At 41.0% G+C, this 248248-nt stretch overlaps 4 protein-coding genes across 6 annotated transcripts; all 4 read right to left on the bottom strand.

Annotated features, from left to right (window-relative positions):
• Positions 1-11231: 11231 nt before the first annotated feature.
• On the bottom strand, positions 11232-34070 carry LOC140740790 (glycine cleavage system H protein, mitochondrial-like). Its single transcript, XM_073070306.1, has 5 exons — positions 33911-34070; positions 26772-26851; positions 23595-23658; positions 21935-22066; positions 11232-11880 (listed from the first exon to the last, which is right to left on the bottom strand). The coding sequence occupies exons 1-5, from the start codon at positions 34032-34034 to the stop codon at positions 11783-11785; spliced, it is 498 nt and encodes a 165-aa protein (XP_072926407.1). The 5' UTR covers positions 34035-34070; the 3' UTR covers positions 11232-11782.
• A 4744-nt stretch (positions 34071-38814) lies between these two features.
• On the bottom strand, positions 38815-148473 carry LOC140740789 (polycystin-1-like protein 2). 2 transcript variants are annotated; one of them, XM_073070303.1, is made up of 43 exons: positions 148091-148473; positions 143273-143437; positions 141452-141634; positions 140572-140682; positions 139721-139868; positions 137583-137812; positions 132375-132779; positions 131776-131895; positions 128045-128097; positions 125758-125932; positions 122034-122241; positions 120027-120147; positions 119779-119923; positions 118283-118483; positions 117565-117710; positions 115162-115344; positions 113579-113704; positions 112837-113004; positions 111600-111727; positions 106444-106567; positions 102557-102688; positions 101226-101454; positions 98244-98437; positions 92153-92383; positions 89366-89467; positions 88702-88880; positions 85843-85989; positions 77811-78010; positions 77038-77252; positions 75868-76084; positions 73110-73338; positions 71780-72011; positions 67506-67602; positions 66732-66875; positions 64593-64778; positions 61558-61885; positions 57929-58062; positions 52074-52201; positions 50072-50232; positions 48965-49175; positions 42552-42653; positions 40375-40506; positions 38815-39070 (listed from the first exon to the last, which is right to left on the bottom strand). In XM_073070303.1, the coding sequence occupies exons 1-43, from the start codon at positions 148380-148382 to the stop codon at positions 38972-38974; spliced, it is 7461 nt and encodes a 2486-aa protein (XP_072926404.1). In that variant the 5' UTR covers positions 148383-148473; the 3' UTR covers positions 38815-38971. The 2 variants fall into 2 exon arrangements, with proteins under 2 accessions (XP_072926404.1, XP_072926405.1); XM_073070304.1 differs by having other exon boundaries at positions 128045-128094.
• A 29416-nt stretch (positions 148474-177889) lies between these two features.
• Positions 177890-210714, bottom strand: LOC140740788 (beta,beta-carotene 15,15'-dioxygenase-like). 2 transcript variants are annotated; one of them, XM_073070301.1, is made up of 11 exons: positions 210541-210712; positions 202548-202676; positions 201212-201341; positions 198305-198452; positions 196237-196384; positions 188765-188979; positions 186584-186850; positions 184157-184262; positions 182430-182524; positions 181950-182061; positions 177890-180007 (listed from the first exon to the last, which is right to left on the bottom strand). In XM_073070301.1, the coding sequence occupies exons 1-11, from the start codon at positions 210602-210604 to the stop codon at positions 179838-179840; spliced, it is 1584 nt and encodes a 527-aa protein (XP_072926402.1). In that variant the 5' UTR covers positions 210605-210712; the 3' UTR covers positions 177890-179837. The 2 variants fall into 2 exon arrangements, with proteins under 2 accessions (XP_072926402.1, XP_072926403.1); XM_073070302.1 differs by lacking the exon at positions 202548-202676 and having other exon boundaries at positions 210541-210714.
• A 2352-nt stretch (positions 210715-213066) lies between these two features.
• chmp1a (charged multivesicular body protein 1A) lies at positions 213067-237109 on the bottom strand. The gene is made up of 7 exons (XM_073070300.1): positions 237001-237109; positions 234429-234448; positions 219901-219978; positions 218404-218550; positions 216647-216775; positions 216255-216448; positions 213067-215301 (listed from the first exon to the last, which is right to left on the bottom strand). The coding sequence occupies exons 1-7, from the start codon at positions 237005-237007 to the stop codon at positions 215280-215282; spliced, it is 597 nt and encodes a 198-aa protein (XP_072926401.1). The 5' UTR covers positions 237008-237109; the 3' UTR covers positions 213067-215279.
• Between the last annotated feature and the right edge of the window lie 11139 nt (positions 237110-248248).

Below are 248248 nucleotides of genomic sequence, written 5' to 3'. Positions count from 1 at the left end.
CGATGAAGAGATGTTACCAAGTCGCACTGAGAGGGAATTAGAGAAAGTATATGGCAAAATCAAATGGGGAGTTAGAGGCTTGGGAAGCTTTTTAAAAACCAACAGAGAGCAACTAAAAAAGCAATAAGGAGGGAAAAGATGATAGATGAAGGTAAGCTGTGCAAGAATATAAAAGAGGATACCATTTTCAGGTATATAAAGTAAGAGGTAAGAGTGGAAATTGAACTGACAGACAGACAGACATACTTTATTGATCCTGAGGGAAATTGGGTTTCGTTACAGCCGCACCAACCAAGAATAGTGTAGAAATATAGCAATATAAAACCATAAATAATTAAATAATAATAAGTTAATCATGCCAAGTGGAAATTAGTCCAGGGCCAGCCTATTGGCTCAGGGTGTCTGACACTCTGAGGGAGGAGTTGTAAAGTTTGATGGCCACAGGTAGGAATGACTTCCTGTGACGCTCAGTGTTACATCTCAGTGGAATGAATCTCTGGCTGAATGTACTCCTGTGCCTAACTAGTACATTATGGAGTGGATGGGAGTCATCGTCCAAAATGGCATGCAACTTGGACAGCATCCGCTTTTCAGACACCACCGTCAGAGTGTCCAGTTCCACCCTCACAACATCACTGGCCTTATGAATGAGTTTGTTGATTCTGTTGGTGTCTGCTACCCTCAGCCTGCTGCCCCAGCACACAACAGCAAACATTATAGCACTGGCCACCACAGCCTCATAGAACATCCTCATCATTGTCTGGCAGATGTTAAGGGACCTTAGTCTCCTCAGGAAATAGAGATGGCTCTGATCCTTCTTGTAGACAGCCTCAGTGTACTTTGACCAGTCCAGTTTATTGTCCATTCGTACCCCCAGGTATTTGTAATCCTCCACCATGTCCACACTGACCCCTTGGATGGAAACAGGGGTCACCGGTGCCTTAGCCCTCCTCAGGTCCACCACCAGCTCCTTAGTCTTTTTCACATTAAGCTGCAGATGATTCTGCTCGCACCATGTGACAAAGTTTCTCACCGTAGCCCTGTACTCATCCTCATCTCCCTTGCTGATGCATCCAACTATGGCAGAGTCATCAGAAAACTTCTGAAGATGGCAAGACTCTGTGTTGTAGTTGAAATCCGAGGTGTAAATGGTGAAGAGAAAGGGAGACAGGACAGTCCCCTGTGGAGCCCCAGTGCTGCTGACCATTCTGTCTGACACACAGTGTTGCAAGCGCACGTACTGTGGTCTGCCAGTCAAGTAATCAATAATCCATGACACCAGGGAAGCATTCACCTGCATCACTGTCAGCTTCTCACCCAGCAGAGCAGGGCAGATGGTATTGAACGCACTGGAGAAGTCAAAAAACACGACCCTCACAGTGCTTGCCGGCTTGTCCAGGTGGGCGTAGACACGGTTCAGCAGGTAGACGATGGCATCCTCAACTCCTAGTCGGGGCTGATAGGTGAACTGGAGGGGGTCTAAGTGTGGCCTAACCATAGGCCGAAGCTGCTCTAGAACAAGACTCTCCAGGGTCTTCATGATGTGAGAGGTCAATGCCACTGGTCTGTAGTCATTGGAGCCACTGGGGTGCGGCGTCTTTGGTACAGGGATGAGGCAGGACGTCTTCCACAGCACAGGAACCCTCTGGAGACTCAGGCTCAGGTTGAAGACATGGTGAAGTACTCCACATAGCTGGGGGGCACAGGCTTTGAGCACCCTAGGGCTGACACCATCCAGGCCTGCAGCCTTGCTTGGATGGAGACGTTTCAGCTGTCTTCTCACCTGTTCAGCTGTGAAGCCCACCATGGTGGTTTCAGGTGAGGGAGGGGTGTAGTCACGAGAGCAGGGTGGGGGGCTGTGAGGAGGGGTAGGAACTGCTAGAAAATAACACTGGAGGGGTAATAACATGGAACAAAGAAATGGTGAATGGACTTAAGCATCTTGCATCAGTCTTCACTGTCAAAGACACCAGCAATGTGCCATAAATTTAAGAGTGTTAGGGGGCGGAAGTGAGTGTAGTTGCTATTATTAAGGAGAAGGTGCTTGGGAAGCTGAAAGCCTGAAGGTGGATAAGACACCTGAGCAAAATGTACTGCCCCCCAGGGTTCAGAAAGAAGAAGCTGACAAGATTGTGGAGGCATTAGTAATGATCTTTCTAGAATCACTAAATTCTGGAAAGGTCTGGAAGACTGGAAAATTGCAAATATCACTCCAATCTTTAAGAGAGGGAGGCAAAAGACAGGAAATTATAGGCTAGTTAGCCTGACTTCAGTGCTTAGGAAGATGTTGCAGTCCATTATTAAGATTGAAGTTTCAAGGTACTTGGAAACATGTGATAAAATAGGCCAATGTCAGATTGGTTTCCTTAAGGAGGTATCTTCCCTGACAGTCTGTTGGAGTTCATTGAAGAAATAACAATTAGGATAGACAGAGTCAGTGGAAGTTGTTTACTTGGATTTTCAGAAGGACTTTGACAAGGTGTTATTCAGGAGGGTGCTTAACAAGAGCCCATGGTATAACAGGAAGCACTAGCATGGATAGGAAGATTGGCTGATTGGCAGGAGTCAAACAATGGGAGTTAAGGGGAACTTTTCTGGTTAACTGCCGGTGACTAGTGGTGTTCCACAAGGGTCAGCGTTAAGACCGTTTCTTTTCCCATTATACATCAATGATTCGGTTGACAAAATTGTGGCCAAATCTGCTGATGATATGAAGATAGGTAGAGTGCTGTATGGCATTAAGGAAGCAGGGAGTCTGCAGAAGGACTTAGACGTGTTAGGAGAATGGGCAAAGAAGTGGCAGATCGAATATGGTGTAGGGAACTGTATGATCTGGAACTTTGGTAGAGGAATAAAGGTGTAAACTATTATCTAAATAGGGAGAAAATCTAGGAAATCAGAGGTGCAAAGGGAGCTGTGAGTGTCCATTCAGGATTCTCTAAAGGCTAACTTGCAAATTGAGTTGCTGGCAAAGAAGGTAAATGCATTAATTTGGAGAGGACTAGAATGTACAAACAAGGACGTAATGCAGAGGCTTTATAAAACAATGGTCAGACTGCACTGGAGTATTCCGAGCAGATTTGCATCCATATTTTAAGAAAGTATATGCTGACACTGAAGAGGGTCCAGAGGAAATTCACAAAAATGAACCCAGTAAATGAAAGGGTAAACTTATGAGGAGCATTTGATGGTTCTGAGCCTGTGCTGACTGGAGTTTAGAAGAATGAGGGGTATCTCATTGAAACCTATCAAATATTGAAATGCCTAGATAGAGTGGTGTGGAGGGGGTGTTTTCTAAGACTAGGACCAGAGGGCACAGCTTCAGAATAGAAGGACATCCCTTTAAAACAGAGAAGAGTTAAAATTTCTTTAACCAGAGGATGGTGAACCTGTGGAACTCATTGCCACAGGTGGCTGTGGAGAACAGACCGTTGGACATATTTAAAACAGAGATTGATAGGTTCTTGATTTGCAAGCATGTCAAAAGTTATGGAGAGAAGGCAGGAGAGTGGGGTGGAGAGAGATAGTAAATCAGCTATGATGGAATGGAGGAGTAGACTCGACAGGCTGAATTGCTAAGTCTGTTCCTACGTCTGATGATTTTGTGGATTGAAGTTTGCTGATGAGTAATTCGAGGGTTACGTTGAAGAGGGATGTGTCCAGGCCCAGGTGTTGAAACATGACTGTAAGTGTAATGGGATCTCTGTGTTGAACACTGAGTTGTAGTTGTTGATCGGCAGCCTGGCGTACAAGTTCCTGTTATCCAGATGGCCCAGAGCAGATTGAAGAGCCAGAGACATCACATCTGCTGTTGACCTGCTATGGCGATGGGCACATTAGAGTGGATCCAGGTCATCTCTGAGGTAGGTGGGCACTGATTCACACCATAACTAAACTCCTGAAGCTCCAAAATACACAAGCATTAATGCAAACTATTAGGAAACATAGAGATTTGCCGGTTTGTTGGGTTCATTGGCCATGGTAGCTTGTCCATATTGTGTAAGTGTATGGTAGAATCTCAGCTGATGAAAATGTGAATAAAAAATGGAATTTATGTAGGATTAGTGTAAATTTCTGTTCGGTGGTCACAGTGGAATCAATAGACTGAAGGGCCATTTCTGTGCTGCATTTATATGAAAAATAAACAACATAAAATGCTTATGCTCATGATAAGCATAGCCTCAAGCACCACTCTATCTTCAGCAAGTTTTCAAAAATCACTGAAATGTTTTCTCCGTTTATATCAAGAATACAAAACAATGTTGGTCTGCCCTATCATGTAAAAATTATCTTATCTGTGCAAACCTCAGCTTCCCTTTTACTGTATGCCAGTTCCCCATAGTCCTTAAGTCCTTGATCGTCCTAACATTTATCTTCCCCTTAAACATGTTTCATGATCTGGCCTCTAGGAGGAGCAGAGAATTCCAGAGATTCACCATTCGGAATGAAGAAATTTCCACATACCTCAGTTTTAAATGACCAGCCCCTTATCTTGTACTTGTGTTTCCTTGTTCATGATTTTCCATTATTAAAAAATGATCAATTAGTGCCACTTATAGAAGCTCCACTTAACAAGAAGGTTATCATCGTTTTCCAAAGTGCAGTTTGTAAAGGTGGTGCGGAAAATTGGCACAGACACACATACAGATCTTTAAAATGCGGTAGAACCAGTTGAAACAGCAACTGTAATAGGAGAAAAAGTTATGCCAGATCTGCATAAATCTGGAGTAACACACAATAATTATGAGGGAACTAAACAGGTCAGGCAGCAGCTAATGAGAGGAATAAGCAGTCAATGTTTTGGGCCAAGACCCATAAATCTGGCTAGCTATCAGAAGCAGAGTGGCTGCTTCTGGGCATCACATTTATATATGTGAAGGTCTTGAAAATAGATGCAGAGGAGATATACAGGAAATTGAGAAAATTCAGTAGTGTTGAGGCCTAGGGGGAGGGCGATTCTTCTCAAAATGAAGGGATAATGAAGGATGTTGATAGTTATTAAGAAACAGTTTCCAGCGGCTGCAGGATCAACAATTAGAGGGTAGATTTAAGATGAATGACTAAAGATTCAGAGAGGAGCAGTGACAAGAGTGTTTTAGATCCAGCCAGTGGCTATGATCCATTGCTTGAAAGAGTGAAGGAGGCAGATACAATAAATTACAAACAGGAACTGGGTATATTCCTGCAAGAATACACGACCACCAGGAAAGAGAGTGGGATTAATTAGAAGTCTTTCAGAAATACCACAGGCACAATGGTCTGAAAAATCTTTGTCTATTTTAAGCCAGTAAAAACATAAACCACATGAAAGGGATGAAACCTAAAAACTCAATGCAGAACAGAAAGCATTGTGAGAATTAAAATTCTGATGAACAATCTCAACTAAAAATAACGGGGTTTGTACACATTATGTCTTTTTTTATTGATGGACATGAGTCTATTTTGTGTTGCCAAGGTTTTTATATTTTAGATTTGGAAGCAATGTTCAGAAATCAATGGCTGTAGGCTTGTAGCTCTGTATTTTTCTTAGTATTTCTTAATTCCTTATGCTTTAAGACAGAGCCATCTGCTGGACATACAGTTGTAGCACACTTTCACAAAACAAGCAAGTTCTGATATAAACTAGCAATAATCAGAATCAACTTTGATATCGCTGTTTTATACGATATGAAATCTGTTTTGTAGCAGCAGTAAATACAAAGACTAAACAACCATAACTGACAAAATAAACAATGCAAAAAAAATGAGACAGTCTTTATGGACCATTCGGGAATCTGAAAATGGAGGGGAAGTGTTCTTGGATCATTCTGTGTGTGTCTTCAGACCTCTATATCTCAGCATTGACTGTAGTACCAAGGAGAGGGCATATCCTGGATGGTGAGAATCCCTAATGATTGATGCCTGCTCCCTGAGGCAACAGCTTTTGAAGATATCCTCAGTGGTCAGGAAGCTAGTGTCCATGATGTTGCTGACTGTGTCTACAACCCTCTTCTGCAGCCTTTTAGAATCCTCTACAGTGGAGCCTCTGTACCAGGCTGTGATGCAACCAGTCAGAAGTTCACTACCATACACCTACAGAAATTTGTCAGTCTTTGGTAACATACTAAATCTCCTCAAACTCCTAAGCAGAGCTGCTGGCTTGCTTTTTTTCACGATTGCATCAAGATAGGTCACTGGACACAAACATACAACTGCAGATGCTGTGGATCAAAGAATACGTACACAACGCTGGAAGAACTCAGCAGGTCAGGCAGCATCCGTGAGAAAAGAGTAGCCAACGTTTCGGGCCGAGACCCTTCGTCAGGAATGGGGGGGAAGAGAGGGCCGAAGCCCAGTAATAGAGATAGGGGAGGAGGTAGGGCCTAGAGGTGCCAGGTGGAAAACCAGTCAGAGGAAAGATAAAGGGGGGAGGGGGAGGAGATAAGCATGAAAGAACTGTAGAGGTAAAGAAGCAGAAAGTTGAAAGGGGAGAGAGGCAGAGAGGGACCTAGGGTAGGGGGAGGGGGAGGGAATTACCGGAAATTGGAGAATTCAATGTTCATACCAGCAGGCTGGAGGCTACCCAGATGGTAGATGAGATGTTGCTCCTCCAACCTGAGTTTGGCCTCATCATGGCAGTAGAGGAAGCCATGTATGGACATATCTAGATGGGAATGAGAGGCAGAGTTGAAGTGGGTGGCAACCGGGAGGTTCTGTCTATTGTGACGGACGGAGTGGAGGTGCTCGACGAAGCGGTCCCCCAATCTGTGTCGGGTCTCGCCGATGTAGAGGAGGCCGCACCGGATGCAATAGACGACTCCAGCAGACTCGCAGGTGAAGTGTTGCCTCACCTGGAAGGACTGTCTGGGGCCCGGAATGGTGGTAAGTGGGGAGGTGTGGGGACAGGTGTAGCATTTGCGCTTGCAGGGATAAGTGCCAGGTGGGAGTTCTGTGGGGAGGGACATGTAGACCAGGCAGTCGCGGAGGGAACGATCCCTGCGAAAAGCTGAGAGGGGTAGGGAGGGAAATATGTGCTTGGTGGTGGGGTCCTGTTGAAGGTGGCGGAAGTTGCAGAGGATAATGTGCTGAATCCAGAGGCTGGTGGGGTGGTAGGTGAGGACATGGGGAACCCTGTCCCTGTTGTGGTGACGGGAGGATGGGTTAAGGGCTGAAGTGTGGGAAGTGGAGGAGATGCGGGTGAGGGCATCTTTGATGATGCCAGAAGGGAAACCACGATCCTGAAAGAAAGAGGACATTTGAGAAGTCCTGGAACGGAAAGCCTCATCCCGGGAGCAGATGCGGCGTAGACGGAGGAACTGGGAATAGGGAATGGCATTTTTGCATTGGGCAGGGTGGGAAGAGGTATAGTCAAGATAGTTATGGGAGTCAGTGAGTTTGTAGAAGATGCTTAGCCCACTGCTCTACTCTCTCTACACCCATGATTGTGTGGCTAGGCATAGCTCAAATGCCATCTGTAAATTTGGTGACATCACAACTATTGTTGGCAGAATTTCAGTGACCAGAGTGGTCAGGATGAAAAAACAGTTTCTTTCCTCATTCCATTAGGCTTCTGTGACGGACGGAGCGGAGGTGCTCAACGAAGCGGTCCCCCAATCTGTGTCGGGTCTCGCCGATGTAGAGGAGGCCGCACCGGATGCAATGAACGACTCCAGCAGACTCGCAGGTGAAGTGTTGCCTCACCTGGAAGGACTGTCTGGGGCCCGGAATGGTGGTAAGTGGGGAGGTGTGGGGACAGGTGTAGCATTTGCGCTTGCAGGGATAAGTGCCAGGTGGGAGTTCTGTGGGGAGGGACATCTTTTATATACTACAGAGTCTGTCACAATGGTCACCTCTATCTATGTCCTTGGTAGGTCGTATTAATGTTGTTAAAATGTATATTCTCCCTAAATTTTTATATTTATTTCAATCAATCCCAATTTTTATTCCTAAAACCTTTTTTGATTCCTTAGACTCTTATTTTGTCATATCTGTGGAAGAATAAGCGTTCTAGAATTAATAAGTTTATCTTCAAAAATCTAAAAAAGAGGGTGGCATGGCCTTACCTAACTTTCGTTTATATTATTGGGCAGCTAACATACGTTGTACTACCTTTTGGTCTTCTTTTCATAGTCAACCTGAGTGCCCTAATTGGGTGGCAATGGAGTTGAGTTCCACTAAAGATTTATCTATTTCTGCACTTCTTGGCTCTGTACTCCCTAGTAGTTTGTCTAGACTACGGTAATTGTTAATCCTCTTGTTGGACACACTTTGCGAATATGGGCTCAGTTTAGGAAATTTTATGGTTTTTCCCTTTCTAGTCCTATCTTACATAATCACCTTTTTTTTTTTACCTATTATGTATGATTCAACATTCTATGATTGGTATAGGAAGGGCATTAGACATTTTGAAGATCTTTTTATCGATAATCGCTTCACATCTTTTCAACAGCTCTCTGCTAAGTTCAATCTGCCTAATGCCCATTTTTTTTTAGATATCTCCAAATTAGACACTATATTAATTCTTTAATTCCTAACTTCCCTGAAATGCCCGAGAAAAATGTTATGGATTTATTTCTTCCTATTAATCCACTGGGTAAAGGTTTAATATTATTTATTCGTGATAAATTAGTATTCTTACGACATGCCCCTGTGGATAAAATTAGAATGGCTTTGGAGCATGATTTAAATATCTCTTTATCTGATGAGATTTGGGACTCGATTCTCAAATCGGTTAATTCAAACTCTCTTTGTGCTCGCCATTGCCTTTTACAGTTTAAGATTGTTCATAGAGCCCATATGTCTAAATCTAAACTATCTTGATTTTACCCTAATATTAGTCCCCTTTGTGATAAATGCAAAAGGGGCGAGGCTTCTCTTATTCATATGTATTGGTCCTGTCCTGGCTTAGAGAAATTTTGGAAAGACGTTTTTATAACTTTATCCTGTATTCTGAATCACCACTTAGAACCTAACCCTTTAACTGCTCTGTTTGGTTTTTTGGGTGAGACAGATTTATGTTTGAGTTCCACTAAGTGTCGAATATTATCTTTTGCTTCTCTCCTGGCTAGACATTTAATCCTCCTTAGATGGAGAGATGTTGCCCCGCCCACGCATGCTCAATGGCTTAATGATATTATGTCCTGTTTAGACCTTGAAAAAAATTCATTATTCAATTCTTAATTCGGATATAAAGTTTCATAAGGTCTGGGGACCTTTTATTGAGTACTTTCATAACCTTCCTCTTAATTAAGGTTTTTTTTCAGTCCCTTACTTTCAGCTCTTTTTTTTGGTAGTAGGCATTATTATCTTCTGTTTTCAAGTGTATTTACAGTTTTGGGGGTTTGAATGTCCTGATTTATATTCTCTATATTGTGTTGTGGTTGGTCTGGAGTTTTTTTGGTTGTGGGGCTTGGGGAGGATACTAACTTTACATGACTTCAATTTGGGTGCTTTCTCAATGATCTTTTTTGTATTATATTATTATTGTATGTTTATTTTTGCACTGTACTAATTTTTTTATTTTGGTTTGGGGTTTTTTCTTATCTGTAGTGTTGTAGAAAATGCATAAAAAAACCAATAAAAAAGATATGATTAGCACATCAAAACATACAGTGATCAACACAATCTGTGGTAGTGCTGGGGGCAGCCCGCAAATGTCACTATGCTTCTGTGCTGATATATCATACCCAAAACTTACTAATCCTGAACTGTATGTGTTTGGAATGTTGGAGGGAACCAGAGCACCTGGAGGAAACCCATATGATCAGGGAAAATGTACACACTTTTTTTTTACAGACAGATTGCTGGCACAGTAAAGCATTACGCTGCCTTCTACATTATCATGGTGCCCATCAGAATTGGGCATATTTCCCATACATTCATTATCTGCTGAGCCAACTCCTCGAACACAGGTCTCAGATTCTAGAAATTTATTGCTTTTCTGACTTATTAATTTCTGTACCGTTTTAGTAATGCTAATTTCTTGGAGCACATCACTCAGCAATCCTGAGACTTAAAACCCAATATTTTTGGATGGCACTTCCCAGTATTGCATTACCTTTTGAATGGAATGTCCCAACTAGGATTCCATCTATTCTCACCATTTTGAAAAGCAGATAGGTTCTCAGTGATCTGAACATTATTTACCCCACCCAATGAAATCCCAGGTTATTTCATCATTATCAAATTTCCCGTTTATGGCAGATTGCTTCACACAAAATGGTGATAGTACTTCCTTCTTTACAACAATAGACAACATCTCAAATTTCTCGAATAATATTGCAAAATATCTGTGCTATAGGACATCATGAAAGGGTTGTGAAAGATACTTTGACCCTCTCGGTAGGAAGCAGCCGAATTACTTTATGTTAGAATTCTGTTGCAGTCTCCTAATTTGGCATCCTGTATGATACATAAAAAAAAGTGCCTAAATAAGAGAGCAAACAGCATAACCAAGTCCTGTTTACATTACTGGTCCTATTATTCTCCAAAAGTATATGCAGATGTCTAAGTTGCTGCTTCACAAACTTCTATGAATGCACAGCAGAGTATTGTAACTGGTTGCATCACAGCCTAGTACGGACTCACCAATACTCAAGAATGGAAAAACCTACAAAAAAATGGTGGACATAGCCCAGTCCACCACAGGAAAAACCCTCTCCACCACTGAGCACATCTACAAAGACTGTTGTCACAAGAGAGCAGCATCCATCATCATCAAGGCCTTCCATCCAGGCCACGTCTGATCTCGCTGCTGCCATCACGAAGGAGGTGCAGGAGCCTTGGGTTCCAAACTACCAAGTTCAGGAACACTTATTACCCTTCAGCTATTAGGCTCTTGAACCAACATGGATAACTTTACTCACCTTAACACTGAATTAATTCCACAAGCTATGGACTCACTTTCAAGGACTTTACAACTCATTCTCGATATTTCTAATTATTATTTTTCTCTTTTGTATTTACACAGTTTGTTGCCTTTTGCACATTGGCTCTTTACCCACCTTTGTCGTGTGCGATTTTTCATCAAAGCTATTGGGTTTTTTTCTATTTACTGTGAATGCCTACAAGAAAATCAACCTCAAGGAAGTATTTGTGACATACAAGCACTTTGATAATAAATATACTTTGAGCTTTGAAAAGATGTTGCATTCAGAAACAAATGAACCAAAATAATTTTCAAAATAAAAGAGGGAAGACTTTGTACAGCCTCTAGAATGCAGGTTGAACCATAAGACACAACAGCTCTGCAGTTTTTCAATTAGGTTAGTTTTATTACACAATAATTGACCGCCATTAAATTGTGGTTTAATCTGTAGAAAAATGGCAAGAAACAAGGCCATTTCCAAATTGAACAATATGGCTTTCAGAAGGACACAATAACTGAAAATTTAAAAAAAACACTCACAAAGATGCATTCACTGGTCGAAGACAGACTGCGTCATGATTTCAGTGTTGTGGCGACCAATTCCATACATTATTTACCAGTTTCATTGTATCAAGTATAAACTGAAGTTAATTACAATCTATAGTTGAATAGTTAAAATTTACAGCTGATATATTGTTCTTCAATTGCTGAGATATCACAAGTAGGATTGTGTAGGCCAAGTGTCAATTTGATTTTTTTTAAGCATTCTCATCTATTTCCATTATAATGACTAATTTAAGAGGCGCCCATCAAAATGCACTCCTTATATATTAACTCTTGCTTGTTAAACCTGGGATATTGGTGCACAATCCACTTCCACTGCTAAAGTACACAGGAACAAATGTGCAACATGTATTGCTCGGAAGGAAGGATTGCTCAATCTTCCATGGACTTCAGCATTTTCTCATAAGCCTCTTCATCCATCAGCTCATCAACTTCAGCAGGATTATCCACTGTCATTTTAATAAGCCAACCTATAAAAATCGTTGATAATTTTTAAAAATTGCAATTTATTTATTCTGCAGAAATTTCAGCCTCCTATTAAAACAAATAATAGTTCATGCAACTTACAACAATGTTCACAGTGCCAAACACTGAAGCAGAAATATACGTTGAAGTGTACATTACAATTAAACACTCCTTATACACCTGTGCAAAGTAAATCATGGAATGAATGACAACTAAGTATTGTATTGGCCTCCTGTATACCAGTGAGACCCAAATTAGATTGGGAGACCGGTTCGCTGAGCACCTATGCTCTGTCAGCCAGAAAAAGCAGGATCTCCCAATGGCCACCCATTTCCCATTCCAATATGTCTATCCATGGCTTCCTCCACTGTCGTGATGAGGTTACACTGAGGTTGGAAGATACCTTGGGTAGCCTCCAACCTGATGGCATGAACATCAATTTCTCAAACTTCTGGTAAAGCCCCCCCCCCCCCCCCCACCTTCACCATTCCCCTCCCCCCCCCTTTCCCTCTCTCACCTTATCTCTTTGCCTGCCCTCTGGTGCTCCTCCCCCTCGCTTTTCTTTCTTCCATGGCCTTCTGTCCTCTTCTATCAGACTCCCTCTTTTCCAGCCCTTCATCAATCAACTTCCAGCTCTTTATTACCCACCCCCCCTTCAGATTTCAGCTATCACCTTGTATTCTCTCTCTCCCCCCCACCCCCACCTACATAAAAAACCTACAGCACAATAGACGCCCTTCGGCCTACAACGTTGTGCTGAACATTTCCTTACCTTAGAAATTACCTAGAGTTACCCATAGCCCTCTCTTTTTCTAAGCATGTACCTGTCCAGGAGTCTCTTAAAAGACCCTATCATATCCGCCTCCACCACCGTCGCCAGCAGCCCATTCCACATACTCGCCACTCTCTGCTTGAAAAAAACTTACCCCTGACATCTCCTCAGTACCTACTTCCAAGCACCTTAAAAATGTGCCCTCTTGTGCTAGCCATTCCAACCCTGGGGAAAAGCCTCAGACTATCCACACAATCAATGCCTCTCATCATCTTATACACCTCTATCAGGTCACCTCACATCCTCCATCACTTGTTCACTCAACCTATTCTCATAAGGCATGCTCCCCAACCAGGCAACATCCTTGTAAATCTCCTCTGCACCCTTTCTATGGTTTCCACATCCTTCCTGTAGTGAGGCGACCAGAACTGAGCACGTTTCTCCAAGTGGGATCTGACCAGGGTCCTGTATAGCTGCAACATTACCTCTCAGCTCCTAAACTCAATCCCACGATTGATGAAGGCCAATGCACCGTATGCTTTCTTAACCACAGATTCAACCTGCACAGCAGCTTTCAGTGTCCTATGGACTCGGACCCTAAGATCCCTCTGATCCTCCACACTGCCAAGAGTCTTACCATTAATACTATATTCTGCCATCATACTTGACGTACCAAAATGAACCACCTCACACTTATTTGGGTTGAACTCCATCTGCCACTTCTCAGCCCAGTTTTGCATCCTATCAATGTCCCACTGTAACCTCTAACAGCTCTCCACACGATCCACAACACCTCCAACCTTTGTGTCATTAGCAAACTTACTAACCCATCCCTCCACTTCCTCATCCAGGTCATTTGTAAAAATCACAATGAGTAGGGGGTCCCAGAACAGATCCCCGGAGCATACCACCGGTCATTGACCTCCATACAGAATATGACCCTTCTACAACCACTCTTTGCCTTCTGTGGGCAAGCCAGTTCTGGATCCACAAAGCAAGGTCCCCTTGGATCCCAAGCCTCCTTACTTTCTCAATAAGCCTTGCATGAGGTACCTTGTCAAATGCCTTGCTGCAATCCATGTCCTCTACATCTACTGCTCTACCTTCATCAACGTGTTTAGTCACATCCTCAAAAAACTCAATTCGGCTCGTAAGGCACAACCTGCTTTTCACAAAGCCATGCTGACTATTCCTGATCATATTATGCCTCTCCAAATGCTCATAAATCCTGCCCCTCAGGATCTTCTCCATCAGCTTACCAGCCACTGACGTAAGACTCACTGGTCTATAATTTCCTGAGCTATCTCTACTCCCTTTCTTGAATAATGGAACAACATATGCAACCCTCCCAATCTCTGAAACCTCGCCCAGCCCCACTGATGATGCAAAGATCATTGCCAGAGTCTCAGCAATCTCCTTCCCTGCCTCCCACAGTAGCCTGGGGTACATCTGCTGGTCCCGGTGACTTATCCAACTTGCTTTCTGAAAGCTCCAGCACATCCTCTTTCTTAATATCTACATGCTCAAGCTTTTCAGTCCACTGTAAGTCATCCCTGGAATCACCAAGATCCTTTTTGGTAGTGAATAATGAAGCAAAATAAATAATGAAGAACCACTGCTACCACCTCCGACTCCGTGCACGTTTCCACTGTTGCACTCGATTGGTCCTATTCTCACATAGCTCATCCTCTTGCTTTTCACATACTTGTAGAATGCCTTGGGGTTTTCCTTAATCCTGTCCGCCAAGGCATTCTCATGGCCCCTTCTGGCTCTCCTAATTTCTTTTAAGCTCCTTCCTGCTAGCCTTATAATCTTTTAGATCTCTATCATTACCTAATTTTTTTGAACCTTTCGTAAGCTCTTCTTTTCTTCTTGACTAGATTTACAACAGCCTTGGTACACCACGGTTCCTGTACCCTGCAATCCTTTCCCTGTCTCATTGGAATGTACCTGTGCAGAACTCCACGTAAATACCCCCTGAACATTTGCCACGTTTCTTCTGTACATTTCCCTGAGAACATCTTTTCCCAATTTATGCTTCCAAGTTCTTGCCTGATAGCCTCATATTTCCCCTTACTCCAATTAAACACTTGCCTAACTTGTCTGTTCCTCTCGCTCTCCTGTGCTATGGTAAAGGAGATAGAATTGTGATCACTATCTCCAAAATGCTCTCCCACTGAGAGATCTGACACCTGACCAGGTTCATTTCCCAATACCAGCCTGTCCTGTTGTAGGCTTATCTGCATATTGTAGAAACCTTCTTAAGCACACCCTACAAACTCCACCCCATCTAAACCCCTTGCCCAGGGGTAAGCCAATCGATATTTGGGAAATCAAAATCTCCCAGCACGACAACCCTGTTATTATTACACCTTTCCAGAATCATTCTCCCTATCTGCTCCTCGATGTCCTGTTACTATTGGGTGGTCTACAATAAACACCCAGTAGAGTTATTGACCCCTTCCTGTTCCTAACTTCCTCCCACAGAGACTTAGTAGACACTCCCTCCATGACTTCCTCCCTTTCTGCAGCCATGACACTATCCGTGATCAACAGTGCCATGCCCCTACCACTTTTGCCCTCCCTGTCCTTTAAAATCTACTCCTCAGCTTCTTTTTCTCCAGTCTTGACAAAGGGTCTCGGCCTGAAACATAGACTGTATTCTTTTCCATAGATGCTGCCTGGGCTGCTGAGTTCCTCCAGCATTTTGTGTGTGTTGCTTGTATTAGGAGGGTATGACGTGATAATGATTGTTGCAATAAGTAGGCAATGCTGTCATGACTTGGACCTCAGTATAATACATTACATGGTCAACAAGAATGATAGTGAATGGTAGAAGAGGGTGAGTTAACAATGTGAGCATCATTAACAAACCTCACTTAACACATTCTGTCACAACACTTCATTGTCCCAACTCAATTTATTAAACTGTTATGGGTCCTTTGGAGATGCTCCTGTGGTGCTGTTAGATAGGGAGTTCCAGCTATTCAATCCAGCATCAATGAATAAATCATGTTAATATGGAACTTAGTTGTTTCTGAGGGCTGTTTATCTTCCCACAGATGCAGCCTGGCATTTTGAATATCTGTAGTATTTTGTTTTGTTTTAGATTCCCATATCTGCAGAGACACAACTCTCAGTCTGAAGTACCAAATGTTTGTTACCATCCATTGATAAAACCTGACCTGCTGAGTTACTCCAGCATTTTGTGTGTGTTATTCTAACATCTGCAGTTTCTCCACCCCGCCCCCCGTCCCACCATTTTCACTGGCAGTTATTTGTGAGCACATGGCAGATCTGGCATCAATTTCCATTATTTTACTGTGGTTGAGATTAGAATGATAAAATGTTAATTATTCAGTTGTATTTGTTCTGTGAATGGGGCATAACTAACAACTGGACACAAGGGACTGCAAAAAAAAATCTGCAGATGCTGGAAATCAAAGTAACACACAAAATGTTGGAGGAACTCAACAGGCCGGGCAGCATCTATGGAAAAGAGTAAACAGTTGACGTTTTGGGCTGAAACTCTTAATGGAAGGTATTACAAAAAACTGCAGCTGCCTGAATCTGAAGCTGGAAGATCTCATGCAACATGGGGAGGAGAGGGATGGGAATTGCCAATGCTTAAGGTCAAAGCTCTCTAAGTGTTACAACTGAACTGGAAGAGTTCATGGTGGTTCTAATGCACAAGCACTTCAAGTAAGATATTGTTGAAACCATCGACTTCTGTTGTCTCAGGTGCAATTTTAGTTATCAACTGAGTGACTCAAGCTTGCTGATAATGGGTTTCACAGATACCATAGAGACTTGAGTTAGACAGTATCACGATCATCCACTTGATATTTCGGACTGCAAATGATCCAGCCTCACCTTCTATAATTGATATTGTAGTTTATTTATTTTTATTGAGATATAGTGCGCAATAGGCCCTTCCTGCCCTTCGAGCCATATCACCCAGCAACTCCTAATTTAACTCCAGCCTCATCACAGAACAATTTACAATGACCAACTAACCTACTAACCAGTACGCCTTCGAACCGTGGGGAGGAAATACACAGTCACAGGGAGAATGTACAAACTCTTTACAGACAGTGGCAGTAATTGAACCCAGGTCGCTAGTACTGTAAAGTGTTGTGCTAACCACTAAGCTACTGTTGATGGGGATGTTCATTGAACCTACTTCAGTTAGCTATTTCAATTTTCAGTATAATTAACAACTAACTAGCAGGATCTCAATGTTTAACCTTACTTATTGGTTGCTGGAATCACTCATTTCTGATTGTTGCTTCTGCTATTTAGCATGAATAGAGTCCAGCACTGGCAGTACTTCTGGCTGGCACCCCAGTTTTAGTTATTGTTGCTGCTGTTCCTGGTAAACACTTCTTACTGGCCCTGGATAAATATTAATGCTAAGAGTGAGACGGATGTCAAAGCTTTACAGATCCTGGCAGAACAATTGGGTTTACAAGTGTTGAGTTCAAAGTTACAAATCTGTTCTGTCCGTCTTAATATGATGGAGTGTCTTAATTATTGTGATGAATCTATTCCCATCAGAATTGCCTCTAACAGATCTAACATCTGTGACTGGCTGATTGGTAAAGGCAAGATTAAGTATGGATTTTCCTCCTGTTATTTAGCTCACCACCTGCAAATCCAATCTTGCAAGAGATTTTTCCTGAGGTAGGGTGAAATTATTTTATTTGTTCACGTAGATATACAGCGAGGCATCGGCGCTTCTAGTACTTTGAGCTGTGGCACCAGCAATCCCTGATTTAACTCTAGCCTAATCACAGGACAATTACAATGAGCAAGTAACCTATGAATTGGTAAACCAGAGCAAACGGGGAAAAGTCGAGCATTTCACAGGGGAGGAGCATACAGACTCCTTACAGAGGATACCAGGTTTGAACTCCAGACTCCATTTCCCCAAGCTGCAATAGTGTCGCGCTAACCTTTAAGTTACCATGGCTATGACAAGAAATAAAGGTCATAGGGTTAGGGAGAAAGGTGAAATATTTATGGGGAACCCAAGGGAAAAACAACTTCACTAGTTGGTGGTGCAAGTGTGGAACGAGCTGTCAGCCGAAGTGCTATATGTGGGTTCAAATGTAATATTTAAGAGACATTAATGAGAGAGGTAGAGGGGGCTGTAGTGCACGTGCAGGTAGATGGGACTAAGCAGAAAACCAGTCAAGCATGGATTGGATGGACCAAAAGATCTGTTTCTGTGCTGTAGTGCTCTATAACTCCATGAGAGTTGCTTCATGACCAGTACATTCTGTGCTCTATCTCCCTTCAGTACTTCCTTCAAATCACCCACCTGCAAGACAAGAGCAGAATTAGGCCTTTCAGCCCATTCAGTCTGCTCTGCCATTCCATCAAAACTGACTTACTGCCCCTCTCAACTCCATTCTTCTGGCTTCTCCTTGTAACCTCTAATGACCCTACTAATCAGGTACCTATCAACCTCCACTTTAAATATGCCCAATGACTTGGCCTGCACAGCTGTCTGTGACAATGAATTTCCACAGATTCACCAACCTCTGTCTAAAGATATTCCTCCCCATCTCTGTTCAAAAGGGATGTCCTTCTACTCTGAGGATGTGTCCTCTGGTTCTATGCTCCCCCACTATAGGAAACATCCTCTCATACTCACTCTATCTAGGCTTTTTAAACATTCAATAGGTTTCAATGATCTCCCCCCCCCCCCCATTCCATAAATCTCCAAGTACAGGCTCAGGTGCCAAACACTTAGCATACAAAAGTTAACCCTTTCATTTCCAGGATCATTCTCATTAATCTCCTCTGGCCTCTTGCCTCTCTCCGTGACAACACACCCTTTCTTAGATAAGGGGCCCAAAACTGCTCAATACTCTGACCTTCAGCAGTACATCCTTACTTTTATGTTCTACACCGTATAATTTGTGTCCTTTCAACCCTCAGTACTTCCCTCAGGTTATGCACAAATGTGAACAGTTTTCTTTTATCAGCTGAGAAAGGCAGGTGGCAGTAATCAGCCAGAATCTGAAAATATTGTGCAGATCAAAACTAGACTGCAGAAACTTTCAAAAATGGAAGGCAAATGTAATCAAACTCTTTGAAGGGACAAAAATAGTGAAGCAACTGTCATTGGATTTTATTTATATGAATTACCTGATAGCAGTTGGTAAAATCCCTCATAAAATTGCCAAATAAATTTCACAGGATAGAACGCAAATAGTTAAGCTAGACAGGAAATTGGCGAGGAAGGGGAGATAATGGGCAGGTACACAAATTAAAGTGTGGAGCCACAACTATTCACAGTACCAAAAACAGCTTGGACGTTAGAGTGGAATGCCTATGTCTGGTGATGATAAAATATTGTTCACAATGTAGTTGCTGTAGATGGAAGCAGTAAATTATTAAGTTAAGCATTATTGTATCAAATAGATTTCAGTGCAGAAGAGTGTGGGGTCATTACATTGAAACTGGAAATACTGTGTCCTTCTCCCTTGCCTCATAAGCCCCTCATTTTAATTGGGGAAAAAAAAGATAGACACTGTAAAGCTTAGATCAGAAGCAGTGGAATTCAAAAACACTTTCGGTTTCTTAGCAACACACACAAAATGCTGGTGGAACGCAGCAGGTCAGGCAGCATATATAGGGAGAAGGGTCTCGGCCTGAAACGTCCACAGCGCTTCTCCCTATAGATGCTGCCTGACCTGCTGTGTTCCACCAACATTTTGTGTGTGTTGCTTGAATTTCCAGCATCTGCAGATTTCCTCATGTTTGGGTTTCTTAGATTATGTACATGTTGAAGACAAGTAAAGAAAATAATCTAAGAGATTAATGGAATGAAGGCTCTTCTGGATAGAAACTGAGAATTCTAGGGAATACAAGTAATCCTACAACTAAATAAAGCTCAGGTCAAACTAAATTAAATGTGCTCACTGTTCTGCATGATCAGAGATTAAAAAGCATATCTTGCAACTGCACAGAATGCCGCACAGATTTATTAAAATGACGCTGGGAAAGATTACACAAACAAGCAACAATCTTTTAAAAAGGAGATAGTTTAGGTGTGATCTAATTGGTTTTCAAGACAGTAACAGAATTAAAATAGATAGCAAATGCAGCAAAGTTTGAGGGTTGCAGGAAGTCAGGGAATTTTCAGATGACAGTTATCGTTGACTAAAAAAAAGCTTGTGAACGTAATCAGGGAACTAAGAGCTAGCTAATGTTTTATATGACTAGACAGGTATATGGAGGAATTTAAAGTGGGGGGGGGGTTATACAGGAGGCAAGGTTTAAGGGTCGGCACAACATTGCGGGCCGAAGGAACTGTGCTGTGCTGTACTATTCTATGTTAATAACAGACAATAAAGGCTAAGAGCAGAATTAACTACTGGAGCGAATAGCTAGAGCACTGGGATTCTGTGATCAACTTAGGAATCATCGAATTCTGTTGTGGTTCAGAGAAATGAGGAAAAAAAGAGCAACAGAGGCAAGAACAAAAGGCATTTTAAAGCACTGGATATGGACTATACTGAGCATCTGTGGAAGTGTGGGGTCAATAGTTGTCTTCTAAGTGCTGATGGAAATTGAAGGAAAAGGATATACTAAATAGAAAATGGTCTGAAGGAAGTCCAAGTTCATGCAGGATTAAATCATGAAGTCAGGGTGAAGCAGTAGCTTTGGGATGATGGATCCAGCCGTGAAACTGACAGGTGCTTTAAGGATGGAAAATAAATTAATGAATCAAGGGAAGGACAAGTTAAAGGCCTTGAACTTTAGTCATACATATTGACAAACAATAGGCATTATTACCCAACACTGTCTGGTAAGCCTCTCTAATGTGCACAGTAGATTATTCCATCTGGGTAGCTTCTAACCTGACAGCACAAATATAGATTTCTCCTTCCAGTAATTTTTTTCCCCTTCTGCTCCCCTCTTCTTCTATTTTTCACTCTGGCCTTTTATCTCTTCTCACCTGCCTGTCACTTCTCCCTGGGTACCCTCCCCCTTCCCTTCTCCTATGCTCCACTCCCCTATCAGATTCCTTCTTCTCCTGTCCCTTACCTTTCCCACCCACCACCTTCCAGCTAGCCCCCTTCCCTTCTCACACTCCCCCACCAACTTTTTATTCTGGCATCTTCCCCCTTCCATTTCAGTCCTGAAGAAGGCTCTCAGCCCAAAACATTGACTGTTTCCACTGATGTTCCTGACATATTGAGTTCCTCCCGCATTTTGTGTGTGTTGCTTTGGACTTCAAGCATCTGCAGACTTTCTCATGTTTATGATTAGAGTTAGTTGCTCTGTGAAATTTTTTGGAGGTAATCTGAGCACAGGTAACAGGACTTGAAGCAGATTCAAGAACTAGCTAAAATACTTTCACTCAGAACTAATCCCTGAATACACTTCTGGTGTAGTAACACCACATCAATATTAAACAATTAAAACAAATTCATACTACCGTAGATTCCGGATTATAAGCCGCTACTTTTTTCCCACATTTTGAACAGCTTTGAACTCTGCGGCCTATAATCCAGAGCGGCTAATACATGGTTTTTTTTTCATGCCGCCTCGTAAACATTTTGCCTCGTAACAGTAGACCAATAAAATTGATGAGTAGTTCACAGAGGTCCAATGAAATTGTACGATAAATCAAGCGCACTTTCACAATTAAATTATTGTAAATCAGTCATTTGTACTCACCCTCATCAACATGGAAAATACTCGAAGAAAAGCAAGACCCGAGCGCGTCAGACCCGATTAGACCCGATCGCGTTACGCAAGCGCGTCAGACCCGATTAGACCCGATCGCGTTACGCAAGCGCGTCAGACCCGATCGCGTTACGCAAGCGCGTCAGACCCGAGCGAAAACGCTGCTTTTAAGTTAAAGTCGATCAATAACTTTTCCTGGTAGGCTGCAGTATATATATTTTTACCAGTCGCTAGGAGATATTGGAATGTTGTTCGTGCTGTTCAGTAAAAAAGTATATGCAACGTAATTTGTGTTACCGATACGTATGTATATTTAAAAGTAGCGGTGCGGCCTTTACAATTAAAAAATTGATTTTATTTCTAAAATTAGAGCCTGCGGCTTTTAATCAGGTGCGCTCTGTAGTCCAGAATCTACGGTAATTACAACACCGAACAAAATATATTGTCCACATCCCACCCAATAAAAACATTTACAGTTGGCCTTTCTACCACTTCTGTTCAGAAATCACAAAGTAGTATAGACAAAATAAAAACCTTAAACTCTTTTGCAGCTGAAAGCTTTTTGTTAACAGTTCACATACCTTCTCCATAACAAGATTTATTGACTAGTCCTGGATTGTCAGCTAAAGCCTTATTTATATCAGTTACTTCTCCAGTAAGAGGTGAATATAGTTCACTAGCAGCTTTCACACTTTCCAGGGCACCAAACTCATCTGAGGAAAAAAAATTGTTTAAAGAAATACCAACACAATATATATTGCTAGTACTGACAATAATATTCTGAAAACATTTGATGTAATTTGAAGAACTTATCACTAAAAAACTTCAATGTTCATTTGTTAATATATGCGTTGAACATGGCTGGCAATAACTTTCCACTAAGTTCGGTATACACTTATGCTTATTTGGAGCTGCTGGAAGCTGTGCTGAAGCTCTCATGCAGATTAAATGAAGCAAGGAAATAGCACAAGGCTGCTACAGCCCCTTAAATTCCAATTCAGCGATTTGAAATTATGAGAGGTAGAGAAAGGCAGATAGTGAAAAACAGTTTTGTTTAGCATAAATTCCTTTGGTAACAGGTCATAGGTTTAAGCTAAGTAGTAGGGAATTTGAAGGTTTCCTCCTCTTCCCCCCCACCCCACCCCACCCGCAAGGCTGGCTGAAATCTTGAGGAGTTAATGGAAGCAGGGATCAGCACTCTAGGTAACAGCTGGAATTCTATGGCATAAAAAGCTACTGGCCAAGTGCTGGAAAATGGATTTGGTAAGGATGGGTTCTCGTTGTCTGGCATAGTCCAATGGACCTGTTTCCACGTTGTAACACTTCATGACTCTAACGTATGTATGCATAAGCTCCTTTCCTCATTTGTACAATAAAGAGATATTGATTCAATGGATATTCTGTATAGGTACCATGCTCAATTGCTGTCAGAGGGGACTTGCATAAAGCCACTTACATTTCCTTTGCTGTTTGTTGAAGGAAAACAAATTAGTACATTATGCACAATTTACTTCAACATAGCAGCTTGCTCCAAGCAAGTGCAAACATGTCCATCAGTTCACTCCTCTACTGACAGCTCTGCAAGTTCACATCATATATAAAAATTGCATTTACCATTAATATAAACATCCCTGCTGCTTTATGTGAGCCTAATCAAAAAGTACATCGGGTTAACCTACACGAGGTGAGGGAGTAAATTAAAATAATGTCTTAAAAGGAAGAAACACTTTGAAGCACGGTGAGGCTTGGAGAAGATTTCCAGTATGAGGACCTGGGCAACAGAAGCTGTAACTGGGAAAGTAAAGGGGCCAGGCAAAAAACATTGATAGTGCCTTAGACCTCTTAGTGCAGAACGTGATTAGAGAGAGAAGAAAGGTAGGATAGGCCATCTAAGGATTTAAATTAAAAACATGGAAATATTAAAATCAAGACTGCTAAATCTGGAGCCAATATAGAATTACTCTGCAATTACTTGATAGATTTAGTAAACCAATTTACTTTCAATGACTTATTCCTTATTGTGTTTTTCAGTATTTCCCTGTCCAAAGCTGCCTTGTTCTATCAAGAACAAAAAAATAAAGAGGAGTTTCCCAATGCTGTCAGCGATTGGGAAGTCGTTGTCCACTTTGACTAGCTGTAGTATCCTGCTTGGATTTGACTTACACAAACTCAGTCTTGTTATAAAGATTTTTTTTCTCCAGGTAATAAGCTTAAGAAAGTGTTAAATAAATCAGTACTCACCCAGTTGGTTCAATTTTGTGCCAATTTCTGGCAAACCACAATATACAACATCTCCTAATGCTTCCTAAAAGCAAAAACAGTCCAAATTACTGTCCACCAAGATCCTTAGCTTACAAACTTTCAGCTAAAAAAAAATTAAATTCCTGTATCTTCACAAAAGTTTTAACCAACGTAAATAAATCCTCATACCTCCAGTTATAATGGTAGCATCTTTAATAAACATTTTAACAGAAATATTAATAAACTTGATAGAACTATCCCAACACCATTAGCAGAAGAAAATTAAACAGGAGGAAGAAAAAAGTTAAATTCAGGCAACAGTGGATGACCTGGTATAATGACTGAGCTATATTTGGTGATAGCTTGGGGTGGGACAGCAGAATTTTAAAAGAACTGCATTTGCCATTTTTAAAGAGCTTAGTTATTAGTCATCAAGAGGGCACTACAAAACTGGTCTAGGTTCCAGAAAGGTCATTTAGGGATAAGAATTTCATCGAAGTAATGGAGGAATGGTTGGTGTTAGAAGAGCAAGCATAGTCTTAATGATAAAGATAACATCACATTGGATGCTTCAGTGAAGGTCAAGCTTGCAAAGTCTGATCCATCCAGAAATAGTGACCACAGAAGGCAGTGCAGTCAGTTGCAAGGGAACTACATTTGTGGCAAGAATTTAAGAATTTGTTTTTCAGCTTCCCAATACTCAGCTAGAAGCAAACAAAGCCGGATGTTAGCAAGCCACACAAGCCACCTGGCATCTTGAGGTGCTCTACCAAGCAAGAGCAGAGGAAGTTGTTATTGATGACGTTGCCGAGGGCTTCAGAAATGGAAGTGCAAGAAGCGACGGAGGCAAACTGGATCACGGATTTCAGAGAAACCGAAGGTGGAAGCAGAGGTTAGAGGCTAAAAAGATCAAGGAATTGGTGTTAAGATGAGGGGTGATCTTTGTGCTTTAGAAAGGTGGAGGAGGGTATATGGGTCCTTGCAGTGTCAGCTGAGATGGGAGCCAGGAAGGCAAACCGGGTGGTCAACAGTTAAGTACAATTGGGGTCAAGAGAGTGCAGAGTTAATCCCATCCACGTAATGAACTCAGAGGTGACACAAGGGGTAAAAGATGCTTGTACAGGGTTATAGCATCAGAGAGTCAGGCTCATGGGATAGATGAGAGAATGAAAAGGTTAATATGGATGAGCACTTTATAGGTACAAGAGAGGCTCATGCAGATTCACCAACCTTGTGTAAATCTGCAACTGGGAGAAATCATAAAGCTACTTCTAATTATAAACATCTAATTTTGTGAACAAAGCATGGTGGTCAAAAAGTCATACTGTAAAAAAAAATCTATCCTACACTTGGGAACATTCAATGGTTCAGTGACACGCAATCAAAAGTTTTCAAACTGGCCAAGAGATTCAACTGATGATGTTTCAATTAATACCCCCCCCCCCCCCGCCAAATCAGGGCTTCCCCGATTTTAGTGAAATTCATTTAAATATGTATCCACATATAATACAAAGCATAATGAGCAATAATGAAGTACTTTTTTTCAAATTTCAAGAAAAATGAACACAAAAGGGAAGTAATAGTGGCCCAAATTTTGTTGCTAGCAGCAAGGCTCCCACGCTTGTTCAGTACTGACCTATAGTGACACATTAAAAGAAGTCACCTTGAGCTGCCAGACTCTGCTCAACTGAACAACCTTGTAGCGTGCAGTAATTCCAAACAAAACTTAAAACAAAGATTTTTCTATGTTATCAGAAGTTATATTATAGCACATGAACCTTTAGTATTTTACTTTGAAAAGTCAATAAAATCCTACCATGGACTTTAGTCCCTCATAGCTGTTCACTTTCACTGAGGCTAGTGGAGAAGAATTCCCAAATCCAGCATGGGGCAGGATAAAAAGAGAATGACAAAACAGCAACTGGCAAGCTTGGGGACATTCCTGCACAAAATACCAAGGTTCCTGGCACTTAAGCAAAAAATATCAGCTGACTGCCAGTACTGAAAAGTGTGGGCCTTGCATGAATAAACTTTATGAACCAAGTAGTCATCATGTGCTTCAATTATTGTTCAAACATTGCTTCAACTATTGTTCTTCCTTGTTTCCACAACATGATCTTCAGATTCACTTTGTTTTGAAAACAACTACTTACTCTGGCACACAATCTAAATGAGAAATTTAGATCCAGAACCATGCTTTCAACCATTTTAATGTCCAGCTTTGAGTATTACAGCTGAACACATCTTTCACCACTTCAGACACATTATTCAGCATTTTTTTAAAAAAGTATTCCACTCTGTGCTTTTAGTGAATAATAAAGCCAAAAGCAAATCCACAGCCCTACCCCATTTTGCCCCTTCAAATAGCAATTCAATCACTGAGTCATGGATTTATGAAACACGGTTATTTGCCCCATCACATCTGTACTAACTGAAATGGGGTGAATTGAGGTAATCTTATTTTCCAGCTCTTGGTCCACAGCTTTACGGGTTATAGTTCTTTAAGTGACCATCCAGGTACAATTTAAATGTAATGGGGCTGTCTGCCTCCCATTCATGTTGTGTTCAAGATCCCCATTGCTCTGTAACCACTACTCATTGAGGAATACTTTTCCATCCAACTCCCCCGTAACTCGTCCAATAATTAAGCTGAAGATGTAAATTGTTCTGCTCAAGGTCATTTGTTTGAAGCTCAGTGGTAATATCAGCACTGCCAATAACAGCCCCTGTAAGCTACAAAGTTTAAAAAAAAACAGGCAATGCCCAAACAGAAACAATATTTAGCACCAAACTATTTCTATGTTTTAAAAAATCACATTTTAATCAACCATAAGTAAAGGTCTCAATATTTTATAATTTATAGATTAATAATTCACTGTTATTTTTCAACAAGTTTGCACTGTGAACATACCTAAGTGAAATTATCTATTCTGTGTATGTCCATACTTATATCAATAAAACTTATACACACAATGGCAAATTACACTAACTTGGCACAAAGGAGTCACAAAACCTGAAGTACTAATACTTAAGTGAACCTTGTTCCCAGAGATAACTGAAAATTGATTAGGATAAGCTGATTCTGCAACATTAAATTGAGCAATGGCCCAAGTCCAAGAATGATTAGGGGTCATACACTAAGAATTGTTCTGAATAATAAAATTAAAAATTACCCACCTGAGCATAATTGCTAATGCCCACTGTACCAATCCCATTTTCCACTGTTACCCACTCATGTTTGTCTGTAAACTTGCGAGCTGGAATGGTATATTTTTACATAATCAGCCAACATAGAATAAAACAACTTTCTTTTTAAATCTAAAGATTGTCATTCAGAGATTACAAAGCATATCAAAAGTAATCTGACATTTATTGACGCTATGAAGTGCTGAACCAGAAATCTACTTCCAATACTGGTTCATATCTAAGCTTTCTCTTTCACCTCCAGCATGACAGTTGGTTCTGTACAGATTAGTTGGTTAAAAGTACTCCTGGGATAATTCCAGTTTTTTGTTGCTTTTGAATTATCTGATTAAAAAAATGAAGAGCCCAACAAATTCCTGCCACTGCCTGTAAGGAAAACTCCTTGTATGTTCTCCCCGTGATTGATGAGTTTCCGCTGAGTACTCTGGGTTCTTCCCACAGTCCACAGACATACTGGTTAGTAGGTTAATCGGGCATTGTAAACTGTCCCATGATTAGGCTCGAGTTAAATAGGGGGATTGCTGTGGGGGTGGTGGCTCAAAGGATCGATTCCCTGCTGGATCTCAATAAATAAATAAATTAGGATGTCGGTGAAAAATCAAACTATTTAAGCCAAGCAGGCTGAATGTTAACAGTGAATTTGCCTGCAAGAATTGAAATGGAGCCTTTCAATTTTAATTGTCTAGTTAGCAATCCAATTGATGCTGGTCTTTCCAGCTGCTTCTTTAAAAATAAATTGTCATCAAAAGATTGTATTTGCTCACAATAGGAAGTAGCCTTCCAACCTACTCTGGCACAGCTTCTTCTTTATGCAGATGAACACAAGCAGAACCAGACCTTCACGTTTGCTTTTGTCTTTCAATAGGATCCTGTATGAATTGATGAAGGGCCTTTAGGCAACATTCACACTTCTCCACCCTATCCTTTGTAGTTCAAATATCTGTCTGCCCCACCTCAATGACTCATCCCCATAGCTTTTCAGTTAGAATTTTCCTTAAACCCACAATCCTCCATGCAAGTACTTAAACCACAACCCCTAGTTCTAAGTAACACGCATGGCAAATATTTTCTCAGCATCCACTCTGTCCAGCTCCATCAAAATACTAAATGCTTAAAATCTTATTCTTCCAAACTCCAATGAGTATAGGCTCAAACAGCTCAAGCCCCCTTAATATATCAAGCCCTCCATCCCAACAATCAAACCTAACGAACATTCTCTGTTCTGCCTCCGATGCATAAATACGGAGACCATAATTGTCTGCAGTACTCTAGCTGTGCTCTCAGGGAACCCTTTAAAATCAGATCAAACCATCCTTCCACATCTCTTAGAAGACAGGCCAACGTGCTGGACTAGCAAGACAGCCTTTTGTGTTTCATGTATTAGGATTCCCAGATCCCTTCGACTACCATAATTTGTAGTCTCACTGCATTTAAATGAAAGAAAACTAATTATTATTCTCCAACCCGCATTTTCATTCTTTGTGTCCCATTTGCCAAATACTCACATTTAAATCCCATCAGATTTTGGAATGGACCATGAACACGATGTCACATTTTGCACTATTTATTTATATATTTCCTATTATAACTTAGTAATTTTAAAAATGTATTACACTGTACTGCTGCCACAAAAACAATAAAGATCACCTTAAGATATAGGAGCAGAATTAGACCATTTAGCCCACTGAGTCTGCTCCGCCATTTCATCATGGCTGATCCATTTTTCCTCTCAGCCCCAATCGCCTGTCATAACCCCCCACATCACTTCATGCCCTGACCAATCAAGCATTTATCAACCTCTGCCTTAAATATACATGAAGACTTGGCCTCCACAGCTGCCTGTGGCAACGAATTCCACAGATTCACCACTCTCTGGCTAAAGAAATCACTCATCTCTGTTCTGAGGCTGTGCCTTCTGGTCTTAGACTCTCCCACCATCCTCTCCACATCCACTCTACCAAGACCTTTCACCATTCGATAGATTTCATTGAGGCCACCCCTCATTCTTCTGAATTCCAGTGAATACAGGCAGAAAGCTATCAAATGCCCCTCATATGACAAGCCATTTAATCTTGGAATCATTTTCGTGAACCTTCTTTGAATCCTCTCCAGTTTCAGCACATCCTTTCTGAAATAAAGGGCCCAAAACTGCACACAATACTCCAAGTGAGGCCTCACCGGAGCTTTATAAAATCTCAACATTACATCCTTCCTTTTATATTCTAGTCCTCTTGAAATGAATGCTAACATCACATTTGCCTTCCTTACCACAGACTCAACCTGCAAATAACTTTTAGGGAAGCCTGCACAAGGACTTCCAAATCCCTCTGTGCCTCAGATTTTTTTTGTTTTCTCTCCATTTAGAAAATAGTCAACCCTTTCATTTCTTCGCTCAAAGTGCATAACCATAAACTTCCCAACACTATTCCATCTGCCACTTCTTTGCCCATTCTACTAATCTTTCAACCACGATTCAGCAATGCCTATATATCATGCAATCTGCAACAAGTTTATCTACCTGACTCCGTAAACTATACGCATTCAAATTTAACACTTCAGTCCTGTATTCAGCCTTTTCAATTTTGTCCACTTCTTATGTTGCAACTCATCCTGTTGACTGCAATTTCACCCCATCATCAGCCTCTTCTTGCTAGGAGCCTCACTAGACACTGCCTCTGATTTGTAAACCAACTATTTCAGCTTCAGCACTATCACTCCCATTTCCATCTTCAGATGTAACCCGTCCCTTTTGTACAGGTCATACCTTCCCCAGAAGTCCCAATGATCCAGAAATCTAAACTCCTGCCCCCGCACCAATTCCTCAGTCATGCATTCACCTGCCAAATCATCCTATTCTTGCCCTCACTGGCACGCGGCGTAGGCAGTAATCCAGAGATTATTACCCTGGAGGTCCTGTTTCTCAACTTCCTACTTAGCCCCCTAAAATCTCTCTTTAGGACCTCACCTTGTCTACCTATGTCATTGGTGCCAATATGTACCAAGACATCTGGCTGCCCACCCTCGCCCTTGAGAATGCCATAGACATGATTCAAGACATATGTCACGATGCAAGTCAGTGATAATAAATCTGATTTCAATTCTAAACCTAAGCATATCTCTATGCAGCTAGCTGTGCAGGCTCCAATTTTTCCTCATAACTTGCTAATCCGCCATCTCTGCAACATCAGCAAATCTGATCATTTTCCTTTCATAAAACCACACCGACTCTATCATAAAACAATTGAACATTGTAAATGCTGTACTATTACCTTCTTCGTAATGGATTCAGTTTTTTTTTTCACCTAATGATACACTAACTGGTTCCCACTTTATCTTTCCCTCCATCTTGAGCAATGACATTATAAAACAGTCACTATTCATGACACTGTACAGTGCAGTACAGGCCCTTCTGCCCACTCCGTTGTGCTCACCTAGTCCGTGATCAATCGAATCCCTTCCTACTGCACAACCCATAACTCTCCGTTTTTTCAACATCCATCTACCAAACTGATTCTCTTGTATGTCCCTCTAGAATCAGTCTCTACCACCACCCCTCAGTGCATTCCAGACATTTACCACACACTGTTCAAAAAAAAAACAGACCTCTGATATCTCCCTAAACTTTCCTACACTCACCTTAACTGATATCCTTCAGAATTGGTCAATGCCACTCTGGGGCAAAGGCATTCACTGCCCACTCCATCCATACCTCCTATATTCTTACACACTTCAATTAATTTGTCTCTCCTTCCTCCTTCAGTCCAAAGAGAAAAGCCCTAGCTCACTTAGCCTTTCCTCATGTGGCATGTTCTGGGATCCAGGCGGCATCCTGGTTTTGATTCTGTGCGTCCTCTACATCCTTACAATTTTCCAGTCTGTAGGATTTCTCACAGAGACCCATCAGCCAAGAGCCCTATTTGTCTAAAGAAAATAGTAGCAAGCGATGGCCTCTTACTTCCACTGTTCCCATTTAGTAGAAGTCTATACCAAAAAGGCTACACAAGAAATGACTGCATATACTGTTACTCAAAAGTAAAAATCCAAGTTAATTTCTCACCCTACCAACAACACAAAATAATATAAAAAGCCCTTGTCAATAGTTCATATTGGCTCCTTTATCTATTTAGAATCAGAAGTATCACATTGGGAGGACTTTGAGAACTTTCCACCAAACTATTCTCAGGATTTGGTTTTATTCACTTGAATGCATCTTCCTCCAAGAGCGGTGAAACTCAGGATCTGGCCCCCAGATAGAATTGTTCAGAAACAACAAAGTAAATGCCTGGTCCCTGCCAGTTATCAATTCAGCATTCCTTGCTCAGTCTGGTTACTCACATGTTAGTATTCTATCCTTCAACTTCCTTCAAATAAGTCAAAACTATTCGAAAATAACCTCTATAGCACACTATCTAACCGATACACTTTTCATAAACACAAGAGATTCTGCAGGTCAGGCAGCATTTACGGAAAGGAATAAATACAGTAGTCGACATTTTCACCCGAGATTCTGATGAATATCAGGTTGAATATGTATTTTGATAATGAATTTACTTTGAATGGTCTCAGCTGTACATGCATTAAATACAACATAAATTAGCATCACACTTAAAATGATGGAGGAACTCAGCAGGCCAGGCAGCATCTATGGAAAAGAGTAAACAGTTGACATTTTGGGTTGAGACCCTTCATCAGGAAATTAGCATACTGACTGGTGTCCTGCATCCTACGTACCATGGTCAATAACATTCCACAGCCAGATTATCTAGTCACTATTACAATATCTTGGTGGGAGCTTGCTCTGCACAAATTAGCCTCTTTATTTCCAACATCACAATGGCGACTGCACTGCACTAACAGTTCCTTGCTTGAAGGATTGGTGCGTGGCAAGGGAGGGGCTGCCATGCGGAAGTATTTTGATCCAAAACAAAATACAAGGACCCCATTAGTATCTAAGATTGCACTAAAAAATGCAAACGTATATATTTATGTATAGAACATTTTGTAAATCTTACATTGGTAAATATTTCCTGCACTGTTCCCCAACCCCCCATTATAAATGTCTATATCCACATAAAATGAATTGTCATGTCAGCCCATCACATCAGAATTTAATTATTTCCAGTTATACAGCATTACCACTAATACTAACACCACTAGACAGTTTTCATTGTAATATGGGAAGCAAAGTTTATATTTCAAATATATATTTTTAAAAGACCAAGATAAATATTGAAAATCAAGAGACTGTAAATGCTGTACTCTGCGAGGGGGGGGGGGCACTGCTAAAGGAACTCAGTGGGTCAGACAGTGTGAGGGGTAAGAAACCTCCAACTCCACCTCTCCTTCCCAGCCTCATTCTTGGCCCCATCTGCCCACCCTCCCCCTCCTCTGCTTTCAGTGACTGCCTCATAGTCCCTGCCTTACTCCTCCCTCTCACTGCTTTATATCTCCCCTCTACTCTCTTCGTCATGGCGCAGGATCTCAATCCAAACCATTGACAATCCCTTTACCTCCACGGATGCTGCTTGACCCAGTTTTCTGAATAGTTTATTATGTTTCCCCAGATTCCACCATCTGCAGTCTCCTGTGTGTACTCTCTGCTCTTATATGTTTTCAAACCAGTGGTTTAGCATAAACTCAAGATTTTGGAGCTGCAGGGAGTTACAGGAAACTATCACAAAACTGGTTGAGAGTGAAGTTGCTCAATTAAATGGGGTAAAATGATCAAAGTTGGTAATGATGCAACAAAACCACGAGTTTGTGATGAAAATAAATATGTTTTATCCACCAAATCATTTATCTTTTGTATTTTGGTTACTTACACAAATGAATACAGCTGATCAAATACTCTACCAAAAGTTGTCCATCCAGCAAATAATTGTAAATTACTTCCAAAACCAACCTCCAATCAGGCTGGAGATCAACTTGCTAAAAAAACTTTCCCTTTCCACAAGCTTGTGGCTTTCCCTCAAATTTGCCAGTTACTGCTTTTATTTTCATGAACACATGACTATACTGTATATTATTAGCATAATTCCAGCAACAAATTATAACAGCATTCCATAACCATATGTGCTATTAATAGCAAATATTAATTCAAAGGAAAGGTCATTGCTTAGATGAATTAAACGCGATATTTACTTATTTGTGCAAGAAAATCTAGCAATTTGGTTGATTGTGGATTGCATCATGCATTAATAAAAATCATTCACATCTCCATGTTTTCATTAGGTCTGTAATATTATATAACCCATCTCACTATATTATTCTGCATCAATTTCTTGTGCAGAACAAATGCTTTCCTGGTCAATTATGGACGCGTCCGGTTCATTTAATCGGGTTTGAAACTTTACTCTGCGGTCAATTACGGATTGGAAAGTTTTTTTTAAACTAGTTCTCATCTTAGTAAAATGCAAATCCTTGTTTATTTAGAGCTTTTGATGGGCTAAGTTTTTCAACGATTTGGACAGAATTGTCTGAAAACTAATTAATAAATGTCCTTGTGCTTTTATATCCAACTTTGACGTCCTCAACAATCACGAAACGTGTTGTTAAGCTGGTTTCGACTGAAAGTATGAACGGCTTTGGAGGCTTACACATTGCATTAGACACCAAGACTAGAGGGCAATTTTCAAAGAAACTCTGCGATTAACAATCACCTTTCAACGGACCCCCAAATGTCCCCAACGTATTTGATTAAATTTTTTTTAAATCAACGTTTTCTTCGATGACATGGCAAGTTTAAAAAATATTAAGATTAGTGCTTTCAACCCCTCTTTCCAAAGATGCAGCAAACAGCGTACAACTTGGCTAACAAGAGACCGGACTCATTACTTGGCTTTTCACTTTAATCCTCATCACCCGCCAACCCTAATTTGGAAAATATCATCCACATAAGGACACCATTAAATACACTGAATCCAGGCCCAAACTTTTGCAAACAATAATATATTTTTCTGGTTGAGCTTTTAAATACCATCGTGTTGAGTGGCGTCCTTGCTTACAGCACTGACTTTCCTCGGTCCGCTAACTTGCCGTTTGTTGTCCCCCTTTCCCCACACCTACCCTCGCTCCCCTCCTGCCCCCGCAGATCTGCCAAGAGGGAGACGCACCGGACAGAAGAGCCGCTCTCGTACTCAGGCTCCGGGGCTGTCCGGCCACTCGCACCGTCCTGTACGCCGAGTGCAAGCAGAGAGAAGCCGCCGCTCGCAACTTGGACACGCACCTCCACGCCATCTTGGCACAAGCTGAGCAGGAGCGGATGGGGCGGTGCGGGAGGAAGTGCCCGGGAGCCGGCGGGCGGAGCTATCGGCCGGCTGGGGATGGAGTGGGGAGCCGCTCGGTGCTCGTTCCTCCCGTGCGGGGGCTACAGTACGGGCCGCGGGGGTTCCACGCCGTTTCTGCACTGTGGCAGCCCCTCGGAATCGAGAATGACCTGCCTTCACATGCCTGGCGCCGTCACTGCAAGAAATGATCAGTATTTGGAAGTCATGGATTTTCTGAATGACACTGCACCCCGGAGTGCGCAGGGCATGTGACACATTGGAATGGCAATATTAGGGGAAGAATGTGGCGTCCATCATGCTACTGTTAGAAAGCGGGCGAGTTTGGCAGGGCCCGTGTTTATTTCCAGCTGTCTATTGCCAGTGGAAAGACCGCGGTGAACCTCAGCAGTCTTTCTGTTGAAGGTTTCCGCAGTTCCGTTGAATTCGGGACTTCAGTGACAAGGCAGGAATGGCAATTTATATAATTAATTTGAAATGTTAACAACTAGCAATCTGCTGGAGGAACTCAGTGGGTCAAGCAGCATCTTGCAGCATCGTGTTCAGGTGTGCTTTGGGATTTGTCGACATTTACCCCTGTAGTTGCAGCTGAATTGTGGAGTTCCTCCAGCAGGTTAATGCTCCAGCTTTCAGTATCTGTAGTCTCATCCCGCCGATGCTCCCTGACCTGCTGAGCATTTTCTGTTGTTATTTCCAGAACGACAGCACCTGCAGTTAAAGGCTTTTCAATAATGATGGAGAGCAAGTTTTCAGTACTAACGCCCAGATGTTATCTGGTCCTCTCACAAACGAGAAAATCTGCGGATAACAACACACACAAAATGCTGGCAGGGTCTAACGAAGGGTCTCGGCCCGAGACGACAGCGCTTCTCCCTATCGATGCTGCCTGGCCTGCTGTGTTCTACCAGCATTTTGTGTGCGTCGTTGTTTGAATTTCCAGCATCTGCAGATTTCCTCGTGTTTGCTCTTTAAAATCTGCGGATGTTGGAAATCAAACCGACACAGACAAAATGCTGGAAGGACTCACCAGTCCTGGTGAAGGGTGTTGGCCAGAAACGTCAGTTGTTTCTTCTTTTCCATATTTGCTGACTGGCTGCTGAGTTCCTCCAGCTTTTTGTGTGTCTTACACCTTTTCCTCTCATCCGTATCTTGACATCAATTGGACTGGGCTCCTCCGGGTCTGAGGATGTCAAAGTTCAAAGTAAATTTATTACCAAAATACATATGTGTCACTTATACAACCATGAGATTCATTTTCTTATGGGCATACTCAATAAACCCATGATAAACAATGACGATGATGGCTAGTTCTTGTGAAGATCATGAGGGAACTCCATCGTTCTAAGACTTTTCTTCCCGCTTGCGCTGCTTAGGTTTATGGTGAGGATCGGAGAACGCGGACCAAATCTTTAGGCTGGATGAAGTTCCACAGTGGCACAGTCAGCTGCGATTACTGCAGTGACTGCAAGGCTGAATGCCGAGTGTCGGAGTTTTCCTTCCAGACCAGCTGCCTGGCAAGGCCATCAAGTTCCATCTGCCAGGGTTTGGATTTGGAGTTGTTCTTCTCCTAGGCTGGCTGCCAACCAAGGCGGATGAGCCCAGCCTACCTGCCCAGTTATACCACTGGACATTCAGCTACACTGTGACGAAGAAAACTCAGAATAGGGACGCCTCGTGGAGGCATTGCTGTGAGCACAGTAGTGTAGGAGAGGCCATATGCAAGTGACCTCCAACATGGCAAGCCAAACAGTGGTCTCTACACCATGAAAGGAGTGGCTATGGGAGACACTTCACCTTCCTTAAATGAGCAGGATGTCCAGCCCAGGACTCACCCATCCCCAATAGAATAATAACAAAAAGAGAATCAATGATAGACAGATGAATGAATGAATAAACAAACAAACAAACAAGCAAGCAATAAATATCAAGAACATGAGATGAAGAGTCCTTGGAAGTGAGACCATAGGTTGTGAGAACATTTCACTGATGGAGCAAATGAGGTTAAGTGAAGTTATCCCCTTTGGTTCAAGAGCCTGATGTTCTTGAACCTGGTGGTGTTAGTCCTGAGGCTCCTGTACATTCTTCCTGATGGCAGCAGTGAAAAGAGAGCATCTCCTGGGTGGTGGGGGTCTTTGATGATGGATGCTGCTTTCACACAACAGCACCCTATGTAGAGGGCTTTACCTGTGATCGGGAGGAAGCCGAGATGGGACTTCCACTTAAAGCATTTGTCAGAACTTCAGCCTTTCCATGAGCACTCAGTTCTATGCCACACTGTCCCTGAGGATGCGGATTTTCTTGAATCTTTCTTGTTCCATTGGCTATTCAGTTGTCTAGTGCTACCCATGACTAAATGTGACAGAGCTGCAGAATTTTGATCAGATTTGTTGGTTGTGAGGTCATTTACCTCTTGTCTAATGAATTGAACTTTTGTTATTCAGTAGTAGGCATATAGTGCACATTCACATTGACTATGAATTGCCACAGGTCCAGTGGGTAGCTTTCCCATTCAGGAATCAGACAATGGTTACACCAGAAAGCTAGGCTAGGAGATACTGAGGTCCTCACCCACCTCTGTGCTCCTGCTGTGCTCAGTGTTTCTGCCAAATAAACTGATAACATGGAGGAGACTTCCATGTGTTTTGCTTGAGATGTGAAGAGATTTTTATTCCATTTGTGGACTTGGGAGTTTTCTCAGAATATATCCCACAACCATTGCTTTTGACCTTGTTATTGTCAAAGATAGAGTTACTGTATTGTTGCTGATTTTTGTGGACAAATTAATGGAGACATTATTATATCATCTTGTCTCCATTTGCCCAATATTTTTGTTGTTTGCTTCCCAGCTCTTTCATTTTCATTGTTCTTTAACAAACTAGAAACTAGAAAGTGAATGGACCTTGTTAGCTGATTGGATAGTACCTAAATGTCATGAACCATACTTTTGCTTCCTAGTTATCATTTTTAATGAGTAATGAATTGATTTATCTCCTGGTAATTCACAGCAATGTCTTAAAGTTTGATCTCCAGTTCCTGAAGTTTGGCCAGTCCTGGAAAGAAAGCTGTAATCGTAAGGGTGAAACATAGAAGCAGGTTGGGAGACGTGTTATTGAGGAGAGTTCAGAAACTTTTATTGGAGGTGAGATTTTTCCAAGCAGCAGAAGTTGAGAGTGGTGGAACTGGAACAGGGCATGCTGAAGAAGGCAATCCAAAATGTCTTTCTCAGTGATGATTATAATCGCACTAATTGATTCAAGGTAATAAGTTAATTTGAACTCAAAGGAAAAGAAGCCATGAGTTTAGTTGAATTAATTCAGTGGATGAAGAATCATTTGGTGCAGAGTTCAAAGAAATGAGGGAGTGACAGGACATGGGGTTTTAAAATAATCCTGGAAATCTGAAGCAAGAACCAGAGATGAATGTTGTCTAGATGATTTCAGCACTTATTACAGAGAAGGTGAATGTGTTAGAGAGGGAAAAAAAACATGATAGAACTGTGAGATGCAGAGCATGGCTGTCGCTGAAAGTCTGAAGTAGAGGAGAATGCAGATAATACCCAGCAGGTCAAGCAGAATTTGTGGAGATAGAAAAACTTAGTTAATATGTGGATCACCTTGAATCAAACCTAGCCAGTTCTGACACAACATTAAGGGCTGATTATCCGAAGTTGTTGCCTAAGGGGTATAGCATGTCCAGATGCAGATGACATGATGCTCCTCAAGTTTATGTGGGTCTTGGAACTGTGTCATTAATCAGAGATAGAGGGTTTAAAGTGGGAGTGAGTTGGAAAATGAAAGTAACAGCAAATTATAAGCTTAGCATCATCCTTGAAAACTGAATGAAGATGTTTTGTAAAATAATCTTCCAGTTGGTATAAGGGAAACCACACTGAGCACCCAATGCAGTGCCCTAAATTAGAAGTACAAATGAATTTGGCTTCATCTAGAAGGACTTTTTGGGTCTTTGGCTAATGGGAAGGGATGAAATTACAACAGCAGCAGTTCAAGGGAGAAACTGGAGAATGGAAGTGTCTGTTGAGGTGGAATAGCAAACTAAGGAGTGGTGGGAGGGACCAATCTCTTTGAACATGAACGTAAGGGGAACAATACCTTTTCTGTAGTTGGAAGGGGGGGGGGGACTGACAGAAGAATGGCAAATTGATATGTATTTGAGAATGTTGCCAATTCTGGGTGAGGCAAACCCATGATTAAAGAAAAGGAAGGACCTTTCACTGTCATCTCATCAAGAAACATAGGATTAGGACCACAGAAATTGGGAGAATAGAATTAAATTCTTATAGGAACCAGGAGGTGAAGCATAGACATTTGTCAAAATTTGTGGACTTGCGGTGGATTTATAAATGCAAGTTCTCTGAGCGTCCTGTATCATTATGGACCTGGTTTAATTTTGTAATTTAAGAGAAGTTTTAATCTGTTTTCTGAATGTGGCAACCGGGAATTGGTTTCAGATCCAATAAAGGGTTTGGAGTATATTTGTAATCATAAGAGGAATCTGATCTAACCTGTTACTGAATTTTGAAAATTATTTTCTGAATCTACGTGCTTGTGCTGCAGGTGCAAACAAGTTTTTCATTGTTCTGTATCTCACTGTACCTGTGTATATGATAATAAATTCAACTTGACATCGAACAAGGTTGTGATGCAAAGAAAATGTTGGAATAAAAAAGCACTCACTGATAAATTATCGTACTTCTCATTATACTTTATTTAATACACTGATGTAAGAGAATAACACGTAGATTTAGCCATTTTACTTTGAATATTAATATATCATTATATTATAGATAATGTTTACTCTATATGAATCAAATTACATGCAATTACATAAATACATTAACTGCTAGATGGTAGTTGAAGGTGTTTACGACAGTCAGCCTCCCAGCTGTGAGGAATCCTTCTTAGATTTGATCCCCAAGAAACTGCACAGTTTTGTCAGCATTAGATCAACTATTTCTTCTTCCTCAGAAGCCTTAAAGATAAGTTAAAAAATTCCTTATTATTAATATTGTATCATAAAATCAGTTTCATTATTTTTAGTTTAGCATATTTGAGCTGTGTTTTCATGCTATTATAAAATCTACCATTTTAGAATTGTGTAGCCCCATCACGCTGTCAATTGTAACTCATTTAACACCCATTATCAGTGTAAGAAAACTGGATCAAGTCACACTCCAGGGAATAGAATACAGTATAATAATCCTGGCTGACATTCCAGGGAAGGACTGGGGACATGATAGATTTCATCTTTCAGATGAGGTGTTAAACTGTGGATATAAAGTATATTGTGACATTGTTTGGAATAAGAGTTATCCTACAAGTCAGTATTATAAAATTGAAATGGAGTATTGTGTCATTCATGCATGACTGGGTGAGAATTTCCAGCGTGTGAGTAGGTTCTTACATGCACAATACAACACTGGTTGCCCTGGGAAAGTACTTAATCAGAATCCAGTTTAATATCACCAGCATATGCAAAAGTGCTATATAATTGAAGAGTCATTGACTGCATGATGTTTAATTTTAGCAAGATACAATGTAATTAGTGCAACCAACTTATATACAGTAATCTAGTAATAGAGCCTGTAGCCAAACTCAAATGCACAAATGTAATGTCAAAATAATAGTTTTTTGGCATGATCTGCTTATTTAGATTGCATCTTTTAATTTGATCAGTTCATTGCTAAAGCTCTTGTGACTTCATGACCACTGACAATTAATGTAGTTTGCATGTGAAGAAGGGAGACGCCTTGTTGCTCATAAAGATGAGCCATGAGAGAAAGAAAATGTGCAAAAGCGTTTCTTACTCAAGGATAAACAAATGAGTTTAAAAAGATGTTGAAGCAAAGCAGCTATTTATTGAATAATTGAAATGATTAAAACGTTCATTGAAAATACCATGAAAATACACAGAGCAGATTGGGCAGCGCAATGATAATGCAGGTAGCACTCCAGCATCACAACTTCAGTGATGTGGATTCCTCACTAGACCTCTGGTGCTATCTGCGTGGAGTTTGCATGTTTTCCCTGGGCCCACGTGGGTTTCCCAAAAACAACCTGGTTGTTAGGTTAACTTGTCACTGTAAACTCCATTTCATATTAGTACATGGTAAGAGAATGAGAGGGAGAAAGTTATAGGAAAAGTCACGGAATGGAACTGATTAGATGTCTCCGTGAGTTGGCATAGACTCAATGGGCAGAATGGTTCCTTCTGTGTCATAAAGGAATATGAAATTGTATATAAACAAATAAGTTAATAAAGATTATTATGCAAACCTTGTAATTCTTTTGTTCTTCACTGAATGCCACAAGTATAACTGAGATGAAAAGGTTCAACACGACAAATGTCATAAAGATGATGCATGACCCAATCAGAAATGAACCGAGAATTGGATTATAGTCCAGTACCTGGTCAGTAAAGCAAAAACAAAATCAAATTTAAACCAGTGACAAACAAGGGAAAATTTGCAGATACTGAAAATCTGAGCAACAGACAAAATGCTGGAGGAACTCAACGGGCCAGGGAGCATCTAGGAAAAGAGTACAGTCAACATTTCATGCCAGAACCTTCCGGCAGGACATTTAAACCAATCTATTTTGGTAAATGCATTGAACTCTCTTGCAAAAATTGAATTATTTGTGAAAATGACTGAAATTGCAAATTAGTGTGAATTGAATCTATGAAACACTATTTGGGGACATATTACCCAGGCATAATAAGGTAAGAATTAAATTGGTTTGTGAATGATCTGAAGAATATCATTGCCATCATAAATAAGTGAATAGAAAAATGCAACAGTATGAACCCTTCCATATTGCAATTTCCACAGTCTTAAATGTGATTGGATCACTTTGGAATTAATTCATGTTCAGAATCTGGATTACAGTGCAAAGAGAATAAATTGGAAGGTAATTCTGGAAGTTTGACTTTTGCACTACACAAGCTGTGGTGTAAAAAATGACACCATACATTATCCAAATGAGATATTTAAATATTTAGCAATGCACACAAATGCTGGAAGAACTCAGCAAGTCAGGCAGTATCTATGGAAATGATGAAATGAGTCAACATTTTGGGCCAAGGACTGGAAAGGAAAGGGGAAGATGCCAGAATATTAAAAGGTGGGGAAGGGGAAGGAAGCTAGGTAGAAGGTGATACATAGGTGAAGTCATGTGGGTAGGAAAGATAAAGGGCTGGAGAGGAAGGAATTTGATACGAAAGGAGAGTGGACCAGAGGAGAAAGGGAAGGAAGAGGGAACAAAGGGGAAGTGATAGATGAGAAGAGGTAAGAGGCCAGCGTAGAGAATAGAAGAGGGGAGGGGGATGAATATTGATTTCTCTTTCTGGTGAAAAAAATCTCTCCCCTTCTTCTCATCAAAATCTCCCCTCTTCTTATTGAAACACACAAGATATTGAAAAGTCTACTGTGGCTAGAGTGGACATGTTTTCAGAAGTTGGAGAGTCCAGGACCAGAGGGCACAGTCTCAGAATAAAAGTGCATCACTTCAGAACAGAAATGATGAAAAATTTCTATAGCCAGAGGGTGGTGAGCCTGTGGATCTGTCATTGGGTACATTCAAAGTGGAGGCTGATAAGGTTATTAATTAATAAGGGTATCAAAGGTTACAGGGAGAAGGCTGGAGAATGGGGTTGAAAGAGAAACTCAGCTATGATCAAATGGTGGAGAAGACACGATTCTTCTTTTATTGTTTATGGTGTTGTGGTAGTTTGACTTGAATTGTATTTCCTAGCTAAGCAAATTCAGTGATCCCATATTGAAAAGTTATGCAAATTTGGACAAAGGCATTGGCTGCTTTGAAACCTGCAGTCGTACAGCTGCACAATCCTGGACATGCAGGAGGCTGATGTAAATGTTTCCTCCTGTGGGAGGACCTGAACTAGGAGCCTCTGATTTAAAAAAATAAGGCATAATCCTGAAGATTGTTATGAAGCAAAATTTTCTTCTCTCAGAAACTAATCATCGTTGGAACTCTCTCATAAAGTGATTGAGAAGTCTTTGAATATATTTAAGACAGACGCAGATAGTCTCTTGTAATGCAAAAGTGTGAAAGGTTTCTTCTGTTAGCTGGGAATGTGGAATTGAGATTGATGATCAAGTCAGCCATGATTTTAGCATATGGTGGAGAGGTTGAAGGATTGGATTGGCCTGCTCCTGCTCTTAATTCATTTTATATATATGTTAACATTTATAATGGATGGGCCACATTTCAGAAGGGATACATTTACCAACTCTGAAAAATACAGCTGACAAATGTAGACAAGCTGTCCCACACCTGCACTATAAATCATGAATCTTATTATGGAGTCAGAGTCATAGAGTAATGCAGCATGGAATTTTTAAAAAATCTATCAAAATAGATTCAAAAGCAGTTTAACTTAGAATACAGCTTCTGCAAGGAATTGGGCATTTTTAAGTGTTTGATTTCTGTACCTCTTCATAGTTGAAGATCCCCAACTGAAGACTGACCATTGTCTCTGCAGCATCGAATATGGTTTTATAAGAAGACATACTCCAACCAAACATCAGGTTCGTCTGTAGAAGAGTGCAGACATGCATTACATTTCTCATTACAGTGATGGATGTTAAATTACCACATCTGATAATCAAATCATTTAAAGTAAAATTAAAGGAAAATAGTATCAAAATTGGCAATAGACTTCACATCCTAAATTTATGCAAATTTAGCCAAACACCCAAAGAATGTCAATGGATACTTTGTAAACCCAAAAATAATTGCAGCTGATGAAGGGTCTTGACCCAAGATGTCAACTGCTGATTTCACTCCATAGATGCTGCCCCTTGAAACATTGACTCTTTTTGTCTTTCCATAGCTGCCACTTGATCTCCTGAGCGTTTCCAGTTATTGTGTTGTTATTTGAATGGATATTTTACTCCCTGAAGGTTGCCTACATATGTAATGATCATAAGACCATAAGATATAGTCGAAGAATTAGGCCATTTGGCCCATTGGGTCTGCTCCACCATTTCTTTCACGGCTGATCCACTTTTTCTCTCAGCCCCACCCTCCTGCCTTCTCCCCATACCCCTTCATGCCCTGACCAATCAAGAATCTATCAACCTCTGCCTTAAATATACATAAAGACTTGGCCTCCACAGCTGCCTGTAGCAAATAATTCCACAGATTCGCCACACTATGGTTAAGGAAATTCCTCCTCATCTCAGTTCTAAAAGGACACCCCTCTATTTTGAGGCTGTGTCCTCCGGTCTTAGACTCTTCCATCATAGGAAACATCCTTTCCACATCCACTCTATCAAGTCCTTTCACTATTCAATAGGTTTCAATGAGGACACCCCTCATTCTTCTAAATTCCACTGAATACAAGCCCAGAGCCATCAAATGCTCTTCCAATGACAAGCCAATCAATCCTGGAATCATTCTTGAGAATCTCCTTTGAAGCTTCTTCAGTTTCAGCATATCCTTTCTAAGATAAGGGGCTCAAACCTTCTCACAATACTCCAAGTGAAACCTCACCAGTTTACTAAGTTTCATCCTTGCATTTATATTCTGCTCCTCTTGGAATGAATACTAACATTGAATTTGCCTTCTCACAACTGACTCAATCTGCAAATTAATCCTCAGGGTATCCTGCACAAGCACTCACAAGTCCCTTTGCCCCTCAGATTTTTGTATTTTCTTTCCATTTAGAAAATAGTCAGCCGTCTCATTTCTTCTACCAAAGTGCATGACCATACACTTCCCCATATTGTACTCCATCTGTTATTTGTTAGCCCATTCTCCTAATCTGTCTAAATCCTTCTGTTGCCTCTCCACATCCTCAAAACTACCTGCCTCTCCACCTATCTTCATATCATCCACAAACTTTTCAACAAAGCCATCAATTCCATCATCCAACTCATTGATATATATTGTAAAAAGAATCAGTCCGAAAACAGACCCCTGTGGAACACCACTAGTCACCAGCAACCAACCAGAAAAGGCTCCCTTAATTCCTACGCTTTGCTTCCTGCAAATCAGCCACAGCTTTGTCCATGCTAGAATCTTTTCTGTAATATCTTGGGCTTGTAGCTTCATGTGTGGCACCTTGTCAAAGGCCTTCTAAAAATCCAAGTAGACAACATTAACCAATTTCCCTTTGTCCATCCTGCTTGTTATTTCTTCAAAGAATTCCAACATATTTTTCAGGCAAGATTTTCCATTGAGGAAATCATCCTGACTGTGGCCTATTTTATCATGTGCTCCAAGTATCCTGAGACCTCATCCTTAATAATTGACTCCAACATCTTCCCAACCACTGTGGTCAGACTAACTGGCCTAGATATTCCTTTCTTCTGACTCTCTCCCTTCTTGAACAGTGGAGTGACATTTGCAATTTTCCAGTCTTCCAGAACCATTCCAGAATCTAGTGATTCTTGAAAGATCTCTTCAGCCACCTTTTTCAGAACTTGGGGGTGTACACCATCTGGTCCAGGTGACTTTCTACCTTCAGACCTTTTAGTTTCCCAAGAATGTTCTCTCTAGTAATAGTAGCTTCACACACTTCATGTCCTCTGATACCTGGAACTTTCACCATACTGCTTGTGTCTTCCACAATGAAGACTGATACAAAATACTTATTCAGTTTGTCTGCCATTTTGTTGTCCCCCATTACTATTTCTCTAGCATCATTTCTCAGAGGTCTGATATCCACTCTCACCTCTCTTTTGCACTTTATATTCCTGAAGAAACTTTTGGTATCCTCTTTAATATTATTGGCTAGCTTACTTTCATATTCCATCTTTAACTTCATAATTACATTTTTAGTTGTTCTCTTTTGGTTTTTAAAAGCTTTCCAATCTTCTGACTTCCCACTAATTTTTGCTCTCTTATATGCCCTCTTTGTGGCTTTTATGTTGGCTTTGACTTCTCTTGTTAGCCATAGTTGTGTCATTTTTCTTTTAGAATATATCTTACTCTTTGGGATGTATATGTTTTGTGCTTTCCGAATTTCTTCCAGAAATTCAGCCATTGCTGCTCTGCTATCATCCCTGCCAGTGTTCTTTCTCAATCAATTCTGGCCAACTCCTCTCTCATGCCTCTGTAATTCCATTTACTCCACTATAATACTGACACACCTGACTTTAGCTTCTCCTTCTCAAATTTAAGGGTGAATTCAATCATATTATGATCACTTGCCTCTAAGGATTCTTTTACTTTAAGCTCTCTGACCAATTCTGGTTTATTGCACAACCCCCAATCCAGAATAGTTTATCCTCTAGTGGAATCAACCCTGAACTGCTCTAAAAAGGCATTTCATGGGCACTCTAGAACAACCCCTCCTGTGCTCCAGGACCAACCTGATTTTCCCAGTCTACCTGCATATTGAAATCCTATTGCACATTGAAAGCTATTGTAACATTGCCCTCTTGGCATGCATCTTCTATCTCCCGTTCTAAATAAGATGTAGGCCACATCTTTACTGCTGTTCGGCAAACTCCCAATCGGGTCTTTTTACCCTTGCAGTTCCTTCGCTCCATTCACAGTGATTCAACACCTTCTGACTGTATGTCACCTCTTTCTAATGATTTGATCTAATTTTTTACCAAAAGAGCAATGCCACCCCCTCTGCCTTCCTGCCTATTCTTTCAATAAAATGTGTACCCTTGGGCATTAGGCTCCCAGCTATAATCTTTCAGCCATGATTCAGTGATGCTTAGAACATCATACCTGCCTGTCTGCAACTTTACTGCAAATTCATCTACTTTTTCCGTATACTGCGCGCATTCAGACACAACACCTTCAGTCCTGTATTCAAACTTCTCGATTTTGTCTACCTTTTGTGTTGCAACTCATTCTATTGATTGCAATTTTGTCCCATGAACAGCCTCTCCTCACTACACATTATCTCTGTTTGTAAACCAGATACTTCATCTTCAACACTGTTATCCGTCTTTCCTATGGTACAGTACTTGTTGCATTAAAGTATAGGCAGCTCAGGACACTAGTCACACCATGCTCAGCCTTTTGATTCCTAACTTTGTCTGAGGTCTTACCAACATCTGCCTCTACAACTTTACCATGAACTTCTCTGGCAGTCTGGTTCCTATCCCCCTGCAAATCTAGTTTAAACCCCACCACGCAGCATTAACAAACCTTCCCACTAGGATATTGGTCTCCATCCAGTTCAGGTACAAACTGTCCCTCTGTACAGGTCCCACCTTTCCTGAAAGAGAACCCAATGATCTGAAAATCTTATGCCCCCTCTCCTACACCAACTCCTTAGCCACGTATTAAACTGTATAATCTTCCTAGTTCTGGCCTCACTAGCATTTGGCACAAGCAGCAATTCTGAGATCACAGCCCTGGAGGTCCTGCCTTTAACTTAGTACCTAACTCCCTGATCTCCCCATGCAGAACCTCATCACTCGTCCTACCCTTGTCATTGGCACCTACATGGACCATGACATCTGGCTGTTCACCCTCCCACTTAATCCAACATATCTTGGGCCCTGGCACCCAGGAGGTATGATACCGTCTGGGAATCTCGTTCTTGCCCACAGAACCTCCAGTCTGTTCCCCGAACTAACAAGTCCCCTATCACCACAGTGTGCTTCTTCCACCCCACCCCCTTTCTGAGTCACAGAGGCAGAATCATGCTCAGCCACTGTGACTCTCCTCTGTTAGGTCATCCCCCACCCCTCCCCGACTGGACTGGATGTGATATAGCTGTTGTTCAGGGGCTGGCCACAGGGCTACTCTGAACTGGCTGCTTCACACCCTTCCCCTTCCTAGCTGTCATCCAGTTTCCTGTGTCCTGTACCTTGGGTGTAACTACCTCTCTATACTGTATGTCCTATCTATCAGCCTCCCAAATGATCCGGCGTTTATCCAGTTCCAGCTGCAACTCCTTAAAATGGTTTGTTAGAAGCTGCAGCTGGATGCACCTCGCAGCTGTTGTTGGCCAGGGACCCTGCAAGTCTCCCTGCCTCCCCACATCCCGCAAAAGGAGCATTCAACTATCCTGCCTGACATCCTTATTGTTCTAGCTGAGCAGATATAAAGTAGAGGAGGAAAAAATCTTGAGCTTTTCTTTGATTGGGCAATGTTTGCTCTTTACTTTGATCTTCTCGTCCAAAAGCAGAGTAAAGCCACAATATCACAGTTTTGTGCGTGGGGATATGTAGAGACACACTCCAGCCAGATAATGAGGAAATAGGTTTCATTTCAGTTGTTTGTCAAGTAATATCTGTAAGTTACTCATCAAATGTTTACAGAGTGAGGTGTAATGGGTAAGTTGCCTGCAGCAGCACAAGACCCGCAGTCCTTGCAAAGACACTTCCCCGTTTCACCTGCAGCTGTCTAACAAGAGAAAATGAAATATGCCTAAACAGGGAATTTTAGGAAACCCTCTTATTTAACACTTGGTAGCAAACTGAATAATGTCAACAAATATTTTGACACAATTTTTGACCATGCAGATGCAAAACCAGTTCCAATATTGCTGCCTCAAGAAAGCAACATAAATCAAAGATCCCTACAACACACCTGGGCCATGGCATCTCCTTGCTGCTGCCATCAGGCAGGAGGTACAGAAGCCTGAAATCCCACACCAGCAGGTCCAAGAGCAGCTACTTCCCTTCAACCATTCAGCTGAATCAACCTGCACAACCTAATCACTACCCAGGATAGTAACACTAGAGCCACTTCAATCACTTAGCACTACAATGGACCTTGTCTTTCAATTCTACTGGTGTTATTTCTGGTAAAAAAAATGTGTATAATTTATGTTTATGTTTTTTGTGAATGCTTCTCCTCTGACGGTGTGTGCCTGGGATACTGCTGCAACTAAATTTTTCTTTTAAGACTGTACATTCATGTATTATTTCAATAAACTCCACTTCGACTTTGAATCTGAGTTGCCTCTAAACACATCTGTGATAACAAATGCTGGAAATATTAACAGGTCAGACACCATTTGTGGAAAGAGAAACAGGTTGACATGTTGAAGAAATGGGAAAGAGAGAAAACTCATTAGTTGTTAAAGCATGGGGAGAGGAGTAAGAGGAGAGAGAGAAAGAGGAAGAAAAGAGAGGAAGAGAAATAAAGACAGAAATAAAAAGAGAGAGGCAGAGAGAGTGAGAGAATACCTCACCCATAAGTATACTGTATAGGTGGTATACATCTAACTAAACACTACAGCCAATGCCACCATACTCTTATGGTCTTATACTGAAATCCAGAACTCCAAGTAATGTCCTCCTTTTGACTTGCAGAGCTGATCTCCTGGAATTACCCTAATGTAAGTATTTTTTAAAGAGATTATCAACCATTTGCAGGTTAGCTGTTGAATAATTTCTGTTGGCATGATCCTACTCGCTCGTGCAGCTTTTTAAATCTTTTTTCAAAGTGGTACAACCTACAAGGAGTGGTATAACTGGTGCTCTGGAATCTTTTCCTGACTTTAAGTTCTGGTCAAATCATTAGCTGCTATAGATATTCTCGCTTTTCTAGCAGGTGACGCTGGAAAATGGAAAACCACCAAAAACAAACTCCAGATAAGAAGGGCAGTGGCTCCATGAATGGAAATTAATGGACATTAAATTCAAAACAGATTTCATTCAATATATATCCAAGAAAATTACTTATCCAAAATAATCTACAATCCCAGAAATTCTAATGCTTCACTCATCAGTTCCAAATATGTTGAACTTAATCTGTGGTTATGAGCCACATATTTCCAAAGGACAAATGGAAGATAAAATCACAAAAATCAAAGAGCCCTACAACACACCTGGGCCATGCCATCTCACTGTGATTAGTAAACCTAAGTAACAATGAATAATGAAATACTTTGTATTATTCTTGCTGGAATACATCTTCTTACCGCAATAGAATAGGCCAGGAACATGATCAGAATAACAGTAAGGAATCCTGAGATGTCTCCCCACGCCCTTCTTAATGTAGATGTAATCATATTGAGCTTGGGGTTAAGGCGTAGCAGATGCCATAGTTTTATTGTTGCAAGGAGAACCAGGAAGGCAATTAAATAACCCATTATTGCATCTGCCATAGCAGTCTCATAGAAACTTACAAACCTGTAACAAACACAGTAGATTGGAAATTAGGTATAAACTCAGGTACAATGCACATCAATGTGAATGCTTTGCAGACAACTTTCATCTGTTCCGTATCAGTTTTGGGAACATGAGTTCAGACGTATTACAGTTTTCTGGTGTTGGTGAGACTTTTGCTGCAGTTCTCTTAGTGCTGAGCAAATGGTTTTACTTGCCACCAGGATAGGAAATTTCTGCTCCATGACATTTATTTCACTCAATGTCACCTTTGGCATAAGGCTAACATAATAGGAAATAAAGTGGGTTTTAAGAGAAAGTTAATGAAAGTAATATCATGCAAAAGGAAGAAAGGGAAATTTAATTTATAAACACCATAGCAAGAAAGTGCGGCAAACTCCATAGAGTAGCAGGTTGAAGGAACTATATACACACATGATGGAACATATTTGTCATCCAGCTATGTTTAGAAGCCAAAGTGAGTCACAGTCCATATGGCAAGGTTATGCTGCAGTCTTGATATTCCTCAGTAGCAGCTATTGTTTTTATAATGCAGTATATCTATTCTGTTACGATATCTTTTTACTGCCAATTCACATCCTTCATCTATATTAATATCCACAGGGCATTATTATTTTGGATATTTGACAGTTAAAAATTGGAATTCAAGAATGCACTGTAAAACGGGAATCAACGATGCACACAAGAGATTTTGTAGATGCTGGAAATCCAGAATAATACACACAAAATGCTGAAGGAACTCAGCAGGTCAGGCAGCATCTATGGAGGTGAATAAACAGTTGACATTTTGGCCCAATAGATGCTGCCTGACCTGCTGAGTTCCTCCTGCAATTTGTGTGTGTTACACAAGAACTAAGGTCCTGCTCTTAAAACGTTATAAATGATAAGCAAGGACGTACCCTGTTCTGTGACTATGATAATATTCAATGTCTCGCTTTCCTAGAAGTGTTCTCTTTATGAATATAGAAAGTGCACTCCAGCTGATCATTATAATGGCTGTCTCCAGAAGGTTCCATTTGCTTTGGAAGTATTTCCATTTCTGTTCTTTCAATTGTTTGCCCTGGGAAAGATCAGAAAATATATAATGCACAACAGATTCACCTATGTATAAAATCTGATAATAAAGTAGAAAATGCTGGAAATTCAGTCATCACCTGAAAGGAAATAAAACATGGTGTAAGTTTGTCTCCAATGAACTTTCATGTATGGGTAGTGGAGAACTCAAGCTGTGACACCTTGGACCTCAATCTATATATGGAGAAGTGTTTTGTGTACCAGTGGAATGGGAATGATATTGGAAAGAAGCAAAAATATACAACAGTTTGCAGGAAAGGAAGAACCCTTTCAGGATGTTGTCAGTAATAGATTAAGAATCCCAACACTAGACAATTGTTCACCCTCTTGCCTGTTATCCAAACCTTGAATGGAAAATTTTGTCCTGCCAGGAATTTCACAAACAAAAAAAAAGTCAGTTTTTTATTAAAGTGGATGCACCAGCAGTATTGGCAGCCACTGCACTAATTAAATGAAGAAATTAGAGAAGATGGGGTAGATCTTCTTCAGAGCACTTAAAGTTAAGAAGACTTTTGGTTCAACAACAAATTGTTCTATCAATATAGTAAGTAGGCTCTAAGGAAAAATGCAGGAGCAATGTCAGGTTGGCTCTATGCTACATAGGAGATAATGGGGCAGATAATAAAACCTTGTCCAATAGGTATATTTTTAAAAGTTACAAGAGACGACAGTTTCTGGAATCTGGAGCAAACAAACACTGCTGGGGGATCTCAGAGAACTGATGTAGGGTCACAACACAAAATGTCAACCATTCCCTCAAAATGCCTCCACAGATCTCCTGATCTCCTCCAGAAGTTTATATTAAACAGAATTGTCTCATATGAGAACAGAGAGATAGCAGGATTTAGATGTTTAAGAAGATTATCTTAAAGCTTAGGCCCTCTGTGACTGAATGCAGATTCACAAGTGATGGAGTGAAAAGGTTCATTTGTGAGCATAAGCTTATATTCAGAGGAATACAAATGCTCGATGGACATTTAAAAGACTTAAGTGGTTTGAGCAGAGCAATCAAGAAGAAGCTGTTTTTTTGAGTGACAATGAGTGGTAGGCAGAAGGTACAGTCTTAGGTGATTGACAAAAGAAATGAAGTTCACACGAAGGTTCACATTTTTTGGTTTTTGTTCGAGACACTATGGAACATTTTTGTTCCATTGCTTCTGGAATGCTGTACCTGGAAGTTACAATATAAGGCAGATTAATATTCTAAAGTTCAAAAGAGAATTGGATAAATGTTTGGAAATAATAATATTTTCATTAACAAGAGCATTTATTTCAATTACCCATATCTGCCAAAGAGCTAGCTCAGGCACTGTGAACTGAATGACAACTTTTTAAACTCAATCACTTTGTCATTGCTTCTGCTTTCATTCCTGATGCTCCTTCATAGTAAAGGGATTGTAAAAATATGGCAGGTAACACCTTCCATGAAAATGCAAACTTTCATGAATGCCTCTTAAACTGCACTTCTTGCGTATCATCACAAATCTTCATGAAGCCTCGTGTTTGTGATTGAATTTATACAAAATCTTTCCAAAGCTCAAAGTAAGTTTCTTCTGAATGCATGTACATATTACCATATATATATACACACACACTTAAGATAATATGTATATGAATCTACCCTGACATCCATTTTCTTGCAGACATTCACAAGAAAAAAAGTAAGACAATAGAATTAACAAAAACAAAACTGCCATATACATAAACAGACAAAGACTGACAAACAACCCTTACCTCGAGATGGCTTGGTTTTCTAGTATCTCTTCATGCTGGTGATGTATGAGTTACTTTACAGTTGCTCATAATGCTCACCTGTCATAGACTTACCTGAATCACCATATAGTAGATGAGGAAGAGGAAATAAACCACTTCAGCAGCAACAACAAAAATGTGCAACCCGTCGGTGTACTGGTAGAGACGGAGACTCTGAAGATCAGCATGTGTAAAGAAGGCCCCTGCAAACAGACATCGGTACATTGTTTTTACCAGAAAATGTATTATTTTTAAATGAACTTTGCATGAAAACTCAAGAAATTCTAGACTCCGTCTCTGTTTACCTAGTTGAAGAATTTCATCAATGGCCATGTACCTCTGCTGAACATTGAGACAGCCCCCTCCCACCACACCCCCTCAACCCTCTCCAAAAACCAGAGGTTACATGTCTTGCTATCACCAGCAAAGTATGTCAATGGCCATTTAATTAATGCTGGGTGTAAGCGCCCTGACTCCACTATCAGTAAATGCTACAACAGTCCTGCCAGTCCAGTCCGGTCCAAAAGGTTGACTATACTCTTTTCCACAGATGCTGTCTGGCCTGCTGAGTTCCTCCAGCATTTTGTGTGTGTTGCTTGGATTTCCAGCATCTGCAGATTTTCTCTTGTTTGTGACAGGCGAAATCCAGTCCTTTCACCTGACCTTTTATAGACAGATTAAAAACAGAATATTCATACAAATCAAATTAGTTTCATGTTGAAGTTGCATTTGAACATTCAGTGAGAAAAGGCCAGATTATTTGCTGCAATTTCCTCCCTCAGGCAATGGTGCAGAACAACTTTTCAGATGGTGCAGAGGAAGAGTACAGGAGTGAAACAGATCAGCTGACAGTGATTTTCCAACAACGACCGCACACTCAATGTCAGCAAGACCAAGGCATTGCTTGTGGGCTTCCAGAAGGGGAAGTTGGGAGTATACACTGAGAGATCAACCATTGAGAGGGAGAGCACCTTCAAGACCCTATCTGGGTGCCAACATCTCCGAGGATCGACTCTGAGCCCAACACATTGATTCAATCTTGAAGAAAGCGCACCAGCAGCTCTACTCCATTTGGAGTTTAGGGGATTTGGTTTCTCACAGAAGATTCCTGCAAATTTCTGTAGAATTAGGATAGAGAGCATTCTGCCAGGTTGCAGGCCTAGTATGGAGGCTCCAATATGCAGGATCAAAAGAAGCTTCAAAAGGTTGTAGATTCAGCCAACTCCATCACAGGGAAACTGTACTCACTATTGACATCTTCAAAGGTTGGTGCCTCATGAAGGCAGCATCCATCATTAAAGACCCTTACCATCCATGACATGCCCTCCTTTTGTTATTACCATTGGGAAAGTGGTTCAATGATTCAGAAACAGCTTCTTCTCCTCTGCTATAGGATATCTGAACAGCCCATGAACACTACCTCATTATTCTTTTTTTTTGCACGATTTATTTCGTAATTTCTAGTAATTTTTATGTCTTTGCACTATAGCTGTCACAAAACAAATTTCACATCATATAAGAAAGTGATAATAAACCTGGTCCCAATTCTGATTCTGATTCAAGTGGTGTAAAACATTTGGTAACCAATTTGCTACTGTTGCCTCCAGCATTTCCAAATATCTCCAAGCCATCAAAAAACAAGGTAACCAGACCAATATTTCAAGGTACCAGTATATCCCAGGTGTCAGGGATAAAGAGGTGCAATTAAATATTCTCTTCTTCTTCATTTACAATGCTGAAGTGGTAATCCTTCATATATCACACAGAGCTAAAGAAACCTCTCCACTCTTCATGGACAATAGTAATCTAAACGAAAGCAAAATCCTGCAAACCTGTTGATCTAATGCCCATCTTTAAACCGACTTCAATCAGAAATTTAAAAGTTCTGGCCTGTGACAAGTTGCATGGCGTTTCAAATCCCCTCACCATTCCTGCATTGATCTTTCTGCCTTTGGCCTTTCCCTCTGCCACAATGAAGCCAAATGCAAACTAGAGGAACATAATCTCATATTCCAATTGAAGCCTCCTGCAGCCCAACAGTATGAGCAATGAATTTTCCATTTTCAGGTAACTCATACACCCATTGTTCCTTTTCCACTCCTATCTCTCAACTTTTATTCAGCTTTTCCATCCCATCTCTCTCCCCACCCATTACCCTACCCCCAACTTGCTTCCATCTGCCCATCACCTATACACCTATTCTATAGGTTTCTTCTCCCTTTGCCTCCACTATTTCACCTGCTCCCCTTCCTAGCTCCATCCCTCCTTCTCTGTTTATATTTCCATTTAGTAATCTTCAATGTCTGTCTGTACCTTACCCCTCCCCTGTTGTCACCCGTCTCCATCTACCTATTTGTTTTGTTAGCTGTTTCCATTTAACATCCAGCAGCCTTGGCAACTAAAAACGCCCTCATCTCCCCCACCTGGCTCCATCTGCCCATCATCCTCCCATCTGACCTGGTTCCACCTACCACCTTCCAGCCTCTGTCCTGCTCTTCCCCCTCACCTCTTCATCGTGGCACCCTGGGGGAGCCCTTGCAGTCACGGGGATAACCTGCAAACTCTGCAGAGAGGTCAGGATTGGATGTGGGTCACCAGCAGCTTTGGCAGCAATGCCACTCTGCTGTCCAAATGACCCAAGGAACTTTGTGGAACTTTGTTACTGTATTTGTGCAAGTCCGTAAGTCAGATACAGTCATACTGAAAGTATATACTGAATCATGTTTAACACGAGCTGACAGCTTTTCCATAGATAGATAGATAGATAGATAGATAGATAGATACTTTATTCATCCCCATGGGGAAATTCAACTTTTTTTTTCCAATGTCCCATACACTTGTTGTAGCAAAACTAATTACATACAATACTTAACTCAGTAAAAAATATGATATGCATCTAAATCACTATCTCAAAAAGCATTAATAATAGCTTTTAAAAAGTTCTTAAGTCCTGGCGGTAGAATTGTAAAGCCTAATGGCATTGGGGAGTATTGACCTCTTCATCCTGTCTGAGGAGCATTGCATCGATAGTAACCTGTCGCTGAAACTGCTTCTCTGTCTCTGGATGGTGCTATGTAGAGGATGTTCAGAGTTATCCATAATTGACCGTAGCCTACTCAGCGCCCTTCGCTCAGCTACCGATGTTAAACTCTCCAGTACTTTGCCCACGACAGAGCCCGCCTTCCTTACCAGCTTATTAAGACGTGAGGCGTCCCTCTTCTTAATGCTTCCTCCCCAACACGCCACCACAAAGAAGAGGGCGCTCTCCACAACTGACCTGTAGAACATCTTCAGCATCTCACTACAGACATTGAATGACGCCAACCTTCTTAGGAAGTACAGTCGACTCTGTGCCTTCCTGCACAAGGCATCTGTGTTGGCAGTCCAGTCTAGCTTCTCGTCTAACTGTACTCCCAGATACTTGTAGGTCTTAACCTGCTCCACACATTCTCCATTAATGATCACTGGCTCCATATGAGGCCTAGATCTCCTAAAGTCCACCACCATCTCCTTGGTCTTGGTGATATTGAGACGCAGGTAGTTTGAGTTGCACCATATCACAAAGTCCTGTATCAGTTTCCTATACTCCTCCTCCTGTCCATTCCTGACACACCCCACTATGGCCGTGTCATCAGCGAACTTCTGCACATGGCAGGACTCCGAGTTATATTGGAAGACATTCCACAGATGCTGGAAATCTTGAGCAGAACAAACTGTTGGAGGAACTCAGCAAGTCAGTCAGCATCAATTGAAGGAAACAAACAGTTGACATTTTGGGCCAGGACCCTTAATCCTGATTTTTGTGTTCCTCCAGCATTTTGTGCATGAGGTTCCAATTTTTCCATAAGCTCATTTTTCCTTGGGAGAATAAAATTTGGACTAACATTCAATTTCCTTCTATCATTGCATAACTTATAAAGTTAACCCTAGGTTTCTCCAACCTGTTAAATCCAAATAATTGGGCAATTTAAAAGGAAGTTAGACCTCAAAAAAAAGTGTTCGAGCTTTTGCCTCTGAAAAATATACTGATGTACTTGTAGTTTATGTGGTTTGCTAAGATATTTTGTAAATGATTCATTAATACTGTCTTTCCCTTAATAATTTTCTAATATCTTCCTAGTATGCATCATCTAAGGGTTCCAAAACAGGAAATAGTATTTTAACTGAACATAACTAATATCTACAGAAAGGCACTGTATTTATTTTATATTGCATAATTCAATGAACGCAATCCTAGCCTTGCTCTGAGTTGCATCTGTTACAGATCAAACCATTGTGAATCCTCCCCTTGCTTCAAACTTCTGTTTTGCATTAATATATTTAACTTTGATCCTAGTCAAATGTATCACGCTGCATTCATCCATAATAAATATTGCTTGCCTAACGCGGGCAGATTCCTGTGACACAGTGAAAACCTCTATTAGTAATGTACACTCTGTTACAGTTTAAAGTTATCATACAGATTACCAGAGGGGATAGTATCACTCTGACTCTAAATTATTCAATTTTAAACACCACAACTACATTATTACTAAAGTTAAAGTTCAAAGTACATTTATTGTCGACGTATGAATGCAGTATACAATCCTGAAATTCGTCTGCCTCTCGGACACTCACGGGTCAAAGAAGAACCACGGTACCAATCCGTTCAAAGACAAACATCAAACATCAACCCCAGTGCGCAAAAATAAATTGCACACACGGCAACAAAAAACACGATCGAAAACACAGGCTATAAAAGACAAAAGGCATATTTCAGTAGAGTCCAGCTCTGTGTTCATTATCTGTAGACCTTAATTTCTATTGTATTCTACCAACTGTCCTGAATTTTAGCAGAAGAAATGTAGAACGATCTCTGCATCATCCTTTGATGAAAGATCTCCATACCAACAAAGATATGTGTCATTGCTGCAACTAGAAGCTTGCTAGCTGAGCTGCATATCTTATAGATTAACTGTGTTTAACATGGCTATTTGAGCCTCTTTATTTATTGGGGGAATCAAACCTGCACTACTAATCACTTTTCTGCAGATTTTAATTTTTCTCTGACCTCTCTGATGTCACATCCTACTCTGTTATAATTAAACTCAGAGCGTGGCCTACTGGTTGCTTCTCATCTTGATTAAGCAGCTTCCTTTATTACAAATAGCACATTCAACAATTTTAGACCACCATAATCACTACTAACATTTGTCTGCATGGCTACAGACGTATTGATTCTGATATTTAAATATACACCTTTTCTGAGCCCAACTTGTGTGGCTTTACATGCTCCATTGCTCTCCCATCCCCGCTTTTACCTTGACCATTCCACCTTTTCATATTTACTGTTCCCCGTCCTATGACAGACCTCATCCCTTCCTCACTGATTTGCTCATTTCTAAAAGAATTAAAATCCAGAAAAGACTGCAGTTGTTGGAAATCTGAAATAAAAACAGAAAATGCTGGACAAACTTAAGTCAGACAGCATCTGCAGAAAAACAAACATTTAACGTTTTAGACCTGACTGAGGATGCTCCGATGAAGGGTCTTCAATTTAAAGTATTAACTGCTCTTCCTTAGGTAGATCCTGCTTGAGCTACAGTGATCTTCCAGCATTTCCTAAAATATTTCTGATTCTGATTCAATTTCTAAGAATGGTTTCCCAGTTATGACACATGCTATAAATCTGAAGCACTAGCTGTTTCTAGCTGTACATGTTGCCTAACCTATAGTGCAATTTTCTAATTTTATACACTGGTATAATTACTGGAACAGCTTTCTCTTCTTTGTGATTTGGGCCAAATCAAAAAATGCAACTGGAGGTACGTGATTCTTTATGATCCATTTATACTGTAGAATTATCTGAAAAAGTTTTGCAATATACTTGACAGTCCAGGTACCAATAAGTTGTGGATATTAATAATGCCAAGTACAATATCTATTCTTACCTATAGCATTACTTTCTAATATTAACGTGGCAATACAGAAAAGATTCACATTTGCATTATAGACTGTGAATTCTACGAAGATGGCTCTCGTGTAGGTGTCCAACCAGCTGTTATCAAATAGGTATTGAAGAACTCTGTGGATTAAAGAAGAATGTAATATATTATTGAATATGTAATGATATTATTACAAGTCCTGCCCACAATAATTCAGATTACTTTACAAATGTTTGTCAATCAGGATATTGGTTAACCGGAGAAAGCTCATAGATCAACATCTTGCTCTGTAATTTTGGCCAGAACTGATAAATGAGGTTGCAATAGAGTTAGAAGAAAATAGAGGAGGAAAAATACAATAATTTACATTGCCTTGCAAAGTTTAGTCAACTGGGAAATTAGTTAAATCGCCATAATGGGAGAGAATGCACAGAACAACGGTTTTCTTTAGAACTGAGAAGTAAAAGGTTATAGAACTAGGAATCAGGAAAAAACACCCAAGACAGAATGTTTGTGCAAAATATTGTCCCAAGTGAGATAATAAAATGGAAAATACTCAAATGAAATTTAAAAAATCCACAATGTGTGCAGAATTTTGCTCATGGAACCTCCTGTGTGCCTTAAAAGTTGATGTTTAGAATTATTGGAAGGAGGCCTTGTTGTCCATCAAGTGTTTGCTAGATTCTAGAACAATTCTTTTCCTTTGCTCTCTTTCCAAACAAGTAATTCATTGACAGAACCAATTTTGGGAAAGGCATTGCAAAATCTCTCCCCATTCTTCTAAAGATGATGCCAGGACATATTTTCTAATCAGCTGAAGTGATTCACAAACCTTGGTTTAACACCTGATCAAAAATACGACAGCCTGGAAGTTCCATGACACGACATCATAAAAAATGGTACTCCATAATTGAAAATTATGCTAACGGTGGAAAGCAAATATTGCATTCATTTTGGATGCATTAAAGTTCAAAGGTCAAAGTAAATTTATTTACAAAGTACATATATGTCACCATATACAACCTATATTCATTTTCTTGCTGGCATACTCAATTAACCATTTAGAAAACTTAATCCGTCTTATCAGAAATATTTTCATTTGCCTTTGTGAGAAATGACCAAGAATGTTGTTAGTAGCAATACAGTCCATAAAGTTCAACTCCAGTGTAATTTTCAACTTTCACTTTGAAAAAATGACAGCTCTCATTTATTCACACAACAAGCAAGCTTTTCGAGATGATGTTACAAAAGGACAACAGGCAAGTGCCATTCCTTGTCCTTACCCAAATGCCCGACACCTGGTGACCCCATGCACTTGTACTCATGACTGCAATGCCCATGGAGATCAAGGTCATGGTCATTCTTGGCTTCCTAGCCTTCAGGCAGCTGCAGCCCTCTCTTCACTGCTTCCTGCTGTATCTGGGAGCTCACCCAACCTCCACACTCAAGGAAAGAAGACATTATCAACTCTATTAACAGGTTTTGTTGGGGGGGGGGGGGGGGGGATGGGATGTGGAGAGTTGCCTGCAGTATGAGTTTTACTAATGTTCAGACATTCCCAGGCTAAACTCAGACCCTTTGAACAAACTCCCTGACAATCTGCGGTAAAGAGCAATGGTTGTAGCCAAGAAGGTTCGCAAGGCCATCTTGCATTAAGAACATGCTGACTTTTAAAAACTGATGCCAAAGGTCATAACCTTGAGGCTAAATTTGAAACCTGTTGATGCACCATCAATAACTCACTCTGAGACGTAAAGGCGAGATATCGGCTTTTATTGACTGGAAGAAGGAACGAGCAGTGGTTGACCACCATACTACATCCTGGAGACTGAGAGGCTGGGCTCAGGCCTCAATCGCCTTTATACCGGGGTCTGTGGGAGGAGCCACAGGAGCAGTCAGCAGGGGGCGTGTCCAGACAGGTATATGTAGTTCACCACACTTGTGCAAACTTACAACCTATTACCCTATGTTAATTGGATCAGGGAGGCTCCGGTTAAAGTCAAGCTATTGAAAGCACTTGGGGGAAGAGGAAGCGGGAATGTTTCCAAGCAGGTAATTCAACAGAAGAAAAAGTGTACAAAGTGAATGGTAATGTAAAGCCTGTCAAATTATCATGTTGCAATGTATGAATAGAATTCATACATTAAATTCATTCCATCTTCCAACCTTCTGACCCTCCAGGAAGCACATTCCTCATACACACCGTCCTCTCACCCTACTTCAACTCTCAATTTTAGAATGGCTTTTTTGATTAATTAACTACAGTTTTTTAAAAAAAATAGCTGTTATGAAACAGTAAGAGTAGGAATACAGTGATCTCAGAACCACAAATGACGATTGCCGTTCTATACTGGAGCCACGACTAACTTCACTGCAAGGTGCATAAATAGGTGTCACCTACAATTTTCTGCAGACTGATGGTTTGAAGTGAAGATCAGACTGGAACACACCCAGCCTCATTCGTGCTAGTTAGAGTGAAAGTTGCACCATTACTTACTGGCTACCTCAGTACAATGCCCCCAAACCTTTTATGCTCTGACTTTGTTGGGAAATCCAATACATTGAATAGAGAATGGTCATCATGGAGCAAATGAACATGAATTTCACATAAGGACGGCAAATTTGGTAAACAAAGGGGAATCAGAAAGAGTAGCATCAGGACATCTTCTGATACATGAGGGATTCCCAATTTTTTTATTCCGTGGACTGCTGCCATTAACCCAGGACCCCAAGTTGGGAACTCCTGTGATACAGAGAAGACAGATTATGGTCAGGAGAACATAGCAAGAGCCATGAAGTTGGAATCCCAGAGGAGATCAAGAGCACAACTGCCAAGCTTTGCTGATAAAGTTGTTCCTTTGTTAAGTATGTTCTTTGTATACCTTAGAGGAGCTTAATGTAAATTATGGGAATATATAGATAAGGTCTAAGTGGAAGAAACATGCACATACACCTGTTCAAATGGAATAAAAGAAAAAGAGTGGAGCGCTTCCCGAGTGCCGACAGCAATTAAAAAAACAAATTATTGGAGCATTCTGATATTGTTCTTTGCTAACTAGTGGCCATGTGGAAGAGTGGGTAACGGGATATGATACAACATGACTTGGGATGGGGGTGTTCCTAATCACCTTGTTTTTGGCACTTCTCACGAAAGCTTACATATTCTGGGCCATATCGTCTGCACTCTTTCCAACCTCGTTGTTCATCTTTACTCTGATTATAAACATGTAAATTGTGTTACAACTGTACCCTTCGCCCACTAACTTGACCCGCGTACTCCCACCCTAAGGGGAACGGCAGCTTGAAAGCCTTGGAGTGCTTGGAGGCAGCAGTAACTGTTGCATTGAGAATAACATTTAGCATATCTAATCATTCACGAATATAGGTGAAGCATGTGGTGAGTATTTCCAAAACAACTTTTGTCGACTCTTATCAGGCTTCTCCTGATTCTTCTTATAATCCACTGAGTCTTCAAAAGAACTCAATACCTTTAAAGTCTTCTGCTTCAGGAGACAGTCAATAGAATCTTTCAAACACAGTGAAACATTAAGGTTATTGCATTGCTTCTCCAGAGATATAAACACATTGGCTTTGTAAAATAGATAGTACCTTAGATATTCAAAGTATTCGGTTACCTGTAAGCATCCTGCGCATCTGCACCCAACTCTGCAATGTAGCCGCCCCCACTGTACATGGCAAGCTTTCCCCATATGGGATAACTGCGCAGCTCACTTTGGCTTTGGTACTGCCAGACGTAGTCCAGGTCGGAGGAATTCTGAGCTACAGTCCTGTTCCAGTGACGACCATAGGCAGACATATCCTCATTATCCAAGGAGTACTGGGCATGACATTCCCTGATAGACCCCCTCAGCTTTGCTGGAATGTGACAACTGTTGCTCTTTATTCTGAGTTGTCGAATGCGGGCTGATCCAACCAGCTTAGAATTGCCGTCAGTGACGAACCCTGAAATTTGAAGCAGATGTTTTTATACCCTTTCTGCAGGTATAAAAGTGGAGAGAGATTGCAGAGCTTTGAGATACAGTTGTCCTCCTATATGATTCATTAAAGGCAAACATACCAACTAATGAGGAAAGTTAGCATAATATTATCGTTTCTTGCAGGTTATGCCTCATTCGTATAGGGCATTATTGAGTCATTATTGGGACAGCATTGGTTTCCTTGTTGAAGAATGGATGTAAATAAATTGGAAGCAGTTCATTGGTTTACTAATATTTGAGTAGGTAGGAAATGTTGGATCGGCTAGACGTACCACTGGAGTCTAGGAGAGTGAATGAGGGTTTAATTGAAACAGACAAGACCCTGACAGATTTTGACAGGGTGTATGTGGAGAAGGTGGAATTCATCATGCTGAAGAAACTAGAGCCAGAAGTCACTGTTTAAAAGTAAGAGGTTATCCAATTAATTTATCCAAAAGGCAATTTCATGTTGCTCAGAGGGTTGTGAGTTCCTGGATCTTTCTTTCTCAAAGAAAACATGGAAACAGATTCTTCAAATATTTTAAGGCAGAGATGGTTAGGTTCTTGATAAGCAAAAGTACAAAAGGTAACCAAAGCCCATAGGAATATAGAGCTGAAATTTCTGTCAGATCAACCAATAAATCAACCAATGTCCTGGTTCGTATTTTTCCTGTCAAATTTTGCTTCCATTTTAACTGGCATTGGCCCACTCTCAGTCAGATTTTGAATCATATTGAAATTTACTTCTTTCCACCTAGAAGTTCACTTCTGATTATTGTTTGTACATCTCTACTATTAGTTTCAACATGATGGACATTCCCTTCCCCAATCTCTGTTCTCCCCTGCAGCAGATCCAGCCTTCCCTCCTTTCTACTAACGAGTGAGGAAAATGCAATCAAAAATACCTTCCTTTTCTCATTTTACTTTAATGTTAACTATTATTAAGTTTAGGTAATTAAGTCATCTAATATCATCACATTATAGTTCTTGCACATTTCTGTGATTTTCTTGCTCCTCCATCTCTCTCACTGTACAACCAGTAGCATGATCATACACTTTCTGCTTCTCACTTCCAACTTAATGTATTCATTCTTTGCTCCCTCAAGTACCTCCTCCCTTTGTAGCATTACAATTTTAACACAGTACCACTTCTCTTCCTGATACCATCCAATGCTCTCACTATCTTATTCCCCTTTCCCTTATTCTGTCTTCTGACAACCCCTCCCATCTCATCAGTCCCAGTCCTACTGAGAACCATATATCCATTTAAAATATTGCTCCTTTTGCTCCAGAATTCCTTCCCGCCTCTGTTTCAGTTAAGAATTAAGAGCTGGGGAATATGGAGGTAGAAATCAGATGTAAAAAAATAATATTACAATGGAAATTTTTAAACCCCACCAAAATATAGTGGATTTGTGTTTAAGTGGACTTGATAGATCTTAAAACATATCTCAAGACCCCCCCCCCCCCCCACAACCCCATTCCTATTTTAAATGAGGATCAAAGTCAGGTTTAATATCACTGGCATATGTCGTGAAATTTGTTGTCTTTGCAGCAGAAGTACATGAAATACATAATAATAGAGGGGAAAAAGCTGTGAATTGCAGTAAGTATATTTTATAGACATACAATATATAGTTAAACTAAATACACAGTCCAAAATAAAAATAAAAAAGTTGTGAGGTAAAAGAATAGAAGAGGAAAAGGCGGCAAACTACACCCTCCTGATAGGTGGCCTGGTCAGTGAAGTATTTCAGTGAGTTTGCCTACTTCACCTTATCTCTTTTCAATGTTTCATATTTCTGTTGGTATTGGTTTATTATTGTCACATGTTCCAAGATACAGTGAAAATCTGCTGATTTGCACAACATCCGGATAGATTATATCAAACATAATTACTTAGAGGTAGTAAAGAAAATTGAAGGCAGACTATAGTACTGCAGTTACGGAGTAAGTGCAGGTGGAGAAAGTGTAAGGGTCACGATAAGATAGATGACCTAGGTTTAACAGGCTGTGTTTTCCATGTGCAGGAAACCTGGCAGCTGAAAGAAGGCAAAGCACAGTTGCACAGAAGATGTAAATGCCCTTCCAGCAAGCTTGTGGCTGAAGAAAAGCCCCAGGTCCCTAAAAATAACCTGTATCCTGCACACACACACTCACTCACCCACCTTCCTGACATGATCTTGATCCTCACAGTCATTGACCACCACTGAAGTTCCTTATCCATGGAACTGTTCTATCCCTAAGTCTGTGATCATTACACCCTCTCCATTCCCCACACAACTCCTACTTTCCATGCTCTACATTTTAGGATTTCTATGTCGGCAGTGGAAAACCTTTCTACTCCTGGTCTACAGCCTTTCTCTGTATCAAATAAAGTACATGCACACCAATGGAATAAAAGCTCACCGAACACTTGGCGAATATGCAGATGTATCAGTTCAGTATGACTAGAAGCGTAAACTTTTTTCACCCATCTCTATTACTAATTTTAAAAGTGCACAGAAGAAAGGGACACCTGCTTCCTTCCTGGCTGGGCCCAATAGTTAGGGTCAATTGTAGTGAAAGATTATTGACCTGAAACGTTAACCAGTTTTTTCTCTCCACAGATGCTGACTGACTTGCTGTTTTTTCAGCATGTTCTGTTTTATAGAAATCCTTGATATTTTTGGAGATGTTCCCATCTGACTCACCTGGGTAGAAGCCAAATAAATTGGAGATAAGTGTAGTGTTCGCCCATTTGAAGAAATCATTGTAACTCAAGGTCTCATCAAATCCACTGGTGAAGCTGTTTTGAATTGCTTTATTCAGGTAATAGGAATTTGGATCGCGCTGTCCATAAGCAACCAACAGCAGCATCCACAAAAATCCCAGGTAGGCTACAACATGCAAAATTCAATGTTAAGCAAACAAAAACGTGCCATTAAACTATTCTTGCAAATAAAATACTGCAGCTATTTTACATTAAATGTAACAAATAATCTAATTATAAAAAGTTAATACAATGTGAAAATATCTAGAATTGCTTCATACTGCCCAATTTTATGATTATAGACATTAGAATCTAGTTAATAGATTTATGACATGTTTCCTCTGGAACCATAAGAAATAAGTCAGAAGTAATTGGAAATTTGATAGAAGAAAATCTATTTAAAAATCTGGAGCACATCATATGGCACTTTGTAAAATTGGGCAAGTATTTCTGCCATACCTTTGACTAAAGGTAAGCAGGGGAAGTTTGTGACGGTATAACAACTCATTATATTCAATCCCTTGGCTAAGTGAGTACACAAACAATGTTAAGAGATTTAACACTGTAGCATTGCTTTTCAGATACGGCACTGATCAGTTTAGTCTTGTGGAGGTCTTTACCTGATAGCATGAATATTTGCATAAATGTTAAATTCAGCAGTGCCTTTTTGACAACTATCAAAGTCTCATCAGAGGTGCTTAAATGTATTAGAGAAGCAACAAACTCATTTAAGGTCTCCTAGCAAATATTAATCACTGGGAGATTATAGAAATATAGGGTATACTTATTTCAGGTATTTAGCAGAATTCTGCAGCTTTATCCTAGTTTAATATGAAGACAAGAGGAACAAGATTACTTTAGCTATGAAGATAGACCGGTGTGCCTGATCTATTCAAATTTTTTAAATATTTCTGTGGCATTATGCAATAGACTAATTAAGTGATCATCACTAAAGTATTTGCATCCCTTTGATCCAGCTGTTCCCAACTGGGCGATCATGGACCCCTTGCTTAATGGTATTAGTCCATGGCAAAAAATAGTTTGGCATCATTAGGTAAAACATTAGATTCAACCTAAGATTCATTGTGACACAAGTCTTCACTTAAGAAAATGTTCACACAATTAATAAAACCATTTATTTTAATGGTACCAAGACTCAGATGTTCCTGGCAGTTGTAAAGGCACAGTGTTGTAACTGACATCATAAGTATATGCAAACAAAGTCTTTCTGGACTCCAGAGCGCTATTGCTCATGTTGGCTTTTTGCTTTGAATTTCATGTAGAAGTGCCGGCAACAGACAAGAGACAAAAGGATGGGTATATCAGATTTAATTCAATAGACAGCAAATCACAAAGATAAAAAGCAGACTATTTTAATTAATTTTATAAACATATTATAGATAATAAAATAATTTGGGCATATGCATGGGATTGATGCAAAAATTGAAATATCAACTTGGTATAAAAATCATTTTGACATGGTACATAATTTAGAGCTCATTTACATTTCATCGACTGGGCTTGACACTTTCAGTGTATGTTATAGCAAAACTGTTGTACTCAAAGTTTTACTAACTTTACTGTTCGATGTTGATTGCATCAGTAAAGACCAAACAAAATCTCTTTGTGGACAACCTCTGACTGGAACTTTTTCTTCCACATGTAGAAATGGTGTTAACTTTCAAAAGTCCCAATGCTCTAAATTGAGAATTACTGTGCTGTTGAAGAGTGGCAGCCCGAGATATTGACTGTCTATTCATTTCTATATATGCTGCCTGACCTGCTGAGTGATTTACAGCATTTTGTGTGTTGCCATCTAAAGAATGCAATGAAAGTGACACTTTCTTCTGAACTTTATTTATATTTTAATTGATTACACACAGTTCTCTTTCCTGTGCCTTCCACTCTTCAAAGAGAGCTGATATAGTGTGGTTATGAGTGTCCTACGCTGTCTTAGAAGTTGTACCTTTTGGAGACCAATTAATCTGCATCTTTTTTTCTCTCCTGTTCTCTTACCCTTAGCAATCCTGAACAAGTGGAGACTATAAAAACAAATAGCATCTCAGAAGTATTTGCTTACCTAGTATTTCCCTGATCAAAGCAAACACCTTCTGCTCTTTTATGGAGTTCTTCTTCATGTGCTCCACTTCCTTTTGAGGCGGTGGCTGATAGATATTGCTGCTGCTGTCCCTGCGAGCTGCTAGCAGAACACTGGGGTCCCCCACTGAAAACAATATCAAAATGTCACTACCTGGAAATGTAAATTCAAAGACAATCATTTTCTTCCTCCTGGTCTGTCTGCTCTCAACTGTAAGGATCCACTGCACTGTTGTTTTGCACTAGCCAGAGGAATGTCCCTCCCCTCCTGATCAAATAGCTTCATCTAAGTGTTACATTTAGCTAAATTACATTATTTATTTCATTTGCTTATTCAATATGAAGGGCCATGCCGGCCTTTTAGCCTTCAGTAGGACTATAATGCTGTGAAAGTGATAAATCTCCATTTATCACAGGTATGTCAAGAATGAGTCTTGAAACGTATGGCATTCATTGTAACCGCATCATTTGTCTCAATTCCTTGAACAAGTTGGTTCAAAAGGTTAAGCATGGACTACTTCAATTGGCTGGGTTTGGACGGAGCAAGGGAAAAGAGAGAGGATAAAAGAAAATGATTGTGATTGACCCCCAGACTGATATAAAATTAAGAACTGGCTCCCCTTTAGGCCCACTTTGATAATTTGATCTTCTTGATGGAAGTGTGGCCGGGCAACATTGCTTTTTCAGTATCAGTAATCAGGAACATGAATGAGAAAGAACGAGAATCTGATCAGCAGAGTCAGACTGGAGAGGTCACCTGAAGTAGAAAAGGGGCTGTCAATTGAGCTTTCACCATCGTCTTCTGGTTCGACTTTCTTCAAGACAAGAGCGAAGAAAGCTGCAAAGCCCAGCACCTAAACAGGCAGACAGCAAAATGTATAGAAAAAACTCTACTCAAAATAATATTGAACCAAATTGTTGTTGATTAGAAATTGAACCTTTGGCATTGATTATTGCAAATTAATCAACAATTATTCATTGGTGTTAAGTCAGTCACAAGTTTTCAAAAGATATTAAGCAAAGCATAAGGATCAAAAAAAGTTGCAGTGGAATTGAAAATTGGATTAACGCAAGGGGCAACTATTTTGAGATTTTATTTTTGCCCTGTCAACAAAGTTGTTTCTTCATCTTTTCATTTTCTCTGGCACTATTCAGTGTAAATCTCTTGTGAAATGTGCACAATCCATCTGCCATAAGATCTTCAATGTCACTGCTTTTGAAGACAACAGTTCCAATTTATTCACAGAACTATCAGCTATAAAACCATTCTATTTAAAGAACCATCATTAAAACCACCTTCTTTGTCCTCATTGTAATTTGTGGCTTTTGTGACCTTGAATTTCACCTAGATATGCCTGTCCATGGAGGTTTGGTTCACGGTTACTGTCAGCTTCCCAGTCCCAACATCATTCCAGATTGCACCTGCTGATCTCGGCCATATTTCACATTGTGCAGTTTCCTGCTGCATTAGGGAGTTCACCCAGCTCATATTCAAGGAGAGAAGACTTCAGCTACTTTCTCTGCAGCCAACAGGATCAGGCTGAACAGACAGGAATTTGTTTACATTATAGACTTCTCTTAAGTGCTGGCAACTTCTGGCCAGGAGCCCCTGATTAAGGCCCTGAAGGAACTCCATAGTCTCCTGTGGGTGTTACTCTTCAATGGCCAGTCCAGATTTCTCTGACCCTTCCAGTCCATACTCCCATTCCTCCCCTGCCCCCCATCACTGCAAACTCCATTTCTTCAGTACCAACAATCCTCTGTAGCTGGAAGGCTATTGTTCCCACATTTGAACCTTTAGAATTTGTCTGTAGAGATTTCAACTGCTGTGTTACATTGTATCAACTGCAACACGTTGATAAGAAATTGCCATACTGAAAGAGACATGGGGAAACCCAACAACAATATTTTGTGAACCTCTGAATTGAGGAAGCAGCTCCGGATACAAATTTCTGTGCAAACTCTAGATGCTGGCAATCTGAAATGGAAACAAAAACTGAGCGGATCTGGCAGCAACTGTGGGAAGACAAACAAAGGTAATGCTTCATGTCAAAGACACTATTCTGACTAAATATCAGATTAGTCCCGTTCCACAGATACTGCCTGATCTGTTGAGTGTTTCCAGCATTTTCACGTTATCCTGTGCTGTGGTGACCCTCAGCACTATTTTACACCTCTGAATTTGGCATGGAGAACTTTGAGGTTTTACTAATTTCGTCGAGGCTTTATTGGATTTCTTTTTATTTATATAAAACTGCACATTGGTAGTATTTCAATGGTGATTTAGTATTCTTTCCCCTCTGCTATCATTCTGATTTTATGTATTTATAATAATTTCTACTTATTTCATATGGCACTATGTAAATTCACATCAGATTGAGAATAACTTTGATTCAAATTCACACAAGAGGAATCTTACCTTAATCATTCAACTTAAAGAGCTAAACCATCCCATTCCCAGTTAACACTATTTAAGATGCTGTGTTTAACAAACAGAACACTAACTTAACAAAAATCTTGGGGACATTTGGTTATGGTTTTACCATAATTTAGTAGCTAGGCAGAGTCTGTGAAAGAATGAAGATTGTGAGTAGAATCCGTATACTTTGTTGCATCCTTTGTGACCAATTTAGGTAGGCAGATTCCTTGAGGAACTCGCCCTTGGTTGCATAGAATCATAGAGAAGTACAGCACAGAAACAGCTCCTTCAGCCCATCTAGTCCATGGTGAAACCATTTAAACTGCCTACTCCCATTGACCTGAACCTGGACCGTAACTCTCCATACCCCTCCATCCATATACCTGTCCAAACTTCTCTTAAGCATTGAAATTGAACTTGCATACACCACTTGCGCTAGCAGCTCGTTCCACACTCTCATGACCCTCTGACTGAAGAAGTTTCTCCTCATGCTCCCCTTAAACTTTTCACCTTTCACCCTTAAACCATGACCTCTGGTGTAGTCCCACCCAACCTCATGTGCTAAATGTACAACACAGGTGCAGAAGAATACTGAGATCTGGATCCTGCCCACAGATGGGGGATGGTTTGTAAGCTACTGCAATCTTCCCACTGTTTATTCTTGGCTTCCAACTGCTTCTGATGTATTGACTCAAAGTTTTCAGGACCATCCAGGATATTCCTTCTCTCCTCTGAATGGTCATGGACTAGAGATTCTCAGGAGTCAGTGTGGATGTTGTTCATTTTCCAAGGATGTTATGAGCACATTCCTGAATCTTCTGTTCACCTGGTAATCTCTTCTCATGAAAGAACTGGAAACAGAATGTCCAATAATTGGTTGGTTGTGGCATTTTCAGGAGCTATGGAAACGGGAGAGCAGCTAGTTCTTTTAAATGAAAACCGGTGTTCTATTCACAATGTAACTTCCACTGATACCTTGAGGCCATCAACACCAATCACAGGATGTTGCACATTTTGATTCTGTACTTTTCTAACTACAAGAGAAGGTAATAAATCAATGCTCATGGTCCTCACTGAAAATTGCATAAGGTCAGGGAAGCATTAGGTGGCTATCTCTTCTATTATCACATTGCTAAGGACATATCACTGCTATTTAGACCCAGTTCAGGACATGTCAATTTTGTCAATGTATATTCTGCTTTTAAATAATCAGGGAGCTGTCCCTCAACACTATATCAGGAGACGTCTATTTTGGGTCTTGACTTATTTGTGCTCAGAACCCCTTGGACCAGCCACTGATATCTGAATATCCAAACAGTTTCTGGCATTTGGGATGCTCTCATTGTAAAGTATGTAGTACTGCAAAAGTTATCTTTCTAAGCTCAAAATGTTAAAGTTACAGGTAATTATTGAAACTGTAGTTATCTAGTATTTTTGTCTTTAAAGGAAATCACTGTATTGTTGAGTGTCAGGACAGGAGAAAGAGATTCTGCAGAAGACCTTCTTGTGTTGAATAAATACAATTTGTATTTATCAGCTCTACTGACTCAGTCACAGTCATAACAATGGCTAGTACTTTAATTATGGAAACTTAAGCTAGTTACTTGGGAAAATATTCATATAGTTCAAAGTAAATTTATTATTTAAGTACCATCTGCAACCATATATCTTTCAGGCATACTCGGTAAATCCAAGAAACACAATAAAATCAGCGAAAGACCACACCCAACAGGACAGACAAACAACCAATGTGCAAACGACAAACTGCAAATACAAAAAAAAATCAGCAATAAATATTGAGAACATGAAATGAGGATTCCTTGAAAGTGATTTTTTAAATTCAATCATTTACTGGATGTGGGTGCCAGTATTTATTGCCCATCCCTAGTTGCCCTTGGGAAGGTGGTGATGAGCTGCCTTCTTGAACCACTGCAGTTCCTGAGGTGTAGGTACACCCACAGCTCTGTTAGGGAGGGAATTCCATGATTTTGACCCAGCGACAATGAAAGAATGGCAATATGTTTCCAAGTCAGGATGGTGAGTGACTTGGAGGGGGAATTCCAAGTGGTGGTGTTCCCAGGTATCTGCTGTTCTCGTCCTTCTAGTTGGTAGTGGTCATGGGTCTGGAAGGTGCTGCCTTAGGAACTTTTCATAGGTTGTAAGAAAAGTTCAGTGATGGAGGGTAAGTGAAGTTATAATTGGTTCAAGAGCCTGATGGTTGAGGGATAATAACTGTTCCTGAACCTGGTGGTGTGGGTCCTGAGGCCTTTGTACTTTCTTCCTGATGGCAACAGCAAGAAGAGAGTATGGCCTGGGCGGTGGGAATTCTTGTGATTCAGCACTCTGTGTAGATGTGCTTAACAGTGGAAAGGGCTTTACCCATAATGGAATGGGCCATATCCACTACTTTTTGTAGGATTTTCTGTTCAAGAGCATTGCTGTTTCCATACCAGGCCATGATGCAACCAGTCAATCTACTCTCCACCACACATCCTTAGAATACTTCAGTGATCTAAAACTGGTTTCAAGCAACAGAATATTTTGTCTACCCCGTAAAGACTGCTTTTAAAACTTATGATGCAACACGATTCTAGAATAAAAGTTTCCATTACCTTTAAAGGCTGTGTAATTAGAACACTTTCAAAGAAGGAGATAGCCATGGAGATGAGCCATTTGATAGAACTGTCTTTGCCATAGTGTAATCCATAGAGCATAGTAAAAAATGCAGATACCCCACTGGTGGCTGCAACCAAGCCCCACCCAACAAAGACAAACCACCAGGGTAAACCTTTGGAACTGTGACACTTTTTGCTGTCTCCTGAAAGACTAGGAATAGGAGAGAATCTGTGAAAGAAAATAATCAGAGGTTACAATTTGATTCAGCCATTTGGATATTCTCTAGAGCAGGGGTTCCTAACCATTTTTAAGCCATGGACTCTTACCATTAACCGAGCAGTCCGTGAGCCCAGATTGGGAACCCCTGCCCTAGAGTGTCAGACAATGTTATAAGTATTTTATTAATAAGCTATCCTCTAACATCTATTACACGCCTACTGATGCCAACAGCTAACTTAACTACACTTTGGCCTGTTTGTCTTCCTATAGATGTGGCCTGACCTGCTGGGTATTTCTAACACTTTCTATTTAACTTATGAAGGATATTATTTTGGATTTGCCCCTTTCCCTTCTTAAGGTATCCCAGACAGTCACTTTGACCACTGCTTCTCTAGATCTAGCTGCCAGAGGTACATGTGAAGAGCTTGAGTCAATGCACTCTTCAAAGTTTCCCTGCTTAGAGTGGTATGTGTATTGTTGCTCACAACACAGAGCTATAGTTTCATGCAGTTAACAGCTATATAATGCATTGGGTATTGTATTTACAGCTGACTGGATTGTAGGTACAGCTGCAACCTGAACATTTGAAAATTTAAAACAAGTAATAATCCTAACACATGGGCTGACTTAACAAGACTATCAATACATAGGAATATTATATTAGGATTGATATACTGGCTTATTCCAGGGGGTTATTACTGTTGTTGCATGAATGAAGGCACTGGAGAAAATTACAAAGCAGCTACTTTATTTGACAAAACAAGGCATCATATGGAGAACGTTTTTGGTAGAAAGGTCTGCTGGTCTAACGTGGGGATCGATATTTTATGTGCCAGATATCAAAGGACAACTCCATATTTACAATGTATGGGCAGTGCTTTCTTTGAAACTGCATACAACCTTCACGTGTCCTGATTCACATCCACACCACAGACAAATGAACTTGAATCAGCATTGTCTGGACGGGATTCACAGCTTTTAGGAACCCATTGTTCAGAGCTGCACTCCAAATTAAGTGCACAATACACTTTCAGATGTGAAGCCTGGTAGCCAAAGTCAATTGTTAAATGTTTGTGTCCTAACCCCAAAAATCACTCTAACAATTACCTTTCTGAAACAGAATCAGAACTGCCGTTCGCAGTCTCAAGAAGATCCTTCATGTTTTGCACCTGCTGGACAGCTTGTCTGAAGCTCAGAGGATTCTCAAACTTGCTTGATCCAAGGAATCCCAGCTCGTTTTCAATGCGCTGGAGCTGGAGGTACAGATGGCGATTATAATCACTTCGCCTCTGCTTGTCAATCGCACCCTTCTCAGGGTCAGAGCCTGTGACGTGTTCTGAAAGTAAAAGAAAGTCTAGTAACTGTACACCACGGCAGCATAGCAGTTAATGAAAAGCTATTACAGCTGGGGATGTCAGAGTTCAGAGTTCAATTCCAGCGCCATCTGTAAGAATTTGTATGTCCTTCCTGTGACCCCATGGGTTTCCTCCCACAGTCTAAAAATATACCAGTCAGTAGATTGATTAGTCATTGTAAATTGTCCTGTGATTCGGCCAGGGTTAAACAGATGGGTTGTTGGGCAGCATGGCTCATTGGGCCAGAAGGGCCTGTCCTGTGCTCTATCTCTAAATAAAATAAGTACAGAGACATGAAGGATTCTGCACACATCGTAAATCTTGAGTAAAACATAGAAAATGCTATAGGAGCAGTGCAGGTCAGGCAGAATCTATGGAGGGAAATAAAAAGTCAAAGTTTCGGTCTGCTTCTGGCTCCTTTCCTTCCAACCCTGATGAATTGTGTCAGCTGGAAATGTCAGCTATTCACTTCCCTCAATAGATGCTGTCTGACCAGCTGTATACCTCCACCATTTGTACATGTGTGGATATTAGTAACTACAGTATATGAACACAATTTATTTCACCGTGGATTACAGTTTAGAAAAGGTTACCGCTAGCCAAACTATATTGTTTACAGACATTGGGAATCTGAACACAAGGTACATCTTGTTTGGTGGAGTAACTGTAAAGTACTGGGTATCAACCATATAGGGAGAACTGCTGACTGCCTCAGGAGAACATGTTTGTTCAGGTTGTCATTGAGTGGGAGGTGGTGGTGATCTGCCTTCTTGACTGCTCTAGTTTATGTGGTGAAATTGCACATACTGCTCAGTCTTCTTAGAGAGTGGGTAAGAATCCCCCTCATCGCAAAGAGCCCCCGAGTCATATAGACGTGAGATGAGGCAAAGCCAGCAGCTTTCCTTCCCATAAGAGAATCAAATGGCTTTTAAGCAACAATTCAGAAGTTTTGAGATCAGCATTTGCTGATGTGCTCTCTAATCAAGATTATTTAACTAATTATATTCAAGTTTCCTGGACGATACCAGGAGATTGAATCCTGGACATGAGAAAATCTGCAGATGCTGAAAATCCGGAGCAACACAAACAGAATTGAGAAGGAATTGTGGAAGGTCAGGCAGCATCTATGGAAAAGAGTCAACAGCTGATGTTTCGGGCCGAGACCCTTCATCAGGATTGGAAGGGAAGGGGGAGGAGTTGGAGTCTAATGAGTTCATGATCATTAGTCCAGCTCTTTGGTACAGCAATTTAACCACAAGGCAAATGTTGACGAATGTTGACGTTTGTTTGAGTAACGTATTCTTATATTAACTACAGCAGCAATAATAGAATGAATACTATGAATGGGGAGGGCAGAGAGGAATATCTGAACCTTCCATGAAGTATCACCAGAGCACACCAGCCTTTGCCATCCTCTCCCACAATCAGATGCTCCTGTTAAAACATTGTCCAGAAACAAAAAGAAATTCAAAATGGTGTCATACAGAGTCAAAAGCAACTCATTTGGCTGAGTCTGGATGCTGACCCAAGTTTCAACAATAGCCTGATTCAGTTCATAATTAAAGATAATTAAAGGAAGTCCTGTCTTGTTGGAAAACACACTAATTATTTGAGGCATCTGGCTATCTAAGTAAAAAAAAAAACCCTCATTGAACAATGTGAGGAAGCATTATCCAGTCATTCTGGTCAAATATGGTCCCTGAGAAAACTTCTCTACAAAACTGCTTTTAAAGTACAGAAAAACAGTACTTTGAAAAAATGTAGGCCTTTTTTTTTATGAACAATAAGGCCAATCTCTAATATGAAAGAATTAACAACCCCAAGAAGATTGGAGGAAACTAGAAGTATTTGACATCGAAAGAAATGACTGAAAGGAGACTATATAAAATGTATCAGTGTCAATCAGTCTGGATGAAATTAATCCAGAGCATTGCCTGAGGCTATGACAGGATTTTAGAACATGGAGTAGAGTTGAATTGGTAAATAGATAACCCAGAAATAACTTCTTCAGAAAGAACCTTTTCAAAAGGTGAATAGCACTTTGAGTGATCTTGGCATTGTTAGGAACCAATCCTTTGATTGCACTTTATTTAACTACCTGCACTGTCCTTTCTTTGTAACACGATGTTCTGCATTCTGTTCTCCTTCCGAACCACCTCAGTGTACTTATATATGAAATGATGTGCCTGGCTGAAACAAAGACAAGACACTTTTCACTATGGCTAGGTACACTCGACAATAATAAAGTAATCCCAATTTCGTTGTGCAACAGGAGCCAAAGCTAAGTGGTCTGCTTGATTCCTATAACTTTGACAAAAATTGCAAACAAGATACATTTAACAAGGTACAAGATGACTGTAGGGAATGGAGGTTTTTCTATAGATGAATGAGCTAAGGTGCGCTGACATTTTCCTTCATCTGTATCTTTGTTGTGACTGGGTAAAATTAAATCATTTTAGTTCTCTTACTCGTACGCTAAATATATTTTAGGCAAGTTTTTTAAAACTCACCTTTCAAATCAAATGATCCCAGGCTGAGGATAAGGGTATCTGATTTCATACAACTCTCATGATAAAATTCACAGTCAACTCTGTTTTGCTCTCGGATTATGTTTTCAACTAACGCCAGGAGTTTATTGATGTCAGTTGTTTTTTTCAGATCCTTGTCCAGTGTTGGTTGTGGATTCTTCTGTGTTTTAGTCAGTGAGTTAGCAATCCTCTGGATGTCCTGCGTAAAATAGATTTGTTTAAAAAGACTGGACGTATGACACTGATAACTGCTCTAAAAATACTTAATTCCATTAATTCCCTTATTCTATAAACATATTTTCCCTTTACTTTCTTCTGATAATAGCTTAGAAAGTTTATTTTATGTTGCCAATGAGATTTTAGATTGATGTCCATATCCATATTATGAACTATTAATCCACATTCTTTTAAATGCTGGAATTCAATCAGCTTTACTCAATTAAAATATAATTAAGAACTATCTGAACACTTGAATAACAATTTAGTTTTTAAGACTGCATTTAACAATATCTGTTGTGACTCTATTCCCAAATGGTTGTTTTCTCTGGAGCGCCGGAGGCTGAGGGGAGATCGGATAGAGGTTTACACGGTTATGAGTGGTGTAGGTAGAGTGGACAGAGAGTATCTGTTTCCCAGGTCTGAAATATCTAGTGCCAGAAAGGTTAGGTTTAAGGGGGACGTGAGGGGTAAGTTTTTTTACTCAGAGAGTCGTGGATGCTTGGAATGCACTGCCTGGTTTGGTGGTAGAGGTAAATTCTTTAGAGGCTTTTAAGAGATGTTTGGATAGGCACATAGATGTACGGATGGAGGGATATGGACATGGTGTAGGTAGGAGGGATTGTTTGGGTGATTTTGATTTGCTTTTCAGCGGATTCAGCACAATATCGTGGGGCAAATGTACTCTTCTATGTTCTAGGAGTCACATTTTGCTTTGTCCCAATTCCTCAAAGTCTAACTCTTTGGCCAAACTACCTGTTCCTTTCCCAACAGCTCCTTTCTGGTTCAGTATGTACTTATTCATGAATTTAAGGCAGGATATGAATGGAAATTGCAGCGTTATACAATTGAACTCTGCAATGACTGATGATGGTTCTATCATTGATCTAAATCAGGAAAGGCATTACAGATATTTTAAAACTTTTCTTTGTCAACCTTTGTAACAGCTTCTGTTGTGAGTGAGTAGGTCTGAAGACTTGTGGGTGGAGTTGGTAACGAAGGAGATATTCGACCATGTTTGCCCTGCTTTTTCTCCTTCAGTCGAGGTCGAATGTTTCGGAAAATCTGGACAATGAGGAGGTTGATGGGAAACATTAGCAGTGAGCTCTCAAAACCAATCACCACCTCCTGCCAGGTAAATTCAATCTTCCCTGTGAAGGAGGAAAAAAAACAAAGTTAAGGTCTAGTTGGAAATGTTTATGTGCAAAATGATTCCTTGTGCACTTTACAAGTGGATTTATTTTTCGATGAAGCAGATTTGTACACTCATTTTATTTATTAGTGCAAACATGAAAAATCCAAGGGAACTAAAAGGAAATAAAACTTTAAAATTCTTTCTCTCTATAAAAGCACAATTAGTTGATACTGTTAAATATTTTCAGATTTTGTGGAGTAGACTCAATGGGCTGAGTGGCCTCATTCGGCTCCTATGTCTTGTGGTCTAAATTAGCAACATACTTTCAGCTTAACAAGATCATTTTCCGGCAGTAAGATTATCATAAAACAAACTTTGGTTCAATGCACAGCTTGAACTCAGCATCCAAAGATATTTCTTTGATTTTTATTCAAGGCATTTAGTTTTGCAATATGAAGACTTGAATTGTGTAGTCATGTCCATTAATTGGATTAGCTGAATATTTAACAGCATTTCTATTCAAAGATGAACATTTATATATGATATACAATGTACAAGAACTAGGTCCATTTACCCAGGTCCATTTTTTGCTGGGCAGGATCCTTTGGTACTCCCCAGAATATAATGCTTGTCAGCATTGTGCAAAGCAGCAAAGAAAAGCAGCAGGAAACTCTCTGCACCCTTGTGAAGGGGCTCCTTGGTGGACGGTTCAGCACCGAGTACCAAATATGCCCATCTCGGAAATCCTTGGCCGTCTTCATGAAGAACAGATTACTGTTGGAACATAGCAGGAATTTTGCCTTAGTTGTGGGAAGAGAAGACTGAATCAGAAAGAACACATTGCAAAACCCCCAGCACTCAATTGGAATCTGAAAAGAGATCAGACAAAAATAAAGCAATAACAGCACGGGAATAGGCCCTTCAACCCGTGACAATTGCACTACACACGATGCCAAATTAAATTAATCCCATCTGCATGCACATGATTCCTATCCTTCTATTCCCTGCATGCTTATGTGCCTGGCCAAGTGCCTCTTAAACATCACTGTTGAGTCTGTTTCCACCGCTTTCCTGCCAGCACATTCCAGGCACCTACCAGTCACCGTGTAAAAAAACTTGTTTTGCAAATCCCCTTTAAGCTTTCCCATTCTCACCTTAAAGTCACTCTAGTTTTTGACATTACAGCTCTGAGGAAACGATTCTGACCGTCTTCCCTGTCTATAAAGTTAACACAGTTCTATCACATTGCCGACGTTCCAGAGGAAACAATTCAAGTTTGCCCAGCTTCTGCTGATAGCTAGTACTCTCCAGTCGGGGCAATGTGCGAGTGACCCTTTCCACAGCTTCGCATTAATGCAGTGACCAGAACGGAACTCAGTATCTCCAATGTGGCCTAACCAAAGTTCTATGCAGCTGAAACATTTAACGTTAATACCTAGTGATACCTAGTGCCCCAATTGATGAGGGCAAATATGTTGCATGCCTTCTTTACCACCCAATCAACTTGTGTTGCCACTTTCAGTGAGCGATGGACTTCAACTCCATCCTCTATTTGTCTATCAGTGCTGCTGAAAATGCTGCTTCTTCTTTCTCCTTCCGTTTGACCTCCCAAATGCAATAACTCCAACTTGTCTAGTTTAAACTCGGAATTAAGTCTTTCAGCCTATCATGTCAGCACTACCATTCCATCATGGCTGATTTATTATCCCTCTAAGCTGCATTCCCCTGCCTTCTTCCCCATAATCTTTGACGCCCTGACTAATCGAGAACGTATCAACCTTCACTTTAAATATAATCATTTAGGGGAGATTTGATAGAGGTATACATAATTATGAGGGGTATACAAAGGGTAAAAGCAAGCAAACACGAGGAAATCTGCAGATGCTGGAAATTCAAACAACACACACAAAATGCTGGTGAAACACAGCAGGCCAGGCAGCATCTATAGGGAGAAGCATTGATAACGTTTCGGGCCAAGACCCTTCATCAGGACTAACTGAAAGGAAAGATAGTAAGAGATTTGAAAGTAGTGGGAGGAGGGGGAAATGCAAAATGATAGGAGAAGATCGGAGGGGGTGGGATGAAACTAAGAGCTGGAAAGGTGATTGGCGTAAGTGATACAGAGCTGGAGAAGGGAAAGGATCATGGGACGGGAGGCTTCGGGAGAAAGAAAGGAGGGGGGAGGAAGCACTAGAGGGAGATGGAGAACAGGCAAACAACTAAATATGTCAGGGATGGGGTAAGAAGGGGAGGAGGGGCATTAACGGAAGTTAGAGAAGTCAATATTCATGCCATCAGGTTGGAGGCTACCCAGCCGGTATATAAGGTGTTGTTCCTCCAACCTGAGTTTGGATTCATTTTGACAGTAGAGGAGGCCATAGATAGACATATCAGAATGGGAATGGGACGTGGAATTAAAAAGTGTGGCCACTGGGAGATCCTGCTTTCTCTGGCGGACCGAACGTAGGTGTTCAGCGAAACGGTCTCCCAGTCTGCGTCGGGTCTCACCAATATATAAAAGGCCACACCGGGAGCACCGGGCACAGTATACCACACCAGCCGACTCACAGGTGAAGTGTCGCCTCACCTGGAAGGACTGTCTGGGGCCCTGAATGGTGGTGAGGGAGGAAGTGTAAGGGCAGGTGTAGCACTTGTTCCACTTACAAGGATAAATGCCAGGAGGAAGATTGGTGGGAAGGGATGGGGGGGGATGAGTGGACAAGGGAGTCGCGTAGGGAGCGATCCCTGCGGAAAGCAGAAAGAGGGAGCGAGGGAAAGATGTACTTGGTAGTGGGATCCCGTTGGAGGTGGCAGAAGTTACGGAGAATTATATGTTGGACCTGGAGGCTGGTGGGGTGGTAGGTGAGGACAAGGAGAACCCTATCCCGAGTGGGGTGGCGGGCAGATGTGCGGGAAATGAGAGAGATGTGTTTGAGAGCAGAGTTGATGGTGGAAGAAGGGAAGTCCCTTTGTTTAAAAAAGGAAGACATCTCCTTCGTCCTGGAATGAAAAGCCTCATCTTGAGAGCAGATGCAGCGGAGACGGAGGAATTGTGAGAAGGGGATAGCATTTTTGCAAGAGACAGGGTGGGAAGAGAAATAGTCCAGGTAGCTGTGAGAGTCTGTAGGCTTATAGTAGATATCAGTAGATAAGCCGTCTCCAGAGATGGAGACAGAAAGATCAAGAAAGGGGAAGGAGGTGTTGGAAATGGATCAGGTAAATTTGAGGGCAGGGTGAAAGTTGGAGGCAAAGTTAATGAAGTAAAAGCAAGCAGGCTTTTTCCACTGAGGTTGGGTGGAACTACAACTAGACCTTATGGGTTAAGGGTGAAAGGGGAAAGGTTTAAGGGAAACATGAGGGGAAACTTCTTCACTCAGAGGGCTGTGAGAGTGTGGAACAAGCTGTCTGCAAGTGGTGCATGCAAACTTAATTTCAATGTTTAAGAGGAATTTGGATAGGTACATGGTAGGTAGGGGTATGGAGAGCTATGTTACCAGTACAGGTCGATGGGAGTAGGCCGTTTAAATGACTCAGCATGGACTAGATGGGCTGAAGGGCCTGTTTCTGTGCTGTACTTTTCTATAGTTCTATCTCTGTTCTAAATAGGTGTTCCTGTATTCTGAGGTTGTGCCCTCTAGACCTATACTCACCCACTTTCGGATACATCTCCTCCACATCCTTTCTATCCAGGTCTTTCAATATCTGATAAGTTTCATGAGATCACCCCTTATTTTTCTAAACTCCAGCGACTACAGGCCCAGAGCCATCAAACACTCCTCATATATTAACCCTTGCATTCCCAAAATCATTCTTCTGAACCCCTCCGGACCCTCTCCAATGCCAGCACATATTTTTTTAGGAAAAAAAGGGCCAAAAACTGCTCACAATACTCCAAGTGTAGTTTGACCAATGCCTTAGAAAACCCCCAGTATTACATCCATGTTCTTATAATCTAATTCTCTCAAAATGGATACTAGAAGTGCATTTGCCTTTCTTACCTGCAGGTTAACCTTTAGGGAGTCCTGCACAAGTTGGTTTGCACCTCTGATTTTGAAATTGCTTCCCTTTTAGAAAATAGTCTATGCCTTTATTCCTTTGACCAAAGTGCATGGTCATACACTTCCCTACACTATATTCAATCTGCCACTTCTTTGCCCATTCTCCCAATCTAAGTCCTTCTGCAGATTCCCTTTTTCCTCAACTCTACCTGCCCCTCGACCTTTGATTCTTCGTGAAGTTATACAAGCAGTTCCAGTTGATGAAGGGTTTCTGCTCGAAATGTGAACTGTTTACTGTTTTCCATAGGTGCTCCTGGCCCCCTGAGTTCCTTCAGCATTTTGTGTGTGCTGCTTTGGATTTCCAGCACCTGCAGATTTTCTCTTGTTTACAGTTTAATTTCTACATTTGAATAAAGTATGAAATTGTTAGTGAAGTCGCACTGATCCGGTTAATAAGATGTAATGGAGGAGAACAACAATCTTTCTGTAGCCTTTGCAAGATTTGGAAGAAGATTTAGCTAAGCTAACAGGCTTGCAGTAATAAGTGAAAATGCAACGTTTCCCTGCTTCCTGGTGCAAATTCTTCCTGGATTCAGCTCAGTAAAATGATGTTGCCTCTGCTGTTTGCGCACGTAAGCACTAATATGCTCTAAAAAACATGTTTTCTGTGACTGATGCCGATGCAAAAGTAAACCAAATGTAGCTCATTCCCCCAATCTATCTAATTCCTCCTGCAGACTCCCTGCTACCTCAACACTACCTGCTCCTTCAGCTAGCACTGTATTGTCTGCAAACAAAGCCATCAACTCTGTCATCCAAATCATTGACATATAAAGTATAAAGAAGTGGTCCTAACACCGATCCCTATAGAACACCACTAGTCACCAGCAGTAAACCAGGAGAGGCCCCCTTTAATCTCACTCCCTGCCTCCTGCCAGTCAGCCAACCTTCTATCCATACTAGTATCTTTCCTGTAATACCACGGGCTCTTATCTTGTTAAGCAACCTTATGTGTGGTGCCTTGTGTGAATATCCATGAAAACAACAATTCCTCAAAGAATTCCAAAGATTAGTCAGGCAAGACTTCCCCTTAAGAAAACCATACTGATTTTGGCCTATTTAATCATGTGCATCCAAGTACCCTGAAACCTCAACCTTAATAATAGACTCCAACATTGTCCCAACCACTGAAGTCAGGCTAACTGGCCTGTAATTTCTTTTCTCCTGCCTTCCCCCAGCAAGAGTGAAGTGACATCTGCATTTTTCCAGTGCTCTGGACCCATTCCAGATTCTTGAAAGATCATTACTAATCCCTCCACAATTTCTTCTGCTACCTCTTTCACAACCCTGGGTTTAGTCCATCTGTTCCAGGTGATTTATCTACCTTCAGACATTTCAGCTTCGCAAGCACCTTCTCCTTATTAATAGCAACTACACCCACTCTGCCCCTGACACTCTTTAATTTCTGGCATACTGCTAGTGTCTTCCACAGTGATCCAAAGTTCTTATTAAGTTTATCCACAATTTCTTTGTTTCCCATTTCTAACTCCAGTGTTATTTTCCATGGTCTGATATCAACTCTCATTTCATTTTTACTTTTTATACAGCGGAAAAAGTCCTTTTGGTATCTACTTTTATATTATTGCCTGGCTTACCTTCATATGTCATTTTTTTCTTCTTCTTCTGGCCCTTTCGTTGCCTTCTGTTGGTTTTAAAAAGTTTCCCAATCTTCTAAATTCCCACTAATTTTTGCTCTATTATATGCTCCCTCTTTGGCTTTTATGCTGCCTTTGACTTCCCTTGTCAGCCACGATTGCCTCATCCTCCCTTTAGAATACTTCTTCTTTGGGATATATCTATTTTGCGCCTTCTAACTATTGCTGCTCTGCAGTCAACCCTGCTAGCGTTCCCTTCCAATAATCTTTGGCCAGCTCCTTTCTCATGCGTCTGTAATTCCCTTTACTCCACTGCAATAAGGATACATCTGACCTTATCTTCTCCCTCTCAAATTAATTCTATCTTATGATCATTGCCTCCTTAGGGTTTTCTTTTCCCCTAAGCTTCCTCATCAAATTTGGTTCATTACACAACACCCCCTCCGAATTTCCCTTTCCCCTAGTGAGCTCAACCACAATCTGCTCTAAAAAGCCATCTCATAGGCATCCTCCATATCTCCTTCCTTGAGATCCTGCACCAATTTGCATATTGAAATCTCCCACGAATATTATGTCATTGCCCTTTTTACATGCCTTTTCTATCGCCCATTGCAATTTATATCCCACATCCTGGCTACTGTTCTGAGGTCTGTTTATAACTCCCATCAGGGTCTCTTCACCCTCGCAGTTTCTTAACTCTACTCCTTTTGATCCTATGTCACCTCATTCTAAGGATTAAACTTCAGTTATCACTCACCCCTTCTGTCTCCCTGTCTGTCCTTTGAATACATTGTGTATCATTGATCTTCTTTCAGCCATGAAGATTCACTCAGTGATGCCCACAATGTCACCTCCAACATTCTCTGTGAATCTCTAACTGTGCTCCAACATCATCTACCTTATTGTGTGCATTCAAATATAACACCTTCAGTCTTGAATTCATCATCCTTTTCGATTTTATTCCCATGTTACACTTCAACTCATCCCACTGACTGCAGTTTTGCCTTATCATCTGCATGTGCTTCCTTGCAGTCTCACTACACACTGAATCTACTTTTATGTCAACAGTGATTAGGCTAGGATTGTTAGGCGGTGAGGCTCGAAGGTCCTGGAAGGGCCTGTTCTGCACAATATATTAATAAATAACAGTATACCAAATGCCATATCACACCTATTCTCAATCCCCTGCCAAATTAGTTTAAACCCTCCCCAACAGCTCTAGCAAACCTGCCCACAAATATTTTGGTTCCGCTTGAGTTCAGTTGTAACCAAGTTGTAACCTTGCCTGGAAGAGATCCTAATGATCCAGAAATCTGAAAGCCTGCACCAATTCCTCAGCCACACTTTAATCAGCCAAAACATTCTATTCTTACCCTCACTGGTACATGGCACAGGCACTAATCCAAAGATTACTACCCTGGAGGTCCTGCTTTTTAGCTTTCTACCCAACTCACTATATTCTCTCTTCAGTACCTCCTCCCATTTTATTTATTTATTGTGATACAATAAGGGATATCCCTTCCGGTCCTTCAGCCTCACTGCCCAGCAATCTCCTGATTTAATACTAGCCTAATCACAGAAAAATTGACAATGACCAATAACCTACCAATTGGTACATCTTTGGACTGTGGGAGGAAACCGGAGCACCGGGAGAGAACATACAAACTCCTTACAGGCAGCAGTGAGAATTGAACCCAGGTTACCTGTACTGTAAAGCATTGTGCTAACTGCTTCTCAATCATACAGTCCTTTTCCAACCTGTGTCGTTGGTACCAAAAGGTACCACAACTTCTGGCTGCTCAACGTCACCCTTTAGAATGCTGTGGACCCTGTCTGAGACATCCCTAACCCTGGCCCCTGAGACACCATCTAGGTGTCTGTTTCACATCCACATAATCTCCTTTCTTCTCTGAGCATGGAATCCCCAATCACTCCTGCACTCCTCTTCTTCCACTTGCTGCCCCTCACCGTTCCATTCTGAGCCACAGAACCAGACTCAACGCCAAAGGTCTGGTCACTGTGGTTCCCAGAAGGTCACTCCCTCCCTCCCACCCCTCAAATTTAGCTATATCCTAATGTATTCTTGGACAAGCTTCCTCACTATGCACAACTGAAATAATTATGTAATTATAAAAGGATCTATTACCGATATTATCTAATAACAATTGGTTTTGCTTTTACTTTATATTCAACAAATTTAATATCTTTATCAAATATTTCAACTTTATAAGTATTCAATAATTAACAATGTTTTTCTTGCGCAGGAACATTTATTGCATTCTAAGTGGCCATCTTCTACCTGAAGGACTGTAAAATTCTGAAAACAGTGACATGCTGGAATTGCAAGTACAAAGTTTAATTGTATTCAGTCTTTAAAGAAGTTCATATCTGCTTTGTTCCACACCTGTCTCATTAAACTTTCAGTGTCCTTTCATTTCCTGGATGCCTTTCCCTCGACATGCAGTAGAAATGAGTAATAGGATAATAGAGGAGTGTTGAAGAAATGTTATTTTCACCAAGTCAGTCAGTGTTGGTGGTCTGAAAATCCTGCCTGAAAGGACAGTGGACACAGAAACCTTCACATTTGGATGACTAATTAGTGGAAATATCTATAAAGAAAGATACAGGTCAACAGGTGGGAAGTGGGTAGTCCAAATGGCATCTCATTTGGGGTGGAAATGATGGGTCGAGTAGCCTCTTTCTATGCTTTATATGTCTAAACATCTCTCTACCTCTACTGCATAACCAATAAACTAAGGTTAAATCTTCAGCACATTTTATCACTGATTTCTCCCATGAAGCTGTGTTATTTGCTGTCCTCTCTCCATGCCCAAGGAGCAACGTGTCCTCCAATATTTATCAATGATTACCACGACCAGAAAACATCAGGTTATTTTTAAAAATTATATTGTTCCACACTGTTTGCTGCATTGCAGCTGGCTACAACGTGTACCTAAAACGTTTTAGATCCATCTCGGTTGCCACGGGAAAGAATTTGTCCAAAAGACAATCGCCAAAATCAATGGACAGCCATGAGTTACACAGGAAGCTCCATCGTTGGTCTGTTTGCAAGTCCAGCACTGTTACACGATTTACATACCTGGAAAGGAAGTCAAATAGAAAAGGTCAGTCTCAAATGTAAAAATAGCAATCTTATTTTAAATAATTGAATTTAAATCTGCAAAGAGAAAGCATAATTAGAAGGATGAGAGGGGATCTGATTGAAACGTATAAGATTATTAAGGGATTGGACACGCTGGAGGCAGGAAGCATGTTCCCGCTGATAGGTTAGTCCAGAACCAGAGGCCACAGTTTAAGAATAAGGGGTAGGCCATTTAGAACAGAGATGCGGAAAAACTTTTTCACCCAGAGAGTGGTGGATATGTGGAATGCTCTGCCCCAGAAGGCAGTGGAGGCCAAGTCTCTGGATGCTTTCAAGAGAGAGTTAGATAGACCTCATAGATAGCGAGGTCAAGGGATATGGGGAGAGGGCAGGAACGGGGTACTGATTGTGTATGATCAGCCATGATCACAGTGAATGGCGGTGCTGGCTAGAAGGGCCGAATGGCCTACTCCAGCACCTACTGTCTATTGTCTATAATTGTTCTCATTCCTGCGTTCTGCTGTACTGAATGGTTTTGTTACACTAACAGCGGTGAGCCTCCTGTCAGACCCTCACTTTTGTTCTTCCTCTACCCTTTTACTTCTGCGTCCCATGAGCAGATGTCCAAACAGTGGCAGCTTCCCAAACAAAATCAGCCCCACCCTGTGAAGAAGGCAGGAAAATAGGGCTGAGAGGGATAACAAATCAGCCATGCTGGAATGGCGGAGCAGACTTGATGGGCCAAATGGCCTAATTCTGCTCCTGTGTCTTATGATCAACCTGCACCAGCCAAGGACTTCGAATCACATCAGGGTCCTGCCCAGAGAAATGTTTTAGCAGCAGGTTCAGTGATAGCCTGGCTGCCAAAATGCGTGGATGTTTGTGTATTCAAATGTATTAAAGACTAGTGCAAAGTATTTAAATGATCAAGTGGAAATCTTTGGATACATTGGAATGACTCAAGAAAACCATAGAGGGAGTCTGGTTTCCATGAGGTGCCGAGCTGTCTCCACAGATCTGCAGTTTCTTGTGATCATGTGCAGAGCAGATGCCATACAGAGCTGCTATGTATTCAGATAAGATGCTTTCTACGGTGTAGCAATAAAAATAGGTAAGAGTAAACGGAGACATGCCAAATTTCTTTAACCTTCTGAGGAAGTAGAGGCATTGGTGAACTTCCTTGGCCATAACATTAATGTCTTCGGACGAGGACAGGATCGTGGAGATGTTCACTCCTAAGATCACGAAGCTCTCGGCCCTCTCAACCTCAACAATTGTTAATGTAAACAGGAGCATGTGCATCTCCCTACCCCCACCCCAACCAGCTCCTTAGTTTTGCCGACATTGAGGGATAGTTCTGATTCTATAACAATGACGCAGATCATAGTGCCACTGTTCAATTTCCTATCACTGGATTAGCATTCCAAGCAGAAAGATTGAGACATACAGGGAAGGAACTAGAATTCTGAAATTGAAGGATTTGTTTGAAACGATGGACTATAGTTTCATGAATTACCACAAAATGTGTGGTACTGAATCTTTCTAATTCCATATTTAAGCTTGACATTTGTCTGAAGTATGAATTTAATTTTAAATGAATATTCATGTTAGACCATAAAAGCAGAAGATCGTAAAACATAGGACCAGAATTAAACCACTGGCCCGTGGATTCTGCGCTGCCATTTGACCATGGCTGATATATTATCTCTCTCAACCCCATTCTTCTGGCTACTCCTGGTAACTTTTGATGCCCTTACTAATCAAGAACACATTTTCTATATTGCCAATCTGCAGAATTCAGTACCATCTATTGCAATGAATTCCACAGATTCACCACCCTCTGGCTGAAGAAATTCCTCCTCATCTCTATTCTAAAGAGATGTCCTTGTATTCTGAGGCTGTGCCCTCTGGTTCTAGACTCTCCAGCTATTGAAAACATTCTCTCCATGTCCACTCTATCAACAGTTGGCTTTTCAATATTTTGTTAGTTTCAATAAAGGAGGATGAGAGGTGACTTGATAGAGGTGTACAAGATAATGAGAGGCATTGGTCATGTGGATAGTCAGAGGCTTTTTCCCTGGGCTGAAATGGCTAGCACGAGAGGACATAGTTTTAAGGTGCTTGGAAGTAGGTACACAGGAGATGTCAGGGGTAAGTTGTTTTTTTTACACAGTGAGTGGTGAATGCATGGAATGGACTGCTGGGAGTGGTGGTGGAGGCAGAAACGATAGGGTCTTTTAGGAGACTCCTGAATAGGTACATGGAGCTTAGAAAACTAGAGGGCTAAGGGTAAGCCTAGGTAGTTCTAAGGTAAGGACATTTACGGCACAGCTTTGTGGGCCAAAGGGCCTGTATTGTGCTGTAGGTTTTCTATGTTTCTAAAGTGGGTGAGGGGGAAGATTTTGATGAGAAGAGCAGAAGAGAATTGTTCAAAAGGGATGTCCTTCTATTCTGAGGACATGCCCTCTGGATCTAGACTCCCCCATTATAGGAAACATCCTCCCTACGTCAACTCTATCTTAGGTCTTTCAATATTTAGTAGGTTGTCATTAAAAAAAAGTTTCAAGAGCACAATTAGATAACCACTCTTCCTACCAGCTGGTGTGGTACATTATTCAAGACAGGTTTTAAGCTATGACTTTCTAATGTCTGTCCTGCCCATATACAAAGGAAGCTTTCATTTCATCTGAACTTCCTGTAGTAGATTACCAGGATGGATTGGATCCTGAGTTGTCATGCCACAGTCGAATGCTCTGAAGATCCCCAAGAGGAAAGAAGGTTGTGAGCAGATATCCATCAACCCCTCCTCTCTCAAATGTAGGTTTCTCCGGGTCGGTAAGAAAATGTGGGTCACTCTCTCCTTCAGAGCCGTAGAGTGTTATGGTCACCTAGATACGCAAATATATCAAAATATAATAAACTAACAATACATTTATTCAAACCTATTGTACATTCAATTAGCAGGCTGATTATTTTTAAACATGTATGATTTATTTTCAACACGCTTAAGTCTTTCAAAAGTAACCTCTTTGTAAGGTGGATATTGAAACTTGTATTCACTTCCTCTTACTTCTACAGATTGACAAAAACTTTGTAGCGAGTTTCTACTATCTTTTGTGCATATGCCCACATGCAACTGCCCATGTTGTACTTCATGCCATGATTTTCTGACAACCACTATCTTCATTTCATACTTCATCTCACCAATTTCAGAAACATCACAATACAACGAACACGACTTCATTTTCCTGCAGTGAGGACTTTTTCCTGCTTAAATTCTAACCAACATTAGCTTGAAGTCTGGATTTTCTCAAGTTAGGCTGGTCAAAATCTGGGGAAACTTGAGTAGGTTGAAATTTAAAGAGAAACAAACCTTTGAAGTGGTCGCTGCCCCTCTGCGATGGCCTGTGAAAACGGTCACCAAGTAGCGATACTGGGCAAATGGGTCATTATCAGCAAGCAATGTTATTTTCACCTTTATTTTGTGTTAAGGGATAAGAAAAAGAAAATTACATAGACAGCATTTTGCTGTAAATATGACTCACTTTAAAATATTGCAATCTCTATTTTGGAGAAGACACGTCAGTTGGAAATGGAGAATGACCGCTTTCTCCAAATTCTTTTAGAATTTCTGTAATTTACTAATCTATCTCTGCTAAACTTCTTCAATGAACAGTAACAATAGAAACTGAAGGTACAAATTATTTGTACATAAATGCTGTAATACTGGAGTTGATTTCATTACATAAAAGTAAACTAAATGCAATAAATGGCACAAGGGCTGGAAATTCTCTTAAGATAGCTAATTAACATATATATATATATATATGTGTGTGTATATATATATATATATATATATATAATGATAGTTGCACTTAGAAACTATTCAATGTTTACTCTTAAACTCTATTGCTTGCTAGGACATTTTAACAGTAATTAAGAGTGAACCATATGGTGAGTTTAGAAGCCATGAAGGCCAGGGAAGAAGGTGAAGGTGAAAGGCTCCCTTCTCTCACAGGAATGAAAGAGTCCCAATGGGTGTGTACTACATTCTCTCAATTCCCAGGTTACTATTATTGGTGCCAGTTTCTTTTAAATTCAAGATTTACAAATCAAATTTAAATTCCTGTCTCAAAGCTGCAATGCTATTTTTACAACGGTATTTTACCCATTTCTTGTTCCCGATTTTCCATAATCAGTAGTTCACCAATCACAGGGACTATACTTAGAGCTATAACACATTATAATTAAACAGCCAATCATTTTTCAGGGCAATCATATCACATCCTACAAAATAGAAGAGATCACAGATTACATCTTGTTCTCCAGATTGGCAAAATACCAGCCTTTCTCTCCTAGTTGAATGAAACTGTGCTTACATTATTCGCTTCCTTACCAATTCATTTTCTCCTCAGTCTTCAGGCTTCCTTTCTCTCCTACTCCAGAGCAACCTAAATTCATCTCAGTGTTTCATCCAAAAGGAATGTTCAACCATGCTTTAATATCAGTTAAGTAAGAGAGAAGCAGGTAGGTAGAGTCACCTCCACCTACAGGTGATTGACCAGGTAGATGTCCGTTTAGCATTTCACCATTTTGGAGTGGTCTATATTCAACCCAGCCTTCACTACACAGACTGCAACATTACAAACATTTAGAGAATGTTATAGATACTGCCCTTGGCAACACTATATTCAAGTAAATCAATATCAAGCATCGGTAGATGGAGCTCGTCAGCCTGGGAAGGCAGTCCATCTAAGAGAGGGAAAACTCTGATTTCAAACCTCCGCTGCCTTGCGGCCATACCCACTCAGGAAAGGCTTCGGGAGTAAACCCTGAGGTCAAATCTGGAGCTGGAGTCCCTAAGGCAGTCCGACATTCTCTTCAAACTCGTTTTGGCAACTCCTGCGACGACACCGGTGCCAAGCTGTATCGGCCCTTGCCCTTCCCCTGGACAACATCGGTGGCGTGGAGAGGGGAGACTTGCTACTTGGGCATCTGGCGGTCTTCCATACAACCTTGTCCAGGCCTGCGCCCTGGAGAAGACTTTCCAGGCGCAGATCCGTGGTCTCGCGAGACTAACGGATGCCATACATACAATAACAAGCAGTTGCGCTTCCTGCTGCCCCAGGAAAGCAGTCAACATAATCAAGGACTCCTCCCACCCTGGTCATTCTCTATTCTTTCCCCTTTTGATGGGCGGAAGAAGCAAAAGGTTCAAAGCACCTACTACCAATCTCAAGGACAGCTTCTATCCTGCAGTTATCAGACTCCTGAATAGACTTCTTATGCAAGAAAAACAGAATTCTTGGAATCCCAATCTACCTGCACTTTATTTGTTGACCAGCACTTCAGTTTCCCTGCCACTGGAATGCTATATTCCACATTCTCTTTTCCTTTTTACCTTTTTCATGTATATATACAGGAGGTACCTAATAGAGTGGCAACTGAGTGTATGTTCATGGTCTTCTGCTGCTGTAGCCCATCCACTTCAAGGTTTGATGTGTTGTGCATTCAGAGATGCTCTTCTCCACACCACTGCTGCAATGCATGGCTATTTGAGTTTCTGTCACCTTCCTGTCAGTTTGAACCAATCTGACCATTCTCCTATAACCTCTCTCATTAACAAAGCATTTTTGCTTTCAGCATGGCTTGGCACTGGATGTTGTTTTGTTTTTTCTGTAAACTATAGAGACTGTTGTGCATGAAAATCCCAGGAGTTCAGTATTTTCAGAGATACTCAAACCACCCTGCCTGACTCCAATAATCATTCAACAGTCAAAGTCACTTAGATCACATTTCTTCCTTAAGCTAATGTTTGGTTTGAACAACAGCTGAACCTCTTGACCATGTCTGCATGCTTTTATGTTTAGAGCTGCTGCCAGATGATCAGCTGATTGGATATTTGCATTAACCAGCAGGTGCACTGGTGTACCTAATGAAGTGGCCATTGAGTGTATGTATGGAATGATCTGTCTGGATGGTATGCAGACAAAAGCTTCTCACTGTATCTCGGTACATGTGTCAACTTTAAACCACTGCCAATAAAATGTAACCGGTGCTAAGAGAAAATAGACAAAAAATACAGGACAGAGATTGAGAGGTTTGAACTGGGGATTTCAAAGTGACTGATTAGATTGATATGATTGGATTAATTACTTACTTTGGCAACATCTTGCCTATCTTTTCTTCTCGCCCACACAACAGCAAGAATGTAGAGGCCAAAAATGCAAGCGACTGTTGCGATGACTATTGGGTTGTCCTTGAATGTTGCAAAGAGTTCTACTGTCTTGCTGACATCCACTGCGTTGGGCATGACAAAGAAGGAGCTGCCAAAGAAGGTGAGATGGTTGCACAGGCATTGAGTGCTACTGGGCGTAGTTAGTGGGCCCACCTAAAACATGCAACAGAAAAATTATTTAGTCAATCGTTTAGTCACACACATGCATTTTCCCCATTGCACTTTAAAGTGTCTTAATAAAATTGTGAAAGGAAAATAATTAACATAACGTAGATAAAAAGTCATTATTTTTGTTATTTTTGTTTCTGAGCATTCTGTTTTGACTTAGTTTATATTTATTCAACTATTCTGACATTAATTATTATACATACAGTAAAAGCAAAATCATCCTGATGAAAATTATTGTATTAGCTGACTTCAGGAAGGGTAAGATGAAGGAGCACATACCAATCCTCATAGAGGAATCAGTAGTGGAGAGAGGGAGCTGCTTCAAGTTCCTGGGTGTCAAGTTCTCTGAGGATCTAACCTGGTCCCAACATATCGATGCAGTCATAAAGAAGGCAAGACAGCGGTTTTACTTTATTAGGAGTTTGAAGAGATTTGGAATGTCAACAAATATACTCAAAAACTTCTATAGTTGTACTGTGGAGAGCATTCTGACAGGCTGCATCACTGTCTGGTATGGGGGGGGGCTACTGAACAGGACCGAAAGAAGCTGCAAAAGGTTGTAAATCTAGTCAGCTCCATCTCGGGCACTAGCCTCCAAAGTACCCAGGACTTCTTCAGGGATCGGTGTCTCAGAAAGGCAACGTTCATTATTAAGGACCCCCAGCACCCAGGGCATGCCCTTTTCTCACTGTTACCATCAGGAAGGAGGTACAGAAGCCTGAAGGGACACACTCAGTGATTCAGGAACAGATTCTTCCCCTCTGCCATCCGATTCCTAAATGAACATTGAAGCTTTGGACACTACCTCACTTTTTTTAAAAATATACAGTATTTCTGTATTTGAACATTTTTAAATCTATTCAATACACATAATTGAATTACTTGTTTATTTATTATTATTATTTATTTCAGTTATTATTTTTTTCTCGCTCTGCTATATTATGTATTGCATTGAACTGCTGCTGCTAAGTTAATAAATTTCATGTCACTTGCCGGTGATAATAAACCTGATTCTGATTCTGATATATGTCAAGAACAGTGAAGATGACAAAATATTAAAAAGGCACTACTTGCTTTTTTTTCGAGAGATGCTGAGTTGTTAGATTTTTATTACACTTGGACATTAGGATTTAGAGTCATAGAGTCAGAGAATGCTACAGCACAGAAACAGGCCTTTCGCCCATCTGCTCCATGTTGAACTATTGTTCCCACTACTCCCATCAGCTGCACCCGGACCTTAGCACCTCCACATCCCTCCCATGCACGTACTTATCTAAGTTTCTCTTAAATGTTGAAATTGAAACGGCATTCACCAATTGCACTGACAGCTCATTCCATCCTCTGACCGCACTCTTTGTGAAGGAGCTCCCCGTTAGATCCATTTAATGAGCAAATCATGTTAATTGAGTTCAAAATTGAGGTACTTGCTATTTTGAATGTTTTGCACCTTGGCCCCAGAGGAACGCTCGCTGTCTCATTCAACTGTATCTATGTATGACTTGACAGATAATTAAACTTGATCTGATTTGATTTCTTGATTAACTTTGATTTATGTTACTGACAGAACAAACATGAGGGACCGAATGGCTGATGCCTCCACCTACAGTCCTCAGAAAAGAGCATACTAAATTTTTAAAAATCACCCTTGGTGGCGGACACAAGGTTTGTGATATGATAACACAGGAGTATTGGGCTGTACCTCTGACATCTGCTTCCACTGATTTCATTGTCAATAAAGCACATCACAGTATTACTATATTGGGTGTTTAGTATGTAAATAGAGAGGGCACTTAGTATGATAGATAGATAGATAGATAGATAGATAGATAGATAGATAGATAGATAGATAGATAGATAGATAGATAGATAGATAGATAGATAGATAGATACTTTATTCATCCCCATGGGGAAATTCAACTTTTTTCCAATGTCCCATACACTTGTTGTAGCAAAACTAATTACATACAATACTTAACTCAGTAAAAAAAATATGATATGCATCTAAATCACCATCTCAAAAAGCATTAATAATAGCTTTAAAAAGTTCTTAAGTCCTGGCGGTAGAATTGTAAAGCCTAATGGCATTGGGGAGTATTGACCTCTTCATCCTGTCTGAGGAGCATTGCATCGATAGTAACCTGTCGCTGAAACTGCTTCTCTGTCTCTGGATGGTGCTATGTAGAGGATGTTCAGAGTTATCCATAATTGACCGTAGCCCTTTGCTCAGCTACCGATGTTAAACTCTCCAGTACTTTGCCCACAACAGAGCCCGCCTTCCTTACCAGCTTATTAAGACGTGAGGCATCCCTCTTCTTAATGCTTCCTCCCCAACACGCCACCACAAAGAAGAGGGCGCTCTCCACAACTGACCTATAGAACATCTTCAGCATCTCACTACAGACATTGAATGACGCCAACCTTCTTAGGAAGTACATTCGACTCTGTGCCTTCCTGCACAAGGCATCTGTGTTGGCAGTCCAGTCTAGCTTCTCGTCTAACTGTACTCCCAGATACTTGTAGGTCTTAACCTGCTCCACACATTCTCCATTAATGATCACTGGCTCCATATGAGGCCTAGATCTCCTAAAGTCCACCACCATCTCCTTGGTCTTGGTGATATTGAGACGCGGGTAGTTTGAGTTGCACCATATCACAAAGTCCTGTATCAGTTTCCTATACTCCTCCTCCTGTCCATTCCTGACACACCCCACTATGGCCGTGTCATCAGCGAACTTCTGCACATGGCAGGACTCTGAGTTATATTGGAAGTCTGATGTGTACAGGGTGTACAGGACCGGAGAGAGTACGGTTCCCTGCGGCGCCCCTGTGCTGCTGACCACCGTGTCAGACCTACAGTCTCCCAACCGCACATACTGAGGTCTATCTGTCAAGTAGTCCACTATCCAATCCACCATGTGAGAGTCTACTCCCATCTCCGTTAGTTTGTGCCTTAAGATCTTGGGCTGGATGGTGTTAAAGGCACTAGAGAAGTCAAGGAATGTAATCCTCACAGCACAACTGACCCCCTCTAGGTGAGAGAGTGATTTGTGCAGCAAATACGTGATAGCATCCTCCACTCCCACCTTCTCCTTATACGCAAACTGAAGAGGATCCTGGGCGTGCCTGGTTTGTGGCCTCAGATTCTGTATTATCAGCCGCTCCATGGTCTTCATCACGTGCGACGTCAAGGCAACAGGTCTGAAGTCATTCAACTCCTTTGGTTGTGGTTTCTTCGGTACCGGGACAATACAGGATGTTTTCCACTGTCTTGGTACTCTTCTCTGCTCCAGGCTCATGTTGAAGATGCGCTGTAGTGGTTCTCCCAGCTCAGTCGCACAGTCGCAATAATGGGGACATTCTTCTCCATTATTTCTCAAGGAGGACATCACAGAACGGAGGAGGCCAAGATGGATTCATAACCATGTTAGAACATCATATCTATGCTGGATGTGCTGGGAGAGATCTGTCTGGGGCCAGTGAGGAGGGGGTGAGGGGAGTCAGGGGATGAGGGAATATTAACAGACATTTCCCTAACCCTTTGCTTTCTTTTGTGGCTTATGACAGAGATATATTACTAAGGTTTCACTGTTGCTACTATTTATATTAACACTCTTTTATTATTGAGGAAGGGATGTTGGTATGATAAACATTTAAATAGTGCCTTCCACTTTTTTATGTTAGTGATCGGCTAACCAGAGAAGCACTTACTGTTGGGTGTATTAAGTCAATGATTGAGCCATTGCTGACTTTGCTAATGCAGACTGAAGCTTTTGGCTAATGTGTCCAACCTGATATGCAAGTGGCCAGCCCCTAATGATGTTTTAAACATCACTGCATAAAAATGCTGCAATGTAAATTCACACAAAGATTGTTGTTGTAAAGAGCGTGTATATTCTGTCTTATCAAAGTTCAAAGTAAATTTATTATCTAAGTACACATTAGTCACCAAGTACAAACCTGACGTTCATTTTCTTCTGGGCAATCGCAGTGAATGAAGGAAACGCAATAGAATCTGTGAAAGACCGCATCCAGCAGGAGGGACAACAACCAATATGAAGAAAGAAGAAAAGGTCATAGCATTTCAAGAACATGAGATGAAGTGTCCTTGAAAATGAGTCCATACGTTGTGGGAACAGTTCTATGATGGGCCAAGTGAAGTTGAGTGAAGCTATACCCTCTAATTCAGGAGCTTGATGGTTGAGGGGTAATAACTGTTCCTAAACCTGGAGGCACAGGTCTTGAGGCTCCTGTACCTTCTTCCTGTTGATGGCAGTAAGAAGACAGCATTGCCTAGATGGCGGGGCTACTAGATAAGGAATGCTGCTTTCCTGCGACAATGCTTCTTGTACATGTGCTTAATGGTGGGGAGGGCTTTACCTGTGATGGACTAGGCTATATCCACTGCTTTTTGTATGCTTTTCCACTCAAACGTTTCCATACCAGGTTGTGATGCAACCAGTCAATATACTTTTCACCACACATCTATAGAAGTTTGCCAGAGTTTTAGATGACATGCTGCATCTTTGCAAACTTCTCAGAAAGTAGAGGTGCTGCCATGCTTTCTTCATCAGACCCAGGCCTGACCCTCTGAATTGATAACACTGAGGAACTTAAAGTTGCTGATCCTCTCCAACTCTGATCTCTCGATGACGACTGACTTAAGAGATCTCCAGTTTCCTCCTCAAGTCAATTACCATCTCCTTAGTCTTTTTGACATTGAGTGAGAGGTTGTGGTTGTGTCATCAGTCAGTAAGATTTTCAGTCTCCTTCCCATATACTGATTCATTACTGTCTTTGATTGGGCCAACGACATTATCGTCGGCAAACTTAAATATGGCATTAGAGCTGTGCTTAGCCTCACAGTCATAAGTATAAAGTAAGCAGAGCAGGGGGCAAAGCACACTGCCTTGCACTTATAGTATTTGGCAGTGTACAGGGCATTTCCCTACATCTAGTAGTTGGGTAAATGTCAGAAGAGAGGAAACAGGAATAACAATAAGTAAAATAGTCCCTTGAGTCTGCTCTGCCATTCAGTAAATTATAGTTCATCTGCACCTCCGGACCAGGAAGGTTTCTGTCACAGATGCTGGCTGACCCTTTGAGTTCTTCCAGCAGTTTAGTTGTTGCATCAGATTCCAGCACCTGCCATTTCTATTGTCTCCACTGGACTGATTGCTGGCACAAGGTGGCTAATTTATGAGGAAAGATTGAAAAGATTGGACCCATACTCACAGAACTTCAGAAGAATGAAGTGACTTTATTGAAACCAAAGATTTTGAAGGGACTTGACAAGGTCAGTACTGCGAGGAATCTAGAACTGGAGACATAGCTTCAGAATCAGAATAGGGCTGAGAAGACTGGATTATTTTTGGATTTCTCTAATGTAGAGAACTGTGAACTAAGTCATTCAATATATTTCAGGCCAAAGTGGACAGATTTCTAGACCACAATCAAAGGTTATGAGGACCAGGCAGGAATATGGAGTGGTGGAGTAGTGGCCAACAACTAGACCATCCTTGATTTTATTGAATGGTAGAATAGGCTAAAAGGTCTGCAGTTATTCCCAGATGCAGTTAGACCATACAAAAGTGAGGGTGCTGCATTTCACTAGAATCCTTTTTCACCAGATTTCAAGTTAGACCATACAAAGCGATGGTACTGAATTTTGCCAGAGTTTACTTTCACCAGATTTCCAGTTAAACCATACAAAGTGATAGTACTGCATTCGATTAGAGTCCCTTATCGCCAGACATCTAGTTAGACCATACAAAGTGAGGGTACTGCATTTCACCCAAGTCCCTTATCGCTCGAGCTCAGTTAAACCACAGAAAGTGAGGGTACTCACACGACATCCAGATGAATTCCAGTTGTTGTTAATTTCATCCCAGTATACACACTGGGATAAAAAGGAAGTGAAGGCCACAGTCATGTTCATCATTTGTGCAGAGTTCAGATCTGGAACAGATCTCACAGCCAAATAGTAAGTTCCTATTCCGTAGATTAACTCAGCAGGAGAAATCAGCCAGGTATATCTTGCAGCTTGTTGGGAAAGATGGAAGGTAATAGAAATATTTAAAACACAGCATTTTTATCGAGAGAAAATATGATCAAATTTGAAGAACAATCATTTGAATAAAGCAGGATGAGTTTTTTATTTAAATATATAAAGTTGCAGATAGCCTTGCTACGGATAGACTTTTCTTTTGTGTGTTAATACTGTGGTCCTGAGTGGATGGGAGAGTTAAGTATGTGCTTTATCTTAAAGTAGTAACAGCACAGCCTCAGTCTGTAGAGCAGATGAAGGATTCAATATGAGTAAGTGTGCAATGTTGTGCCCTAAAACCTTTGTGAATAATTACAGATATTATTGAAAACAATGAAGTAATAAATTAAACTTCTAAAAGTAATGTGTGAATCTGTTAATCAAAACTAACAAAAATATGGTGGAACAGATAAAGTTTGCGCAAAAGCGCTACCAACCTAACCCAGCTGCAAATAAATTAGTTACACTTTAATTCCATAAATTATTAAGTTACACAATAGTTTTTCAATGCATTGCCTATGAGACCAAGACATCAATGTACTGTCTTTGGAAAAGCTGAGAAAAAAACTTTAAAACTCCCAAACCCAGCAAAAGTAAAACTGATAATCCAAAAAACTGAATTAAGTGTCGATATCAAGGCCTCTGCTTGAAGATAACTATGACTCTTATGCACAGCTCAAACAGCACCTATAAATTAGATAATGACACAACTATCATTGGCAGAATTTCAGATGGTGACGAGGAGGCATACAGGAACGAGATAGACCAGCTGGTTGAGTGGTGTCACAACAGCAACATTGCACCCAACGTCAGTAGGACCAAGGAATTGATTGTGGACTTCTTGAAGGGAAAGCTGAGGGATTGCACATCAGTCCTCATCGAGGGATCACAAGTGGAAAGGGTGAACAGTTTCAAGTTCCTGGGTGTCAACATCTCTGAGGATCTATCCTGGGCCCATCATATTGATGCAATTACAAAAAAGGCACAACAGCAGCTATATTTCCATTAGGAATTTGAGGAGAATTGGTATGACACCTAAGACACTCACAAACTTCAACAGATATACCATACAGAGCAATCAAACAGTTTGCATCACCATCTGGTACGTAGGGGCCACTGCACAAGATCAGAAAAAAACTGCAGAAAGTTGTAAACTCAGCCAGATCCATCATTGGCACCAGCCTCACCAGCATTGAGGAAATTTTCAAAACGTGATGCTTCAAAAAGGCAGCATCCATCATTAAGGAGCCCCATCACCTAGGACATGCTCTCTTCTCATTACTACCTTCAAGGAGGAGGTACAGAAGCCTGAAGACACACACTCAACATTTCAGAAACAGCTTCTTCCCCTCTGCCATCAAATTTCTGAATGGACAATGAAACCATGAGCACTTGCTCAATATTTTTCTCCCTCTCTTTTTGTACTACTTATTTAATTTATATATATATATACACATACATACAATTTGTATTGTAAGTTATAGTCTTATTATTAATGTATATTACAATGTACTGCTGCAGCAAAACAATAAATTTCTTGACGAAGGTCTGTGATATAAAACCTGATTCTGATAAATTTCTACAGACTGTGATGGAAGTTACAACTTCAAGTCATCTAATCATTTTGATTAGACTAATCAAAACTTGAAATAACCACGTCTTATTTTCATAACACCCAAGCTAGCAGCTAAGGAGTACAGTCCTTTGAAGAACTGATGTTTACTTTAGTTGGACAATCTATTCTGAACCTAGAACATTAATGTAATTGTTCTCCTGAATTTTAATTTTCAGCTACAAAATATTTGAAAGGTTTTGATGTGACCTTATATTTCATTTCAAATGGACTGCTTGGATATGGAATCATTTACTAACAATATGGCAAAGATCTAGGCACTTGCATTTAAGCCGTGAATAAGGAAGTAGTCCAGCTCTATCTGTCGCAGTTGTACTGTAACCTGATTATGACATGTGTCTGCATTAATTTTGTAAAAGACATCAATTGAAGTGATTGGGTAAGCAAGGAGAATTTCTAGGAATGTTATTTTATATCATTTAAATGATGTACCCAACAACTCTTTGTTGGATTAATGAAGTTTTCAAAGTACACCTGTGCTTTCTTAGAAGAGACAAATCACAATACTATAGTTGTTAGAACAATCGTAAACAGCTCCTGAAAAATCCAGTGATCAAGAACAAGGCCCTAAACATGGCTTGTTCAAAGTATGAGTATACCACACTGCAGACTGCATGTTAAGATCTTGCAGAGGGTTGTAAATGAGGTTAACAGGAGTGGCGCCCGGGGCACATTTGTAGTTATATGAGGAACTGGTATTGCTTTCTTGGAGAACACCTAGTCCTAAAGATTGATGAGTTAGAGGTGTTCAGAATTTTAAAGGGCTTCATCGAATAATTAAGGAAACATTTTCCCAGTAGCATAAAAGCTGGTTATTAGTGGATAAATTTCTGAAAAATAACCATGGTGACACTTGAAGGATAATGTATGCTCACACAAGGAATTGTAAAAGACATCCTATCAGGCTGTTGCTGAAGGCACATTTTCTTTGAAAGGAAAATGGAGAACAAGCAAGAATTTCCTAAGACTGATCACGGGGAATGGGACCAAACGGTCCGTTCAACTGTGGGTGGAATTGATAAGTCTGTTCCGGAGTGGAGATGATTTCATGAAAGTATCCCCAAAATTGGAGCTGCAAGATGCAATGAAGGTGTTTATTCACATTCATTCCTGCAGTGTTTCTCTCTTGCAGACACTTGCTTCGCACTTACCTCCAGTGTACTTTGTATTAGGTAGCTGTGTGGAAACCAGAAAGTTGGTCTCATTAGGTTCATTTTCATAGCCCAAGTAAAGGACGATTGGGACATTTTGCTCAGTCTCCAGGTAAAAGCCAAGTGTGCCGCTGTCTGATGTAACGTTCACTTCCATGATGATTAGGTTGCTTTCCAGATTGAATTCAGTCCAATTCTCGTGAGTCACATCAGGTCGAGGGAGTATTATCTGTAACATTAATAAACTATGCTGCAACTCAAATGATATTTAAGCTGTCAAAGGATTAATTCAAAGGTTAGATCTGCTGCTGGGTTAGTGCTGTCAGTACAGAGGCAGAGGATCTAACTAGTTCCCCAACCAGCAGCACACTCAGCCTTTTTATTTTGTCATTCATAATGACATCAGCGTCATGGATAATTTAAAAAAACTACCAGGCTTATGCCCTCTAGCACAAGATTCAGAGCAGCTTTACACCATCCAGGACATGCCCTCTTCAGATCAGGGAGGAGGTGTAGGAGCCCAAAGACTCACACGTAAGCAGACTTTTCCCCCCTCCAACAACAGATTTTTAAATGGTCCATGAACCCTACCTCACTATTTTGCTCATTTTTGCACTATTTATTTTATATTTCTTATTATAACCTACAGTATTTTTTTTAATGATTTCTGCTTTACTACTGCTGCAGAACAATAAATTTCATGATGTATTTCAGTGATAATAAACCTGATTTTGGTTCTGATTCCACTGAACCATTGTTAGTTCTGCGGATGGGGACACGGGCACCACCTGTGACGTGTGGTGGCATCGACTGCAGGACTGCTATCTAACCCTGCAAGCCCTTTGAATATTAATCACAGCCATGACAGCAGGAGCCTGAATTTGCACAACTTCCTAACAACAGTCTCGGCCTGCACTGTGCCACTGAGTTGATGGGTGGCTGTTGTTTGTGCTGAAGTTGGTCCTGGCTGGGGGTCTGACAGTCTCTGTTCAGGGAGAACCCCCCTATAAATCAGAAACACAAGAGATTCTGCAGATGCAGGAAATCTTGAGCAACATGCACAAAATGCTGAAGGAACTCAGCAAGACAGACAGCATCACTGCAGGGGAATATTTCAGGCCAAGACTCTTCATTAACACTAGCCTGACTGACCCGAAACATTGTCTGTTTATTCTCCTCTATAGATGTTGCCTGACTTGCTGAGTTCCTTCAATATTTTGTGTGCGTTCCCCTATAGATCAGTTTACTTTACAACTTGCAGAGCCAAGCAACTTAATGTCGGCACTCTCTTCGTTGGTGATGAAGGCGGGGGGCACAGCTTGTGCATTTACCTCAATCTCCTCTGGCAGATCCCTGACAGTGTGAACTGTGCCATTCGGTGATGCCAGCGTCAGACTGCTGACTGCTCCGGAGACCTCATTCTTCGTTGTCCACACGAAGGGGTTCACGGAAAAGCTTACCATCTGTACAAAAAGGAAAACTCTGGTATTTAATGGATTCCACTTACAATTAAAGCTGCCGGGGGAAATGGAGAATCAATCTTTGAATCATCTGGGGAAATAGAGGGAGGGGTCTTGTGTCACTCTGGTATCTTTCATTAAGTTAGAATTTCTTTCCTCTCCCTAAAGCCACTGGCTCTTGCTTATTTGCTGCTTCTCTGCCCTCCTCTTTAAGGTCAGCTGTTAGTCTTCAGTTAGACACTTGACACTGGTACAGTTTTAAAGAGCATTTGTAGACTTGCTTCGTTGCTGAGTCAGTGTCAGTGACTGAGGTCATCGTCTGCAAATTAGAAAAAATACTGTTCACTGCCAACAACTGATTCATGTGGGAATCTGAACAAATATGAGTTATTATGCTTTGCTCAGATGAATAACATTCAACCATATAATCCAGCTCTCATAGTGTGATTATCTCACTGAATATCGTGGGTAATCTTTGGTGTCATGAAACTTGCACAATTGCTGTATAAGGCAAGGGTCTAGTATAGTATTGAATCATTTGCAGAAAAAAATAAAGATCTAAAGATTAGCTTTATTTATCATGTGTACGTACATCAAAACATACAGTGAAATATGTCAGTGACCAATGCAGTCCAAATACGTGCTAGGTGAGTGTCACCGTGCTTCTGACACCAACATTGCATGCCCATAACCGAAACACAAGAGATTCTGCAGATGCTAGAAGTCCAGAGCAAACACACAAAAAACGCTCATAACTTACTAAATTTAACCCAAATACTGGAACATTTGGAGAGAACAAACATCGTCATGAGGAGAACATACAAAGCCCTTACAGACAGCGGGGGATTTGAACCCTGATGGCAGATCGCTGGTGTTGCAAAGTGAAGAAAAGACCCATGTCCATATCATCCTCTGGTTTCTTGACCTACACAATAGCAGTAACCTTATCTTCAACATATTTCAGCTTGTTGGCATTTGCCTTTAGGCCAAGGTACAATTCCTTGGGAATTTAGACTATTAATTTTCAGACTGAGAGGGTGAACATACTTGAAGGAACATTGTGGTGAACTACCTATTCCTGTCTGGACACGCCCCCCTGCTGACTGCTCCTGTGGCTCCTCCCATGGACCCCGGTATAAAGGCGATTGGAGGCACAGCCCCAGCCTCAGTCTCCAGGATGTTGAGTGGTGGTCACTTGCTGCTTATTCTTTCTTCCAGCCAATAAAAGCCTATATCTCGCCTCACGTCTCTGAGAGTTATTGATTATTGATGGTGCATCAAACATATGTAGGTTATCCTTCACAGCAACTGTGCATCCAGAAGATCTTCATGGTTGCACAGACAATTGACACAATACACACAATACTTTGTCCATTGTGGACTGAAGTAGCTTTGGTACAAAAGCCTTATACTGCACATTTGATTCTGCACATGAACCTCACAGCAAAATCCCGCTCAGGGTTTGGAGGCTTGCAATGGCTTTTCAATGTTTGAATCCCACATTGAGTACTGCATTTAGATTTAATTGTTATTTTAGTAACAAAAGCATATGTTGCAATGCAGTGCACCTTTGCCCGAAGGTGCCCAATTCTTTGTCACTTTAACTCTGTTTACTAACATCTTCCATGAACAAAGGCAAGATCAATCAAATCACCCAGATTTTGTAATAATGGGCCTTTTTAAATAAGCAATATAGGGCTCCCAGGCATTTTATCCTCATGCATCTCAGCCATTCTCCACTCGTACCGAGTACTGACAAGCCCACCCTGCCTGCAAGGAAAGGCAGCTCAAGGCTCCTCATAGGTTGAAGAGCAATTGTCACAAAAGCTGCAGATACCAAAAACCCAAAGTGAAAACAGGAGGAAACAAGAAGTCAGGCAGAATCTGAGGGGACAGATTCAAGGTTGCGCAGTAACGTATTGGCTAGCGCAACGCTGTACAGCGCCAGCTGTAAGATCAGGGTTCGATTCTTGTCACTGGCTAAAAGCAGTTTGCACGTTCTCTCCATGACCATGAGAGTTTCCTCTGGGTGCTCCGGGTTCCTCCCACATTGCAACGATGTACCATTGGAGTTAGGGAATTGTGGGCATGCTACGTTGGCACAGGAAACACAATCCTCACTGATTAGATTTGACACATTTCACTGTATGTTTTGATATTTTACTGTATGTGTGATAAATAAAACTAATCTTTAAATCTTTAAAACTTCAGACGAAGAATTCTTCCTCAGAACTGGAGGGTGAGAAAAGAAGCGGTGAGTAGACTGGGGGGAGGGCAGTAGTGTGGAAAGCAAAAAGGGAATATCTGTGATAGGATATAGACCAATGCTGTCATAGCATCAGTTACTTCAGATAAAATTACCGGTAGTTAGAGTCAGAAGAAAATGAATAAATTGACACAGAAGTACAGAGACAGACACAGACACACAGAGAACAAAGGGCTCAAAGTTTTTCATAGAGCCATGGAGTGCCATAACACAGACCAAGGCTACAGACCAGATGTCAACCATATCCCTACCTGCCCTGGTCCCATTTGCCTGCAATTAACCCAAGGAGGGGAGAGTGAGGTAGCGGGGGTTTGACATTGAATTTGGAAGGCTGCATGTGACCAGATAAAGGAGAAGATGCTGTTCCTCGTGATGACCATCTCTGGAGCAAAGCAGGAGGCTGGATGTCAGGAACTGAGAGAACTGAGAGAGGAAGTGAGATAATGAAATAAAATGGCCAAACTAGAAACTGAGCATCATCCTTGATATATTCTACATCACCCGATCCGCATTTGATTTCTCCAGCGTAAAACTGGACACACCACAAAAAGCAAGTGCAAAACAATGGATTGGAAGAAGTTCAGGTGAGTCACTGCTTTGCTCAGAAGTGCTGTTTGAGACCTTGGCTGATGGGAAGGGACAGAGTTGAATCTCTGATATGAAAAGTGACAAGAGAAGAAGAGTGGTAGTATTGGAAGAGTGATCAGGAAGCCAGAGAGAGAATGGTACCTTTGGTAGTTATGCAGGATCACCTGTTGAATGTGGGAAGCTGATGGAGTGGAAGGCTGGATGAGAGTAGACATGTGGGAAACAGATGGTACATACTCGGGGACTTGTCAGCTATGGTTGAGGGGAAGTCACACTTAAGGAAATAGGAAGACACCTCAGAAGAACTGATGTGGTAAGATTCTTCATTGGAACAGATATATCCGGGATGGAAATTGGGAGAATGGAAAGGAGTCCTTTCCTCAAGAAAGGAAGCAAGACGAGAAGAGATGCAGTGGAGATAGCCTTGGGAATCTTTGGGTTAATATAGGCATTAGTCATTAACCTATCCCCCGAGAAGGAAATGGTGATGTTAAGAAAGGGAGGCAAAGAGTCAGATATGAACCATGTAAAAATCTGAACTGGACAGAAATTTGTAGTGACATTAATGTAATTTTCAGTTTGTTGTGTGGAGGCAGGAAGCAACAGTAATATTGTAATCAAAGCAATGGGAAAAGAGGTGCAGGAAGGAGCCTGGATAAGGTGAAGAAACAAGCTCATTGCTTGCAGAACAAATCCAGGAAGAGGACAGTAGCTTAGTTACTACTACGGCTAATAAAATTAATTATTTCAAAAATCATATTTCACTTTCTGTGCTTCTGTGCATTCATCTGCTCTATTTATTACATTCTGTTCAGAAGTAAACAAGGATTTAATTTGCAAACACTCAGGGTGAAACCTATGTGTTGCTTGGTTGGAGCAGTTTCACGTAAGGTGCGGAACCCACCCGCACATCCAGAGTGTCTGTGTCCCCGCTCACGCTCAGCGATGATAACGTTGGAAGGGTGAAACTTGCTGCAGCCGAATCCGAAACTGTGATGGAATTGTGTTCCATGCTGTCAGCCGAGAGTCTAGAAATACAGGGAATAACAGCTCCTTCAACTAATAAATATTCTTAATTGACCAACACAAAACAGGAAATTCAAAATATTCATCAGTAAAATGTCAACTATTCAGTTTTCTGTGTACTGGTCATCTTATTTCTGGATTTCAATCCCAAATATTCCAAACCACGTATCAGCAAATTCATAAAGATTTCACACTGTCATCCAACTCCACCTCTGCCTTAGGTCATCTTCTCTTGAAGCCAATATCCACACCTTTGTTATCTCTGTTATCAGATTGTTGTAAGGTTAGATGATGGCCTCTTGTTTAACTCTCCATTTCTGGCATCAGATTAATGCAAAGAAATGCAAGTTCTTTCTTCTTTCTGTCTGCTGATAAAAGAATCTTGTTGGGAATGGAGAAACTGAACAAGCAAAAGACCCACCACTTTCTCTTGCCTAAACTGCACCAGAATACACCCACCTGAGGACCCACCAGCAGACAACCTCTTAGGAGGACATGATCGTCAACTCAAGTGATTGCTACTAAATCTTGTGTAACTTCACAGCACAAAGGTGATGATGATTTTCATGAACCACTGCTCTGTATACTCAGTGGTCAAATTAGCATGCAGTAAGTTTTCAGATACAAATCTGGTGAAATTTATGTAACAGCGTAGGTGTTCTGTTGAAATTGAATGTGTGTAAAATTAGCAGGGTAAGCAACTCACTTACAACTGCTAAACTAACAGAGGGAGCCGATTGCCATAAACACAAGGGATTCTGCAGATGCTGGAAATCTTGAGCAACTCACACAAAATGCTGAAGGAACTCAGTAAGTCAGGCAGCATCCTTGGAAGGGAATGAACAGCTAACATTTCGGGCCAAGAGCCTTCATCATTTGCCAATAATTGGCAATCTTTTCTGGGTAAATTTGGTCCATGGGATTGCAATTGCAATTCATGCTAACACGGGTGACAGCTTCTCAGCATTAAGACGCAGTCAATGACATTACTATTTATATAATGCACATTTCAGCCCTTTTAGACACGAATTGGAGTTGAAGAGTTCAAACGTTATCTATCCTGGAATTGTTTTACTCAGATTAGGAGGACAATGAGCCAGTCTGTTGCTTTTTTTGTACATGCATCTGTGTCCAGAGACCTGAGCATTTTGTGGCCAATTCTGGGTGCAGAGCTCGGAAAAAGCGATGCAACAGACTTTTAACATCGTAAATCAGTGAGTTGTTTTGTTATGTCTCCCCTCTTGCTGTGAAATAGGGACACCTCTTTTTCCCTTATTAGGGAGAGAGAGAGCCTGTGGTATGTAAAATGTGGACGAGTGGACTGCAAGTCTGTGTCTTTATTGATGTTTTGCTGAACGTTTAAGTGCTCAGTGGGGTGGGGGTGGTGCTTTTATGCTGCTGTGGGTGGGAGGGGGGGTCGTTGCCTTGCTGCTATTTGTGCATGGAGGGGGAGCTGGGGGCCTTTGGGTTTCTAACGTTTTAACTGTCATTCATTCTTTGGGGCACTCCTCTGTTTTCGTGGATGTTTGCGAAGAAAAAAATTTCAGGATGTATATCGTATAGATTTCTCTCTTCTTCAATGCACCCATTGAAACCTATACATTAGGGGGAAATTTGACCAAACTCTGGACTTTGCTGGGCATCTGCAGAGTTCACTACTTGCTGGATAGACACCTTCTAAAGTCTTCAGAGTGTGCCATGACTTCCTGGAAGTAGAATCCCCAGTATTTAGCTTTCGACATACTTGTGTTATGGGCGCCTTGGGTAATGACACTACTGAGAGCACCCACATACTCACTATCTCCACAACTGGGCCTGAACCTCAGCACATGTTCTTCAGTGAAAAAAGTCTATTCTCAGAAAAACTTTACAGAAGCAACATCCTCCCCTGTATGCTCTGAGGAACAGGCCTCGTTTGTCTAAATCTGTCATCACTGCGATGTGACACATTGTAGGAAGAACTTTCCCCACAGAATCATTGACTCTAAACTCCCTCACCACACAACCTTTCTTAGCAACCTCTGCAAATCTCTGCCAAACCTACTGTAATAAGCTTGTTCATAATAACGCAAGGCGCACAGTGGTTTAGTGGGTAGTGCAGTTGATCACTGATCTGGGTTCAATTCTCTCTGCTATCTGTAGGGAGGCTGTACATTCTCCCCGTGACTGTGTGGGTTTAATCTGCATACTCCGGTTTCCTCCCACATTCCAAATAGATGTATGGGTTGGAGTTAGTAAGTTTTGGGCATGCAATCGTGCACCAAAAACATAACAGCACTAGTAGGCTGCCCCCTGCACTTCCTCAGACTGTGATGGTTGTTGATGCAAAATGATGCATTTCACTTTATGTTTTTATGTACATGTGACAGATAAAGATAATCTTTATTCTTTTTTTTATTAGTTTTTTATGCATTTTCTACATCGCTACAGATAGAAAAAAAACCCAAATCAAAATGAAGAACATTAATACAGTGCAAAAATAAACATACAATAATAATATAATACAAAAAAAGATAATTGAGAAAGCACCCAAATTGAAGACATGTAAAATTAGTATCCTCCCCAAGCCCCGCAACAAAAAAAAACTCCAGACCAACCACAACACAATATAGAGAATATAAATCAGGACATTCAAACTCCCAAAACTGTAAATACACTTAGCAACAGAAGATAATAATGCCTACTACCAAAAAAAGGGAGCTGAAAGCAAGGGACCGAAAAAAAAACCTTAGTTAAGAGGAAGGTTATGAAAGTACTCAATAAAAGGTCCCCAGACCTTATGGAACTTTATATCCGAATTAAGAACTGAATAATGAATTTTTTCAAGGTCGAAGCAGGATATAATATCATTAAGCCATTGAGCATGCGTGGGCGGGGCAACATCTCTCCATCTAAGGAGGATTAAACGTCTAGCCAGGAGAGAAGCAAAAGATAATATTCAACACTTAGTCGAACTCAAACGTAAATCTGTCTCACCCAAAAAACCAAACAAAGCAATTAAAGGGTTAGGTTCTAGGTGGTGATTCAGAATATAAGATAAAGTTATGAAGACATCTTTCCAAAATTTCTCCAAGCTAGGACAGAACCAGTACATATGAATAAGAGAGGGCTCGCCCCTTTTGCATTTATCACAAAGAGGACTAATATTAGGGTAAAATCGAGATAGTTTAGATTTAGACATATGGGCTCTATGAACAATCTTAAACTGTAAAAGGCAATGGCGAGCACAAAGAGAGGTTGAATTAACTGATTTGAGAATCGAGTCCCAAGTCTCATCAGATAAGGAGCTTTATTCTTTTATAAAGGATGGCGTACATTGCTCATCTACAGGCAACATCTTTTATTCCTCGCCTCCTGACGCCCCCTGCTGGTTAAATACAGTCCAAGCCAGAGGAACAAAAAATTGCATAACTCAGTTCAAAGGGAGCAAGAGAAAATTCACAGATGCTGGAAATACGAGCCACACACACAAAACGCTGGAGGAATTCAGCAGGCCAGGCAGTATCTATGGACAAGAGTACAATCGACGTTACGGGCCGAAACCCTTCAGCAGAACTGGAGGAAAAAAAGCTGAGGAGTAGATTTAAAATGTGGGGGGAGGGGAGAGAGGATCACAAGGCGATGGATGAAACCTGAAGGGAGAGGGGTGAAGCAAAGAGCTGGGAAGTTGATTGGTGAAATGGTTCAAAGTGGTCACTTTATTAGGTGTACCTGTACACCTGTTTGTTAACGCAAATATCTAATCGGCCAATTATATGACAACATGCAGACATGGTCAAGAGGTTCGGTTCTTGTTGAGACCAAACATCAGAATGGGGAAGAAATGTGACCTAAGTGACTTTGACTGTGGAATGATTGTTGGTGCCAGACAGGGTGGTTTGAGTATCTCTGATCTCCTGGGGTTTTCCTGCACAACAAAGAATTTACAAAGAGTGGTGCTGAAAGGCAAAACACAACCAGTGAGTTGCTGTTCTGTGGGCAAAAACACCCTGTACAGGTCGGAGGAAAATGGCCAGACTGGTTCAAGCTGACAGGAAGGCGACAGAAACTCAAATAACCCCATGTTACAACAGTGGTGTGCAGAAGAGCATCTCTGAATGCACACTATGTTGAACCAAGAAGTGGATGGGCTACAGCAGCAAAAAATCACACCCGGTTGTGCTCCCGTACCTACTCAAATAGCCACTGAGTGTAGTTCACGATCATTAATATTAACCACTAATATTGAGCCAATGGATCGGTAGTTTTCTCCCTCCTATCGTACTTTCCTCCTATCATGCAGCACATACCCAACCAACTGGCTACATAAGTTTTTGCTCATGTGATCTTTTGAATTTGTAGCCTCTGATTGTAGACCCATCAGCTATTTTGTTACTTTTTAATGTCTGAACCCTCAGTATTGAAACTCTACTACTTAGCCACTTTTCCTCTAGGCTTTCTTTCACTTCAAACATCAGTATGCTTGTTTCCTGTATAACAGTTTCAATTCTTCAATTTGGTTTTCCATTCTTCTGTAAGGTTACAGCAGAAAAACAGCAACAGATCCTAGCAACAGCACTGAACTAACAGGTGTGGTTTCCCAGGTCTTACCCTGGGACTAACCCATTTTAGTTTGAAATTTCATGGGGAGAACGACAAATCAGAATATTTAAAAGTTTTTTATGGACTTCAGCTATTTCCTTCCACGAAATGTTATTAACTTTCTACTCACTGTTTCATCACCGCAAGGAGATTATTAAAATAGTTGCATCATTGAGATTCAGTAACTTTATTTTGTTCATTTTAACATTGTGCTGTTGATACAAATCATCAAGATGCTGGGTAATAAATTTGAAAAATCTATCATGATTAATGGATAACCTTGGACTTCAAGCATAAATAATGAACTCAGTCTTGACCTTGAGAATTTATCTTCTGGATGTTTGTTCACTGGGTAAGGTCTGCTTTTCAGTAAGAATATATACCTACTTAAATTCATCACAAACCTTGTCGGGCTCAATAAGCATAAAATAGATTGTATAAATTTTCATTTACCTCTGTAGATACATTCTAACTGAGGGTGTTGTCATGAGAATAGGTTCTTCATCTGCTATTGCATCATTTAATGCCACTATCTGCAAATGGTCTATGGTGTCCAGTAAATTCTCTGATACGACTCTTTGCTGAAATGCAAAAATAGATTTGACAACATGGCATATCATGGGTGCTATCATTTAATGGTGTGCCTCAGGGATCTGTACTGGGTCCAATGTTGTTTGTCATATACATTAATGATCTGGATGATGGGGTGGTAAATTGGATTAGTAAGTATGCAGATGATACTAAGATAGGTGGCGTTGTGGATAATGAAGTAGGTTTTCAAAGCTTGCAGAGAGATTTAGGCCAGTTAGAAGAGTGGATTGAAAGATGGCGGATGGAGTTTAATGCTGATAAGTGTGAGGTGCTACATTTTGGTAGGAATAATCAAAACAGGACATACACGAGAAATGGTAGGGCATTGAAGAATGCAGTAGAACAGAGTGACCTGGGAATAATGGTGCATAGTTCCCTGAAGGTGGAATCTCATGTGGACAGGGTGGTGAAGAAAGCTTTTGGTATGCTGGCCTTTATAAATCAAAGCATTGAGTATAGGAGTTGGGATGTAATGTTAAAATTGTACAAGGCATTGGTAAGGACAAATTTGGAGTATTATGTACAGTTCTGGTCACTGAATTATAGGAAAGATGTCTACAAAATAGAGAGAGTACCGAGAAGATTTACTAGAATGTTACCAGGGTTTCAGCACCTAAGTTACAGAGAAAGGTTGAACAAGTTAGGTATTTATTCTTTGGAGCATAGAAGGTTGAGGGGGGACTTGATAGAGGTATTTACAATTATGAGGGGGATAGATAGAGTTGAAGTGAATAGGCTTTTTCCATTGAGAGTAGGGGAGATTCAAACAAGAGGACATGATTTGAGAGTTAGGGGGCAAAAGTTTAGGGGTAACACAAGGGGGAACTTCTTTTCTCAGAGAGTGGTAGCTGTGTGGAACGAGCTTGTAGTATAAGTGGTAGAGGCAGGTTCGATATTGTCATTTAAAGTAAAATTGGATAGGTATCTGGGCAGGAAAGGAATGGAGGGTTATGGGCTGAGTGCAGGTAGGTGGGACTAGGTGAGAGTAAGCATTCGGCATGGACTAGAAGGGCCGAGATGGCCTATTTCTGTGCTGTAATTGTTATATGGTTATATTATTTCAGTTATGAATTTTGGTCCTCAGTAGAACCATACTTACTGTATCTGGGACCATGCTGTCCGATTCATCGTTTTCTACTAAAGCTTCCAGAACGTTGTTTACCACATTAAATAACACTTTTGTTGCTACCATCTTTTTCTTAGGGTTCTCGTCACCCAGAGTCAGCAGCGATTTACCCACATTCTCCAGGGTTGCACTGGCCTCCAACTTTAGAGAAACAAAACAAATATAGTTCTGTCTCAGCACAGCTGAACAGACCACAGTTTTAATAATAACTTCGCATTTTTATCTTACTTTCTCCGATGCATTTTCAGGCAAATGCATAAGTATGAAAGAGAGCATCTGAAGAAAATGCCCTGTTTCTAGCATTCTGCCTTTGCTTTGCAAGAGCACGGCAGACCTGAAATGATTTTGATCAAGCTAGAAGAGATTAGAAATGTTCACTTGTAGTGAGAGAGAGACGGTCTGTGGGATGTTGAAGTGTTGGGATAGACAGTGGTTTTGTGATGGGCGTTAGATCATGGCCTCTAGAGGCTTTTTTATTCTCTGCATGGTAGGTTGTGGAGGGGGAAGGGATGATGCTTTTCCTGAAGCCAGGGGGGAGAGGGGAAGAGTTGATGCTTTTGCGTGGGGGGGAGTGGTTCTTTGGGGATCTAACATTTTCTGTCATTCATTCTTCGGGGAGAGGGATTGTGGATCTCTCCAAAGAGTAAGAATTGTAGGTCGCGTACTGTGTACGTTCACTGATATTAAATTGAACCGTTGATCCAGTGCTCGGTACCTGTGATGTAGATGTCAGTTCATCAGACCAGTGCGTTAGCTGCTTTAGAACTTCAGACACCTCAAGAACTTTGTGCAGTGATGAGATATCCACAACTGACAAGTTGGAGAGGATTGTTTCCCTCAACTTCGACGTGGTTTTGGTGGAAGAAAACACAATTAGATACAATTACATTAATCTTCAGCAACTTCTTCCTTGTCTAATGAATATATATTTATCTACATTACTCTAGAATGAAGGTTGATCTATTTCAATAGATTGAAGCCCTTAAAAATGAACTTCCAGATTGCAAAGTTCTTTCCTTTTATTAAGTGGTGAGAGCAAATGTGATGATTTATATTGGAGTAAGTAAAGATTTTGAGATAATTGATGACTTCTAGCTAGTCCCTTCACATCCTTTCAAGGAAGTCTAGCCAATAAATTACTTTTGAAGTCATTAAATTTCAAAATACGAGGAGTGATTGATAAGTTTGTGGCCTAAGGTAGAAGGAGTCAATTTTAGAAAACCTATCACATTTATTTTTCAACATAGCCCCCTCCTACATTTACACACTTAGTCCAGCGGTCATGGAGCATACGGATCTTGGATCTCCAGAAAGTGTCCACAGCAGGGGTGACTGATAAGTTCGTGGCCTAAGGTAGAAGGAGATGAGTTATACAGCTCTCGTTACATGCACATGCAGTTCAACTCTTTGAGTGATTATGTAGAAAGTTTTAGGTTAATAACTCATCGAGGTGAACGATAAGTTCGTGGCCTAAGGTAGAAGGAGATGAGTTATAAACTTCAAACTTTCTGCATAATCACTCAAAGAGTTGACCTGCATGTGCATGTAACGAGAGCTGTAGAACTCATCTCCTTCTACCTTAGGCCACAAACTTATCAATCACACCTGCTGCGGACACTTTCTGGAGGTCCAAGATCCGTATGCTCCACGACCGCTGGACTAACTGAGTAAATGTAGGAGGGGACTATGTTGAAAAATAAATGTGCTAGGTTTTCTAACATTGACTCCTACCTTAGGCCCCGAACTTATCAATCACCCCTCGTAAGTTGCAAATTAAGTATAGTCACTAATGTAAATGTGAGAAAAGAACAAGCCAAGTAACACACTGCAAAATTCCTCAAATCTCAGCACGCTAATGATGAATTTTTCTGTTTGCATTAAGTGAGGAATAAAATTTTGGTCAGGACATTGGGGATAAATTCTTACTTCTTCAAAACAGAATCCTTCATGTTCATCTCGAAGCCAAAGAGATCTTGGTTTAAAATCTTATCTGAAAGACAGCACTTCCAAACATGTAATGTTCCCTTGGTCATGCAGTAAGCATCACCCTTGCCCTTTGTGCTAATATCAGCTGAGTGAGTCCGGATCCTGGAATGTACTGACTCATATAAGCCACTTTGTGGATTCATGGGCATCAACGTCACAGTTATCAATATGTACAAACAATTCCTGGAAATTTCAAAGTTACTGGATCAATTTCACAAAAGCAGCTTGGGAATGTTTGGCTGTTATGAGCTCGAACCTTTATTAGGACTTAATTATGTTTTATACATTTATTATTTTCTCCACAGAACATACCTGCTTTTTGTCATTCAGAGTCAGTTTGTCCGAGTCTTCTGTATCAAACTTTTGATTCAGTACAGAAGCGACTGATTCAAACAGTTGGATTTGTGAGGAACTGTTGGGCGTTTCCTTCATTAGGTTCTTCGAGAAGAGCGTTGCCAGATCTTCATTCTCCCTGTTGTTTGAGAATTCATGAACCTGTAGCGAGGACAGTATAAATGTACTGAGGTTATTGCTGATACAACGTCCTCCATTTTACCTGTGACTCTCAACTGCTGTCAACATATTACATAAGAAGATTAGAGAAAATAAATTTTAAATCTTAATATTGTGGAAAAACTGGTATCAGTAAAAGTGAAAATAAAGCTGATAGGTATCATAAAAGCTTGGAGAAGTTTCTTTATATCTTCCCTCATAAAAACAGACCAACACATACAATGTAGAAGATTACAGCGCAGTATGGGCCCTTTGGCCCACAAAGCTATGGTAATCTACAGTAAATAAACCTACATTATTCTAACCCTTCCCTCCTACACAGCCCATGTCCCTCCATTTTTCTTACATCCATGTGGCTAAGGATCTCCTGAGAGTCCATTTTGTATCAGCCTCTCCCGCCACCCCCAGCAGTGTGCTTTACCTGGAACTCACAAGCTGAGCAATTGACTCAATCCAGTAAACCAATGAATCTAGAATGGGCAGGGAATGCCAGGCTTGGCAGCAAAAGCCTTAGTGCGGATGGTCATCAGGCCAGTCTTACACCCCATTGTCCAGAAGGACATAGGCGTCTTCCAATACTGCATCTGAAAGCCCAGATTTACCTCACGGTAAGCATCAAGCAAGCAAAAGGCAAGGTTGATGACAAGATAGCTTGGGAAGTTTTAATTTCTAGGCCCTGCTTGTTAACCCAATATTTGATTTCCCATGTGCAATCAGTGGGAAGTGATGTGCCCTTAGCACTGCATGTGGATTATACACAGAAGTATTTTTTTTAAGAAAAGTTAACTTCAATATGTTTAAACTTCTCCTTGTCCACTAGACCAAAAATAGTCATAAAACACAGCCTATCTCCATCAAGATGACTAGCTGAGCAAGTCCCATTTCCCTGCATTCGGCCTATATCCCTCTGAGCCTTTCTGATCTTCGTACCTGTCCAAATATTGTAATTATACCATGTCTACGGCTTCCTCTGGCAGCTCATGCCACATCCCTATCACACTCTGTGTGAAACAGATGCCCCTCAGGATCTTAATAATTTTTTTCCATTTTTTACCTTAAATCTACGCCTTTAGTTTTGGACTCCTTTACCATGGTAAAAGATTGTGGCCACCTACCTAACCTATGAGCCTTGAGATTTTATGTACCTCTGTGTTTCAATGTGCATGTGATAAATCAGCAAATCTGAATCTGAATCCCAATCTCTTACAGTGAGGAGCCTACTCTATCCTGTATCTCAAAAATAAATAAACAAACCGGAGATTCATTTTCTTGCAGGTATTCACATTAGAACAAGAAAGTACAATAGAATCAGTTAAAAGCTACACACAAAGAACACTTCTAATATGAAAGCTAAAGATGGAGGAAATAATCAGCATTTGAAGCAGCGTCTGTCAAGTCTGCAAAAAGGGAACCAGTAAATCCTTCATGCTATGTCTGACTCTTCTGATGTTAAAGGTTCAAAAGGTTCAAAGGTTCATTTTATTGTCAAAGTATGCATGTACTATACAACTCCGATATTCATCTTCTCCAGGTAACTGTGAAATACAGAAAAAACCATGGAAGTTGTTGAAAAAAAAAGCAATCACTCCTCTCCTGACATGAAAAAGAAAAAGAAACAAAACTTGCGAACTCCCAAATACCCCATCCCTCCCTCGCACAAAAAACCAGCAGAACACCCACTTCCCCAAAACCCCAAAGCCCCCCCAACAAAAAAACAGTGATGGTAACATCAAATACCCAGCCCCCTCCCTCACAGAAAATAAACAACAATAACATTGTTCCCAGCCCCCTCCCTTGCAGAAACAAAACAGCAACAATAACAACAAATTCAAACCCACCTCGCAGAAAAGAACAGCGGCAATAGCATCAAAACCCCAACCCCTTCTCTCAGACACAAAAACAGATTCACCCACACAGAATAATACCAACAAGGACATCAAATCCTAAATTCCCAACTTCTCCCTCACAAACAAATTTAACATATCACCCACCCGCAAGTTGGAAACAGGAAAGAAAACACTGAAAACTAATTGTCCAGCTGTGTATTTGTTGTTGACCTCATTTGTCTATAGACCTTAACTCATGTTTCACTGCATTCCCATCCCCCAACCACTAACCCTTGGACCAATGTTGTCTCCTCTGCTTACAAATCCATAGTTATTTCAGGGAATTTATTTTCCCAAAGTGAAGAGCACAACATACCATTGCTGTTATGACAACTCTGGTTAGGGAGCCCAAAGTATCTCTGACAGTGACTGTGATATTCAGCTGATCATCATTATTTGAGTCCCCCATTGGTAGGTATGTAGGTGGCATTATTGGCTGTGGTCCACAGTGTAATGGAATATCTGTAAAGAGATTAGAAGCTGTGTGATCTGCAAAGCACTGTCTGAAAGGGTAACTCAAGCACATTCAACAGTAACTTTCAAAGGGAAGGTGATAGAGGCAGACTCGAGGGAGAGAGCTTCAGAGAGTACCAAGTAGATTTTGGACTAAATGATCTGCTGCTGGGCTACAAGTTCACATTTTTCTCTCTGGATAACCAGAAATAAAGTAAATCCCCAATTTAAAATCTATTAAGTTCTGGCAGCAAATGGAATCTGTTAATTTCAAATTAAGTCATGCCCTTTATTTCTGGGGTTTCCTTCTGAAAATCCTACACATCGTCTGGATGATGCTTCACATCCTGGAATTATGATTGGAACCAGTGTGGTTTAAAAAAGCAAACTAGAAATATAAAGCAGTTAGAATCTGTTCTGCAAAAGGGAGCCATGAATCAAATTGTCCAGTTGCATTTCTCTGAGCTTAAGACATATTGTGCACGTCTCCTAGAGACATGTGCATGGTAAATTATGTTTGCATGTATTGATGAATTTCTAATATATAATACTGCTGGAGTGAATGCCAAGGCTATTATTACCTGGTTTCACAAAAAAACAGTAGGTAAGGCCTGACGAGCTGCAGGATAAGTCAGAGCTACAGTTGACCCTACATTTGATGCTGAATTTTGTGGAGACAGTTGACCCTTCTTTTGGAGATACATTGCAGGACGGCACTGGAGGTGGTGGCTTCTTACTAACAATATAATCTTTGTATCTGTAAAACCCATTGTCGCTGATCCCTGAAAGAAAACAACACATTAGCAAATATATTTGCTCACCTTATTCTGTAATTTCTAAGCAAACAGAAATTCTTCAGTAAGTAATTTATCCTTTGCCTTCAATACCCGGAAAACTGTCCAGACGAGGGTGGACAAGTTGTGGGTGGGGGTCTTTTTAATTGAGGTGCATAAGCAGGCTCATAACATTAAAGCTTATAGATTCCCTCATAAGCAGAAGAGATCCTGTAGATGCTGGAAACGTTGAGCAACATACACAATCTGCTGGAGGAACTCCACAAGTCAGGCAGCATCTATGGAGTGATATAAGCGATCTGAATCAGAATCAGGTTTAATATCTTGAAATTTGTTGTCTTTGCAGCATCCTGAGTCATTGAGTGTGTGCTTTCAGGCTCCAGTATCTCCTTCCTGATGGTAGCAATGAGAACAAGGAATGTGCTGGATGCACATCTCTCCTTGAAGATATCCTGGAGGCTAATACCCACGATGGAACCGAACAACTTAACAACTCTCTGCAGCTTATTTTGATCCTGTGCAGTGTCCCCCCACCCCATATTAGAGAGTGATGCAGCCAGTTAGGAAGTTCTCCATGGTACATCTGTAGAAATTTCTGAGTGTCTTTGGTGACATACCAATCTTCCACAAATTCCTAACGAAATATAGCCACTGTCATGAGAAACGTCAACTCTTTGATTCCCCTCCATAATTGTTGCCAGACATGCTGAGCCCCTTCAGCATTTTGTGTGTGTAGAAATTCTCTCATGTAGTTCAACAATCAAATTGATTGCAAAAGTCAAGTATAAATGGAGCAGTGATCAGATGGAGTACAAAAGGGAACAGTACTGAATAAATGAGCCAACAGTCTCCTGTCCCTGAGGACATTGAATAAACTAGTATTTAAACCGTATTATAACACGTCAGTTACCTGGTTCTGAAACCTGATCTTCTTCTGTTGGTACTCAAAGTGTGTGCTGTGTCACTCAGCAGTAAATTTCAGAAAGCCTCCAAGTGTATGTTACCTTTAGTTCCGGTCAAGCACATAGTTTTCAATTCTTTCTTTCCAGCTAATCCAGACTTACTAGCTTTGAATAATTACTCACATTCATTCAGGTCAGAGGATATAATACATTTTCCATTTGACCATTCCCAGTTTTTGAGCTGAAGACGACAAACATTTGCTTGGATTATTTAACGATATTGACGCACAACACAAGGCGTTTCATTTTCAGGCACTTTGAGAGGAATCAGATGATCAGTAACCTCAATGATTTTAAAAGAAGGAGATCAATTCAACTTACCCACTGCCCTCACTTTTAATGTTGGAGTAGCTTTAGTCAATTCCTCTTTCCCCAAAACCAGAGTGCTTGTATTTTCCTTCATTAAGACCAATGATTCCAGAGCAGTGTTTCCTTGTTTGACATTACAAACGGAAGGCAAGTTGATCTAAAGTATAAAAATTGCAAATCAATGGATTCTGTAAAGCAGTTTGAATTCCAACATTTAGATGCTATTGATTAAAACAGTGTAGCCTGGCTTCTTTTTTTACCTCAGAGTTTGAAGGATTAACCATGTACCAGTTATACTTGATTGTATTCTTGCATTCTTGACAAGAGACAATTAATGTAACATCTTCTGAAGGATTGATTGGATTGCAGTTGTCCTTACACCTGAGAGATAGCACAAGATATTTGCAGTCAACTTCATCTTCAAGACAATAATTGCTAAGTTTGAGTCACTAAAGTTACCCTAGCAAAATGTTTACTTTTTATATTTTGTTATCCATTGGTCACTGCTTCATAATTCAGCTACATCCCTGATGCACTATCAATAACTCACTCTGAGACGTAAAAGCGAGGTATTGGCTTTTATTGACTGGAAGAAGGAACGAGCAGTGAGTGACCACCATACTACATCCCGGAGACTAAGAGGCCGGGCTCAGACCTCCATCACCTTTATACAGGGGTCTGTGGGAGGAGCCACAGGAGCAGTCATCAGGGGGCGTGTCCAGACAGGTATATGTAGTTCACCACAATCCCCACATCAGGGCCCCATCACCAAGAAGTCAAGTGAGAAGATATTGTTGCTCAGCTTGTGTTCTTCATCCTGAAGTAATCCAAGGATTTACTTTTCTGAATACCACTTTCAGACTCGTCACTCAACAGATTCCTTTCCAATCCATTTAGACAAAAGGGTTCCCAACCTTTCTTATGCCATGGAGCCTTACCATTAACTAGGGGGTTCTGTGGACTCCTGGTTGGGAGCCCCTGATTTAGAGTTTGGAATTCATAACATGCAAGCATCATATGGTCTGTGGCAAGATAAAATTCAGATATTTTATATCATTCATAGAATGAATTGCTTTTTCAAAAATATCAATGTACATCTATAGAGGAACTTTTTACCATTCTGGGCATGGCTCAAAATATTTCAAATGCAAAAGGAATGTAATGATAATGACCTCTTTAAAGAACTCATATCACAACTGGCCGATATTAAAGTGTTCACTTCCTTGGGTGCAGGCATTGGTAATCGCTCTGCTTTGGTCATCTAAGATTGTATTTATCTGACTCAACCTTCAAACTCAAAACATCAGATTCTTGGATGAGCTGGTCCAAACTATAATCAGGTGCATAAATCGAAATTCACACAGCTACATTTCCTAAACTAACAACTCCTTATAACGTCTGGAAAGAAAACAATTCTAGTTAAAACTTCAGCCATTTGTACTTTAAAATTCCCCTGTTCTTGGTGTGGCTTCCTACTTGGGTCCATTTATCTTCCTTTTGTACAGACATATGCTCATCACTAATTATCATTCTAAATTAAAGTATGGAAGCAATACATCTGGGACAATAAAATTAAAATTAAAAAACTATGAGCCGATATGCAAGGAAGTTATAAAATGCTTCAGTGTGAACTCAGTTCTAACACGTTAGCACCAACACCAGCAGGTCTAAGAAGGTGCTGGTGGCATCCATTCTAAAAGGGACCAAGGCCCCAGTGAGTGTAACGGGACGATGAGAGCCAGCTCTCCGTTGGGTTGAAAGGCAGAATGGTAAACATCCCCTGGTGAGACAGATGTCAAACCATTGGGGTTTCCAAACAGACATCCTGCAGGTTGTGGAACTGCCCTGTACCACTGTGGTGAACTAGATATACCTGTCTGACTGCTCCTGTGGCTCCTCCCAAGACCCTGCTGACTACCCCTGTGGCTCCTCCCACAGACCCCTGTATAAAGGCGACTGTGGCCTGCTGCTCTCCCTCATTTTCCCCAGGATGTAGTGTTGTTCTTCAGTCAATAAAAGCCGATATCTCACTACCTAAGTCTCGGCGTGAGTTATTGATGGTGCATCAACCACACTGACAATAGGGCGGCATTTGTGCTCAGGTCACAATGTTCTAACATCACTGTGATATTGTTGCTATAACTGGCTACTGGACTTGGTTGCAAACACACAAAAATTGTAATTGAGTTGTCTTTCATAATTAAGCTGTAGATCAACATGACGTAGCTCACTAGTTAACCTCTATTCTAGTAACCTTTGGTCCATACCTGATATCCAGTCCTTTTTTGCCATTCTTGGTGAGGATCAGACACTTCTCAGCTGTGCTGTTCTTTTTGCCAGAAGCACTTACGGTTAATTTTATGGAAATGAACGAGTTGGGTGGAGGTAGGCAGGAGGGAATGATGGTCAGATCCTGTCGGGTGGTGTTGATTTGGCCATTCCTTATACAAATATTCCACAATGGCCAACATAGACCTTAACAAGGCAGAAAAAAAACATTGTAAGAATAGATGAAATACTCCCTCCTTCTTGGGATTATTATTACTCCTGAAGTATTACCGCAAACATTAAAACATCTTAATTTTTCCACAACTTGATATAAAAGTCTCTCCGGTACAACATGAGAAATAGGAACAGGATTAGACCATGAGCCTCACATGCCTTGCTCTGCCATTCGGTCAGGTAGCAGCGAATCTTTTACCTCAGTCCCACATTTCTGCCACATTCCAATGTCTCTTGATTCCTAAATATCTAAATATCCACTCTCTCTGGGCCATAATCCTAACAACTGCATTAATTACTTTTAATTGCATTAAAATGACATCATGGATCAACTGGCATTGTGAAATTCACAAAAGATCAAGTCTTCCCACAGCAGCTTTCATAGAATTTCATATGCAATGTCTCGCTGAAATGGAGACTTACGGTTTCAGCACAATGTTCTCTAGTGCTGTGTTACTAAATCTCATGGATGCTGGCACTCATGTTAAAAAGAGCCCGAAGGATCATTGGGGACCTGAGTCACCCCAACCACAAACTGTTCCAGCTGCTACCATCCAGGAAACAGTACCACAGCATAAAAGCCAGGACCAACAGGCTCCTGGACAGCTTCTTCCACCAGGTCATCAGACTAATTAGTTCGCACTGATACAATTGTACAGTATTTCTATGTCATATTGACTGTCCTGCTGTACATACTACTTATTTCAAATTACTATAAATTGCATATTGCACATTTAGACGGAGACGTAACATTAAGATTTTCACTCATCATGTATGTGAAAGATGTAAGTAATAAAGTCAGTTCAATTTAGCACAGGAAGTGAGATCCCTGAAACCAGCTCGCAAGGTGAGAGGGGAAAGATTTGATAGGAACTTGAGGGGCATCTTTTTCACAAATGGAGAGACTGTGTATCTATATATATGGAATGAGCTACGAGATGAAGTAATTGAGGCAGGTACTAAAACAGCTTAAACAAAAACCGTTGGACAGGTTTGTGGATAAAAAAAGGTTCAGAAGATTTTGGGCCCATTGGAGACAGATTGGGATTAGCTTGAATGAGCATCTTAGTTGGCATGGCCCAGTTGGCCGTGAGGCCTATTCTGGGTGCTACAAGACTGACTCCTGAAAGAACACTTTACACAGCAAGCATTATCTTCAAGCTGTTGGGGAGTGTTGCCTTTGAATGAATGGATGCCGTATTGGTGCAAGAAGTGGGGTGAATCCTCAGAAACGTAACAAAAACTTGGGAAGGCGTCTGTAGAAAGGCATGAATGAGACTCGTGTTCTTCTTGCTCAGTGACCATGGAGAATATGAAACCTGACAACTAGGTGCTCCAGTCAAGAGGTCATTACAAAGATGTCCAGATGCTATTGTATGGCAGCAGTTCAGAGAGGCCTAGAATCCAGAAAACTAAAAAAGAAAGAGGAAGTAAATCAGAAAGCAAAATGGCAGAAAGTGAATGGAAACGGTGGAGAAAGATGAATTATATTAAGTGGAAGGAGGAGGAAGGAGAGAAAGTAGAGATCCCTTGCCCAGACCCTTCTGTGATAGCTGGAATAAATCTTTAAAATGGAAGTGACAGTGACCATTAAGGACCCCCATCACTCAGGACTTGCCCTCTTTTCATTGCGACCATCAAGGAGGAGGTACAGGAAGCTGAAGACACACACACAATGTTTCAGGAACAGCTTCTTCCCCTCCGCCATCAGATTTCTGAATGGACAATAAACCTATGAACACTTCCTCAGTATTTTCGCCCTCTCTTTTTGCACTACTTGTTAAATTTATTTTTCATATATACTTTATTGTAAGTTAGTTTTATTATTATGTATTACGACATACCTGATGCAGCAAAGCATCAACATTTCACCGGTGTATGCCAATGATGTAAAACCTGATTCCGATTCTGATAAATTTCTGCAGTCTGTGATAAAAGTTACAACTTCAAGTGTACTTCATTTTGATGAGACTAACCAAAGCTTATTTTCGTAATACCTAATAATGCCCTATTTTCATTCCAGAGATGTCCAAGCCAACTGGTCCCAGATGGGATGATTTTTTCTGGAGCGGCAGAGACTTGGAGGGATATGATGGAAGTTGAAAAGATTATGAGAGGGATCGGGTTGAAATGCCTAATACAAAAAGGCAGGTCTTTGTTTAAGAACAAAGCATGTGGTGGGTGTCTGGAATATACTGTCTGGGTGGTAATGTAGGTAAATACATAAAAGTCCTTCAGGATGCTCTTAGATTGGCACATGAACATGTAGGAAATGGAAGACAATTAGACATAAGAACAAAATTAGGCCATTTAGCCCATTAAAGAATGTGGACATTGCAAAGGCAGAAGAGGTTAATTTAGTTGAGTATTTGATTACTAATTTAATTAGTTCAGCCCAACAGTGTGAACTGAAGGGACTTTTTGCTGTGCTGACTGGTGTAAGTTCCATGTTCTGTTGTTGTTAATGCGATCGTGTTGTGTGCCAGATGGCCATCTATATCTCATAGTACAACTGCAGTCAAGCATCATTGATTGGCTGCAAGTGCTTTGGGTGCTCAGGGTTAAGAAAGGGAAAAGATAAATGCAAGCAAGCCTTACTCTTTCCTTAAATAAGCCTGGCCTCTCAAAATCGATTGAATAACAATTGATTTCAGGTCATTGGTCTGTGCATTCTGTCATACAGCTGTCTGGACAATTAAAAATTTATCCCCAGACTCTGAAGTCCATCCAATTTGATTCGTCTCTTAACACCTCTGTCCCCCACTCTTCCTCCCATCTTCAGATCTATGTTCTTCCTCTGATGGAAGGGGATGAGAATTAAGTTTTTTTGTGTGTGTATGGGGGGGGGGGGGTTGATATTATTTTTGCTGTTAGGCGTGATTTGTTAGTTTTTTGTGCGAGGAAGGGGGTTTGGGGTATGATGTTCTTCTTACCATTTGGCGCAATTTGTTAGTTTTTTTTCATGGGGTGGGGAGGGATTGATGATCATGTTGCCCTTTGTGAGATTTGTTTCTTTTTTCGGGAGGGGAGTTGATGTTTTTCTTTAAATGACCTCCATAGTTTTCTCTGTTTTGTGGTTATCTGGAGAAGACAAATCTCAGAGATGTATACCGCATACATACTTGGATAATAAGTGTAACTTTGAACCTTTGAAACTTTGAAATGGGCAAAGGTGGTGCATTATTTTAAAAGGTAGTTGAGAGTTAAGTATGTAACTGCAATTGTCACTTTCTGGAGGTAATTACCAAAGAAAAAGTTATGAAGGGGTTGTTTTCGGAAAATAAATGATTTATGAAAGAAAAGTCACGTTGGACACTTTAACAGGAACTTTTAATAAATTACAAAAGATACACATAAATAAAGGATGTAGATGGAAAATACTTGGTATGCGCTCAGTATCTGCTCTGGATGGAGAAAATATGAAGTGTAAAGAACAATATTTAAAATGCTTTGACTAAAGGTGAAGTTTCAAATGATTTAATAACATACCACATGACCAATGGAACAACATTTTACTCTGGTCATGAAGATCAGAGTTCCTCGATTTCCTCCCGCTCAGAACGAGCTGAGAAAATGGATTTGCTGCCTTCAGGTAGCTACCTATAATCTTGGCTTGAAGTGAGTTTATTTGGAATGTTTCAATGGCTTCTGTCTTTGGAAGGGGCTGAAAGAACAACAACAAAAAAAGCTTTGGCATTGGTCAAATTGCTAAGTTATTTTGTTAAGTTGATAAATTAGTGAATAATGATTGATAAGTGAGCAATTAATTTGAAGAAAAATTATATGGTTCTGAAATTTCATAGAGCATAGAACACTACACAGCACAGCATAGGCTCTTCAGCCCACAGCATTGTTGCAACCTTTTAACCTACTTTAAAATCAATCTAACCCTTCCCTCCTACATAGCTCTCCATTTTTCTATCATGCATGTGCCTATCTAAGAGTTTCTTAAATGCCTCTAAATGTATCTGCCTCAACTACCACCCCTGGCAGGGCGTACCAAACACTCACCACTCTCTGTATAAAGAAAAACCTACTTCTGATGTCCTCCCCTATTCCTTCCTCTAATCACTTTTAAAATTTGCCCTTTGGTATTAACCTTGTCTGCCCTGAAAAAAGTCACTGGCTATCCACTCGATCCATGCCTCTTATCAACTTGTACACTTCTATCAAGTCATCCCTCACCCCCGAAAGAGAAAAACCCCGAGCTTGCTCAACCTATCTTCATTATACATGCTCTCTAACTGAGGCAATGTCCTGGTAAATCTCCTCTGCAACATTAGCTTGCGGCTCAAGCATCATCTATAAATTTGCTGATGATACATCATTGTTGGTGGAATCTCAGGTGGTGAGGAGAGGGCGTACAGGAGTGAGCTATGCCAACTACTGGAGTGGTGCTGCAGCAACAACCTGGCACTCAATGTCAGTAAGACAAAAGCGCTGATTGTGGACTTTAAGAAGGGTAAGACAAAGGAATACAAATCAATCCTCATAGAAGGATCAGAAGTGGAGAGAGTGAGCAGCTTCAAGTTCCTGGCTGTCAAGATCTCTGTGGATCTAACCTGGTCCCAACATTTTGATGTAGTTATAAAGAAGGAAATACAGTGGCTAAACTTTATTAAGAGTTTGAAGAGATGTGACATGTCAACAAATACACTCAAAAACTTCTATAGTTGTACCATGGAGAGCTTCTGACAGGCTGCGTCACTGTCTGGTATGGAGGGGCTACTGCACAGGACTGAGAGAAGCTGCAGAAGGTTGTAAATCTAGTCAGCTCCATCTTGGGCACTAGCCTACAAAGTACCCAGGACATCTTTAGGGAGTGGTGTTTCAGAAAGGCAGTGTCCATTATTAAGGACCTCTAACACCAAGGGCAGGCCCTTTTCTCACTGTTACCATCAGGTAGGAGGTACAGAAGCCTGAAGACACACACTCAGCGATTCAGGAACAGCTTCTTCTCCTCTGCCATCCGATTCCTAAATGGACATTGAATCTTTGGAAGCTACCTCACTTTTTTTTAACATACAGTATTTCTGTTTTTTGCACATTAAAAAAATCTATTCAATATAGATAATTGATTTTCTTGTTTATTTATCATCATTATTATTTTTTATTTTATTTAAAAAAAATTATCTGCTAGATTATGTATTGCATTGAACTGCTGCTGCTAAGTTAACAAATTTCATGTTACATGCTGGTGATAATAAACCTGATTCTGATTCTTGAAGTCAATTCTCTAGACTAATGAAGGCCTACAGACCATATGTGTGCTTCACCGTCCTATCAACTTGAACAGCAGCTCTGAGGGGATCAGTGGACATGGAGCTTCTCTGTTACTCCACTGCTCCTACAGTGCAACTCCATTAGCATCCTGGTATATGGCGATGGTTGTGGTTGTGATTATGAAGAAATTCAGAACCATATTGTGTGGTGTCAGTGGTTCATCCCGTATCATGTACTACCTCAAAAAACTCTCCTGGCAGTCATGCAACGATCTGCAATAATGTGAGTTATTATCCTGAGGTATACCTAAAGCTATGAAACATACTGAGTAAAAATACATTTTTGTCTTTACAAACTAAACTAATTAAGATTTATAAAGATAACTTTTATCCTCTATGAATGTGTTGGCAATTCAATCAGCGACAGTTTCCACAGGTGAACAGTTGCAACAGGGGGGAACAGGAGGACAAGGCAAGTTACACCAATCAATCCTATTTTCATCCTTATGATTTTCAAATAATTACAAACTGAACTTTAATATTTAATTGCTTACTTGTAGTGATGATATTTCAGCTTCGTCCTTGGTTTTACTGCGTAAGGTCTCTGCTGAAGCACAAATGAAGGAAGCAAAGACATTTCTCAGCAAAAGTTGATCTGTTCTCATATTTTTTTACATACTTAAGAGGCAGAGCTTAGTCTGGTTGTAATAAAATTGTTTCATCAGCCCCTGCCCAGTGTTGAGCTTCATTCACTGATAGCAGTACTAATCATGATTTATGATCTGTGTTCTCCACTAGCACGGGCAAGCAGAGGGAGCAGAGTGGTCTGTACTGAAAAACAATCTAGCTATATTTTGTTGCACGTAGTAACTCAAACAATTCTTTCCTTCATCTGTATGTTGGACAAAATCATTCATGAATTCAACTGTTATTTGTAAATTTATGAATAATGTTCGGAATTTGAGGTGGGGGCTGGGGGAGGGTGGAGCCCAGGCAGATGATGGGGTGAATGGTTATTTCTCCATTTGGCCCCTCAAGCCTATTTAACTTTCAATTAGGTCATAAGGCCGTAAGACCATAAGATATAAGTGCAGAATTAGCCCATTTGGCCCATTGAGTCTGCTCCACCATTTCACCAGGGCAGATCCAGTTTTCCTGTCAGTCCCAATCTCCTGCTCCCCCACCATATCCCTTCATGCCCTGACCAATCAAAAATATATCAACCCTGACTTAAATATACATGAAGACTTGGCCTCCACAGCTGCCAGTGGCAACAAATTCCACAGATTCACCACTCTCTGGTGAAAGAAATTCCTCCTCATCTAGACCATGGATGAATCTTCTTCCAGGATCATGGATTCCAGATTTGGCTAATCTATGGGAATTTTTAATAAATCACAAAAGATGCAAATTAAGAAAGAATATAGATAGACAATAAATGATGTGCACTCAGTTTCTGCTCTGGATGGAGAAAATATGAAATGTAAAGAACAAAATTGTTATAAATCATATTCATTTAAAAAACAGGATAATTTATTACTCAACAAACTGTATAAAAGAAAGTGAAGTAGTTATAAATAAATTATTTTATAGTAGTTTCACTTTGTTTCATAAAACAGAAGAAGATATTGCCATTGTATGAAGCATTGTCAGCTAGGCTAGCAAGAGATGGACATTACTAAGCATTGTGTAATGGCTTCTGCTTCCCATATTAGGCAGGGGGGAAAATAAACTCCTTGTCCTCCATAGAATAAATGTGCATTTTATGCAGATTCTTTCAGTAAAACATTATGATACAGTGTAATTGGAAATACACGGAGATGTGAAATAAATCTCATTGCCTCATTCACTGGTTATTCACACTCCACTCCCTTCATCACATCATTCACTGGCTGTCGTCACTCCACCCACTTCGTCACTCCCAATGACTTGTAATTAGCAGCTAAGGCCTTCCACTACAAGCCAAATGTTATCTCACCCACAGGAAAGGTAGAACTTAGTGATAGATAGTAAAAAATAGATCCATGTTTATTTCTGATTCAGTACCTCTTAAAAACAAAGATAATATTATTACACTTGATTCATATGAGAAAGAATTATCCTAATTGTTGCAATCAATAAATAATAATAATAACTTTATCTACATAGCACCTTTTATACATTAAGATGCAGACTCAACGTACTTGACATAGACTGTAAAGATAAAACAATATAATCATAAAAATACAAAAAAGTTAAAAATCATAAGAACCAACATTATACAGAATAAAATGTAATTGAATATATGAAATTATATAAATATAATCAACATCAACAGGAATTAAGTAATCCTATTAAAAGGCCAAATTAAAAAAAGTAGATTTCCAGAAGTGCTTTGAAATGTTCCACAGTACTGTCCTGGCGTATCTCATTTGGTAGAGTATTCCAACTGTTTGGTGCATAAGATCAAAAGGCCACATCACTAGTTCTATATTTGTTAAATGATTAACAAATTACAAACAGTTTGTTTTAGAAACAGTTAAAGTTTGTGGGAGCTTCTGTCCACAAATCAGCGGCTTCATTGCCTACATTTTAAAAGTGAAATTGAAGATTTTCAAAGAGTAAAGATTAGCTTTATTTGTCACATGTAAATTGAAAAATGCAGTGAAATACATAAACATGAGAAATTCTGCAGATGCTAGAAATCCAAAGCAACACGCACAAAATGCAGGTCAGGCAGCATCAATGGAAATGAATAAACAGTCAATATTTTGTGCCAAGATGCTTCTTCAGGACTGAAAAGGAAGGGCGAAGATGCCAGAATAAAAAGGTGGAGGCAGGGGAAGGAGGCTAGCTGGAAGGTGAAGTCAGCTGGGTGGGAAAGGTCAAGGCTGGAGATTAAGGAATCTGTTAGGAGAGGCGAGTGCACCATAGGAGAAAGGGAAAGTGGAGGAGCACCAGAGCAAAGTGATACATAGGTGAGAAGAGGTGAAAGGTAAGAGTGGGGAATAGGGGAAAGGGGTGGGGGTGGGGGGGGGAGGTTTTTATTGGACGGAGAAATCAATATTAATGCTATCAGGTTGGAGTCTACCCAGATGGAATATAAGGTGTTGCTCCTCCGCCCTAAGGTGCCCTTATTTTGGCACAAGAGGAGGCCTTGGACCGACATGTCGAATGGGAATGGGAATCGGAATTAACATGTTTGGCCACCGGTAGGTTCCGCTTTTGGCAGATGGAGCGGAGTTTCTTGATGGAGCAGTCCCCAATTTACCACAGGTCTCACCAATGTAGAGGAGGCCGCATCGGGAGCACCGGACACAATGGACAACTCCAGCAGCTTCGCAGGTGAAGTGTTGCCTCACCTGGAAGGACTGTTTGGGGCCTTGATTGGAGGTGAGGGAAGAGGAGAGTTGGTGTAGCACTATGGTGGCTTGCAAAGGTAAGTGTCGGGAGGGAGATCAGTGGGGAGCGAAGAATGGACAAGGAAATTCCAGAGGGAGCGATCCCTGTGGAAAGCGGGTGGTGGGGGTGTGTCGGGGGATGTAAAGATATGTTTAGTGGTAGGATCCCTTTGGAGATGTGTTGTGTTGGACGTGGAGGCTGATGGGGTGGTAGGTAAGGACAAGAGGAACCCCATCACTGTCACAGCAGCGAGAAAATGGGGTGAGCGTGAATGTTTGGGAAATGGAGGCGATTGTGGGTGAGAGCAGCATAAATAATAGAAGGTGGGAAATTCTGTTAAATACGTTTAACAGGGTTTAAGTACACGCAATGAAATACATTGTTTGCGCCAGGTCAAATCAGCAAGGATTTTGCTCGGCAGCCCACAAGTGTCCACTTGCTTCCTGTGCCAACATAGCATGCCCACAACTTAATAACCCTAACCACCTGTCTTTGGCATGCTGGAGCACCTGGAGGAAACCCACATGGTCACAGGGGAGAACATACTTACTCCTCACAGACAGTGGCAGAAACGAAACCAGTGGTCTAAAGCACCGCGTTGACTGCTGGGCCACCGTGCTGCCTAATCACACTCGAAACTACACTTCGACAGAACAGTTCACTGTTGTTATAAAACACCTTCTGATATTCTGAAGGGTGCAAAACAAATATATCCCTTTTAACCTGATGGAAACTTTGGAGTTGGACTTACATCTGCAATCGGGGTTGTAAAACCAGCACATTCCCTTTTACACTTACTAAATATGAAGAGGGTGGAGTCGTAATCCTATGCAGGCTGCCCAAAAACAGGAGATCAAAATTTGTTGCATATTGTAACATTATTTATAGACATTAAAAAACTTACCTTGATCATCAATATCAGGTGGTTTCAGAGATGATATATTTGCCACAACAGTGATGTTCCCAACATTAAAGCTGATGCTAGAAAGAGCGTTGACAGCTTTTCCCCTAACCAGAAAAGTACCTGTGCACAGAAGCCAAAGGGACAGCCATTATAAATGGAGTCACTATCTCTCATGATTTCTAGATTTCACATGGTGATTGATAAGTATTTTTCCTCAGGAACGTAGGAGAAGAATTAGTCAATCAAAATCATTCTATTAATAACATATTAGAATTTATAGCAATGAACTGAAGTCTCCTGGTCTCTGGCAGAAATTTCAGAGAACAGTACAGTGTTATTGGGCCTTACATTACTTCCTTTGTGTTTCCAGTCTTACCCTCTAGACAAGCGACATAATTCGTGACTAAAGTTTTGTGATTTCATGCAGACAGAACAATAGTCCTAGTTTGAAGTGTTAATTTTTTTGTAAATTTTCCTGTTTAAACATATGTTACTGTCTTGATTTCATGATTCAAATCAATCCTGATTTAAATCATAATTGCAGAATCAATTGTAGTTAAAATGTTATATTATTCAGCTAAAAAAAAGAGGTGAGCTACCTTCAGAATTCATTAGAAGGCTGTAGGCTCCCAGATTGCCATCAGGATTCTGAATGGCTTCAGAAAAGGTCTCGTTAGGACCAATAAATTCAAACTGTAGCTCAACTGGGGCTCCATGAGACACAGAAATGTTTATAGTCAAATCACTTCCCAGCTCCAAAACAGCAGAGTTTACTGAAGCCTTCAAACCTCTGATTGGTTCCACGAATTGAACAGTTATATTCAGAGATACCTCTCGAGTGGTCACATTATTCTTTGCTAGAACGGTGATCTGATGGGTGCCCGGACCTATCATTTGTTGAATGGCACTATCCAGCGAGACATTCTGAGGGATAAATCCTTGGGATGTGGTGATGGTGTGAATGGTGACTGCTCCAACTAACATTACATAGGTCACATTTGTACCTGTGAAAGAAAAAAAATATATATATACTCCTACTTATTCAATAACATTGCACACGATTTGCTTTTCATAACACAGGAGTCCATTTCAGCCCAATAAGTCAAGAATAGCTCAAAGAACAATAGCATTCCCTCATTCATTTCCCCTGTAACCTATTCTACCCAGGAACTGGTCTTGGTTGTCAGAAGCTATTTCAGACTCATGCAATTAGGAGCATTTAATAGGTAGTGGGAGCTCATCCTCACCACCACCCCTGACCACAACAACCTTAAGGAACCTGGGTGGCATTGTTGCTAAGGTCACTGAATTAGTAATCTGGAAGTCTTGGCTAATGATTTCAAATGCCCCACAGAAAGCCAACCTGCCTGGATCTTGGCATGCAGCATAGCAATTAGAGCCTCAGCTTACAGTGCCAGCCATAGGATCAGGGTTTGATTCCTGTTGCGGTCTGTAAGGAGGTTGTATGTCTTCCCCCTGACTGTGTGGCTTTCCTCTGGGTGCTCTGGTTTCCTCCCACACCTAAAGATACAAGTTTAGGGATATTAAGTTGTCGCTATGCTATGTTGGTGCTGGAAGAGTGTTGACCCTTGTGGGCTGCCAAGGACAATCCTTGCTGATTTGATTTGAGGCAAACAATGTACTTCACTGCAAGTTTCAGTCTATAGGCGACAAATAAAGCTAATCTTTAGATCTTTAATCTTTATGTGACATGGACCTTGTTTGTTTCTCTTCAGCTCAAACTCTGTTAGCTCATTGGTAGAACTCCCAACTTGGAATTAAAAGGTGGGTGGGGGGGAGGTGTAGAGGGTCAAATGACTTTCCAGCAACCTTGACTTAAAGATCCAATTTGACAGTCCAGTGCAGTACTAGAGGATTTTGACTTTTCGATTGAGTTCTAATCTCACCTAGCTGTGGAAACAACTTTACTGTCTCTATCTTATCTATCCCTTTCATAATTTTATATGTTCCAGTAAAATTCACTCTAATTTTTCTGAATTCCAGCAACTATAGTCCTAAATAACTCAATCTCTTCTCACAGGCTAATCTCCTCATCTCAACCTGTTGAACCTCCCCTGAACTACCTCCAAATCCAGTATACAGTCTCTTTACTGAAATAAAAGACCACAACTGCATTCAGTGCTCTAGATGCAGCCTCACCAGTACCCATTATAACCTCGCTACTCGTAAATTCATTGATGGCCAACATTCCATTTGCCTTCTTGACAACCTTTTGCACCTGCAATCCAACCTAGCTGCGATTCTCACACAAACACTCCCATGTCCCTTTTCACAACAGAATGCTGCATTCTTTCACCATTTTGATTGGATCTTCTATTTTTCATTTCAAAGTGGGTGACCTTGCATTTACCGACATTGTACCCCATCTGCCAGACCCTTGCCCACTCATTTTGAAATGAAAAATAGAAGGCCAGATTATTATTTAATCTGGACAGGACTGTCAAATTGTGAAGACTTCCCACGTCCTCTGTAACACCCACAAAATACTGGAGGAGCTCAGCAAGCTGAGCAGCATCTATGGAAAGGAGTAAACAGTCAATGTAGCATTAGTACAGACTGATTGATCAGCATGCTCTGCAGCCCTGTGTCTTACAATGAATCTTCTATTGCCTGAATTCACACTTTCTAATTGTCCTCATTTCACAGCTTTTTATGGGCAAAATGCCATGTTCCCACTCCCTGACTGCTGCGCATTAATTCATCAACCACTTAGCCTTATTTATAGCTTGTACCCAAAGCAATCCTGACTTCTTCCTTAAGGAGATATTCTATCCATCCTATCCATTTGTCTCCTTCCTTCCCAGCAACTGAATATTAAGTTTTTTTTTCTCCTTCCCAGATCTGATGAAGGGTTGTTGAACTGAAACATTAAGTGGGTTTCTCTTTCTACAGTTGCTCTCTTATCTGCTCTGCTTCCAGTATTGTTGTGTATATAATATTTCAGTAGTGTTAATTGTAAATATATTGTTTGATTAAGCATTCCCATTCATGTAAATAATTCATTATGGATTATGTGTAAAAACAAGTGAATTGCGTATGTCATGACACTACCACTTGATATGTATGCCTTGCTTAATGTAAAGAACAAATCCTGTCTTTTTCTTCAAAATACTTTTATGTTTTGGGATTACAGAACATATTCAGTATATGAGGGGTGATCCTAAGGCAGAAGGAGTCAATTTTAGTAAACCTAGCACATTTATTTTTCAACATAGTCCCCTCCTACATTTACACACTTAGTCCAGCGGTCGGGGAGCACATGGATCTTGGACCTCCAGAAAGTGAAAACAGCAAGGATGATTGGTAAGTGCATGGCCTAAGGTAGAAGGAGATGAGTTATACAGCTCTCGTTACCTGCACTTGCAGTTCAACTCTTTGAGTGATTATGCAGAAAGTTTGAAGTTAATAACTCACCAGGGGTGATCAATGAGTTCTTGGCCCAAGGTAGAAGGAGATGAGTTATTAACTTCAAACTTTCTGCATAATCACTCAAAGAGTTGACCTGCATGTGCATGTAACGAGAGCTGTATAACTCATCTCCTTATTTGCCTCCACCACCGTTGCCGACAGCCCATTCCATGCACTCACTACTCTCTGTATAAAAAACTTACCCCTGACATCTCCTCTGTACCTACTTCCAAGCAGCTTAAAACTGTGTCCTCTTGTGTTAGCCCTTTCAGCCCTGGGAAGAAACCTCTGACTATCCACACAATCAATGCCTCTCTTCATCTGATACACCTCTATCAGGTCACCTCTTCCTCCTTCGGTCTAAGGAGAAAAGGCTGAGTTCACTCAACCTATTCTCATAGGGCATGCTCCCCAATCCAGGCAACATCCTTGTAAATCTCCTCTGCACCCTTTCTATGGTTTCCATGTCCTTCCTGTAGTGAGGTGATCAGAACTGAGCACAGCACTCCAAGTGGGATCTGACCAGGGTCCTATATAGCTATAGTATTACCTCTCCGCTCTTAAACTTAATCTCACGGTTGATGAAGGCCAATGCACCATATGCCTTCTTAACAACAAAGTCTACCTGTGCAGCACTTTTGAGTGTCCTATGGACTCAAACCCCAATATCCCTGTGATCCTCCACACTGCCAAGAGTCTTACTATTAATACTATGTTCTGCCATCATATTTGACCTACCAGAATGAACCACCTCACACTTATCTGGGCTGAACTCCATCTGGCACATCTCAACCCAATTTTGCATCCTGTCAATGTCCCGCTGTAACCTCTGACAGCCCTCCACACTATCCACAACACCTCCAATCTTTGTGTCATCAGCAGACTTACTAACCCATCCCTCCACTTCCTCATCCAGGTTATTTATAAAAATAACAAAGAGTAAGGGTCCCAGAACAGATCCTTGAGGCACTCCACTGGTGAACGACCTCCATGCAGAATATGACCCACCTACAACCACTCTTTGCCTTCTGTGGGCAAGCCAGTTCTGGATCCACAAAGCAATGTCCCCTTGGATCCAATGCCTCCTTACTTTCTCAATAAGCCTTGTATGGGGTACCTTATCAAATGCCTTGCTGAAATCCATATACACTATATCTACTGCTCTTCCTTCATCAATGTGTTTAGTCACATCCTCAAAAAATTCAGTTGGGCTCGTAAGGCTCAACCTGCATTTGACAAAGCCATGCTGACTATTCCTAATCATATTATGCCTCTCCAAATGTTCATAAATCCTGCCTCTCAGGATCTTCTCCATCAACTTACCATCCACTGAAGTAAGACTCACTTGTCTATAATTTCCTGGGCTATTTCTACTCCCTTTCTTGAATAAGGGAACAACATCCGCAATGCTCCAACCCCCCGGAACCTCTCCTGTCCCCATTGATGATGCAAAGATCATTACCAGAGGCTCAGCAATCTCCTCCCTCACCTCCCACAGTAGCCTGGGGTCCATCTCGTCTGGTCCCGGTGACTTATCCAACTTGATGTTTTCCAAAAGCTTCAGCACATCCTCTTTCTTAATGTCTATATGCTTGAGCTTTTCAGTCCACTATAAGTCATCCCTACAATTGTCAAGATACTAAATATACAGTATATCTATATATAGATATATTTAGTGTTTGTTTCAATTAAATCAGGTCATCTTCACTTTCCCTGTTGATGAGAAAACTCCCAGAGCTTACTCTTTTACAGAAATACAGGGTGTGATCCTTAACCTCCTGCCCAATATTCACTCTCAATCAATGCCAAAGAGAGAGGGTTGTTTAGATATTATTAAACAGACATTTGCGAAACCTTGCTGTGGGTAAATTGACAGTTTGTCTCCTAAACTGTAAACGTGATCGCACTTCAAAAGTAATCAGCTGGCTATATGCCGCTATGGGATAGAGCAAGGTTTTATTCTGTGTGAGTCAAAAAGTTGCCCAGTTTCTGTAATGCTTTTTTTGCTTTCTTTCATGAAAATGGACATCAGTGGAAAGCCAATTTATTGTTTATTGTCTCATGTTGTTAGTCTTTGAAAAGGTAGTTCAGACTACAAAGTGGCAGGAATACTAAATTTCTTTTCCTAAAGATAAATTAAAACAATTAAAGATACTCAGCAAGTTTTAGAACAACCTTAAAAGATATGAGTCCCTAATTTGTCAATTAATTGAATTTTAATTCCCAGGTGTTTCTGCTGAGCACGAGAGGATTCAGTAATGTAAACATTCTACCCTCATTTCCCTCTTCACTATAACTTACACTGCTCAGATTATTGGTTGTATCAAAGGGAAAAATCACATAAATTCATTCTACTGCTCTTGAAAAGAAAACTGCACCTTCTTCAACCATAAGCTGAATCAACAGCGGATCTCCATATGGAACTGTGCAGTTGTTAGTTTCTTCAGATTGATTGAGATTGTAGCATTTGATTATTCCAAAACCATTGATTGGCTGTTGGATTGAGACCATTTTCTGCGCGATCACATGCCACTCACTAGATGTACATTCAAGACTGAGAGTGAAGAGACCCGCAGTCCGATACTGGTAAGTCTTGTTGCTAGTGGACCTTTAAAAAAGATTGAGAAAATAGTGGTTATAATTCATAACAAGCCAGTGTAAGGGGAATGAGTTCCTTAACATAATTACAAAAGTAGTTAAGTAATTACATTTTTCAATGAATTTCTTTGTTACATCGCTTTAGTGTTTCAGAGCTGTTATTGCCATGTTCAAAGAAAACAAGCTACCAAATGTGGGCAGCAGATTAATCTGCATTACTGCTGATTTTAATCCTCAGAAAATATGATGTTTGTAATTCTGTTGATTTTTTTCTATCTTGAAGTTGATTGCTTTTAGGAGATTTATTTCTGTATTTTGGATTCTGGGGATTAGAACATTTTCTCATGAGGCAGGATTGAATAGAACTTTTTGTTTCATCTCTGGAGTTTCAAAGAATTCAAAACAATCTTAGCAAAAGACAGGGGTTTAACAGGGAGACCCCTGAGCCTAGAAATAGGGGGTGAGATTCCAGTACAATGGATTGGTCTGCAAAAGGGACAGCAGATGTCGGAATCTGAAGCTTGCAGGTGGAGGAACTCAGTGGAGTGAGCAGTATTTGTGTGGGGTGGGTGTTTCAGCAATGTAGACAACTCCTTTCCCCGCAGAGATGCTGCTCAACCTGCTGAGTTCCTCCTCCATAATGTTTGTTCTGTGGGACTGGTCAATTTGTACTGAGCTCAGCAGAAGTCTCTTCACTTTGACAGTTGGAGAATGCTTTGAACATTTCAATGTAGTCAGAGCTGATATTGATAATTTTTTTTAACTTAAGAAATTTTTGGGTTCTGGGCATTTGGTGAATCAGAGGGAAAACTTCACACCTCTTCCACCCCATCACTGAACTGTTCCCACAACTTATGGACTCACTTTCAAGAACTCTTCATCTCATGTTCTCAATATTTATTATTTATTTACTATTATTATTTACTCTTTTTTGCATTTTTCACAGTTTGTTGTCTTTTGCACATTGGTTGTTTGTCCGTCCTGTTGGGAGTGGTCTTTCATTGATTCTATTGTGTTTCTTTGTATTTACATGGAATGCCTGCAAGAAAATGAATCTCAAGATTGTATACGGTGACATATATGTACTTTGATAATAAATTTACTTTAAACTTTGAACTTTGAAATCTCAGTCCTGATCTCCTTTGTGTAGCCAGGCTTGCATTGCCATTTGTCCTCCGTCTTTTTATTTTAATTTCATTTGTTCATCATCAAATGGAGTAGCATGTTCAGAAAAATAAGTGTTTTAATTTTTAAAATGGCTGCTACCAATACTGCAGCAGATTAGATTTCTCCCTAATCTGATCTGACAATAAAACACTTGGCATTAACAAATATTTTGTATCTGATTTCAATTCAGTGAATCCTAAACATAACTTTGTCATGGACGGTCCCAAGCCCAGCTGTGAAATGAGGAGGGTTGGGCATGGGGCTAGCAAACCCATCCCTTAAAAACCCAGAGCTTCAGAAATGCCAACAGAAACTCTAAAGGCCTCATACTTGGGAGCGGAAGGATCTTTGCCTAGAACACGTATGAAGTCATTTAGTGAAATTGGAAGCCACAGGACCAATCAACTCTACCAACTGAGGACCAAGGATTCTGATGAGCTGATGTTGGCAGCCAATGCCCCAGTAGGGGCAATGGGCTTAAGAAGAATACTAAACATATGTCAAAAAATGATAATGGATCATTGCTGTAATGAATTTAAAGTGAAATCACTGAAGAGAAAATACTGAGGAAATTAAGATGACTAACAGTCATTAAATCTACTTAATCTGAGGACCTGCATCCCACATTATTGTGGCTACAGAGACAATGGATCCATTGATGATTTAGAAAAATTCCAAGTCCTTGGTTGTTAAAAGAGAAGAATACCACTAATTGATATTTCTGTCAATTACATTTACAATTAGTACTCACTGGTCTGGATTATATGGTTCGATTACGAAGCCATCGCCAGTGTTGAGCGTGCAGGTGAGGTTCCCAGAATATGGATGCAGCAGCCACTTTTGAGATATCGTGATGTTTTCCAGGACTGCGTACACATCATCAACTAGCAAATGAAGACCTACGGTAATCAAAATATCAAACGGACATCAAGTATTGTTACTACTTTTATCCTTCTTAGTATGATGGTTTGAGCACTTACGGACAGAGGAAAGAAATCTTGCTGTATTATTCCCGTCACTGTCTGTAAGGTGCTTATACATTCCCCCCACCATCACGTGGGTTTCCTCTAGGCGTTCTGGTTTCCATCCACCGTCCAAAGACGTAGCACTTGATAGGTTAGTTGGTCATTGTAAACTGTCCTAGTTAAATCGAGGGTTGCTGGGCAGTGCGGCTCAAAGCCACGCTGCATCTCAATAAATAAGTCAAATAACTTTAAAGAACCAGTATGTAGTAGTTACTTATTCTGAATGATTTTGATGAGTTTTAACATAATGTTTCACAGACTGCATCATTTCTGGCATTATTACATAGGTCTAATTTGGCCATTTTTTATACATTGCGAACAAAACACTCAAGACAAGGGTTTTGTTTTAAAAATCATCTGGCTGAGAACTTTGACAAGACATTCTCTTCTTGAATGTCCACATCTGCCTGTTGACGCCATTTGATTCCTTGCTCCTCCTACAAACTCACAATATTTCCCCCATCAGATAAAGACATTACATACAAACATGCAAGGATCTATTTCATGCAGTCTGATCTAACTCTAATAATATTGATGAAAATATGACGATTAGAGATGTTGGGGTGGCATTTCTTACCTTCTTTGCAATGATAGTCGATAACAAGGTAATTGCCCAGGTCTGGACAAAGATCACCAAAGGACGTCTTATCTGCTCCAACTTGGCAAGCCTGTAATCCATGGCACTGACCTTCAATATAATATTTTTGGTTATATTTGTTGCTTAAGTATAAAATCATGCAGTTTCCCAACATAAACAATCCTCTAATCAACCAGTCTGATTGTACAGTAAATTTCCTCTGCTGTGTGGAAGATTTGTCTTCATTCTACATGTAACCATGTCCAGATTTAACAATGCTGGACTGAGGTTGTAAAGAACACTAAAGGGTAATCCACTCAGTGTTTCTTTGTGTGCCATTGCTATGGGTGTTAACTCATATTTGGATTGGGTTGCTTGACTGTGACCCCAAAATCGAACAAAATTCCCTAAGCAACAAAGAAAATGGTGACTTTTACAACGTGAGGGGAGGAAACATATGACAATTCTTTATATTCCCGTAATATTGGGTTTAGATATTTCAATCTGATTCAAGTTGAATTGTCATTCACCCATACATGAATACAGCTAAACAAGACAGAGTTATTCCCAGACCAAGGTACAAAATACAGTACCAGCAGTCACACACAGCACAAGGCACACATAGCACATACAAGATAGCAAGCACATGTAAAATATTAGTAAAATACAGCATGCAAAAAGCCCAGATCCTGAGTGTAAGGATGCTGCAGAAATCTGCAGTTGACCGCAAGATAAGGCGTAAACGTCAGAAGTCTTTATGTGAAAGTTAACGAACAATAATGACTCTGACACCACACAGCAGAAGTACAATCAAAGTATAGAATTCTGGAAAGTTCTGCCTCTGTTCTTAGTCTTTAGATAACTGTAAAAAGTATGTTACCTTTCACTTTTTCTCTCACATCAATCCAACTGCAATCTTGAGGTTTGGTTGGGGTTACAGACTCCAAGGTGCAGAAAGAGAGAGATTTGCGGCCGTAAAAACTACTGTTGATCTGAATCACCTCCCCAGACTCGCACTGTAGTGTAGCATTGAAGTGATCACAGGCAAAGGCTCGGCTGGACTCTGACAGAAATGTAATGGCACACAAGATAAGTCAGCAATTCGAACTTTTAGAAAATGTAAACTCACAACTTTACCCAGTCTTCCAATGATGCAATAATACAACCTCTCTCATTCCATTATATTCTCCTAGAAATAAACAAAATATAACATATTCTGGAAATTGTCCATTGCATCTTGTGGTGAACTACATATACCTGTCTGGACACGCCCCCCGCTGACTGCTCCTGTGGCTCCTCCCACTGACCGTGGCTCCTCCCACAGACCCCGGTATAAAGGCGATTGAGGCCTGAGCCCGGCCCTCAGTCTCCAGGATGTAGTATGGTGGTCAACTACTGCTTGTTCTTTCTTCCAGTCAATAAAAGCCGATATCTCGCCTTCACGTCTCAGAGAGAGTTATTGATGGTGCATCACATCTCTCAATAGCTCCAACAGTCTTTCTAATTTGGCTTAGAGTGGCTGAATTCCTTTGTTTAGCAAGGAACCTCCTATTTGAAGAGTTTCTAACTACATCTGTCATCTTCAGCTGTAGCTACTCTATGCAGGCATGGGGAATTGACAAAGAAACTGTGGAGATGCCTTTTGCTTAGGATACTTCTATGCCGATTCTTCTCCTTTAGATCACTGGACCACCCCAAGTCCTCAAGTGACATTTCTGTTATCAATTTACACAGATCTTCAGGCCCAGTCCCTATGTTTAACTAATATAATGAGCAGCATATGTACATCACTGAGAGTGAGCACAGTCCTCTCCCGCCTTCCCACCCAAACTGCAGCAGAATTCGGTCTATCAGCCCATTGAGCCTGCTCTGTCAGTTGATCATGCTAACTTATTTTCCCTCTCAACCCCATTCTCCTGCCTTCTTCCCATATTCATTAACACCTTCATTAAAGACGAACTTTATTTGTTACAGGTACACCGAAACTGTGGAACGTACAGTAGGATGTGCTTGCAACAATGACCGACACAGCCCAAGTATCGTACTGAGTGTCGCCATGCCTCTGGTGCTAACATAGCACGCCTACAACTCACTAACCCTAGCCCTCACATGGGAGGAAACCAAGGCACCCAGAGGAAACCAGTGCAGTCATGGGGATAAATACAAACTCCTTAGAGACCCAAGTGGACCTGAACCTGGATCACTGGCACTGTAAAACGCTATGGCACAGAGACACCATAATCACAAACCTATCAACCTCCCCTTTAAATATACCCAATGACTTGCCCTCCACAGCCATCTGTGGCAATAAACTCCACAGATTCACCACCCTCTGGCTAAAGAAATTCCTCCTCCTTTCTGGCCCAAAGGGATGTCTTTTATATTGCTATCCACTTTATGCTTGTAAAGCAGGTCACATCAATATACCACCATGAGTAAAATAAATAGTGGGAGGTTTCGGTTTGAAAGAAGTAAGTTGGATGATCTAAACCAAACAAAAAAAAGAAAACTTTTGAAGAAAAGTAGGTGTAGAGGAAAGAAATAGATGAACAATGTAAAAATGAATGAACCAAAGGAAAACAGGAGCACTAGTCAAGATGGTGAAAAGGAGACTATGTGTTGTGAACAGTAAGTGGTCATTTTGGCTGTACAATAAACTGTCCCAGAATCATGAAAGAAAATGGAAAGAACCATTGCTTACCATATTCACAAATGAAATGGAGCTCCTGGCTGCAGTTGTCTGTGCTCTTCCAATGGTACACAGAGTTCTTCAGAATGTGAGCGCATGCTGCTGATGGAGAAGGCTGGTGTTCTGGAGCCCAGTTATCATACATCACCCTTGTACCATCCAGCCAGGACAGTGTTCCTGGAGCAAAACCACAAATTGAAAATTATTTTTCAAACAGAATTGAAGATAAGAAAATACAGCCGATTGTTCCACTATTCAATAAGGCCATGGTTAATCTTTCGCCTCTGTAACACTTTCCTACACTAAATCAACATCCCTTGATTCCCTTAACACACAAAAAAATTATCAGCCACTGATTTAAGCATATTCAATGACTTAGCCTCAAAATCTACTTTGGGTTGAAGCTTAATTTGCACAGTTGTCAATTTCTGATACAGAACATAGAACAGTACAGCCAAAGAATAAATCCTTCGGAGCACAATATTGTACCGTAGCAGCTAAAAAGTAATTAAAAAAACAAAAAATAAACCTGCCTGCCTAAACAATGTCCATATCCCTCCATCTTCCTCACATTCATGCGCCTATCTAAGCATCTCTTAGAAGCTTCTAATGAATTTGCCTCTCTGACCATACCAGGCATGCGTACCAGGCATGATTGAGAGCTATTTCTAGCTTGGGTACTTTTGATCCAATATAAAAATGATTTAATGAAAGATGTGGTTATTTCAACAGAATATTTAGTTAATTATTATTTTTTCATTTGAACATAATTTGGCTCATTCATGTCCTTTTGACTGCAGGTCCATTTGGTCACACATGAAAAATGTCCATGAACTTGCATCTGTCTTTATTTTCTACCTTTATATTGCAAACCTAGCCACATTGAAGTTGAATCCTCACTCTCTCTCCCATACGATTGCTTGAATTTGGATAATTTGATAATGGAAAATGAAATGAGCCAAGGAGTCCCAAGAGATTGCTACTCACAGTCAACTATGTCATTTAAATAATTGGATTAGGAAGGCAAGCAGAGCCAATCAGTCTGAGTGAGGAAGAAAAGCCCACCCACCATTCATTGGTAGTATGACTGCAAAGCACTAAACCTCTTGCTAATTTAGAAAGAATAATAGAAAAAGTGAAATTAGAGCAGGGAAAATGTCAGAGCACAGGCAACAAGACAAAGATTATAAGAGTCTGTGTACAGATGCCAGCCAACAAGGTCACTGCTGAGCAAGTAGGATGCTGGGGAGATATTGTAGTTGTATTATTTTCTGAAACTTGCTAAGAAACTTCATAAAGTTCACATTAATTACTTGTCTTAGTGAATGATATTACTAAAAAAAGCAAAGACTACTGAAATTGAATATGATTCTGAACTGAGTCCAATGATTATATAGGAGGAGGTAACACAATGTTTCTGACAAGTCAAACAGAGGCAACATTGCTGTATCAAGCGCTTCAGTTACACTGCTTTGTTAACACAAGTAACAAAATTACTGCTGCAACTTCAAAAGTGCGAAGTAAATTTATGATCAAAGCACATATATATCACTATATACAACCCAGAGATTCATTTTCTTACAGACATACTCAACGAATCCACAATAGAACAATAACCATGATAGAATCAATGAAAGACCAACTTGGGCATTCAACCAATGTGCAAAAGACAACAACTGCACAAATACAAAAATAAATAATAATAAATAAATAATCAATAACTATCGAGAACATGAGATGAAGAGTCTTTCAAAGTGATTATGGAAACTGGTAACAGTTATATTTATAAACACAAACACGAGGAAATCTGCAGATGCTGGAAATTCAAGCAACACACACAAAATGCTGGTGCAGCACAGCAGGCCAGGCAGCATCTATAGGGAGAAGTCTACAGTCCAGACGAAGGGTCTCGGCCCGAAACGTTGACAGTTCTTCTTCCTATAGATGCTGCCTGGCCTGCTGTGTTCCACCAGCATTTTGTGTATGTTGCTGTTGTTATATTTATAGATGCTTTTGTGCTTGTGAGCAATGATTGTTAGCTTCTCACTGTCACAGGACTGTGCCAGGTGACTAACCACTCGCTGAGTCATAATAACAGTGTAGCAAGTTCCAGAGAAGCTCAGTGACAAGCCCTCGAGTAACTCACAAATGTTGCATGAGCTCTGCATTTCTTGGGTATATAGCAGTGTACATTCACTGATAAACTTTATTAAACATCTAATGAGCAAACACAGTTGACATCAAAAGTCAGCTGAAGAGAACAGGCATTAAAGTAACATACACCATAATGCACATCGCATGGATTCTTTCCACAGATAAAGGTACTAAGCACCGAAGTATCAAATGTTTATAAAAAGACATCAATGTTCCCATGTCAATGGTTTGGGATTTATTTCCAGACGTTAAATTTTTTAAACTCAGACCAGCCTTTGTATCATTATCTATAATCTCATGTGATTCTGATGGGTTAGGACTAAGTACAAACAGCACATCACAGACCTACACAGCAATAAAATTAATAATGATGGTGAAGGAATATTGCTGTGATTAGTCATGGGTGATAAAGTAAATTTCTGAACTTCAGAACAGTTAATATATCAATCATTTGCAGAAAGACTAGATAGTTCCAGATAATAAAAGACAACTTGCTTAATGCATGAGGGAAAATATTGGATCTTGAATTGATGTTGCTAAGTGATCAGATTTCCTAAAATGCAGTCTAGCCATGGAATGGTAGGCATTCCTAATCGCAGTGTAACAGTGGTCGAGTATGTTGGGACCCCTGGTCCTGAAGGTGGTGATGATAATTGGGCAGAGATTTCTTCAAATGAGCCTGATCTCTTACCTATCTGTGTCATAGTTCCATGCTGGACACAGATTATCTAGGAAGCCAGAGGAAGGGGAGGAGAGAATTTCTTTCTTTCATTTATGCCCTGTTCATAAATGTGCCCAGATGTTGAAGTTGGCACATGAATAACAGAAAAACTGTCTCAGTTTATGCAATACATACAGAATGCTGGAGGAACTCAGCAAGTCTGCAGTGTCTATGGAGCGGAGTAAACTGTCAACATTCTGAGCTGAGCTCCTTCTTCAGAACTGTAAAGGAAGGGGCCTGAAACCAGAATAAAAAGGTGGGAGGGGGAAGGAAAGAAGTTAAGGTTTTTTTCCTTCCACAGATGAGGGGGAAGCTGGGTGATGGGAATGAACTAAGAAGCTAAGAGGAGATAGGTGGGAAAAGTAAAGGGTTGAAGAAGAAATCTGATAGGAGAGGACAGTGGACCATGTGAGAAAGGGAAGGAGGAGGGGAACCAGTGGGGCGGGGGTGGGGAATGGCAAGTGATGAGGAGGCATGAGAGAATAGTCAGTATGGGGAATGGAAAAAGAGAGAAGGGAGGAGGGAGGAGTAAGGAGTGAGTACCGAAAATTAGAGAAATTAATGTTCATGGCATCAGGTTGGAGGCTACCTAGATGGCTACGTCCTTAGATTAAAGGTTCAGCCAGTATAAACAGTGAGGTATACTAATGCCAAGCACAGAATCATCAACTAACTTTAAAATAGTGCAGGGGTCGGAGGAAAAACTATCTGAGCATTTAGTAAACGTTGACATGTTATCAAAAAGCAACAGGTCATTATTATATAATGAGCACACATAATTAATAATCAGCTTGCAAGGGATAAGAACTTGTGTGAACAGACTACAAATCAAGCAATACAGTGTCACGACACAGCCAGTAAGTAAGCTGACTCACAACTTAACCTTTCCACAGCACAAGCCCCATTTCTCAAGCACTTTACTTTGCAAAAAAATTCTGAAGGATCTGCTTGGATAAAATCTGTGCATGATTTCAATTCTACTCCCTATTCCCACACTGACTTGACTATCCACAGCCTCCTCCACTGCCACAATTAAACCAAACACTGTTGGAGAAGCAATATCTCATATTCTGCCTTGGTAGTGTCCAATCTGACGGCATCAATACCAATTTCTTTAACTTCTGGTAACCACTCCCTTCTGTCCCTCCCCACCTTAGAATGTTCTCCCTCATTCTATATCACACAATGTAGTAAATCAAAGGCAGAGTTGGATAGAAAATTAAAAATAAAATTAAAATGGTTCAGGACCACCTTTGCAAATTGGTCTCAGGTCATCCAATCTGCTTTTGGTTTCTCCAATGCAAAAATAGACATTGTCTGCTTTACAATAAGTTGGAAGAAGGGCAAGTGAACTGCCCTCCTGAACTGAAGGGCAAGTGAACTGCCCTTCTGCACTGAAGGGCAAGGACTGTTTGATTTCTAGGATAGTGGAAAGGGAGGAAGTTTAAGGACTCCAGGGATATTGGTAACTGTTCCATCCTCTGAATTAAAGATTAAAGAAGGGAAGCATCACGTATGGATTGTATGAAATTGAGAGTTGTGTAGAAATTGGCAGCAAATTTTGAGATGTATATGAATGAGAAAGCCAATTAATACAGTTATTAATCCACAAGGAAAACAGTTGAAGGAGGGGTGTCTGAATAAGATGAAAACATTGCCCCACATATCCAACCAAGAGATAAGCAGACTGTAGGTGTAGGTGCTTTTCCGTTGCTAACCCTCTGACTGAAGACTATATTGTTGACTTGACAACAGATTAAACATTCACAGGTAGAACTAACTCTTGCATTCAATTATTTTTGCGTAATTACTAAACACCTCAACTTTGTCACAGTTATGTTCTATGCAGGATAACTCATTTACAGGTTTAATTTAGTGAACTAAGTAAGAAGAGAAAGAGTGATTACCCCATTCCTACTCTTTCTTTCCCCATTTTTGTTCTCACAAATTCTCACCTTCTGTAGTCATTTCATCCTGGGTTAAGTTCTGTTTCCATGGAGCTAGCCCAATCCACCAGTCCTTTTCCACTTCCAGATGGTTGTGTAGGAACTGTTGAGTTTCCTCATCCAAGATGAAGGCGAGGTGTCCGCCACCTCGTTCACACCATTTCTGTGCACCCTGAAAACTGCGTGACAGCCGGGTAATTTCATAGCAGCTTTGCTGGAAGGCCAGCTGTTGATCTAAGCAAGAAATCGCTTCAACTCGAAGATCTGTAAAGACAACAGCTAAAAAAAGGAGATACCTCATCCTTGACTATCTGAGAGTCCTAGTGTTGCAAGATAGTTTTCAAAGGAGCAGAGCTGCTCCTGTACTAACTCTAAACTGACACCAAGCTGCATCCAGCTGTTGAACAAGCCCGAATGACAAGTAGACCGACAGCAATTGATTAAAAGGTGCTGGTAAATTATAGCCTTGGGGAACTATGAGGTTTTAATACCCCTATTAACAAAAAGCATCTAAACTATTGCATAAATCACCTGGCAATCAAGGAAAGGTTAAACCTTGCCTCCATGCCCAATGCATTTTAAAGCTAACAAAAACTGATGTCATTCTTTCATTATTTGGACATGTGCATGGTTGAGATAATGGGCTTTTATTGAATCGACAAACCTATCAATGACATCCTGTTTGCATGAGAACGGGAAGCATTCACGATGAAGGCACAGCCAAAGGATCAGATACAATCACATTGTAAGTGAAGCCATTATTCTACCACTTTGTTCAACTGTTTCAGGAGAAAGGACCATTCACTCTTATTTTCAATCTATTTCCCATTACATAGCTCTCCCCAGTACAATAGTTCTTCCATTGTTTCCCCTTGCAGACAACATTCAGCCTAATCTTTCATCACAATAATATTGAGGAATGGCTTCAGGGGAGTAAGTTAGTATTGCTGATATTCTCCTTTCATCCACCCACAACACCCCTTCCTCAATTCCTGGAAAACCCATGGCCTTTTATGGAAATGGACTAACTTTCAAGGACTCTTCATCTCATGTTCTCGATTTTTAAAATTTCTGTTTCATTTTATTGTGACACAATGCGGAGAAGGTTCTTCTGGCCCTTTGAGACAGACTGCCAGCAACCCCTGACTTAACCCTAGGCTAATTATGAGACAATTTACAATGACCAATTAACCTACCAACAGGTACGTCTTTGGACTGTGGGGAGGAAACCCACGTGGCCACGGTGTGAACATACAAGCTCCTTACAGGCAGTGACGGGAATTGAACCCAGGTCGCTGGTACTGTAAGGCGTTGTGCTACCACTACACTATTTATTGCTTATTTATTTATATTTTTGTTTTTTTTTCTTTTTGCATTTGCACAGTTTGTTGCCTTCTGCATCCTGGTTGAAAACCCTAGTTTGGCAGTCGTTCTTTGATTCCGTTATAGTTACTATTCTATAGATTTGTTGAGTATGCCCACAAGAAAATAAATTTCTAGGTTGCATAAGGTGACTTTGAACTTTAAATACAACCCAGTTTGTATGCCTACATTCACAGTATGAGAGGCTGGAAAATATTTGAAGCTGGGCTCATTCAGAAGCATTAACATTTTTTAATCTGTTCAACCACAATAGATAAATCAGGAAGTCTGATCAAGATGTTTTTCCTCAAAGATATGCCTGTCAGACATGTTGGCTCTACGTTAGGTAATAAGCACCAAAGAACATATTAGTGCTTTATCAATACAACTTTTGTTAAAATCAGGAGCTAATTTGACATTCTATATAAAATTAACTCAGTTAATTCCATTCCATCACAAAAGACAATGAAGATGCATTTTTCATGTTTAATTTACTGATGGAAATGACTAAAATCCACAGAGCTCAGTCGGAACTCATTTTAGTTCTAATCAACCGCTTCTCATAATAAGCACCAGCAGACTGTGGTCTGAGGATTCCTGGCGTTGAAAAGGGCTTATCCATACTTTTCCCCAACACCTGGACTCCATCTCTTAGATGGTTTAGTTGCAGTCCTACTCTTTGCAGGGAGATTTGAGGTTCATAGGCCTTTACACTAGTTATGGGACTTCTGAGGTCTGCTGAAACCTATAACATCTCCCTGTGGTCTGTGCTTTCCTTCGGATAAATCACTTCGCCTGCTGTAGCCTCATGAAAAGATGATCTCTTCAATCCACAACATTGCACCTTCAGTGATGCAGTCCTCTCTCAATACTGTTTGGAATTTTGGCCTAGATATGGGGGGAATTATTGTTACTTCCATCGAGCTTAACATAAATCCCTGCAGAGGAGCCAACTTCCAGTGAAACAGGAAGTGACATCTTCCACTGAGCTGTGTTTTATCCTTGCGCTGTGCTAACAGACTCTCTGAAGATCCAGCAGCGTGGACCTGAACATAATCCCATTTTCCGGTAAGATGGCGGCGCATTCTCAAGCAGCGGCCTCCCAGGGGCCAACCAAAAGTGCTTTATCCTTTGTTAAATGTGTTCTTCACGATCACGCAACGGTTCTACTCCAAGAACTTAGGGTAGTGCAGGGCTACTCCATCAGTGAACTGCTCGTTGAACAGAGTAGTTGGACTGTTGTCGACGGCGGAGCTGGCTGAAGTGTCAAGGGGGCCAGTCAGAATGTTGGGGAAGATGCCAAAGGGATGTCGGGGAAGGAAATTCCACAAAACAAGGTCTCCTTGAATCCCATGCCTCCTTACTTTTTGAAGGAACCTTGCATGGGGAACCTTATCAAATGCCTTACTGAAATCCATATACACTACATCCACTGCTCTACCTTCAGATTCACTGGTCTATAATTTCCTGGGTTATCTCTACTCCCTTTCTTGAACAAGGGAACAACATCTGCAACCCTCCAATCCTCCGGTACTTCTCCCGTCTCTATTGATGATGCAAAGGTCATTGCAAGAGGCTCAGAAATCTCCTCTCTCGCTTCCCACAGTACCCTGGGGTATATCTCATCCAGTCCCGGTGACTTAACTAGCTTAATGCTTTTCAGAAGCTCCAGTGCATCTTCTTTCTTAATGTCTATATGCTCAAGCGTTCCAGTTTGCTGTAAATCATCTCCACAATTGCCAAGGTCTTTTTCCCTGGTGGATACTGAAGCAAAGTATTCATTAAGTACCTCCGCTACCTCCTCCGACTCCATGCATACATTTCCACTATCGCACCTGATTGGTCCTATTCCCACATGGCTCATCCTCTTGCTCTTCACATACTTGTAGAATGCCTTGGGGTTTTCCTTAATCTTGCTCACCAAGTCCTTCTCATGGCCCCTTCTGGCTCTCCTAATTTCAATTTTAAGCTCTTTCATGGCAACTTTGTAATTTTCTAGAGCTCTAACTGTGTGATTGAATAAGTAAACTTGATTTGATTTGATTTGATTTGATTGTCATGAAATAAACAGGAATAAAAAAAGTTTGCTAGAACAGTAATTAAACAATTTTAAAATGAAATTTGGTAAGTTTAAATCGGCTTTGTTGGTTAATTCTTGATTAGTTTTGAACTTTTTGAATGGCCTAATTCTGCTGCAATGTCTTATAGTCTTAATTTCAATTACAGCTTTGTTCCAAACTACTCAAGAAATAAATAACTAAGTAGGCTTCAATGAGTAGTTTGGAATGTTTCTTAGTGTCAAACATGTTCTTAAGGATTTAATTTCCAAGCAGACTCAATGGACCAAATGGTCTAATTCTACTCCAGTGTTTTATGGTCATAACTTCCATGACAGCTTTGACAGTTAGTAAGTCTGGACTGACCTTCGACGGCTGTCAAAGATATTCTATGAACATAGCTGATCACTCATGCTGAGAGAGACCCTTGGTTGCATTGGTGTAACAGTGAAAGAGAGTGCTTTTCGTACAGACGCAGCAGGACTTTCTAGGACATGGGGCTGGCAATTGCAAAGTCTGCAGAAGATCTGCCTCTGAGTGTTCAAATCAATCTCTTTGTTCTCAACTTGTGGTTTTTGAGTTGGGATGCTTCCAAGACCAGCTGGAACTCTGTGGCTGATCTTTGTGATGATACATTAATTATGCATTGGACTCTAGGGGCTAAATGTCGTATTTGAAAATACAAGTGAAATTCAACATTTTATGTTATCATAAAATTACCATCAGGAGAATTTAACCTAGGCACCATTTTAGATAGATAGATAGATAGATAGATAGATACTTTATTCATCCCCATGGGGAAATTCAACTTTTTTTCCAATGTCCCATACACTTGTTGTAGCAAAACTAATTACATACAATACTTAACTCAGTAAAAAAATATGATATGCATCTAAATCACTATCTCAAAAAGCATTAATAATAGCTTTTAAAAAAAAAAAAAGTTCTTAAGTCCTGGCGGTAGAATTGTAAAGCCTAATGGCATTGGGGAGTATTGACCTCTTCATCCTGTCTGAGGAGCATTGTATCAATAGTAACCTGTCGCTGAAACTGCTTCTCTGTCTCTGGATGGTGCTATGTAGAGGATGTTCAGAGTTATCCATAATTGACCGTAGCCTACTCAGCGCCCTTCGCTCAGCTACCAATGTTAAACTCTCCAGTACTTTGCCCACGACAGAGCCCGCCTTCCTTACCAGCTTATTAAGACGTGAGGCGTCCCTCTTCTTAATGCTTCCTCCCCAACACGCCACCACAAAGAAGAGGGCGCTCTCCACAACTGACCTATAGAACATCTTCAGCATCTCACTACAGACATTGAATGACGCCAACCTTCTTAGGAAGTACAGTCGACTCTGTGCCTTCCTGCACAAGGCATCTGTGTTGGCAGTCCAGTCTAGCTTCTCGTCTAACTGTACTCCCAGATACTTGTAGGTCTTAACCTGCTCCACACATTCTCCATTAATGATCACTGGCTCCATATGAGGCCTAGATCTCCTAAAGTCCACCACCATCTCCTTGGTCTTGGTGATATTGAGACGCAGGTAGTTTGAGTTGCACCATATCACAAAGTCCTGTATCAGTTTCCTATACTCCTCCTCCTGTCCATTCCTGACACACCCCACTATGGCCGTGTCATCAGCGAACTTCTGCACATGGCAGGACTCCGAGTTATATTGGAAGTCTGATGTGTACAGGGTGAACAGGACCGGAGAGAGTACGGTTCCCTGCGGCGCTCCTGTGCTGCTGACCACCGTGTCAGACCTACAGTCTCCCAACCGCACATACTGAGGTCTATCTGTCAAGTAGTCCACTATCCAATCCACCATGTGATAGTCTACTCCCATCTCCGTTAGTTTGTGCCTTAAGATCTTGGGCTGGATGGTGTTAAAGGCACTAGAGAAGTCAAGGAATGTAATCCTCACAGCACAACTGACCCCCTCTAGGTGAGAGAGTGATTTGTGCAGCAAATACGTGATAGCATCCTCCACTCCCACCTTCTCCTTATACGCAAACTGAAGAGGATCCTGGGCGTGCCTGGTTTGTGGCCTCAGATTCTGTATTATCAGCCGCTCCATGGTCTTCATAACGTGCGACGTCAAGGCAACAGGTCTGAAGTCATTCAACTCCTTTGGTTGTGGTTTCTTCGGTACCGGGACAATACAGGATGTTTTCCACTGTCTGGGTACTCTTCTCTGCTCCAGGCTCATGTTGAAGATGCGCTGTAGTGGTTCTCCCAGCTCAGTCGCACAGGCCCTCAGTAATCGTGGGGAAACTCCATCCGGTCCAGCCGCCTTGCTGGTACAGATCTTCCTCAGTTGACCTTCCACCTGTGCAGCCGTAATCCTGGGCGTGGGCAAGGTCTCCTGTGTGTGGCTATTTTCCTGTGAGGGAAGTAAGCCTGGTGTGGATTTCTGCGGTGAGGATGAGATTGAGCTGTCGAACCTGTTGAAGAAGTTGTTCAGCTGGTTCGCTTTCTCCACATCTCCACTTATGTTCGCCCCCCGCTTTGCACTGCATCCGGTGATGATCTTCATCCCATCCCACACCTCCTTTAGTTAGAATACCTTTACACTTTCTGACCAATTGATGTCTTAACTGATGTCTGAGGGCTTCGGCCCTCTCTTCTCCCCCCCCCCCCCCCCCACCATTCCTGATGAAGGGTCTCAGCCCGAAACGTTGGCTACTCTTTTCTCACGGATGCTGCCTGACCTGCTGAGTTCTTCCAGCATTGTGCATGTATTCTCTGATGTCTTAATTCACTTCAATAATACTTCAAGAAACGTAATGAATTACCTTCAAAGTGCTTTGAGATAGCTTATCAATTCAAATTCAGTTTGGTTTAATTACATGAAAGATTTCCCTGTCACTGTGCAAATGACTTATGTGAGATGAGTTACTTCTTTTAATCATCACTGGATTAGCAATTCCAGTTAGTGGCGTCTCTCCTGGGCTTGGCGATTAAGAGTGAGAAATTAAGTGAAATGACACCAGGACATCTTCAAGTCCAAAGATCATGTCCATGTCTAAAGAATGGATAAAAAAATAAATTCCCTATCTTAATGAATCAGGATCTCACAAAACCAGATTTGAAAAGAAGAATGCTTTCAAAAAATGGAGCAATATTTTGAAAACTGCATGGCACAGGATTCTTAAAACTAGATAATTATTGAAGAGGGTAACTATTTTTTCCAAAAGCTGTTTCTTTTAACCATTGTTATTATGTTTGCATTGCATTTCTCTACTGTTCTTTGGTGTCATATTTAGACATTTCAAGACTAGTCTTCAGAACTGGAGTCAGAATCAGGCGTAATATCACTGACATATGTCATTAAATTCGATGTTTTGTGGCAGTGGTACACTAAGAAAAAGCTGTAGATTACAATAAGAAATAAATATAAAAAATTAAATAAGCAGTGCCAAAAGAAAGCAAAAATTGTGAGATAGTATTCAAAAATAGAGCAAATATTGTGAGGTTGTATTCATGGTTTGGTTCATTGTCTTTTCAGACATTTCCTTCTCAAATGTTTCTGTTATGGTCTTCCTGGATTCTAAATTGTGTTTATCCTCTGTAAGTAATCATATATTTTAAGTGGAAAATTGTTAGGATTAGAATTTTCATGCAGTGGGAGGAGGCAAAGGGATGGCAAGGGGTAACAGTGGGATGTGAACAACTGCCTTGGGCATGACTGAATTAGGCACGCTGAAACTTTTGCCTGTGGAAAATTTAATTGTTTTGAGAAAACAAAGCAAGCTTTCATTCTTTGTTGAAGTTTGAATAGATTTGCTTTCCCTATCAGCTGAAAATGGGCCTCATCACTGTTGATTTACTGTGCAGGCTACAGTTTTGTATGTGTCTGTTGAAACCAGATAAACGATGCAGCTCTCAGCGTAGCTGGTAGGTACACAAATTACCCTATTGTTAGGTGAGTACTATGATCAAAATGTTTGAATAATTGCCCTGTTTGCCTTCCGAGTTTATATCCAAACTCTGAGAACTGGATATTACCGTCAGAGATTGCGCAACCATTACAAAATATAAGAAGGACTAATCTTAGTCCCATGATTTGTCATGTGAACTTTTTGAATCTGCTTTTCCTAATGCACATTAATGAAACATATGCCATTTAGGCTACATTATTTCTGAAAAAAAATTGTACAGATTATTTTCTGCTGTTTTTTCCTTATTGTTGAATCGAGCCAAGTATGAACTATCTGAAACAGCTTTTTTAGAAATAGAAGTACATTTTGACTTGCTGATCACTTATCCTTCTGAAGAGGTTGAGTGCCCAAGTTGGACGATCTTTCATTGCTTCTGCTATGGTTATTATTCTATAGACTTACTGAGTATGCCTACAAGAAAATGATGACATATGATGTATATGGAGACATATATATACTTTGATAATAAATTTACTTTGAACTTTGTTTCTGTGTCTTTATAATTTATCAAATTCATTGGGACTATCTTTTCTGCGTGCTGCTTTTTACATGGTTGCCTCTTCCTCCTCATTTAGCACTTTTACATCAAAAGACATACGAGCAGAAATATGCCATTGGGACCACCAAATCTGCTCTGCCATTCAATCATATCTGCTTTATTTTTTCCTGCTCAACACCATTCTTCTGCCTTCTCCCCATAATTTTTGTCACTCTTACTAATCAAGAATCAATCAACTTCCACTTTAAATACTGTACGCTCACTGTCTTGCCATTTGCGGGAATGAATTCTATAGATTCAGCACCCTCTGCCTAAAGAAATTCCTCCTCATCTATGTACTAAAGGGATGTCCTTCTATTCTGGGGCTGTGCCTCAGGTCCTAGACTCACCTACTACAGGGAACATCCTCTCCAAGTCCACTCTATGCAGGCCTTTCAATATCCAATAGGTTTCATCAAGATCTTACCTCATTCTTTAAAACTCCAGTGAGTGCAGGGCTAGAGCTATCAAAAGGTCCTCATGTGTTAACCCTTTCATTCCTGGAATCATTCTTGTGAATGTCCTATGTACCTTCTCCAATACCAGCACATCTTTTCTTAGATATAAGGCCCAAAACTGTTACCAATATTCCTAATTTGGTCTGTCAAATGCGTTATATAATTTCAGCATCACACTTCTGCTTTTATATTCTAGTACTCTTGAAATGAATGCAATATTGCATTTGCCTTCTTTACAAACACTCAACCTGCCAGTTAACCTTTAAAGGAATCCTACATTAGAACTCGCAAGCCCTTTTGTATCTCTGATTTCTGATTTCACTCCCCATTTAGAAAATTGTCTACACCTTTATTCCTTCTACCAAAGTATACAGCTTATACATCCCCATGCTATATTCCATCTGCTACTTCATCTATTCTCCCAACCTGTCTAAGCCTGTTCGCAGACTCTCTGCTTTCTAAACACCATCTATCCTCTACCAATCTTCATATCAAAAGGCAAACTTGGCCACAAAGCCATCAATTCCATCATCCAGATCATTAAAGTACTGGACTCAGGAGTGAACCCTGTAGAATGCCACTAATCAGAAAATTCCCCCTTTATTCCCACTCTTTGCCTTCTCTTCTGCCAGTTAGCCAATCTTCTATCCGTGCTTGTATCATTCCTGTATTACTATGGGCTCTCATCTGGATAAGCTGCCTCATGTGCAGCACCTTGTTAAAGACCTTCAGAAAATCCAAATAAACGGCATCTACTGACTACCCTTCATCTAGCCTGCCTATTACTTCCTCAAACAATTCCAAAGGATTGGTCGGGCAAGATGTCCCTTTCAAGAAACCTTGCCTATTTCATCACGTGTTTCCAAGTACCCCAAATCTCATTCTTTATAATGGACTGCTATAAAAGTTTACAAATCACTGAAGTCAAGTCTATACTTTCTTGTTTTTAATCTCCCTTCATTCTTAAAGAGTAGAGTAACTCTTGCAACTTTCCATTCCTCAGGAACCATTCCTTACTCTACTGATTCTTGAAGGATCACTACTAATGCCTTCACAATCGCTTCAGCTACCTCCTTCAGAATCTTGGAGTGTAGTCGTAGGTCTTAGTGACTTACCCATCTTCAGATCTTCCAGCTTCCTAAGCACCTTCTACTAATTAATAGCTACTACACTCACTTCTGTCTTTCTCATTTCTGGCACGTTGTTGGTGTCCTCCACAGTGAAGACTGATGCAATATTGTTATTCTCTTCATCTATCATTTCTTTGTCCCCCATTACTGCCCCAGTGTTATTTACCTGTGGTCTGATATCCGTGCTCGCCTGTCTTTTATCCTTTAAACACCTGGAAAAAAAAACTTCTGGTATCCTCTTTTTTTTAATCTTATTGGCTACTTTACATTCAAAGTCCATCTTTTCTCCTCTTGTTGCATTTTTAGTTATTGGTTTTTAAAAAGCTTCCCAATCCTCCAGCTTTCTGCTAACTTTTACAATATTGCCTTCTGCTTTTATGCTGTCTTTGGCTTCCCTTGACACCTAAGGTTGCCTCATTCTTCCTTTAGAATGTGGCTTGCCTTGGCCTCTGGAGGCACAGATCATTTGGTATGAACAATACTTCCTTTATGTAAGCTGTTTTTATACAGTTTCATGCATGGGTTAATTTTTATTCAATCTGAAGCACAGGGTGAAGAGACATTCATCTCCATCCTCCCTTTATTTGCCATTGAAACAGAAATATCTTTTCACAAGTAAGAGATCTCATTAAAAATCCAGAAGAAGGCTTCTGTCTCGGGTGATCATTGAGAATTTGTTTAATTTACTGCGTAGTTGCGTAGATACGCACTGCAACGGCAGCAGAGTGAGTGATGTCTTCAAAGACATGGCCCCTGGACTGGACTAGTGGCTGACCGCTGGAGATGATAATGTCGGCTTCCGACCCAAGCAACGTTGATCGCCTAGACCTCGAAACTTCTGGCTAATCGATCGCATCTTCGCAATGCTCGAATGAAACCTCAATTAACATAGCTGCAGCACAAACTCACGGCAGTGTTGAAGCAGAAAGAATGAGAGCAGCGTTTGAGACAAATAGAGAAAGCTCGTATAGATATGGAGAGGGCACGCGTAGAAGCTACATTAACTGTGCTCAAGGAGGAGCATGAAGCCGAGGGAATGGTACATGAGGCAGCAGCTGATTCAGACAGTGGTGAGTCTATAACTGGAATCAGTTGTGTTTTGCCATCGCAGCAGCTAATGCATCTCACCAAAAAATACATTTTGTCTATAAAAGGAAGACAGTGCTCCAGCTTAACGAGAAGAGACTGTCCACAGCATGTAGCCAACATGTCTTTCACATGGTCCAGGTATTGACAGCAAAGGCCTACAGCAGTGAACACCCACAACACCCTCTGTCCATTACAGCAACGGCCTCTGTCAAGAGTTGCTACTCATGCCCGTCCGCACAGGCATGGACAATTTGAACTTCCATCCATCACAGGGCACACTTTTGGCAAACTAGTCTCCACAATATCCTCTTTTGGGAGCTGCAGGTGCATTGGATTTGGCTTGGTACCTGGCTCATTGAAACCTAATCACGGCAGGACTAATAGTGTTCGAAAACCACTCTACCAGTTATCTGTCCTGGAAGTCAAGTTTTTGCAATATCCTGGAAGGGCTAAGTTGCAAACCCAGTGAAGATCCAAACCAGTAATTTCCAATGGGGCTGGTACCCGCCCGCCCGCGCTCCCCCAAGTAGGTGCTACGTGCCATAAGGGGGCATTAGGGGAAATAGAAATTGTCAGGGGGCATTATATTCTGGGTGGGGGGCAGTAAGTGGCATCCTAACTTGAGGCATGAGATTTGACTGACTGTTAGTAGAGCAGGCCCTTCCAAAAAAAAATGGAGGCGACACTGGAACTCAGGAAGAACCATAGCTCTGCAGGTTGTGAACATCCATCGCCATTACTCATCTGGAACTCAGCAATCTCATCTGACCTTACCAACCAAACAGACATTGTTGGGGATGCACAAATTAGCAACCAGGATGCCCAACACTTCCCCTTCCCTCACAGCACAGAGCTAGTCCATGCTGTTTAACAGTTGGTGAGACAAGTACACCCTCTCAACTTTCTCTACAGATCAACTGAAAACAGGTCGCACAACAATACTGCACTGGCTAGAACCAAATGGTGAAATAGAGCCGATCAGTGAACCTGCTGACCCCGAGGATTCCTCTTTTGGTGTTTAAAGAGACCTCAGCTTCATATTTGCAGTCAAGAACCATCTTCGGGGATTATGAGACCTTACGTGATTGGTCAATCACGCTAACTGGAGTAGTGTAAATGTAGCTTGTCAAACACCAGCTCTATCCCAACTGACGTTCAGCTTTCAATCTGAATCCTTGTCAACGTAATTTCTGCTGTTGTGATCGTCTTCATATTTGCCTCGCCATTCCTTTGCAAGCCACTACTATTGTTCCAATGTTGCTGTTGTCAACATCCGATAGTTTGTGTTATTTTTTAAATTTTAATTTATCCCCGTTAATGAAGGATAAATACGTATGGCGCGATCTCTATGAGTCTAAAAGCGATGAAGCCTTGAGTTTGAATCCTGCTGAGAAACAGAAAGTGTGTCATTACAATGTTTCATACCTTGAGTATGGTTTTATTCCATTCCCATCAGATCAATGACAACCCATGTGTCTTAATTGTAAAACTGTACTGTCTAATGAAACCATGAAACCATCGATCGCTGGAAAATTTCTGTAAAAGACACCCTGAAAAGGCTACTTATGGTATTACTCAGTTTCAGAAGATGAAATAAGCATTTGAAAAGCATTGCACACTGGCGTCATTTGCCAGAAAAGCTAAAAATGACCTTGATTGTGGTCTTATTGGTTCTGTGGTTGAACTTTTGCTCAAAGTCAACAAGAGCTTGGGGAAACAAGATTGAACTTTTACATTAAGATGTGGCATACCCAGTTGATCTGTATCTCAAAATGAATATTCTAAATATGAAACTGCATGGTGAGAATTTCAATTAAATCCAGGCAAAAGTGCAGTGTCCACTCTTATCAGAAAACTGGAAATATATAAGCAAAACATTGGGAGAAGAAAGTTCTCATAGTTTCCCTGCGTAGGGATTATGGCACTCCTGTTCACAGATGGTGACTTGTAAGAGAGTACTACTTACACCTACAGTCACTGAAAAAGGATTTTCAGAATTGATTCAAGGATTTGAACGATTTGGAAATTCCAGACATTTCTTTGGAAGGTAGAAGAACAGGAAGAGAGCTTGCAAGAAGAAATTATCAAAATTCTGAATGATAAAGAAGCAAAAATGTTTTTCAAAAACTTTGGTTTTTGTGGTATGTGGCTACAATGTCATGCGAAGTTTCCTGGTCTTTGGAGAAGAACCAAACTGCTCTTCATTGCATTTCCATCCTCCTACCCTGTTGAAAGAGGCTTCAATGCAGTGAACCACATACCCACAAAAAACAGAAACCATTTGGATACTGTTATGCATGGGGACTTAAGGAGGATTGGGAAAAATATCTCCTTGCTGACGAGCAACACTGGATGTGTGCCACACAAATGTGAAATGACCCTAGTTTTATGCTCTCAACCTCCGGTTACACATCCTTCAAAGAGGGATCTACAGCAACAGCATGGAAAAACAGAAATCCTACCATGGTCAACAAAACTGAAGAGGAAAACTCCATCACGATCCTCAATAGACAATGTCCTGTCCATAAGAAAGCTCAACTCTTAAGGAAATGCAGAGGATTCAGAGAAAAATCAATCACAGATTGAAGATGCTTTCTAAAGGAACACTCGGTATGTTTCAAATGTTGTGCTTCAACAGCACACTAAGCAAAAGACTGTAAAGCTGTCAAGCACTGCACTGGGTGCAACAGTGACCAGCACATATCAGCACTTCATTCAGGTAACACCTTGGGCTACGACTGGTTCCAATATACCTGCAGCAGAGCAACAGCTGGATAAACCAACTGTTTATCCATCAGATGTAGCTACTTCCTCATACACAGACGCATGCGGGAAAGGATTCCAGCTCCTGCTCTAAAATATTTCTAGCCGACATCTACCCAAAAGGACATCTGGAGCAAAAAAATAAAGCGATATGTAATGAGTAGTGCAACGTGTCACTGGCAAAATCAACATTCATTGACATAAACAGGAGAAAATCTGCAGATGCTGGAAATCTGAGCAACACACACAAAATACTGGAGGAACTCAACGGTCCAGGCAGTATCTATGGAAAAAGGTATAGTCGACGTTTCAGGCCGAAACCCTTCGGCAGGACTGGAAAAAACAAAGCTGAGGAGTAGATTTGAAAGGTGGGGGGGAGGGAGCTTCACAGAAAGGATACTTGGCTGTCGTAGCGGGTCTGGGTAAGCACGAGTTCAAAGAGCTGGAGAGCAGCAGGAATCACAGCGGGGGAACAGTTTCAAAGCTTTCAAAGGTACATTTAATGTCAGAGAAATGTATAGAATATACATCCAGAAATGTTTTTTCTTTGCAACCACCCACAAAAACAGAGGAGTGCCCCCAAAGAAAGAAAAACAGTTAAATGGTAGAACCCCAAAGCCCCCCCAGCTCCCCTCCCTCCTGTGCATAAGCAGCAACAAAGCAACGATCCCCCCTTCCCCCAATGGTAAAAGAAAGGCACCCGCCACTGAGCACTCAAGCGTGAGCAAGGCGACAGCAAAGTCACAGAGTTGCAGTTCACCTGGCTCAGTCAGATTTAGGCAAGCTGACCTCCTGTCACTTGGAAGATGATTACAAGCTGGCACTTTCCATCGAAGATGAGATATTCCTTTGAATCATGAACAAAGACTTTAGCAATGAGAGTTTGGTAGCTCCCCTACCTTTCTGCTCTCCATGACACTTCTACCAAACAACAGAGAGCAGGCCCTCAGTCATCTCATGTCCCTCAGTCACACATTGAGGAGAATAACAGGAATAAAGGATCATTATGTGGAGTCCATGGAGAGACACTTAAGGAACAATCATGCTAAGAAATGCAGTCATGATCAAGAATCTTGATCTTGGACAGGACCCTTCTCCTGTGCAGTGCAGTCTGGGCCTTGGATGGGGCTCTTTTACAGACCCCTTTCCTTTCGATGTTGCTGATGCTGAAATACTGTATTTGAAAAGATATTGCTGTTTCAAATAAAAAGAGAATAAAGATAATGTCTTTCAACCATGCCCTTCAAAGCAAATAAAAATTAACCTGCGCAGGAAATTACATTTAAAAAACACTTTACACATAGGAACGGATGTTCTGACAAAATGAACTGCTCCTCCAGAGGCCAGAATACTCCCCACCTGGCATCCATGGGACATCAAACTCAACTATTGAAACTGAAGGTCAAGTGATCATTTCACTCAGTCTTTGGCAAAAGAATCGTCTCAGAAAACAATCTTGTAAATTTAAGGTCCCTAATCAAATCTGGTTCACTGCACAACACCCAAACCAGCATTGCCTTTACCTTAGTGGACTCAGCAGCCAGCTACACTAAAAAGTCATCTAATCGAAATTCTACAAAGTGCTTCTCTTGGGATCCAGTGGCAACTTGATCTTCAAAGTCTACCTGCATAGTGAGTCTCCCATGACCACTGAAACATTAGCCTTTTTACATGCCTTTACCTCCCATTGAAATTCGCACCCCACATCCTGGCTACTGTACTCCCATTAGGGTCTTTTTACACTTACAGTTTCTTGCATTCTCGCTATACCACTCAAGAACCAATCAACTTCCGTTTTAAGTATACCTAAAGACATGGCCTCCACAGCCATTTGTGACATTGAGTTCCATTGATTCAGCACCCTCTGCCTTATGAAATTCCTCCTCATTTCTGTTCTGAAGGGACGTCTTTGTATTCTGAGACTGTGGCCCCCAGTCCTAGATTCCCCCCACTATCGGGAACATCCTCTCCACATCCACTCTATCTTTCAGTATTTGATAGATTTCAGTGAGATCTCCTCTCGCTCTTCTAAAGTCCAGCTATTAGTGGTTAGCACAACACTTTACGGTACCAGCGACCTGGGTTCAATTCCTTCCACTGTCTGTGAGGGATTTGTATGTTCTCCCTGTGACCACGTGGGTTTCCTCCTGGCACTCTGGTTTCCTCCCACAGTCCAATGGCTTGCCAGTTGGTAGGTTAACTGATCATTGTAAATTCTCCTTTGATTAGGCTAGGGTCAAATCGGGGGTTGCTAGGCAGCACGGCTCAAAGGGCCGGAAGACTTGTTCTGCGCTGTATGCAAATAAATAAATAAATAAATAAATATTATAGGCCCACAGCCATCATTAGCCCTTTCATTCCCAGGAACATCCTTATGAACATCCTTTGGACCCTATTCAGTGGCAGCACTTCATTTCTCAGATAAGGAGCCCAAAATCGCTCACAATACTCCAAATGCTGTCTGGCCAATGTCTTGTAAAACCTCAGAATTGCATCCTTGCTTTTATATTCTAGCCCTCTCAAAATGAATGCTAACATTGCATTTGCCTTCCTTACCACGACTCAACCTGCAAGGTATCCTTTAGGAAATCCTGCACAAGAACTCCCAAGTCCCTTTGCACCTCTGTTTTCTGAATCTGCTCTCCATATAAAAAATAATCTACGCCTTTATTCCTTCTACCAAAGTGCATGACCATACACTTCCCTACACTATATTCCATCTGTTCCTTCTTTGCCCATTCTCCTAATCTGTCTAAGTCCTTCTACAGACTCTCTGCATCTTCAGTACTACTTGCATCTTCACCTATCTTTGTATCTTCTGCAAAGCTGGCCACAAAACCATCAATTGCATCATCCAAATCTTTGACATATAACATGAAAAGTAGCAGTCCCAACACTGACCCCTGTAGAACACCACTAGTCACTGGCAACTAACCAGAAAACTCCCTTTATTCCCACTTCTTGCCTTCTGCCAGTTAGCCAACTTTCTATCCATGCTAATATGTTTCCTATAAAACCATAGGCTCTTATGTTGTTAAGCAACCTCAATTGGGACACCTCGTCAAAGGCCTTCTGATAATCCAAGTAAACAATATCCTGACTCTTCTTTGTTTATCCTGTCTTTTATTTCCTCAAAAATTCAACAGATTTGTCAAGTAAGGTTTCCCCTTAAGGAAACCTTGCTGACTTTAGCCTATTTTATCACGTGCCTCCAAGTATCCCGAAACCTCAATCTTAATAATGGCCTCCAACATCTTACCAACCACTGAAGTCAGTCTAACAGGCCTACAATTTCTTATCTTTTACTCCCCTCCCTTCTTAAAGAGTGGAATGATATTTGTGATTTTCCAGTCCTCTGGAACCATTTCACTATATAAAGATACTTGGAAGATTATTATTAATAATATCTCCACAATCTCTTCAGTTACCTCTTTCAGAACTCTGGGGTGTGGTCGATCTGTGCCAGGCGACTTATCTATGTTTGGACCTTTCAGCTTCCAAGCTCCCTCTCGTCAGTAACAGCAACTACATTAACTCCTGGCCCTGACATTCCTGAGTTTCTGGCATACTGCTGGTGTCTTTCACAGTGAAGACAGACGCAATATACTTTTAAGTTCATCTGACATTTCTTTGTCCCCATTACTTCCTCTCCAATGTCAATTTCCAGTGGTCCGATATCCAATTTCTTTCCTTTTTCACTCTTTATATATATGCAAAAATCTTTTGGTGTCCTTGTTTATATAATTGGCTAGCTTACCTTCATATTTCATCTTTTCCCTCCTTACTGCTTTTTTTGTTGCTTTCTACTTTTAAAAGCTTCCCTATCTTCTAACTTTCCTCTAATTTTTGCTGTATTTATGCCCTCTCTTTTGCTTCAACACTGTCTTTGACATCCCTCGCCAGCCACTTTTGAGGGCACAAAACCAGGGGGCATAGATTTAAGGTGAGAGGGGAATGATTTATAAAAGGAAGCATTTGAGGAGGAGCAATAGTATCCCTGAAGAAGCCCTGAGATAGGTGGATGGATGGGTGGGCTTAGGGGTATATGGGCCAAACACAGCAAACTGGGACTAGCTGGGTGGGCACTATGGTGGCACTGGGTGGGCACTATGGCATGGACTCGTGGGCTGAAACACCTATATTCCTGCCATATTGTTCTATATACTTCAAAAATAGGATCATTTGCACTACATAAATACAAGATGTTGTATAGTTATGTATATATTTTTGTGTTGTTATAGTCATGGGGTCGGCAGAGTAGTGTGGCTGTTAATGTAATGATTTACAATGTTAGTGATCTGGGTTCAATTCCTGCCACTGTCTGTAAGAAGACTGACCATGTGGGGTTCCTCCGGGTGCTCTGCTTTCATCTCAAATACCAAAGATGTATGGGTTAAGGTTAGTAAGTAGTGGGCGCACTACGTTGGTATGGCAACACTCGTGGGCTGACCCAGCACACCTTTGGACTGTAGTCAATGATATAAATGACATATTTCACTGCATGTTCTGAGGTACTGTACCCGTGGCAAATAAAGCTAATCTTTAAACCCACAATTAACGTTAAGTTATCTTGTCATTTATCCCTCTTGTACATACAGAAGTTGTATTTCTTACATCAGTATAGTTACTGCACTTTGGAATTACTTCATTGGCTATAAACTATTTGTCACATGACATTGTGCTGTCAACATTCGCACTTTCACCAGATTACGCATTGGAACTTCTAGGTTTCACTTTATCCAGCATCTTGGTTAACTGCTTGTTGTACCGTTGGCCACAAAGCCAGATTCACATGGTCAAAAAGTAATATTACCACAAATAAATTAACAAATAATAAGGTGCATTTACAACACAAGCTAAAAAAGAAAAACACTTCTGTCATTCAACATGTTGGTGAGAGCATATGTATGTGTGTAGGTAGCATCAATCAGAAATATGGAAGACTGGTTTTCATTAGAATATTGTTGATTTGAAACTGGTGTTCAAAGCTCCAGCTAACCCCTCTTAATCCTGAAGATCCATTTGTCAGTAGGAATTGCCTCTGAAAGTGCAAGACCTCACACTTCACTGCATAAAATTTCAACTTCCATTTTCAGCTCATTGTTCAAGCTGGCGCAAATCTCACTGCAAGCCATGATAGTTTTCCACCCTGTCCACTAGACCCCCAATCACAGTGTCATCCACAAATTTGCTGGTCCAGTTTACTGCATTATCATCCAGATTGTTGATATAGATGACAAACAACAATGCACCCAGCAACCAAACCCTGTTGCACACCATGTCACGGGCCTCCAGTCGAATAGGCAACCATTTACTACCATCCTCTGGCTTCCCCCATTAAGTCAATGTCTAATGCAACTTACTACCTCATCTTGAATGCCAAGTGATTGAACCTTCATGAACAACCTTCCATGCAGGACCTTGTAGAGAACATCCACTGCCTTGCTTTCATCAATTTTCTTGGCAACATTCTTGAAAAACTCTGCAACATTGGTTAGACGTGACTTACCACGCACAAGGCCATATTGGCTAACCTCTAATAAATTCCTGTCTACCCGATTTCTTATAATACCTTCCAATACTTAATTATGTTAAGCTCACTGGCCTATGTTTTCCAGGCTAATTCTTAGAGCCTTTCTGAAACAATGAAACAACATTAGCTATCCTCCAATCTTGCAGCATTTCACCCACGGCTAAGGATGTTTTAAATATCTCTGCTAGGGTCCTTGCAATTTCTGCACTAGTGTCCAAGGGAACACTTTATCGGGGCCTGGGGATTCATCCAACTTAATTTGCCTCAATATAGCAAACACCTCCTCTGTCATCTGAATAGGGTTCATGACCTTGCTGTTGCATTGCCTCACTTTGATAGACCCTGTGTTCATCTCTTGAGTAAGTATACATGCAAAAATTCCATAAAGATTTCCCCCATCTCTTTTGGCTCTACGCATGGATTACTACTCTGAACTTCTAGAGAACCAATTTTGACCCTTTTCAATGCACCTATTATCCTTGCCTTTTATTCTGACAGGAACATAAAAATTCTGTAGTCTCAAAATTACACTTTGAAGGCCTCCCAATTACCAATAACACCTTTGCAGAAAACAACCTGTCCTAAGCCACATTTGCCAGACCCTTTCTGATACCATCAAAATTAGCTTTTCTCCAATTTAGTCTCTTAACCCAAGGACCAGACCTATTCTTTTCCATAATTACCTTGATGCTAATACCATTATGATCACTAGATGCAAAATATTCCCCTTCACAAAATTTTGTCACCTGCCTCCTAAATTCAGGATCACTTTCAAGGACTCCACAACTCACGTCGTTAGTTTTATTTATTTATCTATCTATCTATTATTTGCATAATTTTTCTTCTTTTGCCTATTGGTTGTTTGTCAGTCTTTGTTTATGTATAGTTATCACAAATTCTATTGCATTTCTTTATTTTCTGGCAAGAAAACAGCTTTTATAGATAGCATATGGTGACATATATTTACTTTCATAATAAATTTACTTGGACTTTGACATTGTCCCTTCACTGCACAGGGGTACATTGCCCTTGTACCCTCGAGGGCTCCTGCACAGTGACACATCCATGCCAGGGGGTGAAAGGTGGCCAAATGTTAGAGAATGAGGCTGCAATTTCTAGAGGATAAGGTCAAGCATCTTTGTGATTTAGTGCCCAGCACCCAACTATACCATGGGTGCTGCGATCTTGGCGTGAAGTCTGATAGGTTGGACATTAGTAATGAGATCACACTTTCAGCTTGAGAAAGGAGAGCAGACTTTTGCTCCATGAAACTATTGCCTCTGGGAACAACTCAGCAAACCAGGAAACTTTTTGGTAGACAGGTTTTTGGCTTGCTATGACAATCTTCAAGCCCTTTGGACCCTCTAAGCTCTTTGGACACTCTTATCTGAAATTATTATTTACAACAGTCTGAAATTACAAAGCAGCAAACTGACTTTGCAAATATAGCTGACGGAGATCATGCGCAAGAAATGCAAACTTCCACTGTGGCACCCAGGCAGTGCCAACCTCAGCCTGCGTTGCTGTGGGATACGAGACACTGGCCATCAATCCCATCACCAGTGATGCTGCCCAATATTTCTGCAAAACATGTGCTTAAAGGACACACCAAGAATAAAGAAGCTCTGCACAAAGCTAGTGCAATCTCAGACATAAAGTCATACAGCATAGAAACAGGCCCTTCAGCCTAACTCGTCAATGCTGACTGTGAGGCCCAGTTAGCTAATCTCATCTGCCTGGCATTGGAGAGGGTCCAGAGGAGGTTCACAATGATGATTCCAGGAATTAAAGGGTTATCATACGAGGAACGTTTCATGACTCAGGGTCTGTACTCACCGGAATTCAGAAAGATGAGGAGGGAACTCATTAAAACCTTTTGAACGTTGAAAGGCCCTGACAGAGTAGATGTGGAAAAGATATTTCCCATGGTGGGGGAGTCTAGGACAAGAGGGCACAACCTCAGGATATGGGGTGCCCTTTCAAAACAGAAATGCAAAGAAATTTCTTTAGCCAAAAGGTGGTGAATTTGTTGCCACATGCAGTTGTGGAGGCCAGATTGTTGGGTGTATTTAAGGCAGAGATTGATAGGTTCTTGATTGAACATGGCATCAAAGGTTATGGGGAGAAGGCTGAGATCTGGGGTTGAGGAGGAGTTAGTAAAAAAGGATCAGCCATGATTGAAGGCAGAACACACTTGATGGGCCAGATGGCCTCATTCTGCTCCTATGTCTTATGGTCTTATTACAACCTCTCCATGTAGCACAATGAAGCCAAGTGATAAGGGAAAACTTGTAGGTGGCTAGTTAGCATCTCTGTCCAATAGGACGTGCTTTAACTAGTACATATTTTTACTTTGTGTTGACTTTTATTTTTGTCCGTTGTTCTCATGGACAGAGGTCCTCATCTGATGCAGAAACACCTCAACCTGTGAAGGGATTGATCACATAGTACCTTGTATCTGTCCTGGCCGCAAATCACTTGTGCCTTGTGCTTTGACTGTTGGAGATCTCAGCTGTAATCTACTATGGAGTATGTGCGTTATTTGAGCTGATGGCCATGATTTTTAAATCAAGTGAGAATATTTCTTTGCCTTCAGCCAGTATTAGGAAATAGTACTTGAGGATATTTCTAACTTGAGAGGCTTCAACTTGTTGCTGGTTACGTCCAATGCTGAGAATCCCCTCTTCTATACAATAAGCCCATGAAGTTCTGCTTATTCCCTCTAACCATGAGATGCCTGCACCAACAGAGGTGGCATTTGTCAGCAGGTGCCGTGGTTTTGCTTTAGTTTTTCTGATATGTTGCTCACCTTTGAAGAACGAGCATTAAGGTTAGCTTGTGAAAAGGAAATATTAGATAAGTATGCGGATTGCTGGTAGATAAATGGCGGGGGTGTGATACTGTTGGTGAAGTTGTTCAGAGGCCACAGCAATTTTTATTATACACTTCCTTTGTCTTTGACATTGCTCCCTCACCCCTTGTCTTTATTGTGGTCTTGTATGCTCGAGTGCTCCTGGAGATCTACGTTACTGGTCCTCTGTTGAGACAGGCAGCCACACAACAGCCAGAGTCACAAAGGCTGCTTGATTCGGTTTTGCAAGTCAATCTGAGTCTAAGCCTGTCAAAAGCGGGCAAAGATTATCTGTGATCCAGCATTCCCACTTCAATTTTCAGGGACAATAGGATTCCGCCTGTAAGCTGCAGCTTACTGATCCATTCATTGGATTAAAATTTTATGGTTAATTTACAATCAGGATAATTAAATCATATGGGTTAAAATCCATTTTTACATGACCTTATTAGGAATTCAATACTTTTAAAAAGCAGATGTCAGTTGACAAGGCTACACTGTTCATGTACAAAGTAACATCCACCTGCAGCTTGAACATCAGAAGCTCTCCGAATGTCTTAAATGAAGTTAACAAAATAGCATTGTATCCGCTGAGAAGACTGGGACTGGCATTCAATAGCTTCATCAGGACTTAAGTTTATAGATGAGCTCTTAAGAGGAAGGTTTAGGGAATATACCAAACCTTACCGCAATTTAATACATAAATAAAAAGAATCTTTATGTTCCTGTTAGGTTGAAAGGAAAGGTTAAAAGTTTGAGAGAGCCATGGTTTTCTAGAGATATTGGAAACCTGGTTAGGAAAACGAGAGATATCTACGATAAATATAGGCAGCATGGAGTAAATGAGGTGCTCGAGGAATATAAAGAATGTAAGAAGAATGTTAAGAAAGAAATTAGAAAAGCTAAAAGAAGATACGAGGTTGCTTTGGCAAGTAAGGTGAAAATAAGTCCGAGGGGTTTCTACAGTTATATTAATAGCAAAAGGATAGTGAGGGATAAAATTGGTCCCTTAGAGAATCAGAGTGGACAGCTATGTGTGGAGCCGAAAGAGATGGGGGAGATTTTGAACAATTTCTTTTCTTCGGTATTCACTAAGGAGAAGGATATTGAAATGTGTAAGGTAAAGGAAACAAGTAGGGAAGTTATGGAAACTATGACAATAAAAGAGGAGGAAGTACTGGCACTTTTAAGGAATATAAAAGTGGATAAAATCTCCAGGTCCTGACAGGATATTCCCTAGGACCTTGAGGGAAGTTAGTGTAGAAATAGCAGGGGCTCTGACAGAAATATTTCAGATGTCATTAGAAACGGTGATGGTGCCTGAGGATTGGCGTATTGCTCATATGGTTCCATTGTTTAAAAAGGGTTCTAAGAGTAAACCTAGCAATTATAGGCCTGTCAGTTTGACATCAATGGTGGGTAAATTAATGGAAAGTATTCTTAGAGATGGTATATATAATTATCTGGATAGACAGGGTCTGATTAGAAACAGTCAGCATGGATTTATGCGTGGAAGGTCATGTTTGACAAATCTTATTGAATTTTTTGAAGAGGTTATGAGGAAAGTTGACAAGGGTAAAGCAATGGATGTTGTCTATATGGACTTCAGTAAGGCCTTTGACAAGGTTCCACACGGAAGGTTAGTTAGGAAGGTTCAATCGTTAGGTATTAATATTGAAGCAGCAAAATGGATTCAACAGTGGCTGGATGGGAGATGCGAGAGAGTAGTGGTGGATAACTGTCAGGTTGGAGGCCGGTGACTAGTGGTGTGCCTCAGGGATCTGTACTGGGTCCAATGTTGTTTGTCATATACATTAATGATCTGGATGATGGGGTGGTAAATTGGATTAGTAAGTATGCAGATAACACTAAGGTAGGTGGTGTTGTGGATAATGAAGTAGGTTTTCAAAGCTTGCAGAGAGGTTTAGCTTGCAGGTAGAAGACTGGGCTGAACGATGGCAGATGGAGTTTAATGCTGATAAGTGTGAGGTGCTACATTTTGGTAGGAATAATCCAAATAGGACATATATGGTAAATGGTAGGGCATTGAAGAATGCAGTAGAACAGAGTGATCTAGGAATAATGGTGCATTGTTCCCTGAAGGTGGAATCTCAAGTGGATAGGGTGGTGAAGAAAGCTTTTGGTATGTTGGCCTTTATAAATCAGAGCATTGAGTATAGGAATTAGGATGTAATGTTAAAATTGTACAAAACATTGGTAAGGCCGAATTTGGAGATTTATGTATAGTTCTGGTCACCGAATTATAGGAAAGATGTCAACAAAATAGGGAGAGTACAGAGAAGATTTACTAGAATGTTACCTGGGTTTCAGCACCTAAGTTACAGGGAAAGATTGAACAAGTTAGGTCTTTATTCTTTGGAGTGTAGAAGGTTGAGGGGGGACTTGATAGAGGTATTTAAAATTATGAGGGGAATAGATAGAGTTGATGTGGATAGGCTTTTTCCATTGAGAGTAGGGGAGATTGAAACAAGAGGATATGAGTTCACAGTTAAGAGACAGTTTAAGGGTAACACGAGGGGGAATTTCTTTACTCAGAGAGTGGTAGCTGTGTGGAATGAGCTTCCAGTAGAAGTGGTAGAGGCAGGTTTGGTATTGTCATTTAAAGTAAAATTGGATAGGTATATGGACAGGAAAGGAATGGAGGGTTATGGGCTGAGTGCAGGCCAGTGGGACCAGGTGAGAGTAAGCGTTCAGCATGGACTAGAAGGGCCGAGATGGCCTGTTTCCGTGCTGTAATTGTTATATGGTTAAACTGCAATGATTTCAGAAATTTGTTGGCAGTTCTTTAAGGAACTCCCAGAATTTCTCTAGTTTAATAGTCTCCTATGACATTATCATTAATTGGTCAATTTAATGCTATTAAAATGATAGTGTTACCGAAGTTTCTATATGTATTCCAAGCAATCCCTTCTTCTGTTCCTAAACTGTTTTTTTTGATAGAATAGACTCTAAAATTCTATCTTTTACTTGAAATAATAACAATCCGAGATTGAGTAAACCTTTACTGCAGAAATTAAAAAAGTATGGTGGTATGGCTTTGTCAAATTTTAGAATGTATTACTGGGCAATTAATATTTGATATATTTCTTTTTGGATTCATTTCACAGACATACATGACTGTCCTTTATGGGTGGATTTGGAAAAAAACTCAGTTAAGGGGTATTCTTTGGCCTCTTTACTGGAAGTTCCTCTTCCTGTTTTGCTTTCTAAGATTGGTAGTTGAGACCTTAATCGCATTATTAAACATACATTAAGAATTTGGTTTGTTTCGTAGATTCTTTGATTTTAATAATTCTGTTCTTTCTATTAAAATCAATCTCAATTATTTTTTAAACCACCAATTTCAATAGACAATAGGTGCAGAAGTAGACCATTCGGCCCTTCGAGCCTGCACCGCCATTTTGATATCATGGCTGATCAATTACTATCAATCAGACCTTTTCAGTTTGGAAAACCAAAGGAATAGTAACTTTTTTACATTTGTTTATGGGGAATTGTTTAATGTCTTTTACTCAGTTAGTGGACAAATACGACCTATCTGATGCACACTTTTTTAGAAATTTACAAATTAGGAATTTTCTCCGTAGTTTACTTCCAAATTTTCCATAGGCTTAGTCACCCAATATAATAGATACTTTTTTTCAGGTTAAACCATTTCAAGAAGGACTGATAGCTATAATTTATAAATGGTTATTGAATTTGCGTATGTTATCTAATGATAAAATTAAAGCTGCGTGGGAATTGGGAATTGGAATTTCGTGAGTCATTTTCAGAGAATCAATAGGATAAAATTTTTCATTTGGTAAATACTTCATCCATTTGTGTCCATCATTCCTCGATACAGTTCAAGGTAGTGCATCAGGTGCATATGTTTAAGGACAAATTAGCCCATATCTTTTCCAATATTAATCCTATTTACGATAGATATAATACTGAGGTGGCTACTTTAACATGTGTTTTGGTCTTGTATCAAGATAGATAATTTTTGGAAAGAAGTCTTTAAAACTTTATCAAAAGTCTTGAATTTGGATCTACAACCGAATTTACTTACAACAATTTTTGGGATCATTCCATTGGAAGCAGGATATATTCCTGTTTCCACTCAACGGAAACTTTTACAACTTTACTGGCTAGGAGAGCCATTTTGCTTAATGGAAGGACTCTAATCCACCTACTGCTCTTTATTGGCTTACCTCCATTACGTCCTGTTTAAGTTTAGAGAAAGTAAGAAGTCGGACATATGATACATCCTTTAAACTTGAGGAAACTTGGCAATCTTTTATTCAATATTTTCATATGCTTTGATTTATGGCTCTTCCAGTTACCTTTTCAAAATGTTGGATTTGATCAGAAAGCTATTCTTTTTTCTTGCTTTCACTCTGTTTGAGCTGCCCAGTTCCCTTTTTTGTTGTTTTTTTTGTTTAGTGGGGTTTTTTGTGTATATTAAAATTATAAAAGTTTCATCATCTTTTTTCTTCTTTTCATGGATAAGAGATTCAATTACCTTCATTGCATACTATTAGATTAACACTATGTATGATCTTGATGTTTATTTTATCCATTCTATGAATTGTTATTGATATAAATAACTGAGATAATTCTTGTTTATATATATATATGTACTTTTATTTAATTAATAAAAATATTGATAAAGAATTTCTCCTGTTTAAGTGCTGAACTGTTTCAGATGGAAATCTTGAAATGACAGCCACGTTCTCTTGTTGTTCAATCGGGTGACACTGGAGCTCACTGAGAAACCTTCATGTTTTCAAGCGGATTCTGCTTCTCAGTTCAAAGCTGATGCCCATTGGGGTGGAAGAGAGGGGAAATGTTCATTTTGCTACTAAGTGTTAGCGCTTTCTTTAATCTTTTAATTATTTCTTCAGGTTTTGATAAACCTTAAAATAGTGAAAATTGAATTGTTCCTGACTGTCAGATGGCAGGTGGGGGAGAGCCCGTCATCTGCCCATGTTTCTCAGAGGGATTGGAACTTGCTCTTACCTCCTTCAAAACCGGGGCAAGGTTCAGGCTCTTGTTCCTCAGTCCTGGGATTATCTGGCTTAGTGAGATAGACCTTCCAACTGGCTGAATTTGAAGGAATGGGCGACTTTGTAGATGAATGTAGAGATGAATAGCAAGTGTGAGCATCAGACCCATTTTGGTAAAATCTAGTCTACTGCTGGCATTTTAATGCAGTGTCACTTTTCCTGCTACCTTACTTTTAGGTTAGTTTTGTTTCTGTAATCTCCTTATGCTTTGAAATCTGATCAGAACATAGCAAAGATTACTTAGTTCTCATACTCCAGGCAGTAATATTTAGTGAACTTATTTGTAATCATATTTGTCATTGCTTTATTTCATAATGGCCTTAAATAATCCACATAATTTTGTTTATTTAAGAAATATTTTAAGAAACTTTATTTCTCAAAGAGTGATGGAAGTAATTGGTTTCCACAGTGTTGAATTGATTTGTGTCGATATATTTGAGATGCTGGAGAAGCACTTGAGGGAATAAGGAAGAGGGTTATGAAAGTGGAGGAGGCCTGACTGAAGTGTAAGTTGTGTCATGGACTGTTGAGCTTGAATTTACTGACTATGCAGTACCAGTAATGCTTCCCTTCCTGCTGATCAAAACAACTTTTATGCACACTTCGAGGCATGCAATACCAGACACGAGAGCTACCCCCTCTTCCTGGAGTGCAGCCACTGTCTATAACAGCAGCAAACGTGAGGAGAACTCTGCAGAGACAATTCCTGTAAGGCTACCGGGCCAGACAACATCCCCAGGCCACGTATTCAGGAAGTGTGCACACCAGCTCATTGGCAGCTTTAACACTTCATTCACCCACGCTGCTGTCTCATGTTTCTAATTAGCGACCATCATGCCTGTACCAAAAGACTCTACACCTTCAGAATTAAGCATCTACCACCCAGTGGCACTGATGCCAATAACGATGAAGTGCTTTGATTGGTTGATAATGGCACACATCAAAAACTGCATCCTTGCCACACCTGACACTCACTGACAGAACTGCTTTATGACAGATGCCCGTGGCCCTAGAAAACAAGGACACTTTTGTCAGAATGCTGTTCTGGATTTCAGTTCAGCATTCAACGTAATTGTCCCACAGACCTTGGTGAACAAACCCCAACTCCTCTAATTATACCACTGTGCAACACCAGGGTGTTGCCCTTCCTAACCAATAGACCTTACAGTCAGGATGCCCAACCACTCCTCCCTCTGCATCATCCTCATCACAGGTGCCAGCCAGGGCTATGTGCTAAGACTATTGCTGCACTCTGCTCGCGTGTGACTACCCGGCCAAATAGCCAGGCAATCACATTGTCAAGTTCACCAAAGGCTTGACAGTGATGGGACTCACCACCAATAATGAACAGATGGCCTACAGACTGATGATGGAAGAGTTGGAGACCTGGCACCAGGCAAACAACCTCTTCCTCAATGTCAACACCACCAAAGAGATAGTTATTGACTTCAGGAGAACTCGCACCACTCAATCCCCTCTTTACATTGGTGGCTCAACGGTAGAAACTGTGAGCAGTTTCAAACTCCTGGAAGTGCACATCTCACACAACCTCTCATGGTCCCAGAACACATCCTACATAGTCAGAAGAGCTCAACAATGCCTCTACTTTCTGAGAAGGCTGAAGAGAGCTGTGCTGCGCACATCAATACTCACAGCCTCCTTCAGATGCGTAGTGAAGAACATCCTGACATTCTGGTACAGAGACTGCACCTTGGCGGAGAGGAAGGCTCTTCAACGGGTAGAAAAAACTGCCCAATGCATCACCATCACCAGCCTACCCACAATTAAGGATATATATATAGAAGGGTGATGGGAAAAGACCAGCAAAATCATGGTCACCCCCTCCCAGCTCATGGACTGTTTACCCCACTCCCATCAGGGTGGAGGCTACATAGCATCCACACAGCCTCTTTTCCCAAGCAGTAAGGCTAATCAACACCTTTACCCATCCTACAACACACCATCCACTACCTCTACTTCACAACTTCCTGTCAGATTCACCTTATGAAATGTACCTTACTGTGTGTCCTTTAGTGCTACAGCTGATGTGGAGTAACAATTACTTTGCTCTGCTTTACACTTGCGTGCTGGAAATGAATTAAACAATCTTGAATCTTGATTGCCCTGCTTCCATGCTGCACGTCTCTTGTAATGAAAACAGTGAGTGCACTTGGGAAGTACTGTATTGGATAAAAAGGTATTTGAGAAGTCCTGTAAGGCATTTATATATTGTTCTTCAGGTTCTGGAAGGTATCTAAAGAAAAATGTAAATGCTCCAAATACTAAAATTTTTATTGCCAAAATGCATGGGAATAGAAATGTTTGGAATTAAAATGAAATAACAGCATTATCTAGGTAAGCAATGGCAATTTTAATGGTAAAAGTTGCAGCATTGATTATGCACCTTGAAGTGGAATGGATGCATTTGTTTCTTCAGACCAGTGTGGATGTTCTTTTGTTTTCTTACTGTGAGTTTTGCTATCAATTCACTTCAGTAGCAGGGTGTAGTTCTAAGTAATCAGCTGGAAGGACTCAGCAGAACAAGCAGCATCAGCAGAATTTCAAGAAAGGAACAGTTCATGTTTCAAGTCAAAACCGGAATTCCCGACTCTAGTGCTCGTTTCACAAGTCAAAACTGTGTACAAGTATGATCATTGTCCTCGCAAGGTGCCATTGTTTAAAGGAGCAGGTCTGATGGATTGAGACCCTCTCACTTGCACTGGATCAGATTTGCTTCCCCACTGGGGTAATCCAGTGTGGACAGGATGTCTTCAGCACCTGTTCACAGAGAAACTGCTTTGTTTACCAGAAGCAAATATTAATAGCATGCGCTTTAGATATGTAAATAAATAATATAATTTACTGTTAATTTGCTGCAGACATTTTAAAATTTATAAAATCAGAATCAGGTTTATAATCAGTGGCATGTGTCGTGAAATTTGTTAACTTAACAGCAGCAGTTCAATGCATTACATAATATAGAAGAAGAGAAAAATAATAATAAATTCTGATTCTGAAGTACATCATATACACATTCTTTATTGAAAATTTTACTGTGGTAAGTGTCTTCTGACTACATTAAGTGGATACTGTATGCCTGCAATAGATTTAGTAATTTATTTAACTAAATGTGACAAACTTGTTCAATTATAACAAACAATATAATGTCAGTTACATTGATAAAATCTGGTTTAATGAACTGGGGGACAGCTACATGGCTAAGACAGCAGAACAGACATCACAATCAATTATTTAAGTTTCTATCCAGTGTTTGTTATTCATCAAAATCTTCCATCGGACTGAAGCAGCAGATTCCTGATGCAAAACCTAGTGTATCACAGATATTTCACACATTGCGTCAACAACAGGCCAACACATCTCCGTCTTTGCTTTATTATTCTAAATGCAACTTCAGCAATGCACACCGTATATCTGTGTATCTGAATGGAATTACACTGCTCTTGACATATGCTTTTGCAAATGCTATGACATTGAACAAGTTTCTCAGGAGCCACCCTTGCTGGGGCTCTCTACGATCTTCGGTAAGAATTTCAACAGCTCTATTATAAATCTCACAATGAGCCTCATCATTAGTTTGGCAATTGAATTACACAAAAATGTAGCACCTGCAAGGAGATAAATCATTGCCAACAGGAGGAAACCTGTACATGCTGGAAATCCAAAGCAACACAGATAAATTGCTGGAGGAAGTCAGCAGGCCAGGCGGTTTCTATGGAAAAAAAGAGTACAGTCGATGTTTTGGGCTGAGACCCTTCATCAGGACTGGAAAAGAAGCTGAGAAGTCAGAGTAAGAAGGTGGGGAGGGAAGAAGTACAAGGTGGTAGGTGATAGGTGAAACTGGGAGGGGGGTGAAGTAAAGAGCTGGGAAGTTGATTGGTGAAACAGATGAAGGGCTGGAGAAGAGGGAATCTGATAGGAGAGGGTAGAAGATCATGTTAGAAAGGGAAGGGGGAGGAGGACCAGAGGCATGTAATGAGCAGTTAAGGAGATAAGATGAGAGAGGGAAACAGAAATGGGGAATGGTGAAGAAGAGGGTGGGTAATTACTGGAAGTTCGAGAAATCGATGTTCATGCCAACAGGTTGGAGGCTACCCAGCCAGAATATAAGGTGTTTTCCTCCAACCTGAGCATAGTCTCATCGCAGCAGTAGAGGAGACCATTGGCCTATTTTGTTTGCTATGAATTTTCATGACTTCAGAATCATTTTTATTTCTGGATGTTATCCTGTGATGCAATTTTTTGTAACTTTGTTTCTTCCTTTAATAAATAATCATCTCCAAATTGTTGCAGCTTCATTTTCCAGTTAAACAAGCTCTGCTTGTTCAATAATTGGAATTGAATATGATTCCAATTATTTTTAAAGCATTAATTATATTCACATTATGTATTTCAGAAATATAATTTCAAAACAATTATATTTTTCTCTTGCTATGAACTGAAGATGTCAGTGACGGTTTAACCCAACAAGTTCACATCAAAGTCTTAGATAAAATATTTTATAATAGATTTCTATACTGTATATTTTCTAGCAATAAATTGCACCTGCAAAATAATGTGGCATTTTATAATCTGTAATCTTAAACTATCTTTCTTAGCAAGTATTGATCTATTTAAATATACTATTTCACTGTCAATCAATAATTGTGAATCTATTTTGTGTGTTGAATTTTGTTTTTTTAAAAATCTTTTACCCAGCTGATAGTGTTGTCATTGTATTTTGGCCACAAAATAACTTGATTGAGGATGAATTAACTAAAACACTTCTCATGACATAAAGGTCTGAATCTAAGTTCATCTCTAGTTATTCACAGGAAGTCATTCCAAGCAAGATGTGAGAGCTTTCTGCTCTTTATTTTCTGTCCAATAGCTAATGTTATTTTAGTCAAAAGGCGGTGAGAGTTCCATGGAACAGGCATTCGCTGTTCTCCTTCACAAACAATATATTTTTAATTTTGTGTACTTAGCTCCTTTTCAGGAATAAATATGCCATGAAGATCCAGATGTAGATCAGCACTAACGGAAGCACGGCCCACTTCTTTGAAAGTTTTTGCATCAAGCACAAGTAAAAATGAAGATTTCTTGGCATCAGTAGATACAATTGAAGACAACAGAACACCTAAAAATGTACACAAATACAAGCTTAAGGCATGTTTAATAACCTCATAAAAATCCAAAGATGTAGAAGCCATGCAGTATTAATGGGGCCTGATGTACAACCAGACCAGAGTAATCTACTACTACTCTACTGCTTAAAGTTGACCCTAAATCTGAATTCACTGTATATTTCAGAAAAGTGAAGTAAATTGCTTCACATCCAAATACACATGTATTGTCAACAGGTCGAAACATTGATCTAGAATTTTACCAACATGACCAGCTTACTAATTATATATTGGGCAAAAGTGAGAAAGTAGTTCAGATTTGCCAATTATTACTCCCGTTTTTTCAAAAAGTAGAGCATGATAAATATTCTGCTGTTTCACAGTCCCACTTTTGTTTCTATATGGACTGCAGGAATCTACACATACCTAGAGTATGCCTTGATACATTGACCTTTATCTATAAATCTTCTCTCATACAGTTTAGAGCATTACAGAACTCCCCAGCCAGTAAAACAGACAAGGCCTCAGCATATTAGAGATATTACCTCGGGGAGTGGGGGGTGGGTGTGTGTGTCTACACACACACCTAATACTTTTACATTGTACTCTAAGTGGCTAGCAAGGGGACAAGTCTTGGAGTAACACTTGTGGGTAGGTTAGAGAGAAATTGGAATATTTTGTCAAAGGGGTGAGACTGTTGGGAATTGGCTGCATACTGGGGAGGGGGCAGCAGACTGGGGTTACAGGGGGGAGTTTGTAACTATTTCAGTTGCCTGCAGGTCTCTTGATTTGCTGCTCTTCCAAGAGTGCACAGAAAACAATTAATAACTAGCCCCCGAACCATCTGGCACAAGAAGAACTCATGACAGGAAGGGCATGATAGAGCTTCATGGTAAACGTGATTTTTCAGGGAAGCAATTACAAACGGGACTTACTCCAGGTTTACAACATTTTCAGTTTCATGCTGATAAAAAGAACAGTTCTATGGATTCCTGCTATAACTAAATGTTCCTTTAACTATCTTTCCGGGGGGGGGGGGGGGGGCAGCTTCAGTTCCCCACGTTGCTCAGATAATCAGGTGAAACAATGAGAAATGAAACAATTAGAAAATATCAAATCAATAACATCAGCCACCCAACTGAATTTATGGAATGAGACTTTTGCATTGGATGTGAGACTAGAGGTCCACAATGACCATCTTGGAGATCAGAAAAATTTTCATGTTAGAGCCTACTTAAGTGTGATTTTTGTTGTGTGATTCAATTGATTTTTTATGGTCTGGGGAGCAACTGCATATAAGTAGGTAAGCCCTATTGGGATGGTGGTGGGGCCCAAGAATAGAGGCTGGAAATGGTCCAGAGAATTGTGTGGCTCAAAAAAAAAATCGCTAGAACCAATTTTGAGAGAGTAGTTCGTTGGATGCCAGAGAATGCATTACCTATTTCTTTGTGAAAGCTGCCCTGAGCTTCCACAGCAGGTACAACAACCTACAGTATGTGAGTGATTCAGCAAGTTCCTATCTGTTTCTGGTTCTAAGCTTACTTTTAAAATTAGTGATAACTGATTTTGAAAGTACAAATCCCCAGTATGTTTTAGAAGTTGCTGTCCAAGTTTTCAAGTGAAGGATGGGTGCTCCACTGTTGAAAGGCACTTATGATGGACAGTACAGTTCTGTCTGACAAAGAAATAGCCTGGTATCTGTTTAAAATGTAGTTTTCAATTCTAATTTTTGACCTCTGGGCTTTTTACTCTGCTTTTTTTTTCAAATAAGATTCAGGTATAGTGTTTATATTTTGAAAATGCAGCTGCATTCATTCTCCTCTATTTTGCCTACTTCTACATAATTGTGATTGTGGTTTTCTGAATTCTCCGCTAAGCACCCCTTTTATTTTCCTCTCTAACCCCACCCTCGTGTACTTGTTTTGACTGTTCTCATTTTGAGTAAGGAACACTTACCATCATCTTCCTCTTTAGCATCTGGAGCTTGGACAAATACTGGCTCTGCAGGCCAGCAATCTGCTTCCTCCCACTCCAGGAAATTCCTGGTCTGAATGTCACATTTACTTATCTTGGAAAGAAATGAGTTTTAGTCAGTATGCAGTGGGATTGCAAGGAGGGTCCATTTCCATTTATAAAGCACTGCTGCAAAAATTAAACTGCAGTAATACTGGAAGGAAAATTGAGGCCACAACTCCAGCCGACACGGGAGGAATCTCCTGGACAAACTCCGCAGCAGTACACATACTGCATATTATCTGACAGCTGAAACTGACATACAGAATGCTGAGTTCCTCCACCGTGTTGTACGTGTTACTCTGGATTTCAGCATTTGCAGAATCTCTTGTTACAGAATAAGAGTTTGATCCCAAAGTGAAAGCAAACACCCTTGAAATGCAGCATTACAAATAAAAACATAATATAAATGTGAACACCTACCTTTGTTGGAATTGGCTTCCACTGAACTCTGGATGCATAAATGTACCTGTACTTCTTACCATTGTAATCGTAATTTATTCGTGGAAGCTCTATACCTGGAAAAACAACGTTGTATGTAGTGCATTCATTTCCATTATTATATATCTACTTGGAACACTACAGCATAGAAACATGCCCTTTGGCCCATCTGGTCCATTCCAAACTATAGTCCCTTCGACCGATACCTGAACCACAGCACTTCAGACCACCCCTCCACCCCCATCCAAGTTTCTCTTAAATGTTGAAATTGAATCCACATCCACCATTTCCACTGGCAGCTCATTCCACACTCTCACCACCTCCTGCGTGAAGAAGTTTCCCAGCATTCCCCTTAATTTTACCCTTCACCTTTAACCCATGACCTCTAGTACTAGTATCACTGAACCTTTAGATCCAAATTTTCTGAATGAATTTAACACAACAGTAATTTTGAATTTATATCCGAACTACCATCTTCATTTTATGTTTAACATTGTAATTTATCTTTTTATGGATATTTACATTTAGAGGAATAACAGATTTATGCCACCTTTGCTGCAGCATACCTTTAATTAAATACCAACTTATTTTCTATCAGTGTACCTTTCCTTAGAACCCTACATCCCTTCAACTTAGTTTGGCTAACATCAAATATGCCCTAGGGCCTGAGCTGAGAACAAACTTACAATGTCTTCTCACACCTCAAACTTCCCAAGTCTTTGAAAGACAGCAAATAATAGCCATACTGTCGAGCAAGGGTTCCCAACCTGGGGTCCATGGACCCCTTGCTTAATGGTATTGGCCCATGGCATAAAAAAAGTTGGGAACCCCTGCTCTAGAGCCTATTGCATTTGCATGAGCATATTAAACCAAACTACACTCATTAATCTACAGAGCAGCACAGTGGTGCAGCTAATAGAGTTGCTCATTTGTAGTTCCTGCAAACCAGGTTAAAAACTGACATCCGTTGCTGCCACTGTGGAGTTTGCATGTGACTATGTAGGTGTCCTGTAACATCTCTGATCTTCTCTCAAATATATGCAAGTTGGTTGGTATTCTGGATTTGTTTTGAACAGGAAGATGCGTTTATGAACCAATATTCACTGTGCACTTCACGAGGCCCTACTTTACCCTGCCTCAGTTCTTCTGCTGGCTGCACCACTGTGACGGCCATATTGAACTGCTCAACCTGTCCCCATGTTCGGTTCTCGCAAACTTAAGGTTCATGTATACTTCAATGACAATGCCCAAAATGGGACTCTCTCATTGATCAGACCTGCGCTCACTGACTTTGACTGGCTGGTATTAATTTCATCCTTTCATCTTTCTTCAGTTCTCTAAACTCTTGTAGTCCCACGACCTTCAAAGATAGTTCTTGTCTATCCAGTGCCAGCCCCTTTTGCATTGCCAGATTTAATTGCTCCATCATTTGAGCTGCCAAGGCTCTTGCTCTTGAATTCAGCCTCCTGGCCTGAACACACTCCTCCGTAGTTGCTGCCTGACTTACTGAGTTCCTGCAGCATTTTGTGTGTGTTGCTCAAGATTTCCTGCCATTAATATTCCATTCAGTATAAGTCTTTGTTTTCCTAAGTCCTTGTCTTCTTTTAAAGAAACACTCTGTGACCAAGCTTTTCAGTACTTGTACTGATATTTCATGTGGTTCACACTATTGTCAAATATGCAACCTTCTTACACTATTGTATTATTACCTTCAAATAAAACTTCAGGTGTGCAGTACACATGTTCATCTTGCTCCTTCAGTGCCTGTGCTGTGGTGCCATGAAGTCTGACAATGTTCGTGCCGATCTCGGTGTTCTAATAAAACAATAAGTAATTACAGTAGGTAAACTGTACATCTTCTCTCCGTAGACACCTAGATCTATGGTGTAGCAGTTCATTCTACAATAATATTCCACACAATAGTCTAACAAGCAACATCAACAAGCCTACTTAATGTCTGCAAATGGACAATTTCCAAGATTGGATCACAGGACTTCAGTTACAGACCTTCTCTTTCTGACAGGATTGTCAGTCTAGTCTTCTAACACCGATATTGCCGAAACTGACCAACTCCAGGGAAGATCAATTTGACATCTTCACTTGCACGTGGAGCAGCACCATCTCCTCCTAACCATTTATTTCTGTGATCTGGATGACTTTACCAATAAAATCTCAGGGCAGCATTTGTGCAACTTCAAGATTTTTGTTTCATGTAAGGTGGTTTTATAATGCGTCACCACAATTTTTCAAAATAAAGATTAATATAATTATTGACAGTATCTGTGGAAAAGGAGATTTCATTTCCATTTTCAGAATTCTGTAGCATTCAAATGAAACCCTGCAGATGTTTATTTAGTATTTTGCATATCTATGCATGTTTTCAATTAGATAATAATTATGCACAGAATGAAGTTATAAGAATGCATCGCATAAAATATCTCCTGCCTTATCCCTGTTTGCTCCTAGTAAAGCCCAAAGCAATAATGTAAATGTCCACCCAGCATGATATTTTTTTCCAAGTTAGGGGAATTATTTGTTAAGCATTCTGGGCAGATGCAACTCCAATTCTTATTAAGTATATAAATGATAACTACTTTGCTTCTGAAAAAGGATTTATTTAAGAAGAGTGTGCTGTAAGCCTAGCGGGCACAATTGTTCATTGTCCCATTTGGAGTTTCTTTAACTTTGCATTTCACTGAAATATACTCCATTGAAATCTTGAACAGATGATGAGAATTTTTATTGATTCACCATTTTAGGGTGTCACTGACAAGGTCAGCACTTATTGCCCATCTCTAATTGCCACTCGAGAAGGTCATTGTGACAAATAAGTGGCTTGCCAGTCCATTTGAGACGGCATTTTAAGAGTCAACTATATCTGGGTGAGTCTACGATCACATGCAGGCCAAACCAAACAAGGATGGTAGATTTTCTCTCCTAAAAGACAATAATGAAACTGATTTGTTTATGACAATCCACTGATTTCTGTGGTTACTACAGCCAGAACTACTGGCAGTTGTTGCAATCTGGAGCAGCACAGTACAGGAGAACCGGGTTCAATTCCTGTCACTGCCTGAAAGGAGTTTGAACGTTCTCCCCTTCATGGCATGGGTTTCCTCCAGGTGCTCTGGTTTCCTCTCACAGTCCAAAGAACTACTGGTTGGTAGATTAATTGGTCATTGTAAATTATCCCTTGATTAGGCTCAGATTAAATTGGGAGATTGCTGGGTGACGTGGCTGGAAGGGCAATTAATATCACCTCCCTGAACAAGAAGGCACAACAATGCCTCCACTTCCTAAGAAGGTTGGGATAAGCAAGACTCCTACCCCCCATCTTAACTGTGTTTTACAGGAGCACCACTGAGAGCGTCCTGACAAGAGGCATCTCCATCTGGTATGGGAGCAGTCAAGCATCGGACCTGAAGTCCCTACAAAGGACTGTGAGAACTCCTGAGAGGATTATAGGGGTCTCCCTACCATCCCTCTGGGACATTTATCAGGTGTTGCAATTGTAGGGCCCTTGGTATCATTAAGGATCCCACCCATCCATCCAGCACCCTCTTTGACTTTCTACCATCAGGCGGGAGACCATGATGCTTAGAAGCAAGAACGGTTAGGATGAGAAATAGTTTCTTCCCCCAGGGCATTAGGCTTCTGAACTCCCTGCCACATGGTATTCGAAGTGTCCCTGGTTAACCTGTTCCGTACCTCACAATATTTAATATTAATGCACTTTAGTTTGTTATTTATGTGTGATTTATCTGTAGATTTTATCCCTACTTTCATAAGTAGTCGTGTGTTATGTGTTTTACACCCTGATTCAAAGAAACGTTGTCTCGTTTCTATGTACATTCGAGACGTATGTAGTTAAATGACAATAAGACTCCGCGCTGTATCTCAATAAGTAAATAAATTGCAGATTGTCAAACAAATTCAAATCCCTTGGCTGCCTTCAGAGGGATTTGAACTCAGACGCCCAGATCGTTAGTCCAAGTTTTCGACAGAAACAATTTAACTGCTATGTTACCACCGTAAGAAACACAATCTTTAATTATGTGATTGAAATCCATGCATTTCAAAAAGACAGACATTCTCTACCATGATGTATTATTGCAGAAATATAGATTAAACCTAACCTTGTCAATGTCCAAGGGAATTACAAATCTTCTGCACTGTGGCAGTGTGAAGCTTTTGCCTTTCTTTTTAAATTCATTATCATCCAACTTTATGTTTGCTAAGTAGAACATTTCATACAAACTGTTGTCTTCATATGCAATGATGTCAATAAGCACGTGGTTGTTCTCTTCATAGGCATTGACATGATGATAGACCACCAATGCATCAGTGTAGAACTTCATGGGCAGAGCCTTCTTTGTTTTTCTGTCTATGATATGAATATAGGTCTGAAAATCATAAATTGATATTGGAATGAACTTAACAACTAGAAAACTTTCCACGATTGACAAATAATGTCAAAAATTCGTAAGGTTTCCAATTTGAACCATATTGAAAATTAAGCTGCAAGTCTAGAGCAACATAACTGATTGATTGTCAATAAAAAAATGGATGGCACTCCAATATGGCCAAAATTGTCTGCTTTGATACATGGTAAAAAAAACTCTTATCTTAAAGGGATCATTTCATGGATGTCTATCAAGCTGATCCTGGTATGCACTGAGTTAAAATTAAAAGTTAGCCAAGTAAGTGGCTACCAAGGTATATGCCTGGTGAAGCCAGCTGCAGGGGATCACAGAGGGGCTTAGATCTGAAACATAGCCGAGACATCCAGACTTCTTTTTATTTTTGTTATTAATCACCTCTCTCAAAAGGAAGTTATCAAAGGTATGTGAGCAGCTTTTGTGGCTTGTAGCCCACACACCTGCCACTGAGCCGTTACCCCTTACTGCAGCAACTCAAATTACCTCTCGGGGTGGCACAGTAACCTGGTGCCTAGCACAATGCTTTACACCTCCAGCGAACTGGGTTCAATTCCCACCGCCGCCTGTAAGGAGTTGGCACGTTCTCCCCGTGACCACGTGGGTTTCCTCCGGGTGCTCCGGTTTTCTCCCACAGTCCAAGGATGTACCAGTTGGTAGATTAATTGGGCATTGGAAAATTGTCCAGTGATTAAGCTTGGGGGATTGCTGGGTGGCGTGGCTCGAAAGGCCTGAAAGGCTTATTCCACACTATATGCCAATAATACATAAATAAATAAATACATTTGTAAATCCTTCCTTCACTCAAATAATTACACCAAATTTTGCACCAATATCAATGTGTTTAATTAGCATCTTTGCCTCCAAAGCCAAGGGTTATGGGTTCAAGTCCCACCCTAGATACTGGATCACGATCAGTAACAATACTGAGGAATTGCTATGGTTGGAGAAGACATCTTTCCAATGAAATGGTTAAACCACTGCCCTTTCTGCTCTCTCAACTGGAATTAAAAGATACCCCAACAATATCTGGAAAAAAAATGCTGTGTTCTCCCTGACGTTCTAACCAACATTTATCCTTTGGTCACAAAAAACAAATCAGGCATCACAAAATTGCTGTGTCTCGGAGTAACAAACAAAATATTGGAGGAAGTTAATGGATCAGGCAGCATCTGAAGAGGGAAATGAATAGTCAATGTTTTGGGTCAAGGTGCTTCGGGTGGCATAATAACACAGTGGTTAGCGTAACACTGATACTGTGCTGGCAACACGGGTACAATCCTGCTGCTGCCTGTAAGGAGTTTCTACCTTCTTCCCGTGACTGTGCGGGCTTCTTTCGGGAACTCCAGTTTCCACCCACGTAGCAAAGACATGCAGGTTGGTAGGTTAATGGATCACACAGGCGTAATTGGGCAGCAAGGGCTCATTGAGATAGAAGGGCTTGTTACCATGTTGTATTTCTAAATAAATATGGATGAGTGTTGGCTATGCAGTCGTAACATTAAATCAGTGACTGAATTGAAGAGGAACATGTTTACTTACAAAATACTTCGACACATCCTTTCTTTGTGAATGATGCTACAAAATTATTTAATACCACCTCTTTTTCATTTATCTCTTCACTATGTAATGTCCATTGACGCATTTCCATCCTAGATACATGTGCCATAGTATGTAGTAGATTAAAGTCAACTTAAGAACCTGAAGTCTCTCTGCTTGCCTGGGGGAAAGGACTCTGCTGTGTTTGACCCTTGTGTAAAAATTCAACATGCAGACACAAACAGAATGCAGAATGCATCCATTGAAAGGCCATCAGATACTAAATCCGTAACTTAACCACTATGTTACCAGACATGATTAAGGACACAATGACAATCCTACCTTCTCCTTTGGGTACCAAACCAGGCAGCTGGCCCAGTTTACTCCTTTGAAGTAGGCTGTAGCCATTTTGAGTATATCCAGTTTAAATGGCTGCTCTAAGAAGATGAAGTAGTTTTCAGTCATACCAAAGCTGTGGTAGTAACTGGGGCTGAGAAGCGAGCGACAAGGAATGGAGCAGAATATTTCACAGTTTTTAAAGCATGCATTCTTGTCATCTGTGTGATTCAAGAGGAGTGAAACACCAGTTACACAATTGCTGTCTTTAAAAAAGGCTAGTATTGCACTTTCAAATTATATAAATATATGCAGAAAATATCCAAGGTACAAATTACTTCTTAAGTGTTGGTAGTTTTATTTCTCTTGTTCAGATGCTATAATGTTGCAGCTGGGCAGATTTTGAGGTGGCTATTGAAGAGCTGAGTCAGTTTGGTTGGTGACGAGAAAACCGCAGAGATCTGGAGGTTTTCGGGTTTGATATGTGCTAAGGTCACTGCTCACATCTGGGGTAATATTACAGGTGTGTGTGTGTGTGTGTGTGTGTGTGTGTGTGTGTGTGTGTGTGTGTGTGTGTGTGTGTGTGTGTGTGTGTGTGTGTGTGTGTGTGTGTGTGTGTGTGTGTGTGTGTGTGTGTGTGTGTAAGTAAAATAGTCCACTAGCCTCTTGACCACCTGCCATTGATCACCACCCAGGCTTGGAGAGACAGAGCCCACAGAAAGACAAATTGACAAAGGGTAGGATTCTATACAGAGTTTAGGTCCAGACTGTATTGGCGAAGTATCAAAAATGATAAAGGAGAGCAAACAGATGGGCTGAAAAACATCAGCAAGTTTACTTTTATTACGTATTTATTGTTTCGTTGCTGAAGTACTAGTAAGGCACCAATATTAAACTCCGCTTTTGCTCATATTATTGTTTCCTACTTCTGCTGAAGATTTTAGCTTGTAGAGTAACGTTATTGGGGAAAAATACATATAATTCACAACTACCAACATTGAGTTGGGGTTTTGCTTTAAGAGGCTGGTCTGATGTGATGAAGTTATTATGTAAAAAGTTTTTTAGTGCACTTTCATTATGTAGGTTTTTAAGTTTAATTAAATGTACAATGGGTTTTGTTAAACATAAAACGCCTCACTTCTATTTTATTTGTGGAAGCCTACATTGGTGACCCCGATGCTCTAGGACGATTCCAGAAGCTATTGACTATGTCGGCCAAGGCAGGTGCTTTGAAACTGCTGGAGTTTTGGAAGCAAAATGCCATCGTTTGGTTTGTACAGCAGGGGTCCAGTTTGCTCTGCGAGAAATCTCTGCAGACAACACCAAATTCTACTATGTGGTAGCGTCGCTCAGAAATCCCACAGCAGTGAGAGTGGTGAGTCTGCTTGAACACAAACCTGAATACGATAAATACAGATCACTAAAAACTTTTACAAACTTTTGGACTATTAGAGTCTGAACGCGCCAAACAGTTGTTCTCCTTACCCAGTCTCAGCAATGATAATACAGCACATGCCGCCTCTCCTGGGAAATCACTATCCTGGTTTTATTTTTAAAGAACTTTCATGCAGCACATGCCTGAACAAGTTCACATATTGCTTGCTAATGCACCCCTGATGCACTATAGGGAGCTTGCTAAGATGGCTGATAGTCCAAGCCAGCCTTTCCTGACCACTTTGCCCTGGAAGAACCATTGAAATAATTTTCAGGTCTAATAAAAATTATTACTGTAGATGTCGGATTATAAGCCGCTACTTTTTTCCCACATTTTGAACAGCTTTGAACACTGCGGCCTTTACTACGGTGCGGCTAATGCATGATTTTTTTTCATGCCACCAAAAACATTTTGCCTCGTAACAGTAGACCAATAAAATTGATGAGTAGTTCACAGAGGTCCAATGAAATTGTACGATAAATCAAGCGCACTTTCACAATTAAATTATTGTAAATCAGTCATTTGTACTCACCCTCATCAACATGGAAAACACTCGAAGAAAAGCATTGTGCTGCCTTTATGGCAGTTATTTAGTTTATAATATTTTCGCTTAGTAATTCATTTGTTAGTATTTTCTATTTAAAGTTAGAAGTGTTTTAACTATATTTGTTTTCTGTACTACATCCCGGGATGCTATGACGTCACATCCGATTTCGCCGCGTCTTGTGGGAAATACCGGTTTGCGATAAACGGGAAGGTGGGGGGGAGCACATTACCCGATCGAAAACGCTGCTTTTAAGTTAAAGGCGATCAATAACTTTTCCTGGTAGGCTGCAGTATATATATTTTTTACCAGTCGTTAGGAGATATTGGAATGTTGTTCAGTAAAAAAGTATACGCAACGTAATTTGTGTGTTACCGATACGTATGTATATTTAAAAGTAGCCGCGTTACAGGCACGGTTCGAAAAAAAGCATTTGCAATATGTATTTGTTTATGTTACCATATGGATTTAATTAAAAGTTAAAAAATCCTCACGTGTAATATCTTTCTGTGTAAATATCTCATATTACAACGTGGGACACCTGCGGCCTAAAATCCGGTGCGGCTTGTACAAGTACAAAATTGATTTTCTTTCTAAAATTAGAGCCAGCGGCTTTTAATCAGGTGCGCTCTGTAGTGCGAAATCTACGGTATATCTATAGCTCATGGTATGTTAGCATGATCAGTGATTTGTAGATATAATAATCCAAAAATAATTGTCAATGCTCTTTTGAGTAGAGAATGACAGACATACTTTATTGATCCCAAGGGAAACTGGGTTTTGTTACAGTCGCACCAAACAAGAATAGTGTAGAAATATAGCAATATAAACCATAAATAATTAAATAATGATAGGTAAATTATTGTAAGTGGAAATAAGTCCAGGACCAGCCTATTGGCTCAGGGTGTCTGACACTCCAAGGGAGGAGTTGTAAAGTTTGATGGCCACAGGCAGGAATGACTTCCTATGACGCTCAGTGTTGCATCTCGGTGGAATGAGTCTCTGGCTGAATTTACTCCTGTGCCTAACCAGTACATTATGGAGTGGATGGGAGACATTGTCCAAGATGGCATGCAACTTGGACAGCATCCTCTTTTCAGACACCACCGTCAGAGAGTCCAGTTCCACCCCCACAACAGCACTGGTCTTACGAATGAATTTTTAGCTTAACTTTCTTGAAATTAACTTCTTTCTTTTCCTCTTTTCCTTTCATAAATTTTAAGAACTCGTCAGGCAAACATAATAAGTTTCTCTTTTCTTGGTTGAACTTGAGTTAAGCACACATGGATTTCACCTTCAACTGAAATGAAGCGATTTCTATCCTTGCTCTTGATGCTTGTTAAGCAAGTAAAAACTTGCTCACACATGTAAAAAGTTGAAAACTGCAGCAAAATGTTCATTGCTTTCCTGTGAATGGCAGGACACTCTTCTTTCACAGAAATCCAGAACTTGTCCAGGGTCAGTCAATAAATCTCATCTTGAGTATACGATCAGAGTGCAGCTCACAACATTCTTCCTCTTCTCTCAAAGACAAGCTCTCAGGCTGAGCAGAAGATTCTGAGAAAGGGTCCCTCACCCAGTCATACACTTATGTTGAAAGGGATGAAAAATACTGTTCAATCTCATTCTACACTTCTTCCAGGTGGTTTTCAAAAAGACTTGATATTCTCTGATATTCTTCCTCTCTCTCGAACCCAAGCAGCGTGGAAACATTTTGAGATTTCCTTTTGCAATTTTTTTATATATAAAGATTCAGTATTCTTTAAAATCCAATACTCTTGTCATTTGAAGTCAAAACATTTTCTCCAGGGCCTTACAGAGGCTTGTTCAACTGGTTCATATGATGAAAAATGTCTGTTAAGTAGGCTGGTTTCTTCAGCAATTCTTCACCGTCAAAGGACTCAGCAAAATTTGGCCTACTATTTTCTTGAAAGTGCTCCTGCAATTCACCTTTGAACTCAGACGCCCTGTTAAGAACTCTACCTCTGCTAAGCCACCGGATTTCTGTATGTAGCAGGAGACTGGTGTGCTCTTTATCCAGGTTTTCACATAGTTTTTTAAATTCTTAAGTGAACTGGTCTTAAAGCTACTAAATAACTTGCTTCCTGAACACTTTTATTGACAATGACTTTATTTCCAAAAGCTTTAATGTTTGTTTTGAGATTCCAATATTCATTTAAAATAATCAGCACTTTTATGTGTCATAAAGATGTGATTTGTAGTTAAGTGTCTTTTCAATTTTGCTGGAGCCATTACTACATCTGTAAGTTGCTTGCCACAGACTAGGCACAATGGAATGGGACAACTTGGATCACCAGTCCATGTAAAACCCATTGATAAGTAGCTTTCATTGTAAGGACAGACTTTTTTATGTTAGTTGTTGCACTAGTTCAGTGCACGATCAGTGTGCAGCAACATGACTCAGAAGACTAATTCTTCATCATTAACCTTATCAGAATTGTCTGTGGGCCTCGACCTAAAATCTCCTCTTCCATCCTCTTCAAAAATCACCACATTGGACGTCTTTAGAATGAAAATTTCCCTCCAATTTGCTACTACACCGGTAGTTTGTTTACTCGCATAAGTCGGCCAGCGGCATGTAAGGGGAAGTTGGGGGAGGTAATTCAGGAAGGAGAAGCTGACATCACAGGCCAAGTTGGCCAAGCCCATTCAATGCTCAGAAAACACACTTCACACTCCTCATCAGCCTACCATCCTCCCCTCCGTGCAATACAGCGCTCACCAATTATCAGCCTACCGTCCTCCTACCCCCCCCCCCGCCCTACACAGCGCTCACCAATTATCAATGGCTTCCCCTGTCTCGCATCAAAAACTGAGAATGGACTCAACCAAATGAACATGGTCTACCTGCGCACTGCCACACCGGGCTGAGGTTGCCGATGGGGGCTACTCGGTCACTGCCCACCACCGCGAGCACTAGCATCGCGCATTATGCCAAATTCAAAAAACCATGTTTGTTTTTGTTTTAATCACTATCTATTGCAGAACCCTTAGTGTCTTCTCACGGAACTCTAGTGGTTGCGGAACAGACGGTGCCGGGCTTCGGTAGGAACGCGAGGAAGTGCCAACAGCCAAGCAGCTTCGACAGTGCCAGCGCATCAGGATATCAGAGGTTTGTGAACCATGGGTTCCAGCTGCCAGGGTCGTCTGCTGTTCACTACGGACACCCTTTCCGGACGATGTTTCCTGCAAGATACGGGTGCTCAAGTGAGTGTGCTGCCAGCATCGTCTATTGATGAGAAGGCAAAGAGTGGTGAAACCTTGCTGGAGGCTGCCCACAGCAGCAAGATCGAGATTTACAGGACACGATAGGTGACGCTCTGCTTCAGTAGGCGACGTTACACATGGGACTTCGTCCTGGCTAAAATGGCTAGACCTCTGCTTGGTGCAGATTTCCTGTGAGTCCACGGACTGTTAGTTGATCTTAAGAACTGCTGGCTTGTGGATGTCAAGGACTTTGGGTCGTTACCTTGTTCCCCCAGTAAGTTCCCCACAATGACTCTGTTAAGTGCATGCACCACCGCATGTGAGTTTATTCAACTGCTGGGCGAATTCTTAGACCTCACCAAGCCCACGCTCTCCACTACAGTCGCAAACATAGGGTCAAGCACCACATTTCCACAGCTGGCCTGCCAGTCCATGGCCCAGTGCTTAGACTAGACCCAGAAAAGCTGGCAACTGCGGAGGCTGAGTTTGCCATTATGGGTTAAGACTTGGCATTGTGCACCAGTCGAATGGCCCCACCGTGCCCGCAAACTGGAGACAGGCTGTTTTCAGCTCTATACACGGCCTCTTGCGGTTGCACTAAAGTTCGTTTGGCACGGCCTCATAAAGGACGTGTGTGATTGAGCAGCAGCTTGTATGGAGTGCCGGTGGGCAAAAATTAACCGTCATGTTCAGGTGCCACTGGTATCTTTTGGGGTCCTTGAGCAACAGTTTGACCATGTCAGCATGGACCTTGTTTGTCCTCTTCCCACCCCCCTCCTACGGTTTCATGCACCTTCTTACCATGGTGGATCGTACCACCAGGTGGCCAGAGGTCGTTAGGATATATCACACCGTGGTGTATCACTCACAGTCCAATGGCCAACGTGAGTGGTTTCACCACTTCTTAAAGGCTACTCGAGTGCTTCCCTGACCGATGGTATTGGAGTGATCAGCTCCCATGGGTTCTGCTGGGGCTCAGAACTGCTCCATAAGAGGACCTGTAGTCGTCCATGGCTGAATTGGTATAAGGGCAGCCAATACAAGTTTCAGGTCAATTCATTATTGATTCCAGACTGCCTGGTCGGCCTCTCAACACTGTTTCACTCTCCTCAGTAAATTCAATCCCTTTTCACCTATTCCTACCTCTCATCGTTGAGTACACAGCACCCTTGGATCCTCGTAGACCTACATTCCACCTTGTTTGTTCTCATCCACTATGATGCACACCGACATCCCCTAGGCCCCTTACAATGGCCCATTCCACGCTTTAGAACGGGGAGAAAAAGCCTTTTATCAGCTGTTAGAGGGGTAAACCTTAACGTATTTCGGTAGATCATCTTCCGGAGGTATTGAGCATGTCGGTCAATGCAGTTGCTTTGAAACTGCCGGAATTTCTTGTGGAAAACTACAAGGTGACCTCTTGAGCTGAGTGCCCACAACTCATTCCACCCTACACTGCATTGCAACCAATGAATTGGCACTGGCATTGCAATTAATGATGTTGACTCACCTGTAGTAAGTCTCTCAATGGGAAAACCTTTGGATTCAGTTAATTGCAGTGCATATATGAATTTAGATGGTAAATATTTTCGTGACTTCTGTTATTAGCATTAGTATTTTTACAATCTGGTGCTTATATAGTAACTAGGAGTGTTGAATTGAGAAGCAAAAAGTTCAATAAAAGAACGGCAAGATGCAAACTAAACTAGAATGATTCCACATCTGACCTCCAGTTTGACCTGCTACAGGAAAGTGAAATGCACCAAGCCTGATTCTCTTGCTCTGGTTTGCATTGAAAAGTATGAGGGAAGGGAGTAGGGCAGGGGGCAAATGGAATAACGAGGCATCCCAGAGCCCCCCAACTTATCAGTTTCACTTTAACTTCCACAGAAGTTAATAGAAACCCAGGCGAGAAAGGAAAAATATTTCGAAGTCCATCAAACACATCACACAAAACCATCTAAACAGACACTGAAAACACTAATTCAGATTTTTTGAGGATCACAAACTGTGTTTATGGAACTACCAGGTTGCAATGAAAGCAGAGGATGCTGTAAATACTCAGCAAGTCTGGCAGTATCTGCAGAAAAAGAAACGGAGCGTATTTCAGGTTGAAAATTCTTTGTCTGATACTTTTTAAAAAGACATATTTAGATCTCTAACATGAAACATTAACTCTTGTTTCTCTCTCCATGGATGCTGCTTGCCCCTAGTTTCTGGTATTTTCTGTATTTTTTTTCATATTTCCAGTGTATTTTGGTTTTCACTTACCTGGCTTTATAGTCGGTACTTTCACAATCAGGTACTTTGTTTTGCCTTTCTCTGCAATAGATGTGCCAATATTGTAGGAGTTTCCATTTCCATCATAATGCGGATGAGATGTTGCCAAGTTGAGTGGGACATAATTTGCATAGTCAACCTATTGAAGTATGCATAAATAGTGAAACGTTACCCTTTACATTGAACATCCAGAATCATTTATTTCTTCGTTATTATTCTCCTGAAAATCATTGATTGACCAAAACTCAATTGAATAAATGTTGAAAAGAACAGAGAAACTAAGAAGAAAACTGTTTCATACATTCCAACTATGTTGCATTATGTAGCTCCTTTGCTTCAGTGATTCAATGATCAAGTAGAGATTTGTGCTTGAATTTTGGAACATCTTATAAGGTCCTTTTAAATTCCCCCAACCCTGTACGTTACTTAATGTTCCTAGATGTTTTTAACACTATAAAGTCTAAAAACCAGTTGCTTTGGGCAGATGGGGCTCATCAGCCGTGGTTGGCAGCTCATCTGGGAGAAGGGAAACTCTGATCTCAAACCTCCGCTGTCTTGCGGTTCTACCCACTCATGGGGAAGGCTTCGGGAGTAAACCCCGAGGGAAAATCCGGAGCTGGAGTCCCTAAGGCTGGCAACTCCTGCAATGCTGCTGGTACCAAACTGTATCAGCAAACTCTGCCGTTCATTCACCAGATGCATGGAGAGAGGGAACTTGCTACATGGGCAACAGCTTGCTCTCCATATTATGCTGCCCAGGATTGTGTATCGAGACAGCTAGGATACAATACTGTATAGTCAACTCTGATTGATGGAGGCCTCAGACCTCAGACATAAAGTCTAAATTTCCCAAGATGTTTTCTATATTACAGCATGTGAAATATAAAGCGATTGAACAAACTTGGCACAAATAGGGTAGTCAGTTTTTAACCCAAGATGGAACTATCATCATGACTTTAAGGTAGGAAGGGGAAAGTTTAAAAGGGATGTGTGAGGTAATTTTTTTTTGGTTTTACTCAGAGAGTGGTAGAACAAGGTGTTAGTGGAGATAGTGAAGCCAATACATTAGTGATGTTTTGTTTTTCAGGCAGTTAGGCAAGCAAACGAGATTCTGCAGATGCTGGAAATCCAGAGCAACACACACAAAGTAATGGAGGAACTCAGCGGGTCAGGCAGCATCTACGGAAAGGAATAAACAGTTGACACTATGGGCTGAGAGAGACTGGCTGGTAAAGAACAGGCAGGTAGTGAAGAGGTACTATACAAGCCATATGCAGGGGGATGGAATTAGCCTGATTTTACATCATGGTTAGCACAGTCATAATGGGTCAAATGACCTGTTTCTTTATTATGTTCTATAGAATAAAATCTAGACACTTTCCCCAACAGAGACTGAAGTGAAAGAAAGAGCCCGATGAAAAAAAGAGCTGAATTGTTCTTTGTATCTTCATTGGAAAATGGTCGTGAAATGGAGTAAAATGCTAAAGAACCTTACTCTCCTCCCTTTCTGAAAAGGGAATCACGTAGAATTAGCAGCTCCACATACATTACACTTTAATGCACAACTATTTCTTACTATTGTTAACATGTAAAGATATCTAAAGCATCTCAAAAGAATACTTTGTTCTATGAAACATGTACTGAACATTCAATGTGGTATCTCAGCTTCTGAAATTCCAAAGTTCAACACTTATATAATACCCTATCACATGTTTGATGTATGTATCATAGAGGTTACTTTTTAACTGAGGATGCTGAATATGTGAAATTAATTGCCAGAAATAGTTGTGGAGTCCAAGTCATTGGGTATATTTAAAGTAGAGGTTGGTAGGTTCTTAGTCTGTTAGCACATCAAAGGTTATAGGGAGAAAGCAGGAGAATGGTGTTGAGAAGGATGATAAATCAGCCATGGTGGAGCAGACCCAATGGGCCCCGTGGCCTAATTCTGTTCCTGTCATGCGGTCAGGACATGTTTACATGTTTGGACAGGTAAAATGAAAATCTTACTTGCAGCATCATCACAATCGCCACATAGTTCAGAGACAAACAAGAATCTCACCTTTTCCAATGTGTCAAGTGACCTTGGGTCAATTCTTCTGATGTAGTTAACTTCTGATGAGGCATAGAAATTATCGCCATATTTGATGATGTTAATCAGACAATTATCAGTGAAGTCAGGAATAGCATGCGCAAGGTACGAAAACGCCCTGTAAATTTTTTTTAAAAGTTATTGCTTACATTTAATGAATGTCTGTCCTATTTTGAGTCAGATTACAATGTAACAATTTATAGAGATGCCCATTGAAATGAACTGGTTTTGAAAAATAATTAGTGGAAATTAAAATGTCCAAGTTATTCATCATTAATTCATCCACTTCAGATTGTTGAAAGAAATCAGTAATAGTCCACTCAGACGCTCCAATGATAATTTTCAAGTGTATTTCAAACCTTTTCACATGAATGGAAACTCAACTCTGTTCACACAAAATGGGAAGGGAAAACCGACTGATTATAGACTAATAGATCCAGTGTCACAACATCAGATTCTTGCAGGTGCTGGAAATCTCGAGCAACACACATGGAATGCTGGAGGAGTTCAGCAGGGCAGGCAGCATCCGTGGAGAGAAATGAACCGTCGATGTTTCGAGGCAGGGCTGGAAAGGAAAGGGTGCAGACGCCTGAAAGTCTAATGACAGTTGCAGAAAACTGTTAGGAACAGTGAATGAAATAAAGTTTAAGAAAATATTCAGAAATATAAAGGCTGGCCAAGGGCAGCCGGCTCAGAATTTAGAAAGGGATGTCAGTCTGTTTGATAATATTAGCAAAGATACTTTTAAGAAATAACAGATTATGTAAATATCAGCAGATCACAGATGCCATGAGTATGAGTCACCTGAAGACATTCCAAACAATGATTCAGATGAGTAGTTCAAGTGGAAATATGTAAACATGAAAGATGACTACAGTTGAAAAACAGAGTTGGGTTCAATAGATTTCACTATGAAAGTGATTCATCTCAATAGAACAGTATTTGCCCTTGCTTTAAATAGATTATTTTAACCTGGATGAAATTTGCAGAGTAGTTTGAAAACAATAAAATGGAGTAGCAATTCATAATTAATGCACATTTATTTTGTCTCTCAATAAGCAGATAAAAGTAAAACTGCTTATGTTCTGATGATTTGAACCGTCCTTCCGGAAGTGCTCTACTGAGCTATGCAGCTGCTAGTGGCTATCTGAAAGTTAGAGAAGGTGTGGGCAGTGAGCTGGCTAACTGGTGCCCTTGACAAGGAAGGTTTTGGAAACTTAAAGAGAAAGCCAGTGGAATTAGAGACGCAAGAGATTCAGCATATGCTGGAAATCCAGAGTAGCACACAAACACACAAGATGCTGAGGAGTAATGAAGGGTCTCTACTATTTGTTTATTCCATAAGACCATATGATTTAAGAGTAGAATTATGCCATTCAGCATATCAAGTCTGCTCCACCATTCCATCACGGCTGATTTATTAACCCTCTCAACCTCATTCTCCTGTTTTGTCCGTTACCTTTGACACCCTTACAAATCAAGAGCCTGTCAATCTCCGCTTTAAATATACTCAATGACTTGGCCTCCATAGCAAAGTGTGACAATGAAATCCCCATCCTCTGGCTAAAGAAATTCCTCCTCATCTCTGTTCTATTCTGAAACTGTGTCCTCTGAACCTAGACTCCCCAAGTAGAGGAGACATCTACTCTATCTAGGCCTTTCAATATTTGAGCAGCACACACGAAATGCTGGCAGAAATCAGTAGGCCAGAAGCATCTATGGAAAGGGGTACAATTGACATTTCGGGCCGATACACTGACTGTACTCTTTTCCATAGATGTTGCCTGGCCTGCTGAGTTCCTCCAGCACTTTGTGTGTGTTGCTTGGACTTCCAGCATCTGCAGATTTTCTCTTGTTTGTTCTTTCAATATTTGATTGGTTTCCCCCTCATTCTCCTAAACTCCACCGAGTACAGGCCCTGAGCCATCAAACACTCCTCATGCATTAAGCCTTTCATTCCCAGGATCATTCCCATGATACTCCTCTGGACTTCTCCAATGCTAGCACATCTTTTCGAAGAAAAGGGACCCAAACATACACTCAAAATTCCAAGTGCAGTCTGACCAATGCCTCAGAAAGCCTCACCAATACATCCTTGCTTTTGTATTCTAGTCTTACTGAAATGAATGTTGAAGTTGCATTTTCCTTCCTTACCACCAACTCAGTCTGCAAATTAACCTCTAGGAACTCCTGCACAAGGACTCCAAAGACCTTTAGCACTACTGCCTTATGAATTTGCTCCGTTTAGGAAATAGTCCATGTTGTTATTTCTTCTACCACAGGTGCTGCCTGACCTACTGAGTTCCTCCAGCATCTTGTGCGTGTTAAACCAGAGGAATTTGCTGTTTTGTAAATAAAGGCAGAGGCACAGCAGCATTATATAATTATGAATTTAAATAATAATTTATATCAGGTCATGTGAAGGCTGAGTTGAAAGAGGTAAATATGCCACTGAGGTGTTTAATACAGTTTAACTAGAAATGGGCCAGGATTGAGAGATCAGAATTTGAAGAAAATATTTAAAATGCTGGAACTAGTCACACAGGAATATAGAATAAATGGGGATATTAAGTAGAAATTTTACAATTTGGGTCTCTTGATAGGAAAGTGATAATTAATTGAAAATCAACATTAAGAAAGTAAAAGGAGGTTAAGAGAAGAGTTTTTGATGAGGACATTATTTTTTTTCTGCTTGCTTTTAAGGGAGAAAAGTAGAAATCTTTGAAGCACAAAGTTCTAAGGCCACAAGGGGAGATGGGACAATATAATTAATTTTAAGTTGTTCTAGGCAAAATCCTTTTGAGCTGCAGTTTTCTAGTTGCATTCTATAGATTAAAATTAAGTGAATTAGAAAGTGTTAAGTATTTCATTTCTTACTTGGAAAAAATATTCTTGCATGGGTCTGGATAAGCCATTGTGCCGAACTCTGACACGACAATCCTATTGGCTTCTATATTACGCTTGTAGGTATCACTCTGGAGGTATTTGCTTCTGTAGAACACCTCACCTGGATTTAAGAATACAAAAGCGGGCAACCATTGTGGTTTGTAGCAAAATACTTTTAAACTTTCAAACTAGATTTGGGAAGTTAGCATCTAACATCATGTGTTGGATTCTACGGCCTACTACAGTTGTACCACTTTGAGTTCTGCTACAAACAGTGGTATTAGGTTCAACTTATATTTTGGAATAACTAATATCCATCCTAATGAAAGGTTAAATGCCAATAAACAGAAACAGGGCGCAAATTATATTTCTTCACCTGAAGCCAGTCGTGTTCTTGCTTCAGTTGCATTTACCTCTCCAGCTTTCCTTTGGAGTGAGTATCTGGTATCCATTTTCCCGGAGTTTTAGTGTTTAGTCTCAATTTCAAAAAAGCACCTCACATATTGGAATATTGAAGGATAAATTCCTTTAAATGAGCATGTATAGAAAACACACTGAAACGCTGATGGACACCTTGATAAGATCACTCTATTATTTGCTTTTTGCTAATATTGGCTTCCTTCCATTCTCACTTAAAGTTAACACTTTCTTTCTGATTATAGTTAAAGCAAATGAGAACGTGAAACATTTGATGTCTTTATCAGAGAACAAGCATGAGTACGAATACAAGGAGTAAGATAGTGTCCAATAGTATTTCTCTGGTGAATTATGGCACACTGAATGGCAAGGGACTCTAATAGCAAACCTCATGTGTACTTCATCTCATTACAAAGGCTTATCATCACACTTCTGCAGCTTCTCCTCATTTGCTTTATGAGGGATCACATCTCCTCCGATGTGCTACTACCAAATCAAACTATAAATATCAAAATGCACACTGAAAACAGTAAGCTTTGGTAACATTATTGCAGCATTACAAACTCCGTATCTATTTTGAGTTGCACCAAAATTGAACTATATGAAATAAAGAGTTATTTCACAATGGAATTTTTTTTTAATTTAAAAAGATGATCTTTAAGACACAAGGCACGGCAAGATCCTGTTTACTTCCTTATAGAACAAATAACTAAAGAAATGGGTAGTGATAAAGTCATAATTATAACACGAAAACAGGTCCATTGATTTGACTCATCCATGCCAAGGTGGCCAACTAAGCTAATCCCATTTGGCCCATATCCCTCCAAATAGTTCCTAACCATTGTCCTTTTTTACGACATATGCCAGTGATATTAAACCTGATTCTGATTTATACATTAAATCAACATACCATTTTCAAAGGTGAAGCTATGTAACAAGGATAACCCATCGAACCAATGGTTATAAACGGTGTCTCCAATTTTATGCATGCCAGGTCCATTTCGAATGAGAACACCTTGCAGCCATTTTGGTATTTCACCTATTTACAGTTAAAATAAAAATCCATTAAAACAATTTCCCATTTTATATTTATCAGTTTTTTATTTAGAGAATCATAGCTAGGAAATTCAATGCACTGGAAGTAATACAGTATGCATATTAAGATAAATTAGGAATTTTTTGACTAGATCACATGAGCTATTGAGGTAGCTGTTGCATAGGCCATTTGAGACACAACAAAATCTGCTGTACAGTGGACATTCTACATTTACCTTTAACAAACGGATGATATGGAAATTACAGCAATTTCTCCCCCCAAGAAAAGCAGGGCAGTGTCTTCCAAAAAAGCAGTAAGTAGAAGATTGTTCTGGCTACATTAACCAGGGTTAATTGAGAGAAGTTGTCGTTTTCTCTGGTCTTTAAGTGGATGTTTTGTTGGCTGTACAATGGACTGATTTTTGTGAACATTAACTCATGGGGTTTGATGTTTTGCCCCATAGTAGGACCCCACAACTGCAAACGTCCCACATCACAGATGGAAGTTTAAACCAATCTCAGAAGTAAGAGAATAGTGTCAACTTTTGGGCTACATACTGAAAATACAGCAGTGTTACAGCTCATTGAGACAGCAACACAGATTTCCTCACGGAATTGTGTGGTCCTCCTACATGTAACTCTGAGTTTCTAGCATATAGCAGCATCATTCACAGGGAAGATGTGGGCCCTTTAACTCTTGGGCTGAAACACTGATATTTCAACTCTGCCTGTTAAGACGTATCTGATGATTGCTAAATGTTCTTAAAGAACAGAGCATCTGGCTACAGAATTCCCAGTTTGCAATGTGGGCCCTGGTTTCAGAGTTTCACACAGCCTCTGATTATACAGCCCAGTATAATCAGAGGGAACCAGAAGGATTTCTGATTTTTGCTTTAAAATTCCTAATCTTGCCCTATCTCACCTCATTGTTTACAAACACCTCTTTCCTTGTTCTAATGTGAACCTGCAACATGGAAAAGTGCAATTGCTGACAGTTGCAATACAAACATAGCTAATCTTCTATCAACATTACAGCCTTACTCTGATCTGCTCTACCTTACACGGTTCAGATTTGTCCAATCTATTGTTTATGCTCGTACATTTTAAATCAGTGACCTGTCTTTTGTTCAAAGGAGTGGTATTGCTGGGAAGTAATATTGATGGCAAAGGTGGGTTACTGGTACCCTAAACAGTCGCTTCAGGCAGATGGGGCTTGTCAGCCATGGTTGTCATCTCATCTAGAAGGAAACCTCATCTGATCTCAAACCTCCTCTGTCTTGCAGCTATACCCACACATGGGGAAGCCTTCAGGAGCAAACCCCGAGAGAAAAATCCAGAGCTGGAGTCCCTAGGGCAGTCCTAATTTGAGTTCAACGTTGGCCGGCAACTCCTGCGATGCTGCTGGTGCCAAACTGTATCGGACTCTGCTGTTCCTTTGGATTTATGTTGTGTGGAGAAGGGAGCTTGCTACATGGGCAATAGCTTGCTCTCCACACCATTCTGCCCAGGCTTGCCTACCTAGACAGCTAGGACACAATATCCACAGTCAATTCTGACCGATGGAGGCCCTCAATCCGATGAACAAAGTGTGTTGATTTGAAAAAATGGACTTGTATAGAAATTATATCACTTGCTTAAAGTGATGCTCGAAATCTATAATAAATTTTTAGCAATTTATACTTTTGTATTTGCACGTTTCTGCTTTCCCATATTGATTCTAGTATAAATGATTTACAAAACTCCATAAAAATATAAACATCCAACCCTACAGAAAGAACCCAGAAGTTATATTAAAATAAAACTTTTCCACAATGCAGGCTTCTCTAAAACAAGCATTGCATCTCATTCAAAAAGAAAGCACAGGAGTTTAGCAGCACTGACAGTTCATCTTTGCGAAGTGTTGGTAATGTTTCTCCGTATTTGAAGATTTGAACTAATATAAATGATATCCTTGAACTTTTACCCATCTGGATTTTGTGCACCTGTCATGTGAAAGCGATCTACACATCCAGAAACCAATCCGCCAACCAATAAATGGAAACAAAATTCACAGGCAGGTAGTCCCAGTGGGAATTCTGTTAATCTCCAACCACATAGAATGATTGCTACAAAGCCAACGATGGTCTCTGCTGCTTTGAGAATGTATCAGAGACTGAAAGGAAGCACAGCATCATGACAGCAATCTATTCAGTGACATTCTGTATGTAAATCTTCAGATCCATCATCAACACAAACCAATATGGACTGCAGCAAAACAGATAATTTAAGCTTTAAGAGCCGGCTGAAATGAGCATCGTGCGTTGTTTTGGATGCACCTAGGAAGCGTGTCATACACGGAAATGAGCTTTGTGCCAAGGACTCGGACGGTGGCACAATTAGGCAGTGTTCAAGTGGAGCGTGCAGATGGAGTTGGAATAGTGGAGGGCTGGATTAGCCTGTATCTATAATCCTACTGCTTAATAGCAAGCAATCCCAAAGTAATATTTAAATAACTTTTTCTGTCACACCTAAAAACTCTTCTATATCAATGTTTAGAGCTTTGACTTAAACATTCTTTATTGATAGCAAACAGCACTCAATCAACAGTTGATAAGACAATATATTAAAATTGATAACATGTAATTCATTTTCAAAGGTATGTACACATTCAACATATACTACACTGCTTTTCCTTTATAAAAATATAACAAACCATTATAAATGTATACAAACTATTTACAACAGATAGTGTAGTAAAGAACTGCTGTAATTATATATGATCATGCATCAAGTTCATAACATGCATTTCAACATTGATTCTATCTCACAAGAGCTTAACATAAGCCAAAACTTCATTAACTGCAGTAGTTAAAAGTTTCTCGTTTTCCAAAATACCTATTATTTGTCTTATTATTTCCCATCTGCTTAACTCCACATGCTCTTCTCTGCACCACAGTTCTCACTTTGGTTCATCAGACATTGGACTTTTCCCATTCTTTGCTGACTTTTTCAAGCTAGAAAGTCATCACCTCTCACCTTCTACCTCTTGATGGTTTCTAGTGCATACAACTCAGCCTCTGCGGTCTTTAACTTTTTTGCTGCACCTTGGCTAGACAGTGCAGAGAGATGGCATTGGTATATCCAACCCTCAGATAATACCATGCATGGAATCTTCAAACTCTCTAAATTGGCAGAACAATGTATTAAGATTTCCTTAATGTACCTGTTGGGGTCATCTATATCTGGTGCTCCCAGTGTGGCCTCCTGTATATCTGACATTATCGCTATAATAGTAGCATCTGCACCTACACTCTAGGAAGCTATAGAGCAGGTGATGCAAGGTTGTCCAGGCTCACAGTGTTACCTGAATGACATCATTGTTATTGGTGAGGATGACAAGGAACATCTCCAAAATCTCAAGGCAGTGTTTAATAAGATTAGAAGATTATAGGCTCAGAGAACTTTAATTTATTGTCACCAAAATACTAGAGCGTACAACCATCACAGTGAAATTTGTTTCCGCACTTCGCGCTCCCTGATGTACAAATGGAAGTAAGTATAATAAAAATTTCAATTATAAATCATAATTAGAAAATAGAAAAGGGAAAGTAAGGTAGTGCAAGTCAGGTCTGGATATTTGGAAAGTACGGCCCAGATCCAGGTCAGGATCCGTTCAGCAGTCTTATCACAGTTGGAAGGAAGCTGTTCCCAAATCTAGCCGTACAAATCTTCATGCTCCTGAACCTTCTCCCGGAGGGAAGTGGGACAAAAAGTGTGTTGGCTGGGTGGGTCTTGTCCTTGATTTTCCTGGCAGCACTGCTCCGACAGCGTGTGGTGTAAAGTGAGTCCAAGGATGGAAGATTGGTTTGTGTTATGTGCTGGGCTATGTTCATGATCTTCTGCAGCTTCTTCCAGTCTTGGACAGGCCAACTTCCATACCAGGTTGTGATGCACCCTAGAAGAATGCTTCCTACGGTGCACCTATAAAAATTAGTGAGGGTTTTAGGGGACAGGCCAAATTTCTTCAGCTTTCTCAGGAAGTAAAGGTGCTGGTGGGCCTTCTTGGCAATGGACTCTGCTTGGTTAGACCAAGTCAGGTCATTTGTGATATTCACCCTGAGGAACTTACAGCTTTTGACCTGTTCCACCTGTGTACCACCGATGTAGATGGGTTTGTGTGGTCCGCTACTCCTTCTGAAGTCAACAACCAATTCCTTCATCTTGCTGACATTGAGGGATAGGTTACAACAAGCGTGAATTATTTAAAACATGCATCACTTACTGTGGTCACACCATTGATGCACAACTATTACAACTATTACATTGATGAGAAATTTCAAGCAGTGGTGGATGTTCCAGGGCCAAAGTACCTGTCACATTAATGATCCTTTTTAGGATTTGTCAATTACTATAACTGTTTCCGGCCAAACCAGGCTACTGTGCTCCATCCCTCGAACTCATTACTACAGATCGAGAAGAAATGGCAATTGACAAAGCAGTGTGAGGTGTGTGTTGCTTGTAAGTATATTGTTTGACTAAGTGTTCTCGTTCATTTAAATAATTTATATATGTAAAAGGTACATCATTATGCCGCCCCCTCATAAGTGCACACACCTCACTTAAAAGTAAAAAAACACAAGACTCACATCTCTTGGGCTCCTTTGTTTTAATTTGATTAGTTTTATGTCTTGGAATTACAAAACATAACAATTACAGCTCAGTACAGGCCCTTTGCTATATAATGTTACGCTGACCTTTCAACCTAATGTTACAGAATCTCACTTCCTGTTTTTTTTAGCAAAGCCACTTTAATCAAGCAGATGGATTTTGTATATCACAGCATTAAGTTCTGGTGGTAAAGGGAATGAATGTTTGTGATGGTGGATGACTGCTTTGGCAAGACAGTATCCAATTCCTTGACAATTACTAGAGTTGCACTCACTCAGGCAAGAGGAGGGTTTACCACCGCACTGCCGACTTGTGCCTTGTAGTTGGTGAAAAGGCTTTACAATTTTGGGAAGTGAATTATTCTTCAGAACAGAGGAAGCTTCCAATCTGCTCTTCTAGCCAATGTGCAAATGTAGCTGATCCTCTTGTTGAGGGATTTCACAATGTTAAGACCATTGAATGTCAAGGTGGGGCAGATAGACGTCCTTACAGAAATAGCCAGTGGCTGGCTGAGGGGGGAGTGAGGAAGGGACTTGTTTTGTTTTTGGTTGTTTTGTGTTCTTTTTATTGCTGCTGTCTGTGTTGTTCTGCTGAACATCGTGGGCCTGCTATGTTAGCACTGGAATGTGTGGTGACATTTGGTTGTTATTGTAAATGACACATTCACTGCAGGTTTTGATGTACATGTGATAAATAAATCTTAAATCTAGACATTGATTCACTCGCCATCTTTAAATTCCCCAGTGTTATTATTTCAGAGGACCTGTTCTGAGCCCAGGAGGTAAGTGCAGTTACAAAGAAAGCAGCACAGCACCTCTACTTCCCTAGGAGTTTGCAAAAATTTGGCATGACATCTAAAACCTTGACAAACTTCTGGTAGATGTGTAGTGGAGAGTATATTGACTGGTTGCATCACAGATTGGTATGGAAACACCAATGCCCTTGAACGGAAAAAGTAGTGGATACGACCCAGTCCATTGTGGGTGAAGCTCTCCCCACTATTGAGCACATCTCCATGAAACGCTGTTGCAGGAAAGCAGCATCCATCATCGAGGACCCCCACCACCCAGGACAAGCTCTCTTCTCACTGCTGCCATCAGGAAGAAGATACAGGACTCACACCACCAGGTTCAGGAACAGTTACTGCCCCTCAACCACCAGGCTCTTGAACCAAAGGGGATAACTTCACTAGCCCCACAACCAATGGACTCACTTTCAAAGAGTCTTCATCTCATGTTCTCGATATTTATTGCTTATTTTTCTTTTTGTACTTGCAGTTCGTTATCTTTTGCACACTGGTTGAATGCACAAGTTGGTTTGGGCTTTCACTGATTCTGTTGTGGTCATTATTCTACGGATTCATTGAGTATGCCCACAAGAAAATGAATCTCAAGTTTGTACATGGAAACATGGGCACTTTAATAATAAATTTACTTTAAACTTTGGTTAGTTCTGCTTGGGTGATTGTTACTTGTGTCCCGTTGGCCTCAGTATCAGCCAGATCTTGCTGCAAGCAGCACGGATTTCTTCCTTTGCTGAGGACTTGTAAATGGAATTGAACAGTTTGTAAACAGTTGCTTCTCTGACTCATGGTAGGAAACGCATTGTGAAGCACCTGAACATGGCTTGGTTTAGGCCAAGGAACTCCTGCAAAAAGGTCCTGAAACTGAGAGGATTGGCCTTCAACAGCCTCTGCCATCATTCTTTGTATGAATTCCACCAGTGGAATGTTTTTCTTTTGCTGCCAATTAACGTCAGTTTTTTTTGGGTTTACGGACCACAGCACCAATAACCACATGAATGTTTTGTGCATTTCTGAGTATCACTAATACCCTGCAGTTTGTTGCTGTGTTCTCTGCTGGGACCTCAATAATCCCATTTCCTCTTAGAAACTTGCACCCAACAAACCGACTATCCCAAACCATTTGCTTTTAGTACAAGCTCGCCCCCATGCTGAGCGCCACTGGGCAGTCAGCTTCAGTACAAAGCAAATCAGAGTCCTGAAGTCAAACCAGGCCAAGACACAGGGACAGTTTTGTTTATCACTTCTGCATCAATACAATCCATTTCAACTGGAAGGCTTTGCTGTTTGTTTCTATATGTTACTCATTCAATCACCAGTTTTAAAATTGATTGCCCTTAAGAATGAGATTTCTCTTCATCATTAAGTTTTATAGGTCAGATCTCACCAGCGTTCTGACAGGGTAACTGCCAACTAATTAACTTCACAAATGCAGACAATATCTGTATTGTATGTTTCGCAAGCAAACACCTCTCACGCGTTGCCTGCTCACCAACTTAACTGTCACACCATGGCCACTGGAGCTGTGCAGAACATGCTTGTCTTTCTCTTTGCCTTTCTTCTTCCTCAGAATCAGTACCAAACTCCCCCCTCCCCCCAATGTAGCAACCGTAAGTACTCCTCTACATTGTCGTTCAGTAAAGAATACAACCTTTAACCAAAAATCTTTTGTTGTTAGTGAATAACATTTAAGGAGCAGCCCTGTATCAAAAGTCCCAAGACACAGTAAGCAAAATAGTGAAATGGCATATCCATTTCTAAATAGGCAGCTTCAACTTAAATTCCACAGATGTCTTCTCTTCCAAGGACAATTATTAGATAAAGCTTGAGATTTATAATTTACATGAGTTATAACAAAAATTCTTAACATCATCTCATCACGTTGCGAAGCCAGAACTTGCTGCGTTCTAACATTTCAAAACTAAAGAATCCCCGCATGGCCGCGGAGCGCCGTTTTATTTGCACTGTCTGCTTTCGCTTTTGAATAGCGTTAAATTAGGACAACTTTTAAGATGAATGTTTTCATTTTCGGCGCTGCGGCGGTAAATCATACAAACCCCGGAGAGAGAGAGAGAGAGAGAGAGAAAAACATTGCTATGCCTTCCTTAAGAGTTTATTTCTGTCCTCTACTAAAGCTTGCTAACAATTTATCGCTTCCGAATTTGACGGGGTCTGAATTCTCACAGTAAGCGGCAAGGGTTAAAAGTGAAACAGGTTAGTGAGGAATCGGTGGCTGACTCAGATTCAACCGTTCAGAGTGTGATCAGTTTCACTCAATTCCTGCATTACGACGCAGTATTAATGTTGATTGTCCATTTTAGTACACTTCAAATAACTAACATATACAAATACATATTTAAACATGAAACTGCGCCACTGATCATCTCTGTCCATTCTACAATACACAGTGTTTCCTCACCTTTAATTTCTGCTTTGATTGCCTCTGGAGTCTCCCTTTTATTTTCACCAAACAGCGACTGCATGATCTCGGCAGACCATGAGCAGCAACAGCACCCAATGTCCGGACTACCCCAAACCACTCGCCATTTATACGACCTCGTCCCCCTGCTGAGCGCCACCAAGCTGTCAGCTTCAACACACAGTAAATCGCAAACGCGGAGTTAGCCCAGGCCAAGCCTGTTTTACGTCCACATAAAACACTTCTGCGAAATAAGATCTGTTTCAACGACGCATGCTTTGTTTTTTTTTGTTCCTCTCTGTTACTCGTTCAATCGCCAATTGTAAAGTTAATTTTCCTAAAAATGAGATTTCCCCTCACCGTTGTTTTATACGTCCTCTGTCACCAACATTCTGGCAGGATATTCCCAATTTATTAACTTTACAAATGCAGACAATATCCTTAGCTGCACCCCCCACCCCAGCACCCTTTGAATTAATGAAAAGTCCAGGATGACTGAGCAAACAAAATTTGGAGCTGGACTTGTGCCAGATGCACCTGTCAGATTCAGGTTCACATTTACATCGAAACGCAGTGAAATGTGTCGTTTGCGTTAACAACGAGCACTACCTAAGGATATGCTGGGGGCAGCCACAAAGTGTCACCACATATTCCTGCACTAACATAGCATGTCCACAATGCTCGGCAGAACAACAGAGAATACAAGCAACTAAACAACAATGAAAGCAAGCCCTTTTCCTCCCTCCCAACCACCCACTGGCCCAGTTTTTCAGCCTGAGGAAGGGCCTCTGGGCCTCCATATACTCATGAATAGTGGGCATCCAACATCCCCAGAGGACTACAAACACGCAGACCCAGGACTTTTGCCCCATCGTGCTTCGACTTATGGACTTCTCAGCGACTAAGGGTTTGGCTCAACCCCAGCACTAGCCAATGACAGGATCCTGGACTCCAGGCCTCAAACTCTGGAGTCGCCTAGAGGGAGGTCACTGGTGCTTGTGACTCTTGCTCACATGGACTTCCGATCCCAGGGGAAATCGCTGACCCAGTGGGCCTCCAGCCCTCACCCTCACTGCTCTTTGTTCACAGCACTTGGCAGCCCAACTTACATGGATGTCATTCATCACACGCCACATTGCTAGTTTTCAAGTGTGGAGCAGAGGCATAAATTCTGGCCTGTCCTCTGACTCCTCCACATCCCTTAAGCCTAACCTGACTCTCTAACTCCCTTGTCCCCAAAACCATCCCAACAAACTTAAGAAAACAATTAAGTCCAAGTCACCTTCTTGATGGAGACTGCATGTAACAGAATCACATTCTAACAGATTTGGGTCTTTTGTTTAATAATCGGTGCTGCAGTGTAGTTCATACAGCCTGATAACCTTATTTTAATTACATGACTGGGGTTTTCATACTCAGCAATTAATTGAGCAACTAATCAACAAGCTTCAAAATCTGGTCCTCTATCTCCCTTTGCAACTGGATCCTTGACTTCCTCGAGAGACCAGTCAGTGCAGATCAGAAATAACATCTCCTCCTTTCTGCCAATGAACACAGGTGCATCTCAGTGATGTGCTTTTAGTTTGCCACTTTACTCATGCCTGTGTGACTAGGCACAGTGTAAGTGCCATCTATAAATTTGTTGATGATGACTTGTTGGCAGAATCTCAGATGGTGACAAAAGGTACATGAGTGAGGTAGATCAGTTGGTTGAGTGGTGTCATAACAACCTTGCACTCAACATCAGTAAGACCAAGGAATTTATTGTGGACTTGACTGAGGAAGGAGAACACACACCCAGTCCTCATCGAGGGGTCAGCAGTGAAAAGGGTGAGCAGCTTCAAGTCTCTGGATGTCAATATCTCTAATTATCTATTCTAGGCCCAACACATTGATGCAATTACAAAGGCATGCCAGCAGATACATTTCATTAAGAACTTGAGGAGATTTGATATGTCAGCAAACACTAACAAATTTCTATGTTGAGAACATTCTGAATGGTTGCATCACTGTATAATATGAAGCCACTAATGCACAGGATCAGAAAAGGCTGCAGAGGATTGTAAACTCAGCCAGCTCCATCTTGGGCACTAGACTCCACACCATTCAGGGAATCTTCAAAAGGCAATGCCGCTCAAAGGTGGCATCCATCATTAAGGATTCTGACCACCCAGTACATACCCTCTTCATTAGTACCATCAGGGTGGAGGCATAGGAGTCTGAAGACATGTACTGTATTTTAGGAACAGTTTCTTCCTCCTCACCATCCATTTTATGAATGGTCCATGAACCCAACACTACTTCACTATTTTGTTCTCATTTACTCCAGTTTTTTTTATATAATTCTTCTTGTAACTTGCAGGATTTTAAAAAATCTATTGCACTGTACTGCTGCCACATTACAAATTTTACAATATATGTCAGTGATAATAAACCTGATTTTGATGTTACCAACATTCATGCACCTCCTTGATGACAGAACGGTGGTAAAATTATTCTTTTCCTCACATCGATTATAAAAAGGCATTGAGATTTAAATTCTTTATTTCAAAATATAAACATCAGAAGCAAAATTTCAAATGTCACCTTCCACATTAATCAAAAAAATCTTTGCAAAGAGCCTTAAGCAACCAATATATTACACTAACCACACTGTACATCAAACAGAATACATTTAAAATGAGTATTAACTAAAATGTACCAGGCATATCTTTAAATGTTTGGATGTTTCTAAATCACAAAAAAATGTATATTACTATAAATCAGGGGTCCCCAAACTTTTTTTCTGCCATGGACACCTGCCGGTAACCGAGGGGTCTGTGGAGTCTCAGGATGGGAACCCCTGCTATAAATAATTAGAAATACAAGAATGAACTGTAGGAGGAGTATTTTAAAGCATTTCCCTGTATTTAGGCATCTCAGATCCACATGCTTTTGAGGATTCAATTATCTTCATGGTGCAAGTAGATTTTGATATTATTTAGTTTATATCAGCATCATTAATAATATAGGCACCACTGGAAATGGTTTGTATCAGGATAATTCAAAGGCAATATGATAGCTCAATTACACCAACAGGAGAATTAAAGTTGGACAAACAGTTGTTGATTTGACACAAAGCTATTTTTCTTAAGTTAGCTAATCAAGCAATTTAATTTTTTTTTACACAATTAATAAAAGTTCAGCTCAGCAAAACTATAATTGATTTTCAAGAGATTTGTCTAGATTGTAATCTTTGAAGATATACAATTTGCTGTATTAATATAATTGGTCCTAAATATTTCAACCATTGATTTCTAGCATCGAAACAGTTTTTGTTGTATTGCAATTTGATTAAATTTTTAAGATAAATGAATTACTGAATCAACTGAATGAATTTACAGAATTTTTCACACACATATAGATGAACAAAAATCAATGTTGCACAATAGTTTTTTGACTCCAGACATTTCTTACAAGGCTTGTTAGATAGGAGTGAGGCATTTTAACAACATAATATAGTATAGTATGTCAGAATGGATAAATTGTGTATTTCCAACATGACATTAAGCCATCCACAATGTGTACACATCTTTAAGGATAATTTCTTAAAGCATCTTTATAATGTATCATTCCATGGCTATTGTCATCTTGAACTCAGAGAATAGCTTTGCAATTTTTACTACTGATTTAATTTCCCTCCAAGTCTGAAATACACTTTCAAATTACAATTTACTAGGCCAATGCAAATTATTTACACTGAACACCATCTTTTTTTTGCTCACATTGAAAGACTTGAGCTACTTTAGGAAAAAAAAGGTTAAATGCAATCAGTATGTAGTTACATGACTAATACTAATTCAGAGAGCATTAGGCAAAAACAAAATGGATATTAAGAGGCACTTTAAGCAAGATCAGAATTTTAACTGCTTATGGAACTGCAGTTCTTGTAAGTTTTCTTGAATGGTTATCAGACCAATGGCAATTACTTGATAAGCACTTATCACATATTAGAGACTGCAAGTACACTTGTACAATCTATCAGTAGTCTCCTTAAATTCTCTGGATCTAAACAAAGTTATCAACCAAAAGTAAACCTTAGCAGAACAGCCCAACAATCCCATTTAGTACAGTAGAACAGACAAGAATCCATCACCTCTTCTTTTGGGCCTCTAGGTCATAGTAGAAGTGACATTCACAGCAAGCTAACATGTCCTGCAGGACATATTCACTTCAAAATAGCTTAAGCAAATATTAAGTCCTTGGATATTTAGTGTTTCTTTTCTTTGTAAAGTTCACCAAATCAGTAGTCTTAATTATTAAGTTCTTACAACATTTCCAAGAAGTGCTGTGATTTTGGAAAATATGATCATGAAGTATTCAAATCATGCTGGTCTCAGAGCTGAGACCAAGTGTGTAACTGACAACAGTACATTCTCTGCAGATCTAAAGCATAATTACAAACAATTTGCAAATATACATGTTAATGAAACACTGGACTCAGATTAATTTCAATAATGGCAATATCAACTTAAAAGGGTGCAAGTTTACAGGTATATAGACACTAATGTACCAATTTTTTTTAAAATATCGATCAGACTCTCCAGGTTTAAGTGTAAAAGTAGCATATCAATCTAATAAGTGACAGTATGTGTTTTTGAACATTATACATATTGTACATTTTGGTGTCACTAGGACAGCGCAAGGTAATGCAGATTATATGCTGTCATCCAGGAATATACAGTATGTCGATCCCACCTTCAATTCCTCAAAGCAGCCAACCTAGAAAAAAGCAATGAAAATTTCAGCTGAACATTTATTAAATGTGAAAAACAGAAAAAGCTCAGAAAGAATTTATGTTTTATATATTGCTTAGTTTGTGATCTTAAAGTACATTTGAGATGCTAATCACACCTATAAACTAATCTAGGTTTAACTTGAATCCTCTTGAACTTTAAAAGATTAATAAGAATGTAAGAAATGCGCATATTTGGATATTGACATGTCATCTGGAGGTGTGCACTATTTACAATAAGAAAGAAGAGCATTATTGCTTCTTAGTAGTAGGAGCTGAGAGTAAATATAAAATTTGACAGCAGATAATGCACAAAAGACCAATGGAAAAGAAAGCAGGAATAAAGAACAGAAGTTCCTGCAATGGGGGTTCTGATCATTTTATTGACAGAAAGTGTTTCTTTCATATACGCAGCAAGACTAGGCTCGCTCTCATCACTTGCATCATCTGTCTTATTTTCCTGTAGTCCAGCAACTTATTTTCTCTTAGACCCCAATTTCCCTTGGATTATTTTGTCACAACTATGCAAAGAGAAAATTTCCAGTGGCCAATTAACCTACCAGTACATATAGGAAATGAGGGTAAGATGGATTACTTGTGAAAATGGTTAGCTCATCTTACGGTTATGAGATGGAACTTTTGTATCAGTAATCACCACTATTACATTCCAATGAAAAATCTTATTAAACAGTGCTATTGGACAAGGAAAATGACAAGAAATGACAGCAGTACTTATTAAATTAAAAATGCTAATTTAAAAGTGTTATTGCCAGCTGTAACATTTCTCTCTGGTACCACACCACAGTCCCACATAAGCTCAATCAATTTAAATCAGTTTTTGTTGCAGATTTTGTGCTCAGCCAGAATAATAAAATTGTTGGTAAGATATATCAGTAACGCTGTACAACAATTTCCGACACTAGTGGCCTACAGCACCTACCTTCTTGAAAGCTGGTCTTCCCTGTCTTGGTCACGTACTGAGGATTCACCAAGGGATGCTGCACCTGCTGGAAGTTGATTCAGTTGGTCCATGACCTCCAAACCATTCTCCTCTGCAATCTGCAAAATGAGGCTGTCAACCTGTTCTTGAGGAGTAGTTAACGTCGTTGCAGAGCTCATAGAGTCTTCCATCACCTAGAATCATGCAAAAAGTCACTTGGCAAAAGTGTAGCAATTAACTGAACAATATATACACTTGATTTTGACAGAGGTGACAAAAGTGAAACAAGGAACATTTAAAGAGGAAAAATAATTTTGAGTAATCTTTGTTCAAAAATAACTATACATTTTGCTGCTGTCTTCAACAATGAAAAAAACATTTGAAGTACTTACTGAAGTGTGTACGTCTAGATTTTGAACTTGTTGTTCAAATTTGTCCATTACAGCAGAGATTTTTTGTAAGTCCATTGACTTCAATGCCTTATCCAGTCCTTGTGTAACACGTGCCATATTCTTTGTAACCTAGGTATATGAAGAATGTTCAAAAAGTTTTCAACCTTGAAAATGAATATTACTATTGATAGTCAAGAGAAGTACGAGCAAGTTATAGAGAAATCACTCATGCACAATCAAGCCCTAATCATACATAATTCAGCAAAATGTATAATTACTGAATCATAAAGTATATTTAAGCCTTGAATGTTTCTATTTTAACAGAAAATCAAAAGATTGCTTTTTTCCCCCCCACTGATAAACTTTACACTGGCAGTAAATTGAAAGCAAGTTTGTGGTTTGCTCTTAGGATGCTGCTGCAGCTTTCTAACCACATACAAACTTCTGATCTATCTCCAGATGACTATATGACTTTTCATTCAATCATCGAGTCAAACATCACAGATACAAGCCCATTTGTCCATCCTGTCTATACTAGTCAATAGGAATTTATCTATAAAACCCCATTTCAAGCACTCTGCATTTAACTTTGCATGCCATTGTTTCAAGCCTTCATCTAAATACTTAGAGGTACTTGCTTCCACAACCTTAAGATATTAATTTCGATTTCAACCAAAAATTTTCTAACCCCCCACCCCCCAATGTTTATCTGTGCTCAGGAGAAAAGTACGTCACTGCCCATTTTTTGCTTATCAATTTTATAAACCTCAATCAAGTCACCTTTTGTACTTACTCTAAAGAAAACAAACCCAGCCTATCCAATCCATTCTCATATCTGAAACACTCTACTCCAAGCAATATAGTGGTAAATTTCCAAGAAGCAAACACAAGCACATACACTATAGCATAAAGAACAGAACAGGTAAGGCAACTGCTTTACATATTCCATGCGGTGAAAAAGGCAAATGGTATGTTGGGCGGTGAAAAAGGCAAATGGTATGTTGGCATTCATAGCAAAAGGATTTGAGTACAGGAGCAGGGAGGTTCTACTGCAGTTGTACAAGGCCTTGGTGAGACTGCACCTAGAGTGTTGTGTGCAGTTTTGGTCCCCTAATCTGAGGATAGACATTCTTGCCATAGAGGAAGTACAGAGAAGGTTCATCAGATTGATTCCTGGGATGGCAGGACTTTCATATGAAGAAAGACTGGATCGACTAGGCTTATACTCACTGGAATTTAGAAGACTGAGGGGGGAATCTTATTGAAACGTATAAAATTCTAAAGGGATTGGACAGGCTAGATGCAGGAAGATTGTTTCCGATGTTGGGGAAGTCCAGAATGAGGGGTCAGTTTAAGGATAAAGGGGAAGCCTTTTAGGACCGAGACGAGGAAAAACTTCTTCACACAAAGAGTGGTGAATCTGTGGAATTCTCTGCCACAGGGAACAATTGAGGCCGGTTCATTGGCTATATTTAAGAGGAAGTTAGATATGGCCCTTGTGGCTAAAGGGATCAGGAGGTATGGAGAGAAAGCAGGTACAGGGTTCTGAGTTGGATGATCAGCCATGATCACAGTGAATGGCAGTGCAGGCTCGAAGGGCCGAATGGCCCACTCCTGCACCTATTTTCTATGTTTCTATGCCCCATCACTAGTATTTACTTACTTCTGCCATATGTACTGTATGTCTTATAATGTTACAGTGATCATCTGTTGGAGGGAAATCAGTTCTTTTAGAAAGCCAAATCACTATTCCATACCCCTTTCATCGTTACTGCCGTCTGTACTTTCGATGCTACTGCATCAACTCGGGAAGCTGTCCGTAACCAGTTAAGACCTTCATTTTTCTTTCTGATGGCATTTTCTGCATAGATCTTCGCTCCTTCGATGTTTTTTTGCTGAAGAGCCTTGGGGGAAAAACAAAATCAGGGTGATGATAGGCATACTAATATTTCACAAAAAAAATAAGTAAAACTGAGTAGTTGTACAAATTTACATAATATTTTAAATATAATATAAAAGATTAAGCAATAAAGGGATGAGAACAAAGCTGTACAACTTTGCTTTCTGGAGCCTTCCCTGCCTCACTGCTAAACACCATACAACTGCCATTAACTCTTAAATTAAGCATACTGATAATTATTTGAATTTTGCATTAACTTTTAGGTTAGTATGTTTGACAATTCTACCTTGCTCCAAAATTGTTAAAAAAAAGGATGAAAAGGAGATGAAACAAGTAGTGTCAAATAGATAGATAGATAGATAGATAGATAGATAGATACTTTATTCATCCCCATGGGGAAATTCAACTTTTTTCCAATGTCCCATACACTTGTTGTAGCAAAACTAATTACATACAATACTTAACTCAGTAAAAAATATGATATGCATCTAAATCACTATCTCAAAAAGCATTAATAATAGCTTTTAAAAAGTTCTTAAGTCCTGGCGGTAGAATTGTAAAGCCTAATGGCATTGGGGAGTATTGACCTCTTCATCCTGTCTGAGGAGCATTGCATCGATAGTAACCTGTCGCTGAAACTGCTTCTCTGTCTCTGGATGGTGCTATGTAGAGGATGTTCAGAGTTATCCATAATTGACCGTAGCCTACTCAGCGCCCTTCGCTCAGCTACCGATGTTAAACTCTCCAGTACTTTGCCCACGACAGAGCCCGCCTTCCTTACCAGCTTATTAAGACGTGAGGCGTCCCTCTTCTTAATGCTTCCTCCCCAACACGCCACCACAAAGAAGAGGGCGCTCTCCACAACTGACCTATAGAACATCTTCAGCATCTCACTACAGACATTGAATGACGCCAACCTTCTTAGGAAGTACAGTCGACTCTGTGCCTTCCTGCACAAGGCATCTGTGTTGGCAGTCCAGTCTAGCTTCTCGTCTAACTGTACTCCCAGATACTTGTAGGTCTTAACCTGCTCCACACATTCTCCATTAATGATCACTGTATGAGGCCTAGATCTCCTAAAGTGCACCACCATCTCCTTGGTCTTGGTGATATTGAGACACAGGTAGTTTGAGTTGCACCATATCACAAAGTCCTGTATCAGTTTCCTATACTCCTCCTCCTGTCCATTCCTGACACACCCCACTATGGCCGTGTCATCAGCGAACTTCTGCACATGGCAGGACTCCAATTTAAACTTATCCTATCCAGTGCACACACGATAATCCTCTGAATGCAAATAGTTGGTTTAAGTTGAGGAAGGTTCAATGAAACAAAAGAGAAAATGAATGCTAACCTTCTTCACTTTAGCTTGTTCCGCTTTCGAGTCTTTTTCAGCCTTCTTCGCCAATCGCTCCAGTTGTTTTGATGTAAACTACAAAACATTAAGAAGCTTGAGTAATATCTCACAAATATCAACTTCAAATACTTGTCTTTTTCCTGTAAATAGGCTTCAATTTACAATTTTCAGGCATGGAACTACAGATACTGTATAGATAGCAACTGCAATGGCATGAAACCTTGTGACCCAGAACAATGAGGCTTGAGCACTGATCAGGGCATGATTGTGCAAGCGCATGGATGTCAGCCAGTGAGAAGAGCTTAAAAGGAGACAGCTTTATAGAACAGGCATCGGAGGAGCCGGCGACAGAGTAGAGAGAGCCAGAGTAGGAAGGCTTTGGCTCAATGGGGCATCAGCAATAATGGGCCAAGGCGAGGTAGGTTGCCTGTATAGAATACAGACAGGAAGTATGTATGTGAGGCCAGTTTTCTGTGATCGGTGTCAGATGCAGGAGGTCCAGGAGACTCCCAGCCTCCCGGATGACCACATCTGCGCCAGGTGTGTCGAGCTGCAGCTTGTTAGGGACCGTGTTAGGGAACTGGAGATGCAGCTCGATGACCTTCATCTGGTCAGGGAAAGTGAGGAGGTGATAGATAGGAGCTAACAGTCAGGAGAGGGAAGAGTAGGAGTCAGAGGCTAGAGAGCTCTCCTGTGGCTGTACCCCTTGATAATAAGTACTCCTGCTTGAGTACTGTTGGGGGGGGAGGGGGCTACCTGGGGGAAGCAACAGTGGCCACACCTCTGGCACAGTGTCTGGCCCTGTGGCTCAGAAGGGTAGGGAAAGGAAGAGGATGGCAGCAGTAATAGGAGACTCTATAGTAATGGGGTCAGATAGGTGATTCTGTGGACGCAGGAAAGAAGCACAGATGGTAGTTTGCCTCCCTGATGCCAGAGTCCGTGAAGTTTCTGATCGTGTCCACGAAATCATGAAGTGGGAAGGAGAACAGCCAGAGGTCGTGGTACATATTGGTACCAACAACATAGGCAGGAAAAGGGAGGAGGTCCAGAAAGCAGACCACAGGGAGTTAGGAAGGAAGTTGATAAGCAGGACCACAAAGGTACTCATCTTGGGATTACTGCCTGTGCCACGTGACAGTGAGTATAGGAATAGAGTGAGGTGGAGGATAAATGCGTGGCTGAGGGATTGGAGCGGGATGCAGGGATTCAGGGATTCAGGGATTCAGATACAGGAGTGACCTGTACAAAAAGAATGGGTTGCACTTGAATCCGAGCGGGACCAATATCCTGGCGGGGAGGTTTGCTAAGGCTATTGGGGAGAGCTTAAACTAGGATTGCTGGGGGGTGGGAACCAAACTGAAAAGACAGAGGAAGAGGCGGTTGGCAAGAGCAAGCTTGCAAGACAGTGCGAGAGGGAAGACAGTATTGGAGTATAAAAGTTGCATTGTTTGCTGTGTAACCAAAACTATGTAGTCAGCTTTGAGCTTGCTATTTGCTATGCATGTATCCAATTTAGTAGGAGAATGAAATCTTAAGAATGTAGAAGATAATGGTGTGTTAATGAGAGGCTAGTTAAGAGATGTAGATTATGTAGTCAGCTTTGAGTTTGCTATTTGCTATGCATGTATCCAATTTAGTAGGAGAATGAAATCTTAAGAATGTAGAAGACAATGGCGTGTTAATGAGAGGTAGCTAAGAGATGTAGATTAGAACATGATTAAGTCAATGGGTAGAAACAATAGTGGCGGATGTACTTGTGATACGCAACTGTAGACTGATTAGATATGCTAATGCAACTAAACCAGGAGATTGCTATAAAAAAGGGTGGGCAATCGGTGACTAGCTCAATGACTGTCTCAGCTTTGATTTGCAAATTAAAGTTTAACCCTTCTTGAAGAATCTTCTGCGTCTCCTAGTCGTTTGTGGGACACCAGAAACCACGACAAAAGTGGCGATCGTGGCAGGACCGGAAAGAGCCCTGCAGAAAGGAAATGGCAGATTGGGGACGCTTCCCAGTCCTCTAGGGACCCCCACAAGGCTAACAGAATTTAGGGTGCACCCAAGCAAAAGGTAAGCGCTTTTTGCGAGAATTTGGACTAAGAATTCTGTTGGTTTTGGGGAGGTCTTGGAGTCTCAGAAGTGTGGAACCACTGCCGAAGGGTCTCTCCGGTCCAAAGAATCTGGCAGAATTGGGGGTTAACAGAAGGCTCAGAGGATTGATCAAGAACACTGCAGCGAGGGTAAGTACAAATAAGTTAATAAGAAGTTAAGAAAAATTCCACGTGGTGTTGGTAAATCCCTGTGGATACCGCTTCGCATGAAACAAAGGTCTGAACGGGCAGGGAAAGGGAAAATAGAGAAAATCCCTGTGGATACCACTTCGTATGAAACTAAGGTCTGAACGGGCAGGGAAGTATGAAACGAAGGTCTGAATGGGCAGGGAAAGGGAAAATAGAGAAAATCCTCGTGGATACCACCTTAAGAGATAAGGGTCTGAATAGACGAGGTGCAAAGAGAAAGTTCTGTGCATACCGCTCTGAATAGAGGTCTATACGGGCAGAACAGAATAGGAAACAAGGACAGTCCAATATATAGGTTAAAGCGCTGGTAGATAGACGACAGAATTAGAGTAAATAATATTATCCAGTAAATGAACCGTGAATCTCTGAAATACCTTAAAAAGAGAGAACATGACAGGTAAAGGAACGGCAGTAGAGATTCTGAGCAAAAAAATCCTGGTAAATAAATATGAGATCACAAAAACTTCAGAAAAATGGGAAGAGAACCAAAAACCTGGTCACAAAATGACCAAGAGAAGGAACGTTTGATGTAAGCTTGTGCGAAGAAATGGAGGCACTAATTAAAAATTACAAACCAAAAGATAAATCTAAGAAGAGGGCAAAAAAGAGAACAAGAAATGGAAGTGCTAAAACTCTTCAGAACGGAGGGAGAAAGGCTGAGGAAGACAGGTAGAATATTGATTACAAGCGAAGAAGACACTAAGGTGCTGGAGAAACAACCTGTTAGAGAGAGAGGAAGGTACGGTGAGAAGCTGGCTTCAGCTCCGTACCTGGATGCGAAAGAAACAGAAAAGCCCCTCCCTATAATGAGGAAGGAACCCCTAAGCAGTGCCCCCTGCTGACGGGAACAGTAAACATGCAGGGAGAAGTACAAATTTGGGATAATGAGGAGGAAAAAAGACAATACCAGAAGGAAAAAGCGGCGATATGGAAGGAGATACAGGCAGAAAGGATAAAGGTGGAACAGGCAAACAGAGAAATGAAAGAAGAGATTGAACGGATGAAATACTTGAGAGAGGAAAAGGAGAATGAGGAGTATCGGTTATACCATAGAAATAAACAGACTAGAAAAGAAAGTGGCCCATCAGGGCAGGAAGAGATGAGGCATTCAAGAGGAAGTGGAAAAAAGATAGGAGATGAGAGTCTTGGAGAAACACAAGAGAGAAGGGAATCAAGCACGAGTAAGGATTATGAGGAGTCCCTGCCACATGTGTATAGACACGGACAGGAAGAAAGAGAAGGTGACTCATTGGAGGAGCAAGAGTTAAGTGGAGAGAGAGAAGATGTGAGAATTTGTGGGGAAGAGGTAGGAGGCAGAAGCCTAGAAGAGCAGAAGGAGGCGGTAGGGGAGCGACTTGCGGAAGTAGAGAGAGAGCTAGATAAGTTACTGAGAGGGGATTGCCAGAGGAGATGCGAAAAATACTCCAGGGGCCAACCAAGTATTGAATCAAGACAGAAAGGAAGGACTCCACAGGGAGACCGAGGGAAGAAGAGGACCCCGGAGAAATTTGTGTGGGAGGCAGTAAAGACATACCCTGAGACAGTTGGGGAGTCAGGCGAGGAGAACTATGGGCAGAGGGGATCAGTGAGGAAACATGGGGAAAGAGAGGTAGAGAGATTGTGCTGGGGATGTAATCAGCCAGGTCACATGAGAAGAGATTGTCCGTTTACACCATGGCCTGTCACACACCAGCAGGAACCGATAAGAAGGGAACTAAAGTTAGCCAAGGACCAGCCCCCACAGGCCCAAGTGAACCTGTGAACACCTATGCGAGGTATTGGGGTGCCCCGAGAACTCGAGTCGGAAGGGACATTATCCAATGATAACAAGGGAGGCAGACGAGGAACCCATTATTCAGGTTATGTTAGAAGGGCAACTGACACCAATGATGATAGATACTGGAGCCACGTACACTTGCGTACAGCCACAGTATGCCCTTCACCTTCCCATGTCAGGAAAGTTTATTAAGACGGTAGGGTTCTCGGGGAAAACACAGTTGACACAGTGCACGGCTCCAGTGCAGTTGAGAATGGGAAATAAAGGAATTGTTTTGCCGGTGCTAGTATTTAAAGGAACTCCGATTAATTTGTTAGGCAGAGATGCCTTATTGAAACTGGAATTAAAATTAGAATGCACCAGAAATGGGTTGAGTGTGGAAAGAGCAGGGGCTCAATTGATAGTGCGAGAAGACAAGAAGGCTAATGTCTTTTGGATAGGAGACATAGCAGATCAGATTCAGGAAACCTGGGAAAAATGGAAAAAGGGCGTGCAGGCTATATTACCCAGGGCTGTAATGCCCAAATCTGAGCTACATTGTACAGTGATTTTTGACGAGACTCAGAACAGGGAGTTAGAGGAGAGATGACACCTGGAGGCATGTACCCAACAGCACCTGGAAGGGGAGGCTGTGATAATTGGAAAGCAAGGGGTAGCTTTACAAGTTAAGTGGAACACCTTTTTAGAAAAATGGTACAGGATACCAGAGGCTGTGCCCCACGTAACGTTGTTGGTAAACAAGGGATATCAGTCTAAAGACTTAGGACCCTTAGTTAAGAGTGCTGAAACTGTAACAGTGTGGAGGAAAATCACGCCAGAGGTGTGGATATCAGAAGACAACAATTGCATTAAAATAATGGTAAGTGTAGATATGGTAGGGACAGTGAGAGAGGTCGAAATAACTCCTCAACCACACATGCCATTGCTGGGAAAGGAAAGAGGCCAGCAGAAAGATAGGTTAGATGAGTTGCCATCTATTCTGTGGTCACAGCATGACACGGACGTAGGGAAAATAAAAACAGCTAGTCTGGTGGAAATAAGGCTGAAAAAAGGAGCAATTCCACCCAGGAGACCACAATACTCTCTGAGACCAGAAGCAGAAGAGGGAATAGCATCGACAGTGCAGGGGTTGCTTGAAATAGGAGTGCTTAAAAGAACAAACAGTCCATGCAATACCCCGTTGCTGCCGGTCTTAAAAGCAGATAAATCTAAGTGGAGATTGGTGCATGATTTACGAGTGGTAAATGATGTGGTAGAGGTCTGGCCAGCAGTAGTCCCCAACCCACACACGCTTTTGACTAATGTTCCACCAGAAGCAAGTTACTTTTCAGTGATTGATTTGTGTTCGGCTTTCTTCAGCATTCCTCTGGCCGACCAGTGTCAGTATCTTGTTTGCATTTACTTACAGAGGTGCTCAGTATACCTATACCAGAATGCCGCAAGGGTTTAAACATTCACCACATGTTTTTAATCAGGTGTTGAAGGCAAACCTAGAGGGCATACCATTGGAAAGTACATTGTTACAGTATGTGGATGACCTGTTGATTTGCTCCCACAGTAAGGAACAGTGTGAGCAGGACACTATAACTCTGTCAGGGAAGCTGGCGCATGGAGGACATAAAGTATCCAAAAAGGAACTGCAATTTTGCACGCAGCAAGTGGAATACTTAGGCAGGGTGATATCCAAGGGAGTGAAGGCGATAGCACCAGATCAGATTGAGGCAATAACTAAGGCCCCAAAACCCCAGACTGTAGGGCAGATGATGACGTTTTTGGGAATGGCAGGGTACAGCTCAGATTGGATAGGAGAATATGCTGAGATTGTGGCACCTTTGAGAAAGATAATGAAAGAAGCAGGACATACAAATTTGAAGAACGGCTTACAGTGGAATGAAGAGGCGGAGGTAGCTTTCAATATTAGTAAGCAGGAATTGCAGTCAGCACCAGCATTCGCTTTGGCTGACTACGAGAAGGTTTTTTATTTGTATGTATCCAATCGACAGGAGGGTTATGTCACAGCGGTTCTAACACAAGAGACAGGCACAGGAAAAGCAAAGCAGCCGATAGCATACTACAGTATGAGACTAGACGAGGTGGCTCAGGGGTATCCACCCTGTTAGGGATTGGTGGCGCTGTACTATGCATATGAAAAGGCATCATCTGTAACCCTGGGATATCCTGTGACTCTGTACACACACCACAAAGTAGCAGAATTGCTGGAAAGAGGGAAATATGTGCTGACGCCAGCCAGGATAGCAGCATATCAGATGCTATTGACATTTCCAGACATAACTATACAGAGATGCATTACCAGTAATATAGCCGATTTTGTCCCTTTGGGCTATGAAGTAAGGAGTAAGATATGTTAAAGTGCCGGGGTTGATTGTATTTAAAGTATTTAAGTAAACTACTTAAGAACTTTTTAAAAGCTATTATTAATGCTTTTTGAGAGAGTGATTTAGATGCATATCATATTTTTACTGAGTTAAGTATTGTATGTAATTAGTTTTGCTGCAAGTGTAAGGGACATTGGAAAAAATGTTGAATTTCCCCATGGGGATGAATAAAGTATCTATCTATCTATCTATCTAACCCCATGATTGTGTAGGGAAGACGATGGCATTTGCCAAATTGAGAGCAAATTTACAGTCAGAACCACTAGAGGATGCAGATAAAAAGGTTCTGTTCGTAGATGACTCTTGTTTTAGGGATTATGATGGAAATCATGCAGGGTTCTCAGTAGTGCAGCAGGATCAGTCGAGCTATAAGATTATTAGGATGGAGTCCTGTCCCCAACCGTGTTCCGCCCAACTAGCGGAAATCAAAGCCCTGACAGCTGCGTGTGAAATGATGGAAGGGGAGAAAGTAGACATCTATACTGATTCGGCATATGCTCATGGAGTATGCCATTTGTTCGGGGCAGTGTGGAAACAGAGAGGTTTTTAAAAAAAGTAGTGGAGATCCCATACAACATTGTCAGCGAATTCTAGACTTAATAAAAGCCATGATGAAACCTAAAGCATTGGCTTGTAGCGGGGTGCTACGCGCAGCGCTGAAATTACGACACAGAGTCGATAAACTGCAGCCACAGAATAAGTTTATTTCAAAAACACAGTCTTGCTTTAAAGCCTGTCTCCCCCACTCGATACTTCGAGAGGCACGTAACTGAAACTCCTTGAGGCTATCTACCTTTGTCTCTGGCTAATTGTCAGCCGGGGTTCGAGTGTGCTAGTAATTGGGTCGCCACATAACCCCCCCCCCCCCCCCCCAGAACCGGCGGTACACCCCCTAATGTCCACAGTCTGGGCCGGGCCCTGTTTGGGAGGTCGGCCTCTGCGCCGCGGTGCCGGAAACTCGACTGGTTGCGCCAAGTCCACATGGGCCGGTTTGAGTCAGTCCACCGTGAAAACCTCCTCTCTCCCCCCAACGCCCAGCACGAATGTGGACCCGTCATTTCTGATCACCGTAAACGGCCCCTCGTAGGGCCGTTGCAGCGGTGGCCGATGCCCGCCCCGGCGTACAAACACAAACTTACAGTTCTGCAGATCTTTGGGTACGCAGGTCGGGTGCTGCCCATGCTGCGAAGTGGGTATGGGGGCCAGGGCACCAAGTCTCTCGCGTAGTCTGCCCAGGACAGCTGCGGGTTCTTCCTCTCGCCCCCTTGGGGCTGGTATGAACTCCCCGGGAACGACCAGGGGCGCGCCGTACACCAACTCGGCCAAAGAAGCGTGCAGATCGTCTTTGGGCGCCGTGCGGACACCGAGTAGGACCCAGGGAAGCTCGTCCGCCCAGTTAGCTCCTCGCAGGCGCGCCATGAGAGCCGACTTCAGGTGGCGGTGGAAACGCTCCACCAGTCCGTTCGACTGTGGGTGGTAGGCAGTGGTGTGGTGCAGATGAGTCTCCAACAGGTTGGCCATCGCTGACCAGAGGCTGGAGGTGAACTGGGCGCCCCTGTCGGAGGTAATGTGGGCCGGGACACCAAAGCAGGAAACCCAGGTGGCGATCAGCGTCCGGGCGCAAGATTCGGAGGTGGTGTCGGTGAGTGGGACCACCTCTGGCCATCTTGTGAACCGGTCCACGATAGTGAGGAGGTGCCGCGCCCCGCGCGACACTGGCAGGGGGCCCACAATATCCACATGGATGTGGTCGAAACGCCGGTGGGTGGGGTGGAACTGCTGCGGCGGGACCTTGGTGTGTCGCTGCACCTTGGCCGTCTGGCAGTGCAGGCACGTTCTGGCCCAGTCACGGACCTGCTTGCGGAGTCCGTGCCAAACGAACCTGCTGGAGACCATCCGGACGGTAGTGCGGATGGAGGGGTGGGCCAAGTTATGAATGGAGTCGAACACACGTCGTCGCCAAGGTGCCGGGACGACGGGACGGGGCTGGCCGGTGGCAACGTCACAGAGTAGGGTCCTCTCACCTGGGCCTACGGGGAGGTCCTGGAGTTGCAAACCGGAGACTGCGGTTCTGAAACACGGGATCTCCTCATCTGCCAGCTGTGCCTCAGCCAGTGCCTCAAAGTCTACCCCTTGGGAAAGGGCGTGAATGTTAGGGCGAGAGAGCGTATCCACCATGACATTGTCCTTACCCGAGACGTGTCGGACGTCCGTCGTGTATTCAGAGATGTAGGACAGATGTTGCTGCTGGCAGGACGACCAGGGATCGGACACCTTTGTGAATGTAAAGGTAAGCGGTTTGTGGTCCGTGAACGCGGTGAATGGCCTACCTTCTAAGAAGTACCTGAAATGCCGGATTGCCAGGTATAGCGCCAACAGCTCCCGGTCGAAAGCACTGTATTTGAGCTCGGGTGGCCGCAGGTGTTTGCTGAAAAACGCCAGAGGTTGCCAGCGGCCCGCGATGAGCTGCTCCAGTACCCCACCGACTGCCGTGTTAGATGCGTCCACCATGAGGGCGGTAGGGACGTCCATTCTGGGGTGTACTAGCATCATGGCATTCGCCAAGGCATCCTTCGTTTGAATGAAAGCGGCGGCGGACACCTCGTCCCAGGTAATGTCCTTGCCCGGACCAGACAGCAAGGCGAACAGGGGGCGCATGATCCGGGCAGCTGAAGGGAGGAAGCGGTGGTAGAAATTGACCATACCTACGAATTCCTGGAGGCCTTTGATCGTGGTGGGCCGGGGGAAATGGCAGACCGCATCTACCTTAGCGGGCAGAGGGGTTGCCCCGTCTGTGGTAATCCTGTGGCCCAGGAAGTCAATGGTGTCGAGCCCGAACTGGCATTTGGCCAGGTTGATCGTTAGACCGTAGTCACTCAGCCGGGCAAAGAGTTGTCGGAGGTGGGACAGATGCTCCTGACGACTGCTGCTGGCTATGAGGATGTCGTCCAAATAGATGAATGCGAAGTCCAGGTCGCGTCCCACCGCGTCCATCAACCGCTGGAACGTCTGTGCGGCATTCTTCAGGCCGAACGGCATGCGGAGGAACTCAAAAAGGCCGAACGGGGTGATGAGAGCCGTTTTGGGGACGTCGTCGGGATGCATCGGGATTTGATGGTATCCGCGGATGAGGTCTACCTTGGAGAAGATCCGTGCGCCGTGCAGGTTTGCTGCAAAGTCCTGAATGTGCGGCACAGGGTAGCGGTCCGGTGTTGTAGCCTCGTTCAGCCTGCGGTAGTCGCCGCACGGTCTCCAGCCCCCTGTCACCTTGGGCACCATGTGCAGGGGAGAGGCCCATGGGCTGTCGGACCGCCGAATGATCCCCAATTCCTCCATCCGCTTGAACTCCTCGTTCGCCAGTCGGAGCTTGTCCGGGGGAAGCCGCCGAGCGCGGGCGTGGAGGGGTGGTCCCTGGGTCAGGATGTGGTGCTGTACGCCGTGTCGGGGCATGGCTGCCGTGAACTGTGGTGCCAGAACCGATGGGAAATCCGCCAAGACCCTGGTGAAGTCGTTGCCGGACAGCGTGATGGAGCCGAGGTGAGGGGCTGGCAAATGGGCTGCACCCAGGGGGAATGTCTGAAAGGTCTCGGCGTGAACCAGTCTCTTCCTGGGCAGGTCGACCAGTAGGCTGTGAGCCCGCAAGAAATCCGCACCCAGAAGCGGTTGGGCTACGGCGGCCAGTGTGAAGTCCCACGTAAACTTGCTGGAGTCGAACCGTAGCTGCACCGGACGGGTGCCATAAGTCGTTATAGTGCTGCCGTTCGCAGCTTGTAGGGGGGGACTCGGCGCCCTGCTGCGGGTGTCGTAACTCGTCGGAGGTAAAACGCTGATCTCGGCACCGGTGTCGACCAAAAACCGGCGTCCCGACTGTTTGTCCCAGACATACAGGAGGCTATCCCGATGGCCAGCCGTCGTAGCCATCAGCGACGGCTGGCCCTGGCGTTTCTCGGGAACTGGCAGGGCGGGCGACAACGGCGGGCTTCTGCGCCCCACCGCTGGTGGTAGAAACACCATTGCTCGTTGGGCTCCACACCCCGGCCTCTGGGTTTAGCGGGCTTTGCGGCCGTGCCTAGACTGGTTTGCTGCTGGGAGCGTGGCCGGGTGATCTGTGCGACGGACGTCCCACTCTCCTTCTTGGCGTTCCACAGCAAGTCCGCCCGGGCTGCCACCTTCCGGGGGTCGCTGAAATCCGCGTCGGACAACAGCAGGCGTATGTCCTCGGGCAGCTGCTCCAGGAATGCCTGCTCAAACATGAGGCAGGGTGTGTGTCCGTCGGCCAGAGACAACATCTCATTCATTAAAGCTGATGGAGGCCTGTCTCCCAAGCCATCCAGGTGCAGTAAACGGGCAGCTCGCTCGCGGCGGGAGAGCCCGAAAGTCCTTAGGAGCAGGGCTTTGAATTCCGTGTACTTGCCGTCCGCCGGGGGAGACTGTACGAACTCCGCGACCTGGGCTGCTGTGTCCTGGTCGAGGGAGCTCACCACGTAGTAGTAACGGGTGTCCTCTAAGGTTATTTGCCGAACATGGAATTGGGCTTCTGCTTGCTGAAACCATAGGTGAGGTTGTAGCGTCCAGAAGCTTGGCAGCTTCAAGGAAACCGCATTAACAAACGCAGCGTCTGCCATCTCCGGTCCAAAAAACGTTTGGACCGTCGGGGTCACCAATTGTAGCGGGGTGCTACGCGCAGCACTGAAATTACGACACGGAGTCGATAAACTGCAGCCACAGAATAAGTTTATTTCAAAAACACAGTCTTGCTTTAAAGCCTGTCTCCCCCACTCGATACTTCGAGAGGCACGTAACTGAAACTCCTTGAGGCTATCTACCTTTGTCTCTGGCTCTGGCTAATTGTCAGCCGGTTCGAGTGTGCTAGTAATTGGGTCGCCACAGGCTATAGTAAAATGCCAGGCACATAAAAAAGGGAAATGATGTAATAACAAAGGGAAATCAAGCTGCGGACGAGGCAGCCAGAAAAGCGTCTGGATGTACATCAGCTGTCATTGACCCCCAGGTAAGCCTAGCTCCAGAACCTGTGGTAGAGGACCTAATTGAAATACAAGGTAAGGCAACTTTGGCAGAACAGACAATGTGGAGACGAAGGGGGGCCAAGCAGAACCCGGAAGGCTTGTGGAGCATGGAAGAAGGTTTGTTGGTAGCGCCCACCCCTCTACTGATGTTTCTGATTTCAGAAGCGCATGGGATTGACCATGTGCAAGGGGGGAAGTGATAAAGAAAATAAAGAAGGATGGTTTTTGGTCACCTTATCTACAGGCCTCAGTGGACTTTGTCTTGTCACAGTGCGAGGTATGCACACAGAATGCAGGGTCTCCTGGACATCAGTTATTTGACTGGTTAGAAAGTAGACTCGGAGGATGGGGAGCATGGCTGACTAAAATGGCAATAACTGTCAGTATTGTTGAACTGTGCGCTTGTGCTGTGCTGTTTTCTTCCTTGTCTCAAGTCTCTTGTAGTGCGTGCTGCAACCAAACAATTTCCGATGCTCGTGGCAATTACTGAAGCAAGCTTAGTGGAGAAAGAAACACCGAAAATGTATTGTTACAGCCTACAACACCTGCAGGATGAACAAGAGCAAAACGACAGTGTGGGAGTAGATTGTAAGGGCTTCTGAGGTTTTTCCCTGTCTCAGGTACAAAGAGACAGGTTTTTGGCTCAGCGGCCCAGGGTAACAGGGAGAGAATACTTTGAGGTCTTGGCGCAGAAAATTATAGTTTAACCCGAGATTTGGGAATAAGTGCTTGAGTTTATTGGGGCTTTTGTGCACGGACTCTTAGTCTTCTTTCTCTATGTGAAAGGGGGGATATATTGGAGTATAAAAGTTGCATTGTTTGCTGTGTAACCAAAACTATGAAGTCAGCTTTGAGCTTGCTATTTGCTAAGCATGTATCCAATTTAGTAGGAGAATGAAATCTTAAGAATGTAGAAGACAATGGTGTGTTAATGAGAGGTAGCTAAGAGATGTAGATTAGAACATGATTAAGTCGATGGGTAGAAACAATAGCGGTGGATGTTCTTGTGATACGCAACTGTAGACCGTAGACCGATTAGATATGCTAATGCAACTAAACCAGGAGATTGCTATAAAAAAATGCTATGTACAAGGATCGGTGGGCAATCGGTGACTAGCTCAATGACTGTCTCAGCTTTGATTTGCAAATTAAAGTTTAACCCTTCTTGAAGAATCTTCTGCGCCTCCTGGTTGTTTGTGGGGCACGAGAAACCACGACAATAGCCAGGTGATGCGCTCAGTCCAACGGTTTGAGATATGTCTATTTTAATGCAAATACTATGATGAACAAAGCGGATGAGCTTAGAGCGTGGATCAGCACTTGGAACTATGATGTTGTGGCCGTTACAGAGACTTGGATGGCTCAGGGGGAGGAATGGTTAGAGTGCCAGGCTTTAGATGTTTCAGAAAGGATAGGGAGGGAGGCAAAAGAGGTGGGGGCGTGGTACTGTTGATCAGAGCTAGTGTCATGGCTGCAGAAAAGGAGGAAGACATGGAGGGACTGTCTATGGAGTTTCTGTGGGTGAAAGTTAGGAACAGGATGGGGTTAATAACTCTACCGGGTGTTTTTTATAGACCACCCAATAGTAACAGGGACATCGACGAGCAGATAGGGAGACAGATTCTGCAAAGGTGTAATAATAACGGTTGTTGTGGTGGGAGATTTTAATTTCCCAAATATCGATTGGCATCTCGCTAGAGCGAGGGGTTTAGATGGGGTGGAGTTTGTTACCAACAGCCAAAACCATCTGGCTTTGTCTGAAAATGATTCCAAGCAGCAAGTGTTTGTTCTTTAACTCCTGCTGACCAGTTTAATCAAAGCTCTTTAATCACACATTATGCCTTGACTGCAATAATCCCACACTCTGATTGTAGAATTCAAGCCTTTTGATCAGATTTGGACAAGGCTGCGATGAGAAGAGAACTGAAGCCACATTCAACTGCATTAAAGATATCCATCCCATAGCTACAACAGAGAAACAGCTGGATACTTAGTAGTTTATCGCCGAGTCTCTCAGGTCTTCACATTGTTTGCAGGACTCAAACCAGGTTTGTATTAGAAAATGTTTGCTTGAATGGATGCAGCCACAACAATTAAAGCACAATATCATCCAGCTTAAAGAAGCTTTCTTTTGTGAAAAACTCTGTTCTCACTGGACTTGCAAACCAATTCCTCAGATGCGCAATATAGACGTTCAGCAACTAAATCTTACATGAACACACAATACTCATCCTCCAACACCAAACAAAACTGCGATATTGTGGAAACACCAATATTAAATTACACAACAGCTTAACAGAGATGGACACTCAGCCTTTGTTGGTTCCTGATTTTCTTTGCGTGAATCCATGCACTTCTGAGTTGACTCCAGGCTGCATCTTAGTCTCTTCCACCACGTTGCCCAACAAATATATCTCTGGACATGTAAGTATTGAGAAACCACTATGCACAAAGATGGTGATCACCACAATAGAGAGCAGAGTAACAGACTCCATCAGCGATGGAGAACAGGATTTTAGTACAGTAGAATCTGTACAGGTGAGGCATGATGGTGAGGTGAAAGAACTTTTAAACAAGTAATAAACTGAATTCAATGGTTACAGATACTAGTGGAGGAAATAAGTGCTACAATATATTGATACCATAACAAAAGATAAAAGCAATGCTCAGCACAGAAAAAGTATAAAATTAAGGGTGTAGGTGTGCAACCTCATTATCAATATATTTGTGGTAACTGAATTGAAACTTACAAATAAAAGATCCATCTGTTGACAGAACAGAGCAATCCTAAGTCAGGTGGATGTGAATAAGAGTTTGAGGAGCTTAAGCAATAACGAAAGAATAGAAAGGGGGAGAAGGAAAAGCACACCATGTATGCTATAGGGTAACATGAAGTACAGATTAAAGAATTAAATAGGTAACAGTGTACGGTAAAGTATTAAGTTAGTTAGGCCAAGCAGCAAGAGAGTTTTAAAGGGACTGAAAATGGGAAAAAAAATCAAATAGACAAAATTTTTGTACTTACTCGTAATTGAAACAAAGTATCTGTAAGAAAGAGAAATGACCACACATTACTGATAAAAACAAAACATTTTTAAAATCACATACCTTTACATTAAAGATCCCATTGCAATTAATTTTACTGCCAAGAAAGAAGCATTTTATACTGATTATATCATGAAAACATTGATAAGGTCAGTCTTTTCCCCAGGGTAAGGAAATTTAAAACTAGAGGACATAGATTTAAGATGATAGGAAACATTTAAAAGGAACCCAAGGACAACTTTTTCCCCATACAGCTGATTGGGTATGTGCAGCAAGCTGCCAGAGGAAGCTGTAGAAATGGGTACAACTACAACATTTAAAAGACATTAGGAATATGAACACAGAGATTCTGCAGATGTTGGAAATCCAGGTGGATGTCCTGATGAATGATCGGGTCTGAAACATCAACTCATTATGCCTCTCCATAGATGTTGCCTGACCTGCTGAGTTCCTCCAGCATTTTGTGTGTGTTACATTAGGAACATAGACAGGGAAGATGAGAATACGGGCCAAACACAGGACAACTCAGGCAGACAAGTTGGAGTAAAGGGCCCTGTTTGCATGCTGCACAACTCCAAGGCCCTACTAGATAACATTCCATCGGAAGCATGCAGAACATTGAGGTAATTTAGTCATTTCAATCTAGCAGTCACATATTTCAAATGCACCAAACAAGACAAGTGTACCTGATTTTTTTTCTTAATTTCATTTAAATCAGTAAGTGAAATGAAAGTTACTGGATTGTTTATAAACCCTATTCCTCTCTCATGCGGGAGATAAGTTCCAGATTATTGCACAAAATACAGTCTTAGAGTACTATACAGATCCACACATCTGAAAATAATAAAGGTAGTAATGATGGTAAAAGCTAATTCCTCATTTAACCACTATTAAATTGACATTGATTGGGGACCTATCGTACACTATACAAAAAACTTAAATAGCTTGTCCTTGCAAAAGAATCATTCTGATTCCCCAGTGGTCATCAACAGGACATTGCACAGCAGCTCTTTATGGTAAGCAGGTAGGTTTGTTATCTATTCATATTTCTGTGGCTAGCTGCTTTAAAAGTATAAAACTAAGATAATAGAAAATAATTACATTTTTATTCATACATCTGCACAAATTATATTTGCATTTTCACTAGCCCAGAAGTCCAAGATTTCAAAACCTAATTCTCAAAACTCTACTTCAGAACTAGGCTGCTTTAAAGTATTCAAACGTACAAAGAAAATAAATTACACTAAATTCAGATCATCTTTTTAAAGTTAAAAATACTAAGTATGTCCTTCTATTAAAAAGCAAACAGATCTAATCCTAAGTAGCAAGTCACAACTTCCCTTGCAAAGAAAGATTTATGTGGTATGAAGTTATGGGTATCTATTCCATGAACTTCCAGCTATGTAAATTTTCTAGTGTTTAACAAGTCATATATTACATTAGATACATCACTGAAATAGTCCACCCAAGAGAATCAATACACAGCATAGGCCCTTCTCGCCCTTCGAGCCATGCCACCCAGCAATTCCCCAATTTAAACCTAGCCTAAATCACAGGACAATTTACAGTGATCAATTAACCTACTAACCGGTATGTCTTTGAACTGTAGGAGGAAACCGCAGCACCAAGAGGAAACCCATGCAGTCCCGGGGAGAACGTACAAATTCCTTACAGACAGCAACAGAAATTTGGTCTGATCAAAACATCAACTCCACATGTCCTTTGAGCCACACATTTATCTAACCCGACTTAAAAATGATCAGGTTTTTGCATTCATCACCAGCTCTCAAAAGGCATGGATTACATCCTCTCCAAATCTGCACATATTATTTGGTCTTTTCTCATTTTTAATTACTCCCAGAACAAAAGCATCAAGACTAGCAATTTAGTATCATTCCCTAATTGAATTCAAGAGGGACATGGTAATCCACCTCTTTGAACTGCTACAGTCCACAAAGTGAAACGATCGTAACTGACTACTGAGGAGGGAGTTCATCTACTTAGAGCCAGCGGTATAGAAATAGCATATTTCCAAATCAGGACGATGTGAGTTGGAGAGAAATTTGCAGACAAGTGGTGCTGATATTATTATGCAAAGCTGGCCGCCAGTACTGGCTAAAAAAAGCTACACTTCATATACGATTCCTTGGATGACAAATACTTTGGGATGCCGTGAATAAGGGGCGTGGACTTTACAAACACAATGTTTTGCTTCCTGAAGCCCAACCTTAAGGAAGCACTCCCAACCACCTCCCCGAGCTTCCCTTGCAATAGGATGTGACGAGAAAGCACCTCCCGACTCCTCCTCCCGCACCTGCATGGGTCCCAAGGGCCACTTCCGATGTACAACCCCAAACCCGGCTGGCGACCAGCACCAACGAATCCCGACGGGCCCGGTTCAAGGTCTAGGCTCCGGGCACCGGTCGCCCGACTCCAGTCGGTCAATGGGTGAAAGAAAAGGGAACGCGCATCGTCCGCCCCCGCCGCCTATTTGCCGAGTCTGGCTCCCCACTCGCCAGCAACACCCCGCTCAGCCCGAGAAGACGCCTCACCGTCCATGGTCTCCGGGCCGCTGTCCAAGTTGCCCAGACTCGCTGCCTCCTTCCGTCAGCTACCAGCTCCACTGGCCGCTCCAACTCTCGCGCGAAGTAGCGTGACGTCACCAAGGCGGGGGACCCGTCACGGATTGCGTCACATAGTTACCCAAACAGTGGAGCGGTTGGGGCTCCAGGTTACAGTATCTCCTCATGTCCATGGGTACCGGAAGCAGCAACACGGAAAATAAGGGTAAAAATCTGACAAGCATTTAGTTCCCATCATTTATTTCAGATGTTCAAAACTATTTCACTTTTTATCCGGTTAAACTTTTATCAAGTGAAGTTTATTGTCATTTAACTACATGTATACAATGTATGTACAAACGAGACAACGTTTCTTTGAAACAGGGCGTACTGTATAAACAAATTACACACGATAATTTATGAAGAATAAAGTCCATGGATGAATCACACATAAATAAATTAAAGTGCATTAAAGTTAAATATTGTAAGGTAGGAACAGATTAGCCCTGATGTACCTGCAGCAGGGAGTTCAGAAGCCTAACGGCCTGGGGGGAAGAAACTGTTTCTCATCCTGACCATTCTTGTTTTTATGCATCATAATCTCCTGTCTGATGGTAGAACGTCAAAGAAGGTGCTGGATGGATGGGTGGGACTCTGAGAATGCAGTACCTGCTAAACGTCCCCACTGGATGGGAAAGAAACCCCTATGATCCTCTCAGCTGTTCTCATACTTTTGTAGAGACCTGGGGTCCAGTGCTTGACTGCTCCCATACCAGATAGCGATGCAGCTTGTGAGGATGCTCTCAGCAGTGCTCCTGTAAAACACAGTTAAGAAGGGGGGGTGGGAGCCTTGCTTGCCTCAATCTTCTTCGTAAGTCAAGGCGCTTTTTGCTGTGCCTTCTTCTTCAGGGAGGTGATATTAAGGAACCAGGTGAGATAATCTATGAGTGAACTCCCAAGAACTTGGTGCATTTAACTCTCTCTTTGGAGGAGCTATGTATTCGCAGAGGGGGATGGTTTGCCTGCGACTTCCTTAAGTCCACAATGATTTCCTTTGTCTTCTCCAAACTTCCAGATGAGTATTTGAATCTAGAAGTGCTCATTTGGCTCTGTGAAAAGAACTCTTATAAGTGATTCTGCTTCCAGCACTCTCAGGCAGTGCTTTCCAGGTATACATCACTCTCTGAGTGAAATCAAACCCTTGGATCTTCTCTAAACCTCTTAGCCCTCACCATAAACCTATTAGCACTTACCCCAAATCAGCCCTATAATTTTGCCTACTTCTGGTTTGGGGAAACACTTCTTTCAGTCAACTGACACCAAAGATACCTTAATAATGTTCCTCTTAACCTCTTCCACTTCGGGGAAAGCAGACCTTGCCTCTCCAGTCTCTCCTTAAAACTGAAATGTTCCATTCCAGGCAATATCCACTTTGTAAACATGAGAAATCCAAACCAACATACACAAAATGCCGGAAGAACTCAGCAGGTTAAGCAGCATCCGTGGAAATGAACAAAGTTATCAGTTTGTGAGATATCTACCTTGTGTCAGTGCTGAAGAGTGTGCAAAGGATTTCTTTTAGTAATCCTTCTCTGGCCACCCATTCATATGTTCTGCATAATCCAATGGGTACATTCACAACAATTAAGCATCTACAGTACTTCAGAGAATTGGCTTAAAAGGTTATTGTTTACTTGCTCGGCAAAACACTTTTGAATCACAGAACGAAACAACACAAGTATTCCCTAGCAATCATTTGTACGTATTGTCTTACAGAAATTACTGAAAATACTCAGCAGGTCAGGCAGTATCCATGAACAGAGAGAAACAAAGATTATAATCCAGAGGTCCAGAGGAGGCTCACAAGGATGATTCCAGCAATGAAAGGGTTATCATACGAGGAATGTTTAATGTCTCTGGGTCTGTACTCGCTGGAATTCAGAAGGATGAGGGGGATCTCACTGAAACCTTTTTAATGTTGAAAGGCCTAGACAGAGTAGATGTGGAAAGGATGGTGAGGGAATCTAGGGCAAGAGGGCACAACCTCAGGATAGAGGGGCGCCCTTTCAAAACAGAAATGCAGAGAAATTTCTTTAGCCAAATGGTGGTGAATTTGTGTAATTTGTTGTCAGATGCAGCTGTGGAGGTCAGGTCGTTGGGTGTTTTTAAGATAGATTGATAGGTTATTGACTGGACGTGACATCAGAGGTTACAGGGAGAAGGCCAAGAAATGGGGTTGAGAAGGAGAAGAAAAAAAGATCAGCCATGATTGAATGGCAGAGCAGGCTCGATAATTCTGCTCCTATGTCTTATGGTCTTATAATCGTTCATCAACAAGGATGTGCCCTCTTCTCATTTCTATCATCAGAGAGGAGGTACAGGAGTCGAAAGACATACATTCAACATTTTAGGAACAGCTTCTTCCCCCTCACTGTATGGTCTACTCCTGAAGAGTCCATGAACACTACCTCACCACTTTGCTTTCTTTCTGCACTATTTATTTATTTATCTATCTGTTTGTTTGTTTATTTATTTATTGTAACTTATAGTAATTTTTATGTATACACTGTACTGCCACAAAACAACAAATTTCACATCATATGTCTATGCTAATAAATCTGATTCTGAATTGGAATATTGTTACCAAAGAAAGCTTCTCACAAGAATCCAATCATCTGTAGTGCAGATTTCCCCTTGACTAATGTCAGTAACTATCAGCCATCAGTTCAATGAAAATCCTGTCTTTTGGAGCTTGATATGTCATAAGCTTTATCAAAAATCTTTATGTTGTGTTCAGGATTTGTTTTACTGTAACAATACATCAAATATCCAACGAAGGAACAGACATTTTAGACCCAGGAATAAGTGCAATTTAGTTCAAAGTTCAAAAAAGACAGTAGCAATAAACCATGTACGCAGAAGGCTAGTGGAATAGAATGACACATTAATTTAGAAATGTGAAGAGATACATTTTGATAGGTAAAATGAAGAGAAGGAATACTCTTGTATAAAAACAAAGAAACAGAAGTGGGAACAGGCTCCTCCTACCCACTCTGCCTTTCACTTTAGTGTCACTTTTCTCCACTAAATCTGACTGCTTTGATGGCCTTAATTTCCAACGGTGCAGCAATCTCTGCTTTGGACATAGTCAGTGACTGGATTCCTTCGCTCTCTTCCTATCCAGATGAAGAAATGTTATTTCTCTCTCCTGAGTGGCCATCTGCTTACTTTGACATGATGATATTTGTTTCTGGACACCCCAGTTTAGGAGGAGTATCAGTTGTGTAACTCCACTATGAAGTTCCATAGGATTTTGTATATTACAATTTTTCTGACACTCAAGAGAGTATAGACTCTGTTACCTTGATCTCTTCATATGATGAACCAAACTTTGAAGAATCAAGCTGTTTCACTTCTGTCACAATTAAAAATATTTGATCCTGACCTCTGGTGTCACTGTGTGGAGACAGCATGTTCTTTCAGGTTACTCTCAGATGTTCTGGTTTCCTCCTATTGTTATGGTCCGGTCTGGAGCCCGCATTCCGGGTTTTGATCTGGTCTGCGAACTCCAGACTCTGGGTCTTGTAGCTGTCCCTCCTTTCACCCTTAAGCCCAAATAGGATCATCTTGGCTTAAGGAAGCACACCTGGTGCCTATCGGCTGGCAGGTGTATATAAGGGGCTCTGGGACTGAGTCTAGTTGGAGGGTTGTCCTGTTTTTGCCCTGTTTGCTGGTTTGTTTTGTATGTGCTGGTTCTGCGGTTCCGTCTGGTTTGCGCTGTTCGCCTGTCTATCCCATTTTGACCTGGTCGTCCTGTTTGCGCTGGTCGCCCTGTTTACCCTGTTCCGACCTGTGCGTCATGTTTGTCCTGCTTGCGCTGTTTGCCCTGTTTCGTTCTGTTCGTCCCGGCTTGGAGTACCCACCGTTAATCAACTAGTTCTGTAAGTCCGTTCTCGTAGTCATCCTGGACCGAGCTCCCTTCCGATCCCTTGCCTCTGTCGGGTAAGCAGACTGGACAGCTGTTGCCCGGCAGGGGACTCTGCCCTTTCTATTCCTTACCTCCATTGGGTAAGCAGGCCGGACTGCCATTGCCCGGCAGGGGACTCTGCCCTTTCTATTCCTTATCTCCATTGGGTAAGCCCGGCTGGACTGCCGTTGCCCGGCAGGGGACTCTGCCCTTTCTATTCCTTACTTCCATTGGGTAAGCCCAGCTGGACTGCCGTTGCCCGGCAGGGGACTCTGCCCTTTCTATTCCTTACCTCCATTGGGTAAGCCCGGCTGGACTGCCGTTGCCCGGCAGGGGACTCTGCCCTTTCTATTCCTTACCTCCATTGGGTAAGCCCGGCTGGACTGCCATTGCCCGGCGGGGGACTCTGACCCTTTCCTACCCCTCTCTTCCGAAGGGTTGTGCCCTGCACCTGCCCAGGCCCCTGTGTTCCTGCCTGGGAGGCCGGGCCCTGCCCAGGAGTTATGTGGCCCACCCAGGGGGCTATCCTCCCAGCATTCTTTGTCCCATAGACCCATCCTCTAGCCTAGCCAGGATCCTGCCTAGCCATGAACTCCAGAATCCTGCCTTGCCATGAACTCCAGGATCCTGCCTTGCCATGAACTCCAGGATCCTGCCTTGCCATGAAATATCTCTGAACCCCAGGATCACCTTTGAATGCCACGTCCCTCACGCATGCCACGGTCTTCCCATCTTGTTCTATCCTTTAGTTGTTCCTGTCCTGCCCTGCCCCTAGTACTTCAGTGTTTACATCCTGCATTTGGGTCCACTCTCCATGTCCCTATGACACCTATATTTCAAAGATGAAATTAAAAATGAAATAATTGGTGTTTAAAAGTGATGAATGAATATTGTGGAACCTAATAGTTTGCTTTAAAGAGTATTATTCAGAGTTAGGTAGAACTACAATTAGCATTAAGGCTAAAATGTCCTGGAGCATTTCAGGACTTAAAATTGCATCCCCTGGCTCTGAACCCACCACACATACCCTTCATCAGGCCAAAAAAAAAGAAAATTTTAAAGCAGATTGATAATTTTGTAGCCAGAGGTATTTCAATTATATGGCAGGAAAAGATAGCTAAAATACAAATTAGCTATTAATTAAGTACATAGTGTTACGCCTGTGCCCCCTCCTTTTTGAGAATCGCAAGATCACTATTAATTCATGTCAGGAGACCCAGGAAATGAGAGAGAGACGTTTGGAATGTCCTGGCCCTCAGCGATTTCAAAGCCACGTGAACCGGCCATTGTCTCTTGGAGACGGAATTGTGTATTGAGCACTGCGCTATTCATTGACATCCTCAAGGAAGGAGCAATGTGGGCTGGTTGGGGGGATGGCATCCTCCCCAACCTGATTGACATCTGAAACCCTGTGAGTAAGGATAAAAAGAGGGTCTGGGGAACAACCCCTTCAGACGCACCAGAAGAAACACTAGAAATCCTGTAACAGTGTAATAGCGAAAGCCGGTGGAAAGCCCACGTGCGTCCTGTTCCATTTGCCTCGGAATTGGTGGGCCTTACCACGGAAGAACGGCTTTAGCTAACAACAAAGGAGAAATCAGCTCCAATGACTCTCGAAGGATTGACATCATAAAAGGAATGGGCAAGTTTTAATCCGTCTCTCTCTCCAACCAAAAGCTGCAGCTTGAATGAACTTGAGTGACTTTTATATTTCCATCGGACAATACATTATCCCCTAGACAACGATAGAGTTATTTCTGATTGATTATTATTATACCCGCGCTTTTAGATTTAGTATTGACGACGTATATTATCTGTATGGTTGCATTGATATTATTTTTATGTATTTTTATCAATAAATACTGTTAAAAATAGTACCATCAGACTTCAACAGACCTCTCTATCTTTGCTGGTAAGTGACCCAGTTACGGGGTACGTAACAATAGTGGAACAAGCTTGATGAAATTTCTTAAATATTATTGTAATACTCTGGGTCTTGTTATATCTTCTTGAATCTGTTTAGATAACCACCCATCTTCAAATGAGAGCAGAAATCAGAGTAAAGCAAGTATTCCTACAATTGTAGTTACATCTGCATCAGCAAAAGCTACTACAAATTCCAAGATGCCTTCCGAAGGAGGGAGCAAGAAAGGCTGGAAGACAAGGTTTCATCGGAAATTAAATTAAAACTGAATTCTGTTAAAAAAAAAACAAAATTTCACTTGTCCAATTAACTTGAAAATTCAGTTCCTTATAAAGATATATAAAAGCAGCCAGTAGTTCTATTTAGTGTTTGTGTAAATTAAATACCTATTTTCCTTGTTTATCAATATAACTGACAAGTACTGCATGGGTACCAAAGCTTTAAGATAGGTACTGTTCTAACTTTGCTATATATTCTATCTTTGTGTCTGTTGAAATGCAGTTGTGCAAATAAACTGTTGAAGAATTCTAAATCCATATCTGAATGTGCAAATTATCTATAAAATGAGTCATGAGGAAGTTGAGAGCAATAATCAATTTATGTTTAAGTGAGATTGGTCATCATTATTGTATTGACCAGAATTCTTTAAAGTTACAAAATAAGAAAGGATGATTAAATATCAGATTAGTTTCCTTTCTGTACATTGCTGATACCAAAGCACAATATTTTAAGTAACATTTAAAATGTAAGTTTGTTGCAGTATGAAGAACTTTCATGCCCATGTCAATGTATGCATTTCTTGCAAGTAAATAAAATAGAGCTTCTAAGGCAAAACTTATTCACACTTAAATAACTAATGTAACTGTAAAATTATGGAAATAAAATTAATGACTAACCCTTATTAATAATGGAATCCTTTTCAATAATAAAGACAATAGTAGATGCCATTTCATTGACTCTTCACTCAGCCCTGGAACATCTGACAGTGAAGATACATTCTTTAGGATGCTCAGTATTGGCTACAGCTCAGAATTCAGCACTATCATCTCCTCAAAACTAATCAATAATCTCCAAGACCTAGATGTTGATACCTCCTTGTGCAACTGGATTCTCGATTTCCTCACTTGCAAACCCCAGTCAGTTTTTATTGGCAACTATATCTCCTCCACAATCACAATCGGCACAGGTGCACCAGAAAGCTGTGTGCTCTGCGCCCTGCTCCACTCACTTTGTACTTATGACTGTAAGGCTAAGTACAACAGCAGTACTATATACATATATGTTTGCTGATGACACCACTGTTACTGGCAGAATCAAAGGTGGTGACGAATTGGCATATAGGAGGGAGACTGAAAATCTAGTTGAATGGTGCCACAACAATAACTTCTCACTCAACATCAATGAAACCAAAGAGTTGATTATTGACTACAAGAGGAAGAAATCAGAAATTCATGAGCCATCAGTGGACCATTCTGTAGATTTGCTGAGTACACCCACAAGAAAATTGAATTGTAGGGTTGTATATGGTGACTTTCATGTACTTTGATAATAAATTTACTTTCATCTTTGAATCAAATAAGTCGAATTTATTGATAAACAACTATCTTTTCAAAACTAAACCAAAGAAAGCTCATGTCCTTAGTTCTTAGCTGGGTTTTGGAAATATACTGTACCCTGAATCTCACTTTTAGAAAAGCCAATACAATATTTTCTAATTTCAGTTAGTTATTGTAAGGAAAAAGACAAATATGATTCCTCCTTGGTATACGCTAAAATAAAATGGAAGTCTGCAGGACAAAGTGCTGTTAGCTTGGAGTGGAATTGTACAAGAGAACAAGTCCACAGCAATGCTTTGAGAAAGTCGAGGAAATACAAGTCTACAGCCATAATAGTGGAAAGTGGTGAAAATCGCATTTGTCCGGCCTGAAGGTCACGAGAGATAAGCAAGTGGGATGAGGGTGGGGGGGGGGGGGAGTGCAGAAAATAGAAAACTACCAGTGCAAGTGTATAAAAAGGTGGACTTCCTTTGTGCAGTGGGGAGGAGAGGTTTGGCTGAGGTTGGATCACAGCTGGTGCTGAGAGAGGGAACAGTACGGGCACAGCGAGATAGTCAGAGTTAGACAGACTTAGAGACAGAAAGAGAAAACAGGCTGCTTGTGAGATTCTCGATCTGTGCCCCCTCTGATATTGCAGACATTGACCTACTAGTGAATGATGTATTGTTATGATTTCTGTACTGCTACTACTGGACACATTTGTTTTTCTTTCAGCATTACATTTGTGCTAGTTCTACTAAAGTGTTTTCTTGTAGTTGAATACATGTGGTCTCTCTTTTATTTGTGGATGCACATGTAAATACCCTGAACTGAGTAAGGAAAGAATTCAATGAATTTTAAAATAATTTATGTTCAAAGTTATGAATTGTTAATTTGCCAAAAACTAAAAAATTCTCATTTTCATGAACAGAGAAGAAAGTAACAATCTAAATTCAATCAGCAGTAGCTTGTTAAAATACACTTAGTAAAGTAATCTTTTTAGAGGATGGCACTGTGTAATAAATTACTGGAAGTAAGGAAACAGTAGAGCAAATATTTTATGTCTCTCTTCTTGGTAGAAGACACTGAAAAGATTCCAATTATTTGGGAAGGAAATGTTAGATAATCTTATGGGACTAAAGGCTGATAATGTCCCTGAATCTAATTATCTCCATTCCAAAAAATAATGATTGGCTGAGATCTTACAGAATTTTCTAGATTCTGAAAAAATCCCAGTGGATTGGGAATCTATAAATATAACAATAAAGAAGGGAAGCAGTTACTGGGAAAATGCTACAAGGATGGATAAAGACAAAATCAGTAGCTGTCATGCATTTGGATTTCCAAAGGCATTGTTACATATCCCGTGGGTATCTTGTGACTGTCTTAAGACCATGATGTAATTGAGTATCTTGTGAGTATGATGTAATGGTCTTGTGATGGTGGGGTGATGTAATTTCCTGCCAGTGTGAGGTCACGTGATGACTTGTTCTTAACAGGTATAAAACGGGAAAGCCTGCTGTGATGCAGGAGTTTTGTGCTGAGTCATCGTTTAACTCGTCAGTTACTCCGTTATGCTGCGAATTTGCCTCATGATGCAGTTTCGTTTTAAAGTGGAGTTTTACTTTCTACTGTAAGGTACAGAATCGTTGTGCCGGAAGTTTTGCCAATCACTGCCAGTTGTTTGATGTATCTTTGACTTAATTTTAAAGTCTAAGTATTGGAAAGTGAAGACTTTACCGAAATATGGGAACCCGAAGGATCGAGTAAAGTTGGTGTTGTTTGGCAGTTTAATACAGGATCGACCTCATTGAAACTTCGTTCAGAAAACAGTGACCTGCATCTGAGATAACCCCTGCCTGTAAGAGCAGAGAGGGTTGTGCAGTGTTATTCGCTAAAAGGTCAGTACCTTTAAGCCGTTTTTATTTCCTTTGTCGTGAATCCTTCGGACAAGGCATATTTCGGCTGGGATCAGCAGTAACGTCACATCCTCGAGGAATTCGTTACTTCAGGAAAGTCCCTCCTAATTGACGCTTTAAGACTGTGTTCGCATTTACCGCTTTAAGAACTGTTCCACGGCAGTTAACTTTTGATTAAGTTAGATGTTTACTTTTCATTTTTTTCTGATCAGAGTTTAATAAATGTTTATTTGTTTATAAAACCTGACTCAATTCTATATTCATTGTTGCCGTATCGTGACAGCACTCATTGAGGTTTCACACAAAAGCAGTTATTATATAAAGTAGATAATTGAATTAATGGGGATAACATATTAGCCTGAATAAAGGATCAACTAGCCCAGCAAAAAGATAGTCAGGATAAATTGATTATTTTATGCAAGCCATAACATCTGGTACCATAGGGTTCAGTGCTGGAGCAACAATGACATATACTGTAATACAACTGACTTGGATGAAGGAAGAAAATGTACAGTACCTAAATTTGTTGATCATAAAAATAGGCAGATGGGAATATTCCGAAGATATAGGATCTGCAAAGGTATATATAATAGAATTGGAAAAGGCTGGAGAAACACTGCATATGTACAGTGAAACCTTGCATTTCTACTTGATGACCTTTCATCAAAACTGCATTTAAATACTGTACAGTCAATAATGTGGAAGGCAAGTGGAACGAGGACTAGTGCAAGAGAGAAGACTGTAACATTTGACTTGCTACAATCATGCAAAAAGCAAGTAAAGGTACAGGTACAGTTTTGATTTCATTTAAAGAGGGTATATTTGCACTGGGAAAAGTTCAGAGAAGGTTTACCTAGACTGATTCCTGGGATGAAGGATTTCTATTGCACTTATTGAGACTTTGTTCAGAGAAGTTTATAAGAACAAACATATTTTGGATTTGAGAGTATTTGATAGGATAGATGGGATAATCTCAAGCAATTCAATCAATTTGAGAGGAGAATTAATTTGTTTTCACAGGTCTATGAATCTGTGAGCCATGGATACTTACTGAGTCAATGAATACAATCAAAGTTTGTGGCAGACTGAATTTATACCATAGGCCAATATAATATGCTATAATACTAGATAAGAGAATTTAGTTATGAAAAAACCTGTTAAGCACTGCATCACTAACTAGTACAGTATTTTCTGTACAAAAAAACATGCTTTCATTTACCGTACAGCTTTTGGCAAAAGATTAGAATAAATTGTTGAGCCGCACATCATAGACTGGGAGTATAATTGACAAACATTGCTTTCAAAAGCAAACAAGTTGCTCCAGCGATTAATGGGGAACAGGCAGAAAAGTGGGATTTTTTCAAGACCAGATTAAGAGTGATGGTAAAACAGATAAAGGCAGCACAATGATGTGTGCTAATTCTGTTCCAGACCTCAACACATTTTGTTTACCCCTCAGGTGATTTGCTTAAAACAAGTGCTTCAGATTATCTCTTACTTTTGGTCAGCATTTTATTTTGGGTTCATATCCCTGTATCTCACACTCCAGTCAATGCCATCAATTTATATTTAATGTTATGACAATCACCCAGCACTATTTGCAACCCAGGATGCTTTGTGTACTGATTGAAGTCCTTACAAAGTAACAAGGCTTCAACCAGTCTGGAATATTCTCTCACTCAACACATGCAAGAACTTGCCTTGTACTTCAAAACTTGCAGTAATTGAAATATTAAGAGAATAACTTTCTCAACAATTTGATGTTACCAAAAATTGACCAGTGGAATATTCCCATAGTACTACCCTAACAGTCAAGGGTCCAACCACTACTGGACATTGAAAGGCTCTATCTGGTGGGCAAGCTCCTTGAACAAAAGAAGGGTGTATAGCCCCA

This window comes from Hemitrygon akajei, chromosome 17, assembly GCF_048418815.1.
Source record: "Hemitrygon akajei chromosome 17, sHemAka1.3, whole genome shotgun sequence".
NCBI lineage: Eukaryota > Metazoa > Chordata > Chondrichthyes > Myliobatiformes > Dasyatidae > Hemitrygon > Hemitrygon akajei.
The sequence above is the reverse complement of the archived record's forward strand: the minus strand, read 5'-3'. Positions and strand labels throughout refer to the sequence as shown.

Bases quoted from the DNA above. Each gene is read 5' to 3' on its own strand.
- LOC140740788 (XM_073070301.1), bottom strand. From the start codon at position 210,604: ATGCAGTCGCTGTTTGGTGAAAATAAAAGGGAGACTCCAGAGGCAATC. The intron at 201,342-202,547 runs GTATGTTGATTT...TCTTAAATCCAG, and splicing joins TAGCTTCACCTTTGAAAATG to GTGAGGTGTTCTACAGAAGC. The intron at 182,525-184,156 runs GTAATAATACAA...TTGTTTTTCCAG, and splicing joins ACCTGAAGTTTTATTTGAAG to GTATAGAGCTTCCACGAATA.
- LOC140740789 (XM_073070303.1), bottom strand. From the start codon at position 148,382: ATGAGGTATCTCCTTTTTTTAGCTGTTGTCTTTACAGATCTTCGAGTT. The intron at 89,468-92,152 runs GTAAGTAATTAA...CACAAAATAAAG, and splicing joins ATAGGCAAGATGTTGCCAAA to GTGAAAATAACATTGCTTGC. The intron at 66,876-67,505 runs GTGACCTCTCCA...TATTGTTTTCAG, and splicing joins CAGCCCCTTTTCTACTTCAG to TGGGGGACCCCAGTGTTCTG.
- LOC140740790 (XM_073070306.1), bottom strand. From the start codon at position 34,034: ATGGCGTGGAGGTGCGTGTCCAAGTTGCGAGCGGCGGCTTCTCTCTGC. The intron at 26,852-33,910 runs GTGCGTCTCCCT...ATACCATTCCAG, and splicing joins GAGAGCGGCTCTTCTGTCCG to CTCGCAAGTTTACAGACAAA. The intron at 22,067-23,594 runs GTGAGTACTGAT...TTTTTTCCTCAG, and splicing joins CACAAAATTGAACCAACTGG to ATGAGTTTGGTGCCCTGGAA.
- chmp1a (XM_073070300.1), bottom strand. The intron at 218,551-219,900 runs GTTAGCATTCAT...TTTTCCCCCAAG, and splicing joins AACAAGCTAAAGTGAAGAAG to GCTCTTCAGCAAAAAAACAT. The intron at 215,302-216,254 runs GTAGGTGCTGTA...GCTTTTTTCTAG, and splicing joins GAAGACCAGCTTTCAAGAAG to GTTGGCTGCTTTGAGGAATT.